Below are 288,358 nucleotides of genomic sequence, written 5' to 3'. Positions count from 1 at the left end.
ACAAAAGATATGACCACAAAAGAAGATTAACAAAAACAAAATTAAATATTTCAAAATTTAACTCGATGTGTATATTAACCATTATTTGTTTAAATTCCACTATCCCATTTTCTGTTTGAAGTTGGATCATTTTGTGTTTGAATAATGGAGGAAACATTCTCAGAATGGATTCAAGGAACTTTTATGCCTTACTGTTTGATGGCTATTTGTTGTATTACCACCGTTTTGAGCATAGCCTTAAATATATTGCTACTTGTGACTTTGAAGCAAAGAAAGAACATAAAAACCGTTTTCCATAGACTTTTTCTGCAGTTGGTGATTCTAGATATTTTAGCATGTTTGATTCTGCTAGTGCCGATTTGTGTTGTCGCCATCATGTCGTCATGGCAATTAACACTTTACTTTTGTTCAGTTCAAGGTGTTGCTTTTACTTTTATCTACCTTTCAAACTGTACGTTTGTTGCCTTGCTCTGCATCGAAAGGAGTGCAAAAATTTTGGATGAACTTTTACACAGGAAACTTTTTGACAAAAAATGGAAAATAGTACTCGTATCGTTATTTGCATGGATTTTAAATCTTGGAATATCTGTGCTTCCAATTTCTGGTTGGATTGAAATCGCATATGATTCTTATCATGCTGCATGTGTGCCTCGTTTTGACAAAAGCCTCTATTACCTTATTGGAGTCTTCTCCGTTGGTGTTGGTATTGCTATTATTGTCGGGATTTTCACACTCCCGTGTATTCTACGAGCCAGGTACAAATACATCAAAGAGAGTGGTGTTTTACAAGGCAAGCGCCAGTCAAAGAATACTTTTGAAACTAACAATATCATTAATTCAGATAAAACAAATGAAACCGCCATTTCTATCGCTAGTACACAAGGGAATAGTTCAAGTCGTGGAAAAAGTAAAAAACAAGACAAAATGGGAAGAATTTCACGCTCAACACTTCTAAATACAAGCGTAGCAATGTTCTCAGAAAGTCGACACCAAGAACTTGACCTTTCGTTAACTATGATAAGTATTTGGATGACATTGCTTATTTGCTTGCTGCCATATTTTATTGTTACGTTTTATGCAAGTTTCCACACTGACATATGGAAAGGATCATACACCATAACCCTGGCAATTGCCGTAACATATTTCTTCCTAAAACCGTTAGTATACTTGGCCCATAATCGACATGGTGAGGACGAGTCAAAAAGTTTCTATTCAAATATTCAGAAGTCTACAACGAATGCCTGGAAAAAAGCAGTAGACAAACTGGACAAAGCAGTCTTCCTTTCACCAAGACAAAACAAAGTACACGTGGCACAATATGGAGACACTCCTGTAAATAAAGATGAAGATCAACATTCGTCAAAGCAATCTGGTTTGAGGAAGGCAAAAAGAAAAGAATCCACTGACGATTCTACAATAAATAACAGAACAAATTACGAATCAAAAAATGAAAAAAGAGATAATGGAATCGAACATAGGAAAACTAGACAGGCACAGAAGAAAACGGTAAATAGATACGAACGAAAGAAAAGCTATTGTTTTACATTATTGTGCTGTATGCAATCAAAAAAGAAATGGAAACCTCACAAAGACAGTGAAATAGAAGTGAAAGCGGAACATGGAAGTAGCGATGCTGTTGCTGATATTGGTAACAACAGGAACAGACATTCGCATTTGCGGACCAAGAGAAGTAACATAACAAAAATCAGTTTGTGTTGTTGTTTCACAATTACCAAGAAAAGACATAAAGACAAACAAACAACGAGAAATCAAGGTAGTAAAACCGATACAGTTGTTGATAAAGATACTAACAGAAAAAAATATTCAAATTTACAAACCGAGAAAAGTAACAAGACAACGACTGCTCTATGTTGTTGCTTCCAAACTACCAAGAGTCGACAAAGAGACAAACAGATGGCGAGAAATTTAAATACGAAAGACAAACACGAATCAACCGACAATGATACAAGAGGCCAAATACATGAATCGATATCAGGAAGAGCAAATGTAAAAGCACGAACTAACAAGAGAAAACGTAGAAAGAATGGTCGCTGGTGTCTTGTATTATGTTGCTACAAGGGACAGACGAAAACCAAAAGGTATAATACTAAAAAATCCGTAAAGAAATATGATGACAAAAGAATAAAAAGCGGAAAGAAATCTCATTCTGATAACAACACAACAAGAGCAAACACCGTAAAAGTTATTTCGAACAGAGAACCCGTTAAAAGTTCGGAAAAATTTGGACACTACAAGAAAGATGATAGTTATTCAAAACGACAAAATGTACATTCTCAAAACAATCAAAGGAAAACAAGATATTCTGAAAGGATGGAACACAATGAGATTAAAAAGGACGAGGTTAAAAATTCAGTTAGAATTGCTGGCGCGAGAGAAATTTCCAAGAGCAATGAAGATGCAAGGAGACATTCTAGCGACAAAAGGCAGTCAGATTACAAAGAAAGTGCGAATCAGCTTTCAAGTGAAGCAAAACACAAAAGCCGAGGTGAAAGAGGTGGAAAGGATTCCACTGGTGATATGTCGGTGTCGGGTGTTCATAAGAAAGTCGTTTCAGATTTACAAAAAGAACTCCAAAAAAGTCCGATTGAAACTAAAGAACGGAGAGAAATAAAGAATCTAACGACTGAACAAAAACAGAGACAAGTTAATGATGGAAGTGGAACAGAAGGTAAACATTATTCAGATGCCTCAATGGCAGCAGTTTATAACCATGAAGAAAGACATTGGGCAAATGATAAAATTCAAACAGCATATAGTGTCCACATGGACACACAAGAAGCGTCTGTCACTCGTAATGAGAACATAAAGCAAACATCAAAAGAAGAAAGGCAGAGAAATGTTCAAAAGAGGAATACTTCGGGAAATAAGCATAAAACGAATGAAGAGTTTAAAAGTGACAAACATGATTCAACCCGTGACCCAACAACTGCAGATGATAGCTCCGTACAAAGAAATATGCCGAATAAAAAAGGTCACGCAAAATTGAAAGGAACAACCCAATTAAGACAAACAGACGGGATGGTTTTCAGAGATGAAAATCCATCAAAATCAAACAACAAAGAGATGAAAAACCGAAAGGACCAGAGGAAAAGAGAAAAGTATACATTAACCGCGCAACATATACATAAACATACCGTTGACGATGACTACTATGTAAGTGATCTTTACCCGCGAAGACAATTTGAGGCAAAAAAGCGAGAGGCCGTAAAATCTAGCGAAGGAGCAGCCAATGCCATCAATTGTCGTAATAACAGGCACGAAACAGATGAATACAAAAGTGTAAATTCGAATAATTCTAAGCCTAAGATAATGAAACATACGGAAGGCACAAATGAGTGTAACTCTGACCATTTGAGTCACAAGAACAATGCGCAATTTAACCGAGGAGTGAGTACTCGTTCAGAACAAGACGACAGCAACTTTATACCAGCCAAAACCACAATGAATTTAAATTCGAGAGATAAAGAAACTTCAACCAGCGTGAGTGCAAAAATCGATTACAAAAGCGCTAAACCGGAGGCCACTTACATTAAGGAACATGGAACTAATGTCTCTCACACTAGAGATGCAAAAGAATCTCCAAACGCATACAAAGTTTCTACAAACATGGAACGAAATGACTTCAACAAAGATTTTATGACTGGTGCACAGTCTTCTTTATCACACGGTGTCGCCTATCCAAATGCAACCCATATCGATCAAAGTTACCAAGAAGCTATGGAGAGCAAAGCTTCAGCAAGTAATTACTCTTCCTCTAAAGATAAGAACATAGTCTCTGGTATCCGGGAATCGAGCCGAAAGAGAATTATAATAAGCAATATTGAAAATCCAAACGTTACGGATAGCAAAAGTAACTTTCCTTCCAACAACAATAGGCCTATAGACTCTGATGATTCTAAACTGCACCACGAAGGATATAAGGCGAGAACTACTGAGAATCCTTACGCTATGGAAAACAAAGCTTTAGTTAGTAACAATCCTTTCTCCAGAGACAGGGCTATTGTCTCTGATGTCCGTGGACCGAACCACAAAGGCAGTATGAAAGGTATGACAAAGAACAGCACTAACGTAGACGGTCGTAAATCTAATGGCAACGGTGACAACTATCTACCGTCGCAACACAAGAGGGAAGACGTGTTAGGAAAAGAAGTGGGTAACCAGAGTTATCATAAAGACACAACAAAAACTTCTATCAATGACGGTATGCCTTCAAGCAAGACTATGAATCACACAAGTGACACAAGACGTAATGCCCCTGAAACTATAGCAAATTTAGGTTGTAGCGAACCCCATCATACTACAAAACATAATAACGAACGTGCTTTAAACAATGTCACCACAGGTTCAGGAAGTAACTCTTTTCAGTACTATGAAGATAATGCTAATAAGCCATTTGCGTACCAAATGTCTAAGAGAGTACCGTCAACCTCAGATGTTAAAGAAGAAAAAGTTGCTGTGGTTGATTCGAATGATTTCCTAGTTGATTGGGATGACTACAGCAATCCGATTACGACAGAGAACGGCAACAGTGGCTCTGGGAATCTTCAGCAACCAATAAGTCAAACCGGTAAAACGTTTGATTTTGGGAACAATTGGAAAGACTATCAAAAGAATACTTATAAATCACTGGATGTAGATGCAAAACGGGATTCACAAAATGTGAATGAATCGATAAGTATCCCTAGTCTCCCATCCAAAAATAACGAACAAAGAAATACAACTGTTAATTTTAGGCCTGATGGAAAAGGCATGGGGGGAAAGGTGGAAAATAACAAAATATACAACACAGGATTGAGTTTGAATGGAAACACTTCAGTGCATAGAAGAACATCAAATACAGTCAATAAGCAAGTCGGCTTTGATCCAGACGTCGTTAAAACTGACTCAAGGGAATTGAATGACAACAGAAAATCCAATCGGCGCTCAGATGGAGACATTTCTTTCGACAAACCAAGTAATTATGCAGCGGAATCATCGGGAAGGTCCCTCAGACATATGAATTCTGACTCCGACTTCATAAAAACAGATTTAGAGCCGCGGAATAGCTACAGAATATCCCATCAGAATTTAGGGAGAACCTTTCTTGCTGATAAACCGCCTGGACATACAACAAATACATGGCGTGATCCGTATGATATTGCTCCAAGGTACACTGAAGGGGATTTAAAACCGATGTATGAATCACATCCTTCTGTGAAATATTGTAATGAAAATAGGCAGATGCAATATAAGAATCCAAGGAAATGTAGCATGTATGACGCTCTTCATGGGGAAAGTAACCATTTTCTGTAACAGGAGTCACAAAAAAACAACACCAGCTACTGTTTTATACCACAACGTTTTTTCCTTAAAGATGATATACATATGCCCTTTTCAAAATTTTTCAATAAGATTTGGTAGTCAATAAATGAGTAATCTGTCACAAATGGTTGTAAAAGCATTCCAATGAATGAAAAATAAGTTGGGATAAATATATATTATTTTCCAATTAGCGAATTTAGAAGGTGAAACATCCCGTTTACTGTATATATACACTACCGAAATGAAGAAAATAATAAATTTTGTGTTAATCATAACGTTAAAACAGAATAAATTTTCACTGGATGTTTGAGAACTTGCCAGGATTACGTTGTACAATGTTTAAAATACATATCAAATACACATGTAGTACAACAGAGATGAATATGATCTATGAATATGCAATATAAAATTATTTACATATGTCTTAGTATATAGAAAACAAGTACTATCTTTGAAAAAGATAGCCGACGCAGTAAAATTTGTTCTTTTTACTTTTAATTTTCATCCGGAAATAACGCATGGTACACAATTTCAATTTCCCTTTTCGAACCCCACTAAGTTATCAGTATTTGGCCAATCTGGAAATTTTGATCAGGTGACTTGTGTTTCCATGGAAGAGCTTTTTAAGGTCAAAGGGTAAAAAGCGAAACTATACCGACTGCGTCGGAAAAATATTCATTCTTTTGAACCTCGATCTTCCTATATATTTGATTCTAATGCTGCAGATGTTAGGTTACTTCTTGAAACATAAGTACAACAACGAAATTTTCGATTTATATGATTGGTATTTGTGTATTTATTAGTATGTATACACATACATTTCATAATAAACGAGAAAATAAACAATTAAAACAATAAACAAACACAACAAATACAAAAAACTAAAACTAAAGTCAGCAGGAACAAATGAAAAAATATCTTACTACACTAAACATATCAAGAACACAATGCCCTTTTGTATTAACTAAGCTTAATGCTGTACACAAACAGAAAGGGAACCAAAATGAATAGAAAATGTACTATTTGTCCAATCTAATTAAAATTTAGCATACTATTTGTTCCATTAAATTCAGTCTAAGGAAGCAGGATCTAACAATTCGTTCAGGTGACCTTCAGAATCCTCGGTGTCTTACAGTCATGAAAACTGAAATCTGATTGGCAGATCAAAAAGGTCATCTCGACACAGATCCTACACAAAGTCTCTTAGTAGGTCTAATTCTAATTGATAAGCCCATAGAAAAACAAGCACAACGCGAACAGTGACACTGTGAACATATGACTTGCTAAATCACTGGCAGAGCTGGACATGTTTCCCTTTCCGAAGCACCTGGGTCCGGTTTCATAAAAAATGTCAAATTGAGATTTTCCTCAATTTTTTTAGTTTTTCTTAAATCTTCAATTTCAAGCGATCTGATGGGTTGAAATTTGAGTTAAGGATGGATTTGAGGAAAATCTCAATTTGACATTTTTATGAAACCGGCCCCGGTGTCATTCCCGCTTGTTAGTCTTTGTTTTGTTCTTGGTGTAGTTTTTTTTGAATTGTGGGAGCTAATATTGCTAATGCTTCAGTTTTTGTGGGTTGTGTTGTTTTCCTTGTCTTCAGTTTTTGCATGTAATTTTATTTTATTCTGTTCGCTACATGTTTATATGTTGATCGTTTCTGTTTCCTGTCTTCACGTTTGGACCACGTGCTTGGATTTTGTTGTACTTGAATTGTTCTACTTTGATGCTTCAATGATTGTGTATTTTTTAACGAAATTTCATAATATAATTATTAATATAGAAAGTTTCATTTCCCCATGTGCACTGGGTATAGTTTGAAGATTAAATTCTGCGCCCTGTAAAACTGTAAAGAGACATACAGACATAGTGAAAACAAAGGGGTCCGTCTCGACGCATGTCCCTTATATCAAATGCGCATCTAGAATATTCCGCTGAATATCACGCACATTGACTGAGAAGCGTTAACTTCCGCATGCCCCTTTTACCACCTTTCCTCCGTTTTGATTTTTTATTAAGGCAAATGCATCAGCGCCTTTTTTACTTGTACTTTTTTATTTGATTACATTCCGAGTAAAAACATTTTGGTTGCATTCGAGACTCCAGCGCAAAAGTGCTCATTTGTTCAAACCATAATTCCTTATGCTGTACGTGTACGTGTGTAGATGTAGTCTTATTAACGTTATTTCAAAATAAGGTCATCAATTAGGACATAAAATTCCATATATTAAAGAAAATTACAAAATAAAATAAAATGTTTAACCAAATGCGCATCCCAGCTGTGCTTTGATTTAAATAACAAAGTAACTCAGTTATGTATTCAATCCACGTGTTTCATCACGTGTTGATTTATGTACATGGTTTAAACACTCAAAATGGCTAGTTCGGGGGATAAAAGTGTTATTAAAGACTTGGAAAAAATATCAATATTTCGGATAGATGGTTCTGAAGTTACAGCGAGTGATGTACTCCCCCAGGAGCAGCAATCCTATACTTTACTTGTTTTTCTCCGGAACCTGGCATGAATAGCATGGTAAGGTATTTGCCTGGGTGAGGGTCTGTAGGAGCGAACAGTCATTTTTTTTTTGAAAACTTTCCCTTAAATAACGTTTTCTTATTTCACAAAATGAGAAGCACTTTGGGTGTTGTTATTTGACCAGTGTAAGTGTCTGTTACTTAAATTAACACTGATCAATGCTTGTGCAACAATGTTGGCATTCCCCCTTTTTATTTACATATCTTAAAAAAATATCAATATTTATAAATTCATGATCTCCTTTCCGAATAATTTTTTTTCAATTTTGCATGACAGACACTTCATTCCCTCTGCTTTGAGGTGACGTGCAGAAAAAGGTAATTAAATAGCGAAGCGAGGCGAAATCAAATTGGGGGGGGGGGGTCGTATTTGGTCATCGTCGCTAACGAAGAAGGTGCTAACTGTTTTACTGGCAACATTAAGATAAATAGCAAAATGTTTTGCAGAAAATTTCCCACGTTTTTGTTTTTGTTTTTGTTTTGTTTTGGTTATTATTATTATTATTTTTTATTTTTTTTTTTTTTGGGGGGGGGGTATATAGTACATGATATTTTCAGCTTCACTTTAATGAGATTATACTTACAAAGTCGTAGGAAATTTTCTTTTCAAAATTTTGCTAATTATATTTATGTTACATGTAAAAAAGTAGCACCTTCCATAAAATGATATTATTGGAGTAACTATTCCTACCTTACAGTCAGATGAAGATTCAGGCTTTCCAACAGATCGAGTCAACCTTGACTGAAAATGGTACGAGGCTTGTCTTCATCGGCAGCTCATCTCCAAAGCAGACGACAGAATTCCTAGAAATTGCTACAGTTCGTGTTTCCAAAGACTTGTATTCAGACCCACAAGTCGGACTGTATAAATTGTTTGCTTTGAAGAGTGGTAGATTTCGTTCTCTTGTGATGCCTATATTTTCTGGTTTGAAGAAATACGGTTTTAAAGGCGTTAAAGAAGGTACGTATATTCGTCATATATACTATGTAAATCTTCCATTTTTAACTTTTTGTGTTCAGGTAGACATACTTAACATGCAGATGGTGTATCCGCAGATTTGATACTGAATAGAAGCGACATAATGTTCGATCTTGCAATTGGCAAATTACCAGAATAATAAGTTATGAAAATCTGATTTTGATGCTAGTTGCCTCTAATAACTCAATTTGTAGATTTAAGTGTGATTCTGTTGGAAAATTTTGGTGGGAAGTTTTCCCATACTTTTTTTAATAAATGTCTGCTATTCCATCTCTCACTGGAATTTTTATTTTTTGAAAACATATCGTACTATTTTTGTTCAAAACATAACTCAAGTAAAATAGACAAGTACAGTACTTATGTGCAGTCCGCAGTTTTTCACTACATGACACTTTTATTTTGTTTTTGAAAGGAATTCGTCTTGGAATGGAAACCAGTCATTTAGCAGGGGACTCTTGGCAGCAAGGAGGAACAGTTATCCTGAACAAAGATGGTAAAGTTGAATATGTGGTGAGTTTTTATGTATGTTTAGTAGAGGAGCCGAAAATTCCGGAAGGGGAACTGGCCTGAGTAGGGGACCACTTCTTCGATTTACATTTTTTTACTATAATCAACAAAACTTTTCGAGAAAAGAGTGAGCGGGGTCTACCTTTGATGTTTTGTTCAACTCGATACATTCCCATGATTACCACAACTTTGACAACTAGTTGTGGTACTAGTTAGTATTCCAGTTTATATTAGCTTGCAGAAGAGACGAGACTTCTTCAAAAGTTCTCTGTTTAGGGTAGAGTACCAGTACCCACATTTCCTCGGATTTAAAATAAAAAACGTAAACGTGTATCAGGGTTCAAATGAAAATAAAAAAGCATCAAATCCTACACCATATTATTTAGATACACAAATACCCAAAATATGGAATGGTGGCGTATTCCAGTCCGTCCTAACAAACAGTACTTTCACTTAGTCATACAAGCAAGATTTCTTTTTTATCTGCAGCATGTTGAAGATCACCCTGCAGATTGGCCTCAGATGGAAAGTGTCTTACCGTTGGTTGGAATCAATGACTCATCAATAGATTATAAGAAAGCTGTAGATGATTGGCTAACAGCTAGAGACCAAGTTACTCAAAAGTCATAGCATAATGTTTCCTTTTTTCGAATTTGAGTTACTTTGTTTGATATTGAATTTAGTTACTTTTCTGCTTTGCTTGGGGTGATCATGGTTGTGTCCCGTCTGTTTTTTACTACGGCCACTTGATTTAGTTTGACAGAAGCTTTATTAGGTATGCCATATCGTGCGTGAAGCAACATCAGCTTCCTGTTTAACAAGATTATTTATGTTTTACGGTATGGTTACTGGGGTACTGTACTCAGTTTTTCTAGAGTACTAGAAATTACGCATTTAAGCCAATAGTATGAATGATACACGTGTGTAAATTGTCTTAGTTTGTCTTAATTGTTTGACTTCAAACCATTCATTTGTCATTGTGTTCAGTTGCAAGATTTTTATATCCCGGTAAGATGTTGGACTATTTGAATATTCAGTCTATTTATTAACAAATATCGTAGGGTTTGTGTGGAGTAAGTCATACTAACATCTAAGCACGTGTACAAAACAATACACAGAGGAGACATCCTCTGAAATCTCGATGCACTCTGAACCTGTATAAACCAAATACATGATCAAACCGAACAATCCTTCAGTTCTATGAGGGTTTGATTTACACAGGTTTTACTCTAATAATAGAGAGAACTGACTGTATGAAGGTTGACCATACAAGACTGAGAGTCCATGGTCTGCCTGATGCTTTTGTCAGATTCTGTTTTATTACAGTAAAAACAGTGATGAAACAGGGAAAGTGATATAGGCTACAATACTGAAATGAATTGGACATACAATTAGCACACATGTAAGGCTTGGAATGCAACTGCAAATACATTAGTTTATACAGTGAAACCGGTCTTAACTGAACCCTAAATAAAATGGAAACCTGTCTGAACCAGACATTTTACCAGACATTTTCTGAGATCATTTTACAAATCAGTTTCAATGCATTTAGAACCTGTGTAATCCAAGCACCTACCATCCTGTCTACAAGGAGATTGGTTTACACAGGTTTCACTGTATATAAAATTGTTTGTCATACTATTTTTTAAAAAAAAATTTATAACACATGAATACTTCTGATCAGAGATAAAAGCATCTAAAAATATGCAAATATATCTTATTGTGAGTTGTCATACTATTGTTTTGTAAATTAACTGTAAACTGAAATGTTCTAGTATGAACTGCTGGTAACTGTGTTTATGACAATGCATAGATGTACATGTATGAATCTCTTTGTGGTCATGTTATATTCAAAATTTATTTCAATTTGAATTAGAAAAATAATAGTATTTTTCACAGAAAGTACAGTAAATTTAACCAATAACCTTCTACAAATCTGACATTTTTATGTGGGATATCATTGATTTTGCATTAATTTTGTGGGAGTCTTCCCCCCACCCCCACGAAACATGGGAAGGTTAACAGATATGGTTTCAGTTTACTTTGAAAAAATATTGGATGTTTTGAACACTGTTATAAATTTTTGAAGTTTTTTATTAATTTGTCTTGATACTGGTACATATATATGCAACTTGCAAACTTCACAACAAAGAATATCATCATGTGTATCACTCATAAGGCTGCTCGTCGACACTTAAAAACTACCAACCTATATAAATGCTGGAAACTATCCTCCAGTTTGTTTGTTTATTGGGGTTTAACGTCCGAGCAGCAATAGTTCAGCTATATTCAGACTATCCTTCAGGAATATCTAAGGAGGGATTTAAGAATTGTAAAGGCTTTTTTTACATCTTTGTTAATTTCCAATTTTAATTCAAGATTGTATCTGTAGTTTATAAACAAGTGAAATTAAAATTTGTGTCTGAGTGTATGTTGATTACATAATTTCAATTACCCTGTCATGTTTACGGCAGCCATAGTGGTAACGAGGTAGATTTTTAAGATTTGGAGAAAACTATGCATGTTTGCAACAACTGGTCTGCTTCCATGTGTTTTTTTGTTGTTGTTTGTCAAAAGTATTGTCACCTTCACTTAAACAAGATCTTGCATGCTATATCAAACAATACTCAGGCTAGACCATTTTTGACAAATTAAGTCATACATTAAACAGTAAGTAGATAAGCCAGGAACCTCAAAAGGGGAGACATGGTATAAATCTTCATGCAAAAGCAATATTCCGAATATCTAAGCATTCCCTCAAAAAGATGCTGAGAAATATGTTGCAGAATGTGTAACGGAAAGATAAGGTGATTGCAATAAATATATGTCTACTCTTCAATGTGGCTACAATATCTGTGAAAGGGTCATGTCATCTTTTAAATACATGTATATGTACAAGCAGCCAAATCTGACCAAAACACCATCGACAAGGTCACTGAAAATCATGAAATATTTAATCAACAATAAATTTATGTTCAGTATATAACAATGTCATGGCAACATGACAAATTTCATTTCATGAAAAACCAATATTACAGACATAATTTAAATGGAAAAAAAATATATTGTACAGCATAGCACTAGACTTGTTCGAAATGTCATGCCTGGATCCCATTTCACCATCTATTCTACTGGATTTTATGCAAATTTTATAACTGGATCCTTGTCCATCAACTATTCTACTGGATTTATGCAAATGAAGTCAGTAACCATGTGGTGCATTAGAAGATTTACCTGTAGAAATATGAAAGAAACATGATTTACTAACATGGTTTGCAACAAATAAGTAATACATCAAAGAAACTGGTATTTTCAAAATTGCTTTTACTTTACCTCAGGAAATCATGTCACCAGAGGCCAATCCAAGGGAAGGAGGTGGAAAACCCACATTTGCTGGAAATCTTTGTTAATTGTACACAAATTTGGGAATAAATGAGCAAATTAAGACCTGGAAACCCCATTTGCTTTTACTCCCCTTCCAAAATCTCTCATTCCTCCATCCACACCTTGAGGCATCCCCTAGCATTAGCACATGCCTTAGGCAAAACGTTTCTAAATTGCAACATAGAACTTTCCAATGATAGTGATGGGATTCATATAATTGGATATTGGTTGGCTGGAATCATCAGAAAAAGGGGAGGTAATTTGCATTCTCTAAGCATTATCATATAGAAAATTTATAAATTACTTTCTTAAACTATAGACAATACGAGAAAACAATTTTAAAAATCAGGAAAAGATACAACAAATATAGAGCAACATGCAAGAGGGAGAAATAAATTCCATTAAAAACAGAAAGAGAAGTTACACGAAAAGAGAGTACAGCCCTCATGCATGAAGTTCCTATCTATTACATCATGAAGAAAACATGCTAGCAATGACCAGACCTAAACATTTCATGCATAACTACACACAGGTATCCTTTCTTTTTCAATCAAGGGGATAGTGGGCCTGGATAACTGAAAAGATAATTGTACCCTACTTCCCCAAAAAGATTCAAATAAGTGGTTGTCTGAGTTCCAGAACCCTCAATTTCTGACATTACTTTCTGTCTTCCATAAGTGGACCATTGATATCCAGGACTATCTACTCTTGAAAGTGAATCTTGACCCCAGTTCTCCCTTTTTTTCACATGACAAATTCATGGGTTTTCAAATTTCATCTGAGTCAATATATCCTCTATTCCAAGTACACAAGTATGTTGAAAATTTTCAACTTAAGCCATTCCTGCATGAAAAAAAAAAAAACATTGCCCTTAATTTGTCCAAAAACAAAAATTAACAAAAACCACAGCACAGGTCTTATAAAATCTTCAATTTATTCATAACTCCTTACCATGCCTTTTAAAAAGATCCTATTTGAAAATACTTAGAAAAGATACAGCTAAAAGTTTAAAACTGCTCTGAGGCTTTTCATTACTAAAAGTGGTTGAAAGTCACTTTGCTTTTATTAATTATAACTTTAGGAATAGAAAAAAAAATATTGCCTATTATTACTAGAGGGAATTTGCCCATATTTAGTAACGGTAATGATCGTGTATCATCTGACTCATTGAAATAAAGACAAGGGATAAAGATACAATTGGAAGTTTTTTTCACTATTACAGACAAATTAATATCATTTTTCTTTTACAAAAATCCAAGTTTTGTGAGATTAATTAGAAGTATAATGTATCAACAAAATGAATTAAGGCCCTTTAAAGCTAACTACTTGGTTCTAAGGCTGTTTTTTTTTTTTTTCTTTTTTTTTTAAAATTTTATTAAAAAACAAAAAAACAAACAAACAATGAGGGACAGAGGCATCTCTTTTTTTCAAAAACTTTTTACTGCTAGAAAAAAGTGCTGAAGGATTTTTTTTACATTCATAGACAGAAACAATGAGGGAGATGTTTTTTATTTATTTTTAATTAACAAATATGTCAATAAGGATAGGTAATGAGGCATTCTAAAGAGAGAAAAAGGGAGAGCCTGAGAACCAAATAATTAACTTTGTATAGCCTATGCTGCAAGGATTTGTGCAGGTAAACCTAGCATTTGACTGTCTATATTTTCAGAAGTTTGAATCTATTTTGAACTGTTCTAGCTTGTAGTACCACACGATGGATTATTTTAGAGGGTGTAAAATTGGACAAATTTCAAGCAGAAAAGTATATGAAGAATTTTGCCATTCTAATTTTGATGGATGCCAAGTGAAGCAATAAGTTCTTAAGCCCAGAATAAATATTCAGTGGAATTTTTTTTTGTGTTTTGAGACAGACAGCTAAAATACGCCAAAATTATCACCACACAAATGACTATGGTAGAAACCCAAAGCTGTTCAAATACATTTTCTCTACCTGCTCTGATTCATGAAATTTTTTTAAAATTCCACAATTTGTGATTTTTTTTTAATTACTCAAATTCATAGCGATGTAAAGAGAATTCAGGATGGACGAATCTTCCAAAATATAAATGAAATGTGGTACATTAAGTAAACATTAAAAATGACGTTGGTAAATTGGGAAACTCAGTATGAAATATATAACAAATGTGAGAATCAGAGAAATAGAATCGCACATGGAAAGCACTTAATTATTGTATTTTTCCTGCCTAAAAATATGATTACTAATAGCTTGCATAGAAAACTATATTCATTATAATAATAAAAAAAACAAAACATATTTCATTACCTCTTAACAAAAACAAGGCTTTCTATAAACAGTCAAATACATGTGACCTGGGGAGGACCTGTGTATTACACAACACCACACAGGGAATTTTACCTGTATAATAAGATCCATAGGAATAAGTTGATTGTTGTGTGGTGTATGGTGGAAAAAAACCTGTAAATTTACCAAAGTTTCTTTATAAATATTATTGAAAGTTGTTAACAGCTATTCTTTCTTGTGATTTCTTTTAAAAAATTATTTTAGGCAAGACAGAGAACATGTTTGGTGGGAAATAATATTGTGTTTTATGCTACAAATTATGAACCGGGCCCCAGTGCCACGAAAGTTAAAAAATTCTTAAGTCTGAGAATGTTTTTTCTTTCATGGTAACTCAAATCAAAGTCTTTGAAATGAATGACGTCACAAACAATTAAGTATTTTCTTAGACTTAAGTTTTGTGGCGCTGGGCCTGCTTTAATACCATAAAAAAATCAAACTGCAATAAAATCACAATTTTTTTTTTCAAACCAAATTAGTAATACAAATATGATGAATAAAAAAGCTTCGAGTTGTCTTTTTCAACAAGCTTAAGCAATTCTGCTTGTAATTCAGGAGACAGATAAATAGGTAAATCAGTTGAAATCACACAGTATAACCTACCTGTATTTATACTAAAAGTGTTACCAGTTCATTTCAAATTGCCATGATAGTAATCAACATGTTGTTTCCATTGACAAACCTGATGAAATGCTAGGAATACATAAATGAATTGCATCTTTACTAAACAAATGGTGTGATTCCCAACTCATCTTTTTTGATTAGATAAACCAGAACTTTTGGTCAGCAAAAATGGACAAATGACAAGAATCACTTATTAAAGTGCTTATTTTTTTCACCCAAAGAGACAGTAATGTCTACTAACCTGCCTGGTGTTGTACAGAATTTCCCTGTTGCCCAGGTAACAAAGAACTTGTAGGTACATATCCACTACTTGTATGCCCAGCTATTCCTAAAAATATGAATAAACACTTCAATGTATTGGCACATTCTCCTTGTTTGTGAAAAGATTTTGAAACTATATTTGAAGCTATATGGGTGGCCTCGAGCTGACAATTTTCATCCTGATGGGTTTGCTGACTCTTTGAAATATTCACCACATGCATTCTCCTTATATTCTATCCTTACTTCATGTACTAGATACAAAGTTTTGTGAAAGTCTGTTCAGCAGTTTAAGAGGAGTTGCCATGACAAAAAGAGGACTAACATACCATAATATCAAAATATCAAATCCTTCCATAGATTTAATTTAAACACCAATCATAGTTTTATTTTATATGTATTTGTGTGCATAGTTTATATACTGGAAGATTTCTTGAACAATCCAAATTAAAAATATTCAATAAAAAACTTCAAGATCAAGAATGATCATCTGGTATTTCTTCAGTAATATAAAATAGTTGGCTCAAGGTCCAATCCTACATCTTTTTTTGTTCACTCCAACGGCCATGAGTACTTTAGTGTCCAGAAACTCTGAACTACTGTGAAAGTACTTTAATTTGTGGATACAAATTTTCATAGATTAGGAAAGAAACTTTGTGGATTCTTGAATTTGTGGTTTTGAGGTTTTCAGTATACACTTCAATGGATATCTCCTTTTCATTGGGAACCAAATTTCGTGGTTTGGCCTTCCCACAAAAACCACAAAAATTGGTACCAATAGTACTTTCACAGTATTTTTGAATCAAAATTATGAAATTTGGTGTAGTTTTTTCTGAGGAGTATCGCTTACCAAAGTGTGATGGATAGACAGACAAGGCAAAAAAAATATGTCACTCCACCAAAATGGCTAAATTCATAAAAATTTTAAGAACTTACCCTGAGGTAAATTGGTATGTAAAAGATTTTTCATGGTAGCTGAACTTTGAGAGGATAAGCCAACTGGTACACCTGAATCTCTACTCAAACTTGACAATTTTATACTTTGGTACCCAGGAACAGGTTTAGGCAATCCTGGCATGGCATATGTTGGTGAGGTTTTTGCTGGCACACTCCCTGTCTGACTTTGAACAATTGATGTCATACTCCAAATAGGAGAAGTGCTGGATTTATTTTGAGGTGGTGTGGATCTATTTATAACTCCTGATGCTGAAGGTGAAGGAGATTTTTGTCGAGCATGCTGGTCTATTTGACCAAATAAACTCTGTAACAAATTAGTAGCAGTTGCCTCCCCTTTTGATGTATTTGACAAATTTGATAATGAACTCTGATTATGATAATTGACATTTGATTTAGATGGTGACTGTCTTTGAATGCCAGTAGAGGCTTGTGGTGATACCCGCTGAACTGATATGTTTGATGTTGGCGATATTTTCTGTCCTTGAGCCTGATTTGAGGTCACCATGGATCCAGATCCCTGAGATATTGAGCGAATCAAGACCGGCTTTTTCGAACTGTCTGTAGAAGCACTACTCATACTTGGTGGAGAAAGCTTATGTGCATTAACTTTACCATGTAAGGAATTATTTGGGTCAGAATTTCCTTGCACAAAAATAGTTTTTACTTTATTTACTGGCCTAGTAGCAACATTTTTAGCTTTAGCATCACCAGAAACCTGACTAGGAGTAAACTGCCTGTCACGACCTTCCAAAAATTGCTTGAAAGCTTCTTGATTTGATAAAGCAGAACTACCTGGCGATGCCTTCTGACTCAGGAATGCTGCAAGCTGATTTTGAGTGATTTGTTTCTGGTGAGCTTGAGGTGGAGTTTGTTTTGGCATTTGAGCTGCCTTTAGTTTCTGCACCATGTTCTGAGCGTCCTGTGGCTTTATCTGCAGTAAGGACTGCTGACTCGAAGGTGATACCTGACTTTTGGTGGGGGATGTTTTATTACCATCCTCCCTGCTGAGTTGATGTTGGAAAACAGTTGATGCATAATTTTGAAATTGCTGTAAATAGCTACTGTCTTTTTTATTCTCAGTTTGTCTCAAAATATCAGAAACAACATGATCCCACGATCGTTCTGACATATACTTCTGAGTAGCTGCTGAAGAAGCAAGAATAGAAAGTCCCAACGAAGAAGCACTATTATTAGCATTTCCTGTCGACTCTTTGGCCACTTTTTCAGCAAGACTTTTAGATTGTGTAGGAGTAGCCTTTTCACCAGCATAATCCAACAGAGTAGGAACCAGTCTGCTGCCGTCACCAGCCGCTAAGGGTCTTACCGGAGTATTACTTGAAACACTAGATTTTTGAGAAAGCGACCCTGCCGGAGCACTAGCTGGTGCAACACCTTGTTTAGTAATGAGCAGGGAACCAGGTTGAGGTGTGATTCCCTGTTTGACTGAACCCACCGGTGTATTTGCAGTGGAATTTGAAGTTTTGTTCAGCACTGGTACTTTCTTGATCTTTGGTCTGAAAAATAATAATAATTAAGATGCAAAAACACACTCATCAATTTTATATTTTTTTTACAATTTTTATTTAAGGTTTATTTGTCAAGTATCCACAATTTCATCCACTGAAAAGTAAATCGTCAAAAACTTTCAAAATAACTTTTCACTAAATACAAATCTGCAAGACACATGTCTGATCCTGCAGGTAAAAATAAAGTTTCAAAAAAAAAAAAAAAAAAAAAAACCAGAAAAAAAGTTCAAAAATCACTGACAGAGCCAACATATTTGAAAATTATTATTAAGTTTTTATAGACTAGGTTAAATCTAAATTCAGACCCAATTTTACAATGTCATCAAACAAAGCAGAAACTGGCAAAATCAGAAGTAAATATACAGTTAAAAAAAAAGAATCGTAACAGTAAAATCTGAATTAGAAAAAGAGGAATTCTGCTTTTAAGTGGACCAAAATCAGGTCTGTCAATCATAAAAAAAACTTACGGATTAGTCCAGGCCACATGAGCTGGTCGACTTTCCTTGAACAATGCACTATAAATATTAAGAAGAAAATTATTAACATAAAAAGTATACCGAAAGGCTATGCTAAAGCACAAGAAATGATGCTTTTAAGTCTAAAATCAATTACACTTATACACTTATGCATAAAAAATAAGACTCTTGATAAAATTACCTTTTAATATCCAGAGGAAACACTGAAATATTCAATGCAACAACTTGCTGTTAACAATTGCTATTCTTACCATAAGAATACGACTTCTACATCAACTGATATTTTAAGATACAGTTTATAAAATATTCAACTTCTGTGTCTTTTAAATTGCAGCACAGGAAAACATATTTCCGAATGAATTTTACCTGAATTTCATGTTGAAGGAAAAAAATCGAAGTGCTGTAAGCACTGGAGGTTTTTGATTCTTATGAAAATTGTAGCATAAAAAATAATTACAAAGATTACATGATGTAAAAAAAAATTGTGATCATACATTTGCACTTTTCATATTTAATATCAAGAACTGTTTTTTTCCGTAATACATATAAACAGGATGTCAATCCATACTTCTGATCCAACTCCACACACAAATACAAATTTTGTTCCATTTGATCTTTTTTCCTAAATTTTTAAAACTGTCCAAAAGTTAATTTGCATTAACATTAATAAAACAACAGTAACAGATTATTTATTATAAAATGTACTCAATTAAAACCAATTTCAGCTTAAGAAAAAAAAATCTTGATGAACATAAGATTTCCAAAAACTTGACACTTTCATTTATTTGAATTTTCCTGCCAATTTTATTTGGTTAAAATCACTGCTCTTCCTTTCCTGTTTATTAATGGTAAACTATTAATGAAAGGCAGGAAAATTTGACTGATAAGTGTGTTAAATGGAACATGCTCAACACATTTTATGCTTCTTCACACATTACTGCAAGAACTAAATTTTCTAAATACAAATTTATTACTAAATATGATCTTTCAAGGCCAAATAAGGAGTCCCTCAAATCTTCAGTTGATATGAGGACTAGATCTCAATCCTATCTGAAGAAATAATAGATTATTAAGCTGAATAATTGTGAGAAACATATTTACTGGTTATAAAGGAGGTATAGAATGGTATAATAGGAATTACATTACTTTATTTTTATTTTATATAATATTATAGGGACTATACTTTGTGTAGTGTTCAGAAATAGTACGGAAGTTCCAGTGATAGACTGGTGACATAAGGTATTTTGATAAATCAAAAACCTAAAAATGTTTTTTATTAATATCATTTACCATTTATGCAAATGGTTGATTGATTGATTGTAGTTCTATGTCTTATGACAATTATTTCATGCCATTCCAGATGAGAATGGTCATTAAAAGAAATGAAGCCACCATGTAAACAGTATATGAAATATTGAAAAACACAGTACATTGAAACTTCTCCAAACCAGCCACCACTGGGACAAGAAAAAATGGCCAGTTTATAGGGCTGGCCGGTTTTGTGAAAAATAGCAATGCATTCTAAGAGCTGTTTCCATTAATGTGTTTTATAACCCTACACCTTGTCAATTGGTTGGTCAACACATGTTTAATGACAATTCAAAACTTTTGGCCTTTTATTACATTTCAAAGCTTGCATCATTTGTAAATGATTTGATTTTACAAACGGTACTGCCGACAAAATAATGTTCACGGTTTTGAAAGAATGTGTATTAAAGTTCAAAGGGCTATTGATGGTAGTTAATTATTTGACTTGTTTTCGTAAATTATCTATTAACAAAGTCTAATAATTTCACCCCTATGTTGTTTTGGCTTGGGTACATGTCACATTAATTGACAGTTAAAAGATCGTAAAGATCATACTATTAAATGACCCCTGTTGCCTGACATGTGTACACACTAATTAACAGCCAACCAGTGACAAAATGTAATGTCTGGATTAATATTTGTTGTTTAAACTACTGTCCCCTTCAATTATCATCTGTCCACTGATGAAATGCAAACCGGTCAGTAAATGAATTATTGATTTGAAGAAAAAACACACAGGTTTTAAGGTATATTGGCCGGGACTTTTGAAAACTGCCAGTTTGAAAGGAACACGTTTTTCTGAGGGTCCGGTTTGGAGAAGTTTCACTGTTTCAATACAATTTACATAGCGAATTTCCTCCATATCAAATTATATTGTTGTCTATCTCTATATTGGAAAATTTCCTAGATATCAAATATTATTTTTGCCTGCCTCTGTGTTTACCTAACTTGCATCCAACCCTTAGGCCAGAGTATTTTGATTTCTCCATCCAGGAATGTCCGAAGGTACTCCTCAGCAGTCTGAGTTCTTGTCTTCATGTAGTCATAAATCTTCATCTTAACTCGTACAACATCACAAAGTAGTACTCTGAAAAATTTAATGAATGAATTTCATTTTTGAAATACACCAACCTTATTAAAACTATAAAACACACTGGTGCAGTTCCCTTTTAATTTTCTCTATTAGTTGAAGGGTTTCAGATCTTTGTACTTAATACAATCATGTACAAACCAGGCTGATAATTAGATATTTTAAGATTTTATTGGGAATTTGATTTGGGGGTACATATTTCCCAACTTACATGAAAATGCTTTACCAATTTTAAGCTTCTTTTTTGTACGTTTTTGCTTCCAAATGGGGATCATTGCAACCTCCAAAAGCCATCTGCTTTTCAGGTTTACTGATGACATTCATTTAAACTAGAAGTTTACAAGTGAACACATTTTGAATCGTTTTGCCAAATATACAATATTAGATGAATTCCCTGATCACAAAAGCCATAAATCTCAATATTTTGTTTTGAATTAAATAATAACATTACATACCGCAAGTTTTCATTCCATTCAAACTTCTTTTTAGGAGCTGCAACTTTCTTTTTGGCAGGCTGTTCTGTGTTTGTTTTTTCCACTTCCTCCTCTGAATCCTCAGTGTCTCCATCCTTCCCTCCTTCAGGTTTAGTTTCCTCTTTGTTAGCATCATTTTCGGCTTGCTTCTGCTTCCTTGAAAATAAAATTGTTAGAGTATGTTTTTAAATTCATACATGTATGCTAATAATTAGCAGTTTTCATAATTAATGGAATCCAGAAAATTTGGAGAAAAACATTATTTATTTTAATGAAATAATGAATGACATCTACATACATTGTTTCATGTCTAAACTTCCTCTAAAGTGATTTAGGAGAGTTACCCTTTCAAGATATACGGATTCAGTAAACCCAGAACTGTGTTTGTAGAGAGTATAATGACAAATTTGGTATTCATGCACTTGGTACTTACAGGGTATTATTAAGAAATCTTAAGGCTAAAAAAAATATACTAGGTTCTCAGGCCCCGCCACATCCCTAAAAGCCCTCCAGCATCTGAGATATTTATTACGGTAAAATCCGGAAATTTTCATATCCAGTCTGGAAGTGACTTTTAATTAGTTAATGGAATCATCTGCATGCTTGACAGAAAGGTAGAAAGTATGATGCGAATGAGGCTGTTATTTAACACTGATCATTAAAAACGAAAGTTTGTCTCATGGCGGAGAGATGGCTCTTATTTCTTGCCACATCTCATATTCCAGTTAAGTTTTAATACCATGAAGTATGTTATACAACTTCTCAACATCCTGTATGTTTATAGAATTGTTCAATTTAATGAAATTTCTCGGAAAAAAAAAAAGGAAACTTGCTTCTTAAAAAAAAAAAAAGAAAAAAAAATCTACCCTCCTGCATCAATTTTTAAAAAAAAGTGGCCTGAGAACCTAGGCTTTTTATTTTGTATGGCCTTAGTGTAAATATTTGTAAGAATCACAAAAAATGGGAAAAATCAGAAACATGCATGTCAAAACCCAACCGATCTTACAATAGAATTTCACTCAAGGATGCCTTCTCTATTTGAAAGACCATTATTTAATCTCTGCATCATTAGATTTGCTTGTAAATTTACCCATAGAATGACAGAAAATGAGGTTTTTGACAGAGTTATCTGCCCTTTAAATGTTCATTTACAATGCATTTCAATGAAATTACATCTCAATGCACCAACATGATATAGAGAATCTTGTTTTATTTCCTTGATTCTGATCATGTAAATAGTCAAATTACACTATCAAAATGATGGTTTTTTCCAAACTGTTTTTCACCCACTGCCTGATTCTTACAAGGACTGACACTTAATACCAAGCATATTTAATAATTACTATACTCGGCGTCACATAAATAACATACTGTTAAAATTTGAATAAAAATATTTTCTACGACTTTATTGAGACCTACCGTCGTTTAAATTGTCTTAAATGACTTGCTCATTCGTTTAGCCAAACGGCTTCTCCCTGAACATTGAATCGTTAAATTCCGGTCAGATTTTAATTCTAGGTGCCAATATTTACATTGTAAAAAGTCGGCCATGTTTACAGTGATCGGGTTGCTAGGAGATGTTGTTTACGTTTAAATGGTTTGTCCAAAAACCGAAGAACCCAGAATGCATTTCGGCGTTATTTCGGATATCTCGGATTTATTTTACGCGAACAACGTACAATACCGAGAAGTTAATCAAGCAGACGATTGTCACCGGAGTTTGACGGGAACTTACGAACTTCGTTTGTAAACAAATCGTCCCGTAGAAACCAACATGGCGGATATTAGTATGGGATTTTCCCGTAAGGATTTGTTACGCATGATTTAAGCTAAAAGCGACTTGTTCAGGGAGAAGCCGTTTGGCTAAACGATCGAGCAAGTCATTTAAGACAATTTAAACAATGGTAGGTGTCAATAAAGTCGTAGAAAATATTTTTATTCAAATTTTAACAGTATGTTATTTATGTGACGCCGAGTATAAGTTATTATAAAGTACCCTTAGTCCATTGCCTGATTCTTATAGAGACTTGACTGTAAAGCACCAATAAAAAAACACACATACCATATGATAACCTCTGTTTCATGTCTCTTTATCTGTTCTGGCATCACAGCTGCTATGGCTAAAAGGAAAGAGACACACAGAGGTCAATGATCAGCATTCTAAGATTCATCAAAATCAGTAATAAATTTAAGAATTGTACTATTAGTTACATAGTTATTTAGTGGCAGTGTATGAAATTTACCCTGGTCAGTATATTTCATATCCAGCGAGGCACAGCCAAGCCAGGTATGTAATCTACTGACCAGGGTAAATTCTGTACACTGCCACTAAATCACTATGTAATGAATTTACCCCACTGATATTTTGTTTTTGTTTTTTAAGAAAAAAAAATGTTTATACCCGATATTTAGATAGCAGTAATTTTCTTTAATGTTCCTGATGTGTGTTTCAATTTTTACCCTTGTGTTGCTTCTATGATACTTTTGTTTTTCATATCGTCTGCCGTAAGCAATGCAAAATGTTTGGTCGCCATTTTGGTTGTAGTAAACTAAAAAACGATAACTGACTGGGTATTGCTAAAATAGTGATCGTGTATCGGAAATACACCGTCTTCATGTGATCTAAATACAGAGCGCCGATTAGTTGATTTCAACTGATAATTATCAGAGGTGGGCAAGATGTTTTACTTTTATACTTGTTAAAAAGACAGCAACAAAAATTGCTTCAAACATATGCCCCATAAAAAAGCACAAACCAAATTTTAAATCAATCCATTCAATAGGAGCCAATAGTATTGCAACAAAACTTTGATGGACAGACAGACAAGAAGAATCAAATATACCACTCATTAATTGAGATAGGGGTATAAAATATACAGTTAAGTTTCAGATGAATTCCAATTTTTATCAAATGGGCAGCAAACCTGAGAGATATATTTTGAAATGGAGAATAAGAAATCTGATGAAGATATGATGTATGTCTAAAAAACTCTTCTCGGCTAGAAAGGCAGAGGATGCCTACCCTACCGGTGCACCTGGTCTATGCTCCCAGTTTTTGTGGAGTCTGAGTAGCTCATTTACTTTTGTTACTTTGTGGGTATTATTTTGGTTATTTTATGTTCTTTGTTGTGTGTGTCTGTTTTCAGGTCTTTGTCCCTGGGAGTACATTTTTTTTCAGTTCAACTTATATCTTGGTTCCCTTGATTACTCTTTTAAACATGATAATAATAGGATAATCAATTGGAAAGACTGAATAACCAAAATATTTTCATGAGTGCTGAAGAATGCCTAGATTTCACAAGTGTGTGAAACAAGTTCCGCACACAAGTTGAATCCTCAAGCATTCTTGGCACAAGTGATCATATTTTAGTTATTCACAATAACCAATTGATTATCCTATTTATTATATGGATTTTCTTCATGATTTATCCATATTTTCAAAATGAATTTTAATTTCTGTGATTGGTGGATTGATATCAAAGTTGTGACGTTTTGGCGGGAGAAAGTCCAAGAGTTAATTACCCAAATTTATTACACTGGGAACATTCAATAAAACACTGCTATCTATATAATGATAAAATTGTGTATTGCATGTGACCATGCACTTCAAAATTCAGAGATATCTTAGCATCCTACTCAACATAGAATACAGCCATATCTCTAGAATTTGGATATAGGTTCTCTCATGCAGACACCACACACAAAATTTGCGTTATTTCCTTAAAATTCTTCATGTTATTATGAATTTGAAGGTTTTTAGTTAAGTATATTACTACAAAATAGGTAAATATTTTAAGTCAACAACACTTTAGAATATCATAATACTACCAAAATATATCATAGAAAAAAGTTTGAAAAGTTTTAGATATTATGATAAAAACATTTTAGAAAAAAAAAGATTTTTTGATATATTAGTCAAAGGGAAATAACTCCTTTACAAGGATTTGCACCACCTGAAAGTTGTTTTTTTTATAACATCAAAACATAAATTCTGAATTATGAACCTCTCCCCTTTTTCCTAATCAATTATTCGTTGTTTATATACATTTTTTTTTCTTTTTAAACTCTATTTATCTATTACATAATTCAATAGATACAAGGGTATGTGTTATTGACATATTTTGGTTTGAAAAGGAACTGCTGCAGTTGGTCACTTTCCAAAAAAAAGGAAATTGAAAAAAAATGTCCCAAAATACTAACTGCTAAACAACCAAGTATCTTGGAATGATAACACAGATTATGGCATTGCCATACCAATATACAACCACAAGTGTTTGCATTTGTATCGATTGATTGATTGTTAGGGTTTAACGTCCGAGCAGCAATATTTCAGCTATATTCAGACGATGAACATGAAATGGATGATAAAATGAACATGAATGATGATGAAATGAAACAAGGGATGGGACACAAGGACAACAGGGTCTACAAATTTTGGTTGCTACTAAAAAAAGGGGGGATGGGTAGGGTCAGGCAATTTAGCCTCCTGTGGCGGAGCGCAAAGGTTCCTACTCCTATCGAATGCCACAGCAGGTTTCTTTAACATGCGAGGAACGTGGCATCTTTCCCAACACGGTGCACCACTATAGTTTGCGGTCAGGTTTTTTCGTATTATAGCCTGACAACCCCAGCATGTAACATGCCAGGGGTACCCTATTCCATCACCTGGGGCACACATCCCAGTTGCCCTGGCTAGGTTTCTGAGCACTATTTAGTCGCCTTTTACGACAAGCTTAGCACTGCTGCAGGCCTATTCTTTCAACACCTGGACCTGCACGGGGCCATTTGTATCGAAGTACCAACAAATGTATGATTCAGTATGACAAAGGGACGGACTCGAAACTATCCTTTCACTCAGCTCTCACCAAGAAAACACTAATAATAACATTACCATCCTTCAGCTTGTCTGTGGGTCCTTTTAGCTGATCATCCTGTCTGTTCAATCGTAACTTTTTAGCCCTTTTCAAAAGTGTATCTTTAGTGCAGGGCAGAAACCATGCTAAATGCCCAAATATAGCAGATCTTTGACTGCAGGGAATCTGTCTAGTGGTAAGCTCAACTCTAAAAAAAAAACAACAACAAAATATAGGTCAAGATCATAATCACTAAGAAATACAAAGTTCTATTGCAAACTTTTTCCAAATAAAATTTTTTTGAAATGTTGGAAATATAAATTAAACCACAATTTATTTTTACATGTGCAATACATACATGTATATCCAATACCTAGATGAGTATTAGCCTGATAAAAAATTTTACATGGCTCAGAATAGTTCCTCTTTAAATCTTACAGTAACTTAAACAAATGAGTATGTTATCTTACAGCCAGTAAAAAAGTTCATGAACTAGACTTGGTCTTTCCTTGATAATCTGACTATCATCTGATAAACTTCCTTAGGTAATTTACTGAACAATTAATAAAGAGATTCCAATTTTCTATCAAAATCAGATTAAAAAAAAATCCCATTGTTATTTGTTACCAAGGACATTTCATCAGGTAATTGTCATTTCATCAAGAGAAGACCAACTATATTTCCCAAAGTTTACCATGTATCTTGCTGTAAAATACCTTCATAATTTACATGAATATTTTCAACTGTAAAATGGTTCAATGAAATTTATATAGTTAATTTGTCAAATCATTAAATAAGTATACAGTGAAACTTCTCCAAACCAGCCACCACTGGGACAAGAGGAAATGGCCAGTTTTGTGAAAAATAGCAATGCATTTTAAGAGTTGTTTCAATTTATGTGTTCAATAAGTACACAGTGAAACTTCTCAAAACCGGCCACCACTGCGACAAGAGGAAATGGCCAGTTTATAGGGTTGGCCGGTTTTGTGAAAAATAGCAATGCATTTTAAGAGTTGTTTCAATTTATGTGTTCAATAATCCTACATGTTGTCAGTTTGTTGGTCGAGACATGTTTAAAACCAATTCAAAACTTTTGTCCTTTTATTATATTTCAAAGCTTGCATCATTTGTAAATGATCTGATTTTACTAATAATGTTCACGCTTTTGAAAGAATGTGTATTAATGATCAAAGGGCTCTTGATGGTAATTAATAATTTGTATTGTTTTAGTAAATTACCTATCAACAAAGACTAATAATTTTACCTCTTTATTGTTTTGGCTTGGGTACAGATATCATTAATTCACAGTTTAAAACCTGTACTATTGTCTGATGTGTGTACACACGAAATATCACCCAACCAGTGACAAAATGTAAATTTGTTGTTTAATCTACTGTCCCCTTCAATTATCATCTGGCCACTGATGGAATGCAAATTGGTCAGTGAATGAATTATTAATTACATAATATTACATAATCATTTACAGTTTCCTTGACACATTTATTACAGGTGAACAATAACTGGGCAGACAGCATTGAGAGGTTATTTTTACTTAACCTAAACCTATGAAAAACTGGCCAATGTACAGTTTTAGGGGATGGCTGGTCTATTGAAGACATAACACACAGGTTTTAAGGTATATCTGCCAGGACTTTTGGAAACTGCAGATCTGAAGGGAAGACCTGTTTCTGAGGGTCTGGTATGGAGAAGTTTCACTGATGACAACTCTTACCTGCTAAATTTGTACTTATTGCTAAGAACTAACTTAAAACATTGACCTTTGACATGCATTAATTACAGTGAAATCCAATTAATTGCATAACTGTTAATTGTATAGGATCCCTTCCTCACCCCCAAACAAAAAAAAAAACACAAAAAAAAATTTCCAATCTTTACTACAAAAATTCCTCTTATTTGCATATTATAAGAGCAAAAATTAGAAAATTCCTCTTAATTTCATATTGATGTATAATATTATTTCAAAATTTACTCAAAAATATACCTAAATGGTTAAACCAATACACTGTTAATGAAATCCCTCAGTTTTCTCATGAAATTTGTGTATCTTAAAAATGAGAAAAAGATATATCCCACTTAAACATTGAAAGCATTGGATATTTTCCCTATAAAAATGATTAATTCTGAGAAGAGCAAGATTTTTTTTCTACCAATATATGATATGCGATTTACAGGAATCAACTGTATAAATAAATTAACTTAAATGTACTCTAACAATGTTCCATTGACCTATATATAGTTTAACTTCCTTAATCAAAGTTAACCTTTGACCCTACTTACTCTAATAACATTTCATTAACCTCATTACTGAAGAACTTCCCTTTCCCAACACTTGAACACCTTGCATGCTGAAATAGATAAAATAAATATACTGACATAGAATTCAAAGTGATGTCTGTAATTGTAAAATTTAAATTTTAAATGTGGAACAAGGTTCATGAAAAGGGAGGTGAGTGAACAGTACACTTCTTTTTCAAAAGCAATATTAATTTTATATTCCACTCCCTTCATTTTCATATATTTGTATGGCCTTAGGATCTACTTTCTGGAAAATTAGATGGCTTGTGATATATGAGGTAAATAAGCAACAGAAAATAAAATGTTACAATAAAATGGAAAATAATTAACAAAATGTTCAAGAAAATCGCCCAATTAAGGCTAAAAAAATTCTAACTCCTTAGGCATCATCACTCCTGCATAAATGAAATTTATTCTGTGGAAGAAAAAAACTAAATTTTTTTTGGTGTCGGGTCACAGTTCCCTTTTTGAAATTTTTCATTGGGACCATTAACACACTTGATGGGAATGTTCAAAAGCAGTTTAGCAGATGTAGTTATTTGACAACAATTAAAACATGGCACTAAGGTCAAAATAAAAAAAAAAATTATTCTAGATTCTCATCACCTTTCAGCCCAATTTTTTCACCCTCCACAAATAAAAAAAAAGATTTTTAAAATTTTTTTTACCCTAATTTAGGACAATTTCTTTCAAACTAACTGAATTTTTCACTTAAATTGATAAAAAACTAAATATAATTTTGCCCAACCACCCTTAATTTTGAAAAATGTTGGATGTGAATCTAAGAATTTTTTTATGATGGCCTAATATTGAGTCAAATTGTTTACTCTCGGAATTTTTGATATCATCCAGTAACATCCACAATTTTTCCTCCACATTCACATTTCCTGAACTGTATAATGATTATTCATCAGCTTGAGCAGTTTATAGTGAAATATTTATGTTATTTGCTTCTAAGGCCATAAAAAAAATATTCCTCAATTCTCATCCTACTTTCCTGAAAATTAGGGCATGGAAAGAATTAGATTTTTTATTTTTTTTAAGTGACAACTGTCACTTGTGCCAAAAACCTAGCATTGTTGTTATGACAATCTATGCCTGCTTGGTGATCGATTTAACCAGCACAGAGGTATTAAAACAGCTCTATCAAAAAAAATATTTTCATCTGCTACACCTATAATAATTTTCATCAAATTTTGAACCATTTAAAAAGAAATAGCAGCAAAAACAAATCCTTCTACATCAAGTTTTTTTTTTTAAAGTGGCCTAATTCAATTCCAATATCGAACGTAAATATCTACTACCACCTGCAATAGAAACGAACAGAACCTGTTTTAATTTATCAAGAACATCCATAAAGTCTTGTTTCAAGCCCTCTGGTAGTTTAGGTGCTGACTCTGGCTTCTTCTCTTCATTATCCCTGCTGTTTGAATCTGTCATTCCAATAACTGAGTCAAAAACTGCTGCTAACTTATCATCTCTGCTCATGGCAATAACTGAATCGATAACAGAGTCCATGGCCTCATCCTGGGAAGATGTATTGCCATCCTGTGACGACTGACTGTGACCATCAGGTGTGATTCGGCCATTTTCTTTTGTGTCCCCTCCAGCAGTTGATTCTGACTGTTGTTTCAGAAGGTCAGTGACTGTAGGTGACATTTTCTTCCTTTTAATGAAATAAGCCTATATTAGTATAAACTTGACAAATGATTTTCTAAAGCTTGGGTGATCACTGTATTTACTGAATGATGAAACAGCAGTCTACAAAATAAAAATTTAGACATACCTATTTCCTGTGCAGAGTGTATAATTGCTATTTCAAAGCCATTACACATCTGTCTGCTACACTCAGTACTTAACCCCTGCATTTTTGAGAAAATTAGTTTAGTACAATGGATTTGTAAGGAGTAGTACTCATGCCCTGTGAATATTTTCACATCCTGTATAGCAGAGCCTTTAACTCAGCTGAAGTGCCACATACAAGACATATCAGGCGTGGATCCAAGGACTGGCATGCCGAGCGTATGCCCCACCCCCCAAATGGTAAGAACATTTTTTTTTCACCATGTTTCACCCCATCATATTTTTTTGCCTTGTTTCCAAAGCATTTAATTCAATTACCCCCCCTCCCACAACTCAAGTCCTAGGTCTGCCCCTGCATATGATAATCATATGAAAATACACAAATGATAGTTATATGATTATTTACATGTTTATCAAATGATTTTCATGTCTTAATTTTGGTTTGGAGACATATGGTTATCACACGTTCATGAAAAACATATGATCATCATATGATAATCATATGTTAACTGAAACACATGTAAATTATACCATGCTCTATTCATATGATAATCATATGTCGCAAACCAGATGGTTCTGATGTGTTGCACAAATGGCTGTTTAGTGGAGTGATACGTAGCGAAATAAGTTATAACTTTGTGGAGCAGATTGACACTTACTTGAGCTTATCTGGATTTTTCGGTTTTTTAAATGATTTTCCTTCACCATTCATCATCTTCTTTTTCTTCTTCTCGCCATTTTCTACACCCTCTTTCAATTTTCTCTTCTACAAAAAGAAAAATCAAACTTTTAATACAATTCAACTTCCCTGTACATCATTAAGTATGAATTCAAAGGGAGGTGCGTAGGGCAAATGTCTCCATCCCCTGTAACTGGGACATTTTTTTTGGATGAAATTTTTTACAATTAAACCCCATTTGTTGCATAAATCACTTGTCCCTGATTAATTGTGTGGTAAACATATTAATTTTCCCTGTGTATTAATTTTTGCTATTTACGTAGTGGACAGAAAACTGTGAAAAATACCAGCAAAGTGAATTTTTAACACTATAAAACAGTTATCATTTTTTTAAACTGCAAAAATTGATACCAGCAAATATGTTTATTTGACAAAAAATTCACAACCACAAATAATAATACATATGTACTATGTTTACAGTATTTATACATTTCCAACCAATGATTAAGTACTGAAAAAACAGCAGAGAAACCACATTTCAGTGTATGCAGAAATTAAGGTTCACCAACATGCCATCCTGGTTTTTTTTTGTTCAAATAGCACTCATGCTAAGAATCATGCAAATTCTATAATATGTGATACACTCCAAAAAAGACTACACATTTTTATTTTTGCCATTAAGTTGTTTTATAGGTCTTTATGATGAAATGTATAATTATTCATTCCAGTCTTTCTGCTCTTTGGAGATAATCCACATTGAAAATCCAATGGTTTCTATTGTATTTTAGTGTCACTTACAGTTATTTCCATTAATTTTGTATTTTACTGAACATTCCTTATAACTTTTATCTACTAAGAACACAGGTTATATGAAAAACTACATGCTAATTTTCGTTTACTGTAACATTTTAAACAAAATATCAAAAATAAAAATATGTAGACTGCCCAACCATGAATCATATTTTGCATGATTCTTAGCTGGATTGCTACTAAATATTTATACTAAGTATTCTGTCGTAGGCTGATTTTCTTAGAAAATTTTATTTTTCTTTACAATAATACCTTAATTTTATTTCCTTTCTTTTCTCCATCTGATTCTGATTCCGATTCAATCCTCTAAAATAAGAATAATATAACATTCAAAGAAATAAAGATTACTTTTTTTTCTAAAAAGTAGGATTAGCAAGGCAACAGAAAGAGTAGCCTCTCCTTATCTGACAAAAACTTTTGAACATAGTGTAGATACATGTACCAATTAATGTAGGAATCTAACCATTTATTGAAGGCCTGACATTCCGTCAATTTTTTTTAATCCAATTTTTTTAATTATGAAAATTTTGAACGCAATGAAATTCTTTCAATAATATCTAATAGTTTTTTTTTCAAATTAGCTAAAAAGCAATGTTTTGGTAGGAATCAATTTGTCTTAATGCATAACCACTTGTATTGCAAATGTTCATTTTTTTTTTTTTTGGGGGGGGGGGGTTATTTCAAAAACATTGTGAACAAAACAACTCTAACCCTCTTTTTCTTTTTCTTTTTCAATGTTCCAAGTTTGAAATCATCATCTGAGTCATCAGAAATCTCTTTGAAGTCCAATTTTCCACAGTTGATATAAAATCCTCCAAGTTTGGTTGTTAAGCATGCCGGTACTACCTCATCATACTGAAAGGACAGAAAAATATAGTGAAACCTGTCAAAGCTGAACCTCTTAAGACTTAAAAATTGGTTCAGTTCTTACAAATCATTAAAACATTTTTTATTCATCATTTTACATCGATTGCATGTAAGCATCAAAGTAACTTGGACTGATTTCACTCTGCTTCAAAGGAAAGCTTGAAAGGCTTTGGTGAAATTGAATATGATACAAACATATCACTGATTACAAGAGTTATGTCCCTTACCCTAGGTCTACCTCCTTAAATTGGTATAAAGTGAGTTAGTGTTTGGTTTAACAAGGTTCAATACATATTCAAATTGATAAAAAAGAGACTTAAGACAGGTTTTCCAAATTTTCAGGGTTTGCTTTAGACAGGTTTTGTTGTATTATCTTAATAAAGGCTCTAGAACTTAAGAAATAGTATGTCTTCCGTATCAAACTTTGACATGAAAAGTAATATTACCACATTTTCAGTCCTTCTATCTGTACATTATTTAATTTCCGATTTAACATGCTCTCTAATTGGATGAAAAATTTTGTTCATCATCTCATTGATCAAATTGCGTATTAAAACTGAGAAGTCATCAAACTTCTTAATGATTGACTTGTTAAATTTTGATTCTTAAATTAAATTATAAGGAATGACTGTTTGAAATAACCCCAATGCCCAAGGTGCATACTTTCTATGCACCACAAAGTTAAGGTTATTTTTTCATAGACCAAAAAAATATAACAGTCGTTCCTGAAATGATGTGTGTTTGTTCTAGAAAATAAGGGTTAAACTTTTTAAATTAAAGAACATTAGTTAGCGTGCTCACATACCCCATGTGTCCCCGTGTTGGATACTCAAGTAAATTTGTTTGTAAGAGAAATATATGTAGAAGGACCCGATAAAAAGAGGAATAAGAATGTTTTTCAGGCTTCAGACCTTCATCTTCAAACTAAATTCTATCACTCAGAATGGTAGTTTCAAACTCAGACTGATTTCTTTGAGTTTTAGTTAATCCAAAGAAAATATCATTGTAGCAGAACGAAACTTACACATGACCTGTAACTTATCATGGTGAACTTATATACCAAAAATCATGTCATAATCTGCAAGTGTTTAGGAAAAAAAGTCTGAAAAACAGTAATTTCTGCGAATTAAGCTAAGTTCGAGGCCCGTAATTTCGGTAAAAATCATCGAAGTGGAACGAAACGTACACTTGATCTGTAACTTATCATGGTGAACTTATATACCAAATATCAAGTGAATATCTGCAAGCGTTTAGAAAAAAAGTTTGGAAAACTGAAGTTGGACTGACGGACAGACTGACGGGTCACAAAATGTTATACCCTTCACAACTTCGTTGTGTGGGGTTTAATTAAATCTCTTTTAGCCTGAATGATTTGTCAACAGAAGTGTTCTAGAATTTCTAAAAGATGCTGCTTAGTTCAGAAAGTATACTTTAATTGTAGGCAAGCTAATTTTTGTTAGGAAGTTTTCTGTTGAAACCAAAAATTTTCAAAAATCCTAGAACACGGAGCAGGTGTTATGAATAAATTCGATTTATTTAATATATGGAAGAACTATAAGTCTGTTTTTGAAAGGTTTCAAGTTTAATCAGGGTTTGGTTCAGACAGGTTCACACCTGTTTATACAACGTGACATTTCATATTTTGCCCATATTTTATTAAATTAATCTGTAAAATTCTACACTTTGTTAGTTTCTACATTGGTACTACTTATGTGAGTGGTAGAAGAAAATTTGCATCAGCCACTTAAGGCATTGACAAAAATTGTAGTTAATGTCCAATGCATTTGAATATGGCATCTTCAAGATTACTCAGTTCTATTCGAGCATAACTAGCATTTAGCTACTTGGCAACTTACAACAGCTTACACAGAATATGGAGAAATTCTAATCCATAGATTGTAATCTGCAGTCAAATTATGTAGAAACTATAGAGATTTAGAAAAAGTGAACACCTCAGAAGGTTGAAATTAAATTAACATTAATAAGTAAGTCCTATTTGAACTAGTTTCCAGTTTTTTAGGGTTTGGATCGGATAAGTTCAACTGTAGTCAAAATAAATTTCTTGTTTGAAAGCAGGTCAGATTACAAAGGTTCAATATATTGTACTTAAAAGAAATAAATGAAAAATATAAGAAATAAGGATAAGACATATTGATATAAATCATAGACAATTAAAAGTAGTTCAGATCAAATTTTAATACTTCCTCAAATTTTCCTAGACAAAATAAAAATTACTTCCCAGCTGATAAAAGTACACGTAATTACCTACATGTACATGCATATGTACATGCATATGTACAAAATGTATATGCCTCAGAAATGTTTTTTATGTATTTCTTTTTTATTGGCTTCAGGAGAGAATATAAATATAGCATAAATGCATCATATGACAGAAATACCCCAGGTTAAAAATTTTGTGGGGGTCAAAATATCATGTCATTTGTAACTTTCTGTCACCAATTTTATTTTACACATGCATAAAAAAAGTGAATGGTAGAAATTTTCATTATTGTTTAACTTAATCCATGTATGTTTATTTTTCCATTTTCCTCATATTTTCCATCTCAAGCTACTACCGTGATAATAAAAAAAAAATCGGCTATTCCAATGACAGTCTTGCAATCTGTCCTGTGGTGTGACTGTTTATTTATGGTTCACTGAAGACTCATGGGTAGCATTGAGCTGACATTTTTCATCACAGTGGAATGGTTGTCCCTTTGACATATTCACCATATCCATTCTTCTTACATTATGTCAATTTACCCATGACATCTCAGAATAATGACAGACTAGAGTATCTTAACAGAACATTACATTTTGCTCTATTTTATTCGACTTATATGTGGTTTCAAAAAGAAGCATCATTTTGAATTCAGGTGTTTCACACATTTCTTTCAAGGTGCATTTATCAAAACTGTTGAAGAAAAACTTACTGCTTCAGAATTATCAATAAAGTCATCATTTTCATCATAGCCATCGCCCAGATCAACTAAATCCTGTATTCTACCATGTTTCTTCTTCCATTTTGTATTCTTAGGATTCTGTAAACACATTATAAATATTTATCAATAGTCAATATGGATATTGCATGCTTAAATAACAAGAATTGCATGAGTTGTAAATGTATTGATTTGACAAATTGTACATATGCTACGAGAAACTAGTAACTGTGAGCAAAGCTCACGTGTTGACACCCCTGCTCCCCTCCATGGAAACCAATTAAGAAACAAAAAAAATCGTTTAGATGGAAAAAACAAAATAGGAGATGCACAATGGCATCAGGTGATAAAAGTTTCATCAAATTCGATTCTGCAGTTTGAGAGTAGTTACAAAGAAAAACTGAGGAGAACAAACACACAGAAGATTGGCTGGACAGCATGATCATTATAAACCTCCTGCTTTTTAAGGGGGTTGGGGGTGTTGGGGGGTGAGATAATAATAGTCAAACTGTTTTGTGTATGGCAAAAAGATATGCCAAAATATACCTTATCTTTATAAAGGAACATACAATGTGAATTGAAATGATTGCAATGAAATTTATATGGATGGAATAATGGACAGATAAGGTGATTCATGTTAACCATCCACTGCTGTGTGAAAGTATAAAGATCCCAGATAATCATGCAATATTTTACACTTTCATTGCATATATACAAAAAAAATGTTCAGCAAAACTTAAAACTTTGAAATCTGATTACTATAATATTCTGCTACATGTACATGTACTTATAAGAAAGTCATTTTTTCAATATAGTGCAGGATACTCAATGAGTTCGAGATCATCTGTGACCAAGTTTACATGTAAATGGACCAGTAACAGGGCATAATCTAGGATTCAGTGAACAGGAGAAGTGACTTTTCCCTGACGGGAGTGATAGGGAGAAGTGAGTCTGGAATGGGGAGAAATCACATGAGTCTGGAAGAACTTACATATTTTTCTTCAAATTTTTTTGCAATAGCTTCTAATGCTTCTTGCTCTCCATCTTCACCAAATGGGTCATTACCGTCTTCATGAACCTGAAATTTATCAAATCTATAATTTTTCTTTTTCACTTAGGCAATCTACACATAATCATTAATTTCTATGACCACTATTTTTAAATACTGTGTACCACTCAGCAAAAATATGTTTTAGCTTTATAAATACATGTATGCATGACAACTGTACACTTAAGTACATACCAGCATACCATAAGTACATACCTGTATACATATTAATGGTAACATCTAAGACTCCAATTTTAAACTACACCTACATGTACATCGATGACAACTGCATGCTTAAAAACAAATACAGTTACACATACTTCTAAGACCACAATATTTAAAAGCTGTCCGAGCCACATAATAAAAATTCTTTTGACCTACATGTACATTTTACACTTTCACTGAAGACAATTTGAATACGTCTGGTCTGTATATCAAATAACAACGGCCATGAGTTTAAATAAAAAAAATAAACTTAAGTCTCCTATTCATGTACATTTGTATATATGAATGTATAAAAAAGAAAATAATCCTAATTATGAGTCACAAGGGACAAGGGCAAACAATAATGGTTCTTACAAAGTAGTGCTCAAGTATCAATTGATGTTTTGTTTCAATGATAAATTTGTTTGAAAAGTACATATACATGTGTACATGGTGTATATAAATTTCCTTTGTGTACAGTTGCCAGCAATCTTATAGATTAAAAGGTACACCTGCACATATGTAAGGTCACAATAAGTCAATATATGACATCGGGAAAACCGAAAGCTAAATAAGGTTGTACAATGTTCATGTACCTGTCTTGCTTAACCTTGATTAAAAAGGCTTCAAGCAAACCAAAAGCATAGAAATTTGCTTGTTTGCTTCTCGGACAAGGATTCATAGGGGGTGGACCCTGTGTAAGTCCCCCCAATTAAAATTGGGACAATTTCTTTGGCGTAAAATGTTCACATATTCTACCCCAAAATTTTCGTATCTTGCTTCATTCAGTCTCTTATTCTAAAATGTATTTATGCACCACTATTCTGAAATCCTGGATCCTCCCCTGCTTCCTACATTTTGTGACCCCTACAGTTTTTTTACACTAATGTAGCAGTGTCTTTTTAGTGGTACAATACAATGTAATTTGAAATTACTGGTACACGTAAAATTTATTCATTCTGCATACCACATACATGTATAATAACATGCACCCATTGTACCTTCCTACGAGTATATTTTCCAAAAAAAATTTAAAAAAATTTAACTTTACATCAGCACAGTCAGAGTGCTTAACTCTAAGTTTATAGGGGACAAATGAGTAATATGCAAATAACCTTTGAATGTAATCGTTGCACAATTTCTTTTTGATTTTTAATTTTCAATTATCCTTTCATCATTTCATACATGTAGTTTATATTTTTTATATACATTGTAATAGGCAGATCCAAGGGACCCCCAGCCTTATGCTCGAAAATTTTGGTTGATTACATGTATTGATATTTTAAGGTCAGTCAGCGCACCAGCCCTCCATTTTTTTCTTTTCCTTCTTTAAAATTTCTAGATCCAACACTGTATGTAAATACATGCACATAAATTTTCATCAAAATTATATAAAATAACATTAAGTGACTTTTCTCTAGTTCATGTATATTGCAGGAAGTATATATTATACATTGTACATGTATTTCCCAGCTGCTACCATCTAAACACAATTCTAGCTCATACAATAATATTTGTTTTGCAACAGTTATAATGATATAAACTAATTTAAACACAGACAGCCTGACACAATATGCAAATAATGGCAACAATATACCCTTGAAAATGTTTTAACTACAGGGCAATAGAGGGAACCATGATTCCAATGTTGATCAAAAAGAATAAACAAATGTACTGTGTAAGTACTTATTTCGTGGATACTGATTTCTGTGTATTACGGAAAACTTGTGTTAGTGGAATCCAGAATTTGTGGTTTCAAAGTTCTTAGTTTACACATCAACGTGGTAATTTCATTCATTGGAAACCTAATTCCCTGGTTTGGCCCACCCACTAAAACACTGAAAATTGGTACCCCACAAACTACCATCTTTAATCACAGTTATCTAAAGGTAAGAGCTAGACAAAGAAAATAGACACACACACACACAAGGAGAAAGAACTCGAAATAACCAAAACAAAACCAACATAGAAATGAAAGTAAATAAGAAACACAGATTCCATTGAAAAAAAAAAAAAAAAAAAAAACAGGTGCTCTGGTAGGGTAAGCATCTTCTAATTTTCTAGAAGCACCCACTGAGTTACTAATAAATGTAAATAAAAGTCAAGATATTATGTAGGGAAAATGTATATATTTTCAAAGGAATAATCACCAATATCACACAGGTACAACTTTACTGGACAAGAGAATTAATTCCATGAAATCAGTCACATGGTTGTGCCAAAATTTAAATTTGCCGAGTCTTGTTTGGGTCATGCAACCAAGATGAATAACCGAAAGTCATACTTGTACGATGTAAGTTACATGTACAATATGTAGATTTAGGCAACACCCAGTATACAAAATTTTATTCCCCTACCATATTTGTCAGCTGTGCTGGAATTCAGATGCAGTTTTTTATTTACATGTATCACAATGAAAGACATATATGTGAGAGAACCACAGTAATACTAACATTACAATAAAAATCCTAAACTTTTGCATCTTCTTGGCATTAGGATTAATGATAAGATGTCAACTAATTTGACATTCAATTACCATTGAATTTTCAATTTTCTGTTTTCAATTCAAAACAAAACTTCATTTCTAAGAAAGAAACTACATCTTTCAATTAAAAGTAATAATAGCGAACTTCTCTTCCTCAAGATCTAATTATAAAACAAAAAATCATTTTCAGTGTTCATCAAATTAATAATATTCCTTTTGTGAATTTGATATCGAACTAAAATAATTCTATTACAAAACAAACAAACGAAGGAACGAACAAATCAAAACAACAGAACACCCATACACACAAACATATTGTAATAATAAAAAAATGTATATGTTTGAATCAAAGTTAGAAATAAAACCAATTAATTACATACAACACAGCTAGATATATTCACATGTACATGTATACACAAACGCTAAGCAATCTTTACCATTAACAAAAATTTCCCACATTTAACACCCCTATTTTCTCATCAACAATTTAACCCACTCCGCTAGAGCCCCACAGATCGATAATCAATCGCACGCGCGTCTTAAATACCTGTAATTAATTCATAAAAGACAATAACATCCATGTCATAACTGCATTTTAATCGTAAGTGAATGCTATCGATTTAATCTAAAAATAGAAACAGCTTAGCCTGCAATTTACCTACGTGTCCAATCAACCATAACCCCACTTTGGTTCCTCAACTTTGACCCCATTCATTAACATATTCATTCAAAATACTAATAATGTCAATATTTCTAAATTTCTTCCCCCAATTCAAGATAACGGTTTTTGTGCAACTGACTGCAATCATTCTTCACCACATGTAATCAATCAAAGCACAGCTTACAAGTACATCCCCATCAAATCCATATATTTTTCCGCCAAGTCGTATTGCATAAAACTTCAATATTATCTTCAAAACTTTGTTTTTGTTATATTCTTTACATATTTTATTTGCCATGAACGATTTCGTCTCCTACTACACACAAAACGTGATTAGTGAGTAGTGTCCATACAAAAACGTGTCATGCCTTCCAAATATGGTAGCTTAGACAAGCGATAAAAACACACAGATAATAGGACATAATTAATCCCCATTCTTTTCTTTATTTCCTCTTCAATTATTCTAAACTTAACAAAAATATTTTTCGCAACAAAACTTCTATCCCGTCTTCTGAAAAAGGACATAGCCAAACTCATAAAACCCATTAGGGAAGTCCAGTCTCAATGCCAAAAAGTTATAAAATATTGAGTAAATAACTATAACATAACAAGATGGCGTACATTTAGGTCTGGATATTTTGTTCAGCTATACAGAATGCAATATACAACTAACAACGACATGAAGGCAGATTTTACACGTTACAGAAGTCGAAGGGTTGTGTAAATCTGACAGAAAAACACGAATAGGGGTGAGGATTCCCCGCATCAAAATTGTATTAACAAACAGAAGAATGAATAATTTTTTGAATGAAACTACAGAAAAAGGATATATCTTTCCGAATTTCACAATTTTTAATGTTTTTCCAACTCACCAATGACTTTTTCAATAAATCTGCATATGAGAACTCGTTACACAGTTGGTCACTTGTAACATCGAGGGACAGCGTAAAACGGACCGTCGGAGGGTCCTTTTCTGATGTCTTTTCTTTCTCAGAACTATTCAAAGTCGTGAAGGGAAGTCTCTTGGGTTCCGTCATAGTCTGCACCTCCAAAATCCCTCATCCAAAAGACTTTTCTCCAACAAAATCCTGTATCACTGTCACAAACCATCATAAACTACCGCCATTTTGTTGTATTTTACGTCATTCGACTTTTGACCCTGGCCATTGGAAGAATTCACTTTTATCCAAGGTAAAGCAATGTTGATTCAAATTTACATCTAGAGGTCTCTGGAATTAAAAAAGCTAATTTTCTTCATAAATATTTGAATTATATTTAATGAATTTTTAATATTACAAAAACATGTAATACGGTGATAATCAATATACATTTTAAATAAAATTTATCGAGAGACCCCTATTAATAGATTATTCCAATGGTAGGAGAAAACACCAATCTAAAAATAATCTATTGTTATTGGGGTTTCCCATCAGCAGAAGTTGATGTCTCGTCTGTTTTAGAGTTTTTTCTTCGATAAATTACTTCATTTGATTCACAGCTCATGATATTGTGACGTTGATTATTGTCTTTAATGAAACAAAAATCTTAAGATAAAAATACTTGCTTTAAGAAGGGTATTAATTTAACTGTTATCAGTGACTATTGAAAATATAATTTACGTCGGGAAATTAAAAACTTATTTCGAAACCACACATATGAGTGGAAAGGTGCAGAAAAAAACGTTTTAAAGTTTAGCTGGTTTCGGGAGATATGTGTTTTCATTTTCGAGAAAAAAATACGTATCATGACAAAATGTAGCTATACGAATTTGCATGCATGGCTATCGAAATTTTTCTTATTTTTTCTAAAATCTTTTGGAAACAAGTGTTTATTACACATCAATATCTAGTCTCAAAATAATGTCGGTTCATGGACCCTTGACACATAATAGTGATATCACGCACATGATACACCCTTTAACATTTCATAGTTTTCTATTACCCCCTTCCACTTTCTTTTACAACTATTCAAATACCTGAAACTTTCTTGAAAAGAATTTTGTTGACAAAAATGTTCAAAAATGGGCGTGAGTTATTGCATTGTTGCAATAATAATATACAGAATTCTAGAATTACGGTTAAAGTATTGTTTCCATAATTAAAAGCAAGACACAAGTACTGGTTCTAAATCTTTAATTTATCACAGAAACTGTACATAAACAAATTAAAAATATCTGAGATTACAGACGCCTATTTGGTCAGACTTAATATACAATGACGATGTGCATTCGACATTTTATGAGTAGCTTGACGGGCGTTTTTAGAAAAGCAGAAGACGCGTACCCATGCATCTGTATCTGGTATCTGGTGTATCTGGTCAAAATGCTCTTAGGTTTTAGTGGAGTCTGGGTTGCTCATTTACTTTTGTTTGTTTGAATGTTTATTTTTTTTCGCGTTCTTTGTCGTGTGGGTCTATTTTCCATTAGTCATTATCCTTGGCTTATATACTTTTGATTTCCGTTCGAATCCTGGTTCCACTTGACTTTCCTTTTAAATGCACGTAGACAATTTAATTGTAATTTCTTAACTTCACTTTTAAAAAGCCAAGGAAATATCTGTTCACAAAATCTATGGGAGGGATAGATTTTTGCTCCAAGAGCCTTTGATTTCCTGTCATATGAAGGCATGTTATTTTGGTGTTTTTTGTGTGTGATTTTACAAAAAACGGTACCATTTGCATTCCCACAGGCGATTGGTGTGTACCTAATAAGATTGGAAATCCTGGCGGTTGAAAATCCAGTGGCGGATCTCGAGATATACAGAGAGAGGAACAAATCCCGGGTCAGGCATTGTTTAATTGAAGACAAATGTGAAAAATTCTGCGCGATATACACTACGGTAAGATTTTAATGCTGAATATCGTATTATCAAAGTACTGGACGGGCTTAGAGATTTCTAGGCTATTTTTGCTCATTTTCCGGAAATTGCACGCTATATTGGCAAAGAATTTCAACAAAACGGGGTTCGACCCCCCTCCCAAAACCTCCTGGATCTGTCACTGCACTGTGTGTTTTCTGTTTTTTTTACATAAAATATAACATTAATAAGGATCCATGGCATGGACCTAACTTCTCCTTGGATCCGCCAGCGTATGGAATCGGATGTAGTTTGGATGAAAATATTGTACGTATCATTGATGTCATACAGTGGCTTATCCATGCAAGGACCGGGTTCCGGGTGTCAAACCCCCTTTTTTGGTGGAACATTTTGTAAATTTCGTGAAAAAAAAATGGCAAAAAAAGAGCAAATTTTATGGTTCCGCCCCTGACATACTTAGTAGTCGTGACATTTACGAACTACATGTATACGGACGTAATCTATATAATAAGAAATGTTGTGACTGTTGCATGGCTATTTTTTCGGATTGGAATATTTCTAGACAAGTCGAGGTAATAATTAATAAAGGAATTGTAAAATAATTAGTTGAAAAATCCCTAGATTATTGTAGAATCAATATGGAATTTGTGGTACCTGATCTTATGTACGCCATGTCAAAAATTTTCTCTTGATAATGTAACTTTTGTAAAAACGATATGGAGATGACTTCCCTGAGCGGCATTAACTGTTGTCATTAAACGATATGAAGACTATGATCGTGTCGCCGAACGATATGAAGATGACATTTGACGACTATGGTTGTTTTGCTGAATATGGAGGTGATACTAAATGATATGAAGATGACATTGGATGACTGACTGCGTCACTGAACAGTATGAAGGGACATCGGATGAGTATGATTGTGTCACTGAACAACGTACAGATGATAATGAACGATACGGTTGTGTTACTGAACGATATGAAGATGAAATTGGATCACATGGTTGTGACTCGAGACGATTTGGAGATGACGATTGACGTAGTTTTGTGACATTTCAAAACGTCAGTTGTTCAAACTAGACCAGTTAGATAACCGTGGTATATAATAATCATGTATCTTAAGATACGGTAGATAGACAGACAGACATACATACTTATTTAATAAGGTCATTTTTATACTGGGCTTAATAAATCAATTAGATGAATGCTTACTAGTTACCCAACCCTTAAACTCTTGTCCAAAATCATCTCCTCAACTCTGAACTATTTTTAATGTATTTTAAGAATTTTTTTTCAGGGTTTGGGTTAAGACTGATTTGTAAAACATAAATTAAGAACACCTAATGCTAGTATTAAAGTAGTAGTAAAATTCATCAGGGGCAGATCGAGAAATTTAGAAAAGGGGGTGCCATACTATTATTTGCCCATTTCTGCCAAAATTTTCCAGTGACCATGTTTTCATACCTGTAAGGGCCATTGAGGAAAATACTAAATGTTTATATGTTCCTATTGTCTCTTTCAACTTAAAGATTAACCACCTGATAAAGTAAAATTAAATGGTTTCTCATCTGAATATAGCTGAAATATTGCAGCTTGGATGTTAAACCCCAATAATCAATCAATCAATCAATCAAACCATGTAATTTACACACACAACAAAGAACATAAAATAACCAAAATAATACACACAAAGAAACAAAGTAAATGAGCAACTCAGACTCTACTAAAAACTGGGAGCATGGATTAGGTGCACCGGTAGGAAGCATCCTTCAGATATGTGGCCAAATAAAATCACCAATGAACATCTTTGGGATAAAGCATATGAGTACCAATTAGTAGCAAGGAATATAGAAAAGGACTTGGAAATGGCTAGGGCATACACTATGTTAAGGCAAAAATAAGAGCACTTGTCAAGCCCTACATCTCAAGGAAAAAGAAAAAAAGGACATCCATGATTAAACTGATATAGGTTCTTGATATAGATATGAATGAAAGTGGGCTCAGCTAGAACACCATATACCAACTAGCACAGTACAAAGTGAGATGGATAGGAATTGTCGGTGATCTATGCTTCACATGGGAGTAAATAAGTCTTAAGTCAAGTTAGTCCAGACTGAGGTATACCATTATATGTAAAATAGTATTCAGAGGTGGATCCAAACACTTTGAAAAGGAGGGGTGCTAGCCAGGGTTTCTCGAAAAAAAAGGGAGGCGGGCTAGGACATTATTTTCCATTTTTTGTCAATTTTACACATGAAAATGACTAATTTTTCAGTAAAAAGGAGGGGTGCCAACCCCAACCTGCCCATTTTTATTTGGGTGTGGGATATAGTTGACACATAAGTAGTGGCTGGTTTCATTTCATAGTAAACAAAATGTTTATTTATTAAGAGTATACAAAATTTCAAACACATGTAAAAGTTATTTAAAAAAACACTTGTTAATAGAAGATATATGGATACCTTACTTATTTTTGGGCACAACTATGAAATAAAGCAAAAACAAATGGTGAAAAAAGAGAGAAGCTTTCCCAAGTGCACATGACTGGGTCATTGAGACTTACTGAGTAGCCATTGAAGAATTTCTACAATTAGTAAAAAAGTGTACTTTATAAATTCAGTCCAGCCCAATAACAAAGTAGTAGGTTCAATAAACATGAAAATCAGCCTTAAAATGTAAAATATTGCAAAAATATTTAAAAAAAAAATGAAGTTGTATTTTAAGTTACTTTTATTCATGGATACCAATTTTTGGTGATTAGGGATGAAATACAAGTTCATGGATTCTTGAAATCATGGCATTGAGGTTTTCTGTGTACACATCAATGAAAATCTCCTTTTCGTTGGTAACCAAATTTTGTGGTTCATCCATTATAAAACTGAAAATTTTCTATAATGTTAACTTTTATATTTAAATATTGAAAAAACACTCAGAAAGCAATAGGGTTTAATAAATAATTATACAAATTTGTTAATGAACACTATCATTAAGGCAAGTGAATAAAAAGCACATTTTGTCACATTTTTCCAGTGAAAAAAAAATGGACTATCGAAATTATTTCTTTGATATCTGGATCTGCCACTTTATTTAATAAAGGAAATAGTTTGTGATGATATTCCGACATAATTAGGAGCCAACAAATCTGCACAAAAATATGCAGTTATCATTTTAACTATAAAATATGAAAATACAACATTTCAGAAATAGTTTTCAACCTTATGACAGACCAAAAACTGGTATTTATGAATCTAGTCCCTTGTCATTAACACATGATATGTAAAAACATGTACATGTATAAAAGGACAAAATTATTACAAACGCCACTTTATAATACATGTAGTTCTTAAGACATCAAATTGACGGATAGTGCCCTCTAAATAACATAAGTATTCAGTACAGTGTAACCATTTTGTCATAATGAACTTCAAATGGAAAAGGAGCAAGTCTGGTTTATATCAAACATGGTCCAGAAATCAAAAAAAAAAAAAAAAAACTTTATATACAGTCAAATCTGTATGGATATTGCATAATATTAAGTAAACTGTTTGCTTATTTTATCGACAAAAAACATTTTTGCAGTTCATCTGCACATAACATGGAAATCTTCGTGCAAAAATGGAGGCAAAATGTGTAAATTCTGCCAAAATGAAGAAAACACTTTATTACATTACAATTATCTCAGGAGAAGATTTTGGCCATAAGCTTCAACGACTTTGACAAATTTTGACTAAACATCTAATTTGTTGAAGCATGTGGCTTATATGTCTGAATAAATAAAAAGAAAAAAACATCTGCAAACATCCTTATTTCACAGAAATGTCAAATAACAGCTCATCAATATTTTTGTCTGGGTTTAGTTAATTTAACTTTTTTTTTTATTAAACACAAAAATATGCCAATAAGTCATTTCAGTGGTTAGTTAAAAAATTCCATTCAATAACAGGGTAGGAACTGGTATAAACTAATAAATTCCTTATGAAATTTTATACTGTAAAATTGAAAACTTATTTTCAATATGTTATATTAATAGCAAATTGTATCCAAAATTGGTTGAAAAAATCCTGATTCTTATGCATTTATCATACTACAGTGAAAGAACTTTAATTCGTGGATTCCAATTTTCATGGATTAGGGAAGATACATAAGTTTGTGGATTCTTGGATTTGTGGTTTTGAGGTTTTCAGTAAAGACATCAATGAGAATCTCCATTTCGTTGGGAACCAAATTTCGTGGTCTGCTTCAACCACAAAAACCACAAAAATTGGTACCCCATGAACAATAGTTTTTTCACAGTAAATTATTTAAGAATTTTGTAGAAACTATCAACATTTTTTAATGTCAGCTGAGCTTCTGTTTAGCAAATTCTTTACTCAGAACACTCATGACCTCTGCATGCTTCAGTGATTTGTCTCGATTTTTGACTTCTTTGTAATTTTCTTTCACAAAGAGTGCAAATTTATTTGGAGTTTTAGCTGTCCCATCCTTGTTGGTAGCACCATGGACTGGTCTTCCTGTCTTGTCAAGGAGGATGAACTTCCTTTGGCATTTCCCACACACAAATCTTTCTGTGTTCAGAGATTTTGAATGTCTGCCAATTCTAAAAAAAAAATACAGTGTCAAATTAGAAAGGCTCAGAAAATATGATGCAACATCTGACTTATTAAGGAGGAATACATTGGGTAAGGGAAATAACTCTTGAAATCAGTGATATGTTTGTATGTTTGTATTATATTCAATTTCACCTAAGCCTATCAAGTTTTCATTTGAAACAGAATTAAATCAGTCCAAGTTACTTTGCTGTTTACATGAGATTGATGTAAAATGCTGAATACAGTGGATTCCGCTTATTTGCATAGCCTATTTGCCAGTAAAAATTATGCAAATAACCGGGCTATTCTTATAACCGAAATTACGATTTTACTGGAAGTGTGAGTTCAGGTAAGACAACGATACTGTGGATCAACCAGGGATATCATTGTTCAACATTTCTGATCTGGTATTTATTTGTTATAGACCTTCTCATTGTATTGTTCTTTTATCAATAAATAATAATATATATTGTGTTTGTCTTGTTCATTGACCTTCTTTACATTGTGTGTATTTATAAGTAAAACCACATGTTTCTCATCTATAGATAGTCAAGTAATTTTCTGACCTTTCTACGAAAGAAAATCTCATATTTCATATTTCAGCCAGGATTCAGTGTAATATTCATCAATGTTTGCCGTTTTATAACTTCATACTCGTCAACAAGTGTGAGATCATTATGCTTTTGCTTAGACATTGAATGAATGATGACTTTTAATTTTCGGTTGATATTTATGCCTAGTAACCCAAGCTCACTAAAAACTCTTCAGCTCATTTAAGAAAATTAAATTTACATTGATAATCATTTGCAGTCTGAAGAATTTAAAAACGGACAAAAAATACCCCAAGCCGCATTATAAGTGTTCACATCAGTTGATGTTTGGCATGTCGTCAGAAATCATTGTTCAACTAGGTGCTTGTTTATTTTAATGTAATTAGAAATCATTTAAATTGTCTTTTATGTCCATTATGTTTTTAATCCATTATTAACACCTCCTGATTGATGATAATCTAGTTTTTACAACAATATCTATGATTGACATATTTATGACCCAAAGGCTTAAAATACAATTTGGGAAAACCTGTCTTTACCTGGATGAGCATCTACACAAACTGATAATGTAAATACGAAAACACTTCTTTCATTCATACTTTATTTAACAAAATAATTATGACTGGCCATGACATGTTGACAAAATAACAGCTGTATTAGCAAAAAGAAACATATTTTATTATTTACCTGATTAACTCGTACTAATTTGTAAATAAAATACTGCCATTTCCGGTTCAAACAATATGATAACAAGGTAACATTTTACCTTCATACTTATCACTGGCAAAATTCTCTATGCAATAAACCAAAATGCACCTGCAAGGCCTATGCAAATAAGCGATTTTTTCCCTAATAGAATAATAGGAAATGGTTTTGTGCAGGAGACAATTATGCTAATAACCGAAATATGCAATAAAGCAATTTGCGATTAAGTGGAGTCGACTGTACAAATGTTCCAATTATTTGTAAGAGTTGTGTCCCTTACCCTAGGTCTACCTTCATAAGGAGATCAAATTAGGGGTGGTCCAAGGTCCAGAATCCTCCATTTGTAATGCAGGACAAATACATTTTAATCATTTAGGATGCAAAACATTCCAGGACATTTTACTCTTGATAGTAAATTTTAACCCCAACTCAATTTTTATCCTTTCAGATATTTAAAAAGGAATCTGAAATCCAAATTTTTAGATAAGACCATAATTGTTAAAAAGTTAATACATTAAGCCAATTTTAATGAAAATATGAAGTTGCACATATTATCATGCAAGATATTGGCCCAATAAGTCCAAAGAAACAGAAAGTTGATATCGGACAGCAACCCAAATTACTTGCAATACACATTGCATCTAATTTAAGCCACATGATTGATTATTGGGGTTTAAAGTACGAGCATAATTTAAGCCACCAAATTCAAAATCAATCCACTCACTGGCAGCTGATATTTTTGTGATTAAAATTTTCTCTATTATTCCATATGCAATAGAGAAAAATGGCGCAAAAAGTCCCAAGAAACAGGAAGTTGATATTGGACAGCAATGCAGATTGTTTACAACGTATGCCTTATCTATAAAAAGAATTTTAAATCAATCCATCCATTGATGGTGGAGATAATTGTGATTGATTACAGGTATATCAAACTTACTCATATTTGCAGTTTTCACACTGGTACTTGTATTTTGTCTCTATCTTATAACTATGGCATCGAGAAACAACAGGCAGTTCTGGGTGAGTTTTGTTGGCCTTTCTTGCCCTGAAATATAATGAATATAAAGACAAATTAATGGAAGGTAAAAAAAGATTTATCAGACCTAAGCTTGATGTTAACAAGTATGAGATGTAATCCCCCCCCCCAAAAAAAAAAACAAAAAAACTCAACTGGTCTACAGGGGTAAATAATTGAATGATTAATTATATTTATAGTTTTACATCCTATAGAAGAAATTTCATGCATTTCATGACAAGAACATCTGAACAATGGAACAGACCACACTTTGTACTAGTTGGTCACACAGAGTCAGATTTATAATGTGTTTGCTCCAGAAGCAACAGCCCACAGGTAGGCAACTTGGCATATCAAGCACATTCAAGGCAAGCATGCTGCCACCCGACTACAGAACCAACTGCATTGGAGTTAAGCGTTAACACTAAGATGCATGTGTTGTCTACTACACATACCCTCACTTATACTGGAAGTTGCTCTTGGCCAGCACCCAAAATCCAACATGTGCCCATATATATAAAGCCATACAACAAATTTGACACAATATTTTTTGTAACGAAAATTTTCTCAATCATTCCATGTAATGAACAATAGCTAAGTTCCACGAAAAAGGAAGTTGATACCATACTGCACCAAAAATCATTTATAACATATGCCCAATCTAGATGAATCCACACACCAAATTTGAATCAATCCATCATATGGGAGCAGAGATTATTATGAAGATATTCAGACGAAAGGATGATAGCCAGACAAGTAGATTCCAATATACCATGCACTCAGTGAGTGTGGTATAAATATATCACATTAGTGTATTTACCAATACTTCCAGTACGGTCCATGACCATCATTGACACCATTCAGTAACCAAACTGCAGCATGGCATAATTCATGTATCAGAGTGTCTCTAGTTCTCTCTAAAAATACCAACAAAACAAATATCACAATCAAATATGACAGTACAGTTAACAGAGTGAAGCATTGTATCATTTATAAACCTGGATACATTCTACTTTCTACAAATAGCTATAGTCAGTTAAAAAAGACCTGCAAATTTGTAAAAAAAAAAGATCAGTGAAATCAAATGTAAAATAAACTCATACTACACTCAGATACTAAAAAAGTCCCTAATAATTCAATATCTGTAAGCTCAAATGAATTTCATCTGAAGTGTTGGTTCACTCAAATTTCACTTGAAATTCTTGTGAAAATCATGTGAGAAAAATTTGCATGCATAAAGACATTTTTTTTGGATCTTGACTTTCTTAAGTATTTGGTTTTAATACTGCTGTTGATAGATAACTAATTGAGACACAGCACATCAAAATTTGCAATATCTATAGTATTTTTGTATCTAAAAATAATATTACCTGCAGAATCACAGACTTTGACAGACAGTTCCACATTGGCTGATGTAGTATCCCTAGATTTCTTGTACCTACAATATCCTGCTGTCTTCAGGAGTCTCTTATTCCACGTTATGGACAGGTTTACTGGTAACTGAAACCACATAAAATGTGACAACACAATTTTCAAGGCAAACTCTATTCCAGATACATTTACAACACTAAATCTTGTAGGTACTAAGATTCAGTTCATACAAATTACATAGGTTTCTTTCACATGTTGTGACTCTTTTTCCTCCATACTGAATTTTTCCCTACAAATTTGAAGACTTACCTTATTATCAAAAACTGTTTCATTATATATCTTGAACAGCTTGACTGTAAGTTCTTCTCTCATCTTGGCAAAATTTTTCACAAATCTGAGAGCAACAGAATCACATCTTTCCATTGGCAAGCCATGGCTGAGTGACTTCAGGAAGGAATACTGCCTACAAACATCCACTGGTTTCTTAGGGGTTTCTTTTACTGGTGCCCTGTTTGGAGTTTTAGTTATCTCTGCAGGCCTAACAGATACTTTGTAGACCTTCGGAATTTTCATTGGTGTTCTCCTTGGTTTTGTTTCCTTAAGTTCTGAAATTTTATACAAACTGAAAACTCTCCTTTTATTATCAAGCTATGCACATGGAAAAATAACATGAAGTAAATCTGAATTTTTCACTTGTTATTTCAAAATCACTAATAATTTCATTTCAGAAGTAACACGCTTTCTATTTGGATAAGAAATTTCATTTATCATCTTAAGGAGAAAATTTTGTTATATGACTATGAAGTCATCAATGAGTCCTTGTTAAACTTTGATACTAAAATAGAATGATAAGGAATAATTATATTTTTGTTTCCTTTTTGTTCATGTTTCCATGACATGCTTTGTAACGACGAGGCAGAACAATATACAGGTTGTAGTTAAATTCAATAAAAAAAATAATAAAAAAACAAAAAAAAAAAAAAAACTTAAAAAATACATTGAAACATGTCTAAGCCAAATCCAAATATTGTATCTTTCCAAAATTTCAGTATCAATGCAAATTTAACCTGTAAAAACCAAGTATCTCCATAAAAGAAACAAACATTTAGGAAGGTAGACCTAGGGTAAGGGACATAACTCTTGAAATCAGTGATATGTTTGTATCATATTCAATTTCCTCAAAGCCTATCATGCTTTCATTTGAAACAGAATGAAATTAATCCAAGTTACATGAAATTGATGTAAAATGCTTTACAAACGTTCTAATGATTTGTCATAGTTATGCCCCCTAGCCTAGGTCTACTTCCTTAAAAGTAACAATTCTGTATGCACGAAGTATCATTTAAGACAGATATAACTGCAGTGGCTAATTAATGTTATTCCTACCTGGTAAATCATCGTCAGAACTTTCTGTGTCAGAGGTGAGAACTTCTATTGATTGGGTATATCTGAAATTAATTATCATTTGTATTGTACTAGAAAATTTGAAACTAAGAAAGAATAATAGGATAATTAATTGGAAAGAGTGAATAATCAAAATATAGTAACGAGTGCCAAAGAATGCCTAGATGTAACTTGTTCCGTGCACGAGTTAAATCTTAGTGTTCTTGGCACGAGTGATAAGATTTCAGTAATTCACAATAACCAATTGATTATACTATTTATTATATAGATTTCCTCCATTATTCATAGTTATTTTCAACACAAATTTAAAATTTTGTGAACGGCGGATTGATATTTGTGTTGTGACATTTTGGCGGCAGAAAGCGCAAGAGTGAAATTACCGAATTTATTTCACAGTGTGAATTATCCAAAAAAATTACACTGGGAACAATCGGTAAATCACAGCTTTCTATATAATAAATCCAAATCTTACTGCTTGCCTACAAAATTAAACCCAACTAATATATAACAAAAAAATAAATAGTGTGAAAACCTGACATTCTCATGTTTTTTTTTCTTTAAATTTAAATTAATAATCTTTGAACATAAAACCAGTACACCAAAAACTCTCCACAAAAAATTGGAGCTCAATATTTTATTAACAGCAAAGCAATAAATCCTTCAATGGAGAACTTGCAATAGCTTTATTTTCAAAACGAATAGCTTTATCCTAGTTTAATATATTACAAACTTTGAGGAAAAGCAACTAATTGTCAGTAAAGTTTAACAACTTGGAGCATGTGTCAAACCATGATTAAGCTGTTTATATGACATTTATAATTAAAATAAAATTACAAAAGCAAAGACAAAAATCCTTGTGATGCAGCTGTGAAAAAATACCTGTTACCCTTACCTAAAGTACTATGATGACCTTCTTTGTGCTCATCCCACTAAATTCAAGAATCAAAATTGCATACCTACATATGGTGCCCTAACTAGCTACTAAATTTCATGAAAATCTGCTCAGTAGTTTCAGAAGAGTTGCACCGACAAACTGTGTGATGGACAAATGGAAATGACAACACAATATTGAAATATTCCATAATATCATTCTTGGTCTGACAGCTGTTATAAAAGACAAACTAATACTTTAAAACTTAATATATGTACCATGAAAGAAGACTATCCTGTAAACTGGAACAGATTTTTAAAGTTTCACTAGTGATACCCCTCTTTCAATCACAACGTAAGGAAAATTCATGTTTTTTTTTTTTTTTGGCAAGCAGGAAGTAGATATCGTACAAGTACAAAAATGCATCCCACCATACAACATCCCTGTAGGAAATCAGCAACCTGTGATAAATAGTAGCCAAGAAAAATGTGACGAACAATTTTTTGTATTATCACCTTAGGAGGAAAATTCGAATATGGCAAAAAGGAAGTAGAAGTCATACGAGTACAAAAACACAATCTACAAATATGCCCAGATGAAGCTTTGTATTTAAAAAAATCAACGGCTTCTGATTTACAAGTTGTTATGGTCAGATAAATGTTGTATACAGGAACAACAGTATGGTATACAAAGTATAGTGAAATCTGTAAACCTGTACCCATTTTGGACTTTAAAAAAAAAAATTGAATTATTCAAGACAGGTCTTCGATTTATCCAGATAAAATATGCATTTCATTCAAGAAGAAAAGTTTTTCATAAGTGTATGGTTTAGATGGGTTTTAGGATTATTCAGGGTTCACTGTAGACAGGTTTCAATGTATCTAAATCAAAATGCCAAGTCACTGCCTTTATGATTGACATGTTATTATACCTTTTATGTCTTGTTTTTGCAGGTGTGAGGAATTCATCATCACTACTAATACATATCTGTTCTGAATTAATTAAGATTTCATCTTCATCTTCTTCACTGTCAAAATCACTGATGCTTACTTCCAAATCATCAACAATGAAATTCTCCATACTGTAATTAAAATAAAACATGTACAAATACAGTCTGGACTACAAACCATGGGAATGGATATAAATGCCCACTTTATCAAACCTATAATTACTGGTATATACATGTGTCTATTAAAACTGTCCTTAAAGGATTAATACCCTCTCTATCACCTCATGCAGAGATTAGCCTTGGTGGTATTGCCCCTTTGCAAATCTCAAATTATTGATCTAACACAGCATAGAAGTCTATGTGACCCAATAAGGTATGTTGGAGGAGTTTAGGTGCTGATAGTATTGTAACAAACATCAAGCTGAATAATGCCTTAGAGCATATGCACATATCTGACTATTTAGCTGACCCCCCCCCCCCACACACAAAAATAATAATAGTATAAAAAAACACAAAAAAAACCCAAAAAAAAAACCAAACAAACAAACAAACAAAAGCTCAAAAAACATGGACCATGCATATACATCACTTTTCAATAGAACATATCCAAAACCTATAAATGATATTACAGGTAATTCCAATATACAACCGAGAGATATCAGACAGACAACAAGAAACTATGACTAAAATTCAGGAATCCCCTTAAGGAGGTAGACCTAGGGTAAGGGACATAACTCTTGAAATCAATGATATGTTTGTATCATATTCAATTCGTCAAAGCCTATGAAGCTTTCATTAGAAACAGAATGAAATCAGTCCAAGTTACTTTAATGCTTACATGAGACCGAAGTAAAATACTGAATACAAATGTTCCAATGATTTGTAAGAGTTGTGTCCCATACCCTAGATGTACCCCCTTAATTTCTAAATAGAACTCTTATTTCAAGAGGAAATCAATAAGTATGGGTGCTACTAAATCTCCTTTGCTTCATGTACTAGCCAAAATTTGGTAATTCACTACACAAAGAACAGGGCCTAATCAAGAGGGAGAAATGAGCAAAAACTTGTTTTCACTCTTTTCTCCCATTTGTCCTTGATAGGGACTGTCAGGGAGAAATTTTTGTAATAGAAATGTCAGTGTTGTTATCTTTCAAACAGTTTACTAAAACTTCTCCTTGTCATTGATGTCTAGATTAGGTTCTGAATGACATGTATCTGCTATACCCATCATCTGAATCTTCTTGTTTTTCTTCCTCGACTTGTGATTTTGTCCTCATCTTCTGAAAAACTAAAGGAACAACATCAACATCAAATCAAATCATTTTAACCAAACAGCATATATACAATAACCTAGCACAAAAAAAAGAAATTCATCAATGACATAATTATAGGCAAATTAATTACTATATATGAGTATCATTTAGTTTTTCGGAAGAAGGAATACCAAACTCGAAATCAATTGCTCAAGGCTATTCTAAAAAATATATGCCCCCCTCTTATTGATGGCATTTTTATTTTATCAACATTGGAGGAGGATGTAAACGTTCAAAATTTCTATTTAGCAAACACAAAATTTCAACTTTTAATCTTTTCAAATGATTTATCATTTGTAAAACTTGACTTGATAGCATATGATTATCATATGTTCAGGTAAAACACATGATTACTGTTTTTTTATAATCATAAGTTGTAGTTTATATGATTCTCATGCATTTGTGAATGAGTCTTGGGTTTTTGATGAACTTACAGCTTTCTAACTCTTCTTCATCCCCACTAGAATCACTGTAATGTTTTGGTTTTCTGAAACACAATTATAATAATATCAACACATGACAAAGTCAAAAACCCATACCTTTCAGAGTGAATATTTTAACAATAAATGCAAGTTGTAATACACATGAAGAGTTAATTTATACAACAGTTCAACAAAACATTTGTTTTCCATGTGATAAGAGTAAAATTTAAATACTTAAGATGAAAAATAAAAACACACATTCAAGGGTGCGAAAATTTTGCCAGACCTCATCTGTCACTTTGCAGAAGTGCACCTAATTCAATTATTGAAGCAATACCCATGTGTCATAGAAGTTGACACATCTCATTTTGTCAAATATGATTACTCAAATTCAAAATATTATGATAGTTCCATAATCGTCACTTTTTTTTTAATTATAGAAATTACATACAATCCCATGGGTGACTGTAGAAAAGCAGATGATACGTACCCCACTGGTGCACCTGGTTCATGCTCCCAGTTTTAGGTGAAGTCCTGGTTAATAATTAATTTTGTTTCTTTGTACATGTATGTCAGTTTTCTAGGATTTTTCAGAAATCGAGATTTCCTCAGGGGAAATCCATATAAAATCAACTTTCCCACAGTCAATGCCTGCTTTCCTAACAAAACAAATCCTTACAGCATATGAAGTTTTCAACTTGCCACGGGAAAGTGTAACTAAGTATGTAACTTTCACTGACCCAAATTTCACTTGCTCCAGGTAACGGGAAATAGGAATCCTAAAACACTGGTATGTGTTATTTTGGTTATTTTGTGCTCTTTGTTATGTGTGTCTATTTTCCATGTTTAGTCTTTACCTTATAGCAGGTAATTTTGGTGTATTTCAGTGGATTGGCTAAAAATGCAAAAAAAAAAAAAAAAAACAAAACAAAACCACGAAATAGTCACTCTGGGCTTAAGTACTTAGTGCACCGCTTAACATCTACCAAAATTTTTTGTATTCTATTTTGCTAGAAAAATCCCTAAATTTTACACCTGCCATATGATTTAATCTTTTTATTACAGCTAAAATATAGGTTCCTTTGATTTCTCTTCGTATTTAGCAAACTCATTTTCCTGACAAAATGATGCAGATTATACACACCTTTATATGGTAATACAATCTCAAAATGGATATCAGCATTGAAATAAACAAATTAGCTAAAAGTTTACATGAATCTATTTTGTAAGATAAGTTTTAACAACAAACCTCCACCCAGATTGTTCACTTTTGTTAAATGACAGATTTTTTCCCAGCTTACTTCTAGAAGTATAACTCAACACTTTGCCTGCACTGTCATTGCAGTCTCCTGTCTTCTTAGAAGCTTTACAATGAGAATATGAAAAAAGCATTATCTCATTTCAATCTCAATTCCTAGGGCCCAGTTCAAAAAAATCAAATTCAGCTTCAAGCAAACTGATTAGTAGAAATTTTCATTAAGAAAGAATATCAGGAAAAAGTCAACTTCAAATATTTGAAAAAAGAAATCAGGGCCTGATAATTATTGATTTGCTTTCATTCTCTTGATGCTATAAAAGTTTCAATGACACATGATTGAATCAGCATGGAAAAAGGCAAAATATGAAGATGAACAATTATTATCTTTAACATCAATATTTATTTTACCACTAAATGGATATTGACATCAATCTTAAATTTTAGAGACAATACCCTAAGAATCCCTCTAAAGCAAAATTCCTTGGTAAAACCAAAGCAAAATATACAACTTTTACATTCACTTCCATTCAGGAAAAGTTCTTCATTTAGATCGAGGTCAGCTGAAGTAAAAAGGCCTAAGATCTGAGACATTGCAATGGGAGCCAAGAGACCAAAATTTGATTTAATTATTACAAAAAACTTATAAATATAAAAATTTCTGATATTTTTATGTTTGGAGATGTATTTCAACACAACTTTAACTGTTCTTGTAGCCTTCAAATCAGATATCCTTTCTTTGTCTAGTATAAAACCATAACCCAGCCAGTTTAACCCAGGTTCAATGTAAATGGCAAATGTGAAAATCGTCTATTCAACAAATATTGAAATGCATGTACATACCAAAATGTAAAGTGCTCTGTATGCTAATCTTTTGATTGAAGTTGAAAAAATATTAAATTTTAAAGATTTATTTTTGCAGAACATTTCTTTATTTCCATTCTGCACATATTTAGTTTGGTCTTTTACGATGGAATTTTTAAAATAATCTATGAAAAATTCAAACTTCTGCTTACTAAAACAGTAACAATAAAAAAAATAAAACAATGATAAATACCTTGTGTTGAGACAGAACTCTCATCCTCTGAGGAAGATAGAATATCCTCTACCCTCTGACTGACAGTTGTCAGTTTCATAATTTCTGAGTGTTTTTCCTGATCAAGAATGTCATGGTCAATGTCACTGTCATCAGAACTAGTTATAGACTGAACAACTTTCTCAATGTCTTTTTCACTTGTTCCTTGATAGACATCTTCATCTGAGCTTAAACTCAAACAAATCTGATTTGTGCTTGAATGTTCTTTGTGTGTATCTGAAGTGCTTGCTGAGTCCGCATGTTCTTTTAAATCCCTTTCACCACCCTTAGTTACCAATTTCTTTGAACTTTGACATGAAACTGGCCCAGGATTGCTTTCCATGTTAATAGAAAGAGAATCATTAGCTTGCAAGGACACATCTTGAACCTCTACATAGGAACCAGAGTCATCTGAACAATATGAATTACTTCCCCTTGGGGTATTTCCCTCTAACTGGTTGCAAACTCTTTCACTTTCATTGGCTTCAGTCATTTTATCTGAGTTTCTGTAATTTTCAATTGAATTTTTAGAATTGTCTCCCTTTAATAATCTACAATCACATCTGAAATTATCATGGTTACCAGATGGTAATTTTATGGTAGTTTGTAAAGAGAAATCATCAATTTCATTGTCAGAACCATGGTCTTCAGATTTTTTCCCTGGCAGATTTTTTTCTGTTTCCCTATAGTGCAATGGTATTGAGTTTTTTTCATTTTCTTTTGATTCATTTTCAATTCCATCAGTTTGTATTGAAATATCCACAACCTCAAAAGATGACAAGTCACAGTCATCAGAGAACTGTTTTGAACTTTGTGATTTAGAGGTTTGAAGTCCTGTAATAGCATTTCCATGTCTCTGGTCTGAAGATTTTCTACTAGGTGGAGACAACTCTGTAAAACTAGATCCTGATGAAGATGAATTACCAGTCCTTGCATCAAAGTAAACAGACTTTCTTGACTTTTCAACTTTATGCAAGTTGTTTAGCAGCTCATTAGACATTTCTGGGTCTGCACTCGCGTCATAATATACAGACCTTCTAAATTTTTCAACTTTTTTGGGACAGCCTGTTGTATCACTTAAATTGTCAAGCGCTGCAGTGGTACACATGTGGGATGAGGTAGTATTTTCAAAAACATTGTCACTTATATCCAACTTTGAGCTAAGATCAGTGTTGTTTTGTTGCTGTTTATAGACTAAGGATACTTGAGGAAAGCTGCCAACAGTAACTTGCTTTTTACTTGATTTTTTTTGGATGTCTAATTGCTTAAAGGAATCATCTTTGGAGGAATCAAACTGATTTAAAGTATTTTCAGGAGTATCAAGAATTGTATCAATACTATCTCGACTGTGGATACGAGTTGACTCTTGTACAGGGGCACCAAAGTCATAATTGTCTGATTCATTGGAAGAAGAGCTGCATCTATATGGTTGTTTGAAATTAGTTTTTCCTGAGTTGTTTGCACCCTGTAACTTTTTAACCCCTTCAAATAAAGAATTGTTTTCTTTATTGATAGACTTTGTATGGTTCTTTGTCTTTTTTGTAAGATCTGTAGAAGCTTGTGTCGTACGGAGAGGGATTTCAGGGTCAGAATCAGTGAGAAGAGCAGTCTCTATATTGGAGTTTTGGATTTCTTTTAGTGGTGATGGTGATTCAGAGGAAAAAGAAATTTTAGATTTAGTTTTCTGATGTCCAGATTTTGTACTTCTTCCTATCATCCTTCTTGGCCTTTCACTGCTATTATCTGAAACAGAACTAAAACTGTATTGTCTTCTGCTTGTAGAAAATAGAGGAAAAGACTCTTAAACTTAAATTCACAATAAGGCCACCATTAAAAAATTCCTAGGTTCTCATCTAAGATTTTTAAAAATTAGGGGTGGCAGACAAATTTTATTTTTTATTTTCTATCAATTTCAGTGAAATGCTGTTAATTTGAAAGAAATTGACCTAAATTGGGAAAAAAATCACAATAAATTTTTTTTCAGGGAAGGTGAATATCATGGGTCAGGAGGGGATGAGAATATAGGATATTTTATATTTTGGCCTAAAAGGGAAGACTTTTCATTCATTATAGTTAACTATCCATTTTTAGATGGTGATGTCCCCTTTTCACCATCATATGGTTTTTACGTATCACAATTGATTTGATTTGCTTGTTTTGTAACAATGTTTTGGATTTTAATGAACGAAATCTTTATATAACTGAGAAATTACTACATCAAGGTTTTCTATATCACAAGCTCGTAAGTACATTAAAAAATTTTGCAACCAATACAAGGAACTCATTCTCAAATACAGATGCACTCGTAATGCAAGCATCTCCCAAACTTTATTTTATGATAACATTCTTCACAAAGCACAGAAATCTCAATACTCACCCAAGAAGTTAACTTAACTGTTGAAAAGGCTAATTCTAAGAGATATGGTTATGATAATGTTGTCAAATGGTTAAAGATAGCACTTTTTTAGTATTAACATTGATTCGCTCCTACAGTCTATATAGAAACTAACACACTATATTTAAAAGCAGTTTTCAGCATGTCATGGGTTGTGTCCTTATTGTATGATGTACTGTGGTTCACAACCTAGGCATGGGAAGAATCAGGATTGATTTTACATATGGTGAGGGTATAACTTTTTGTAGGTTTAAACTGGCCTGGAGCTGGTTTGTCAGTTAACTAATAGTAGTCCTTTGTTTGCGCATTTGTGTAAGGTATAATCAGTTTATTTCTGTTTTAACGAGGGACCTAGACCTGTTTGCAATGATTTTTACCTGTGTTTAATTGTCACTGTGTAATATGTTTTCCACATTAAACAGATTTAAAAAGGGGGAGGGTTGTGATCATGCCAAAGAACTTTAAGCCAGCCACATTTTTGGTGCCTATCCTAAGTCAGGAATTTCTGTTCCCTGTATGTATTGTTATGTTTTTACTTTCAGTTTACTTTTATGTTGCTGGACTCTATGGGGCAACTATTTCACTGTATATGTGTATAATGTTGTTTTGGGGCCAATTGCCAACTGCTCTGTGGTGTTAGGGTTTCTTCATCATTCACATGCATTGAAGACCCATGGGTGGCCTTGAGCTTACATTTTTTTCCATCTTGGAGAAGTTGTTGTCCCTTTAACATATTCACCATATTCATTCTTGTTATAAAATTAGAGAGCAAGACAAGAAGCAAAGCCAAAAATCGTAACAATCAGTTTTAGATAAAGAATCTGACTTGAAATATTGCTACTGTGACATCAGACATAGTGACCTACACTATTACCATGCAAGCTATCATTTCAAAAGGTGTACCTTGACTATCATCAGAGTATTCTCTTCTTCTTCTTGATTTTGAGCCTTTCTTTTTACTACTGCCTGAAAGCTACAAAAAGAAGTGATAAATATGAAGTTTAATTGATCAATAAATGTATAGGAAAACTGGCATCTGCTAACAATTAAAACAGAACAATGGGAACCATTCTTATCATCAATAATTCTTATCACAGTCTAGCTTGGTACAAGTATATATCTATGTACATGTAAATTCAATTAAGAATAGTGGAATAAATACATGTAGATACAAAATGTAACTGAGCTCAATCATAAAAGAAATTATTCTAAAGTGTTGTCTGGAGACAATATGCTGACAAAATGATGAGCTATTGATTGATTGATTGATAATGCTTTAATGTCTTATTACAGATATTTCATGCATTTTGATTTACCAATCAAACAGACCCTGCTATGTACATGTCTGACATGCTGAGCTACATTTTTATGGTGCTAGCTCACAGAGACAACAGCCAGTAGGTAGTCATGCTTCTCCACTCAGACACATTATTCTGACTCTGAGTCAACCAGTTGTCAATCATATTAAATATCCCATGATTGATGGAGAAGCAGTGACTACCAGGTACAAATTTTAAAATTAAAAATTTCATGCACTCAAATCAAGCACACTACCTTGAGTTTTTACAAGCACTAGCTAAAATGTATATCACCGCACGTGATTACTTTATTAAATACATAACATACTGTCTTTAAGGCTGAATCCAGATCTTTAAATTCAAACCATCCTAGTTTGGCTCCAATCTTTTGAAACATTTCTGTTACATTAACATCCTTTTTGACAGATTTTGGTTTGGTTTCCCCATTTTCTTGGTTTGGATCAGTATTCCTTAATAAGCTCATTAATAATCTGAAAATAAAAGTAGTTATCATCTATCATATACCAATAATAAACCTTCATGGTAAGTGCAACCTTAAAGGTGTTTGTAGCAATATGGTGGACACAGACCTAACTACTGAATTTTTTCTTTTCTTTAGTTTATTTTGCTCTGCTGAACATACACTACTGTCAACACAAATTTTAATTTCTCCACTCTCCACAGTGGAGATATTTTGAGTGGAGTCAACATTTCAAAAATTGCTAGTAATTAACTTCTCCTGTCTTTATGCCAAGATATATTTACTGGTTCTAGTAGTTTAATAACAATTCTGTAATGGGCAGAAACAAAAATTGAAAACTATTGAAATTGGACAATTTTATCCTGGTTTCTACTTTGGTGGAGTCACAGTAGAGGACATGAGTAACTCCACTGTGAAGAGTAGAGAAATTAAAATTTTGGTTGACAGTAGTGTAATAGTGTCAACGAAAAATCCTCAACACCTTGACTCCAAAACTAATGGTGTAATAAATTTTCTGTTAAAAAAAAAAAAACGTTTTGTAGTACAGATGTTTGCTGTTTGCTGACAACTTTTTATTAGAGGCCATTGCATAAAACATGAAGCAGTATTGCTAGAAACAAGTGTTTGTCAGGTTATGGTGCAACATATGTACCCATTCCTGTAACCAACTGTCCTACCTAAATCCTAAATCATGTTCACCAAAATTTTCATTATAACTTAAGAAATTTTGATTGAAACTTGCATATCCTCAAAATAACATTTAAGGTTTCATGGATTAATAAAAATGTTTTAATACATCCTGAAAGGGCTTTAAGGTTCATCTTTTACAACTCAGTTTGTATGTACATTGTACATATATATTTAAATTCTACTTGAAAACTCAAAGTTACCTGTACTGAGATTAAGGAGGTAGACCAAGGGTAAGGAACTCTCGAAAACGGTAATATGTTTGTATCATATTTAATTCCACCAAAGCATATTAAGCTTTCATTTGAAACAGAATAAAATTAGTTCAAGTTGCTTTGATGCCTACATGAGATTGATGTAAAGTGCTGAATACAAACGTTCCAATGATTTGTAAGAGTTGTGTCCCTTATCCTTGGTCTACCTCCTTAAGAAAGGTTGTGTTTTATGGCATTAGAAGATTATCAATAAACACAGACCTGTACACTCAAGACAAGAGAAAGTACTTTAACCTCACCACATTTTTTCGCACATGTCAAAGTAAAAAATTCCTGGCCTCTGTATGTATTGTTTTGTTTTCACCTTTAGATTATTTTTATATTACTTGTGTAAATAGGGGCAACTCCTCGTTGTACCTGTGTATACTGATGTTTTGGGGTAAGCTGCAGCCTGCAATGTGGTGTGAGGGTTTCTTTGTCGTTCATTGTAGACCAATGGGTGGCCTTGTGCTGACATTTTCATCCAGGTAAGGTTGCAGTATCTTTGACATATTCATCATACCTATTCTTTTTTAATATTACAAGATAAATTTAAAAGAAAGTTCTTTCTCTTTTAGATACATGTACAACAATACTGCCCATTTGAAAAAAAGATAACACCACCAAGTACACCCTATATTCATTGAGATATGGAGTGACTAAACTATAGAATGAGCTTCCAAATGATTTAGTTCAAGAAATTTTAGAAACTTATTTTAAAAGAAAATGTAAATGGGATTGGAAAGGATGTTCATAATTGTTCTGTATCCAGATACTAGTTTCCATATACATCATGCATCAGTGATGATTCTTTTGGTTCATAATACTTTTCCTTGCTTCAATCCTTCAGAACTATTCCTATGTGTTAGTTTTAGCCAGATCCTTCAGGACTATTCCTATGCGTTAGTTTTAGCCAGATCCTTCAGGACTATCCCTAAGCATTCGTTTTAGCCAGATCCTTCAGGACCATCCCTATGCGTTCGTTTTAGCCAGATCCTTAAGGACTATCCCTATATGTATACGTTCACTTTAGCCAGATCCTTAAGGACTATCCCTACATGTATGTGTTCGTTTTAGCCACCTTATATTTTTTGTTTTGAGCCCTTTCACGGCTTAAACTTACATTGTATATTTGCTGCCGTTTTTAAACTTTCTGTGTGTCAATCTTATGTTTGTCAATTGTACATGTATGTCTATATACACACAATGTATGTGTATGGTGTATTTATGTGTATATATAGATGTACATTGTATACAGGGGCTGCGCTACCTTCCAAAATTCTGTTGCTAGAAAAATCCCAGCTGCCAATATTTGTTGCAATTTTTCAGAAATTGAAGCCAACATGCCCCCTCCCCCCTCCACAAAAAAAAAAAAAAAAAAAAAAAAAAAGATTCTTTAAGAGTAAGTCCACTGATGAGTTAAATTTGTCAATTCATTCATGACATACAATGTATGTGTACCCCAGTTCACTCTTGAAGCATAAAAAGCAGGTTTTTAGGCTACAAACCACTAATGTCACTTCCCATAGGCTACAATGCTACAGTAATTTCACTAAGTTCAAGCTTTTACCTTAAGTTTAAACTGAAGAAGACTATACATTGCCTTAAAGCTGCATGTTTACACTAATAACCCTGAAGATAAGTGCGACACTGGCTCCTAGAAAACAATGAGCTGAAAATAGAATGGGATTTCCCTTCCATTTCACAAAATGGGGTCTTTATGCAGAATTCATAAAATAATATTTAATTCAGTAAGTTACAGTAACCATTTTATGTAGAAATGAAGAAAATAATTCCCTAAAAAACACAAGCTCACTTGTGTAGATCTGACGTGCACTTTTTCCACAGCAACATAACCCAAGTGCAATAAAACTAGTTTATGACTATTTTTGCGTATGTTCTAAAAGCTCATTGGTTGAATTAGTGGTATGTAACCTAAGTGTAGCCAGGATCTAAAGCCATCAGTCATATGCAAAAATGACACCTCCCATGAAAACTTATTTATTATTGGCTTAAGTGTAAACTGGTTATAAACAAGAAACTCGGACCGGGTGTCAACACAATTGGTTGATTGGAAGGAATGCCCATTGCTGACAAACTTCCTGTCTGAATCCTGTCAATTCTAGGTGCCAAGAAAATCACCAACTGGTTATTTTTGTTGCCAGATAATATGAAAAATTGCAACATTGCTGAAGCCTAGAACGATCCTTGATTTATTATTATAATTTTATAAGTTTACCAAAGTGATCCATCTTTATTTTACTTTAATACAAATTTATGAAAAATTTAATATGAGGATGGCAATAGCTTTAAGTGCAAGCCAAGTCCAAAGCAAAAGTATCAGGTTTGCTTTTCCACACCTGTTAACCTTTTCCTGCTCAAAGATGGACATCATTTTTATTTACTTTTCTTACTTTGTCTTTGTATGTATTATTTTGGTTAGTTTATGTTCTTTTTTTTTAGTGTGTCAGTTTTCCATGTCTGGTCTTTGTCCTTGGATTACATTCTTTTGATTTTCACTAGAATCTTGGTTCCCTTGATTACTCTTTTTAAGAGGGAGAATTACAATGTAGCATGTCAACATTTTTTTGCTGATAAACGGGCTAATTTTGCTAGAAATCCATGTACCAAGATTAGACAAAGATATAAAATCTATGATAATCTCGTTAATCTATTAAGGGTTCTTTATAAAAATTTGAGTGATTAGTTCAACAGAAGGATTTATTTGTTGATAATTATGTTACATAAACATTGTATTTGTATCAATTAAATAAGTCATTTAGAAAGAGTAATCAAGGGAACCAAGGTTATAGCGGTAATCAAAAGAATGTAATCCAGGGACAAAGACCAGACATGGAAAACAGACATACACAACAAAGAACATAACGTAACTAAAATCATACATACAAAGTAACTAAGGCAAATGAGCAACTCGGACTCCACTAAAAACTGGGAGCATGGACCAGATGCACCTGTAGGGTAAGCGTCGTCTGCTTTTCTAGAAACACTGAGTTGCTCATAAAAAGTCAAGTCCGGGGTAGACAAACGAGGAAAGGAAAACTATGACCCGTTAAATGATTAGAACATGATTTGTGCAATATCTCTGCTATGAGGGAGATTTGTATCTCCAGCATGGGAGACACTGTGAAAGAGGGAGATTTTAGTCTCCCACATGACAGATTTTCTCTAAGAGGGAGGGTTAACAGACATGGTATTCAACAAATTATATTTTATGCCATTTATCATTTTGCCAAGTTTTTTAAGAATTTTTCTAAAGTAATAATTGGGAGACGGCAAATGGCAATCCAAATATTTGTAAAATTATCAGACGACTGTTCCAGGTTCGGCCTAGATTGAAGGGTTTTATGAAGATCCTTGGAACAGGAAACAGTTTTTTTTTTAAAATAACATAGAAGTCTTTTAAACGTATTGTCTAGCCTGCATTTTTACTACTTCTGAAAATTTAATGTATCCCAATGTTGTGTTTTGCTTAGAGAAAAGTTTCTTAAGTGTCAGTATGATGAATTTTCAGACAAATTTCTGTAAAATGTATGGACGAAATATACTGTGGCCAAGATAACTGAATGACCTGAAAGGACATGCATCAAACTCAACTGAAGTGGTAAATGACTAATCAGAGCTCCTCAGCCTTTCTAGTTACACCAAAAAAAAAACCTTGTAGGCACTAAGCGGAGGAATCTGTCCAGAATTTTGACTGATCCGATTCTAAAATTATAGTTTTACTGGTTGAAATTTTTACTTTTACTTTTTTGCCTAGCTCCTCACTACACACCAAAATTCTTGACTGAGCTATTGTCCTTTATTTCTAGTGATATCTAACAAAGTTTTTTAGCACTACCTGGTACATAAAACTACTTTTGGTCGCGTATGACTACAATTCTGGCAAATTTTTCAAGAAGAAATTCTCCTTTTTGCACCCGAGGTTATTTTTTTAGTGTAGCAGAAATGACTGAGTAGTTCTCATAGTTAAATGACATGCAATGATGCAGTCTATAATTTTCAGATTAATGGTAGATTTATGCTTTACCCACACGTTAATGTCTTCAACATTTTACTCGTTTGCCTGTAATAGACAATTTGAGGCCAGTTAGGTAAGTCTGCCAGTTTGTTTATGTTTACATTAATATAGGCTTATATAATACTCTATAGCCCGCAATGACAATGTGGTCTCACAGATTTTTTTGGTGAAATATTGAATATATTTGGCGAATATTAAATATCAGGGCTGGTGTGGTAAAGGTTCTTCATACTTTAAAGCATTACTTTGTTATTAACCAAAAATATGTTTGCGCATGATATGCGACTGTGGACGAAAGATGAATAACTTCAGACTAAATGTTTTTCACCTTTTTTTTTTAGACCGGAAGTGTAGTTCAAAGTTCCCGCAAATAAATAGTCTCTAACTCTTTGGCGATCTATCTTATTGATGTATCATTTGTAAATATTTTTTCAATATATTTTAAAACCATAATTCATGTTTTAACTTCTTTTGTTGAAATCTTAGAAGTAGACATTACAACTTTTTCAGAATCATTTGAAATAATCTTCAAATCTTACACCACCGGAAGTAAACATTAAAAATTCAGGGACTGGACGAAAATAAGAATACCACCGGGATTGTATAAATATTTGCAATTCTTTAACAGGTTTGAATGAATTAAGAAAAAAATATTTCTTAAATACTCTTTCTCAATACGAATTACCTGTACAGCGTTCATGTAGACTTTTTACGACCCATAAAAATTCCCTAGACAGCGGAAAATAATTATGTTGATCGAATCCATACTAATCATGACATCAATGTATACAATGACATTTATGTTATTCTCAAGTTCTGATAGAAATATGGGGTTGAGCTAATTTTTATTGAAAAACATTTTTAGACAGATCTGAACCTGGTGTTGTATTTGTATTGAATGCAGGTGAACATCTCCGATTTGTGAATTGTGTTCTGTTGTGAGAATTTGTGTCCAGTTGTAAGGTCAAGATTTCCTTTTTTTGTATTCTGTATTTTTTTCAAATCAATATTATTTTTCCAAATTTGATAAAAAAAAGTCAGGAGCTGTAGGGATGACTGATGTACATTGTTGTATATGGAAGAAATTCTTCTTTGAAAATGAATGAAATTCTTGACATTTAAAACTGACCTGATATTGATTTTGATCTGTATTGAATGCATATTACATGAATGTACATTTGTAATTTTACAGTTATTACAATAGATTTGGTAGGGGTATTGGAACGTGGAAAATGTGAAAATGAGCAGTTTCAAATACATATGTAAATAATTCCAATCAAATTAGCAAATGCCATTTTCGTGCATTATGATTCATTGGGTGTTCACCTTTTACGATGTCGGCAATTACAGTTTTTAGAACACTGTGAATTCCATGTTAATATCATATACCAACATGGCTACCATCACTTGGTAGAAGATAGAGCCAAATAAATGCATTACACTACATTTGTATATCATTTGCTTCAAAAATTTCCTTTTTGCCATCATATTTTGAAAGAATATGGTTATCTGTAGTTCCTATTAAGTTCATATATTGAAATTAACAACCATGTCAAGTTGTTGGTTGATTGCTGCCATTTTTAATGGCAATTTTCTGTGTCAATTTCACTGCATGAGAGCCTACAAGAAAAAAATGATAAATAGATTTCAGATACATGTGCTCATGTAGTTTAGGATTGGAATTATATGAATTAAGCACTTTTTTCCCAGAATTTATATATGTGTAAGATTGGATCATTCACTCATAAACCTGACATTTGTTTTATAGGTGAATGGTCCAATTTTACACATCAATACATTTTGGAAAAGCAGCGTTTAATCCTATCACATGAATGTGAGTAATACATGTATTTCAAGTAGCAGGGGAAAAAAAGAAAATTTTGTAAGAGTTGGTCCATTTTTGAAAATATACATGTACGATGTAGTAACTATCAAAAGATGAACAAGTAGCTGTCCAACTTTACTGGTTGATGGCGTCTATTGACATCCCTGTATCATGAATTTTTGTTGTTGCTACAGTGTAGCATATAGAATAGATGTTTGACATATTTGATTTATCACATTAAACTATAGTGCTGTTAAAATGTTTGCAATGATATCACAAGGTATAGAAAACCACATCTCCCTGGACCTATCCTCAGGTCTTGTTTATCTCAAGAACTGTAGTTATAAACACAAATATTTTTATATAAATAATAATTTACATGCAAATGTATGTTGAAACCTACATTTTAAAGCATAAAAGTACATGTGTATACATGGTAGTATGATGCATTTAACCTGTAAGAGGACAAAATTGAATATTGACATTTTTAAAGTTTTACTAGGATTTATTTTTTTTCGTAACTTTATAAAACTTAAGATGTGCGCTATAAGCATTTTGTTTTGTTAAAGATACAAATCTAGTTAGTTCCTCATATGTTGCATTACTGGTTGCCAACTGGGATTTTAATACATATACTTATGTTATCCATTAAGTTTACCAGTATACCTTCCTCTCATTAACTTCAGACTGAAATCAGGCTCTCAGTGCATCTAAGGTCAAAGGTTATATTTGTTTAGTTTACCAGTATAAGGACCTTGTCCTTTAATCATAAATGGGGTGTGAATACAAGAAAGTGTACTCAGGAATTCTCTGAATGGAACAGATGTTGGTCTTTGCCATAGGCAATTGAACAATTTGACCTTTTTAGCTCACCTGGCCGAAAGGCTAGCCTATGTGAGCTATTGCCATCACTATGTATCCGTCGTCCATCTTTGTCCATAAACTTTTTCAAGCATCTTCTCCTCTGAAACTACACTATATGTAGTACAACACAGTTAGGTCATTTCTGAAAATTTGGTCTCATTTTGTTGAAATAAAGCTGTTTTGAGGCAGTCTGCACAGAAATTTCTTGTGTTTATTCATAAAAAAGTGCATATTTTTTAAATCTTTGGTGTGTGGAGGTTTAAGTCATTTATAAGTTATTTAGTGATTATTGTTATAAAATCCAGTAGCCATGGTAACATACTGAAAAAAGTTACATGTATTACTGAGTTTTAGTACAAATCAGGGGTGCCTTTCCAAAACTAACAGCCAAATACTATGTTTTATAAAATATCAGGCACTTATACACTACCATAGGATGAAAGTATGCATGGAGTAGGTGGAAAAAGGGTAAAAATAATAAAACCCTTTTTGATTCATTCTCTCACAATTTTTGTTCCAAAAGTTCATGCGAAATAAGGTATTTTGAAAATCAGCTGTCTGATGTTGAGGAGATAACCTAATACGGTAGGGGACTGAAACGTTCCAGATACCATTCTTCATTTAAATTACACCTGTTTACCATAACATATATTACATCATTCTATTTATAAATGCTTATCTACATTTAAACAATATATCCACCAAATTTCAACTTTTCATTTTAAGTTTTACAAAATTTGACGGGGGTAACTTGGTGTGCAAAACCGTGCGCCTTAATGTAACTGTATATTGCACCCATAGATTGTAACCAAACTTTGCATGAATGTTTCTTAGGGTATTTTTAACAATCCTTGTTTGGGGATTTCTGCTCTGGCAAAAACATGGTCACCGTTACTAAAAATAGACCATACTGATATGATAGGGGTCAAATTATAGAATTATGCAAATACATGCAACTCAAAAACAGTTGGGTTTACCTAAAATCTGGGAGGGGGTAAAATTGTTTAGCATGATGTGATGGACCTACATGTATGCTGAAATTTTCAGAAAAATCTTTTGACAAATGAATGAGTTGTGGGTCCTGAAATGGATTTTTTCCTGAATTTTACATTTCCAATTTTGAAAATCTTCTCCATTACTGAATGGATTAAAAGAAAACTTTGCATGAATGTTATGTAGAATATGTTAAGCAATCTATGCGTGTGGATTTTTGATCTTGTGAAAAACTTTTCTGAAAATAGTTGGGTTTAGCTAAATTTTCACGGGTATAAAAATTATTCATCTTGATGGGATTACATACATGTACCTGAATGCAGAAATTTTCAGAAAGATCCGTTGACAAATAAATGAGTTGTGGGTCCTGAAGTGGTTATTATTTTTAAATCTCCTCTTAGATGACTTGTAGGATGGATTGTGACCAATCATTGCATGAATGTTTGGTAGGATATCCTTTTTTATCTGTCGAAAACATGGCCACCACTAATAATAATTGATGACTTGTTGAAATAATTTGAAAACAAGAAGGAAAATTGGTAGTATGGTGAGACCGACCTATGCTGAAATTTTCATAAAGGTCTGTTGCTCAGTGTTGGAGTTATTGCCCTTAAAGAGAAAAAAATGACAATTTGAGATTTATTTTATAATATGAAAAGCTGTTGGACAACTATAAGATGTTCTGTATTGATTAAATGATTCTTGTGACAATAGTACGGTAAGGTCAAGAGTCCAGCTTTAGAATGCTATGAAGACTATGACCAAGTGAGCGATTCAGGCTCTGTAGAGCCTCTAGTTTTACTTTCATTTATTTGTTTGTACCAGTATACATATATCTTGTGAATAAACACAAATAATTGAATTTTGGCCAAACTGTGGTAGCTTATACATGTACCTTAATAGACCCCGTGACTCGTCAAGAGGGGACATAGAAATGCCAGGCGTCTGTCTATTATGTAGCCTTAGTATAAAGAGTTGTAGATTAAGTTCGACTTTGGTTATGGTTGAATGATTTTTACAGAAAAATATTTAAAGTTTTCTGCTCTTTTTTTTGTAATGCTTTTACTAGTTAATTTTATCATTGTATTTTAATGTTATTTGACACTGATAAAGAAGGGAATTTGTTGGTTGAAAACTAGAAATATATCTTTTTTACGCGGGGGACATTGGAACGCTATAATTTTATTACTATTGTGCCCCAGGTTAGCAGATACATGCATCTTATCTTCTGGGTCCCAATGTAACAAGGTCTTTGCATTCTTGCAACTCTCTAAAGTAACTTAATGTATGCAGTGTTACATTATGAAGGATGTTTCAAAATGTTGGGTTTCCATGGGAAAAATCTTAATGAAGATTAACTTTCCCACACTTAAAGTTTGCTTTCCAAACTTAACAAATCCGTAAAAAATATTCAGGCTTTCAACTTGTCAAAGGGAAAGTGAGGGATAATTATCAACTTTCCCACACCAAAATTGGACTTGCCCTGGGTGACAGGAATATGGAATCCTGGAACATTTACTTAGTGTGATATATGATATGAATAGAAAATTCTCAAAGACTGAAATAAAGATGTTAATGAAATGAAATAGTAATATAAAGACAGAATCGACTCACTAAATACAGGCCTAAACAAAATTAAGTCCACTTTATTATCCTGATGTCAAGCAAATAACAATGGAGAGAAAAGGGACACAATTAATGCAACATGGTAGTTTGCTCCTTACAAATATTTTTGAGCAAAAATGTGGAGCAAGTATTGAGTATAACTTTCATTTTTTCTTGCTTGGGGTTTGAACTGAGTAAATGTAGTTCCAACAATGTGAGATATTTCAAGAATAAAAAAAACATACATTGTATTGTATTTAAAAAAAAAACAAAATTCTAGGAAAAGTTCGAAGAAAAATCATACCAATATATATTGATCATCTTTGAAATAACCTTAGAATAAGAAAGCAATATTGCAGGCCTTAAGGTCTCATTACTATTCTTTGAAAAGTTGTAATTGATAAAATTACATAAAAATAGAATATTGCACTTGGATTGCAACGTGATCATTTTTACATGTAATTTGTTTGAACGTTTTGTTTTATGATGATAATTTATTATACACTGTACAGTAAAACTGGTCTAAACCAAATCCAGAATAAATTTTACTTTAACAGTACGATTTTTTGTGTAATGTAATAAAAAAGTAATCATGATTACATCATTTTTTCACACAGTACCAATAGTTGATTACATATGATTACACATAATTATAAATTACAATGATTACTGATTACATGTGATTACTTATGAAAATGTAACTAATTAGAGCTGATTATCATTACTAATTAGGATTTTCCCATCCCTAGATTAAACTGAAAATCTGTCTAAACCAGACACTGTAAAAAATTGAAGTGTCATTTTATCAGTTCTAATGTAAATTGAACCATGTAAACTGAATCCCTCAGCCTGTCTAAACAATAAATATTTTTTAAACCAAAAAGTTTCAGTTTTGACAAGTTTCACTGTGTTTTTATTTTAATTTCCTATGCATTTTGACTTAAAATATTTTTTAATCTTGATGATTTACTTAATTAATCAATTATTCATTGATTGAAGACTTACAAAAAACAATACTATGATTTTTTTTTTGCTTCCAGATTCTAGAAATTGGAACAGATTATTGATTTTCTGATAATAGACTATCCATCAGCGTGTCGTGTTGGGATCAGATCCTCGCAGGAGGTAATAGCATTATATATTGTGTATTGATTTTTTAATTCTAATCGTTTCAATCAATCGGTTGATGACTGTTGTGTTTTCAGGAATTTTCTCATCACGGCAAGTATCGATAAAATTCTTATGACGTAAAAACTATTCAACCAATTTTAAATTTGTAAGAAATAAACAACTGTCATGCTAAAAGGTAATAAATTTCATTTCCAGAGACAAATCTATAAGATTCTGTCCAATTCTCTTTTTGGAGTTAAAATCCATTTGTGTAGAAATTAACGGATGTTTATTCATTAGAAATTCTCAGAAGCCTGTTGTTTAACTGTAGAAATTGATGAATATTTGATCGGAATTGTTATATATAGGTAGGTCAGTGCACAATGAATGATCTTCTCCGATCAATCTTTATGACTCATTGACATTACATGGAATAAAGAATCCTGTTCAATACAGTCTAGTATGCATGTACATGTATATGTTATTCCATGTTGTGTAAGAGCTTTCATGAAGACAGAAATTTCCTTTTACATGAGTAGTGTTGTACGTACATACATGTTTGGTTCTTTCTGTTTCACGAATAAGGTAATCAGAGCCTGACTACTTTGCAATACTGTTAATGTAAGTGCCTTTTCTTTCCTAGTCATTAGCTTTTTTTATAAGACTGCAAAATATTTGCAGTAGTACATATTTAATGATATGAGGCTGTTGTCATCATTCATGTTGTTTTCTATGTCCTTATCTGTAGACACTTCATTTTCATGCTATAACTTGAGTTGGTCTTTGTACAATTTTATAACAAGGTTTCTAACCCCCAAACATTGGTGGTATTTATTAATGGTGTTAGGGCCCAACTGTTTTGGAATAAGGGGCCAAATTGGGGCCAAAACAAACATTTCATTGAAATCAACTATTACTTAATACATGTACAAATGTAACTTCAGTAAAATATATAGGAATCTATGATATTGTTCCACAATATTTTTAGGTCAGATTAAGGTTGATTTTGGGGGTTGACATAATTCTTTAGGATTGAGGAGCCAAAAAAGGACCAGAAACAAGGAGGTAATTGTGATGTCTATTGTTTTCTTGATGAATGGACAATAACTTAACTATTTATATACATCGTATCGATAAATTCAATTGTACCACAAGGTGCCCAAACGAAGGTTGGGGTTTATTTTGGAGTTTGTAGTTGGATCCACTAAGAAAATGGCCAAAAAGGAGTCATGTTGATTCTGGTCACATTCTTATCCTTTGTCACATATCTTATTGCAACTGCAATTCAAAACTGTATCAAGCTTGAACAGTGTGTCCAAATAAACCCCAACTGTTCAGGGATTGATCTTTGCAGTTTTATGAAGGTGCAGTCTGGACCAGCTTTTACAATGTACACTTATATTTAAACCGCCTTGAATGTCATGGGTTCAATCTCTAGCTGAGTTGCACCAATGACTTTTAATTTGAAAGGAAATAACCACTTTTCTGCCAAGCACAATTCATATTGCATTTAGGTGATAGAGTGACAGCGGGTTGACTTGGAGTGGAATGATGTGTCTGAGTTGGGTGACATGCCTACCTATGGGCTGTTGCTGTTGTGCACCCTCAGTGTATCTATCTTGTACAAAGCAGAGTCTGTTGGATTAGTCTAATGTTCTCATCATGAAATGCATAAAATATCTGCCATTAGATGTTGAACATCAATCAATCAATCTCTTATAGCAGGATCTGTTAGTTTGGTCCAATGTTTCCATCCTGAAATGCATGAAATATCTGCCATAAGATGTTTAACATTAATCAATCAATCACTTATACCGGTATTTGCTGGGAAATAACATAAATGTTATTTGTCCCTGGATTACATTCTTTTGATTACCGCTATAACCTTGGTTCCCTTGATTACCCTTAGTCCATCATGCTTCATTGATCTGGACAGTCTGGCTCATATCCAACAAATATGTATTTAAAATGCTCCTCTCACTATTACAAGAATGTCAGTCAGTTATAAAAATTTCATTTAGATATATTTTTGATGTCATAATCAGTTTTGTAATGAATCAATAAATTTACTATAGAATGTTATTTGTAGTGACAGTCTGGAGATACTTGTTCAATTATTCAGTATAGACCAGAAAAATTTCAATAGTAGATCTGTATTAAGAACCATTTCCTGTATGAAGCGTTGTAAATGTCATTGTTATTGTCCGTCCTTTCCATTATTGAGAAACTGGTTTTAATCTTGTTTGTCTTTCTTTTTTTTATTTTTGGCTGGGTCTGCTTATAGAATAGTGAATGTTGGTCTTGTAGCAGGTTTGTGGCAGAAAAAATATTTTATTAACATTTTTTTTAGTAACGGTAAATCACGGCCACTGGATATTTAGTATGCAACTTCAGTATTGTGGTCCCATATTGTGGGATGGGATTTGTGGTCTATTGCACTACTATTTCCTGTTTACGGTAACCTGGCTATTTTTGTCTTTGACCTATTTTGAACTGTATTTTTTTTTTATAGAAAAACCTGTCAGACAGGTGAATGGCTGACAGTCTTTGACAGAATATACACAAATTCTAAATTCAGATGCATGTATGATGCTTGCAGAAACATAAGAAAGGTCTGGATTGATTTGAGTTTTTTTTCACTGTAATAATTTTTGACTTACGGACCTTTTCACAGCAAAAAATTGGACTTTGCAAGAAAATCTGGTTTTGTTTTCAATGTGACAGCTTCTTTTCACATGGTTAGGTGAAAGAGATTTATATTTTCTGTCTTGTATGATTTGGTTGTTTTATCTACTTCTTGGACGGCCTGATATTTTACCTATCATAAAATGGGGCGATACAATATGAACAAATTCACTGTTGTCATTAGTAGTTGTTTTTAGGCTGGTTGGTCGAAAGTGACATTGTGATTTTTCTGAGGTTGTTCTCTCATAACTATTGGTGTAGTTAAAGACATACGATTGCTAAAATTTCTATGATGGAGATTGCCAAATAAGGCAAAGACATGTCACGCAATTTCAATTTTCTGTACATTTTTTTTTACGAACGCCAGTAAGTTATCAGTATTTGGCCAATCGGGGAGCAGACCTGTTATCAGGTTACTTGTGTTTCCATGGAGGATTGTCTTAAAGGTTAAAGGGTAAAAAAAGCAAAGCAATACCGACTGAGTCAGAAAAAACAAACTCGTCTATTCTTCTGATTTCTTGACAAAAGCTTATTTATATCTGGTCCTCATGGAAATCCTTGCATGTTTTCTATCAGATTTGCTATAAGAATTATTCTTACCAATTTGACCCTATCAATTACTGCTTGTTAGATTATGAGGTACAAAGTTATCCATGAATGCACACTGAAGCAGACCTTAAATAAAGGCTTTATATGTAATTTAAATTTCAAAATTTGTGCAATATTGTGTCCAAATGAGTTGTTGTGTCCATACTGAACTGTAAGCCCCAACTTTTAGTGCGTCAAAAACTAATAATGTGTCTTGCCTCAAGTGAACCAGGTTCAACTGACTGGGTCGTATCATACTGCGCTCTGGGGGAGCTTTTTATTTTCTTTGGTAAATTGAGCCCTGAACTGGCTTAGGACTAAGGTTTAAATAAAATAGTTTAACTGAATGTTTTTGTCATAAATGATATTTATTATGAGGGATTAAGTTCCAAATTAAGTACAGTTGTCACTGTTGTGTTATATGGGTTGCGTATTGAAATTACCATGTCTGTCCATAATTCTATCCGTTAATCTATCCATCCTAATGTTGTAATAATTATCTAGACAACCATTGATTGATTGCAAATTTGGTATGTAGCTTTATAACAATTGTGCAAACATTGTAAGTGTTTTTGGTTGCTGTTTGATATCAGCTTCCTTTTTGTGGGACTTTGCCATTTTTTACCACATGTATAATGTAGAATGATACTGAACATTTTTTGTCACTAAGTTCAGTGCTGCCACTGGACTGATTGATTTCAAATTTGAAATGTAGCTTATTATAGGGATACATTGTAAGTGATTTCAGTTGCTGTCCGATGTCAACTTTCTGTTTGGTGGAATTGTTGTAAGTTTTCCGGGTCTATCTAGCGCCACAACAAATGCAGCTTCATGTTTGATGATATCACAGGCCATCACTCTTTGGAGGAGAATACAGTATGAATAATTCTCTTACTCCTAATTTGATTAAATTCTATTTTGTAGTATCTACCAGACATTGACATAATTTCACACTATCCTGCTAAATGTTTAATGAAATGTACAAATTGTATCCATAAACTGAAAAATTATTTCTGTATTTTAACTGCATCATAAGATGTGGACTCAGTGACAGGAAAACAAAAAACTAGTTGATTAATTGGTCTCAGTGCAGGCAATTTTGTCCTGAAAAATGCATTGATTCCTCATCCTGAAATGGTAAATCGAAGCATGTATGAAAAAATGGATATAGATATGTCTACCTAATTCAAAGCATCCCCAAGCAACACTTTATCTCATTTTCTGTGGTCATTATTTACCATAAAGCTGTCTGAGGTTAAAGGAAATATGGTGCCGGTTGATAGCTATTGATTCGTTATAGCTGTTAACATTTTTACTCTGTCATTATCTATAGTAATTAGGTAATCTTGAAGTGTTTAGTGCAAAGACGAGGTCCAATATCACATTTATATTTTTTGTGGCTTGTTTAAGTATGAGGTATGGATTTTTAACCAGTTTTCAGGCTTTACTGTGACTTTATGTTATTGATTTGGTTTGAATAATGATTATTATCAGACTGTTAATGTGGCAGTTGACCTTATCTTAAATTCTCTCATTAGTAAATTACTGTAATTGATTTCAAAATGATTGATTGTAAAGATAGAGTCTTGAGAATTAAGTTTTATTTTTCAATGCTCAAGGCCCTTGCAAGAAAAAAAATGTACATGTACAGTTATTATCTGATGATGAGTGAACATCAGTATGATTTGGTATAGTACATGCTTATTGATATAGTACAGCTCATAAGGCTTGCCCAAAATATAAATGCACAGTGCTCAGTTATGGCATTATACACTCTACACGTTGACATACTCCCAAACAGTTAGATTGGGGAAAAGCTCTTGGACCCTAGTGGGGTCTGGGAGTAGGCCAGAGTGTCAACAAAGCAGCCCAGCCGCTAGTAGGACATACTCTGACCGAGTTATTCGGTCAGGTATCCCAAAGGCTGGGCTCTGTCACCAACACCAGTTGGTTCTACTAACCCACTACATCGACCGTGAGAGTCCTGTATTGGTATTCAAGGTCGTTAAAAACCCCCAATCATCATATGGCATTATAACTGACATTGAACAGTACAATATGAATTATATTGCTTTGGGAGAGCACTTTTGAGGAATTAATCTCTCCCTTATTATCCAGAAAATGATGGGCCATTTTAAGGGTTGGATTTTGCTTCTTGGTTCAATGATTTTTGTACCTCCATGTACATGATAAACATCTATAATGATAGAGAACACACAGGTACAGTATATTAGTAATACAATGTACTTGTCTTATGGCTTCATGTAAAAATGTCCCCCACCCATTTTTTGTCATACATGTACATGTACTGCTAAATATTTTTGAAGTATGACCTTGAGATCAAGACTAGGTATAAATAATCTATTTGAAGAGCTGTTAAAACCTACTTGCAGTACCAATTATAGTCTGTAACGTGTTTAAGAATGACAGGGTTTGCCTTTTTTCATTGGCAGATATAATAATAGGATTATTATCAGATAAATTCGTTAAGATAGTTTATTTTTACACCTACTCTTTTTCCTATGAAGGGAAGTGGTATAAAGTAATGGCAAATCTTTCCTTCATATATCATTCTGTTGACATCCTTGCTGAAGATATTAGGTGTGGGAAGACATTTACATGTGACATTAGAAATGGAATTTTAAGGAAAACATTCCTACCAGTTACATGTATCTAGCTAACGATTTTAATCCCCTACTGGCAAGCCTGAAGGGGCTACAGTTTTAGATTCTGTCTGTTTGTCTGTCTGTCTGACTGTCTGTGCATCACATTACTTGTCAAGCTTGTTTTCAGGTCCTTTGAGGTATTGCCTTGACTGTATCTAGTTGTTACTCTAACAAATCTGGGCACTCTTTTGTTTGATTCAAATGATAAATAGATGGATTTGAATGGCTATCAAAGTATCAAATATTAAAATTTAGGAGTTCTTACAAAAAACGTTGGAATTCCTAGAATCATTGACTCCCTAATAATTTAATTTCTCAGTTGGTAAAAATGATAAATAATTTCAATCAATTCCTTAAAAAATCAGTACCAAACAAACTTGTGAATAGACATGTATGAATAACAAAGGCTTTATCATTCATGCCATAAACCAGTTAAATTTTATTCAGTGTCAGAATTGTAAGAACTTCCATTATTTCAGTAAATAATTATTTCTGCTAGAATCTTGGTTCCCTTGACTTCTCTTCCAGTTAATGCTTCAGTATCAAATAACTTGTCAGACAAAAGGCAAGAAAGGATTATGTCCTTTTAGATATTTTGTCTGATTATGGAGGTCATATTTACATTTTGTACAAATGGAATGGCAGAGATCAAAGATTTTATGTTAGTTAAATGGACAAGTATACAATATGTATTTACTGGTAATGCAGGCTCATATAACCTGGTTTGGTAAAAGGGAGCCAAATTGTCATAAAAAGCTACATTTGGACTTTCAGCTTTAAAAAAATGTCCCTTTTATGTGCCGAAGACTGCTCAGTTGGCAAATTAAAGTTACATACTGGATTTAAACTAGTATCCAAATTTGCAAAGCCTGTTTTCTGTTTGCTCTAAAGTTAAATTTTGTATTTTGACTTGTCCAGACAGATTGTGAGTAAGGTGATAATTCAACTTCTGCTAGGCAAATTGGCAAGAACTATTTTTTTTTCATTCTGCACTTCATCTTGAGCCACAGTAAATTTTTCCAAACACTCCGGACACCTAGACTGAATCATTAGGATTATCCCATTTCGATTATGGAGTTGATAAGCAAGTTATTTCTAGGATGTGTTTTTATGGTAATAAAAACAATGGAGAAGGCTTTAAGTAAACAGTGTAGGAGTGTCAGATTATAGAAGATTTAGATAGCCATGACAGTGTCTGCGTTTATAATTAGAGAAAATGCTATTGAGAATTATCATGGGAAATCGTAATCTACATATCGTATTGTATATTTGGAATGTTTAGTTTTACATTAATCATATGATGTGGTGACACTACTCCTAATTGTCAAGACAAAAATATTGAAGTTTTTCTTAAATATCAAATTGTATTGTAGTACAGTGAAGACTGTTATAACAGAACCCTGTATGGACTTCAAAATTTGTTTGGCTTAGACTGGTGTTTGGTTTACCAAGGTTCAAAATATTGTACTTTAAAATTTATTTTAGGGGATTTTAAAGAATGTCTGGTATAGACAGGTTTTTGGATTATTCTAGGTTTGGTTTAGCCAGGTTTCACTGTAATTTGGTATATTATTTGAGACATTTAAGTGTCTGCTCCATTGTTAAGTGAGAGTCTTGTACATTTGGTAAAGGGCAGTGTAGTTGGCTATTTTAAGTAGAAAGAATGTATTATAGTTATACTCTGTTCTAAAAGAGGGGATCTTATTTTACCCTTGTCTGTCTGTCCTTCCATTTGTCAATTTTCTCTGCAACCAATGTACTTGTCAGTTTGGTTGGAGGGGGGGGGGTTGGAGTGTCTACGAGTTTAACTTATGTTACTTTATATAGTTTATTGAAAGCTCTTACTGTGTTGTGGTCTATTGCAATTAACAAGAATGTCTTATTACATTCTTATTGAAATACTGAAGATAAGTACAGAGATTCTGTAAGAATAAGGGGGGGGGGATGTCTGGAAGAGTTCAAGAATAAAGGGGAGGGTGTTCCAGAATATTGTTTTGTGTTGTGTCCTTATTGAATGACTTATGATGTACATATGTACCCTAGTTTTCAACCTCGCATTTGAAGAACTCAGATTGATATTGCATATGATCTTTACATACATGTAGATACTAACACATTATATTTAACAGCAATTTTTGGCATGGCATGGGTTGTGTCTTTATTGTATAACTTTTGATATACAAAATGTACCATTGTTCTCGACCCTGCATTGGAAGAATTGGATTGGTATTGCATATGATGAGGACGTAACTTGTTGTAGGTTTAAACTGGTCTAGAGCTGGCATGTCTGTTCACTGCTAGTAGTCCTTTGTTTGTATACGGCATTTGTGTAACTTATAACCAGTTTCTTCATTTCTGTTTTTACGAGGGTCTTAGATCTTTTTGAAATGATTTTTAGGTGTGTTTGATTTTTTCCACAGTGGCCACATTTGGAAAGCATATGGGCGGGCTTGAGCTCAAATTTTTCATCCCAGTGGGATTATTGTCTCTTTTACATATTTACCAAATCCATTTTCTTTATATTAATTGTTTTCTTTTTTGCCATTATTATCAAATTTAAAGAAAAATGGTAGGTTCCAAATCATGAATGTTCCCCCTGAATCTGCCACTGATGTATTCTGAACACGCATGCTGACAAAAAGTAATGGTATGTACTGTCAAAATCAATACAGACATACATATAATGAAAAATTTATTATGTATAAGTTCCCATAGAAGGTCTCTTGATATATATACCTACCTACATTTGTGCCTGAGGGCACATAAGGCAAGGACTAGTAGTCTCCAATCATCTCTGTTCTTGTGCTTTCTTTTCCATTTCACCTCAGTTGTAACCAAGCTCTTGTATCTCTGCTTCTACCTTTGGTCTTGTTTTTGGTTGCCCCTGTTTTCTCTTCCCTTCAAGTCAACAGCAGGTCTTCCTAAAATGTGGCCAATCCATCTCCATCTTCTTAGAACTGTTGATGTGTTCTCAGATCCTGTTGATTGGAGTAACTCTGTGTTGGTGATTTTGATGTATATACTGTGATAGTACTTATATTGGTAGGGTACCAATTTTCATGGTTTTCATGGGTAGGCCAAACCATAAAATTTGGTTCCTAACAAAAAGGAGATTCCCTTCGATGTGTTTATTGAAAACCTCAAAACCACAAATTCAAGAATCCACGAATTAGTGTTTCTTCCCCAAATTCATGAAAATTGGTACCAATGAATAAAAGTACCTTCACAGTAGTCAGAGTCAATTGTTTTATTTTGCAGGCAATGAAGTTATGAGCTGACAGATAGATTACAGTTTGAAAACAACTTATCAAAAACCTGTAGTAGACAATGGCACAGTCACCAGTAGACAGTAAGTAAAGAGTGCTTAATAATTAAACAGTACTGTGAAAGTACTATTGTTCCTGGGGTACCAATTTTTGTGGTTTTCGTGGAAAAGCTAAACTACGAAATTTGTTTCCCAAAGAAAAGGATATTTCCATTGATGTGTTTACTTAAAATCTCAAAACCACGAATTAAAGAATCCATGAATTTGTGTTTCTTCCCTAATCCACGAAAGTTGGTATCCACAAATTAAAGTACTTTCACAGTATTTGGGTTTCTAACAGCAGCTGCATTGGGGCAAGAGATGGTTGAACTATGGAAGTGGGCAGGAGGTGATGTTTTTTTGTGCAAGTTAATATTCCTTGAGTATTCTGCTCTTGTAACTCCTCTCATGTATTGTAATGTGTATGTCTGTATAAAAGCCAAAAGAACATGTCAGGGCATCCCACCTTTCTAAAATGGTCTAAAGTCAACTGTAATTTTTGCTACCTAACAATCACATTTTGTAAAGAATGTTTAGAAGCTAAAATCAATGTAACTACTGAAACAAAGAAATAAATAATAAAAGATTTTTTTCTGAGAGGTTACACTGCATTTCATATCAAATTACATGTAAATTATTGGATATTTAAATTGTTGGATCAACACTAAGTACCTTCATCTTATGTAAAAAAGTTTTCTTGATTTGTAGTAATTTTTTTATTGCTTGTAACTCCTTTTCAATTCAAAAAACATATTTGTTCAAATAGTCCTCTTCTCCAACCTCAGTCAGTCACATTTTCAAAAAAATATTAATATGACAATAATTTATAGATTTACACGATTTTATGACCTTGGGCACAGGTTGATTGTGAACACATGTGTATTAAACTTTCATTTGCATATTTATGTAGACACATTCATGTACTAGTTCAGAAACTGAATATTAAAATTGAAATCTGAAAATATAGAAATAAGGTTCAGTTAATTCACAGGACTTATGTCTTGTGAACTTGGCATGCCAAATGTATTTTTTGTGTATACACGTACAAGAATGTATCGGTAAAATATAGTAGAGTCCCTTACATACCTGTTAGTTTAAAATTTTATTGATATCAATAATCTTTCTCAAAAATATATTATTCAGTTTTTGGATGCAAAGTCTTACTCAAATTATCCGTTTCAAACAAACATCTTCTTGAAATGTCAGTTTGTAATGCTTATTGTTACACCTTGCAGTCTACTTACTACTAGGTAAGATTGGTGAAAGGGGAATAACTCATTTTCCTAACCTGTCATTTTTTAGTCAATAATTCAAGCATAAGTTATCTCCCTTCGCTCAGGAATTTCTGGTATTGCTCATTCTATTGATTTCAGCTTCTTCTCCTATGAATCATGTAGGACATATTGGTTTGTGACTAAAAGGTTTGAAAATTGACAGTTATTATACAGCTAAGAGGTTCTCCTTAGTTGTCACAGGCCATTTATAAATTTGGATTGGTGGTTTCGAGGAGTTTAATTGCATTGGGTTGGTATTGATTCAGTTTTTGCTAGAGTCTGTAGTTTATAGACTGCACTATATTTCATAGAACATCTGCAAATGTGATTGCATATATTTTAGATAAATTTAAATGTAATTATGTTTCTGGTGAAAATTTGTAATTTAGACATTTTATTAGATTATTAGCTGTTTTTGTGGAGGAAATGCACTATGAGAGAAAGTTCCATAGTATTTTACTATTTTTAACTCAGCTTTACTTACATTTATGAAAGCTGTCTGTTTAAAAAATTGCAGCTTTGCATTCTGTCTAAATTAAAAATTTTTTAAGAGGGGAGGGGTGGTCCTCATTGATCATTGAAGGGAGCCATCTTAAAAAAATGTCAGACTAAGTCCAAGATGACTCATTACATGTGTATAGAAAAAAGCCAGTTTGTCTATGAATTCTTGTAGGTTCAACATTTACTAGTTGTTAAATAGATTTTTATAAACTTGATGAAACAAATTGTTACTACCATGTATGTACTTGTTATGTGTGTGAAGGAAGTTTATTTTCATTAGATGGTGGGTAAGGGAGATAATCATTGTCCATCTCTTACAGCACATATAATGATTATTTTCAGGGGATAGAGATGCTCTGCCCTTGATTGGATAACAATTACCTGATGAACTGCCCTTGTTAATTGTTTGATTTCTAATATGATGTGCTTCAAAGCTCTTTAGACTTTTTAGGTAAAAAAGTGCTAAAAACATGACCAACATTTCGTGTAACTCATATGCTGCATCTTTTCAAAAATATGAAGAAACTAGTCCTAAAAGAATCTAAATAAACCGCAGCAACTCCATTTTACCATTGTTTTACCATGGGCTGGCCATTTTTGTTGTTATTTTACCCCTTGCAATGGGACATAATTAATGGCCAGGCAGTGGTAAAACAATGATAAAATGGAGTTTCCATGTTTTATTTTGTAATTAGATGGAAATTTTAAGTTTTTATCATGCCAACGGTTTTTTAATTTAAGTCTGATGGAATGTTTAAATCTCCTTCTCAATTGTATAATTAGTTGGGTGATAAAGCTACATTGAGCCTAATGTTATAATTGTTCAATGAAGCTACATTGAGACTCATATTATAAATTGGGTAATAAAGAGTGAAAAAGCTACATTGAACCTCATGTTTTAAATATGATGATAGAATTACATGGAGCCTCTCATGATAGATTGTTTTGAATCATTGAGCACAAAACCAATACTGAATCATTCTTATTAAAATGTTCATGAACATCTTTAAACTAATTGACTCCTTCCCACATTTTCAATGACCAAAATTCATGAAATTTTAAAATTTATCTTTAGACTAGAAAGCTAGCTGATTTAGTATTAGCCATTTACATAAATCTCTACCATTTTGTTAGGTGCCAGCTTGGTTCTAGAATTACGGTTAAAGTATTGTTTCCATAATTAAAAGCAAGACACAAGTACTGGTTCTAAATCTTAAATTTATCACAGAAACCTCTTAGGGATACTCTCCTAGAACAAAATTACGGCACATCATGTTAATTTTATAGTCTGTCTAAGATATCACGGAAAGAGGTTGGTTTCTAAATATTGGTTATATGAATCTTATTTGCATTCCATGGCAGAGAGATGCAAGTAATGGACTCTAGCGAAGTGTCGCCTTTTTGATGGTAATTCATGAGTTTCCTGTATGTAGTCATGGAAACCCAAATTTAATAAAGTTGTACAAATTGAACAAACAAATGAAAATTTATATCCACGTTAAATAGACTATGGTAGCATCTTGGTAAATGGACCTTGTATACATTTTATAATTGACTCTCGTGACAATCCATGGAAATGGCGAAAATTGAATTAAGGAATTTCTCTCGATTGTAGACAAATGTGACAATATATATTTATTTCTTGATAATAGAATTTACAATGGCAGAGTGCTTGATTAAGATATAGGGTCTTGGATGCAGAATAAATATTATCCTGTTTAGAACTGGCTTTTACAATGTCTCATTTCATGTGGTTTGTGTGACATTTTGAATTATTTCAGGAATTGCTTGCTATATTTTTTTGATAAAAATGTACTTGCTTAGACAGGCATTTGTCAGACGCAAGTACTTTTTTCTTTGATTTACCATTTTGTACTTGAACATTTTTATCTGTCAGCCCGTCCTTAAAATCTGAGAGCTGTTTTTTTATGCATCTGTCTTTTAATAATTTTGGGGTCATTTCTGGGTTAAAGGTTAAGGTTGTTCTTACCAGAAATTGACCAGTATGACTTTCAGCCACAAGAGCTTGCATAAATAATTTCCAACTGGTAACAGCTACATGTAATTATAGAAATTTTTTTTCTAATTTAAATCAGAAATTGGATTTTAAAAATCCAGATTTTACTGTTAAGTTTCATCTTTAACTGTATATTTACTTCTTATTTCATTATTTGCAGATTTTATATTGGCTTAGTAAAATCAGGACTGTATTGACTTACTTGAGGTTTAAGATAACTTAGAAAATGATTTCACTCCTTTATGCCATGGAAGTTCAACACTAATTTAAAGAATTGGAAGAAAATGTTTTTAAAAAGTTTCTGATGGTCAGAAAAGATGGCTGCTATTGTCAGATTTTCATTTTACAATCTGAGAATCACTTCTTGACACTTCTTATCAAAGCACTGAAGTTACTGTTAACAAATTGCAAAGCATTCTGAAAAGTAATACATGATATACATTTATTTTTTAAAACAATATTTTGCCTTATCTCCTTTTCTCCTTGAGAAACTAAAGGCTTTGGACAAGTCCTCTTCTCATTTCTCTTTCCTGGGCTGATTTCACTGTCTCTGTCAAAGTCCTCAATCACTTGCTCTCTCTTTCCTCAGTTCTCTTCCTGTGCTATATTTTAAATGTAGAATTTTAGACCAAGTGATCTATTGTTGGTACTGCATTGTATGCATGAGAACAATAACAAGATGGTTTAATATTCTGAAGCAGCGATCTTATCTTCTCATACATCCATCCAAGTACTCTTTTGAGAATCATGAGTCGCTATTCCAATTCATTTAGCATATTGTTTTTGTCGAAGGATAATAAATGGAGGTTCGCTGTCCTAGATAGAAGGTTTTAGCTCTTGATGAAAGAGCATTAAAATTCATAAAGGATACCAGAACATAGAACAAAGGGATATTAATGATTTTTGTATTGTAGCTTTTCTTGGAAGTTATAATCGATGTCCATCTTGAAGTGTTTCATCTTGGTATTATAGCATTGTGAAGATATGTCATGTGATATATTTACAATGACTTCAAGTACAGATCTTTCAAATGTTTTGATAGGTTCATTTGAAATACCAATAGAAACTAATACTGCTTGAGTCATTGCTTTTATTTCATTAAGTATCAGTCTTTATACAAATCAGTGGAGGTTATTCATGCATGTCAAAAACCTACTTAATTCAATTTTATTCCATATTCAAAAACAATTGCAGACCACATACATGTAACCAGTCTTAGTTTGACATTCCATCATTGCACTTTTGAGATTAAAATTAAATAGATTGTGTATGAAATTGGCTCATTGCAAGAATTATTGTTACTTAAAAATGTAGCATACATGTACAATGTACATGTATGTGGACAGAAAAATAAATCGTTTGGGGTGTGGAGGGGGGGGGGGAGGTTGTTTCTACACTGTTGATCAACACTACCATAGGCTGTTTCTGAATTTTATATGGACTAGCTGATACTTGAAATGAGTTTTATGGACTAGCTGGTACTTGAGATGAGTTTTATGGACTAGCTGATACTTGAAATGAGTTTTTGGGTACCAATGAAAATCAAATTATAGGTATATCTTGACCTTATCAATATATATTTGTTGATTTTTTTTGTAATTGGAAAAGATTCAGCAAGGTAAGAGTTAACTCCCTTTCAGTATTTTAGTTTATTTTTGCAATCAGTACAATTGAATTAATATTTCTGATGCAAAATTATTTTGAGTATGTTTGTTCGTACAGTTACTGCATATACATTTATGGCCAAACAAAATTAATTAGTATGTTCTCATCCCCTCCCGTCCCTAAATGTTTGTTCGTACATTTACTGCATATACATGTATGGCCAAATAAAATTAATTAGTATATTTTCATCCCCTCCTGCCCCTGAATGTTTGTTCGTACAGTTACTGTGTATACATGTATGGCCAAATAAAATTAATTAGTATGTTCTCATCCCCTTCCGCCCCTAAAAAATTAACAAAAATGAAAAAAATTAGGGCAGGAACCTCAAAATTAGGAATTTTTTTTATGTTATTTCTAGTATTGAGATACTATAATACAATTCTTTCATTTCTTAGTGACTAAAAAGATGTTTCTCCTCTGACATTCAGATGTGGTTATGGATTTAGAACACATCTATACCTCAAATACTGCAAACCAACTAATTTTCATGACTTTTATGAACGTAGAATATCACGAGAATAAATAGTCGCCAAAAAGCATACATCTATCTTTATATGTTCAAGCTATTATTTTATTAAAAAAGCGAAGCGAAAATAAATCTGCACAAAATTAGCGAACGACAGCAAAATGCGAAAAAAAGTTGTCACGAAAAAAAGTAGTCGCGAAAATAAGTTGGTTTACAGTAGCTAAAATTAAGGTAGCAAATATCTGGTAAGAAATAGAAAATAATAATAAAGAAAAAATCCTCCCACTTGCTACATATTTTTTTCGAAGGATGGATGAGAATCTACCATTTTAATTTTCTTGGTCTGATACATACATACTTGAATTGAAAAGATTTTACACAGAATTTGGATGGTCAAAACATCCTGTGTATCCTCAATGTGTATACTATAAATACCAAATTATGGCATCAGTAAAGAAATTTATCATGTATGTTTCATTCCCTGCCTTTTTTTTATTATTGGTTGTAACATAGTCAATGAAATTATTAAGAATATGGTTTTGATTGAAGCAGTTATAGAATATAATATTCCAGTAGCTTTTGAGAGATTTATTACCAGTTAAGTTGTGGAGTGCTCTGGCTCCCTTTATAGAAAATCTATCAATGTTCTAATAGTAAAATATTTTCTTTCAAAGATTTCTTGGCACTTAAAATTATCAATTATTTATTATTTCTATATTAAGATTTTTTTTGTTAAATTGTTCTTTTATGAGTATTTGAATGTTTTTCAGTATCAGGATTTTTGCATAGTGCACAGACCATAGTGTTCAAATTACACTAAATCTAAGTGTCCTATTTTTTTACAGAAAAAAAGGGGGGGTCCTTTCAATTTGTGCAGTCAAACTTGTTTTAGCGAACACCTGTTTCCAGCAAAAACCTGTCTTAAAAAAAGACTATTGTTTTATGTTACTTTATGTTACTTTCATGAGCATATAGGGGCAGTTTTTTTGTTGTACTTGTGTAAAATGATGTTTTTGGCCAGCTGCAGCCTGCCCTGTGGTGTGAGGGTTTCCTTGTTCGTTGAAGACCCAAGGATGGCCTAGGGCTGACATTTTCATTCAGGTGGGGTTGTTGCCCCAGCGGTACAAGTTTGAGTCCCTTGGAGGGAATGACAAAAAATTTGACAGTTTTGACATCATTGGGAATTTTCAGACCTTTCTATACGATTACATATCTTCCCTGTATCAATTTGATCTGATGGAGCAGTGTAGTGAATAGAGTCGTTAAAAGACTTGTTACTTTGTATGTATTATTTTAGTTACTTGGCTTTTGTTCCTGGATTACAATCTTTTGATTTCCGCTAGAATCTTGGTTCCCTTGATTACTCTTTCTAAATGTCTCAAAAGCAAAATCTATGTATAATTATATGCATAAAAAAGAGAACTGTTAATGATACAGTGTATATAATTGAAAATATTTTAATTGAAACTTGTTACCTTATTCCTAGATATTTGTGACAATATTTGTTTGTGTCTTGATCGTTAATAAATATGTGTTGCCTGAAATAGAAAAGGTCAAATTCTAAAATCAGGACTTCATATACCAACAAAATTGTACATCATGACTAACATTGATATCCCAGAGGAAAAATACCCATACTTTTCGTAAAATTAAGATCTCTATTTATCTGGAATTATTGGTCTGATAAAACTAAGATTATAAAAGATAATCATGATATTATTTTCCTAATGATAAGATTTGCTTAAATTTTCATCAAAGATAGCTTTGGTATACATATATATCTAAGTCAGTGTAAACAATGATTACAGGAAAGATTTTCTGATAATTACATACTTGTTTTTATAGCTTGTGTTTTAATACAGTATTCTTTTAAGTTGTATTTTACACTGGCATTGATTGTTGTATTAGGTAGGTACTATCTATTATGATGTCAAGACTCAGTTTCCTGTCTCAGAGCTGATATTTCCCTGTTTTAAACTTTGTTTATTCAACAGTTTTATAGAATTTTTAGAAATTTTCTGGTTTCCGTGGCGAAATTTGGTGGCATATAACTTTACCACAACTGAAATCATTTTTTGAGACTACAAATGTAACGTTTCCTTGGTTACCTTGCCACAGGCAATAGGCAATGTGCAACAGGATATGAATATTCCTGAGTCCTACCAATTATTGTAAACATATAAATTTTTGCATTTGCTTAATTCTGCATTAAGTGAAAATTTTCACAGGAACAAATTTGCAAGTATTTTTTTCACGATTTTCTGTCTACTGCAAGAATAGGGAAATAAGCATACCAAGAAAATTGATATGTCTACAGAAGCGTGGCGTAAATTATTTGAACCTCATTTTAGAGGTGTTTCTAGAAAAGCAGAAGCTTACCCTACCGGTGCACCTGGTCCATGCTCCCAGTTTTTAGTGAAGTCCAAGTTGCTCATTTACTTTTGTTTTTTTTGTATGTATGATTTTAGTTACTTTATGTTCTTTGTTGTGTATGTCTGTTTTCCATGTCTGGTCTTTGTTCCTGGATTACATTCTTTTGATTACCGCTATGACCTTGGTTCCCTTGATTACTCTTTTAGTTACTTTATGTTCTTTGTTTTGTTTTTCTGTTTTCCATGTCTGGTCTTTGTTTCAGGATTACATTCTTTTGATTACCGCTATAACCTTGGTTCCCTTGATTACTCTTTTAGTTACTTTATGTTCTTTGTTGTGTTTTTCTGTTTTCCATGTCTGGTCTTTGTTTCAGGATTACATTCTTTTGATTACCGCTATAACCTTGGTTCCTTTGATTACTCTTTTAGTTACTTTATGTTCTTTGTTGTGTTTTTCTGTTTTCCATGTCTGGGGTTTTGTTTCAGGATTACATTCTTTTGATTACCGCTATAACCTTGGTTCCCTTGATTACTCTTTTAGTTACTTTATGTTCTTTGTTGTGTTTTTCTGTTTTCCATGTCTGGTCTTTGTTTCAGGATTACATTCTTTTGATTACCGCTATAACCTTGGTTCCCTTGATTACTCTTTTAGTTACTTTATATTCTTTGTTGTGTTTTTCTGTTTTCCATGTCTGGTCTTTGTTTCAGGATTACATTCTTTTGATTACATACCATGAAAATTGATATGTCTACAGTAGCCTGTCGTAAATTATTTGAACCTCATTTTAAAAGTGTTTCTAGAAAAGCAGAGGATGCTTTGTCGCTGGATTACATTCTTTTGATTTCTGCTAGAATCGTGGTTCCCTTGATTACCCTTTAACCTGATTATAGAATCCATAGCAGGAATGTTTTGAGAGATAGTTCCTTTAACCATTGTGGTGTAAATTGATAAACTAAAATAACATTCATGGGACATAATTTGAACTTCATTTACTTGAAAAATCATAGCAGGACCCTCCTCAGAGATGCTTTTGGTTTGAAATTAATTCTGATGTCAATTTTATACATCCATTTACGACCAAAGTATTATTGATAAGTAATTTTAACCTGCTCAGAAAAATTAATAGAAGCATCCTGAGAGATACTTTAGTTATGCAATTCTGAACATCTATTGCATTACTGGTAAGAAATTCTAATTTCACATACTAGAAAGGTCAAATTATAATTCTAATGTGATGTGCTTCAAAGCTCTATAGACCACAGCCATGAAAAAAAAGTGATAAACACATGACCAACTTTTTGTGCAACACAGAGGCTGAGTCTATTAAAAATATGGAGAAACTAGTCCTATTAGAATCTAAACAAATCACGGAAACTCCATTTCATCATTGTTTTCTCCTGAGTTGGCCATTCATGTTGTTATTTAAGCACTTGCTATTGCTTGGGGTAAAACAATGTGACATAAATGGCCAGACATTGGTAAAATGATGATAAAACGGAGTTTCCATAATTTATTTCTTAATTATTACCTGATATTTCTACCTCAGCTACAGAAATACTGTAAACATATTAATTTTCTTGGTGAACTAATTTTCACTATTTTCGACAATTTTTTTTTCCATATAACTCAATCATTTTATTTCAAACCATGAAAAGTGACACCCGTGAATCTGTTCACTTGACATAATCCACGAAAATTAGCATCCATGAAGATTTAATATGGTTACAATAGTCTTTTTTGTCACATAGAAAATAGAAATTTGTTGTTTTCATTTACTCATGGGCTGGACTTTCTGTGTTAGGGATAGAAGGTAGCCACTTAGCCAGATGCTAATTGACCTTAAATGTGGCTAATCAAATTTTGATGATAGCATTGGACATTAGCTACAATATTTGTCTGTGCCTTTATTTCTATTACAGTGTGCCAGATGAAAATGTTCAACTACTGCTCAAACAGTTTTTATATTTAGTTGCCATATGGAGGGTAACTTTGGCAGTGTTCTAATAACCGGCCATGCAGTGTTTTATTTGGAGCTTTATAGATCTGTAATTTGAACTTTTTTTAACCTTCTTGGAGAAAATATTACATCACTGTTCTAAATACCTTGAAATTACTTAAAATTATATTGAACCCTTGAAACCAACACTGTCTTAACAGGTAACCTGTGTATACCAAACTTCTTCTGAAATCCCTTCATATCACTTTCAATAATTTTTTAACCTGAGTAAATGGAACACCTGCCTTTAAGTTACAAAAATAGACGTTTAAATGAAAAATCTGACAATAATGGATAAGAAACATTAAATCTGGTAAAGACACAATTTTGGTCTTAAACTTATTTCTTTTTTTCCGTGTTGAGTCTATCGTAATGCTTATTTATGCCTTTAATGTTTTTTTTTCTGCTGAGTTCGGAAACATTTTATTGACATTGCTCTCGTTTTACCGCTGTTGTTAATTCTGGTTAATGTAGGGTGAAAATGTCTTCCGTCTTCGTAAATCCTAATCTGTGTTTGTATCAACTGTTTGCATCGCTTCAGCGACCAAGTTTGTAATTTCAACGATTCCTGGCGTTGAGATTTGTGCTTTAAGGAATTTAATTTTTTAATTTAAGTTTTTCTTACCAAAACAAATGATGCACTGTGTGAACCTCTTTCTATATATTTTCAAAACAATTTTGCAATTTGTTGCAAAAAAAAGTTTTTATTTTCACTGTAATATATTGATATTTATTCATCTCATCGTGATTTAAAACTGTACAGTGAAACCTGGTAAAACTGAAATAAAAAAACAAAAACAAAAAAAACTACAACAAAACACAAAGAAACATAAAAAACATGTCAAAATCAGACATCTTGCGTTTCATTTCTGTTTCATTGTGTTTTATACTGTGTATAGCCAAAACCTTCCACACCAATACAGATATTCTGTCTGAAAGAAGTTCAGTTGATGCAGATTTCACTGTGTTACATAACCAAAAGTGCCAGGTGTGAGAATAATAATTTGAAACATATGATAATCACATGAGATGTAATTCACATATGTTACAGTGAACACATGATCATCATATGTTATCAAGCCAATGTTTACAAATGAGAATTGAGACTGAATCACACGTGTGGCACTTTTGGTTATGTACTTCCATGGAATATAATGATTTAGTTACAAATGCTGTGATATTACTCCTCTAATGACATCTTCCAAATTTGTTAGAAAAATCACTCAAAAGTGTTCTAAATATGAGGTAGTCTAACTGGATGACCTTTTTTTCTAAAGAATAACATTACTTTAAACTGTTTATGACTTATTTTTTTCTTCTTAATATTACTCTTAAATTTAAAAAATCACTTCATAACCGCATACTTCATTTCACTAGAAAGATGTCACTATTGACACCAATTTTCAGCCATTCATTTTTCTTCACATCCAGGATGTCGCTGATGCTCTGTCCCAAGTATTCTTGATTTTAACTACAATTTCAAGATGGTTCACATTTCCTGATACTTCAATATTTATTATTTTCTTGTATAGAAGAAAATGATGTATACTTTCCAAGTAAAAAGAGGATGTGTTTGTTCTGAATAGGCCTAGGATATCACTGAACTGTGTATTATTATTTTTTTTCTTGTCAGAACATACCACTATTTATGCTATTACCAGATACTACTGTATATTATACATATCATATGCACTATATTCCAATAATTTCAGAAAACATCAAGGAACCCTTTTCAATATCTCCAAAGTAAAAAAAAATTCAGTATCCTACAATTCTGTCTGAAAATTTTATATATTGCGATTAAAATCATTTCTCAAGTCTCGTAAAACAGTATATATTTGGAGATTAACGAGAATTTTTAAGTTTTGCAACATCTTACGATATCGTTTGTTTTTAGAATGACAATTTTTTGTCAATAACACAGAGATTCAGCAAAAGTCCCATGGGGATCTGAGTCATAACAGTGATTTAATGTTCCTGTCATGACTGTTATATTGATGTAATTTCCTGCGTTCAAACTATTTCAAGCATCAGTTATTTGAGTTCTTCTGTTTGATGAGTTAAGATATGGTGTAAAATTTTTTCCTATCTTATTGCTTAGTCCCTAATATGGTTACGGCTTCCTTTCAAATCTAAAGACCCAACAGGCTTCCGTTCATGTTGAAATAATAATTTGATTGTTATAAATTGTAGTAAATTTGGCGATTTCTCGTTAAAAGATGCTTAAGGATACAAATTAAGGAAAGTCAAGTGATTTTATGAAGCTCTGTTGATATATTTCTTTCCACTTCACGGAAATTCTGATCGTTTACAGTCCGTATGATTGGTTTGAGGCCTAAAGCAGCAGTGTAACCACTATGCAATACATTTTTCAGACCATTACACATTTTAATGGCTTCTCTGTCTCCGAGATTTGTGTATTGTAGCATTCTTGATAGTTGTTAAAGACTAATTTAAATTCTGATAAATTGTTTTGTACTTTATAGAAGAGACATGTCAGATGTATCTACAGTCAATTCTATATTAGCTGCTACATATACAGTCAAATCTGTATTCAGCAATAACATAAAATAATATGTTCAAACTTTTTAATCCTTTACAAGTTTTTAATAACATACCAGTAACCATTTTTTAAGAATATTAGAATATGGCTGAGATACATTTCAATTACTTCAAAAGTACTTGCTACATTTTGTATGTAGATCATCTCTAATTTCCTGCTTTCATGTTTTGGCCGTAGATTTTGATGTCTTTGTTTCTTTCTTCAGTATATTTATTTTGCCAATATTATTAAAGGTAGATGAACTGTTACTGGCAAAAAGGCAATTTTCATGAAATTTTAATTCAGCAATAATTTGATGGATCCATTTTCATGAATGGTCATTTCCTTTGAGATTAAATCCGTGTTTCTTAGAAATGAAGTCATGTCTTGTAACAGTATCTTGTGAAAAGGGGATTAAAAGTCTCCAGACTTAATTAGTTTTTAGTATCAAATTTTAAATATCCTCTTTAAGTAAACTGAAATCAGATGTACAATGAAATTTTACTTAATTAGTTTGAAGGGATTTGATCTCCTACTCGCCCTTTTCGAATCTGTGATTTGTTGCCTCTTAGTAACAATATTATGGTTACCAGACACTGGTCATAGATGGTAAATTACCCATATATCACCTGAATCGTGACAGGATAAGCCCCCGATCGTTGATAATGTTGTGATCTGAGACAAATAAAGAATCTCCAGTCTTGTCCTTGTAATTGGATTTCGCACATTACATCGACCAATAATAATTAAATTTGTCAAAACCTTGTGACATGTTGTAATGGTAAATAGTCATTCAAGTTTCACAAGGCCAATTTGTCTTCAATTGTTTTCTTGTGTAAGACAACATCAGTATTAATTTCCATATATTCAGGACTAGAATAATTATCAATTAACGTTTGAATGCATCCTGCTTAGGTCTGAAAGATACTTTTATGCATATAGTGTTGATTCTCTACCAAGAGAAATGCATGGGTCCTGCAAAAAATTTTAAGATGTTTGATTTTTTTTTTTTTTATAATTATCAAGATTTCAAATTTCATAGTGAATTTCATGTTGCTTTGGATTTCTTATCAGAAATTATCCTAAAATAATACAAAAACAAATTTCCCATTAGCACTGGTCCATGGTCTGGGACTCTTAATGTAGAGTTACTCATTTACTTTTGTTGCTTTGTACATATTATTTTTGTTACTTTTTGTTCCTTGTTGTGTGTCTGTTTTCCATGTCTGGTCTTTGTCCTGGACCTACCATACTCTGTTTGTATTGTAATGTAACGGAAATTATTAACCGTAATGGAAGTAGGAGCTAGGCATGCTATTAAAACTGGTTTAATCCACCACCATTTCCGTTAGAAAATTTCTGTACAAAGTCAGGACTATCACGGTGGCTTCCAACTTTCTGATAGCTATTTGTTGTACACTTTCCTTTTTGACCATTACTTTTGACTGTTACCTGGAGTTTATCAGTATGATAATTTTCTTGTCTTTTGGGAAGCTGGTAAAACAAAGCTTACAGTAGAGGAATTATTTGCAGTGAAATGTTTGGATATCAAGGAGACTCGTAAAAATAGTGGTAAACTCTCCAATGTCCTTGTCCTTTGGCAAGTTAATAAAAGAAAAGGGATGTCAAGATTTATTTCTCGCCCTTAAATGGTTAATAAATAACTGAATAAATCATATTAAAGGTTGTTGAATGTGGACCATTTCCAAAAGAGTCAGAAAATAAAACAAAATTTTGTTTAACAACAGCTTGTTTTGAAGCTACATAAAAAAATTTATTTTTTCTTTCATCTTTTGAAATTAGCTGTGCATGCTTAAGGCTGTATATTTGTAAGTCTTTATTGTACATTAAAGAAGAAATGTCCCATATGAAGTAATAAATTACAAGTATTTGCCTCTTTATTTACATGTGTATATACTGCAACGAAATCTGTGTATATCAAACTGCTTTCTGACTTGAAAGTTTTCTTCAGTTGCAGTTTACACAGACTTGAGGAGAAGTCACTTCAATAGTGGGATTTCACTTGTGTCTAATCCTACTGCTTTATTAACAATGAAATATGTTTTAACTAAACAAGCTTAAATGATTTGATGCTGTTGTAGAGAGACTTCAGAAGATGGCTGGTTAATACAGGTTTCTTGGTTATTAACTTTTGGGATTTCACAGGTTTATTGTTTATTCATGGTTTGGTTGAAACAGGTTTCTGGTTTCATTTATGGTATGGTATTGACAGATTTATGGTTAATTCGTGGTTTGGTTTAGGCAGGTTTATGGTTTAGTCAGGGTTTGGTTGAAACAGATTTCTGGTTTAGTCAGGGTTTGGTTGAGACAGGTTTCTGGTTTAGTCAGGGTTTTGTTGAGACAGGTTTCTGGTTTCATTCATGGTATGGTTTTGACAGGTTTTTGGTTTAGTCCACTTTCAGTTGAGTCATTGCGATATTTTTAAGTCATGTAACTAATAACTCGTTCTTATGTTTGAAGATTTCGTCACTAGTTGGTATCTTTTGGTCATGAAATAGGATTCTTGTTTATTAGTGCTAAACTTTTCTTAAAATATCTGATATATTATCTCATTTGATGTGAATTTGTCATATTGTAATGAAATTCAATCCCAGTGCTTGCTTAAAAATTTAAATAGTTTCTAAAAATATGAAAAGATTGTTTCCTTATTATCTGTTGAATAAGAAGCATATCAATATAGTGAAACCTGTCTCAACCAAATCTCTTTATCTCTTTGGACTTTAAAAGCAGGTTCAGTTTTGACAGGTGTTCAGTTTACCAAGGTTGAAAGTACATTTAAATTGATATAAAAGGACTTTAGAAAGTGTCTGGTTTAGACAGGTTTTGGGATTCTTCAGGGTTCAGCCGGTTGGCTCTAGACAGGTATTGGGATTCTTCTGGGTCCAACCGGTTGGCTCTAGACAGGTATTGGGATTCTTCAGGGTGCAACCGGTTGGCTCTAGACAGGTATTGGGATTCTTCAGGGTTCCACCGGTTGGCTCTAGACAGGTATTGGGATTCTTCTGGGTTCAACCGGTTGGCTTTAGACAGATTTTGGGATTCTTCAGGCTTCAACCGGTTGGCTCTAGACAGATATTGGGATTCTTCAGGCTTCAACCGGTTGGCTCTAGACAGGTATTGGGATTCTTCAGGGTTCCACCGGTTGGCTCTAGACAGGTATTGGGATTCTTCAGGGTTCAACCGGTTGGCTCTAGACAGGTATTGTGATTCTTCTTGGTTCAACCGGTTGGCTCTAGGCAGGTATTGTGATTCTTCAGGGTTCAACCGGTTGGCTTTAGACAGGTATTGGGATTCTTCAGGGTTCATTCTAGACAGGTTTTACTGTAGTTACTGCAACTGTTGAAACAATTAGGACTGTAAAATTATATCTCATCTTATTACTCAGTGCATTAACGAGTTAACAATTAACCAGACTTGCTTTTATCGGAAACTAACAAATTAAATTATTTAATGAACCAATCAAATGATTTGTTAAAACTTGTATTCCATTATGGCAAAATTAACACTGATTTTATTGTAAACAATGTTATTAGAGATTTAGCATTCTGATTGAAATATCGGGAAGCTCATGGAAGTTAATCTTTTTCTTCGTATCGGAGAAATTGATCATGTCCAATCTTTGGTTATTTACCCAAAGAATCTAGAATATTATTTGCTTTTGACTTGCATGAAATTTAAAAAGATGGATTTTGAAAACACTTTAATTTGTTGACAAATCGCTAATGGAAAATGTTGATGAATTCGTGGAACAAGTTAAAATTTTTGATGAATCACTAAACTGTGATTGATATCTGATTTTTTGCTTGAAAGTTGTGCTTTTGAATGGTTGATCAAAATAAATTGAATTATTGAATCTAATTTCCTTAATCAAAAATTGTGGCAACATTTTTTTCAAAATATGAATTTTTGACATTCATGAGTGCATTACTCCAATTAGGGAGCAGCATTATTGACAGTGATGAATTTACCGTAATGATGCTTCAAATTTTCGTAACAGATTAATTAAATTTTTGATTCATTTCTCAATGTTAATTTTATGAATTATGCAATTTCTATTATAAAATATAACTTCACAAGCTTAAGGAATTCAACAATCGGAAAGTTTCTCTAATGAAATTTATGATGGGAGATGTTATTAATTCAAGTGTGGTGTTTTTCATAAAAACAAGTGTTGTTTAAGATTAAAGTGCGACCAAAAAAGAAATAAAAAAGCAATCTCTGGAATAACTTAGTTGGATTGAGACAGAGAAATGTTTCTAGATGGTCCTCGAAATTGACATTAGGATGATGAAGTATCTTATCGATATTCAAATGGTGCGGCATTTTCATGAAGACAAGAACTTGACGAGAATGAAAAATGACAGCAATGGAAAATGATGTCTACAATCAAATCATGATTGGGAATATTAATCGGGAAAATCGGGAAAATCTAAAGTTATATTGCTTTGACTTGTCATATTAATTGCTTATTTACATATTATGAAAATGAAACTTTTCAAAGTTTTCCAATTATCGTGTGTTTACATTCTTTTAAACAAGGAACAAAGAATCTCCCACTTGTGACGGGATAATGTTTCGTAGAAGTATTTTCAATGCTCTCAAAAAAAAAAACAACATACCAATGTTTTTGTCTATTAGATCCAGACATTAGATCTTCTATTTTTATGTAAGGATGAATTGTTGGGAGTAAAATGAAAAATATTGTTATTGGATAGTAAATTGTGTATTGGCTTCATTAGATGGAATAATATTAATAAATTATTGCAACTGATTGGAAAAATATTGTATCATGAAATTTTATTCTTATGCAGTGTGTGGCTTATATGCAAACGTTGGAAATAAGGAAACCTTGGGTCTGTAGAGTATGCTTTATATATAGATGTTGTCTTCTTAAACTAAAATTTAAATTTTTCGTGGGTTTGTCAAGCAGCTTACATAATCTCAAAGGATAATAACCAGGCTATCAGGAAATTTCTAGTGCAGATCTGTAAATCCTTTCGAGGATATCCCTTTGATCTTTTGAATAGCAATTTTTAGACTTCATGACAAATACACTTTAATCCTAATTTGTCTATAGATTTAACTTTTTCATGTGAAGCATCACTTCTGAAACTTTTGGATTGAAGAGTCATCAAGTGCGGAGATCGAAAGATTAACGTTACTGGTGGAATGTAATGCTTACTTGTTGCATGTAAGATTCTTAAAGTATCTGAAATAGTTAACATGCTGCAGTGCCAAAATTTTTAATTCCAACAAATGGTTTAGGCACTCTATTTTTGTTAAGGCTTATTGTTTATGGAAATCATTGCATTTGGATAATAACTGTTTGTCATATGAATGTCTTTATGGCTGAGAAGACACAATGTGAAAGTATTCTGATGAGAGAAATAAAAGTTGTTAAACACAAAAACATTCAGTGCTGCAGAAAATTATGACTATGCTGAGAGATTACAATTTACGCAAACAACGAAACGCTAATGAATTTTGTCATTACAATTGGATAAGAAAAGGAATTGAGCCAAGTATAGGATGCTCACATCACCGCAAACATACAAGGAAATTTAATTTTAATTTGTATGGAACTCTATACAGACGTTTAAATCGCTTTGAAAAGACGTGGAGCTTCCATTACAATCCCTTACCAGGTAGAGTTCTATAATTTACATTACATAAAAAATTGGTAAATTTTCTTTACATGTATTTGTTGTAAGGGCTAAGAAATTGCTGGTATTATTGCTGATGTACTCTTCTTCTCAAAAGTAATTGCTATTAATAATTACTAAAATTATTAAAATCAGTCTTAAACTTGAAAAACAGACATCATGTGATGATGTATTAAATTTAAGAAACAAAATGAACTTTTTAGTTTAGACAATTCTAGGTTATATATAAAATTTTCATACAATTTTTGCTCATGTTTTGAAATTTGAATGAATCTTTTATTATACACCAAGCAGTATCTTGTATGGGCTTTTATCTTCTTTTTGTACAAGTGAAGTTTTGTATGCCTTAAGTAACAAGCAATATTTTTCTTTTTTTTCTTTCTTTCTCATTCAAGTTTTGAAGTATTCTCATTTCTCTCTGATATGACATCATTTTTCATTACACAGTCAGATTTAAAAAAAAAAGACATTTGAAAGACTTTTAAATAGCACTCCAGCTAAGAATCATGCAAAATGTGATTCATGGGTAAAAAGCCTACATATTTTTATTTTTGATATTTTGTTTGAATTGCCATAGTAAACAGAAGTTAACATTCAGTTTTTCATATAACCTGTGTTCTTAGGAGATAAAATTTATATAGAATGCACTGTAGATGCCAAAATTAAGGGAGATAACTCTGTAAATGAAATTCAAATATAGAATCTATTGGATTTTCAATGTTGATTATCTCTTAAGAGCAGACAGATTTGAATGAATAATTACATATTTCATAGTATAGACCCATAAAAGAACTTGAATTACAAAAATAAAAATATGTAGCCTTTTTTTGGGGTGTATCACATTTATCAGATTTTGCATGATTCTTACAAAGACAGCTACTTAAGTAGTGTTCAGCTTTTTCTTAAAAGAGTTTCAGAATCTTTTGGGAATCTTTTTCAAAGGAAATTCACGTTTCATAGCCATATGATTCAGAGATTTCATTCAATTGTCTTTAACTGTATCAGTAGGCCAGTGTTCACTTACGTATTAAATTATTACTGGCGTGATAACTGTTTCAGTTTTTCATTAACAATGTTGCTATACCACTGGTAGTGACATTCACATTGTCTGCTTATTAAGGACTGTACTTTCAAAAGCTTGAAATTTTGTGTTGTCTTTTTTCGCAGTTACTGTAATTAGTCTGCTTTCTTGCAGATCGTTGCAGTGTATCCATCTGCACCATGAAAACTGATTTGTACAATGTGTCATAGTTTTCCTTTCCTCTTTCCTCTACCCCGGACTTGACTTTTTATGCGCAACTTAGCAGGTGTTTCTAGAAAAGCAGAGGACGTTTACCCTACCAGTGCACCTGGTCCATGTTCCCAGTTTTTAGTGGAGTCCGAGTTGCTTTTGTTACTTTGTATGTATTATTTTAGTTACTTATGTATTTTGTCGTGTTTGTCTGTTTACCATGTCTGGTCTTTGTTTCTGGATTACCTTTACATTCTGTTGATTTTCACTAGAATCTTGGTTCAGTTGATTACTCTTTAAATTTCACAATCTTTCCTCAAATTGTATCATGTTCAGCGAAGAAAATGTTCATGACAGTTTAATTTTCGGGCTACAGGTTTTGCCTGTAAAATGGCAAAAATAAAACTGCCGGATATATATTTAAGGAATATAATGTAAGCCAATACCCATTTTTCACCTGCAGTAACATCCCTTCAGCACCTGCATAGGGAGGTTTCTTATCACAACTTACCATGGTATACGTTATTGCTTGCCTTAACTACGCTTAGTCTTCTTGTACTACTCTAGACTTGTTACAATTAAGGTTCTGGAACTGGGTTAAGTTACTGCAAGATTTAAGTCATCACTCAGAAGTTTTATGGTTGTCATCATGAACATGTGGGTCATTACGGTGTATCTATCTGCACCATGAGAACTGATTTGTTAAACATGTTTCCTTTTGTTTCTTTTAAAATGTAATGCGTGTATCGAAAAACCAAATCTATGAAAATCATGGATATTTTTCACAGTTATCAAATTGATCTCCTTTCACACAGTTTATAATTTTTGAGCAGTATGAAAATGTTTGAGACAGTTGTCAGTCCAACCACAAAAATACTTCCTAGACCATTTTGTGTAAGAATAAGGTAATAGGCGCACGGTGTCTTTTTCTTAATTTGACCATTTTTGCTTCAAATATATACAATGCATCTGGAAAATAACTGAAAAGCTTATTTGATATACTCTGAAACATCTGCACGGTAGGTATGTTTTCAGGTAAAACAGTGCGGGAATATTTTTCTGCCATTTTACCATATTGCATTTTAACTATCAATATCTAAAAAGGAAGATTTGATAATTTTTTTTATGGTTATTTCTGAATGTTACGAGGTATAGTTATTTGAATAATACAATAAAATCCCTGCGTTTTTTTTTCTCATGTGCCACACCTCAGACACATTTTGCTTGTATCTTAGACGGAGAAGTACAAAATGTACTTATATCGACTTATTCATGGTCTTTCCACACTTATACCCAAACAATCTGTTTTGTCTGTTTCAGTTAAGACATCTGTACTTTTGTATTAGTGTGGATAAAACTACCACAAGTATAAGCTTACCAAAAAAAAAAAGCATGGTCACTGTTATCATTTACATTTTTTGTAGTGCAGGATTTGTTTTTGCAACCTGACAGAATGTTTGTGTTGTAGAACTTAGGAACATTTGTTCATTTAATTCACAAAATCATATATTTAACTATTGAAGGTCTTGAGGATATTCACAACTGGAGATAGTTCATGAAACACAATTTGCATTGTTGGGCAATAGGTTTGATTTTCATAATTTAAGGGGTGAGCAATTCAATTTGCCAGTTTATATCAATGAATAGCTTTAATCCTCATGTCCATTTATATTATAGTAAGTGTGTCAATCTTTTTGACTTATACATTGTATATTGATATATTTTAGAAACTGCATGACCTTACTTATACAAACTTCAACACACTGCTTTGGACCACAAAATACAGGTCAAAATAGAGTATGGCTTCCGTTGCTTTTATTGTTCAGAAGTTTCAACTTGGAAGAATTGGACTGGAATGGTGTCAGGGGAGGGATGTGATCACAAAATCATCTTTTAGTAGTGGTCTAATTGCTAAAGTAGAGGAGGATATTTAATGAAAGCATTTTTCTTCATAGGTTGGATCAGTTGGCTTATTAGTATTTGATTTGTAATGTAGCACTCCAGCTAAGGATCATGCAAAATGTGATTCATGGGTAAAAAGTCTACTTATTTTTATGTTTGATATTTTGTTTGAAATGTCATAGTAAACAGAAATTAACATGTGGTTTTTCATATAACCTGCGCTCTTAGGAGATATAAATTATATAGAATGCACTGTAGATTTCAAAATTAAGGGAGATAACTCTGTAAATGACACTCACATACAATGGAATCTACTGGATTTACTGTTGATTATCCCCTAAGAGCAGGCAGATTTGAATGAATAATGAAACATTTCATAGTATAGACTCATAAAACAACTTAATTACAAAAATAAAAATATGTAGCCTTTTTTTGGGTGTATCACATTTTTCAGATTTTGCATGATTCTTAAAAAGACAGCTACTTAAAAAGAAAGTCTATATTTCATCTGTTTGAAACATTTATAGACTTTTTTGATATACCTGGATATTCTTCTTTTCTCACCACTACATGGATATTCTTCCTTCTCTCAGTGGCTTCTTGTTTATTTGTACCAGTCCTTGACTACCTGTGGATTCTTTCCTTGTTCTTTGTGGTATTTTAAGATCTTGACTATTCTTGTTGATCTCGCATGATGGCCCCTTAAGGGGATTCTTTTTGTATGCCTGTTAGTAGATGGATGTAGCACCCAGCCTTCGGAATACCTGATTGAATAACTTGGTCAGGGTATTTCTTACTCTAGTGACTGGCCTGCTGTGATGACACTCTGGCCTACCCCCAGACCCCATGTGGGTCCCAGGGTGTTTCCCCACTCTAAATGTTTGGGATTGGCATTCTTTCCCCTCAACGTCTTTATTTGTACCAGCTCATGAGCCTCTTTCGCTGGTGGAATTATATAATCTATCTCCCCCCTGGAGCCTCAAGGAACATCACTATCATACCAAATATGGTCATATTCTATTTAGTTTACTGTACTAGCAGTGATTATAATCTGATTTTGCTTTTGCAGCAACCATCAAGTACCTTATGTTATGCTGACTTTTTTTCTTTGTTTGGTTTCCAAATCATGGTCTTTCATTAGGCTTATACCAAAGGATAGGATTGTTTTATTTATGGAAGCAATTATGACCAATAAATCCTACATTTATCACAAAGTTATGAAATAGAATATTGTTTATGATATGCAATTTCTAATAAAGACTGAAATGATACCCTTATGAATGAATTCAGAGGTTTTCTTATTAATCAATCTGCATGAAGTGGAAGCATAGGGTTTCTTTTATGACTGGCGATATTGTTTTAGTACTAGGAATAATAAGGTCTAGTTTAAGGCCATTTATTGTTGCCCAGCCTTGGCAATAGTTGTTTTAGTACTGGGAATATCAAGGTCTAGTTTAAGGCCATTTATTGTTGCCCAGCCTTGGCAATAGTTGTTTTAGTACTGAGAATATCAAGGTCTAGTTTAAGTCCATTTATTGTTGCTCAGCCTTGGCAATAGTTGTTTTAGTACTGGGAATATCAAGGTCTAGTTTAAGTCCATTTATTGTTGTCCAGGCTTGGCAATAGTTGTTTTAGTACTGGGGATATCAAGGTCTAGTTTAAGGCCATTTATTGTTGCCCAGCCATGGCAATAGTTGTTTTAGTACTGGGAATATCAAGGTCTATTTTAAGGACATTCATTGTTGTCCAGCCTTGGCAATATCGCTTTTGTACTGGAAATACCAAGGTGTTGTTTTAGACCATGCTTCCCGTTTTTAGTGGAGTCCAAGGTTGCTCATTTACTTCTGTTTCTTTATACATGTTGTTATGGTTATTTCATGTTCTTTATTGTATATACTGGTACATACTATCCTTGTCTAGTCGATATCCTTGGATAATGTCCTTTTTGACTACTATCTACATCCTGGCGTCGATTTCACAAAATGTTGTAAGTGTAAACTTGATCGTAAGTAATGACGTCACAACCTAAAATAGCATTGTGACATCATAATTTACAATCAATTTCACATTTACTACTTTTTATGAAATCAACGCCTGGTTCCCTTAATTTCCCTTTCAAGACCCAAGATATTGAACCCAGGTGACATTTTCAAATACATGTATATGATATTGAATGAAATGAGTTGGGAAATTTAAGCATGATTTCATGAGCATTATCTTAGGTTTCAATGTACTGCTTTTTCTTGTTAAAGATTATGTAACTGTGGAAAATTTATTACATAGTTGTTTTTTTTTTGTGGTTTAATTAAACCAAATAATTTGATTGCCATTGAAATGCATGTCTTTCTATTGAAAATTTGAAATCAACAGACATTCAACCAAAATTTGTATAAAAATATACTATTATGTATCTTGAAACTTGATAATTTGAAAAAAGGATGGATTTGTTCCATCATGGAAATATACAATTGGTGATATATTGAAGTGAAATTGGTAGTTTGTTGGGTTTTATATTTGTCATTTTCATGTGGATGTAAAGTTTGGGGTCAGGCGTCTTAATGTCATGAGAAATTAAACAAGGAAATTCTTTTTGCACTTCTTTTCTAACCATGTGTGTTGTAAAAATTACCCAAAACATAAATTTTCAATTTTACAGTGTGCTGACTATTCACAAAAAGATTTAAAAATAATTTGGACTTAAATAGTAAAATACTATACACTAAATAATTTTTATGTTTCATGATGCTAATTTAACTTTGCAGTTTTGCATTTCACAAAGACCACTCACTTCACCTTATCCACCATACGAAAGAAACCTATTTTCACATATTTTTTCCTTGCTTGCAGAATTAGTAAAAATGAAATTGATTATGAAAATTTGTTGGATTACAGCAAATGGAGAGTGTTGTCTGCTATGGTGTACTTTTCTTTTGTCTTTTGCTAGGTTGATATTTCTGTCCATTTTGAGAAGTTCTTTTTTTTTAATTTCAGAATCATTGCCATTGGTAGGCTTAATCATATTAAAAAAATGCTTAATGTCTGGTTTCTAGTACAGTTATAAGCATTGCATGCTATGTAAAAACCATGGCTTAATTAATTTAACCTAATTTCTTAATGTTTGTGTTGGTGGCAGATTGAAATGGATGAAAAAGCTATTTAGATTCTGCAATAACTTTGACATAGGTTTTATTTCAATGATAAGGCCTCTGCTGTGGCCTTGGGGTTCTGCATTGTACCGTGTTTTATTGAAAAATCCCATGAATACTGTTTATCCCATGACTTTTATGCATTTGGATATTTACAATGAAAGGGTATCTTCTCGTAATTGAAGCTTCCCGTAGAGATTTAAGAGGACGTCCAAATAAAAACTCTGATTTCTGTGAGGGCTATTGACTTTACTGAATAACTTTATTTATTAGTTTTGACGGGCTATCATAACATTGAATTGTATATTGATAAAATACTGTCATGGATGTAATTTGGCTGTATCAGAATTGGTAATTCCTTTGAGACCAGGACAGAGCGTTCCTTTGGTTCTTAGAATACAATGTTTCCAAAAATTTAATTAAAGCATTGTAATTATCGTGTTTGCTTAGTCTTGAGAGATTTTTCTTAGACTTGACTAACTTCAAGCTTAGTATATTTCTTCTCACGGGATTTTTTTTGTGTACAGTTTCTTGAAATCTTTCTAGGTCAATTACTTACGACATTGGAGGATAAAATTAGCAATAAGCTGAATGCCTATATTTATTTTAATATATCTGTTGAAGCCTTAGATTTTTGTTTTATTCTTAGTCCAGTTCGAAACTTGGGTAATTATTTTTGGCCACCACAATGATTTTAAAATCAAGAACCTATAGATTTTGATGGTAAAGATAACATCAAATTTGTAAAGATTTTTTACCAAACATTCTTTATCATTCGAATTAGAATAAATTACTGATTTTGATAATCAAAGGGCCTTTTCAGAAAGTCATTTTGGTAACTTTTTGTCCCAACTACTATGCAGAATGGAACATAGAAATTTGATGTCCTTCCATGTGTCTGTCCTTGTGTTTGTGATGGCTTGTTAGTTCAAACATTCAATATTAATTTTAATGACAGCTCTTTCTTAGTTTACAAAATTAGTTTCACACTCTGTTGCAATTTAAATGAATTTAAAAATGCACATTTGTATATGGCTATAAACTCTAAAGAAATATCTAAATGTGTAATTGGTTTTTGTTTATACATTTATATACATTGTATAATTTTTTTGATTATATTTCACTTTTATTATCATTGGTTCACACTGTACAGTACACAATCATTTTATGGTTTTTTCACTGTTTGACTTCAGTTCATCTGGATGTGGTTTTCATAAACCCTGGCACAAATTTTGGTTATTATTTAAAAAGTAATCTTTTCAGACATGTGTATGAATATTTATAAACGCTTTTAGCCCTACCCTTCCCTTTTATTCTGTAATGTCTTTGATTGCTGAACTTGACAGATACTTTCCATGACAAAAATGAGTTTGGAGAAATCGGAGCCTCCTCGCCTGATAGAACATTGTCACAGTAATTAATCACATTAATATATTAATGGACCTGTTATCATATGATGTTTGTTGATTTTGTACAGGTCATTCAGAGTTTAATTAAGGTTGTCCGACCTGTTTTTGCGGAAAAAATGTTTTCATGACAGGAAATAGCTTTAGACACTATTTTCTTTTAGTTCACCAATTTGAATTTTTATTGGATAGAAGTAAAACCACAAGAACTTAGTCACATGATTTTTGTATCACATGATCAATGTTGGGTAAATCATGTGACTAGCCATGTGAGACGTATGATTGGATTTATTTCTTTAACTAGTGATATTTTAAAGAGGATTTAAATACAAAATATACCTTTTTTATTTATTGTTAATTTCGATATGCTGTACACGTGTTTCAAGGAGTAACCTCTCATCGTCAGCATTAAAATCAAATATGTAGGAAGATCATGATCAAAATATTAGTTGTATACAACAAGTACTCAAAATCAAAGCTATTGAAATTGAATTTGGATATTGATATACTCGACATATCAATATCCAAATAAATAAGAGAAGGGTTGTGATCTCAAAAGAATTTTGGACTTTTTTAAACTGTGCATCAGGTAGGAAGGTGGAGAGAATCATGTTTCAAATAAAGTGGCTTGATGAAAAACAGATCATGGTGTGAAAATATCTAGTAATGACAGTAATTGGTCCTTAACTACAAAAAAGCTGAAAAAAAAAAGGAAAGTGGTCAGGACAGAATTCAAACTTTTACATACCTTTTAAACTCAGAGAGTTGTCCCACATTTCAACTATTTCATTTGAAAGATTTTGTGTGTAAAACCATTTTTGCACTAAAACTATAAGATTAGGAAAAAGTCCTGTAAAATGTTCATTATTCTTTCATAATGAAAGGCCTATTACTAAACACTACATCGAAGATAAGACCAACACCTGATCTGTATGGACTCCAAGTCTTCTTTATTGGATGTACTGTAGACGTATTAATTTTTGTGGTGTTCTAATTTTCACAATTTTCACGATGAACATAGTACCTGCGATATTGATTTTGAACATAATAAAATGCTAATACTTTTTTTTCAAATCGTGAAAATTGATACCTGCAAATATATTCACTTGACTGAATCTGCAGAATTTAGCTACTGCGAAAATTAATACATTTACAGTAATGTGTGGTAAAAGTTGCTAGCATGAATCTCTCCTTCATATTCAAATATTGGGAAATAGTGTTTTAATGGCATCCATGCCCAGTTTTCTAAAACTAAAACTGGGAGCAGGCTGGGAAAATGGATTACTGTTTTTCTTATAATCAGAGATGTGATTTTCTGAAAGACCAGATTTTTTTTTGCTTGTTGCCTTTTTCCTTTCTTGCATGAATTTCATGTCAACCTGTTACATGTATGATAAACTAAATCTGTTTGATTAAGCAGTCCCTTAAATAAATGTTTCCTATAAGGCCAAAAATAATGATAGTTAGAAAAGATAGGGTGTGTAGTTGTCATATTTTTCAAATACATTTTACATTGAGTTAATGGGGAAACAATTTGAAAGTGGTTGAGCCAAAATGGCCATAAAATGTTTAGGGTAGGCACTAAAAACTAGGGTAGGTAGGGTAGCAGGAAACACACATATTATTATTATTTTTTTTTTGACCTAATGAATACGTAGTGAATAAACATATAATTTTGCAAGGGGCTTTAATAGCACTAAGGTGGAGAACTTCTTATCTTAACTTCTTATATAATGAAATCTAGAAGTTGGGTATAGAGACAAATTTCTTCTCTAATTTCTTGTCAAATTAGGTTGACTTGATGATGCTGACATTTGAGAATATTACGCCAAACCTTATAAAATGTTCCATCTACCATTATTAAGGATCTATCTAGAAAATCACTAACATTTCATTTGCAACATTGAAACTTTAGTTAATTAGGTGTTATGGCGCTATTTTCAAGGCAAGTATCCAATTTGTTAGCATCTAAAGCGTAGTCTGATATCCGTTTCATTGACAGTTTGATGAGCCAACTTTATATAAATTAGAATATATGGTATTTAATTTTAGACTTTCTCTTATTTCATAACCAAGCAATTTGCGAAATGAGAATCAGAATTGGCATTTCTGAACTTCTGTTATCTGTTGTTGATTTGGTGTTATTGTAAAATTGGACTTATTTAGCAAATTATTGCAAGAATATTATAGAATACTGTCCTTACATGTACTTATATTATATTATGCATGTACTTGCAAGTCTTATACATATTATATGAGGAATAATATTCCTTCTAAACCAGACCCTTAATAAACCAGAAACCAGTTTAAACTAGACTTGTCTCAGAGAGTGAGTTGTCTAGTTAACTTCCGGGAATAGAATTGGACTTCCCTTGATTTAATGACAGTTACCTGATGAAATGTTGTATAGATTTAACTGTACAATTAACAAATATATTTTAAGTTTTATAGGTATTTTTATCTAAACTTGATAGAAAGTTTAAATCTCCATACCCATTGTCCAGTTATACACCTAGGTAAGTTTATCAGGTAATTGCCATTTTGTCAAAAGAAGACCAACCAACTTGATTTCCTGAAGTTAACTATTTTACTCGCTGTAATAATCTGTTGGTTGATTGATTAGCTCAAATTACAGTGCATACAATGACAATGTTCAGGGCACAGGATTGGTAATGATAATCTTGGTCTGGAATCATATTCCTTGAAGTTAACTGTTTTACTTGCTGTAAATGTATTTCATATTCATGCATCATGAAGATCCATGGATAAATCTGTAGTTAGTACAATACAATTCTTAAGCTGTATTTATGAAATGTGGAGAATTAGAAGCTAAACAAATGTGACCCAAACAGCAATTTAGTAATTGCTGTCCCAATCCAATGAATAAAAAAATCAGGATTGGTGACAAGTAATGCATTACTAATAGATTTACAGATAAATTTGATGAGTTTTGTTCGTAAAAGAGATGATTTCTGCGTTGATCAAATGCAGAAAGAATGATTTGATAGAAAAATTTGATACATGTTACAATGTTTATAAATGGTTGGTCTAAAACGATTTCGCAAGGGATTGTTATGCAATGGGATTGTTGCACTGAATTCTACACTTGGAAAGAATTTATTGGGAAAGTTTTAGGTCTGTATCAGTTTTCCAATAGGAAAAGTTGAATGGTTTTCCATGTAACTTGAATATATCTAAATAAAAACCTTATTGCCTAATGGAGTTAAATTTTTTACCTAATTGTTTCACCTGATTAGAACTTTAAAATATTTGCCATAAATATTGCATCATCATTATAAATAAATGGATGATACATGTATTTGTAAATTGTCTTGTTTTTTTTTTTTTTTTGGTGGATTATCTGATTGTTTGCAATGATCATGGCTTTTGGGATGAGTATAACCGCAATTTTAAAATCAAGACAGAAAATGCCATAGTGTGCCCAATATGGCCACTGGTGTGAAAAAACTGAGCCAATTGTTATATTGTATTTGTATGAGGTTTGGCCTTGAGAAGATTAAAGGAAGAACTGTTCAATTCATGTGAATTTTTTTCCAACTGCTGGTACATAACTTTTTGTTCTTTAACAGTATGAGTAACAATGATTTATTGTCTACCTTGGATCTCGAAAAAAAAAAAAAGCACTTTGAAGAGCTTATAAATTGAAACTGCTTATGATGATATTCAAGGGATATAGCTGGTCTTCCTCTGATTCATAAAGTGTTAGTCTCTGTAAGAATCAGGCAGTAGGTGAAACATGGTATGAAAAAAACATCATTTTGATAGTGTAATTTGACTATTTGTACCATCAGATCAAGGAAAACAGACATGATTTTCCATATCATGCTGGACCATTGAGTTACAATTTCATTGAAATATGCACTGAAAATGAACATTTCAAGGGCAAATAACTCTGTCAAAAACCTCATTTTACTAAGATTCTATTGAAAAATTTCTGAGCAAAGCCAGTGATGCAGAGATCAAATGATGGTCTTTTCAAATAGAGAAAGTATCCTTGAGTGATATTACATTGCCAGATTAATGGTTTTTGACATGTGTGTTTCTAATTTTTCCCATTTTTCCTGATTCTTACAAATACTTACACTTAAAACTGATTCACTAGATGATCAATCTTTGATTGTCAAATAAACAAAAAAAATATGGACTTTCTGTCTTTTCATGAGTTTGATAGAAAGTTTAAATCTCCTTGAATTCTGTCATTTAAACAAGAGAAGACTTAACTTTATCTTTCGAACATAATCATTGTATGCGCTATAAAAAATATCACAAGTTGTATTCACTAATGAAGGCATTATACATTTTCTAATCCTTCACATATTCCATTTTGTAATTTTTCTAGGTAAGTAGTTCATCATGTGCATTAAAATATATACTTTCATTTAATGACACTTAAGTGCAGTCTGAAAGAATTCTTTGAAATGAAACTCCCCCTTTCCGCCTCCATGGAGAGTGTTGTCTCCTATAGTGTACTTTTGTTTTGTCTTCTGCTAGGCTAATATTTCTTTCCATTTTGAGAAAATGACGTCTGCATATTCAAAATGATCAACATTCCAGACAACCTAATGTGAGGATGTCAAAATATGGTAATAAACGAACGAATAATGCATATTTCTGACATCTTTAGCTTACTGTAGGGAAAAGTGATAAATTTTATCCAAATATGTTTTGGAGAATATTATGAATGGTCTATTGTTGAAAACGGACTTAAATGTCTTTCAGAATTATTTAGATTGTCTTTGATGAATGTCCAGAACTTTGAAATGTAACTCCTGTACCTAAATGGTTTTCATGGATGGCTCTCTTTGATTTGTGCTTAATGGTTTCGTCTTTCTTTGATGCTTGCTTGGTTATATTTGCCTTGCTATTATTTCTGTAATTAATTTGGTGACCAACAACTAAACAAGTAAATATTTTAATTTTTTTAGCAATAAAAAAAAGAAAATATGCTACATTTTTACTTACTTGTCCTAATACACTTACGGTTGAGATCGGCTGTTTGTAGTAGAGAAAATTTAATGTGATGGTTTTCCAACTTTGGGGTTTTGCCATATTTTGGATATTGCCATGTGTTATACAGACTTTCCCTTTAGAATATTCATTTTGACTCCTGCCCAGATTTTATCAGTTTGGTCATTTTGTTATTATCTTTCATGTAGTGACTAAATAAATTTGTTTATTCTCTTTGAAATACGGGTGTCAAAAATTTGAAATTGGTATATTGTAGTGTTATCATGATATTATCATATTGTATTAGGCATACTTGTTATTAAAACTAGTAAGTTGTTTCAAGATTTTTTTTCTTTTTTTTTTGTTTTGTACTCATGCCTCATCAATGTTTGAATATTAATTTCTACTATAAAAAATAATATAAGGTACTAATTAGAAGTGATCTGAGTTTGTAGAATTTATGACCTTAAAACTTTGAAATTTTATTTACCTGGGTTCCTGAGCTTCAACCCTTTTAAAGATTTCTTATTTACTCAAGTTGACCGTTAATTTGAAACTTAGAAAAGTCCATGACCTCTTGAAAATAAATATGAACTGCTTACTTATTGCAATCTTTTTTTTTCAGATTTGGAAAACACCTATTTGAGTTTTGCAAACCCTAATTACCATTATGAAGATAGAAAAAACAGTAATGATAAACTAAACAAGGATATTTATAGTAACGAGAGTAATATTTACGACGAAATAGACGCTAGTACTATTTCACTCCTTGATAAAAAGGGAGATCAAGATAGTGAAAAAATGCTCCTAGAAAATAAAGACCATAACATAAACTCAGAGAAGAAAAGACTTCTATTAAATGATACAAACTCTTCAGATGAGGAGGTAGAAATGTCAACAGATGAAGAGGTCGAAAACAAGGACAAAGGTGTGAATGAAAAAGTTGAAAGTGAGAATATTAAAAATTTAAAGAATAGTGAAAAATGTGATGAGAAAAGTAATGGAAGTGTTGGAAAGAACAGAAAGAAGCAAGGGTTTATGGGATATTATACAATGTTGGAGGCGAAGGCCAAGGAGAAACATCAAAAGATTATTGACACTCCCGACACTGAAGAGGAGACAGAGACCCCCACACAGGGATCAAGGTTCACCAAGTTAGTATTTGTAAGGTTAAAGGCTAAAATTTTCTTAGTTTTATATTCTGAAACAAGAGAAGTTTTACCAAATACATATTTCTTAGTTCATTTGGATGAGGCTGTCATATGTTTGGACACGGAAATAAGATAAGGCTTATTCTGTAGCAATTTACATGTAACAACCTGATGCTTTTGGGAACAACATGGTACTTTTTAGAAGGGTTAGTTTTTATCTTGAAATACAAGGGAAGACCAGTTATCTTGGTTGACATGGTCAAGATGTCCAAATGAGCAATAAATTATTAGAATTACTGCAAATACTATAGTTAACTTCATGGAGTAGAGTTGGTCTTTGCTTGTCTTTCATAGGTAGTTTGTAAAAAGACTTTCCATCAAACTTAGATTTCAATACCTATGAAATGATAGAAAGATTAAATTACCTTGTCATTTGTCCAGGTAAATATCTGACATTTCATCACATTATAGTAATTCAGTTACATAGTAAATACCTGACATTTCATCACATTATAGTAATTCAGTTACATTGTAAATACCTGACATTTCATAACATTGTAGTAGTATGATTCAATCACATTTTCCTCTGCAAACCTATAACTGCTTCCTGATTCACTATGTATCACTCTGCTCTGCTATACAGGATGTGAAAAAAAAAATCAGAGGGCATGAGCACTTCTTACTACAAACCCGGCAAGCTGTGTTTGGTGTGCTGTACTAATTTGCATAAAGGGGTGGGGTTAAGCACTGAGTACAACAGAGGTGTAAAGGTTTGAAATAGTGAACATACGTGTAGAATGTATCCTCTGTGCAAGACTTTATTCAATCAAAAAAAGACCAGTTCTATTCCTTGAAGTTGTAGTAATTACTGTAAAAAAGGCGTGTTGAATATTAAATGAATAATTGAATGAAGATGGAATTTCAAAATAGATCTTTTCGTGTTAACTGCAGGGTGGTCCATATACATGCACAATATAGGCTTCTGCAAGGAAAATTCTTTTGTTCTACCCTGCCTTGCAGAAGAACATTGTATATCTCACACATGCTCATTGACTGTCCCATAGTTGACATGAAAGGGTCTATTTTTCAGAGCATCCCACTCAAAAAATTAATTGATGTCCCTTTCATTGTCTATAGCATTTTCAAGCAGACCATGTGAATCTTTGAAAATTCTGAATAAAAAATTATTTTCAATTAAGCAGTGACATTTATTCTAGTTGTTCCTCAATTTTTCTCTTTTCCATCCCATCTGAAGTTGCTTTGACAGGAGTAAATACAAATTGTTAAATTTATTAATCGTTTTTTCTTTAGAAAATTACTATAGTCTTTAATTATTTAACAATTCCTTTGAAGTATGGAATTCACATGAGCATAAGTTATTTGAACATATTGAATCTATCAATTCAACATTTATTTTCAAATGCCAACTGTCTGTTTTAATTCAGTATGGCTGAAAATAAATGACAAATGCAGTAATATTCTTTAGTACAAATTCAAGTAAGCAACAAGCAGGAGCTGTAGTGATTTATCTGGATATTTTGTGGATGTTTATTCTCCCACTCAAACAGTATGGACAGTGAGTTTAATATTGGAATCACTGTATTTGTCAGTCCATCATTCCTGTCATCCAAATTTTGTCCAAGTTCTTTCAATGGATGGATTGATTTCAATCATTTATACACACTTTGGTATGTGCCTTTAAACAGATGTACCTTGTAAGCGATTTTGGTTGCTGTCCAATAGCTGAAAGACGCATGCAGTGTCATGCTTTTTGCTGAAATACTTGAACTGCATCTTCTTCACAAGCACTTAACAGTGTATTCACATTGATGAAGAAAGATTTCAAAAAAATATTTGAAAATTGGATGAATTGCTTTTGTAATTTTCTTTCCATTTTTATTTTCTATATACAGCTCATTTTGAAATTAGCTCCCTTTACTCATTCTATCTAAGCAGTATTAATAGTATCAACGGACTGTTTTCTAGTTCTGTTGAATGCATTCAGCCTTAAGGAAGGTATTAGAAAATCTTAAGGTGTATCCCCCTGCCTGATTCTTTCATGGATGTGTAGATTAGTTTTTCACTACTGATTTTATGATTCATTCTCTCATGAAAATCTGAAATTGCATGGTAATTTTTCATATCTTGAAGAATTTTTTTCTTGTTTGAAAAATGAAGTAAATACAAGGTGAGAACAAAGCTCAAGTCTTGAGATTCTTGTCAAAATTTGTATCACATGTAGTATCAACACCAGACCCATTGTCCCAAGGGGTGATATAGGTTGGAAAAATTCTTAGACTCCAACTCCTTACCTGATTTTTTCGTGCCTGCCCCAATTTGGTCTATTTTTGAAATGTCTTGTCCAGAACAGATTGATAATAATTTTTATTTAGTAACTTGTAGTTTGTAAATCATAGTTTTTTAAGTTGCTATATTACTTTGAAAAATGGTTCCAGGTTGGAGAAAATTGGTAGGGTTGTAGCAGTAGAGACATTTATACTTTGATAGATCTGTTTCAGTATGTTTGTGCTGATAAAATAAACCACCAAGCATACATAAATGATGTTAACAACCACACTAGTTTTAGGCAAGAGTGACAATTTCTTAAGGAAATAAAAAAAATGGAAAATAAAATTTGTCCCCAACCCAAATTTTTCAGAAATGTTGCATGATAATCTTGGAATTTTTTTTAATATGGCCCGAGACCAAGTTGGCTCTACTGTCTAAACTACCTACTGAGTTATTCATTTTGTGTCATGAATCATGAAGGATGAGTTAGTTGGTTTTGAACTCAGGCATGCATGGGGAATATTTCATGTGTGAATTGTTTGTCATTATATACTTGTATTTTTGTTTGATTTGTACATGTATATGACTTCTTTGGTGATTGTCTCACTGGGCATGTCGGTATAGAAGGAATATGCAGAGTATGTTCAGGGATTGAATTTCAGAATTTTTTCCACTAGCTAAATATAGCAAGTATTGAAAATTAACACTTGTTATATTAAGTTTTTTGGGTTATTTCTGAACTTTATCTATATATGACGTATAGAAATAATTTCTACCAGCAAAATTGAAGTTAAACTTGCATTTAGCAAGTATTTCCCTTTAAATTTGATCACTGATGTTATTACAATGCATGATTGATTTGATTATTGTTATGTTTGAAGTGTTATATATAGAGTAATGGCAGTAAAAAACATAATATATCATGGTGAATCCATTATACATGTAGGTAGAAATTGATGTTTTGTTCTGATGTTCAGAATTGGCTTTATTCTGTCAATTGGTGATGTCAAGGTCGATTTGACATTTATTGCTGATACTGCACATGAAATGGTCTGTGCAACAAAAACTGTGATCGGTTATTGATCATTCAAACTGATCCATTAAACTGGTGATCGTACCATGTGACCACAGAACGGTCAATATAATTTACAGATTCTGTTGTTTTATTTGTCGGTTTTACACATATAAACATAACGCACTAGATTTAAACATCAATTAATACTTTTATTTTACATTTGTTTTATTTTTACAAGATCATCTGTCATCGGTTATCGATCTGTCAAATCCTTGCGCGGATCGGTTCAGGGACTGTACTTTTTAGTGTCAAATATTCAAAATTTTTTTAATCGAGTTCAACAAAACTGTTTATTTGACTAATTTATTTTACTTTTCAAAACTTACATTCAGTCATTGAGAAAATTTTATGTAAATTTAACCCTGGTTACAATAAATGGGTAATGCAAATTAAGAAAAAAGTTGCACATAAATTCGAACATTACCATTCCTTATTATTTAGAAAATTATTTTAAACCCTTGTTACAAAAGTTCCATAAAGAATTAAACTGTTGTATTTTAGGTTTGGCTTTGACATCAACTCTCCAGATTCTGCAGACAGTGGTATCCAATCAGATACAAGATCAGATGACGGACTTAACCCTGTGAACGGACAAGTGAATGAGGACATCTATGCAGCGGTCTGTAAATCGACAAGTTCAGAACTTGGTATATTGCATATTGAAACCAGTGGCAGTGAGTCTGATAGTACACCCACCGAAGAGGTAATAATGTAGTATTATTGCATAAGGTTTTCCATATTGGCTGAGTGATTGGTCCGAGGCTTTTCCATATTGGCTAGCCTCGGACCAATAACTCAGCCAATATGAAAAATCTTACACAGTTATACCTTTATTGACTAACTAGTTCAGTATGTCATATTGACCAATGTAGATTTTAGACAGGCCAGTATGATGTATTAGAAGGGTAATTGGAGGTATTGGACGGCTAATTCTTGTATTGGCACACTTTTATATTTTGTATTGTATTTGATGTTCTGATTATCAAGTGTTAGACTGTAACAAGTCACTTAGATTAAACTCAACAATTGAATATAATTTAAAAAAAAAAAAAATAAAAAAATAAAATAAAACAACATATTTATGAAAATAGTAAAGAAATTTCTCCCATTCTAAGCTGGTGATTAAAAATATGTATAGACTTCTGTGAGAATTTTTTTCACTATTTTACATTTTTTAAAGTTTCTACTATAGGAGAAACTTATTCTCTTTAAGCCGTTTTTTTTTGTTTTTGTTAAATAACTGTATTGTAAAATTAAAATTCTCCACTATGATAAAATATCAAATCCTTGAGTTCCTAAAATCTTCATTTCAAGCAGTTTGATTGGTCAAAAATGAAATTGATGAAAGATTTGAGGAAAAAGCCGTATAAAGATTTTTTAAAACCCAGCCCAGTAATAATATGTTTATGGCTTCATTTCATGTTACAACATTGATGTTAACATTAGCAGCAGCTTGGGTTCATTATTTTTTAGCTACAACTTTCATTCTCACTCAGTGAGTTTAGAAACAATATTTCCTGCCAGCTACATGTAGATCAAAGAAAAGTAAAAAGAAAGCAAAAAAAACCGTGAATTTATCAGGCACCTCTTATAATCCCAATGAGCATTTTCCATGGCTACTCTTTCACAATATAAGCAATTTTGTTCATTCTCTTTTCAGGATGAAAAGAAGAAAGAAAAAGAAGAAAGTCTGCCTCCAGGATGGGAGAAGTGTGAAGGTAAGTATTGTAGACGAAATACATGTGTTCTAAGAATCTTATTATTGTTCAACTATTACGTAATTTTCAACGTTGAACGAAATTGAATCACTTACAACGAAACAAAAGATATTAACATGTCTTCCTTTGGTTTTACTTGTTAATGACATTTTCTATAGAGATGTTAAGTTACACGTCTAAAATTGATTTTTAAATTCATCTTTTCAACTAGAATGGTTATGGAGATGATAACATTGAACACAAATTATTTGCAATGTAAGGAATTTCAGGTTTAAAAAAGAACAGAGAAACCTGTCTAAAACAAACCCTCATCAATCTGACAACTTGTTTGAAATGGACCATGAACAATCTGACAACTTGTTTGAAATGGACCATGAACAATCTGACAACCTGTTTGAAATGGACCATGAACAATCTGACAACCTGTTTGAAATGGACCATGAATAATCTGACAACCTGTCTTAAACAGGCAGTCGCAAAAGGGGTTCAGTTTAGACAAGTTTCACTGTAAAAGTTATTCATTATTTTCATTTCTGTTTTTTTTTTTGTTGTTTTGTCATCCAATTTTATGTTTCTCATTTAAAATGCAGAACTAATTAGAAATTAACGTGTGGTTTCATGTTTTGCCAAAGAAGCAAATTATAACTTAATTTGACGATAATTGGTTTTCATTGAAATCTAGTTTTGAACAGTAGAACATTGTAAACCTCTCTTTCATGTCATTGTATTGTCTGACTTGAATCCATTTCCTTATCATAGGCTGCAGATTTCCTCGAATAAATGACGTATTTTTTTACCTAAAAAATGGTGTTTATGGCAGAAATTGTCAATCATTTTTTTTGCATTTTTTGGTAGATATTTTTAAAGTTGGCTTCAAGGGTCTTATATTTCTATGCCCATTTAACACTGTCTCTTTTTATCGTAAAACAATCAGAATGGCTTTGTTTTCAATTCTGTTTATCTTGTTATTTGCCCTTGCAGATGAAGATGGTCCATATTACTGGCATATCAAAAGTGGGACAATCCAGAGGGAGCCACCATCCCCTGCACCACCTGACACCAAACATGTGACCATCAGATCTGTTTCTATAAATAGTGATAGTGTAAGTATTTTTACGAAAACTTGTAATGTTGTCTACTTTCACTTTGTCATTCTGATGCAGTGAATGTTGCTATTTTTGGAAGGTTTATTTTTAAATGCATATTTGTTGAAAAAAGAGATTTAAACTCTCCCAGTCTATTACTTTTTGCCCTATTTTTGACAGATTTGCTTTTTTTTTTAACATACTGACCATAGTATTTGTTGAAAAGTTTCTTTAAAAGTATAACTAGTCCTCAACACAAATTTTGCATATTCTTTATTTATAGATTCTTCTTCAGTAATGAGTGGTTTGATTATTTCTCCACTCGAGATGGTAAAATATTAATTTCAGGATTGCATGTTTAAATCTTAATGTTACCATAGAGAGTGGAGAAATAATTTTAATCAAGATTAGGCTGTAAGAGAATTAGTTTCTTCTATGAAATCTGTAAAAATCTTGCAAAATGTAAAATAATGGGAACTCTCGCAGATATTTTATCACTGCCCAATTGTTTAAAAGTCATATGCATTTTGAATCCCCAATTTTGGTAGAAAGGTAATTAAGCTTTGCTTTGTTCAATATTGTCATCCATTAGTATCTGCAATTCATAATATGGATTTGTTTTGCAAAGAACATAGATTATTCGGAAGAACACAAAATGACAGAAATTATATGCAATTAAAAATTCATTTTTTTTACATCAACACACAATATGTGATATTGAAAATAGATAAGATTTTGTTTAAGTTTGTGAGACAAAAAGTGCCTAGAAATAGAATCAGTCAGAATAATCAAGTCTTCAAAAAAGGAAAAGAAAAAAAATAATCATATCATATGGAATTTAAATGTCACTCTACACTTGACATGTTAGCAGGTATTTCAAAACATCCCTTCCAATTGCTATCCAATTTGCTAAATCAGATTCACTCCTGCTATTCCTGTCTTGTGGAGTACATTTTCATCTGTTATTTGATATTTAAACAAGCATGTTTCTATTTTTAGAACCATCTGCTTTTCCAGATGTTTCTATAATTAGATTCTTAGATTACTTTCTCCCCCAGGATAAAAATACATGACAAAGATGAAGCTAAGAAAACAAATAGAATGTCAGTTAGCATATTGTGTAGGTGTTCTTTGTCTGAAATGTGTATTGGAAACAGAGATTAGAATCCAAACATTTCGGAAGTTCATTCATTTCCATGTCTAATTGGAAGTGTTCCATGTTATGAAAAGTCTACAGCGAAAACTATTTATTAAAACAATGACCCAAAGTATAGTGTATGATGGTATAAAGTGCTATTCTCTGTTAGAATCAGGCAGTGGGTGAATTTTATTAAAATCTTATTCAAGATGTTATCAGAAATGCAAAATGGCATAAATTTCTTATTTGACACTTCTTAGCCTAAAATATTGTCAATTTGTATGTATTTGATCATTAACTATATATGCCCACATTGTCTAATTTGTGTATGTTTTTTTTTTTTTTGCATGATTTGTTTCCCCCCTCCCCCTCAAGTTTGCCTGATTCTTACAGATTCTAGCTTTTATGACAAGATTTCAATATTATTGCTCTAACATTTTACAGCTGTAAAGATCCTTTCAATTTTTTTCATGGTATTTACAGCATCACAAATTATATGATTAGTTGGAATTTCAGATGTGGTAAGATTTGACTTTTTTATGAAAAAAAATGGCCCTGGTTCTAAAAATCTTTTATTTTTCTTAGCAGTTCTTTACTTAGCGCTCAACTTATAAAGCAATTTACAGTCAGATGCAAATGCTCTAAAGAAGAGATTACGATTGAGACTAATTGTCATCTTTTGGGTCCATGTCTCAAAAAGAGTCCTATTTATTGACCTCTAACTGAAAAAAAACTTGGGTAGACATTGATTTATCCTACAACAAAACAGGATGCATATCCACCAATGCTATTCCCCCAAGGTCTTTTACATAGTAAATAAGTTGGGTCAGCAAGAAAACATGTCACTCCTTGCTGCTGATACGGAAACATCGTTTGCAAGTCATCATTATCTTCCAGCTAGTTTGTCATGGAAGCAAAGTTTATGGACGCATTGGATATTTAATCATGTAATAATTAACACTTTAACAAATAGTTGATGAAATATTGTGTTGCAAAATTAAATTGCGGCAAGCTAATGTTCATGATGACTGTAGATGAAACCTTAGGATGGTCATGTCGTAAGCTGATGTATTTCATTCTAGAAAATTGAATAAATATTGATGTGCACATTATCAGGGAGTGCATCTGTTCCTTGATTAACATGGTAGATTTTTAATATAGGTATTGGGTTGGTTTTTACTGTGTCAACAGCAGTGAAAGCAGAGTTGCTTAACTCAGTCCATGAATTCATCTCATTGTCTGTCTGTTAGTGGTATTATTTGTCATACATTGATTGAACTGTAACTCTTGAAACCAATATTATTTTGGTGTCGCTAGTGGCGGAGGACATGCTAACCCTTTGGGAACAGCTAATGTCACCCCTGGATGTTTGTTGGAATTGATATTGCTAGGGTTTAGTTTTGACGTCTTGTTTCCTTTATTTTCAGCTTTTATGTGTAATCTTTTTATGCCCCTGCAACAAATTGTCGGGGGGGGGGACAGTTGGGGGGGGGCATATTAATTTACCCCTGTCCGTCCGTCATACACATGATCGCGGCTTGTCCGGCCATCTCTTCGTACAGTTTTTGAACTACAACTAATATTTTTTACAGGATATTTCTGCACATGATGAAGATGTGCAGGGTCAAAGGATTTTGATTTTCGTGAAATGTTATGGAAATTGGTGAAAGTTAGACTTAATTATTTTCGTACAAAATATGGCTTTATGGCTTGCATAGCTATCTCTTTTTGTAGTTTTTGAACTACATCTAAAATATTTTTTGCAGGATGTTTCTACACATAATGATGGTGTGCAAGGTCATAAGATCTTGATTTTCATGAAATATTACGGAACTGGGTGATTTTGTTATTTTTGTCAGAAATATATCCCAAGCAACAAAGTTACGGATTTGTTATGGGGGGTATTAACATTTTTTATGAGTCCATTAATATGTCCATCGGTCCTCTTTTTCTCATTGCAACTAGTCTGACACTACCAAACAGAATTTCATGACACTAAATGGCCAGGATACAATATGTAGATATGCATATATTTAGGAATTTCCAATCCCGAAATTGATCACCAGACCATGAGTAACACAAGTCTTGGAAGGATTTCTGAATCTGCAAACCATGTCTTCATACACAAATAAACATATTCCTAATTTGGCAAATCTAGTGAGCAGGGGCATCATTAGTGTCTTACACACACATTTGATTTACTAAATAAAAACATCACTACTAACAAATGACGCAGGGGCTCTTGTCATAAACAGGGCTTCTAGTTTATTCTATTGGCTACATTTTGCATGCAGATTGTTTCTTTTTCATGTGTTCACATTTGGACCATATTTTGTGATTTTGATGTATTTGAATCATCCCACTTCTGACACTTTGGATGAGGAAGAGTAAGAGGTTGGAGTGAGGATATTTAAATTTTTTTCTCTCAAAGAGATAAAAATTCAAAATTGTTAAGGTTACGCAAGGGTCAAAGGTCATTGCAGATTCATTTCTAGTTACAAATCTATTTCCTTTACAATAAGATCTTGTTGTTTTTTTCGATTTTGTTCTGATTAAAGTGAATTTGCATGATAATGTCATCCACAGTGCACATATTGATAAATAGGAAGTGAAGCCATGAACCAATTACATGAATTAGTCATTTCGATTGATTTCTTAACATCAGATAAAGCTGTATTTGCGTTACAGAATGTAAACATTGGGATTTCTCCATTGGTAATCCATTAGATTATTTTTTTGCACAAATAGCATTGATATTTGGTTATCAATTGCTTTAACATAGTCTCTATTGAACCTGAAAATAATTTAATTGGTGTAGAAATAATTGGAAAATAATTTGAAATTGATTACATTGTAAGCAGATAAGGTGTTAAACAAGGTTATTTGGGTACTGAAGAAGAGGAAAGGGACTGTCTTACAGCTAGTAAAATAGTTTACTTCACAGGATAGAGTTGGAACTCCTACAAATTGAAGAATTATTACCTGATGACATGTATTAGGTACTTAACTGGACAATTGACAAAGACTTGAAGTAAATTTAAACTTTTATTGATTATTCCATAAGTATTTGAATCTTTTCTGGTAGAAAGGTTAATTCTTCTTCTAAATTCTCCACTTATTCATCAGATAATTATCATTCTATCAGAGAAACCAACCTCATATTCTCTGAAGTCAACGATTTTCCTCTCTGTAATTGGGGAGTTGATTTTGTTTATTTCTGTCTTGGTTGTTCTTTCAGTAATGTTGTGGGGAGTAGGCGGTTGGTGGATGGGAAATGGGTGAAAACCCAAATTGATATGGGACATGATGATATTTGAAGAGGAATTTCTTTATTATGTTTTTCCCTTGTTCACCTATCCAATATTTAGCACCCTCATACAGAAGTAAGATCTAAGACAGATAGAATAGGGAAATGTTGCGAGACATATAGGGTCTGGGAGTAGGCCAGAGCATAAATGCAGCAGCCTAGCAACTAGGCATTCTCAGACCTAGTTATTCTTTCAGATAACCAGTAACACTGACCATGTGCGAGACCTAAAAGGCTAATCAAGATCATTAAAAGAACCCATAATAGTAGTTAACCTTCCATGCAACAGTTGAATAGGCTCATTTGTAAGAGAAATGGTTATGATATTGTTGTCAAATTGCTAATGATAGCATTTTTTTGGTTTTAACATTGATTCGCTCATAGGGTCTTTACATAGAAACTAACACATTATATTTAAAAGCAATTTTCGGCATGACATGGGTTGTGTCTTTATTGTATGACTTTTGATGTACCATTGTTGTCAACCCTGCATGGGAAAAATTTGGATCAATATTGCATATGATGAGGACATAACTTTTTGTAGGTTCAAACTGGTCTGGAGCTGGTATGTCAGTTTACTGCTAGTAGTCCTTTGTTGTGCATTTGTGTAACTTATAATCAGTTTCACTATTTCAGTTTTAATATGGAGCTCAGATTTTTAACTGATTTTTATGTGTGTCTATTTGTGTAATATATTTGCCTCAGTGGCTTGACTTTAAAAAAGGGAAGTTTGTGATCATGCCAAAGTACTTTAACCCTGCTGCATTATTTTTTGCACCTGTCCCAAGTCTGGGATTTCTGGCCTCTGTTTGTTTTATTTCGTTTTCACTTTCAGTTTTTTGTTTCTATAAGGTCAACTATTTGGCTTTACCTGTGTATTGTGTAATTTTGGGCCAGCTGCAGCCTGCCCTTTGGTGTGAGGATTTCTTTGTTGTTCACTGAAGACCCATGGGTGGCCTTGAGCTAACATTTTTCATCCTGGTGGGGTTGCTGTCCCTTTGACTTATTCACCATTTCCATTCTCATTGTATAATAGTTTAATCTCAGTCAGTGTTTGATGGGCACATTTCTTTTTGTGGTAAATATATATCAATGCCTCAATGTATATTAGACAAACAATTAACTTATTTTCAAAAATAAAAGAATACCAATAGCATGTGCACTTTTTCAACTTAAAAAATGATGTGAACTATTATTATCTTAAATTGTATTGGAGTCTTTATATTCTAAGCATGGTGAATATTGTAAAATGCTTCCGCTGTTATAATGAACGGGAGAATAGGCACAGGATGTCAACTTGTCAGATACTGCTGCTGCGTGCATGTCTGTCAAATTTAATTAAGACTGAAATTTATATTCACTATTGGATAAATAGCAACGTCAGAAATGTCGGAAACATCATCCGTTTCCATTTCAACATTTGAAACTGGTAACTTAACCATATTATGTATACGAATTTGTATCAGGCAGTTGAGGAAACTAGTTACATAATTTTTCTGAAATAAATTTGAAGATCTTTTTTTTTGGACAAAAAATCTCTAACAGTTCAGAGCTACATTATTAACAGGTTTTTGACTGACAAGAAAGAATACTAAATCTATATTAAATAATTTCTAATCATGCATTGTCACTATCAAATGTTTTGTTCACATCGCATATTGTTCTGGCTGTCATAATGGTTGTTGCTGAAAAGGTTTAAAAATGAGACAGGATTGTTGTAAGTGTCCATATTGTTTTCTGATAATGGTGGCAACACCTTGTTGTCAGGATAATGTTTGTAGCTATCCCATCAAACAAAGTTGTACATGCATTTCAATTGAATGTTATCAATATTTTGTCAATTGAATGTTATCAATATGTTGTTACCAGAATAATCAGACTTTCTCTTTAACGTTTTTTTTTTTTTTTTCAAACTTTGTGAGATACTTGTAATGATCAATTTCATTGTTTCCAATAGACTCACAATCTCACAATCTGTTTTTATTTCTTATGTTTGTATCCATCATTTCAACATTATATTGGTTAAATGACCTTCTAAATTTCCAAGGTCCAAACACCCAAAACTAGAGAAGGTTTGGCCTCATTCATTGATAAATCCTTTGTCAGTGACTTTTCATTTGATGGAAAACCAGAAACGAGTTGTTGAATATTAAGTAGCTGTCCTTATAAGAATCATGCAAAATCTGAAAAATGCAAAATCTGAAAAATGTGATACACCCCAAAAAAGGCTACATATTTTTATTTTTGTAATTAAGTTGTTTTATGGGTCTGTACTATGAAATGTGTAATTATTCATCCAAATCTGTCTGCTCTTAGGAGATAATCAACATTGAAAATCCAGTAGATTCTATTGAATTTCAGCATCATTTACAGAGTTATCTCCCTTAATTTTGAAATCTACAGTGCATTCTATATAAATTTTATCTCCTAAGAGCACAGGTTATATGAAAAACCACAGGTTAATTTCTGTTTACTATGACATTTCAAACAAAATATCAAAAATAAAAATATGTAGGCTTTTTACCCATGAATCACATTTTGCATGATCCATTTTCAAGATGAAACTAAAACTTTGAAAAATACAAAAATAATACAAGCTTTGTCTTTTAATATGATTGAAGAAAAATTGTGGCGATATAATGGTCTTACTGTCATATGAGGCTTTGGTGTCATCATTACCCTGGACATGGTCTTACTGTCATATGAGGCTTTGGTGTCATCATTACCCTGGGCATGGTCTTACTGTCATATTAGGCTTTGGTGTTATCATTACCCTGGACATGGTCTTACTGTCATATGAGGCTTTGGTGTTATCATTACCCTGGACATGGTCTTACTGTCATATGAGGCTTTGGTGTCATCACTACCCTGGACATGGTCTTACTGTCATATGAGGCTTTGGTGTTATCATTACCCTGGACATGGTATTCAGACAATAACTTGAGTAAAACTGAATGTATCTCTTTGATATTATACTACGAGGTGCCATACCAAAAAATTTTGGCTAGTGTTTTTTTCGTGGAACTTTTGAGTTCTATATAAACAATTATTTTGCAGTTATGTGTTTTTTTAAGTCACAGCAAATAGAGTTAAATTATTTAAGAAAGAAAACTACTTTTCTTTACTATTTCCTTAAAGCTAAATTTCCAGAATGAAAAAAATCCTGAAAATGGCATCTGTCAAGGGAAAAAAAAGACAGATTTTCATTTATTTTCCTTCATCCTTGAAACTTGTGTCTTTAAAAAGAAATTGCTAAAATGTGGCCTTTGGGGATTGGATGATTGCTTTGTACAAACACTTAACCCATGTTGACCTCCCTTGTTGACAACAATCATAAATCTGTTAAAGTAAATTTTGCGTAAAATGAGTTAACAACAAAAGCTTTAGGCTACATATAACTTTCCTTTGTTCTGATATTTGGTTTTCGCAGTGGTGTAAGAAGAGTAATGAAAGTGAACAAAAGAAGGGGTAAAATATTGTATTGGGAAGTCAGTTGAAATAGAACTCCTACGCAGGCTGTTCGATTAATCTTTCCATATTGGGTTAATTTCGTCCCAAGATGATTGTGGGCTCGGGTTATTCTTTTTCTAGATATCATTATGGAGTAATGCTTTTATAAACAAAGAAGATTTTTATGCTCATCTTGACAATAGTATTATTTGTGTTATGGGGGGGTGGGGGAAATTGGAAATTTTTGTTGTACTTAAAGTAGTTGCAATGTGAAACAGACTGTTTGTATAACATTAAGGACTTATACGACCACATGATTCATCAGCAACTTTATTGTTTTTCCATTTTTTTACTGACTAAATTAATTCTTTTAATCTCAGACTTCTACCGTCATACTGAAAAATATATCAGCAATTCCAATGACAAGGTTATATCAAAATAGACTGAGGTCATTGATAAACAGAATAATGCCAGTTTTGAATGTCTTGACATAACTTCACATTACACCCTAACAGGATCACTATGATATTTACCGACTCGACCTCAAAATTTCTGTTTTTCTGTTGTGTTTTTGCCTCTTGCTTTTTGTGAAAATGAAGGATTGTACTCAATGAATAATTTATATACTGTAAAGGTACTAATATTCAAGAGGTATTAATTTTCGATATTTTTGCAGTGGACAGATATTTTTTAAAAATAGTAATCCCGAAATTGATATTTTAAACATAATATAATGCTTATAATTCTATTTAAATCGTGGGCATTGATAACCAAGAGTCATGGGCTGCATTAGTCTTATTTCAATTCAAATGTGCTTTGCTTTATAATATAAGTTTTTCTTGACTTTACACACACAACTTCATTGGGATATGAATCATCAGTACAATTCATTTAAATTTTTAGTTTAATAGGTCAAAGATCAAATGCACATCTTTAGACTGTGGACTTTCTGCATTACTCTAGGTTACATTATAAGAAACTAAGGCTGAAGTAGTCATGACCTCTTCCTAATTATTTGATTGAGAAGATAATTTTTGTTTGTTGCTTGTAAAGGGTGATAATTCAACTTCAGGATTTTACTTGTTCAAACCTGGTTAGCAGAACTGCATCTAAACTCTATAAAGGATGTTAATTATATTTAATAAAAAAATTAGGCATCATATGTAGGTAGGCATGAAGGTAGACATTTTTGTTTTTTTTATATTTTTGTTGCTTGCAAAGAAAATACTGTAACTTGATGGGGTCAGCATGACTTAATGAAACCACTGAATGGATTTCAGCAAAGCTTGCTCACATTATCCATCAGATAATTCCGTAGTTCTGATATTGTTGTCAAATTGTGAAGATAGCATTTTTTTGTTTTAACATTGATTCGCTTGTAGGGTCTTTACATAGAAACTAACTTATTATATTTAAAAGCAATTTTCAGCATTTTGGATTTTAAAGGTTTCCTATATGGTGTAAGCTCAATTTTCCTAGTTGTTGTTGGAGACATTGTCCTCTGGACTTTTCCACCAAACCTCTATTTTTTCATAGCAACCTAGAAAATTACCAATTCAATGAACTTGACAAGATAACATTCATTTAGCTTAGATAACTTCAACAAATTGAAGTGGACAGCTTTTCAGTTCTGTTGCAGTTTAGTACAATGCAAATCGTATTAAGTGTTATTGAATTTGGGATTGTAACAAGTTAGAACCAAATTACAGTGATGTAATTTATCACTGCATCAAAAGAGTTGTATTTTCAGGGACAGATTATTTTACACCAAGGCTTTGTACTCGTATTATTCGGAAAACTGCCATATTGGACGTTTTTTTTTTCTTTTCAGAAAGTCTCTCAATCAGATCTCATTTCTAATTCTAGTAAAAACAGGATTTTATTGCATTTTTAAAGTTTCTTAGCTTATTGCATTGAATTGACTTTCTTCATTAGCTCTTTCATCAATTTGACTTTAGAATTTTTTATGAGAATTTTTTTTTAATCTGCCTGATCATCTATATGAATTGTTGAAAAACCTCTTTTGAAGAAGGATGTAGTGCCTTTTTTAACAAAAAATTGTGAAGAAATAAGGCACATGACAAAAGACGATATTTATAGTATATAAGCTTATTCCTAAAACCATTTGGCAGTGGCATCTGAGCCTTAGTCATTCAAACATCCAATAATTCACTATCTTATCCAATTTTCTCCGTCGTCTGATGCGAACTCAGAGGGAAAAACCACTTTTGATCTATCAGGGAACAGTCTTTCAAAGCCTGACATAAAATCATTAGTCATGCAGTCTGCAAAACCTGGACAGTAACTTCTGTAATTACGAGATGTGTCTTTCATTTGAACAAAATCTTAGAGATCAAGACACAGGCTAATACTTAGATCAACCTTTAGCATGAGTGTAATCCCTTTCACATGGTAATTGTCTGGGTATTTCAGTGTCACAGTCTAGTGTTCACTGAATAATTATGGTATAGAGAATTTGTAATTATCTTTAAATTAAAAGTTAGTTGCTCAGTTGGGGACAGGGGGTTCTATCTCATGATATATTGTTTGTAATAGAATAAGTTCCTTTCATCAGACTTACTAAAAGGTATGTTTACACTTTCTTGAGACTATTTTGTGACCTTTGATGTAATTAAATGTTTTGGATGATATGGTGGTGCATTTGTTGTTTTACACCATATCTGTTTGTTTTTTTGCATTAATAAACAGATTAATTTTACATAAAATGCACTTCCTAGGGATTTTTTACTCATAGTCTTTTAAGACATGTTTTTGCTGAATGCAGGTGGTCACTTAGATAGGTTTGACTGTTGGTAATTTATTCATTGTCAATGGTCATGACTACTCAGTAACAAATGTAACATATATTTCCACAAAGTAGGGATGTCAGTACTAGGACAATACAGTTGTCCTCAAGGGAGTAAAAATAAAGCATGCTCATTAACTACCCTGCAGTTAACACGAAAGAGTCTATTCTGCTGTGGTTTTGCATCTCACAAAATTCTTGAAGAATTTCCTGGCAAACAATGAAGTCAGAATAAATGGCTTTAAAAAGTATGTCAAGTAGTCTATTTATATATAAATTTTAGAGTCTAATTTTGAAGATTAATTATTAAATCATGATTTCATTTCATTATTGAAGATTAATTTTGAAACTTTATGACAGAGACTTCCTTTGAATCAAAAGCCAAATGATCTCGAAGTCGTGACATTTTTATAGACAATATCATATTGTCTTAACATCTGCCAGGTCACAATGATTTTAAAGACTTCATCACAGCAATTCAGGGATTATTGATTTTACTTATGTGTATAAAGGATAAAATTTCATGATTTCAAAAATTTGTTGAGCTCAAAATCTACAATAATGAAAACTGACCTAGTTTATTTTTGTTGGTGATTATCTTTTTTGTGGTCTTTCAAGTAGAACTTCAGGGCATACTATATCAGATCACAATTACATAATAAAATCAGTCTTCTTTGTATGAAATCCATAAAATTTCAGCCTGACTGTTTAAATGAGAAATAAAGATGTTAACTGGAAGTAACTAGTGGAAAGTTGAGTAAACATATATAAATTAGTTACTGTTTTATTGGTAATGGCGTTGATGGTTTATTTGGTTCATTGCGGCAATGTCCTGGAATTGAGTATGAGAATTTTAAGGGAAAAATCGGATCAATGTCTTTCTTAAGATTACTTGCTACTTTTCTGGAAAGTATGAAGCCTAAAGGAGTTAAAAATACAATTGGATGAAACAATTTCTCCGTCAGCCATGTCGTATATGAATGATTAATTTTGAAAATGTAACCTTATTTCAAAGCCATTTTGATAGATTAATACAGAAAGAGGCTCATTTTTTTTTGCATTATAGCCTTTGTCAATGGTTAATGACACTAATTATTTGCAAAAAATACCAAAACATCAGAAGTGGGGCAATTAAAATATGTAAAATCCAAAAACATGGCCTTAACTTGAACATATGAAACAGAGATAGATGATCTACATACACAATGTAGCAAACCAAATAAAAAATATTAAAAAACTGAAGATAAGGGAAACAAGACGCCACACTAAAAACTAAAAAAAAAACTATCAATATGAACTCCCACAAAAAAAAAAACAGGAAGTGGCATCAGGTGCTCTGGAAGGGTAAGCATGTCCTGCTCCACCAGCAGCACCTGCCATATTGCCAGTGAGTATAATCAAGTAATAATCTATCAACAATAACACACTTCTGTGACACATGTCAATCACAACTGACTGAATGGGGGAAAAGAAAAATTCAACTGTTAAGTACCAGTCCACATAAAATTCAGACACTGCCTATAGTCAAGTGATTCATGGTGTAGAAAAACCCACCAAACAAAGCTTTTTCATTTTATATGCGATACTTTCACATAATGATAATTATTTCTGTTTTCAGATCTGCACTTTTGTGAAAATTTTACATTTATCTTCCACTAAAATCAACCAAATCAAACCAAATCAAGAACGATAACTCTTGTAAAGTGCTAATTTCATGTACAATCTACAATAACTTTCATCTCAAAATTGTAAAAACCAAATGAAAAATGAAAACTGGTTATGTGGTCTATAGCTGTATCTGATCAAGAAATGAAAGTGATTTTGGTGGGTTTTTGACATGCATGAATCACCTCCCATCTGATTTTTATAAAGACTGCTTCTTAATACCATAAAAATATGATTATTTGAGTTTTTGTTGGAGGCAAATCTAGACCTTCTCTTCAAAATCAGATAACTAATTACGAAATGCTTGGTAATTCCTAGGTTTAAATGGCTAAGCACTTTATAAATGAGACAATTTAATACCATTGTCATGATTTGCTAATTGTTTTTGAAAGTCTACAGCAATCCTATGTTTAAATATCAAATCACTACAACTGTTTACCAATTGTCAGCTACGTGCTGCTGCTTTTCCGCTGTGCCAACAATGTTTAGAAACATATTTTTTTGGTCTATTCAATAGTCCATTCATTTGTTTGGTCTTCTCTCTCCTACAGTGTTTGAAAATGGAGTCTAAATAAATTATGTTTAATTGTTATGAAACTTGATACTCATGTTTCTTTAGAAATATATTGATGGAAAATTTATACCATGTCATTATTTTGACTTCAGTGCTCAGTATGACCCATCAATGTCACATCATGGAAGTGTAATGTCTAGACAAGATATTATACTTCCATGGTCACATTGACATAATTTTTTTATTTACATAATATTCTTGTCTTCTACCTGTGCATCAAATATTCTATTATGATTTTATTACAGGTAATTAATTAAACAAGAGATACTTGTGCATGAATCATTGTCAGGAAATGGTAATAGAATAATTAGATAATTAATTGGAAAGAGTGAATAACCCAACATGATCACAAGTGCCCAAAAACCCCTAGATATAACTGCATTCTTGGCACGAGTGATCATATTTTGGTTATTTACGATTACAAAGTGATTATTCTTTTTATTATTTTAATTTCCTCCATTATTCTTTGCTATTTTCAATATAATTTTCAATTTTTTTGAACGGTGGATTGATATTTGTGTTGTGACGTTTTGGCGGGAGAAAGCCCAAGAGTGAAATTACAGAATTTATTTAACAGTGTGAAGTATAGAAAATTTTTACACTGTGAACATTCCGTAAATCACTGCTATCTATATAATACGTTTCTATAGCCATTTATGTATGCAAATTAGGAATACAACCATTTAGATTTGACAAAATTTTTAACTTTCTCCAGTTATACTTGTAACTCATGTTGTGGAGCAGCATTATTGTTGCTAGGCTATCACAGGATTTTACTCACTGGCAATATGGAGGGTGCCACTTGCAAAGCAGGACATGCTTATGCTCCCGGAGCCCCTGATGTCCCCATTTTTTGTGGGAGGCTTTAGTTTTTTTGTGTGATGTCTTGTTTCCCTTATTTCCAGTTGTTATATGTTATCATATTTCATTTGCATTGTTACACTGTGTATTTAGATCATCTTTATTTTCTGAATTCGTGTTAAGGCCATGTTTTTTTGTATTTTGACTTATTTGAATTATCCCACTTCTGACACTTCCATATTGTTTTGCCATTAGTATCTATTCCTAAAAGTCAGTGACATTGCCATTATGAATATTGTTGTTTTAATCATATTCCTGTTTTGAATATTCATAATTTCTTTATGATATTCCTGTTATGAATATTCATTTTATTTATTTACAGAGTACCATTTCCAGCATTTCCAGTGACAATGATTCTGTCCCCTCGACCCCTACCAGTGGGACTACTGAAGATCCTCTAACAGCATTTGAGGGACATGCTTTGCAGTATGCTGTCAAATCTATACAAAACATGTAAGTTTACAGCACATTCAATGACAGTGTTCAGGGATTGATTTCATTTTGTGCCAAACGAAAGCTTGAAAGACTTAGGATAAAGGACATAACTCTTGAAATTAGTGATTTGTTTGTAGCATATTCAATTTCACCAAAGCCTATCAAGCTTTTATTTGGCACAGAATGAAATCAAAATCCAAGTTACTTGGATGCTTACATGAGATTGATGTAAAATGCTGTATACAGACATTCCTATGATTTGTATGGGTTGTGTCCCTTACCTATGGTCTACCTCCTTAATTAGATTGAAGAAAACTTTAATTATTGTAAAGTTGTTTGTGAATAGTTTGATTATATTTTTCAGGTCATCTAATGGACATGTTTCATTTCCTAAAGCTGAGCCTACTGTCCCAGGTGCTCCTGAAGAGAAGAAAGAAAAGGCTGTTAGGTTCTCGGTCAGATCTTTAGGATGGGTTAAGATTGCAGAGGAAGACCTAACACCAGAAAGAAGTAGTAGAGCTGTCAATAAATGTATTGTAGACCTGACACTTGGCCGGAATGATATTAATGACGTCGTTGGCAGATGGGGAGATGTAAGTATAGGTCTAGGCTATACACAATATATATTATAAACTCCCAAGAACCTCTAATAACTCTAGTGATTGTCCATCTTTGAAGTCACCAATTGTTAAAAGAGAAAAACATAAGAAAGGTCATAATGTCACTTTCCACCAATAAGAATGTATGGACACAATCACACGACAGTTAATTGCAGTGGCAAATTTCTGATATCACTTGTTTTTATCATATCCTCCATAGTGTGATAATGCAAGATATCTAGTCATGCATGACGTAGATGAAATGACCAAATCTTAGCACGAGCATGTCCATTCATTCTTTAGATTTGCTCATTTCAAAACAGGTAAAGCTTCATGATGAAATGACCAAATCTTAGCACGAGCATGTCCATTCATTCTTTAGATTTGCTCATTTCAAAACAGGTAAAGCTTCATGATGAAATGACCAAATCTTAGTGCGAGCATGTCCATTCATTCTTTAGATTTGCTCATTTCAAAACAGGTAAAGCTTCATGATGAAATGACCAAATCTTAGCACAAGCATGTCTATTCATTCTTTAGATTTGCTCATTTCAAAACAGGTAAAGCTTCATGATGAAATGACCAAATCTTAGTGCGAGCATGTCCATTCATTCTTTAGATTTGCTCATTTCAAAACAGGTAAAGCTTCATGATGAAATGACCAAATCTTAGCACGAGCATGTCCATTCATTCTTTAGATTTGCTCATTTCAAAACAGGTAAAGCTGCATTAGCTGTCATTTTTGTAAATTTTTGTTTCGTTTGAAATATACCTTACTTTGAATTATTTCTACTAAATAGTACTTTTCTAGTACAATTTCATTTGATATCTGCAAATAAAATGCATGAAATACATGAAATAGGTGTCTATATATTTATTGTCTTGCAAGACAAAAAATTGATATAGATAAGTTCGTATGCATGTGACTTCTGGTGACCTTAATCCGCGCATGTGCTGTAAGGGTCGCTTCTTTAATAACAAATCTGATTGCAAAGCGAAAGTGGTGATTAAACGGCAAGGAAGACCAATGGACTCAAGCACTCAAGCTGTAAAAGAAAAAAATTCGATATAACGCAAGGATCCTTTTGAAATTTACGTATTGGGATATAATGTCATTATTTATTTGAAAACTAATCAAGATATAGATGTAATGAAATGAAAACAAGACACGTGCTTACCTGTGTATCCATTATTGTTATTTTTTTGCCAAGGTTAAAGTAAATTTAACCCAGGTAAATGTCCTGTTGGCAATTTTTGGAAGTAATGGCGAAAAATAACTAGATCAGACCTATCAATATTTTCTGACTAAAAAAATTTTGTTTTTACAATATTTCATAGGTATTATTGTCATTAATTGCTTCAATTACATTACTACTAACTTATTTCCTTGAATCAGCAAAATTCAGTAGAATCAAAACTGAACAAATTTGGCAGCTAATGAAGCTTTAAAAAAGGGTATATTGGTTTATAACAGTTTCTGACCCTGTTATATGCAGAAAATTTTAGTTTACTTACTAAAAATACTTTTTGGCATATAATTATTTTTTTAAAAAAAGATTTACGATCTGTATCAGCATTATATTTTTTTACTCTTCAAAATGACACCACAAAGTATCATTTCTATGCATCTTTCATTAACTTCTAAAGTAGGAAGTTTGTAGGTGGTTTTATCTTTCTGGAGATATATACAAAAAGGTTGGCGAAGTGAGCAGTTTCACTTAGTATTATGTAACATCTATGCTGATTTGCCTTAGTTTGTATTCAAGGCTGAATTTTATGTAAACCAAACACCTCTTTTTTTGACTACTATTTATTTTTTATGATTTGGAGACAAATTGTTTTTGGCTTGTCTGTCTGTTACAAAGTTTGTCAGGGCAATGCCTCTCAAACTACTAAACCTTGTTTTACGAAACTTGGTATGTAGCAAGAACATCATATGTGGTTGTGCATATTACCAGAAAATATTTTGATACCCAAATTTTTTTAGTTGTAATGCCCCTTTGAAATTTGCCAAAAATCCCAGAAATGCCAGATATTCATACGGAAAATAATCTAAAATTGGAAAACCATTTCTTTTCCTGCATAGCTTTCATTTCTGCTCAGAACAGTTTGTGGAACGGGGTGGGAGAGAGACATATATACATGTTTTTGCAGACAAAAACATTACTTTTTTTTCGTGCTGAGAGAGCAAGGAAGAAATACAAATTTTCAATCAAATTAAAAATCTGTTCTTTTTTTGCAATATATCTATAAAAAAATGCCCCAAATAGGAAAGTGGCTGAAAGGCAACAGTCAACATCCCACACATATGAATTATTAATAATTGAATGCACTTAACTAAAATATCATGTATAATTGGAACATTTTCTGCTTGAGATGATGGATTATAGAACAAGTAGAGCACCAGACTTGCATATGCTTATAGACTGGTATATAATCCTGAGGGTGATAAAATCACAACCTATTGCGACTTGGTCTGTGTAAAAATGGATGATTTTTTCTAGGTGTGATGATAAATCAGAATTCAGTCAGAAAAAAAAACCAAACATTGAAAGTTCAATTACTAAAACGATTACAGTTGACAATTTCATATAGTATATGGACATTTCTATATAGTGGATTATTTTTGTGGGGTGCTAATTTTGGCTTACAATAGTGGCCTGGCTAAAAATGCCAAAATAAACTCCACATGGTTTAAGAACTAAGTACACCACTAAGCATCAGTCAAAATTAGAGACACAATTTGTTTTTGCATACCTTTTTGCTTCCAAAATGCTAAATTTAACACCTGCCAATATAACTCACCATACAGTAATAAATTGGACAATTTTTTCAAGGTGTAATGATAAATCAGAATTTTGTCTGGAAAAGAAAAGACATCGAGAATTCAATTACTAAAAAAAAGTTATGTTTTGACAATTTTATATGATATGTTATAATGTAATGTACTATTGATTTCATTACAGGGTAGAGATCTGTATTTAAAAAGTTTGTTGTGTTTTATTTCAGGGAAAAGATCTATACTTAGATCTTGATAAAGACAGTCTACGATTGGTGGATACTCAAGACTTCATTGTTATCAATGTTCAGCCCATACAGTCAATTAGAGTCTGGGGTGTTGGGAGAGACAATGGGAGGTATGTTCCTAAAGAAGTTGAATGGGGAGAGGAGTGTGGCTAAGGGGAGGAGCTTGGTGTCAGTTAGAGTCTTGGGTGTTGGGAGAGACAATGGAAGATATCTTTGCAAAGAAGTTGAATGGGGAGAGGGGTGTGGCTAAGAGAAGGAGCTTAGTGTCAGTTAGAGTCTGGGGTGTTGGGAGAGACAATGGGAGGTATGTTCACAAAGAAGTTGAATTGGGATAGGGGTGTAGCTAAGGGGAGGAGCTTGGTATCAGTTAGAGTCTGTGTTGTTGGGAGAGACAATGGGAGGTATATTTCTGAAGAAGTTTGGTTGTGTATTTGAATAAGAGTGTGTTTAGTGGGAGGGGCTTGCTGTGTTATACATGTAGGAATTGTTTGGAGAGTCTTTTTTCTTTTAAACTGATTTTACCTACCATAAGACCACCTGTCTTATATGACCATGGTTGTGCTTTATCTTGGAAGATTACTTTAGACAAGTTTGTCTATAGTTAGGCTGTGAACAAGAATAAAGAGGGTTCTAAACTTACAGGGGACTTGTGATGAATTCAGTTTTCAGTACGTTTGTTTCATTACTATATTTGATGAAATGATGAGTTGTATTTTTTCCGAAGAAGCAAAGGGAACTAGTAGCCTCCTATCTTTATTTTACAGTGAGTTATACAGTTAACTTCAGGGAATACCTTGAGTTTGTCTTTCCTTGATTGATGACAATTATCTGCAAAATTTCCTGTGGTATTTAACTAGCTAAGAATTTTTTTTTATCAGATAATGGTCATGGCATATAAAATATATTCTATGAAGTTAACTTTATTCCTCACTGTAAATCTCCTGACAAAATCTGGTTTTTTTTTACCAATCACATTAATGATTACTGAGTTTTTACAATTAAATTCTGCATGACATTATGATGCAATTTTTGGATATCAAGCAGAAAATATTAGACATTGAGGAGAGAATAGTTGATCTGCTGTTAGATAAACATTTCCAATGACTAGAATTTTATAGAATATTTTCAATTTTATTTTTGCTACTCAGGGAGAGGTAAAATTTATTGTTGTGTTTTGTCATTTTGTTTATGTATTCAATTTTGTATTTTGTGTTGTGTAATTAAATGTCAAATATAGCCATAAACTAGACATGATTTGGAAGATATACATGTAGTTGAGACGATTGTCCCATAAAACAATATTTTGTGTTGTCAGATATGATAAAATTTTTGATGTGCTAAAAAAAATGCATTGTTAATAAGAATCATGGGAATGTGGTGTGGGTGAATTGATAGTATTGAAACCACCTGTTTTAAAATTATGTAAAAAGACAAAAAGTATGTCGATAAATTTAAGTTTACTTTATAGTGTTAATCAAATTACCAGTTGTCAAGGGTATTGTCAAAGAGAATAATAATTGAATTATTTTCTTTACAAGAGGCACATAGCAGACAAAAAGAATACATTTCAATTTAATGAGCATTAAAAAAAAATTCACATACAAAAACAGAAAATTTTTCTAACGTACTGTAATGTACCCCCACTCAACAAGTTGGTTGTGTAATAGAATAACCTTGTCTGCCTGTCTCTCTTAATTTCATTGCAAAAATCTCAGCTCCTTCTGTATGGTTTAATTTTAAACATTCCACATTTGGAATGTGGATTTATTTAAGGAGGTAGAGCTAGGGTAAGGGAAATAACTCTTGAAATCAATGAAATGTTTGTATCATATCCAATTTCACCAAAGCATCTCAAGCTTTCACTTGAAACAGAATGAAATCAGTCCAGGTTCCTTTGATGCCTAAATGAGATTGATAAAAAATGCTGAAAAAACAAACGTTCCAGTGATTTGTAAGAGATGTCCCTTACCCTAGGTCTACCTCTTTAAATTGGGCATGTGTTAAAAGAAATTTTGGTTGCCATCTGATATCAACTTCCTGTACAAGTGGGAATATACCTAGCAGGACAATATGTACAACTTCATGTTCATAAGTTTCATAATGAATGAAAGTCAACACAGTTATGCAACTACCAACCACAAAAGTTAATTTTTTTTATATCACTTACCAGTAATACAATTTTCAAGCCTTCTGGGAAGTAGCAGTAGATAAAACAAACAAATCATGAATAATTAATAATTCATTTTCAAGCAAAAAAGTGCTGATTATATATTCTTTAAATGGGGGAAATTCTTATGGCCATCTTTTTTGTGATCACACACATGTATTATGTTTCCACTTGTCAGTTGGTAAAATAATGCTTCAGCTTGTTGTGGTACTTGCAATATTTATTGCTATAAAAACACAGTGAAATTTGTCTTTACTGAACCCTGAAAATCAAAAAAACTTTCCAAACCAAACACAGTTTCAAGTCTTTAAAAATCAATGAACCTATTTTGAACCTTAGTAAACACCTGTTGGAATGAAATAATTTTGAAGTCAAATAAAGATCAAGGGAGATAACCACATCCAAGCAAGAATTAAAAAAAAACCAACTTAGTAATGAAAATAATCTCATTATAATAATAACTACTAAAAGTTCCATTCAGTCACTGCAAGATTAAATTTAACAACATTATTTTACTTTCTGTTTGGATGACCTTTACTGGATGAATGTGTTTTTTCCTGTGAATAATGCTTTTATATCAATGAAAGCAGAAATCTGATTGGCTGATACAAATATGAGAAAGGACATCTGAACAGAAAGATATGTCTACCATGCAGTGACTGAATGGAACAGTTATTGTGTCTAATTTTAGTTTGTGATTTTACTTTGCGTGATAAATGTATAGTAAAACCTGTTTAAACCAAATCCTTTTGGACTAGAGTTTGTTCAAAACCTGTCTAAACCAAACCCTTTTGGACCAGAATTTGTTCAAAACCTGTCTAAACCAAACCCTTTTGGACTAGAATTTGTTCAGTTAATAAATATGGTAATTTTACCTGTGTTCAAAGTACATTTAAAACATTTTATGTTTCTAGAAAAGCTGAAGATGTGTACCTTACCGGTGCACCTGGTCCATGCTCCCAGTTTTTAGTGGTCTTGAGTTGCTCATTTACTTTTGTTACTTTGTATGTATTATTTTGGTTATTTTATGTTCTTTGCTGTGTTTGTCTGTTTTCCATGTCTGGTCTTTGTCCCTGGATTACATTCTTTTGATTTCCACTAGACTCTTAATCTGATATGAAGCGACACATGAAGTGTCTGGTTTAGACAGGTTTTTGCTTTATTCAGGGTTTGATTTAAACAGGTTTCACAGTACCTGAAATAATTTACAGTTGATAACACAGTCCTTGAACTGATCCACGCAACGATTTAAAAGATCGATGACCGCTGACATTTTCATCGCTGACGGAACGATAATCGAGGACTAGTGACCGATCTGATAGCAGTTTTATTATGTAAAATGACGGATGATCTGTTTAAAATAAAAGAAATGTGAAATAAAAGTATAAATTGGAGTTTAAATCTATTACATTTCGTAAATATGTGTAAAATTGACAAAGAAAACAATGAAAATCGACTGCACAGCCGTCCCATGATGCGATCACCGCTTTAATGGATTGGTTTGATGAATCGATGACAGATCAGCGATCAATGACCGGTAGTAATTTTTGTTGCATGGATCGCTTCAGCTACTGTAAATATAGTGAAGATGTTAATCATTTCCTTATTTCATTCACAGAGACTTTGCCTATGTTGCCCGCGATAAAACCACAAGGAAACACATGTGTCATGTCTTCCGTTGTGATAACCCTGCCAGACAGATTGCAAACAAGTTACGAGATATCTGTAAAGAATTAATGATGGAGCGACGTCTACAGCAGGCTGCCCTAGATCAGAGACTATCTCGACCAACTGATTTACCAAACCTGGATAAAAATAGTCACCAAAGTAACCAGAAAGCTGTTCTACAAAGTCTATTAAAAAGTAGGTTTAGCAATAATTAAGTCTGTTATTGCTTATTTTAGCCTCTTTTGCTTTGCTGATTATTTTTTTCCGTGTTGACAATTTTTGTGGGTCTTTCGTTTGCAATAGTTATTTCTCTCCATCTTGTAGTCAGCTGCTTATTTGCACAATGCAGAATTTCATTGTTTCTTAAGACTAGAAGAACCAAAACAGTACTTAAGATCAATTTCTCAGTTTTCCATATTTATACCCCTGCTCTGAAGGAGAGAGGGGTTTACAGTTTTACCCTTGTCTGTGTTTCGATCTGTAACAATTTTTTCTATCTTAGTTTTCTCAGTGACTACTGATCACAACAGCTTGAAATTTGAACATATCCTTCCTGTTGGAATGCCATATGGTGGGATCCATTTTCAGAAAATTCAACAACAACTTCTGTTTACCCAGGACTTTGTTTATTTTTCTTATATCGTTATTGAAATCAGGGGTATTACTAGCAAGCCATCGCTCACAGACTGTATTTGAATGGCTTAACCTATTGTTATTACTTGCACGTGTTGTCAATTTTTGTTGGAATTGGTTTAACACTTATTATTAGCAAATGAGTCAGTATGAAATTTGAACACATGATTCCTTGTTACAAACTAGCAGAGTATGGAGACTTGGAGTTATGTCAAGAGCTATATATAGACTACGATAAAAAGCACACATTTCAAGATATCACAGCATAGATGACATATTTATTGTATATCTTTTTAGGTGCACAATTTCCTACTCCAATGGAGGAACCAAAGAAGGTGATTAGATGTCACTATATAGGATGTGAAGCAGTATTAAAACCTGTTGGTAGGTAGTGTTATACCACAGTGAATCCTGTTTAAACAAAATCTCTTTGGGGCTGAGGGGTTTTAAGGAGGTAGACCTAGGGTAAATGACATAACTCTTGCAAATCATAGGAATGTTTGTATTCAGCATTTTATATCAGTCTCATGTAAGCATCAAAGTAACTAGGATTGATTTTATTCTGTTTCAAATGAAACCTTGATAGGCTTTGGTGAAATTGAATATGATACAAACATATCACTGATTTCAAGAGTTATGTCCCTTACCCTAGGTTTACCTCATTAAGCATGTGTTTGGTTTACGCAGGTTCAAAATGCATTAAAACTGATATGAAGGGATTTTAGGAATAGCCACTTTATTATGGAATACATGAATAGATTGAGTTAAGGAGGTATACCTAGACTAAAGGGCATAACTCTTACAAATCATTTGAATGTTTGTATTCAACATTTTACATCAATGTCATGTAAGCGTCAAATAACTTGGACTGATTTCATTGTTTCAAATGAAAGCTTGATAGGCTTTGGTGAAATTGATTATGGTACAAGTATATCACTGATTCAAGAGTTATGTCCCTTACCATAAGTCTACCCCCTGAAAGGGGGGTAATGAACCAAACATGATTGGAAGATGTATTGGTTATATTCTAATTCTATTTGAAATCTGCACACAGTTTCTAAAAGGTGGTGTTGTCCAACTGATTATAGCACTAGACATGAAATCTGAGGAAACCCACATCTCTAGGTATCACTCTTTGCGTGGGGGTTTCACCAATTTTGTAACCTGTAATATCAGGCTTTTCATTCCTACAAACCTAGGTGACCTTATGACCCTGCTACAGATGGATTGTCAAAAAAACATAGGGGTGATTTTCTTCCACTATTTAGTGGAATTCGGCTTTTTCAAAACCTGATTTTACTGATTCCATTTTTCTTGTGACCATATATTTACTTGTGGTTTTGCCAAATTTCACTTTTTTCCAGATTTTTGAAATCATCCCTGAAATCATGTGACATGTTGTTTTAATGTATTTTCAGGTACAGACATATTAAATGGTGCCATCATGGCTGCCTACAATAAAGTCCCACCTGAGAAGTGGAAGTTTGTCAACGTTGGTATAGCACCTTCAACCATCTCTATCATTGAACATGTAGGTTTATACCATGTTACTTAAGTATCAGTCTTTCTAAAAATCAGACAGAAGGTGATTCATGCATGTCAAAAACCCACCGAATTCAGTTTTATTTCTTGTTCAGAAACAGTTCCTAATCACATAACCAAGTCTTAGTTTTGCATGTGGTTGTTGCATTTTTCAGATAAACATTATATAGACTGTACATGAAATTGGCACTTTGCATTAGAGTTATTGTTCTTGATTTGGTTTCATTTGGTTGATTTTAGTGGTAGACAAATGTAAGCTTTTCTAAAAATTGCAGATCTGAATACAGAAATAATTATTATAATGTGAAAATATGTAGACTGAAAAAGCTTTCTTTGTTTTTTGGGTGTTTCTACATCATGAATCACTTGACTATAGGCAGTCTTTATTTTTTATGGTCTATTGTTTTTGTCCTCTAATGCATGAAATATCTGCCATTGGACATTTAATCAAATCAACTGTGGTTTTACTGAGTGATCTGAAGTATTTGGCAAATACATGCTATCATTGGTAGACATCTTTGTCATGTTGATTCAATGTCTGTATTTTTTCTCTCCTTTTCTTTTTTTCAGCCGACATTTTGTAATGATAACATTTTGTCCATTACAGAAAACAGAAATAAAGTTGGATGAATGTAGAGTCAGATATCTATCATTTATGGGTATAGCCATTGATAATGTTAGGTATGTTACAATTTAAAATTAATCATAGTTGGGGAAAAAAAACTCCTGTACAAAATGGTTTTAGAAAATTTTTAGGGGGTTTTCAGACATGTGAAAAATGATTACAGCTGTTGAATTTTTTTTAGTTTATTAATTCATACAAAATTTTGATATTATTGATGTTTTTAGCTATTGTGAAAAATGTGACTTGGTTGTGAACTTGCAATTTATAGCGCATACAACGATAATGTTCAGGGGATAGATTTGGTAGTCTCTTGATTGAATTACCATTGATTAATTAACTTCACTACTTTCCTTGAAAATTTTGAAGGAGATCTGAACTTTCTCTCATACCTGTGAAAGTTAAAATATCAATTTTCCAGTTAACAAACCGAGAAAATTCATCAGGTAATGGTCAGTAAATCAAGGGAGACCAACTCATCCCCTAAACATCACCATTGTATGTGCTATAAAATTATAACCATAATCAAAATAGATGTAAATATAACATGTAGATCACTAAAAGAACAAAATGACAATAAAAATGCATGATGTAATTTGTTAAAAGATTTATGTAATGTAATTTGGAAATATGTTTATTGTTAATAATTAAAACAGAGTGTAATTTTCAAGCTATCACAAGTCAATACAAATAACAACAAACAACATGAAAACCAAACACTTTGTGACAACCAAGTTAATAGTCTGCTGCATTACTTGATATTTAAGGAAGTAGACCTAGGGTAAAGGGCATAACTCTTGAAATCAGTGATATGTTTGTATCATATTCAATTTCACCAAAGCCTTTCAAGCTTCCATTTGAAACAGAATGAAATCAATCCAAGTTACTTTGATGCTTACATAAAATTGATATAAAATGCAGAATACGTTTTCAATGATAAGACAATCAATAAAGCTTGAATTTTGAAATAGAATTTCTGCAGTATGGAATAATTTTGTTTGTACATTCCAGGCTATGCGGTTTTATAATTCATGGGCCCGAGGACCAGTTCAACTGTCATGTGTTCCACTGCGAGCCCTCTGCTGGGGCTTTATGTAAAACTATTGAGGCTGCCTGCAAGGTGAGAACAAAGAATTCAGATAAAAGTCTAATAATTTAAGGAATGATATTATGACCTTGTTTATTGTTCAGGTGATCACCATTTTTGGCAATAAAAACGTGCAAAAGAACTGCCTTTCTTTTACATTTGTTTTCATGAGAAATGTCCTGAGAATCAAGAAAGGCCAAGGAATGATAAGGCCCATATTTGGCCACCTATATGACTGGAAATTAGAAATTTGATATAGAGAAGTTGTTCCTGCTTTTTAGAATGTTAAATGAATGATTTAGTTGTTGTACCACATTTATAAGCATATCATTTTACAATGATTGAAAATATGATGTCTCAAGTCGGCAAATCTCCAAATTTTTCTGAAATTGGACAATTTTTGGATTATAATTTCAATTTTTGAGTGTCTACAACAACTTGGCCCTAAATTCTTGTTAATGATTTCTAACTGCAAAAATGTGTTAGAAGTCCAAACCGGTTAAGATTTCCCTGGGTTACATTGGCGAGACCTTTGAAAATAACAAATTTAGCATTGGAAATTGGCATTTTTCCTTATTTTGTTATTTTTGGCAGATTTTCTGCTTCCATAAAACTGAAATTGGGTGAAATTTTGAAATTTTAAAACCATATTAAGAAAATTTGATAACACATTAAATAATGCATATCACATTTTTATCATTTACTTCAAACTTATTTTTTTCATAAAATAAGGAGCTAAATATGGCCCTTATCATACCTTATCATTTACTTTGAATGGCTTTATAGGGAACTATTGTATTATCTTCAAGCTCATTGTTTACATTGATTTTGCAGCTTCGGTATCAAAAGTTATTAGATGCTAACCCCACCACGCCAACCAATGGTAATACACAGCACAACAAGGTATGAATAGCTTTGTGTTTTGTTTTTTGTTGTGCCACACACAAGTTGATTTGTTGTCGTTTCTATGATCGGTATTTAGTGTTCCCTACTGTTGTTTATGGGAGGTTGCGAATGCCCTGCCACTTTTGATGGGTTTTATAAGTACCCTGCTCTTTTATGTGTATTTTTCCAAAATAGATATTAATGCTTGAATGATGTATGTGCCTTCAAATTTGAATCTAACATGTTAAAGAATCCTTTTTTACCTGGATTACCCTGCCTTTTCCAGGTGCTATAGGGAACACTACTTTCTCTTGCTTTAGTTATATTTCATTCATAGAAATTTGGTTTGTAGAGCCATTATATTTGTTTTAAAATTTTTAATTGTGAAAAAAGTTAGTTATGTGAAAAAAAAAAATTACACACATTTATTTCTTTTCTTTTCTTCATTAACTCATAATTGCAGTATTGAAAAAAATGCTTCATTCTAATGGCTATACCAGAAGGAAAATAGATACCACGATACTGCTTGTACCAGTATTGCAATTATGATTGTTATATTTTTAACAACATAAACACACAGCAATAGTTTCTGAATTTATAGTTTTAATGTTCAAGTTTTATTAGATGGCTGCTTCAATTTAGAAATTGATCAATTTTTTTTATTAAATGTTAGACTATTTCTTCAGAATTTAATTTGTTTTATTTTAAATACAGGTTCATTTGAGAATCATGCAAAAAAAAAGAAGTAAACACATCCTGACTGTAATGATAATACTGATAAGAGTTTATATGAGGTTGGGAAAGTAATGAAATAAAAAAAAAAAAAGAAAAACTTATTTACAGTTGAATACTGTTGAAAAATACTTCACACCAAATTTCTTGCTTCTGTATAAAGAGTCGTTTTGTTCCACTCTCCCAATCTCTTTCATACCTTTTTTTTTTTTTTTTTTTTAATTTTTTTTTTTAAATCAAGTCATTAATGAGATTTAATGGACACATTTACATTATTAAGAAAGTTGACAAAAATATGTTTATCAACTTCTGCATGACTCTTATATAAACTTGTACTTCAAATTTAGTGTTAGTTCAGTTTTTCACAGTCCATTTTGTTTTTCTTTTGTTAGTTGTTTCACCATCAAAAAATTGTAAGAGTAAAGTTGATCATAAGTAATGACTTCACAACCTAAAATAGCATTGTGATGTCATAATTTACGATCAATTTCGCACTTACGACTTTTTGTGAATTTGACTTCTGAACTTTTGTTTTTCTGTCTACCTCAATGTTGTGTATTTGTGTTTTCTTTTTGTGTTGTAGATTTACAATATAGGTGCAACTTTATCTGCTAGTCTCAAATCAGGGGCTGAAACTGTTCAAACAAACTTTATACCTGGGATAAAGGCTGGGGCCCAAACAGTACAGACTGGACTCAAGACGGGGGCCCAAACCATGCAGACAGGTGTCAAGAATGGTCTACAGGGAGTTCAAAATGTTTTCTCAAAGATCAAAACCAAAGTCTCTAAGACAGAAAACAGCTAGCCATTAGATGATAAACATTATGTAGGTCTTTAGGGCAATGCTGTTTATATAAGTACTAGTCCATATAAAATTCAGACACTGCCTATGGTAGAGATGCTTCATGGTGTAGAAAAACCAATTGAACAAATAATGTGTTTTTGGTCTACATAAGCTATATTTTTATGTAATGATAATCCTTTCTGTATTCAGATTTGTATTTTAGAGAAAACTTAACATTTATATCCCACTAAAATCAATCAACTCAAACCAAATAAAGAATGATAACTCTTGCAATGTGCCAATTTCATACACAATGACTGCTATGTGGTCTATAACTGTTTCTGAATAACAAGTCAAAATAAATTCCTCGGATTTTTGACATGCATGAAACACCTCCTGCCTGATTTTTATTAAGACTGCTACATTTTGTACTTTTCTTAAATATTTCTTGAACAATGAGTTAAGGAAGATAAAAAATAAGGAAATATGCGTTATAGTTTTTGTGATTTTTTTTTCTTTATAATTTGCTACAGTAACTTTAGGATGCAACCATATTCTTATAAGGAGTTGTACATGTAATTGACACAGAGGCCAAATAAAATTATGTCTCTGTTTCCTGTTACATGTTAGAAAAAATATGATTTGGTTGGTTGGGATCTTATTTTATTTCATTTACTAATTTTTTCCCAAATATCATAGAAAACAACTTCAAAATACATCGTATTAACCATCTGGACTTAGTGAAAACCGAAAATTGACCACCATCTGTTAAACGTCCTGTTGTTTGGTGGTACTTTTTTGTTGTTTGGTAACTTGTAAATAAGTCAGTCAGAGGATCAAGGCATGAGTCGATCAGGTAACAGGAAACAGAGTTATTATTTTATTTGGCCTAATGAATTTTGTTGAATCTGGTTTATTGTGTAGTTCATGTATAGTTGTTTAGCTTTTCTTTTATATTTTGTTATCTATAATAGGTTCCTTCTTTGGTTGTAGAACTCATTTATAGCTGAACACTATATGAAATATAATTGTCTATGATATTGTGGGTTATGCTTAAAATCATCGAAAGCTTAAAACTCAAATGAATATAAAACAAGAATAAAACATAGACTTTCCCAGTGATGAATGTTTTTAATATGTTTGTTTTTTAAATCATACCATGATAATTTTCTTTCTCTAATCATCACTGTTACTCAAAGAAACTTTTTAACACTTTCCAATTTTACACATAAAATGAAGAAGCTTCTCTACATTTGGCTATAATGCATCAGTACAATATTTGCATGTTCATCATTTAATGAAATTTTGAATTTCTTTTTTCAGTCCTTTGGTGCTTGTTTTAGACATGGGGTACAGAGTATGATAGAAACTTTGAAGTCTCCTGTCAAATGACATTCCATAGAATGCTCTGATGATCATGAATACTTAGCAGACGACATGTGCAGTAATGGTGTCTGCAATTCCAAAAGATCAATTTACTGTTTGTTCACATTTTACACATTAATTTATCATCATTTGTAAATTCTTTGTAGAGTTATAGATCTTTTTTTCATCTGAATTATTTTCAGTGGTTTTTGAAGGAAAGTGACCATGTTCAAGTTTTCAAAATGCTATGATTTATTTGGTAATCAAAATGGTATTTGTTTATGTTTACTGGATAAAAATGGCAAGGTAGTTAAGTTTTTCTATAAATTAACAATTGTATAGGTTTTTATCTATATAAGACTAAAATTTCTGTAGCATACATGTACTTGAAAATCTCAATTCCTGTCATTTAAATGGACATGTGAATTTTTTTATCCTCTATACGTGTAGTGATGAACCTTTCTAAAATGGAAAAGGAGTAAATTCTCTTTTTAAAAAAAAGATAAAAAAAGCTTGAAATGGCTTTTAGCTTAATACAAGTCTTATATTGCCAGTTTGCTTTTTTTAAAGATGGTCACAAATTTGCAGATGATTGGTGTATTATATTGTGCCAAAACTGTAGGATATTTATGAGAATAATTTAGATGATTCTATAGAAACCCATAGTACATGTAGAGCATGCCTCAGTGTCTAGCTGCTTTAGTAGGGCATTTCAAGGTCATGAAAGTTGTGTATTGTACGCTGGAGAGTACAGTAGAGGGTTGTCATTTATTGTGATACGATATATCGTGCAATATTGTGTATTTTTGTATGTTATGTATTATTATTATCATTGTTATACAATATAAATGTTCGTTTTTTATACCTCAGTTGCTTGTTCCAGTTAGAGAAATTTGTAAAAATGTAATGTGTTTTGATACTTAAAATAATTTCATGATGTTTTTCTTTACTGAAATGAATATGGGTAGAGTTTTTTTTCAACTGTGGCATTGTCAGATGTTAATGAAACCTACTGCAGAGAGAAAGTTAGGACAATTTGGAAATAATGACGGTATAGATATATATTTACTACTAAATTAGATATAATCTATTTTCTCAAAACTAGGCCTATATGGTAAAACTCCTAAGTGTGAGCATCCATGTTGGTTTAGTTTTGACTTTCATCTTGTATTGACAGACTTCAGTAGATTTATGGCTAATAATCAAATGATATTTAGTCAAATATATTTTTTTTTCATTGTTAGCCAGTGATCAAAAGCATACATGTCTTTAAGCACTTGGCAGTCATTATTTTCTACATCCACATCTGAGAGTGAATCTATTTATAGCTGTTGTTATTCTATGCTTGAGTTTGTTTACACTTGAATCAATAGTAAAATACATGTGCTTTGAAACAAACAGTTCTATTTGATTATTTATTACATGTACTGTCATCCTTGAAAGAAAATCTCATCAGTTACTTCTCTCAGCCTTTTCTAATCTTTATATTAAATAATGCCTGTCCATATTATTGACCTTTTTTGTTATATATGTATTTTTGAACTGTTTTTTGTTCTTTCTTGGCTCTAATAATCTTCACCTAATAAAAAAAAATTTCAACCCTTGCAATCTTTTTATATTAGCATGAGAAATTACATACTATAAACATGGACATTTTTTTGTGGAGAGTACTTTCGCTATATTTTCGGATACCTGTATGAAATATTTGCAAAAATAACCCACTTTTGAAAATTTCTTGAGACATTGAGATGTTTGAACATGCAGTATTCAACAAAATGAAATGATTTACCCAACAAAAGATGAAGTTTGAACCTCATGAAAATCTTCATATTTACAGGATATGATTATTTAACAACTATGGCTTTGCTGTCCATGTATCTTTTGCTTTGTAAATTATTCATTAGATTTTTGCCATAATTTTATGCTCAGTTTTACTTATCTTAATTTGTCACAATATTTTGTAAAAAGTTTTTCTTTATCTTTTTAAAGTCACATTCCTAAATTTACCTCATATGGTAAATTTTGTATGGCATTTTCTTTTGTAAAAATCAAACGTGTTGAATTACCTCCCTCTAATTCATATTACAGTGTTTACTTTCAAATTATGCTACTACTGAAGGTAAACATTAAAAAAAATATTCCAAATTAATCTCAAGTTTTTTTTATTTGTGTATGAAAAATTTTGTATTATGACTTTTGTTTCAATTCAAAATTTTGAAGATTTTTAATTTTTGAAAGGGAGATAACCAGAGTAGTACCTGTTTAACACTTTAAAAATCATTCAATTTGGAAATGCATTCACTTTGTTCATTTAAGTTTTTGCTGATATTTTTTTATTTTGTGCCATATTCTATTTGTGTTTTTATTGTGTTTCTGCATTGATGAAAATTTTTGTTGAAATTGATTTAAGATGTACACAACAGTTTTCTACTTTTCTTGTATGTGTAAGATTTATCATATGTACAATGGAGCTGTCATTTGTTTAAAACCAATTATTATTGGTCTCTTAATCGGGGATGATTTTTCCCCATAGTAATGTTTTTGTTATTTATCTTATTGTATTGAAAATATCTGCTTCTCTTTTGCTCCTTGTAAAATCCTACTATCATAATCAACATACATGTAGGTTGTATGTATCAACCCTTTATGTTAGTATATTGTTAAGAAACTTAATATTTTTATGAAATATATACATATAACCAAAGATCATAAAGTGATAATTTTCAGACACAAATATATTTTGTTAAGGTAAGGCCAACCTAAAATAATTCCTCAGTTTTCAGGCCTTTTTCTTCTCTTGTGAGGTTGCCTGATTACCCATTTTATAGCCATTTCATTAATACCCGTTTTATAGCCATTTCATTAAAAAAAAAAAAAGCATTCTCCTCACTTTTATTGGGCAAGATTTTCGGGCTTTTTTTTTCAATAAAACAAAACCACCCACATTTCCTTTTTGGGGCAATGAATAGAGAAAGAGAAATGTCATTTCTCATTTTTTTTCATAGAAAATGGCCTAAGAACCAAGGAATTAACTATAGATGGCCTTACTTTCGATATTTTTTTGTTTTGTTTATAGCTGTACATATTCTTGTTGAAAATGTTTGTATTTGATATAGTTTATAGAATTTAAGTTACAGTTAATATAACTTTACTACAAGTCCATGTAAGAATCATGCAGTTTGAAACATGATCAGAAAAGCGAAAGTGTAGATTTATTATTTTTACTACTGTGAAAGTATGAGACAGGTGAATCCTGATATTCTCCTTAAGAGACATAAGTTAATACAACCATTTAATTGGTTTGGCTTTGGTACAAGTACTTCATTATTTCTGAATCTCTAATTTTTGCATTTCCCGTGATTCCATCTGTCTAAAATACCATATTCTAGTACACTGTGTAATGTACAAGCCTTTATGAATCATTCCTGGGAATTAAAGCCTGGAGCAACAGTCACCATCTAAGTTTTTTTTTATTTTGGCAATTTTAACATGTGTTCAATTATTTGGTGCTTTTAGTTAGCTAAAACCAATCATGTCATAGAGAGAATTAGATTGTTCATTGTCAGTAAAATGAGCCTGCTTGTCTTGAAATTTATGCATTTTGTTGTTGTTTTTTTCTTCATAAGAACATTTTTCCATTCTTCCATCTTTATATGTTAATTTTTAGTATGAAATGAGTTGAAATTATATTAAGATTGATTTTTCTTTAAAAGTATTTTAAATGCCAATTACAGTACATGCATATGCCTTTTTATAGGTTGGTAGCAATATGTCTTCTACTAAAGATACAAACTTGTATATTGAAGTTTAAATACATCATGAGGTCAATTGAAGTTACTAAATACTAGCACAGTGAAACGCTTAACGGAACCCCTTTTGGACGTAGGATCTGTTTGGTTTAGACAACTGTGTGGTTTACTAAAGTACAAAATACTTAAAAGGTGTCTGGTTTAGACAGGTTTTGGTTTATTTAAGGTTTATTTGGACAGGTTTTACTGTATTCTTAACTATCAGGCATAATTCTTCAAATATTAAACGAAGCATAAGTTTCACAGTATTTTATTTGGGGACCAGTTAAAAATGTCATAGATATTAAATAGAAACTGCTCAGTTTGGGGTGAAGCACCAGTCATAATGCTCAGGCAGAAAGTTGTTTAAAATTCAACACCCCTTTCCTTCTTTTGTATTTCTAAAAAGAACAATTCACCAACAACAAATGCTTCAGTTCTATTAAAAACTGCACGCCCTCGAAGAGTCCCATCTTGGAATTTAACCAAGAGTTTTAGATACCAGTTTTCGTTGCTACTTCTGGTGGTGTTTGACCTAGTACCTCTGTTTTATTTTTGGTTTTGTTTGTTGCTAACAGTTGTTTGGTTTTTACTGTTTATTTTTGTTTGATGTGTTTTACCCTTACCTAGATGAAGTCTGTGATTATGATATTATTTTTGGTTGTGATTTTGTTTCCCCAGTTTGCTATTTCCCTTCACTATTTTTTATGAAGCCTTTTTTTTCTTGAATTAGAGGTTGTTTCAATCATGTGTATTTCATTTATAGTGAATGAAACAGTAAACTTCAGGGGTTGTAGTTGATCTTTCCTTTGTTTTGTTTTTTTACTATTTTCTGATGAACTGCTTTAGGTAATTAACTTCGCAATTGAAAAGGATATCAAACAAAGATTCAAATGGGATAATAAAATGTTTGAAGCTCCTTTTCAGCTGTCAAGTTAACTAAGCTAATTTATCAGGTAATGGTCATTTGATCAAAAGAAAACAAACTCTATCCTCTGAAATTAATTGTTGAACTAGCTGTAATTTGGAAGAAATGTTATTACTTAGCATTGTAATATTGGACAGACATTCTGTATGTATTTAAAAAAAAATCCAAAATATGGCTACTTTTTTGCCTTGTTTGTTTGTAATGTATTTTGTAAGAAAATATTACATACATCTCATAAAATGAACTATAAAAAAACAGCTGCTGTTCAGAAAGATAATGATCTGAAATAGTTTTTCATAATGTAAAATGTGCCATTTCAGAATTATCCCATTGTATTAACACAAAAACCTGCATATTTTTTTAATCACCTGAACCACAGGTTTATAGAAGTTCTAGTCAAGTTGATACAAAACCAAATACCTGAACTTTAACCTCATATCTGCTAATCAATCATTTATATGCAAGTGTACACCAGTGTGATTCGAACCAAGCTATGTTTATTATTGCTTTTTATATGCACTGTGTATTAATACTCATCTTTGTCATTGTTTCCACATTACTGCTACTTACATGTATAAAAATGTGTTGTTTGTAGTATTGCATCATTACTATTTATAGATCATATAATTCCATATCAGTTATGTCAGTTTTTTTGGCTATTGATGTACAGTATTGTCATTTTTGCAAGGGAAATAAACATGTTCAGTAAAAAAATTGTTATTATTTTTATCTGTGTCTCCAACAGTGAAAGCCAGACTAGTAGCTGCTCCACTCCACCTGTATGCCCATCTGTCCATCACACTAAGGAGGTAACTACTTTGTATAATATGTTACTCAAAAGGTATTAAGTACCACTTTGATTAAACACCAGGCAATGGGTGGTACATCATTTTTCTCAATTTTGTTATTTTTGCCTCAAATATATTTATTACATCTGGTAAACAACCAAATAAATATTTAAATTAATCCTGAAAGATCTGTGATGTAGGTATTTTTTTGACTGATTATATAGGGAAAGAGTGCAGAACATTTTTCTTAAAACATCTTACAAACCCTTTGACAGTTATTTCTGGAGGGTATGAGGTATAAATACTTGGATAATGCAATAAAATCTCAGTGTTTGCCCAACCTTAATACATATTTTGCCAGATTCTTAGAGAAGTATTTAAACCTTTGCTCTGTGTTTATATACAAATTGAAGATGTGCATCTCCTAATTTTTTATATTGTTTAACTAAGCCATTTTTTGTCACTCTTTATTGTGGGACAGTACTTACTTTGTGTAATCTGTAATTCAAAAAGTATGGGATGTTTATTATTCAAATTTTGCAGTGTGTTTATATACACAAAACTTGCTTAGTGTTTATATACATATTGAAGATACTTAAGTGCTGACACACTGAAGATGGCACAAGTCCCGACATGTATGTGTCTTGTTATACACTAGTGTACAGGTACCAACTGTTATAAAGGTAAAAAGTTCCATATTCTGTGCGGGAATCAAGACACAAAAAAAGTATGACACCTTATCCCCAAGTTCCTCAAGAAAGAATCAAAACAGAATATAAAATTATATATTTTATTATTTAACATTAAACTTCTATAACAAATAAATAAACAGCACTGTTATAATAATATTCTTTACAGTGGTCAAATGGACGGAGGCAAAAATATACAACAGAAAGATCAAGCATACTCTGATACAGTGATACACCAATGCCCATTTTCAATCACAATGGGCAAGTGACCTGCACAGGGGAAATAAAATTCTAGATATTGCTTCCCCTTGAAGTTAATTTAGAAAAAAAAAAAAAACAACATTAGAAACTTTACATATTGATAAGTATGGATTACTCATAATCCAGTTCAGAAACAACTGTTCAAAACTGATGCAGAACCTACAAAAAAGGAACTGGAATGTCATGCACCAAAGATAGCCAGTTGGTTTCATCTTTTCTCTTGCACATTAAAAGGGAAAATGATCATGATATTACAGATATTCTTTTCATCTCTTTTGCTATATGGATTTCAGTGATATTGTTAGTTTTTAAGACATGTACCCAGAGAAAAAAAAAGATTAAATTTGCCTATTAGGTATAATGGAACATAAAATGGACGGATGAATGTGTAAAATATTGCAATATCAAACAGAAAATACATTTGATTACATATTGAAGTACGCTCTGGTGTAATACTTTCCAATAGATAAGAAAATGACAAGTGTTTTAGTAAACAGCACAATACCATCTCAACATAAACAAAAAAAAAAAATCTTTGATAATTTTGAATTATCTCCCTTTAAACAGTATTTTCTTCCAGATTTTCAAAAAACAAAATACCAAAGTTTTTTAAAAGAGAAACCCTTATTCAATGTATTGACAATAATCATTCACTTATGCAAGTGAAAAATATCCAAATTATCAAAAATGTTTACATACCAAAGTTCCAATATTTTTTACATAAAAAACTAACTGCAGATTCATGCTGAAAACAATGGAACTCTATGAGTTTTAATAAGTCGTACGAAAATTGTCTTTTATATTAAACTACTGGATGCATTTCATGGTAATTAAAAAAAAAGATTAACAAATTATGCTCAAAAACATGAGAAAATACACAATACATGTATACATTGCTTGTAAATAAATGCATCAATTACCACTATTTTTTTGGACTACTGTTGATATGGGCACAACGACATGTACATTTCCTACAGTAGGCAAGGTGGTTCAGTATCTGTTTCTTTCCTCTTGGTTCTAGAGTAGAAATTTGTACATAATAAAATACAATGGGTATTATGAGATTTTCCCAAAATAGGGGGAGAGGTAAAAGAGTAAGGCAGATTTTAACCCATGGCTATCACAAACAGAGGCTTTCAAACATCTTTTTCAAATTTACAAATATATATATTTTGTACAAAGCTTATAAAGTGTATGGTGGAAAAAAATCTGAAGTTGATTAAGGAGGGAACATAAGTGCTGGCATATCGACTATGATAATGTTTCTGTTTAGAAAGACTATTCATCAAATTACAAAAGAAAAAAAAGTGGTACCTCTTTGATGGAAATTGAAAAGTGTCTTAATTCTTTTTTGTATATGAATTTTCATGCACCCCAATAAAATTTAAATTATTGTGATGTAAGGAATAGGCCAGTTGTCTCAAAAGCATTAGCCCTATTTTAGCCATGGAGACAGAAAGCTTCCTGTGGCTAGGTGACATACAATTTTTATGTATCATTAAAACTCAATAAAATTTTCTTAAAGTGGAAATATATGCCATGCATTATAATTAAAAGATATAAATAGTAAATTTGAAAGTTTTTCATGCATCAAAAAATAGTGTTGGATAAAATGAATTACTTATAAAAATACACTCATGCATTAAAAAGTGTAGATAAATTACGTCAGACTAGAGATTAAAGTGGTACATTAATCTTCAAAACATTGAAAAATTCAGCGTACGTAATATCAATAATTTTATTAAAAGTATTAAATGCTGTTCCAAATCTATTTCAAAATGACTTTATAATGTGTGGTAAAATTATTACATCAAGAATTTATTTGTGAGAAATCTGGGGCAATTATCTGCTTGAAATTCCGACATCATTTCTTTGACCCAATATTGTAAGAGAAAAGTAGGTTTGTATTAGTAAGTTCTAATCCATATAAAATTCAGATACTGCCTATGGTTAAGTGATTCATGCTGTAGAAAAACCCACCAAACAAACAATGCTTTTTTGGTCTACATATGCTATATTTTTCATGTGACAATAGTCCTTTCTGTATTTACATCTGTACTTTTGAGAAAATTACATTTTAACCTCTCACTAAAATAAACCAAATCAAACCATACCAAGAACGATAACACTTGCAAAGTGCTAATTTCATGTAAAATCTATATAAGTGCAATACCCAAATGAAAAACTAAGACTGGTTATGTGGTCTATAGTTGTTTCTGATTGAAACATTTTAAGTCAATTTGATGGGTTTTTGACATGCATGAATCACCTCCTGTCTGATTTTTAGAAAGACTGGTACTTAAAAAAAAAATTGAAATGTCACAATCAGATTCTGATTCAGCTGACTTGAATATGGTTTTACTTATTTTTGACAGTAGGATTGAAGATGGAAAGATAGATATAAAATTGATTGAAATAACCTTACATCTTTGACTAAAATCCATACAATAATCAGCTTAACACACAAAAGATTATTTATTATTTACGTCAAATACTTTTCGTTCATCTGAACAAAGATTGCCAGAGAATTGCACATCAAATTGAAGAGTCTCAATCTGATGTACAGCATGAAAGGTCAAAGTTACCATATTTAAAATAAATATTTGAGGGCGTGAAAACATATGAACAGTCTCAACAACAAAGTTTGGATTATCATTATAATTAAATTATACAGTCAGTAGCTGTTAGAATTAAAGCACTTTACACCAGGATTAAATTAGCAAAATTTATCATTCAACGCGGCATTTTCTATAAATATTTTTTACCTTCAACAAAAAGATTTTTTTTAAAAATATTTTCTTGCTGTACATGCAAATTCATTAATGTTCTTATACAAAGATTATTTACCTTTTTACTGATTTCAACAGTTAATCAAAATTATAAGGCATTTTATATTAATTTTATTTCATGTTAGGGAATAGGATTTGTAAGTCTCGTTCTAGTTTCAGTTTCCCTTCCGGAATTTCTGATGTTGAACCTATTGAAATCCGAAGACCAATCTGCATTTTATTGTTTACTTCCGGGAATTCGAAATGCTGCAATCACAATGCAAAATCTTCTATTTTATCCTTTTCTTAACATTTTCATTATGTAGAAAGATATTTATCATTTTAATGGCATTTTTTGGCTTTTAATATTGAACCCATTGATGTATTAATGACCAATCTCCATGCATTTGAATGGTAGACGAGGACCCATTCTCATAAAATCACGGAGTCACGTGACGAGACTTACATACCCTATAAAAAAATAAAATATAGCAGATGTGAAAAATTAGCACAGAATTAATTGTTACAGTATCATCTCATGCAAAAATGTGTTGTTTATTTCAATATCGCATTTTTTTTTTTTAAAGATTTCTTACCTTTTGCGAAGCCTTTTTCTTAAAGTACAAAGAAAATACAAAATCATTAAATGATATAGAGAATTTACTACAAAATGACATTGGTTAGAAATATGCAACAGAAAAAACAAATTAAGAAAGAAAAAAAATTACTGCAGAGGAGCTACTGTTGGTTGGGATCAAATATTCACAGTTTTGGGGTTTTTGTCATCAAAACCAACAGTTTATGTTTTCAACAAAAAGTTTTTAAAAATCATATTTGAAACATAGAGGTTACACTGATGATTTTTTTCCTCACAAACTTGCAAAATTTCAGGAAACCAAGAAACTTGTTACCCACTAATAAATGTACTTTCATAGTTTCAAGACTGATAGGCGTTGACAATGTAAGAAAATCAAATTTGAACTGAAAAACTAGCACAGTGGAAGAAAGGCATAATTACAGGATCAAAAACATGAAAATATATAAAGATAAATATGAAAGATTCACAATGGTGATCTTTGGCAGAAAACCTGTTTTACAAAGAAAAATCCTTTGTTGTGATAGATAATAAAAGAAAAAATACCCAAATAACCTTTTGTTATACAATGAAAAAAATGATTTTTAAAAATTTTCCCCATTTTTGAATTGAAAAGATTTTATTTTTCACAAGTTTAAAATACAACAATAAGTTAAATTGCCCCTGTGTGTGGTTCTTAATTAACATTTAATTGGAATAAAATAAGATTGATGGACACTCCATTATAATATAGGGTTTTGATATTAATGTGGTTTAGCAGACATAATAGTCAAAAGAAAATAAGAGACAGAAAAATAAATATAATGTCGTCATATGATGGTCATAAAGATGAAAAGAAAACAGAAAGTGGAGATTAAACAATGATAATTTTTTTGTGTTCATAAATTGACAAGGGATGGAATAATGATCAAAATAAATGAATTCCAAAACTGCCTCTGTCAAACCAAGCAAAGTGGGCCAAAGACGATGAAAAAGTCAACATAATTAAAAATTCTGTTCGTACATTATACCAGGTTAAGTAAAGTTTAATGACGGACAATGTTTTTGTTGACAAAATATAAGCAATGAACGAGAAAATCTTAACAGTTCATCTCTTTAAATGAAATGACAATAAAAAGAAAGTGAATACTGAATCTTAAATAACGTGACGATAAAAACATTGACGTCAAATTAAAAACAACAAAAGAAGAATAAAAACATGCCAATCTTTTATCAATAGAATAGACAAGCCTAATAATTCTCAGGTTTCATCAGTTTAATTGAAGGTGAATGTTGATATATATATGCTATTCATGTATCTTGTTCCTCAACAGCTATTAAGTATGTTCACGTCTTTAAAGACCTTTCAAGGTATAGATTGGGCTAAGATGGAATTTGTTGATAAATTGACTTGAGAAAATTAGTTTGAAGGTCTTTGAATATTTTATGGAAGTACTCAAAGTAAAAACTTTTGCTAAGAGATGGTATGAAATCAAGTCAATAGAGTATTAGGTGGAAAATTCATTAAAAAAAATGGATATTTCATTTCATCTTCCAAAGATTGAAAAAGCAAAAAGTATTTTTTAACTCATCGGCTTAATACTCAAAAAGCTTCTCAATGATTCTAAAATAGAAAATCTTTCATCGTTGGTACATCAGCACATAATCAAAAAAAAATTATCCATGACATGCAAACACCCTTAAGAGATGTAGCCAGATAATATCATCCAAGGTCATGAGGATGTTTGTTGCTCATGTTCAGCCATTTTAGTCAGCTTTTTGCACTCCTCTGGTTTTATCCATTTCATAGCACATGATTCTCATATGGTTTGCAACATATGAGAATCATGTGGCACATTTGGCTGTGTATGCTAAATATTCTTTTTACTTTTTCATACAGTAACACCCACAAATACCTTAATGAGAAATGCAATCATGTGTTAAAAAAAAGAACAAATTATTGTATAAGCTGCATTCAACTCAGCAGTCAACTTATTCCAGTCACAGTAATTTTTCAAAGTTTAAGGAAGTAGATGTAGGGTAAGGGACACAACTCTTACAAATCATTGGAACATTTGTATTCACCACTTCATATCAATCTTATGTAAGCATCAAAGTAACTTGGACTGATTTCATTCTGTTTCAAAGGAAAGCTTGAAAGTCTTTGGTGAAATTAAATATGATACAAACATATCACTGATTTAAAGAATTATTTCCCTTACCCTAAGTCTACCTCCTAAATTAGTAAGTAACATGAAAATTAATCCCAGCCTACAAATGTAAAATGACATTTTATACAATAACTCCAGCAGTTAATTCCAACAACAGTTTTGTTGATTATGAACATTGATCTTTTATCTTTTATTACTTTTTTTATTTTGCTGATGATGAACTCTGAGAACTTCTTTAGAGATTAAAGATCCATGGTTAATTCTTCTTAGGGTTTTTTTTTTTTTTACAGTGGGAATGAAAAAGAAAATTTTGTATCGTATGATTACCAAAATTAGGCATTAATATACAAATGCAATATATATGGAATGTGATGGAATGTGTTTCTCTCCATGAGGTGAATTGGTGTTTGAATTCAGAAATTTGAAATAATTTCAATAAATGCACATATAATTTCATAAACAACAAAGCAGTATTGTGCACACATACAAACACACAAACATGGCACATGTATAAAGCTATCAATAAATACATTAAATTTTACACTTAAACTGTGAGAAAAATAATTATTTCAATAAGGCCAACACAATTTAATTTCTTTGGTTCTCTGGCCTTACCAGGTTTAATTTTAGGGTACCTACTTATTACTCATTTGAATCACCATAATATGGTCATAAAATGGCCACCCTGATGATTTTTCTAGATACAACATTGTAGAAACATCCCTCATCACATTTGGGGTAAAATAAATGAAATGCTTTCCTCTCTCTCTCTCTGTTTTTTTTCTTCTTTATGAAAATATGGCCTGAGAACCAAAAATTAAATTTGAATGGCCTAAATACAAAAATTTAAATATGCATCTGTGAAGCACTGACTGTTATAGGATAGCACCACAAAATCTATAGAACCAGTTCATGATACTCCAAGTAGGGTAACATTTTCATGGATTTCAGTTTTGTAAAGTGTGTTTCCTAAAAAGGGGACTTGTCTTGACTTAATGTTACATACAAAGTCATGTTCATTACTTACTGAATCTTAGATACTTGGGTTTAATTGACAAAGCCTCTGGAAATGTACAGTGAAGTCTAACTAAACCAAAACTTGAATAATTGAGAAACCTGTCCAAACCAGACAAGTTTAATGTTCCTTTAGATCAATTTAAATGTATTTTGAACCTGTCCAAACCTAACAAGTTTAAAGTTCCTTTAGATTAATTTTATTGTATTTTGAACCTGTCCAAACCAGACAAGTTTAAAGATCCCCTACATCATTTTTAATGTATTTTGAACCTGTCCAAACGAGACAAGTTTAAAGTCCCTCTAAATCAATTTTAATGTATTTTAAACCTGTCCAAACCAGACAAGTTTAAAGTTCCTTTAAATAAAATTAAATGTACTTTGTACCTTACTAAACTAAAAACCTTCTAAACCAAACCAATTTTAAAATACAAAAGGGGTTTGGTTAAGGCAGATTTCGCTGTATAATTCAATGCTGTGTAAATCAAGAAAGTGTTGTTAAACATGGTTAAACTTCAATTTGCCCTTTAGAAATTGTAAAAGTTTGTCATTCTCTTGAAAGTTAGCTGAAAACAGTTTCTTTGCTATTAACTGGAAAAATGTATTCCATATTTTAAATGAATTTTGACAAATCTACCATTCTGTTACCCTAATTAGAATGATCACTTATCTCTTACCAAGATATTTACCCGCTTAGCAGTTTAATACAAGACTAGTGAATTCATACACGTATCTAATGAAATGTTAAAATATTGCTTCAATATAAACAAATGTATGGGGAAGGGAGTTGATGGGATGGTGATTGGTGACATAACATTGCATTCACTGTTCATCGGAATGGTGCTGGGTGCTTCACAACTTTTATATGTTCTGAAACATACTTGGGCTTGATTTTCATTTTACTATCTGAGAACACTTTGGTTTGTGACTGATAAAGTCGCGATCCCACGGAAGTCCCAGAAACTGTAGATTTTGTGCTTGCTGAATGTCGCCGCCATTTCATGGCAGCATTGATATAGCTAGCCACAGGACTGACACCATGTGGCTTCACGTAAGTAGGCGGATGAGGTGTAGAAGAAGTTTGATGAAGCGGTAGCTTACGTGGCGCCTTTTTGCCACGTTTATGAAGCAGTTTAGATTCAGAAGCTTCAGCGTCATGCCCATTAGTAATACTTTCTGCCTCACCATTCATGTCTGAATTAACTAATTTGTCCTTAGATTTCTTGGAAGACAGTAGACCCTTGGCCTGCGCCCTCGCCAACACATCCCTTGCAGCTTCCTTAGCATCTTCAGGCTGTAAAAAGAAAATTTATCTATCAGTGAGGAAGTCTAGTATTATGACAAAGATAATTATGCTCTCATTATTCCCATGAAGAAGTTCTGATTGGCTCTCTGACAAAGAGGATGGAGACATTAGTTGGCTCAGTCACATAGATGATGAAGACAATTTGATTGGGTCATAATTGGAGATGTACATAGCAGTCTGTTTAAATATGATATTTGAAGGACAAACTACTTCACTTTCAAAACTTGATAGGATCATAGTACCTGTATGTCCAATTTAAAGATCTGGCAAAATTATAAAAAAAAGTTTTTTTTATCATTTTAGAAAAATAAACCACTCAAAAGTGTAACTAAGCATTAAGAAATTAAAATCTAAAAACTAATTCAATTACCAGAAGTAAAATATCTTACCAGAAAGGGATGGGGGCAAATTATTGTAAAATTTTTAACCTGGAGTCCGTATTTTGAGGAGGTCAAAATATCATACGACAATGTTGTAATGATTATGCTACAAATAGTCATAGGCGGATCCAGCCCCCTATTTAAGTTGATTATATAGGAAATCATTGAGCCATGACAGAATCAGGCCCCTCTTTTGAGAATCTTTGGATAGGTCCCTGCTAGTTCATTGATTGATTCAGCCCAAAATTTTATCACGAGTAAAATACTTAACTTCACAAGATAGGTTTGGTCTTCCCTTGATTAACTGACCATTACCTTATGAACTTCCTTGAGTAGTTAACTGGCCAATTAGGAAGGAGATTTAAACTTTCTATTATTTCATAAAAAGTTGAATCTATGTCCCAAAGAAAGTTTTAATTTTCTTCACACTTGTCCAATTACATGTAACTACCTAATAAATTTCATCAGGTAATGGTCATTTAATCATGGGAAACCAGTTCTATCCCCTGAACATCACCATTTTTTGGGCTATAATATAGACAATCAGAAACAAAATTTCACTATTGAAAAAAATATTTTTGCATGATTTTTAAAAGGACAGATACTATTTCCTTTAGCAATAATGACATTTACGTACTTGGTTTCTAAGACGCTGGCAAACTTTCCTAAAGTATGTATATAAGCATGACTATGAATTTCTTAATGTATTTTATTAATGCCCATTAAAATCCAATGACACACGTTTTAAATAACCTACTGACACAGAACAGAAAAGGAAAAAGAGAACTGACACATCTTCAGAACAGATAAAAAATTGTAGCTGTTTTTGATTTGAGAAATATTCATTTAGTCTTTGAAAACAGACTCTTACCGGTATACAATTTTTTCATATATTTCTTTAAAACTAAAAAAAACTATCATTTTAAAACCTCATCAAAATGTAATTATAGTTGCAATAATTAGTTTTGTAGAAAATATCATTTAATAACTGCATTTATTATGCAACAAAATTTCTAAATTTATTTTTATTGCCAAAAAAACTGATTTTCTCATGTATCTAATAAAACACAATAAATAACATTAAGAAAAATATGCCTTGGAGATCAAGGACATGTCCCAATTAAGAAAATGCAGAATAAAAAAGAAGTTTCTGAGGTATTTTAAATTTTATTTAGGTACACATGTTTTAGAAAATATATCTTATAAAAGCTAACAGCAGCCTACTGTATATTTATTAATTTAGCTATTTTTCTCGGTGGACATAAAAGGGCAAAAAAAAGTACTCAAAAGATTGACTTTATAACACTAAATAATACTAATCATTTTTGCAAACCATGAAAACTGATACCCACAATTATCCCCACTTGACATAATCCACAAAAACTGATTTGTTTACAGCATCTCATTTTTATGATAGAAACTGAAGGAGAGACATGAAATGTCAGTTTTAGTCTACAAGTTATTCAACCTTGACCTTTTTGTCAGTAATCAAAATAACACTACGGTACTTAGGGAAGTGGAGTCACGTTTTCTTTCAAAAAGCTCACTTCAAAGCCAGGGTGGACCTTGAAAAGTAAAACACACATACTTGCTTGAAACCAACAATGCCTTGGAGTTGTATGTGTTTAGATTGCTTTATTTAAATAGAGGTAGTTCCAAACCTCCTTTTTTTCATTGGAAAATTATGCAATTCTGTATAAATTTTTTGGCAAACATGAGCAAACAAGAGCCTGGTCCCCCACCTTTTTATAACTTTCTGGATCAAGCTTTCCTCCTCAACAAACTTCTGGATCAGGCCACGGATGATATACAAGTTGTATCAATCTGATAAGAAAGACTGGTAATTATGAACCAACATTGACCTTTTGGCTTGTAATGAAATAGTCTGTTGTGTTTCCTTTTTATACTCAGTCGACCAAATTGTTTTTGAAACATTTATTCACCAAGCGATCATGTTCTAAATAACTGCAGGACTTTGATGTAATGATCAACAATAACAGTGCTAACCTCAATTGTAAAGAAGCAACAAAAAAAACCAACCAATCGTGTTGCTAGATGTAACCAGCAACTACAGAGTATTAGCAGATCATTACAGTACGTTATAGTCACAAATTTAAAAAGAAAATGATGCATTTATGCAAATTTAAACAGCATGCATGCTGTTCCATTGACTACCATGCAACCAACCCAGACATTAATCCCTAAGCTATGCTTACATGAACAATGAACATTTAAATATCAATAGAAATTGTAATGATAAAAACAAAGTGGCATCCTTAGTTACAGGCTTGAAAACACAATATGCAATAAACATAACAAAACTGAAGTCTTCAATTAGTGAACAGTAAACCTGTCCTAAACAAACCCTGAGTGAACCAAATCAACGTTTCAAATTTTCTTTCAAGAGCGGAAGGTTTTGGACTTTGTTATCTTTTTTAAATATCAAATCCTGTGAAAACAAACCAAGTTCTTCATTTGAAAGTGGTACGCATTTAATAGGACTTACACTGTATAAAATTAGAGCGAGTGAAATAGTATGCTTTAGATAGCACTAATCCACTGTATATAATTAGAGCAACTTAAATAGTTAACTTCCGAGGATCAGTTAATCAAAAACCAACATTCAACTATGAGAAAGGATGCATTTGCAATATGAAAAGGGCAAAAATTTTTTGAAAACAAAAATATGTCATGTGCCACCTACTGCCTGGTTTTGCATGGACACCCTCTTTAAAGTAATAGTTCTATATCATCAAGAACAAAAAGAGACTATAAATAATTAACCAACATTAACAAGGCCCCAGTGTGTATCAGCAAGCTTCACTAAGTTTGGTTTCAAGTCATAAATTTCTCATTTAAAGAGCTTTTGTTCCATTTAAAGTATCAAATTAGTTTAAATTTCATTTTTTAAACTTATCAAAACTTCCTGTTTTTATTTACTAGCCCTTATCAACTTTACATGTTTTTAATCAATTTGTACAGTAAAACTTGTCTAAAACAGACACTCTTTGATGTTTCATATATCAATTTAACATTTATACAGTATTTTCAATAGTAATAATATGATTAGTATTTTCATAATTAAAAAAAATTTAACCTGGATAAACTGAACACCTGTCTATACCAAATATGCTCTACTATGCATTAAAACTTTCTAGTTAAGGAGATAGACCTAGGGTAAGGGACATAACTCTTGAAATCAGTGATATATTTGTATCATATTCAATTTCGCAAAAGCCTATCAAACTTTCATTTGAAAACAATGAAATCAATCCAAGTTACTTTGATGCTTACATGAGATTGATGTCAAATGCTGAATACAAACTTTTCAATGATTTGTAAGAGTTGTGTCCCTTACTCTAGGTGAACCTCCTCAAGACAAGTTGCAGTGTAATGACATTATTTCACAGAAGTCATGGATTGAGCTGAATTTCAATTTTATTCTTAGGACCCCTCTGTCCTCTTGAATAAATATATAAATATACCTGGATATTTCAAATAAGGGCTATTCCAGGAAAAAAACTGTATGGAAAGGGTTGGACAGCATATTTTATTATATTCCACCACCTATGGAATTAAAATAAAGTTTTCATAGCAATATATTACTATGTATGCTTTGAAATACCCCCATCCATACATTTAAAAAAAAATTCTGTCCATTTCCCCCATACATATTTTCCATGAATAGCCATTATGAAAGGTAAAGACACTGCAGTTTTTTTTTGTCATTTAAAAATAAAATTCATTTCAAATATAGATCAATTTAAATTACATCTAAAGTGCTTTTGTCTTTTAAAAATAATTACACTAAGTATATTGGTATTTTCAATTTGAAAAATAAAAGAAATAGTGTTTTGATCAATACATGTATTTCGTTTCTATTTGAAATTCTGCAGATCAATGTTTTGGTTTGTTCAATGAAAGAAATAGCTATGTTTCTGGTGTACCATACATGACACTCATAAGTAGTGCTTTGTTTAAAGCTATTAGGTTAAAACTAATGTTTAAAAAATCTAGGTTGTTAAAATGTTTTAATGAAAATTTATTGATCCTCGTTGAAAGTATATTTTGCACTAAATGTTTTAATGACCAAAAAGTGACAAAAAATGTCTAAAGTGATATTTTACATTGATTTCAAATGATATTAAAAGAATGTAAATTGGTATAAATTATTTTCTGTCAAAACTAGATTATTTTAATGGATGTTTAGTTTTCAAAAGCATAATGGATGGAAATTATCAGAGTAAATATTGTTATTAATAAAATGTTTAAAACAATCTAAAGACAATAGATGATTTGTAAAGTGCTTATATCTTTGAAGCCAGCTGATACATAAATAGCAGTATGGCATTTTTGACAATAGCTATATCGTCATTTAAAAAATAATATTTATCACCAAGCAGTACTTGAAAAACATTGCGGTTAATTATTCAATTTATTAAAGAAATAGATTATGAAATAGGTCTTCAGTACTTTTCTCTCTCAATATATTGTTAGAATGAAGTTTACATGTACTTAGACAGACAACAAAATGACAAAATGGAGAAAACGGGCAAAAACTTTGGTCCTCTTCAATGCCTTTTAAATAGCACTTGTTACTGGTGTTCAAAAGATTTCTATTCAGTTTTACCAGAAATAACTCACATTGACATTACTAGATGAACTTGATTGTTTAAAATGATGTAAAAATGTCTCAATCATGCAAAATTACAGGAAAACATGTCGTTTCTTTTAAAGTTATTGTAGTACAGACAATCTGTGTATCGTTATGACAATTACCTCTCTTGTTACCACAGCAACAAAACAACCACTTGATCTCTCTGTTGGAGGAAATTTAATGTACTTCCCAACAATCCCAACTCTGTTTTCTATCTCCTCTGCAGAAAAGGGTAATACAGGGGGGACAACTCTCCAGGGAAATTTTCTCTGCTGTATCATATTTGTATATTCCACTGATTTAAGTACGACATTTTCATTCTCAGCTTCATGTATTGATCTTGTCATATAGACCACAGCTTGCACCTTGGAGACTGCAATGTGCAAAGAAATATTGATTAAATATGGAAAAAAGAAAGTTTGATATCCGCAACATGTAGAAAAGATAAGGAAACATAAAACGGTCTTGAGCATAGCATACTGAACATTTCAAATCAATTATCTGAAAAAGCAGTGAGGAAGTTTATTTTGACATTAATTTCAATTAGTATCTAGTGAAACTAATTTGATAAGACATGGAGTTAATTTGAAAAAAAAAATCAATTAAAAAATTCTGTTTAAAAAATAACAATACTAACATTTTTGTCTATGTAACATATTACAAAAACTTCTCCCCATCAAAGACAAATAGGAGAAGTGAGAATAAACATGGAGAAGTTTCTGCTCATTTCTCCTTCTAGATTGTACCCCAACACTAAAAATTTCATCAGTATAAATTGTGAACCATCTTGATAAGTTATTTCTAAATGATTTACATTTTATAATAATCAGGAATAAGACAACATTTACCTCATTTACAAACATCTACATATGATGCCTAACCTTTAAAGTTTCATCAGAATCTATCAAGCTGTTTAGTAGGAGTAATCTATTAAAATGTTTTGTGCCACAGACAGATCGAAAAACAGACAATGTGATTCCTTTTTATTCTCTAAACATTGTACATTTGTATTACAAGAAGTTTGGACCAACAGATGGTCAAACAGACAGACTTCATATAATGAGGACTTACATTTCATTGCATGTTTCATGATACCCATGTGACCAGAACTAAGCTGGGATATTTTGGTCATATCCACCTCCCCTGTTGACATATCCTTCAGAATTTTCATGTCTGAAAAAGGAAGTAGGAAAAAATTATGTTTTAAAAGAAATTGATATAACATTCATATACTGCATGATAGAAGTGGGTTCTTTTACCCTACAGTTTACTTAGGCTTTTCAACAAGTTCAGAAACAAATTTTAACCTCCAATGATGTAATCAGGAAATACATTAATCAATGTTTAGGCCATCAAAACCAAAATTCAAAGAAGGGCAAAAAAAGACTCTAAACATACCTTCCCCTTCATTGACAATAAAATCCACTGGATTGGTCACACCTGATCGACTACAGTCTGCTGTTATTAGGATTACTCTGACATTTTTGAATTTACTATCATCTGTATCAACCTCAAGGAAGGATTCAGTTGGAACTTTGATTCCTGGAAAATAAAATTGCAAGAATATAACATGGAGCCGTTTGCCAAGAGTCCACAAAACTCAAAGAAATTTTTGGAAAAAATGTGATATCATCCAACCTTCCAAGTTTTACCAACATCCAACTAACTTCAATCAAAATTAAGGATTTTCAAGCAAAACAAAGAGACTTTTTCATTGACATCCCAATTCAAACTAAAACATGCTCTAAATAAATACTAATTCAGTAAAAAGAAAAACGAGACCAATACATGTCTGGACCTGCATCAGCGCCTTATATTTGTCAGCATATAATTTAGGGTCTTCAATATGTATCTAAACACAAATTAAGTTAAAAAACTATATCATGGGTTACAAATTTCCATGTTTAATTTCCTAATGACAGCATATACTGCTGGAAAAATGGGTAGTTCAAGATGCTCAAATAGTATGAAAAAATTAATTTAATTTTTTCCATAAGAAGAGTGCATATCTTGAATATGTAAATAATCACTGGGCAAAGTTTGAATAATATTGCTTCAACACATTTTAAGTTACACTTTACGAAAAGTAGGTACCATTTACAACACGAAGTGACAAAAATGGCTAAGTTCAACATGCTCAAAATGTATGAAAAAAATAATTGAATTTCTCCATTATATGAGGTGCACATCTTCAACATGTATACAATCACTGTAAAAAGTTTGAATAATATTGCTTAAATTCTGTTTGAGTTACAGACTACACAAAGTGAGTACCCAATAATGTGATAGACACACAGATGGATGGACACAAGGACAGATATAGTGGAGTGGCTACCAGACCTGTTGGTGACACAGGTAAAAAGAAAGAAAAAGAACCAGGTTAAACTCAAATACAAAGCCGCAAATTAAAAAGAATATCATAATTGTTCAAACAAACATGCAATGAAACAACTTTGACACTCAGAAATCGTAGAACTGCATGTTAAAACACCATTTAAATATCAGGAAGTTGATGGCTAATTAAATGGAAATAAAAAACGGTTACATAACACAATCATGATATCATGTAATTCATTAATAAATCATGGTATAAATACTGTATTGCAGACTAGTGATGAAGCAAATTCTGATGTACCAGTAGTTTAAATCAACCATGCAAAATATTTTTTGATGAAAGTTCTTTTAATATAAAAAACAGATAGCTGGATCATGGTATAATACTTTATCGCAGACTGGTGATGAAGCAGAATTCTGATTTACCTGAAGATTTAACCTACCATGCAAAATTAATTTTTACAAAGGTTTCATTCAGGGAAACAACAAGTAGTTGGATCATGGTGTAAAGACCTTATTGCAGACTGGTGATGAAGAAGAATGCTGACTTACCCAAAGTTTAAATCTACCATGCAAATTTGGTAAATTTTTCTAATGAAGACTGAGTCAAGATAATGAATGGATAAACCAAAAATTAACACTACCTTGCAAAAGCGTTTTTGTGAAAATTCCATTAAGAGAATCAATAGACAGAGGATTCAGAACTCGGAGGACAAGAGATGAAGAAGAAGCAAAGAAAAAAGAGAAGGATCAAATAACAACAAAAAAGAAATAAAAATATCAGTTTTCAGAAGTCATCATGAATTATTGTAATGCTTATAAAGAATCCTTTTAAACAAATATGCTATACCAAAAAAATAAAAATTTTATATACTTCACAAATACACATCACTTAAATAGTAAACTTCGACTGAGAGTAATTCTCTCTTAAGATCCGCCGATGGTTTGTGAATCAAACACTTGATTTAATCAATATTTGCAGACAAACAAGAAAAGGAGTTTAAAATTTACAAGATTTCAATAACAAGTTCAATATTACTGTTATAATCTACAGAGTAAAAAATCCTGGATCAAAAGTCAAGGCAAAATTGAAAGAGATCAGATTTAAATATCCCAAAAGTATTTGCCACTTTGAACCTTGACCCTACAAACATCATTTAATATTGGGGGTATAAATACGGGAAAGTTTATAAAATATTTATAGCCCTACTTAACTCTCATACTTAGGAGTAAACTGTATGTAAATTAAGAAAAAATTTTGTAAGCTGCCAAGAAGAGGTATTTTACAGGATTCAATTTCCAGACTCACACCCCAAGATTTTGAAAGACAAGATTATTCAAGTATCCATACCACAAACACTGTAAATTTTAAGACGTTACATAAGGAGAATTTGATGATAATTTATGATAAAGTTTTACAATATACTCCATATGAGGAAGGCCAGGTTTGGAAAGAGATAATAGAATTCTTGGTAGATTTTATAACATTTAAGGTCATGTAGTTTAAAATTTATGGTCCAAAATGTTATGAAATCCTAGCAACTTAAGTAAGTTATAGATGCTTGAATTCCTAGCTCTAAGTATGTCAATAAGATTTGAAATACGCTTCAAGAAGTCATACTCCTGGTTTGTTAATTATGAATATGAGGTTAAATTTGTTAAATTTTTTTAGTGACTGGGGTTAAAATTTTGAGAATGGGCCATTTTTATGATATTCAGAATATCAATTGGCCTTTATTTAAATTTTTTTGGAAAAAAATTGTGATTTCAATGGGGCATTTCCAGCAGGAATGTGATAAAAGCACATGACCCTCTCTAATCCCAATCAATGATTTATATATTTTTGCAAGCCATTTATTATGAGGGCAGGAGTTGTTTCATTTAACTTTTATACACCCCCACCCATCCCCCAAAAAACAAAAAAAAAACCAAAAAAATGAAAAAATTACGAGCAATGGTCACTAAATTGATACCTCCTCACTCCCAATTTGATAACATATATCTTTTAGCTTCTACATTGATTTGGGTCAAAATTTAAAAAATAGTGCCCAACAGTAATATGTAGTAAAGACTGTGAAAGTTTCATTAAACTCCATTCAATTGTGTAGAATGAGTTATGAATAAGAGATTGGCACCGCTCTTAACAAAATAAGGTAAAGAAGGAAGGAAGGACTGACACCCCTGTCGCTTACCCTCCCTCCCCAAACGAACTTTTTGTGTGGTGGAGGGGTTAAAAATCTACTCTAACTACTAATTTATCCAAATTCCACCAACATACCTTTAATGCCACACTTCTCAAACTGCCCTTGTATCCTCTTGGCTTCTGGTGTGGACTTTGCACCATATGCCCATATATGGCAGTTACTACTATGCATGAGGCTGGCAATGTGTGCCGTTGTCAGACCTGAACCAATGTTAACATGAATGATGTCAGTGTCATCACCTAACAAATGTTTAATGGAATGAGGTGCTATACAGCTTGATTTGTCCTGAAACCATAAAAAAATTACATACTTTAGTCAATGTAAGTAGCTACAAGCTGACAACAGACCAGGGCCCAGTTTCATAAAAAAAATTCTGAAATTGAGATTTTCCTCAAATCCTTGAATTTTTCTTAAATCTTCTATTTCAAGCCGTCTGATTGGTTGAAATTTGAGTCGAGGAAGGATTTGAGGAAAACCTCAATTTGAGCATCTTTTTCTGCTTCTAATTTTAATTTGATTTGATGTTCAATATTCATAGATTAAATAACCAGAAAGTTAAGACAGGTTAATTCATTAACCAGAAAGTTAAGACAGGTTAATTCATTAACTAGAAAAACTGAGCATTGTTCAATAAATTGATATCCCACCATTCACCAATTCACTAACCTTGTGACCCCCACATTGACTCGGATCAAAATCTGAAATGTGAGGTGCACACAGAATTTTCTATTAATTCCCATTCTTTCATGGCAATTATGTATTTGAGATAATCCAGGTCTTTGATACAAACTTTATTTTTTGCCAACTGGCTAGTCATTCCAAATTTTTTTTTTTTACACCAACCAGAAATAGATTTTGTGAAGCAATGTGACGTAATATCTTTTTATTGCCACTTGGCAAATCACTGGTCAGTGATCCTGTAACTTTCTTTTTAATTTTATACTGCAACCGCTCTATATGAGAAGTAAAAATATATTGACTGTATATTTACAGGTGATATATACAGTCACTGACTACATCTAACTTTCTTTTGTGACATCACAAACATTTCACTGTTTTGAGGTTGGCAGGAAATCCTTATCTTCAAATAAAAAACATTGTTTTACTTGATTAAAATGTCATTTTTAAACACCGCCTCAGATTTTCTTGCTGTTCCAAGCCTCATCCGTTTATCAGTTTACTTTTATGTTAAGTCAGTGCAATGTTATTGTCTATATACACAGCTACTGTAAACGTACTAATTTTCGTTGTGTACAAATTTTTGCTATTTTTTGCAGTGGGCAGAAATATGCAAAAAATAGTACATGCAAAAATTTATTTTTAACACTATATAATGCTAATCATTGTTTTTTGAAACCACGAAAATTGATACCCTCAAATATGTTTACTTGACAGAATCAGCGGAAATTAGCGATGGAGAAAATTAATACACTTACAGTATGCCCATTGTCAAAAAAATTGACAAATACGAATATTCTTTACAAAAGAATACCTGTATAACTGTTCTTCCGGAAATAAAGAGATCATTACCCACTAAGTCTTCTCGACATTCCCCAGGGAACATGAGAACATCATTACACATAGGGTCAACAGCAAATTGTTTATCTACCAACTTTTCGTCACTGTTGACTACCGTAAAACCCTCATCTTTGAACTGTTCTATTGCTTCTGATATACTGAAATGTAGAAATGAATTCATAGAAAAAAATGGATTTATATCATGTTTGCAACTAACATAAACAAAATAATAAGAGAACCTAAGTAAACCACTTGTGCTAAACAGAAAGTAAATAACTGAGGAACCTGGAAAGGGGAGATATGGTATAAGTTGTCATGCAAAAGCAATGTACAAAATATCTAAGCATTTCCTCCAACAGAAGCTGAGAACTTAATTGTAACAGACAGACAGACTGACAAACATGCAGACAAGGTGATTGCAATATAGAGAAGAGCGGGAGCAAAAGTCAAAGGTGATACAATAAAACCTTTCTAAACCAAGCCCTGAATAAACAATAAACCTGTCTAAACCAGACACCTGCTGAAGTCCGTTTATATCTGTTTAAATGCACATTGAACCAGTGTAAGTTGAACACCTGTTTGAAATGAACAAATTCTTCAGTTCAAAATAGATTTGATCTAATTGAGGCATCTTTGATGATGATGATCAAATAAAAAACAAAACATGACACAACAATTCACAGAAAAACTTGTCTTTGTAAAAAAAAAAACAGCTGTATAAAAAAAAAACATACAAAAATAGTTGTAGGATTATCAGTAGTGAATTTATTGAAGCTTTATGGTGCTCGTACACTTACAGGGCATGCTAAGATGATATTCAGGGGATAGAGTTCAAAATATTCAATGGATTAAATAAAAATCATTTGATGAATTTCCATAGATAGTTGATTGGATAATAAGGAAAGAAATTTAAACTTCTGGTTTTTTTGGAGGTTTTTCTATGACAGACAGCCCATGACAGGTAGGTGCAAACGACTGTGTCTGTCATGGGTAAAATGGCCACAATCACAAATCACAATATGTAAAGTAAAATTAGTCCAGGAAAGTTCAGAGGGTTGATGAATAAATTAATCTTTTTGTACACAGCTCCACATCTTTGTATTACAATTTGTATATTAGTTCATTCAAATTACACAAAAAGAATTATTTACTTTATAATGGAATGTTCTGGGTGATTACTGTCAATTGCACATGGTTAATCAGGGCCCAGGAATACGGTTTACACATATTTTATGCAAATTACTCATTGACATTTATTGTAATTCCACAGCTTTTGGCAGTAAAACTCTTATACATGTCTCTATTGGATATCTGGGATATCTTCCACAAGTGTGAGAAGTTTGGTCTTTTGACGAGTGGAGCGCAGCAGTACAAGTGAATAGGATGAATTTCTCGTGGAGGAAATCCTACATCTTCAATAAGGACTCAGGTGATAACTATTTCTCGTACTCGTGGAGGAAATCCTAGATCTTCAATAAGGACTCAGGTGATAACTATTATTCATTCAATATCTATAAAAATATCTTATTATAGTTAAGATCTCCTTCTCAACTGTCCAGCCAACTACCTGGGATTATATTTATCTACTGAACATTATCAATATATGTGCTATAATTGTCCAAACACCTTTTTGTTCAATTTTCTCGTGGTTGCAAGCTAAATAAGACATCTCAATTTTACCAAGACATTTTTTTTAGAAATGTTTAAACACTCCAGTACCATATAAAAAGTTCTCCAAACTTAAATTCTTCTGTCCAAAATCAATAGATGAAAATAAAATACTTGACCATAGCACAATTTTTAGCACTTAAATTCATATTCAATTCAACCTTAACCCATTTACATGATATCTCTTAATTTTCATAAATTGCTTGATGATTTTTGCTATGATAATTTTGTTCTACTTTTCAGATTTAAATTTTTGAACCCACCGGAGATTACCCCAAACTCAATAACATTAAAACTCTATCCAATTACCATTTTCATGCAAATTTGAATAAAAATGATAAAAATTTTGAACTCAATTTTAAAGATAAGACTTCATTGGCTAATTAAACTCAAGTTCCGTTAATTGACAATTTTGAACCTTTCAAATGAAGCGAAACATTGACAGTAAAATTTTAGCAGTGTATTACAATAATTGTACTGATAAGACTTTGGTGACCAATTAAATTCAGATTCCTCAACATGTTGTTTAGAAAAAAATGCTGTTTTTAATGTTTTAATGAAACAAACAAGAGAGATAGTATACCAGTGAATTACAAGCGATATAGTAATCAATATTACGATGAGTTATATTGGAACTGACGACCTTGTCTAAATTAGAGATGTTTGGCTATTCGACATCAAATTTAGTTAAGTGATCGAGTTGGCGGGAACTGAGTGAAAAAACAATATTAGCCAAGTAATTAAATCACATAAATAGGTTTAATTTTCTGTTATCAACGACAATGATTTGTTTGGATTTTAGATTGATTTTGTGATAGAAATTGGCAGTATACAGAAAAACTACAACTGATTGTAGATTTACTGTGTTTAAATAGAAATTGAATATAGAGTTGGCATTACACAAAAATTGGAAGTTTTACATAGAAAAATAGCATACATTCAAGATGAAGAAAGAAAATCTAGTATTACAAATTATTTCCTGTAAAGTGACAAGTGAAATTTGCCTTTGAAAAGTGACATTAATATGAAAGTTTTGACTACTCACAGGTTTCTATTGTGTGAATTCAAAGTTAAAGTTACATTTCCAAATTTGCTGTGGAAAATAGAAAATCTTCAAAATTCTGAAGCACTGACAATCATCACTTTATATAGATCTACTGCCACATCAGTAAAATATAGTTAGTACGATAGGGGTTCTCCTCAACACTCTATACACTTGTTCTTTAAAAATTTTTATCAAATGCTCCACTTATTTTTAAATTTGATCTCTTTTAAATAGCATCATGAAATACAAATAACATACAAAAAAACAAATTTGTTCAAACCTCAGCTGATTGTGGCGGGAACCGTTTACTGACAGAACCTTGGATAAAACCAACTTATTCTAGCAGATATTCAATTTCACTATCATCAATTTTTGTGACTTAGACTTTGTTAAACATGAATCCCATAATGAAGGGATTTATTTATGGCAATTAAATTTTTTATATTTTTTTTCTTGCTCCTAAATTTGGCAAAAATAAATTGTTTGCAAAAATGGTTTACCAAAGACAATATCTAAGGGAGGTAACCCCGTACTAGTTGACATTTTAACAAGACATACCTTATTTTAACCTGATTAATCCATGCGTAAACAGGAGTTTTAGAACCTATTGCCTCTTTGCTTCTGACCGCATCTGGAAGTAAATATTCTATAGAAGGCGCTGATGCTTTGATTCTGTGTCGTGCCAGAGCAGCGTTAAGTTTTGTTTTTATATCACATATTGCATCTTCAACATCAGAAGCCACCTGATCAAGAACTTCGTCTTTGAACGGAGTCCTTCTTTGAAATTTTCGACTTTGGTAATCACAAAGTATGACCATAACCATACCTAAGTCTTCTAAATGCTGGAAAAAAAATATTAGAAATATTTTATCATTGAACACATACCGTACGTGTATTAATCTAAACTGCAGGGCATAAGAAGAAGCATTATATTAAAATGGAAGGGGGAAGGGTCCACTGTGCATACCCCCCCCCCATTCATCAACTTCATGATGATTTTTAAGGACCGTTATACCTCTCCCATTCATGCATCAACTGGTCCTCAATTTATAATCTCAAGTTCTTTTACAGTATAAACCTTTATTTGTATCTCACTGTGTAAAAAATCCTAGATTTTTATGACTCAATCTTTAGAAAGTCTAAGTCATCCTGTGGTACTAAGTATCACATAAGCTGGTATGAGGCAACAGGTTTTAGATTTATATCCCTGTTTATAATGATGGACTATCAGCGACATCCTATTTATGTAATTTCTCTGTCAGTAGTGATGTTTTTAGGATGAGCTTTTAACACAGATGCACAGCGTGCATTCTAGGAGTTTCGCAAATTCCTTTTGATTAAGACATCAATGATACAATATTTTTAGCAGTGAATTATGAACAAAGTTAAATGTTATTTCAGTGCAAACAGCTGCATCCCTCATATAGGCATGGCCTAATTTCATCTTAAGAGTTTTTCATTCCTTTTCATTGTTAAAACAGTAAATGCCTGAAAAAGTCAACACTCAATTTTTTGTGAAGATCCCTGTTTAGACATTAAAAAAGTGACATATAAGGAATGTCTAAGATTCCTGATATAAAGTAACCTGTCTTAACCAAACACTTAACCAGACAATAAAATGTAAGGTATGATGGTATAAATGATCACTTCTATAGCTGACCTGAACAATCAACTTCAATAATTTAATTAATTTTCAACAGACTTAAATATAAAGTTGCATGCAAATACCCCCCCAACTCGTATAGGTCGATATCAGACAGCACAGAAAATTACTTACAAAGTATGCCCTATCTCTATAAAGCCACCCACCAAATTTCAAATAAATCCATCCATAGGGAGCTGAGATAATTGGAACAAAATCAAGCGGGGGAGAGGGGACAGACAAGGTGATTCCAGTATACCACCCACTTGTTGAATTGGGGTATAAAGAATTACAAGTCTGAGCTAGGGCCTTCATATTGGCCATAGTATGATCAGAATGTAAATTAAGTAGGTACAGTAACAGTAACATTAAGATCTTTTTAATTTATTTTTTAAAATTTACTATTTGAGAAATTCAATCATCTCAATGTATTGCTACCTCAATAATCAATATTCTTTCGGACAATTACCAATTGGTGTAAATCGTGTGCACAATGCTGAAAATCTAAATTAAATTGTCATCCAAAAAAGGGGAAAATTTCCAGAGTGGTAATTAAATAGACATAAATTGTCATCAAAATTGTTATTGTATCATAATAAATGGTTTAAAGATGGCAAAATCAATGCAAAATAGTTGCCATTAAACTAGAAAGGTGAGATTGCATAGCTACGGGGCTTTTAGATAGTGGTGGAAAATTGTTATGTATTCAGCCATAACAAAATCATGGTGATATTTATAATGTGTTGTCAACTGATTTGTTTTGGGTCAACACTGAGTAAACTGAAATAATTGAGAAAAGTATTTAACCTAGGCAACTGAAAAGATGTAAGAATAAGAGATAAGATATTAAAAGATGTTCGCTGGCCTCATTTTTGAATTTTGGTAAGATTTTCAGGATTGTCGGGTTTACCCAGTTAAATGCCTAAAGCATTTTTTTCATTCACCCCATGTTTTCACATATCATTATATATTGCTTTCCTGCCAAATTTTCAATTCCTTACACCTCAAAAAACAAGATCAAGAGGCTAAGGTAGAGACAGACAGGGTAAGTGAAACAGTATGTGAAAGAAAATATTGAAGGATTGAGGATGAGTTAAGAGATAGACAGAAAACCCAGACTGAATAGAAGAAAATGGTACAATCAACAGAATATACTAAGAGTGAGTAGACAAAACAAAACTTAAAACATAAATCTGCACAATTTTGTCATGCTAAAACAGAATTACTGACTGAATAATAGGGAAATAGTAAGTTTATTTTCCTCTCAGTTACAAATTTTGAACTCCGCTACATCTCAGGATAAAGTTGTACCTCTTATTACCCAGCCAATAAGTATAAAATAATGAAACTTTAAATTTGTCTAGTTAAGTATAAGTATATGTAAGTATCAGGCAAAAGAGGAAAAATCAGACACATGCATGTCAAAAACACGACCGATCTGACTATTTAATTTCACTCAAGGATGCTCTCTGTATTTGAAACAACAATTATTTGATCTCTGAATCACTGGATATGCTCAGAAATTTTTCAATAGAATGTTGAAAAATTAGGTTTTTAACAAAGTTTTCTGCCCATGATATGTTTATTTACAGTGCATTTCAATGAAATTGTATCGCAATTTACCAAACTGATATTGAAAATCTTGCTTTTTTTTCCTTGATTCTGATGGTACAAATAGTCAAATTAAACTATCAAAATAGTGGGTTTTTCATACCATGTTTCACCCACTGCCAGATTCTAACAGGTACTGACACTTAAGAAAGGTATTTGGAATATTCAGGGTTTGGTTTAGAGAAGTTTCATTGTATATGGCTTAATAATATAAGTATTACATCTCAGAAGAAATATTTGAAAAAAACCTACTGAATAATTCCTTCAGATCAGAGCTTTCTACAAAAATTGTATTTAAGCCAATGTCATAAACAGAAATAAATCGGTCAATACCTATAATGGCATGAGACATTAAAACCAATATCAAAGGTGACATGATTCCATCAGAACAATTTACGGCATTTCAACAATGTCTGAAACCCTGACGCTGTATAAATCATCTTTGAATGCCAATACCACGACAACAGCAGCAATCTGGGAGACGGTTTAGGGTTATATAATCAGTTTAATACTTTTATTAAAAGAGCAAATCAATGAAATCCATTTGTTTTCATAACTTATTGATAAGATGCTGAATGTCAGATTTGAGAAAAATGAGATATTTTTCATTTTACAATGATGCAATTGGCATTATAGCTTACGTCCAAAACTGGTGTATTATTTATTATTTTTAAGAGTCATATGTCATACATGTAGAAGCATGCACAGAAAAAAGGAATTCTGAGTGAAAGATAGAGTAGCAGTCAGTAAAACGGATCTTTAAGTGATTTCAAGATAATTTAAGGCAAGGTTTGAACTGTAACTCTGGGAAAGGAAAAATATGTAGAGTTAAGAGGAAATATTGACAAAGATAGTTAACTTTTAATAAATGCTATGTTTTTTTTAACTGCAAAAGTGAAAGAAGGATTATGAGAAATACAGAGATGATTGAAAATATGAAATTTTACTTCCTTTTTCTTTTAGAAAAAAAAAGTAAGGTGTAAAATGGAGAGGGGACAGGGACAATAGGATAAGTGATAAAATTAGCATTATTCCTAATTCCAGGTCCTTAAATTTTGATGCAAGACCACAGAAATTCCATATACCTAGGTCCTGGGCCTATCATACTTAACATTAACTCTTTATGGGGACCTTTCATTTTCTTCTGGTGGACCTTTCATTCAAGATCCAAAAAAAATCCAGGACCTTTCACCCTTAAAATTATATTTGAACCTATGCCAGAAACTTATATATTTTTCTCTTCTTATAACTTTTCTTTATTCTTCTGAAAAATTTGTTGTTTGGACAAGAATTAAGAGCAAGCTCAGGACAGCATTTCATTACAGAACATCTGTGAATTAAGTCTCAGTCTTTGTAAGAAACAGGCAGTGGGTGAAACATGGTATTCACCATTCTGAAAGTTTAACTTATTTACACCATCAGAATCAAGGAAAAAAGACCAGATTTTCCATATCATTTTGGTAGGTTATAATGTCCTTAAAATGCACTGAAACGAACAATTCAAGGGCAGATAACTCATTTTTCTAACATTCTGTTGAAAAATTTCTGACCAAAATTTAAATAATGGTGACTTTTCAAATAGAGAAAGCATCCTTGAGTGAAATTATATATAGTCATACCAATAGGGTTTTGACATACATGTTTCTATTTTTTTCCCATTTTGCCTGATTCATACAAAACCTTACACTTAAGTCCTATCTATCTTTAATAACACAGACATAATTAAATTTCTAAACTCAGCGTCACAATAGAAATGAAAATTATACAGTCAAACTTTCACCTCTAAAATCTGACGTTGTCCGGGTAGAGATATTCAAGTGAAAAAGTCGAATTTAAACACTTAAGAAAAAGTCAATAATCACAAATTTATTCACCTTTTTAAACAAAAAACCATCATGAATCGTGCAAGTAATGTAAAAATAATTGATAAACTTTGGCTTATATTGACTCAAGGTTTCATTATAGTAACAAGTATATTGAAATGTAGACATGACTTTTGACCGACAAATTTTGTGGTTCACACGTTGCTACCTTGCTTAAGACATAAGTAAACTTTGCACCACGGTGTGAAATTCCCATATTGATACAGCGCTTACTGGATTAAATTGAATTGATATATTTTATCCGTTCTGGAATTTGATAAACTAACAGTGTAAAAACATTTAGAAGCAGTAAATCTTTTTCCTTAATTGAATTGTTATGGTATAATATCACCCTGAACCCACTAAAGCATGTTCCCTCTGCTCTGCTTAAGAATAACATGGATTCAAAAGGTGTGTGAAATCTTTTAAGATGTTTCATGCTAGAACAATAAAAGAAGAGAAAATATATGGATCAGTGAACTTGTTCTTGAGATATAAGCAATTGAAATATGGCTGCAAAGGGATTTCACTTGATTTTTCATAGGTTTTGTCTTCAAAGGTTTCATCTATTAAAAACACTGAAGAAATAACAAGGATATCATAAAAACTTCCAAAATAACAATTTAAGGTGTGCTTAAAGAAAAAATGGGGGTCACTGGGCAAAAACTATTCGAATGCTATAAAATAGATAAAACCAGAGGAGTCCGAAAATCTGACAAAAATGGCTGAACATGACCAGCGAACATTCTGAAAGAATATATGATGTGCCTTAATTACTAAATTATTAAAATAACACAAGCAAAATTACCTGACACATGATTTTCATACAAATGTCAGTTAATTTCACCTACATTGAGGAAATAAATTTCGTGACTGGGTTCACCTAAAAATCAAGTTAATAACGACTTACGTAAAATTTTTAACACTCACTTTAAGTTAACTGAATTATGTGTATTTTTTTTTCATGAAGTCTATGTTAATTTCATTTCGTGTAGAGTTTAAATGCATTTCATGAGAAGCTCAATTTAATGTAAACAATACTTGCTTGTGTAAAGTGTTTTAGTTATACAAAACATAAATAAATGCATTTAGTTAAACTGTGGCTGGATTATGAAAATTTACTTTACAAAAGCTTGTGCCTAAGCAAATTTCACTAAATTTTGGTAGACTGGATTCATTTTCACTAGGAAATAGCCTAGTACCAGACTGAAACAATTTTTACAAGTCTCAAGCATAGTACTAGCCTGAAACAATTTTACCAGTCTCAAGCATAGTACTAGCCTGAAACAGTTCTTACTAGTCTAAAGCATTGAACTGGCCTAAATCAGTTTTTACCAGTAAAGCGTATTTCTTCAAGCACAATTACACTGTTTTAATTCTATTTTCATTGGATCAGATCATTATGTTCATCTTTAAGCAATAATGTCCTGTAGTGAGTAAAAATTGATTAACAATTGACTGTTATGGTACTATGTAGTCTTGTATCCCTAATCAAACATGCAAATTTAACCCTATATTGAATTGGCCCTTGTATATCTTAGATTGTCAAGAAAGTAGGCAACAATTTTTTCTTTTGGGCAAATTATTTGTATATATCTTATACTACAAACCTCGGGATATGTAACGAAAAAGGCGCAGTCATCTAATACATCTTCAAACAGGGACTGATCTGAAAATTAAAAAAAAATTATTAATAAAAACATTGTTGTTTGACACATGGTTACACTAAAAGCATTTAAGTTGTTTAAGCATATGGGAAAAAGAACTCGTCTCGGTAATCACATATCAGTACAGCAGACAATGATTTTCACTTTTTTCATGGTGGACAAAAAAGCCAAAAAAAATACATGTAGTGCCTGCGAAATTGATTTTTTAACACTATTTAGTGCTAACAATTATGGAAACCATGAAAATTAGTACCAATGAATATGTTCCCTTGACATAATCCACCAAAATTAGTAACTGTGGAAAACTAATACCTTTATAGTATTCAACAACCATAATAGTGTTTCAGGGTTTATATTCAAATTAATCTTTAAGTCAAGAAAAAAATTTGATCATTGATCATCTCTATACCCCCTCTCCCATTTTCTGCTAAAAACAAATGATTTTGGTCTAAACGCTTTCCATTATCAACTAGCGTACAGTTCTTTTATTTTAAAGACTGTTATATGTTATAAGACTTCATTGATGTTTTGACATAGTTCAAAAACCGAAAATAAAGGATTTGCAATACAATAGTTTTGATAGACATTCATTTTTAGGACTATTTTAAGTTATCACTATTTTGTTTAAAATCCCTTTGATCTTGCTATATGATAATTTTCGATCTCACACCAGTCGAGTGAGAATGAAAATTATTGTATAGCTGCACAACATATGTGATGTCACATACCACTCTGCCGAAAAATAGTCCCAAAGGAAACTTTGATGTGCTTATAAAACTTACATATTTAGGTTAAGAAAACTGAAGATAAAAGAAAACTAATACGTTATACTTCAGCAAAACAGCGATAAACAGATTATTTAATATTTTTTTAACAGACAAGAGTTTTTCGTGCTCATCACGTCTCCCTCGAAGAGATCAGCATGAGAAACTCCCTCTCTGTGAAAAAATGTTAAACGATCTAATATTACACCACTTTTTGGATATTTTGACATACTTTAAGTGTTCTCGACCTATCTTATATTGTGTTTATTCCATTACCAAATCTTACTAGCACTTTTAAATGGGCTTTTAACCTTCATAAATTGAAAGTTCTCAATTTACCAAATTCATTATATTAATATTCTAAAGAAATCTAAAAAAAAAAAAAGGAATCTGTACAAATGTCTCAAGACTTAAACTCAGAAAAGGAATGAATCTTGATTATTTAGAAAATAAATAAATATTTGGACCTATTTATAAATAATCTGTTGTTCAACTACACCAAGAAAAGAATGACTATAATCTCATACAACAAGAGCTAGTGATTTTTGTATTAGCATTTCTCACAAAATCAAAATGCCCCATTTAAATAAATATTGTAAGTGTTAATTTTTAAAAATGCCTCTTAGTACATATTTGAGAAATTTACTACAAATATTTAAGCTCTAAATATGTACATTATAACTGAATGTTTAAGAACATTTATTTTTACCTTGTTGAAATAATAAAAGTAATTTTACAATGAAACTTCAGTGATCAAGTACAATTTAATCATATTTAAATAAAGGGCTGATTCTAAATATGACATTTTGTTCATTCAAATAAACACACACCATTTATTTTCCAATAAGTAGACTCTATAAAATCTACCTTTTAATGTACTTGGACTTGAAAAGTACACTGAATCATTTCTTTTAACCTTTAAAGAGGAATGTAAAATTCTCATTTCTTAAAATGGTTGATGTTAAGTTTTCTGACGAAGTGAAAAATTTCATGTTACATGTTTTCGTTCATGTATTGCACTCTGTTGACCTATGGAACAAAAAAAAAAGACTTACAATGAAATTTTGTGATGAACATTCCATTGTGAGGAAAATTCAACTTAAAACTACAAATTTCTAAAAAGACGACCAAAACTAAAGGACATCACCTAACCTTGCAGAAAATTAACCCCATATTGGCCAAAACCTGAATCCTTACCAATATAATAGTTATTCGTTCAAAAAATGGTGTGATTTTCTGTTTTTGGACCAGAACTCAAATACCCTTTCAGCTATGCCAATGACAATTTAGTGAATCATCTTATTTATAGTGACGTAAGTCCCCTCTTAATTAATTGCATATTTCTAATTTTACACTATGAGAATAATAAACAACTTCTTTGACAAATCACAAAATTGTGACGTTAATCAATTGCGCCATTGAAATTGCTACACAGAAGAAAACAAGGGCAACTGCCAACACCTATGACCTTGAACTTTGACCTAACGACAACTTACTTCTAAAGTACTGAGTAAGGCAGCTTTGAAATAGTAAATATATGCATCCTCTGTGCAGGAGATTGAATCCATTTTACCCATCTCCTCCACAGACCTATAACAAGGGGCGGATCCTGGATTTTCTGAAGGGAAGGAGAATCTGTATAGAAGGAAACCAAATTATGACATATTTAAATGAATAAATATAACAAATTGCTATATTCAATACAATATTTAGCGGATTATGATAGATTTTTTTTCCTTTGAAAAGTGGGGGCATAGGCCCATTACGCTTTCACCTAAAACCCGCCCCTGATAACTGCTTCTTGATTTATAATGTATCACTCTGCTTTACAGGATGTTAAAGAAAAATTCACAGGACATCAGCATTACTCATTGCAAATCTGAAAAGCTGGGCATTTCCAATGTTTTCATTAAGTGGTGGGGCTTAACACTGAGTGCGGCAGAGGTGTAAAGCTTTGAAATAGCCAATACACCCTTTGCTAAGGAGCTTGTTATTAAATTAAGGATCTGTTATTAAAGACACACAGAGAGAGAATGACAGACAACAAAGTTGCCATATTTCCTTGTGACTTCACTGGAAAACTTAAAAACTTTAATTTACTTCAAATTTGGTAAAGAATAAAAAGTATTACTAGGATATGAGAAGTAATTCTAAATATGTTAAGTGAAACTTGATTGAAAAATTACAACAAACAATGAAGTAATCAAAAATATTTAATTATTAATAACAAACTGTTTACAACACAAACAATTTTTCTCGTTTAAGCATCTCCTGAGAATTTTTTCCACTGATTCCAATCTGATTTTAAAACACCTGACTGAGGATAACATCACGATAAAGTTTCCACTGAGATCAACTTTAATAATTGGATTAAAACTGTGTTTAAACATGACATTGAATGTAAACAAGTTGATACCGATGTGAAATTGAAGTTGTGACGGTAAAAGAAACTAAACAGAAGTTTTCAACTAAGATCACTGGTAAAAAATATTAAATGGACACCTGGGTATCTGTTTCATTAATCGTGCCATATCATTTTCAAATTTTCATTTTTAATAGTTTATTTGGATTATTTATTGTGGTTTGTGAGATGTACAAGATTCTATTCTACATGTACATGCATTGGAGGTATCCTCCTTGAAGTACAACACAGTTTACAATGTAATTTGACCAAATTGGTGCTACTTATGTCTTACCGAAGTTTTATGGTAGTCATCATGAGCTTGTGGATCATGATTTTGTATCCATCCGCACCATGAGAACCTATTCATTCATCGTGTCATAGTTTTCCTTTCCTCTTTTGCCTACCCAAGACTTGACTTTTTATGAGTAACTCTGCAGGTGTTTCCAAAAAAGCAGAGGATGCTCACCCTACCAGTGCACCTGGTCCAAGTTCCCAGTTATTAGTGGAGTCAGAGTTGCTCATTTACTATTGTTAGTTTGTAAGTATTTCTGTTATTTTATGTTCTTTGTTGTGTGGGTCTGTTTTGCCTGTTTGGTCTTTGTCTCTGGATTATATTTGTTTGATTTCCACTATAATCTTGGTGGCCTTGATTATGCTTCCATTTTGTTAGTTCAAATCAGAAAACAGCAATTTTGAAGTTGAGACAAACATATCACTGTAAGCCAAAAAGTTGAGATATGATGTTAAAAAGAGATGTTAGGGGACGACCATTAGATATTGAGGGAGGGAGGGGGAATAGTGGGGGCTTTGAAGATTTCTTTGGACCAAAATATTTATTTTCACCAATGGTGAATTATTTAATTTCATATACTAGTACACTGAATCAAGTTTATTATTTCGCATAAAGTTTGAAAGGAATCATTTGAAAGGAACAAATTATTTTTTTCTCCCAACTTCAAGATTGAAATATTTTAAAACCCTCCCCCCTTCCCACACTTGTCCCTCAAAATCAAATGATTTTCCTCTTATCATGTTTGTTTTATATCACAAAAGTAACCAAAGAGGAAATACTAGGCATAAAACTGTGGTTGAAGAACCATCATTGCAATTAGAAAAAAGGATAAAATCTCTTAGTGATCTTTAACCTAAGGGAAAAAAAATGCTTTCCAATATTCATAGTTGATACAAAAAAATCTCCAAGGCTTACATACGATATAGAATCAACAGTGAAAGCATGAATTTTGTAGCACTATACTGAATAATAGAATATGTAATTAGTCACAAATGAATTGAAAGTTGCTTTTTCATTGCTTTTTCATTTTCCTCGCAACTAGGATCGTGAATAAGACCATTCTAATACAATATTGACTGAAAAACCGAGAACTGTAAAGAACTATAAAAATTTGATATCAAGCTTTCTGAGCGAGCTGCGTTTAACATTGTGCTGACTGTTCAATACCGGTCATGCAAAGCGACACAATGTTCATCCTTTCACAATATGTCCTAGAGGGATGTACAGCTTCCTTTCAATTATCATACAGTGAAACCTCGTAGAAACCCTGAATAATCAGAAAACCTGTCTGAACCAGACATTACTAAAAATTTATTTACATCAATTTAAGTAGTAGTCATAGTAAGAATCGTGCAATTTTCTGTATTCTGTAATATGTGATATGCCATAAAAGAGGCAACACATTTTTATTTTTGTTATTTTAAGTTGTTTTGTGGGTCTGTTTGATGAAATGTATGACCATTCATTTCAATCTGTCTGATCTTAGGAGATAACCTACTATGAATATCCAACAGTTTCTCTTGTGTTTCAGTGTCATTTACAGAGTTATCTCCCATAATTTTGAGTTCTATAGTGCATTCTATATAATTTTTATCTCCTAAGAGCATGGCTTATATGAAAGCCACATGTTAATTTCTGCTTACTATATTCTGCTTACTATAACATTTTAAACAAAATATCAAAAATAAAAATATATAGGCTTTCCAACCATGAATCACATTCTGCATGATTCTTACATGGAGTGCTATTTAAATCTATTTTGAACCTTGATAAACCAAACATCTCTCTAAATGGAACTAATTCTACAAACCAAATGGGATTTGGTGAATGTAGGTTTCACTGTAAAATATTTTATTCAAAACAGACGTTTGTGGGCTTCGTGGTGGGCTGATTATTCTAAAGAACTTTTTCAGCTAAGCTTGATAGAATCATTACGATATTTCCTGCCTTATTGTTGTAGCAACTCAAATAAACCCTCAGACCCTCAGAACACCATTCTTGGGTCTTACCGATTTGTTTTCTCTGCTTTTTAAGACAATATGTCAGAATAGAATGGAATAGGTTACAATTCTAAAGCACATGAGTTCACCTCAATGGTTAACAGTAGGGTTCATCCTTTTTGTTTTTTGTGTTTACATTTTATTTCCTCTATGATTTATCCTTCATCTATTGTTCTTTTGGTGTTCCCAGCATTGTTTTGCCCAAGGAATTACTTTAGTATGTATTCTTGAATATAACCACTTCTTCTTACATTGCCTAACACAGAACACATACCTGATAAATATTGAAACAGTTCATTTGGGAGATTTTCCACACTGACACTGTCTTGTGTCGTTGATTTTTTCGTAACAGCAAAATTTTGATGTAAACATTCAATTATTTAGTTACTAAATAATAAATTTCAAAGAAAATTTGTTAATTTTAACAAAAATAATCTCCAACAAATCTTACAGTTTTATTTTGGAGATTCTAAAATTTTCATTGATTTTTATGGGAGACTCCCCACCTAATAATGTATGTGGGAGGGCTAACAGATATGAGAACAGCATAAAATAAACAACTCCATTGGCAACATTAGACTAGGCAACATTCCCCCAATCTGTTAAAGCATAGGACATTAATCCTGAAGTCACTCTTTGACACTGACTTTGAAAATCTGTTCTAGTTTAATAACTAATACAGGGATTGGGAAGATAGGGGAGGGGCAACAAAGACCAATTGCACATCAACAATTCCTCTTTTTAGTATAAGACTTTTAAATTTAGTTGATTATCAGTATCAAAGAATGGCCTCTTTACAAATTTATGAATTTCAATAACAAAAATTCTGAAAATTGTTCTTTGATATAAATATTATTCCCCTAAAGACCTGCTACTAATGTATCGCTAATATAATCTACTTGCATCACAGGATGTTCAAAACTATTCTATGCAGGCCAAACATGGAAACAGACATCAGAGATATCCCTCTGTGTATAGCCCTGTTAAAATTATTTTGTAAGGGCATAACATGAGATGTCATTGCAGAGTTGGAGAGTGCAAGATCTTTTGATACAGGCAATGTAATTTGAAAAGTGGAAGGTTCCGAACTTCAGTTCTAGTCCCTAATTTGAATAACTGAATTGATAGCAATTTTTTATATGTTAATTATGGGGTACTAATAAACTTCATTCTACCAACCGAACCATAAAAAAATGTTTAGTCATACGAGGAAACCATTAATGTAACTGAGCTATGAATACAAAACAAACATACATCGTGACAAGTGAGTAAAAAAGATATCCGGTTCTATGATACATATATCCAATTTCTGCCCTTCAATTTATCTCAATAATGATTTTATTACCACTTATACCACTATTTATGGAGACTGTCTCATTTGCTGCTTTCTTTCACATGAAATTTTAATTAACCTGAACATTTTGATAAACTGCAAATATAAACAAGTTGCTATTTAGTTGTCCTTAAATGAAAAATTAACAACACTTTAATGTATGAAAGCACTTAAATACTCCTTTGTGATTACTTAACTTATTGTAAGTTAGATTTAAAAGGCAAAATTAACTATTAATCAGGATATGACATTAACATTTTATGAATCTTGTTCTATTTGGCAAGTTGATGAAAATTCTATTTGCCCAAATTGTAATCTAGGTTGTTTTTTAGTAAATGAATGTTGAAAATAAATAATATTTGGTCATCCTCCATGCAAGTTTATTTGAACTTTTACTTATCCCAATGGTAGTTTCATTTGTCCTGGGCAATACACGCCAATAGGACAATGCTGTAAATCTGAAACAACTTTTAGATAAGTCTTTCGATTAGGGATTCTATTCAGCTTCTCTAGTAAGCCTTTTTCACAATTCCAAAAGGGGGGGGGGGGGGTGGGGATGCCAGACCTACGGGACTTTAAAAAGTATCAGATTTAGAAAGGTTTTTTTGATTATTCAGGATTTGGTTTAGACAGGTTTCACTGTATATAATATGGAACAGTTTCTTTTAAAACAAATACGGTGAAACCTCCATAAACCAAACCCCTTTCAAACTGGGAGATTTGTTTGGTTATTTAAGGAGGTAAGGGACACAACTTTTACAAATCATGTGAACAGTTACCTTCAGCATTTTACATCAACCTTATGTAAGCATCAAAGTAACTCAGATTTATTTCATTTTATTTCATTCTGTTTCAAATAAAAGCTTGAAAGGCTTTGGTAAAATTAAATAGGATACAAACATATCACTGATTTCAAGAGTTATGTCCCTTACCCTAGGTCTACCTCCTTAAGGTAGGTTTTTGGTTTTACATAGGTTTAAAAAGTATTGAAACTAATATGAAGGGACTTTAGAAGCAGATGTTTGGTTTTAACATATTTCTCTGTACTTAAAATCAAATGATGTTCTTAAATAAATGTACATGTATGTACAACAATTCAATACAAAGATTCAAATGATAAAATTCTAGAAAGTACTGTCTGTAATAAAAAGAATATAATTTCAAAGCAAAATGTATCTTAAAGCAAGCTTAATTGATCTGAAAATAATGTATAGAAAGCTAATGAATGGAAGTTTTCAAATATTTGAATACCAAAAATAGTCCATATAATGACGCAATAAATATCATTTAAAAGGGAATTGAATGCTGTTGGCGGTAGGTAATTGAATCATACAGAGTAATCTGACATGATGTTACTAGAGGTCCTGCTAGCAAGGATCCAACCATGAAATTAAATAAAAATTAAGATGACATTTTTAGATTTTATGGTTGAGGAACATTTGCTACCAGTCAAAACTTGTAATGTGAATGCATCTGACTTTAACATTACATTATATTACTGTTGAGAAAAAAGGTCAGAAGAAATACGAATTGTGTGTCATTGTTCACTGATGTTTCCCCAATATCAAATTAAAAAAAAAAGATTGATATAGTCCAAGTTTGAAACAGTATCTTAGAATATGGCATACCTGTATAAAACTCCCCATAAAAGATCAGCGAGTGTGACAATAAGTTACAGGTACAATGTAAAAGAATAACGAAATATTTTGTTGAAAAATTTTCAACTTGCAAATTTATGCATAGAAACACATAAACACTTTATTACATGTACATCCCCTTCTCTTCAGAGTAGGGGACTATCTAGGTCTGGTATCTTTGTAGCATCCTTGCCTCAAATGGGGAAAGACATGGTTTTGATTCCATAGCAAAATCATACAAAAGACGATAAAATTTGTAATCACAGCTTCTCTCCCAACACATGGCATAAACACATGTACATAGGAGAAAGAGAGATGACAACTTGGCTTGGAGTTAGAATATTAAATGTGTCTGAAAGACACATGCATTCATAAAATAAAAACCTGCCTATGCATGTTGGGTTGGCACAAAGCAGGGTCTGTTTGACTAGTCCAAGAACCCAATGAACCACTCACTCACTCACTCATTAACTCTTTTCTGCAAGAGTATATATGAATATAGTCTGGTCTGGACTCAGATATAAACAGTGAATGGGATTAAACTTTTAAGAATGGGCCATTTTTTATGATCTTCATGATTCCAATTGACCATTCCTTAATATTCTTTGTAAGATTTCTGATCTCAATAGGACATTTTCAGCAGGAATGTGATAAATGACACATGGCCCCCTCTAATCCCAATCACTGTAGAGCAAACAACATCTAAAGCTAAGGTCTCCTCTGTCTGACTTGAACATTACTGTAAACATACTAATTTTTGGCTATTTTCCCCACAGAAAGATTAGCCCAAAAAAATAGAACCCCTGAAATGGATTTGTATCACTATAACAGTAATCATTTTTACAACAGCTAAAATCGATATCCCCGCAAATAAGATTCCACGAAAATTAGCAACGCAAAATTTATACATTTACAGTAGCTTTACTGAATATCAGTACTGATACACTGAAATGGCCTACGAAGAACACTGCTTTTGTTTTAGAAACATCCGAAACTTGTTTACGTCATTTGTCTGGCTGTATACAAAGGCAAACAGTTTGACAAAAAATTAATTTTGAATCTACATTAAAATGTATATTGAATTTTCTGAAAAGTAGATTGGACTTTTTATTCATTTGTTTTAATAAGATTCTCGTATATGATCTTTTTCATATATTTTCCGGACTCATGCAAAGAACTGAGAAAGCATGGAGTAAAACCAATTTAATACTTCATTCCAATTACGCAAACAGATAAATTCTTTTATACTTTTTGGCGGTCAAATATCCCTCAGAGACAGATAACAAATGAATAAACTAACACATGAGTTCCTCTTTAAGTGTATGTATTTGTAAGAATCGGGCATAATGGGAAAATCAGAAACATGCATGTTAAAACCCCACCGATCTGACATTATAATTTCATTCAAGGATGCTTTCTCTTTTTGAAAAGACCATTATTTGATCTCTGTATCATTGGATTTAATCGTAATTTTTTTAATAGAATGTTAGAAAAATGAGGTTTTTAACAGAGTTATCTGCCCTCTACAGTGCATTTCAAAGAAATTATATCTAAATGCAGCAACATGATATGGACAATATTGTTTTTTCCCCTTGATTCTGATTGTGCAAATAGTCAAATTACACTATCAAAATGATGTTTTTTTTTTCATATCATGTTTCACTCACTGCCTGATTCTTACAAAAAATGATACTTAAGTTCTTTCCCCAACCGCAGTAAACTATGTCCTTAATACTCTACTAGCATAATAAAACAATCTCAACAACCCTAAGTCAACAAATTTTCAAATTAGAACAATATAATAGCACTGTCTGTCAAATTTCTTTGATAACACTTTATCAATTTTGAAGCATTTCATATCAGTTGAAGACGAAAACTTGATAAATTTTAAACTAATTTTCAAGTGCATGATTACTTAATCTAAATTTCATTTCATTTAAAAACTGATCTGTTCCTATTGTTAAAGATTACGTGTGTAATGACAAAGGAGAAAAATTAGTTCATAAAGGTCGTTTAATCAGTGACTGTTTGATTATCATACAACTTGGCCCATTAATTTCAATTAAAACTTTGAACGGAAGCCAACTTGTCATGATTGTTTTACAAATAATATAATTAACGCATTTTTCACATCATAATAAACTAGTAAAGTCTAGGGCTATTTTTAAAATTACACAAGATATTTGCCATTAATGTTTCATAGATCCTTGTACCTAAATTAAAATCAATGTTAATTTTTGGTTAATTAATGAATGATTCCTCAAAATGAAAAGGTCAAGGTAAGAAAAAAAAAAAACATTTCAAAGTTTTTTTTCATTTTGTCTGTTTCAAAAGACAAGGCTACCAAGTGCAAAGGTCAAGGTAAAAGCAAGTAAAAGGTTAATTCTGACAGTACCTAAAAAACAAAAGATTAATTTATTAAAATAGGAGTCCTTTCATTGTGATACAGTAAACCCTGAAGTTTTGTGCATGTGTTGTCGATCAATCTACAATTATGTGGTTCTGAATTTGCAATTATCCTTTAAATCAAATCATAAAATACAAAGAAGAAAATATTTACAACAGTATAATTTCTGTTTTACAGGTCTTATTTCAAAAACAGCAAATATTAAGCTGTTGTGAAAATTTCACATTTTACAGTCATTTTAAAAATGCATGCCTCTGATTAGAAAGTCAGCTGGTTTAGACCATTATAATAAAGAGAGTTCTAGGAAACCCTAATCTTTTGGAGGAGTGAACTAGCAATAGACCATTATAATAAACAGAGTTCTAGGAAACCCTAATCTTTTGGAGGAGTGAACTAGCAATAGACCTTGATAATAAAGAGAGTTCTAGGAAACCCTAATCTTTTGGAGGAGTGAACTAGCAATAGACCATTATAATAAAGAGAGTTCTAGGAAACCCTAATCTTTTGGAGGAGTGAACTAGCAATAGACCATTATAATAAAGAGAGTTCTAGGAAACCCTAATCTTTTGGAGGAGTGAACTAGCAATAGACCATTATAATAAAGAGAGTTCTAGGAAACCCTAATCTTTTGGAGGAGTGAACTAGCAATAGACCATTATAATAAAGAGAGTTCTAGGAAACCCTAATCTTTTGGAGGAGTGAACTAGCAATAGACCATTATAATAAAGAGAGTTCTAGGAAACCCTAATCTTTTGGAGGAGTGAACTAGCAATAGACCATTATAATAAAGAGAGTTCTAGGAAACCCTAATCTTTTGGAGGAGTGAACTAGCAATAGACCATTATAATAAAGAGAGTTCTAGGAAACCCTAATCTTTTGGAGGAGTGAACTAGCAATAGACCATTATAATAAAGAGAGTTCTAGGAAACCCTAATCTTTTGGAGGAGTGAACTACCAATAGACCTTGATTAGTGCAAAGTTTAAAAAATTTTAGGCAGTTACGTTGATTTTTTTTTGGTGGGGGGGGGATACTTTATTTGCCAAGTTTCTCTTTTGTATACAATGTATGGTATGTCTACATTAAACTAGGATTAAAATTTCTTAACACTTCATAAAAAATGTGTTTCTACATTTGTTTAAAAGAAATGAAATTGATATATAACTTTAATAAATGCAAAACTGAGACCAAATCAGGCATAAATCTGAATACATCAATTCAATATCTTTTTATTTGAAACAAATAAACTTTTCATAATCAACAAGATATTGACGTGACCCAACATATTTTGTTTTACCGAAAAACAAAAGTCTTTTAACAACGAAAACAAACCTCTCATACAGTACCTAAATAAAGGCGATAAACTTGAGTTAATAGCGTAGTTCAGAAGTCTAGAAACTTTATTAAAATACATTATACGATATTTATGACTACGAAAACAAATAGCTTTTTTCTCAAACCAACAAACTAGTACAAATATTTGCAACTAGTCTATAAATTTTATAGACTGTTTAGTAAATGCATGTATTAAAATTTTTTCAATTGTTTAGTGTTGCTATGTTTGACGAATTTACGATGAATAGAGAAAAAAACGACACCAACAAACACAGCACTGTCGCCGTGTACTATAAATTTTACAGTTTCGTTCCATTACTAGACTCTTTTATTAAATGAATTGAACTAGAAAACTTGTACTTATAAAGATCAAAATATTCATTTAATATCTTGTATCTATACACATTAATTCAAGCATCTTGAAATATCTATTAAAATATTTGTTAAAGAAAAATCTATACGCTGCGTAAAGATATAGTACTTAATTGAATTGTAATGTACGTAATCAATATCAAAAGTGGTTTTTATTGAAGACTTTAAAAGTTGATCCAGTAAATTTACTTGCAGTACATACTAAATGAATTTAACCAATTCTTTATGAAAAAGCGCCACTCACCAAACAGCCCCCCACCACCTCCCCCCCCCCCAAAAAAAAAAAAAAAAATACCAATACTGTTAATTCAGAAATTATTTTGAAATTCAGAATTGTGAAAAATGCAACTGACTTAAAATCTTAAAGATAAAAACAATTTCAAATATACAGACATGATTCTACTCAGCTGACAAAAAATAAAATTGGAAATCTGCAATCAGAATTGCTTAATACAAAATGAAAACAAGAAAGAAAAGTCATAAAGGTAAAATCCTGAATAAAAAAAGCATCAAAAATCGTGTTTAATGAATTAACAATACTGATGCAGTTTTCATTAAAATTAATGCTTCTTTTTTCACCAAAATGGCAGTCAAACATGATAACTAATATAATATCTCAATTTACTTATGACAGCTATTTTGCAGGGATTAAAAATATGAGTTTTCAAACTCAACTCCTAGTCAAACTGAATGGCTCAAACTGTCTAAAATACAATGTAATTTACCATTGTCATTGATTCTCGGGTTTGGTTTTGGGCGGAAGGGCAGAGGGGGAGTCATCATTCATTATCTTTTCAAAATATGAAAAAGGAACCACATGTAAATCGCATCTATGATGATATAACCACCATATAGCAGAGTCTACAGAATAAGTTTGCTGAATACCTAAAAATTCTTCTTAGATTTTCATTTGAAGTTAGTTGCAATCTTGAATGAACAAAGTACTGTACTAACATCAGGTAGCAGATGCAACTTCTATCCCCAAATGAGTCAATCACTCTTATTTTCCTTCCAATCCTTTACTCAAATTATCCTCCCTTTATTGAAACTGAAACAATAGAGAAAAAATTTCCATCCTCCTTACTCCATCCACTTCTGGACACCTCAACTCCTACTCCTTACCCCCTTACTCTTGAGCTCCTGACCCCAATGTCCCCTTACCTATCAAATTGAGCTCCTAACCCCAATGTCCCCTTACCTATCAAGTTTTGTATATGTTTATAATATGTTAAGTTTCAATGTTTCCAGCTGTCCTACCAGAATTCTAGTTTTGTATGCCTACTCTAAACATCATATGGCAACCAATGTTAAAGTCCAGATTGTGTCCCCATTAACTCAGTGTAAAATGTTTTTGAAAAATAAAATAATTTCCCTACCTATACCTACCTTATTTTTTTCTTGCAGGTACATGTAGCAGGAAACAAGACTATTATTTTTTTTTTTTGCCATAGTAATTAAAACTACGATGTACTTACATTTTAATGCATCAAAAGCCAATTCAAAAGTCAACCTCTTTTCCTGATCATCTTCAAAATCTAACTGTGGTAAATCATGAACTCTCTGTGCCATTGTTTGTTGATTTTTCCTCTGTAGGATTGGGTTACTTTTCTCCTCTTTTGAAGCATGTCTCAAACTTTCAAACACTTTGGCACTGTTTACATACACTCTGTGGCTATATAGACATGGCTCCTTGTAGAAAAAATCCAATTGTTTTTCACTGTCTACTTTTACTAATAAATCCTGCGACTGCATTTTCATCTTCATTTTAGCACGCTCTTTCAAAGCATTCCTAGTTGCAACATAAGCTGGACAAACTGTTTGTGGTCGTCTCGGTAGAAGTTGTCGATGAGAAATTTGAACTGATATGGAATCTGCTGTGGGAGGCATACTGAGTTTTTATATCACTTCTCTTTAAGTATAATTCATAAAATTGACAATAGATGCTTTCACTACGATTGGCTTCTGCCTCTTTAACTTGAGCTGTCAATCAAATATGGTGGGCGGGTATCTTCACTTCTGTGATGTCACAGGTGGCTTCAACTTCAGTAAACTATAACACAAACACAAGTCTGAGGTCAATATCATCATAACATGGATCATCGATTATTGAACTTAGCCGATGATTAACTTTTTTTTTTTTACTCCAGAGTAAGATAAAATACACCAATAGATAAACATGCCTTAATCATAATTTCAACGAATGTGATAGATCGAGAAATTCAATTTAAATTTGAATGGCTTTAAACAATCCATTAGTAGTAGGTTAAGGAACTACCCACGATAAATTTTGAAAGACGAGATTTAAAACACCGATAACGGTTTGTAGTAAGGAATTAAGTGAATTAAATCTCTCTGTTTACAAACATTTAAAAGTTAATCAACCCATAGGGGGGTCATCACCCGAGCTGACAAGACAATTTACAGAAACGTATATTATCATAAAGACTTTTTTAAAAAACAAACAATAGGCATACTTGTATAAAGAAAATGTAAATACTATAAGGCGTCAAAACGAAGATCCTTCACCTAAACATTCACCGCTCATTACAATATTGTTCAAAATTAAAGAGTTTAAATTTCTGACTGACTTTTTACAAAGGTAGCCTTACTCATTTATGAAATGAAACCACAAGCATAATTGTTTTTAATCAATAAGGGTGAAAAATTAACTTTAATTTATTTCATGATAAATCTTAAGTTGCAATTTACTTGCAAATATTTATGATAAAAAAAAATGCACTAACATGCATAAATTAATTCATGAACCTTTAGTGTAGTGGAACCCTTTCAATCTGGCACATCTTAAGACCAGAAAAGTTTATGGGATGAGAGAGACTGCAGGTAATCAATCATCTAAAATTCAATTTTCCTAAGTTTAAACCTATTCTGGTCAAATGGTAACATTCAATCTCAAAAAGGTTATGGGGCTAGTATGCCAGACTCAAAAGAGTTATTGTCAAGAACAATTGTACATATATGTACAATAAAGAGCTTCCTTGAGTGCAGCATGATACAATCACAGCATACTGAATTCTGTTCACTAGGGGCAAGTGTGAACACAATATTTGCTTTAGCATAGGGACATACAATTTATTATGGACATAACAACTGGTTTGGACCCAATATAGCACTAAAAAATTGGAATTTAATTAAACATTTTCAAAATGGGAAAAGAAAAAAAAAAGTTGATTATTTGGGGTGTATGTGGCCATACTTTTCCCATAATATTTATAGAAAAGTGCACCCAGTAAAAAACTTTTAAAACAGATTTTCAAAAGGAACATACTGACATCTGAATCATGAAAATCAAACTAATAATAAATCTTTGCTATCAACTATAATGATGTACCCATTTTTCCCACTTTTAGCCCCTTTTTTTTTAAAAATGGTGAGGCAAAAACCTCATAAACTATAGGGCCCTCTGCGATGTCCATAAGAACAATGCATTAAATTTCCCGAAAGAATAAAGTTTTATTCAAGTTATTGTAAATAAATAAAAGTAAATGGACACAAACAATCCCGACAAAGACAACAGCATAGGGTGATACCGTTATACGACTGAAAAAATTATGAAGAACATAGAGAAAAACCTGTCTAAACCAAACTCCAAAACTTCAAAGCAAAACCGAATCTCCAACCAAAAGTGCCCATTAATTTTCAACAATTTATGAAAGATTTCATATATATTTTACTGTTCAGACCTATGGTGTGAGGGTTTCCTCGTCAATCACTGAAGGTCCATAGGTGGCTCTGAGTTAACATTTTTCATCCAAGAGGGGTTGTTGCCTCTTTGACAAATTCAGTTTATCCATTCTCATAACATCTTACAAAAATTTCTGGTTTAGACAAGTTTTTAGTTCACTCAGGGAACAACCTTCACTGTACACGCCCATTAACTAAACAATCCATATGTTTGCACTTATTTTACCACAAGTCGGGAGGGATATATATATAGTGATAGGGGTGTCCATCCATTGATCAAAAACAATTTGGAGGTTTAATGGTGTATGCTATCAAATGGGGGAGTGGGAGGGGGTCAAGTTAGTGAGCTTTGCTCATAAATTTTTTAGTGAAGGTGGTTGAAATTTTAATAAGGCCTAAAAAAAATTTCGTGTTTCTGGTAAAATCTTCAAAACTTCAGTTTTTTTTTTTTTAAATTAAAAATTTTGCAGGACCTTGAAACCTACCTGTTTTGCTGCCTCTATTTTGACGCCGCTGAATACTAAAATTGTCACAACCATGACCATGTTGTTTCATTTTTTTATGAATTTTGAAGCTTCGCAATGGAATGCATGGTGATTCTTTAGAATTTTTTATTTAGGCCTAATAGGTAATACATTTTATAGTGACATTCAAAATTTCTCTAATATTCTATATTAAAGACTAAAAATCTGTTTGCAAAGCTCACTTAAGATACCACCCCCCCCCCTTTCCCAGTGACCAAGTGGTAAAAAAATAAACAAAACCATCAACATGATCAAAATGAAGTTGATGTTGCTTTAGTTTGATATGCAACCCAAATATATGGCACGCCTATGTTAAGTTTTTGTCAAAATATCAAATAGCTGTGATGAATAGTTGCAGAGAAATCTGTAACAAAAAAGTTGTGGGCAGATAAACAGATGGACGTATAACATATCATTATATATTTCTCTCTCAAAGTAAGGAGATTATGTAGACAGACAAACTAACAGACTCAAAGATCACTATAGGGTATATACCTCCCAAAAAGGTGGGGGGATAAAAAATATTTTAATGGAAAATCTTTAACTGAGGTGTTATGAATAAACCATATACCCAATCTTATCCAATTCACCAATTTAAAGTACAAGTATATGACTATATAAGAATCTGTTTGTGCATGTACATGTATAAGAAGTTATGACTCAACTGTTCCTCATTCTCAAAGTTCCTGTAAAAATAATGAAAATCCCCTAGTCTTCAATGATACAAGTTTCAAACAAACACTGTATAAAAAGCCAACAGGTCAACAATCACCCCTCAAAAACTCTGAAGTCATTCCGATAAAAAGTTCAGATAGTTGTTGTTTTTAATGTAGGCTAAGACTCTTTCTGGATTTAAAAAAAATCAGAGCAATAAAAATTGGTCTATTCTGTAACTACAAAGATAAAGGATTAGAGGCATTAGGCCATGATAATGGCCCAGAAACATCATCTCTGTTGCAATAACATTAACATTTTCCACATGCACATCCAGAAAACTACGTCAATACCCAAGAAACAACTTTATATTTTTACATATGATAAACTATGTAACAATCAATGTATTTACAAAATATGGAGTTTCCTTTGGATGCGGACTTTATTTCAAATTCTTTGCCAGAAATATGACTAGACTGTGACCAAAAGGTGAAAAAATGAATAAAACACACTCAATTTGGTAACTTAAAGCAATTATCATGCCCTTTGGTTAAGAATCTTCAAAAATCTTTGCTTTTCTTCAATTGCTATTAAATTCAAGTATCAAAATTCATAATTCATCCTTTGATGATTAACTTACAGTTGTATTTTAGGCCAATCAGACCCCTTAATGCTCATCCTCCTTTGATGACTATCTCATATCCAATATTTTAGGAAACCACTTAACTTTTCACAAATGGTGCTATCATTTTGGGTAAAAAATGGGACCATTATGGCCATACAAATTCAAGTTGCTCCTTTGATCTCATTTACCACTTCAAAAGTGTGTATCATTTAAAACTATAAATAAGCATTTTCAAAGTTTCACTGTGAATTCCCAGGACTATTTTTCTTAAAGGTGTGTACTACAACAGATCTAAAGCTTGGGGAATAAGGTTTTTGATAATGGTACAATGATAGTAGTTTTTTATACAGAAGGATCATGATTAAATAATGCTAACAACCAGGAAGAAATAATGTCCATGGGAAGTTTATAACAGAATGGTTCCAGGTTATCATTTCCTTACTTTTTGTCAAAACTTCATACAAAATTAATACAATTTTCAAACAAAAAAAAAGAGGTAATAACCCCAGGACCAATGCCCTCCTTGAACTGCCACTGGTGGAGAACAAAAATTTCGTGATTTTTAAACAACAGGTCAAAGCAAGAATGAAAATTGGCAATAAAATATAAAATTCAAATAAAAAACCTGATGTTCTTCAGAAAGAAATCCATAAATGAATTACGATAAAAAAAAATAAAACACTTAATACATGGACTATCTGGGTTCCAAATCAACACTGGTCCAATATGTAAGGGAACCTCCAATTCTGATGCAGGACCATTGAATTTTCATTTACATAGGTCATGGACCCACCATACTGTACATTTACTCTTACAGAGGACATATGTCACTTTCTTCTTGTGGACCTTACATTAAATTTTAGGATCGATGCAAAAAGTCCAGGACCTGAATTCTTGAATATATTTTTGAACCCATGGACTACAGTAGCAGTACCATGCATTTTTTTATTATTTATAACCATACTTTGTTTGGGTTTATCAGTATATTAAACAGGGGGTCAACTCAGCAACTGCCTTTAAGTTTTATGTTGACCAATGAAAAGTGTTCTTACTTAACTATCAAACATAGTAGTGAACCATCAAAAAGTGGCTTCAGTCTTCGACAAGTTAGAATTTTTTCCTTCATAAACATATGCCTTCCCCCACTCCCAAGTTCAAAGGTGTATAACTCCAACAAAATTCAGTGGATCACAAATTTCCGGTAATGTGCACAACTGAGTATCATGTTCCAACTACCTACAAAGTTTCATGAAATTTGGTCCAGTAGATTCCAAGTGTGACAGACAGACAGGGCAAACACAATGCATCTCCCCACCAAAAGTGAAGGAAAGGGGGGGAGGTGTGAGACACTTTTAGAAAGATGCAGCATTTATCTCTCGACAAACTTTGTTTAGTTTACATCTAAAAAAAGTCACCAAATGTATTTTCATCATCTACCATTAGTTCTTATTTTTCTGTCTTACAGCCTACTTTTAAAGTATTCATATATTTACTGAACTTTGAAGACAGATTCCATGTTTTATCTTGAACATTACAAAGATATACATATTGATATCATTGATTGCAAAAGAACCTAATATCAACAAATAAATATAACATGGGAAACATCTTTGTTTGCCGTAACTCCTGTTTGTAACCATGTAATTCACAGAAATTGAATTGACTTCGATTGGACATAACATTGGAGTATCTACATTTGAGTGATCCAAGTAAAGAGCCTTATAAATTATTCTACAAGATCGCGATGAAGTTAAAACGTAAGGTGGCAAAATATTGACCTCGCTGTTTGCTACCATGTCTTATGTACATGATTAATTTCTCCTAAACATGTAAATAAAAGACGACTAGGATAATTTAACCACGGATCAATATCTACCGGCTTTTGGAATCTGCCGTCAATTGACTTGAAGTGGATAATTGCTCCTTTGCGAGACTGGATACTAGGTAATGGAAATGTTTAGCCAATAAACACATCGATTAAATGGATTAAAATCGAGACACTCTAGCTAATCAATGGGTGCTAGACCAACCCAGGCTAAAAATCACAGTTGCTAGACATTTTTGAAGCTGTATTCATCAAAGTTCCTTGGATTAATTAAACAGAGCACTTTAATTTAATTCCTAAGGCAAAAATCTAGTTCTAATCTGATGAAAATGTGCTTAGATAGGTAAACTTTTAATGAGATCTCCTACCATAGGTTTCCAAGTGGGACATTGATCATGCTTTTACCGATATGAAAACTCTTAATATAAAGAATGATTCTTGTAAGAAGTCTTAGGGTTCTAAAAGTATCAAAGTAAACAGCTGTATAAAAGGACATAATAAACATATCTCTGTTTGATTTTTTAATGTTTTGATAAAACTAGGAAACAAAGCCTGAACTTCAGTGAGCAAGCGCACAAAGAGAACATACTCTCTCCCTACTTAAAGGGGACTTAAATCTTGTTTAACTAAAAGTTGGATAACTAGCAGCCCTTGCAGTGATCAAATATTAAAATTACAATGATACAAAACCTGCCTTTAATATTTCAGCAATATCTGTCCAATAGTTCAGGAGAAGTCTGTTGGGCTTACAATAATTCAGGTTTTCAAAAAGTAAATCCTTGAAGTTGGATTATCTCCCTTAGCAGATATCAAACAATACTTACTTTCTTTCAAGCACATTTACGAACGTTGTCTTACCTTTCAATAAAATGTCGTTAAATTTAATTGAGTAGTATAGGCAGACTTGGGCTATATGAGGACAGATGGTCAGACAATTCTGTACAGAATACACTAAGAAATATTCACACCAAATTTGAAAGAAATAACATTAAAAATAGCATTATTATGTCTAAAATGGGCAATAACTCCAACATGGCTTAACATGAAAATTCAACCAACCACAGATAAATCTCATCATGCTAACACTTTTACCTCTTCAGAATTTGGTAAAACCCAACAGTTTTGGAGATAAATGCTAACAATTTCTGATTGACCCCTATGTTCTATTTTTCTATTGCAGCCAAGTTTTTTTCTAGATGGATCAAAATCCCCACATCAGTTCTATGCAGAATACTCTAAGAAACATTTACACCAAGTTTGGTTCTAATTGGTCCAGTAGTATCAGAGGAGAAAAGTTTTGAAAAATTGTGAAAGACAACAATGGATGCCAAGTAAAGGCAATAGCTCACATGTCACTATGGACCAGGTGAGCTAAAAATGCAAAAGATAGAGCTAAGTGGAGAACCTTTGTAGCTTTAAACTTCTGTGGTTGCTTTTAATATTTATTTCACAAACTGCTGTCATGAATATAATTTCTTAAGATTAACTGAAAAATGCCACAATAACTTATTCTTAAGATAGACATGTTAAATCTATTTAAGTCCAGTGATAAGGCATTTAGTGCAATTTTCATGACAACATGTTCCATTAAAAATCATCAGAGTCATTCTTCAATTTTTCCTGTCATGCTTAAAGGAGGTTAATTTTGTAAGGATATTAAAAGAAAACAAACAAATTATTTACTAATAAAACATAATTTTCTACAAAAACTTCACTGTTGACGTAAAAGATTTCTTATCAGTTTCTAAATATACAAGGCTGACGAGAAAATATTAAAACTGACATTCTAAATCAAAACAAGTCAGTAGAAAAGGGAACATATGGTGAAACACAACAAATGCACTATCATATAACCTCTATAAAAATTGTACTATCAGAGATCATTAAAGATCTTCAATAAATGTAAACACACCGTTAAGAAAGCTCTGAAAGGCCTGACAACAAAATAATAAAATCCATGGTCACAGAACAATGACATTTCTTCAAAATAAACTAAAAAGTCAACATGTGACATGAAGACACATTAATAATGACCAACATCTCCTGGCTATGGACAGGCACATGTCTGTGGTGGGGTTAAACTAGTTTTATCATGCCTCAACCCTCCCCCTTTAATGTAAGGTTGAAAGAAAGGGAAGATTAGACTGGTCCAAAACCTTATTTTTTAAGTGACCTCTGAAATTATAGGATTCACCTGGTATGAGACCTCTGATGATTTACACAGATACTTAAGAAGGTAGACCTAGGGTAAGGGACATAACTCTTGAAATCAGTAATATGTTTGTATCATATTCAATTTCACCAAAGCCTATGAAGCTTTCATTTGATACAGAATGAAATCAATCTGAGTTACTTTGATGCCAACATTACACAAACATTAAAATGATTTGTAAGAGTTATGTCCCTTACCCTAGGTCTACCTCTAAAGCTGAAGAAACCAAAAAAAAAAAAAAACAACCCTTTTTTTTCCGACGCAGTCAGCATAGCTTTGCTTTTTATCCTTTGACCTAAAGGGTGCTCTTCTTTGGAAATGAAAGTCACCTGATTGCAGTTCTTTTTCCCAATTGGCCAAATACTGATAACTTAATGGTGTTCAAAGAATCTGTATCGAAATTTTGGAATTTTGCAATCGAAAAAACTTTATGGGAATCTTAAAAATTGTGTGCCATGTGTCATTTTCTTGTAAGAAATGTAGAAACTTAGAAGTAAAAAAGAAAAACAAAATTTTACAGCATTGGCTATCGTTTTTTTTTTTTTTTTTTTTTTTTAAGATAGTACCTGTTTTTTACCAGCATTGACCTTTGATCCTTAAATCTCATTTGGTCTTGGACACTTCATTCTTAGAAGCAATTTCAATATCTTAAAGTTCAATCAATATATACATTTGGTCTTTGGCCAGTGCAGTGCAATTCAAACTGTTAATAGTCATAATTATCTTTTTAACAAACAATTTAAAAGTTCAAGTATGTCCTACCATAAATAGTTTATAAAGCCTAATGCCATTCAAAACAGCTGTTCGGTCAATTCAGTTCATTAGAAACATGGTCTGGTCAATGAAGTTCAAAAGCTTCAAATTATTAAATTTTATTAATCACAGATTTTAAACTATAACAAAGTATAAAAGGTAAAACGCCATGAGTAATTAATAATATCAGATTAATAATGACTGATCAGAGATTATTATTTTGGTGACTTACAGAACTAGATGGTAATTCAAAGAACTGCAATATTTTTACTGACTTCTGATCTACATTCAAAAACCGCTAACTACCAACCTTTTTTCTCTGAGATAAGCAATAAAAGTTCAAAATAAGTTCAGATTTGGGCTGAACAAAAATGAGTTTAAAATTGCATATAGTAAAAAAATAACTTAGTAGAATACAATGATACTCAGAATTAAATCACACATATCAAAGTATAAGAGTGCTGACTCAATGTAGATGATTTTGAAATGATTCCAAATTGTTACTCAGACCGACAAAATATTTTTGTTTTGTTAGAAAAATAGACCAGAAACTTCCAAAAATTGTATCAAAATGATTACAGTCAAAAAAAAAATTCTTAGTTGACAACTTGAATGTTAAGTCAAAGAAGAATTCTCTCATAAAATAAAAGGCCAATAAGAACCTACTGAATGACTGAAACTTGCCATAGACACATTCAGAGTTGTCAAAAGATTAATGTTCTTTGAAGAAAATTTTCATGAATAATATTTTTAGAGGATAAAAGTACATTCTACAAAAACGAGGAAGAAAAATCTCTCCCCTTCCCCCTTTAGGCCCTCATTATCTCATTATCAATTTTTAAGCAACAAGTGATAAATTATCTCAGACACAGGAAAATAGCAAAAAAAAAAAAAAAAAAAACACAGCTTGAAAAAGATAAATGATTGAAGAACCAATACAATATGTTAGATAAAACAGTATTTTGGAATACACAGGATAAGAGATTTTTCTCTCAAAAAGGCCTAAAATAATGTTTCGTTTGTTTCATAATACCACGCTCCCAGTTTTTAGTAGAGTTTGAGCTGCTTTGTTACTTTGTATGTATTATTTCAGTTACTTTACATCCTTTGTTGTGATTGTCTGTTTTCTACAGGGATAAAAATTAGCAGTCGTCCAGTAGCCCATGGCTACTGGATATTGAGTTGGGCTACCACTTTTGGGTAAAATTTAGTTGAACATATAGAAAATATTTTTGAAAAATATGGTCTGGGCTACCAGCTTGCATTTCCAAATTTTTACCCCTGTTTCCATGTCTAGTCTTTGTCCCTGGAATACATTCTTTTGATTTCCGCTAGAATCTTAGTTCCCTCGATTATTCTTCCTCTATACCCAGAAAACTTCACTAGCGCTTTGACATTTTAATTCTTTAATCATCAAAACTGTTCAATTCAAAGCAAATATCTTGTTGTTATGAACTTGATAACCCCATTTCAATAAAAATTTCCCTACCAAATTTAAGACCAACCTAAAAGACAATATCAAGTCAAGATATCTATAGGGTTGGGCTTATTCAAAAGTATAAACACTTATTACCATGAATCTATGCCAACAACAGTATATTTTGCACATAGAAAATTAGGCCACAATTACTGTCGTTCAGACACCATTTACAGTGCTCTATTTATTTCCTCCCTTTACAAACAATTCTTTAAGATGAAACTTAAACACAAAAATGGAAATACAGTAAAACTTATCTAAACAGAACCACTTTTAGACTTCAAAACTTTAGACAAATGTTTAGTTTACAAAATTAAAAAAAAAAAAAAACACTTTAAAAATAAATAAAGGACTTTAAAAAGTGTCTGGTTTAGACAGGTTTTAAAATATTTAAGAGTAAAGTTAGGTCTGGTTTCACTGTATATTTTAACATCAATCATTATCACATGAACTTCTTACTTTCTTAATATCTGTGTCAAGTTTGAAGTTTTAGCTTCCAGCCCTGAAATTTATATACATAATGAGATTACGAAATTAAATATTTAATCACAATTAAAGGATATTCAATTACAATAAAGAGGGAAGAGAATTAAGTGTTTAAGTAAAACAACTAAGGGGATTTTATGTGTTTGGGAATATTATTCACCTAATCTGACTTTTAAAATCTTTGGATACAGGGATCATGCAAAACAAACACTAGAAAGGTTATAGAGTGCTTTATATTTACAATTTGAGAAAGTTCTTTCGATGAATTTGTATAAATGTACGTTTTAGTCTGTCCATCCTTTAAAACATAATAATATTGTCACAGTAGATTATGAGTGCAATCCCTTAAAGAGATGTTTATATAGTCCAAATTTTTCATGCAATGACCGATACTGAGTGTTTGCTTTCAATGGTCAGGAACCATCATCTGTCATAGGTATGTTAGCAGGTAGGGTAGCTTGCAAGAAGCAGGAGCTGGTTAAACTCCCTAAACACCAGTGTTCAACCACTGTTTTGATAGGCGTTCAGGTTGTTTGTTTTTCTGTGTGTATTTTGAAATTATTTTGTGTTGTATTGTTTGCTGATCATGTGTTGTCCTAATTGTGTTCCCAGTTTTGTCATGTCCAAGGAATTTCCATTTATTTTCATCTTCAGAATTCCTAAAATTTTCTTCTTTTATCCATCATAGATAAGCTTTTAGTATACAAAAGTCTTAGACAAAAAGCACTTAAATCACTTGAAGTAAAGTTTTTTATTCACAAGCTAACAAGCTATTTATGTGTACTTTTCAGGTCAGAACCAGAAATCTTGAAATAGGGGGTAAAGATTGTCCAGAGGAATTCATTCCAGGCCAATTTGCTCATTTTTGCCCAAACTTTGCATGAAATTCACAAAATCTTCCAAAAAAGTGGGGTTGAACCATCGGAAGCCCTCCACTCGACCCGCCATTGCTTTTCCTGTTCTAAAGTTTAGGCTGAAAATATTTTATTAGAAAGAGTATAAAGACTTATATTCAATTCTACAGTAAAAACTGTCAAGTGACCTTCAAAAGATAAGTAAAATCATTGTCACATAAGACAGGGGGTCTTAATACAGGCTTAATTTACATAAAGCACACTTAATAGGGGTTTAAGTTTGTCATGGTCCAAGGTCTTCGACCTTTAAATTCTGATCTGGGACCATTAAAATTACGTTTACATGGGTTATGGATTTTCAACCCTTTCAACTGACTCTTCAATATGGACTTTTGCTTTTGCTCAAGTGTATCTTTGATTCCAAACTTTCAAAAGTCCAGGACCTCCCACTCTTCAAAATAAATTTTAATTCCTAATGTAATATATTCTAATCATAACCTTTTCAAGACAGGTTATTGCTGAATATAAGTGGTCATTAAGACAGGATTGACTCAGTATTTTACTTATTGTACCATGCTAGACTTCTTACAATTGGGCTTCAGGAACAGTGTTATGTTGCTACAAGATTGAAGTCAACACTACAAATGTTTTATGGTCTTCATCATGAACTCATGGGTTAATATGGTGTCTATCTGCACCATGAGAAACGATTTGTTCCTTGTTTCATGTATTATAGTTTCCTTCTTTGTCTCCTAGACTTGACTTTTTATGAGCAACTTGGTGGGTCATTCTAGAAAAACACAGGATGCTTACCCTACCAGTGCACCTGGTCCATGTCCTCAGTACACTGTACAAGTTACTTTAGTTGCTTTGTACGTATTATTTTTGGTTATTTTTATGTTTTTTGTTGTGTTCGTCTGTTTCTCTTGTCTGGTTTTTGTCCCTTGATTACATTCTTTTGATTTCTGCTAGAATCTTGGTTCCATGGATTACTCTTCCAATCATTCTTGCAAATGTGACTTGTAAATAGTACAGTTCAACTTTACATTCGACAAATACTGAGAAACTTATCAAAACAAACCACTTTTATAATAAGAGATTTATATATTTCTATATTAGGAAATATGTGGTTTACACAGGCTCAAGAACTGAAACTGTTATGAAAATGACTATTAAGTGTAAGTGTTTGTAAGAATCAGGCAAAATGGGAAAAATACCCACCAATCTGACAATAAAATATCACTGAAGAATGTTTTCTATATTTGAAAAGACCATTATTTGATCTCTGCATCACTGGCTTTGCTCAGAAATTTTTCAATAGAATGTAAAAAAAAATGAGCTTTTTGACAGTTATCTGCCCTTGAAAGGTTTATTTTCCATGCATTTCAATGAAATTGTAACTCAATGGTCCAGCATGATATAGGAAATCCTGTCTGTTTTCCTTGATTCTGATGATGAAGATAGTCAAATTAAACCATCAAAATAATGGGTTTTTTTCATAACATGTTTCACCTACTGCCTGATTCTTACAGATACTGACACTTAATCAATTAGTATCTGGTTTTGACCAAATTCGAGTTCATTGAATACATGTTTCTCTGTATTGAGCATTTACAATTCTGACTCAGTCTTACAGTCTTTGTGAATTAGGTTTTTTGTCATCTAAGAATCAGGCAATATGTGTATAAGGTGTGGCACATGAAGGAAAAATACAGAGATTTTATTGCATTAGCCATGTATGTATACCTCATAACCTCAAGAAATTACTGTCAAAGTGTTTGTAATGAATGCCTTTTTAAGATATTGATAGGTCAAATTTAGTTGAAATGCACAATGGAAAATTGCTGGGAAAATTTTTTCCTTATATAAGCAGTCAAAAAAAAATATGTCAACAATGCATCAAGTTAAATTTAAATAGCTTTTCAGTTGTTTTCTAGATGTATTTGAACATGTTTGAGGCAAAAAGGCCAAATTGGGAAAAATGATGTGCCACTCAATGCCTGATTCTTACACAGAATAGTACTGTACTTACATACGGAACAACTATTTGAAGTGTTAGCTAAAACATGAACATAATTTTTCCCATCTAAAAACATATATCATAACATAATAACATGCATTAAAATGTATGACATAAAATAAAACTTAAAGATTTGAACAACTTTTTGAACACTAAATAGCTTGATAAATTTTATTTAATATGGAAATATTCCAGGATGAATAGAATTTACACTTCTCAAATGATTTATATCATTAACATTTTCAAAATTTCTATCAATACAGCTTTTTCAATACCATTTCAAGACATGCACTTTTGTTAAAATATATTTAAATATTCCATTTCAATATAAGACTTCTCTTTCATCTCTCTGTGTTAATTAAATTTCTCATTTACAAATGTTATCTATTTCAAACTTTCTGATTATATTAGGATTATAAGAATGTAATGAAGCTTCTGCTCACTGCAACTGTACAAAACATGATGGAATAAATAAAATAAATTTAAAAATGTCATACTGAACTTTTAATTAAAAATCCAACTTGAAACTTCCAATATATGATAAAGGTGAAAAAAAAATCAAAGTTCTGGAACAGCATGTCAGTCTGACATCCATTTCATAAACATCGAAATGTACAACTTGCTGTCAATTTCACAGTTGAAATTGACAACTGTAATGATGTCTTTTAAAGCTAAACATAAGCTTAATGACCCATTCTAATCCAGGGGAAAGAGCATTATTTGATTTCATTAATTCTTTGTAGTGATAGCTCATTAATCAAAAGATGCTGCCAAGTAAATCCTATTTTTGCCTCTAATTCAGTCATGGAATGCAGTGTGAAATCCATTTATTAAGTTTTTTTCGCATTTTGTTAAGGTCAGAATTTTATTTTATTAGATAGAGTATGTTAGGAAGACTATTTTGTTGTGACAAGTATATTCACAAATCATTTCTTTACCAAATTAACTGCATTAGAAAGTCACACAGAGGGTTTAACTTTTAATCCAAAAAGTGAAAATATTCCCAAGTAAAATTGAAATTGACCAGGCTGTCTGTGAGGCCTACATGTATCATGTGTAAAAAACATTGATTTGACTGTAAAAAGAAATGAAAAAGGATATTTGAAGTCTTTGTCATGAGACAATTCTGGAATACAGAGAAATTGTACTCTGTGTTTAAAGGCACTTCTTTATCTTACTATAATCAACTAATGCATCAGTAATTCTATAGTTTTATTTTGTAAGGTTTTCTATATTGACTTAGTTATTGGTCCCAGGCTAACCATATTGAACTGAGGCCTAGTCAAAGTTTAATATTTCTAGCCTCGGACCAATAACTCAGCCAATATGGAAAACCATATGCAATTACATCTTTATTGACTAACTAGCCCAACACGTCCCTCATACTAGCCTAGGCCAATATGGATTTTAACCAGGCCAATATAGCCAATTGGAGGGGTAAAAGCCATATTGGATGGCTAAATCCTGTATTGTACAACTTAATCCCTTATTGGTGCACTATTTTATCTTATATTGTATTGGCAATTAAAACCATATTACGCCTATATTCGAAGGTAGTCAATAAATAACAGTTTTTGCCCAAAACAGAGTCATTCAGTAGCCAAACATGTAAATTTCCAAATTATCTCTTATATGTTATCAATGTCACTTATTTTGCATTAAAATCATATAGAATATTAATAGTAAGGCAGGCTTAATTGATGAAAAAAAAGACTCACAATTCCTAGCAGTAATGAAAAAAAAAGCTCCTCATTTCTATGGCATTTTTTGTCATGATGTTTTGCATGATTGCTTTTTATTACTTCCAATAGCATCATGTTTACTCATCATTGTCTTAACAAATTTTAGTAGCCTTTTAAGAACACAATGAACTGGTTTTTTTTTCTCTCATGGAACTAACCTCAGTTATAATGCACAGCTTTTTTTTTAAACACAAATATTTTATATACTACTTTTGAAAATCAGTCTTTTCATCTGATTAAAAAAATAAAAACCTTCTTATTATCTTTAACTAGCAAAATATAACTTACCCAATAACAGACTTTTACTATTTTTTTTTGTTTCCTCTAACTTTCTCTCACAACATGGTACTGGACTGCTTGTGTTAGATGCTGATTCCTGTGGTTTCTTTAATTGTTGAACCTTTAAATAAAACAATATTTACACATTTAATTCTGAACCCAATAGCCATTGAGGTTCAGTTAGGAAAACGAATTCCTGATATTAAAATTGAAATTTCTGTTAGACTTGGCAGCACAGATTTTTCATCTGTCTGACAGAATGGCATAATTTGACTTTTTTCCTCATACTAAATGTTCAACAAGAAAAAAGTGAAAAAATTTCTGTAAGAGTGGACAAATTTGGTCTGAAAATGCCCACAGTCAAACATGACTCTTCTGTTAAAGTTAATGGCAAAAAATGTATGAAGTAGTCAAATGTAGAATTAAACTTTGAAATATTTATGTGTTATCTGGAAAGCCAAAATCCCTTTAATTGTGTGCATTAATTATTCAAGTCAGTTGAAAATGTGAAAATGATATATAATGAAAATTTAGTGAGCATCAACCATCAGACAAACATTCAAATCAAATTTCAAAATCAAATCTTAGAATTTTATGGAAATCATATAACAACAGACAGACAGACAAGCGGTATACCAACCAAAATCGTCTATCAAAAATAGGTTCATAAAAGTCAGAAAAACTTAAATTTTAGTCACTTAAAGTGTTCAATTAGAGACAAAATTTTTTTTAAGTCATTTACTGTATAACTAGATCTCTGTCAATGTCAAACCATAATTACATAACCACTATGGACTTGTAATCCTAGGTTACTGTTTTTCTCCATTAAAAATCCAGCTGAGAGTATTTAATAAGTTCCCTAAACTGAGCCCCTATTTGAGTTAGTAAATAAAAAAACAAAACCTGTGATAACAGTTTCATTCATACAAAGCTGTCCATTTCACTAGAACTTGTCAAATCAGTTTCCGTCATTCACATACCTGTAATACAAACGTTTGTTTACATCTTGTCTGATTTCAATGAAATTTGGTCATAATGCCATTTATTAAAGAAATAAAAGACCAATCAATTCTTTATCACTGGCTTATCTCATTCTGTCAGCCCTGATAATGAAATAAATGATTTATTTTTCATTTTCATCAAATTTTTATTCAATGATAGATGAATATTAAATGGTTTGGAGTAATTGACTTGACCAAGTATTTAAATCATGTTGATTCACATTACTTGTCAATGAACACTCTATTTTGAATGAATAAGGGTTTTCTCAAACCTCAGGTTACTTATAGGTGAGGTTTCCTCAAACCTCAAGTTACTGTACTTTTAGGTGATGGGCCTATCCTTTGATCTGTATCATAGGACTTAGTTACTTTAAATGGAAACAGAATTTACCCTCTAAATTCATGTTTTACTATTTTCATACTATATGATAATGGGGTATTAAAAATACACAACCACATTGCAAAAATTGGAGGGAGGGAGGGAGGTACAACATAAAATGGCCATAGCCTATGCTTTAATAATTTGATCATACTAAAATTTGAACTTGATCTGTGTTTTATGATATTAAATAACTATAGAATGTTTGAAAAGATCCTTCAATAACTTCTAAATTTATCATCTGGAAACCATCAGACAGACAGACAGACACACAACTTTTCAGAGGGTAAAATTAACTCCCCTTTTTCTCCTACCCTACACTTTCCAATACCTCTAGATCCACACCTGTGTAACTTGCATAGAAATGAATTATCAGGCACAGTTGCAACATATAGTTCAATATAGTCCTTATATAATATGATTTTTGGCTATACCTATAATGGATGGAGCCCAATGTGTGCCCTCAAACTGTTTCTTCTGAGATTTTAGCTTTACACATTTCTACTCAGCCAATAATTTCCAAATAATTACTAAATAAATAAATGAACATAAAATAATATCTATTGATGTATTGTAAGACAAAAGGGCACCTCCACACTTGCACAATAGTCTCCTTCTAATTCAACAAATTTCATCTATATTATCTGAAACTTAGATGTAGGACTGGTATTGAAATACAAATGTATATATGTGATCATTTTTTCTAATTTAAACACATTCAAAAAAGCATACATATAATTTTTTTAATTCAAATAAAACAAATACTAAGACCTAAATTCTAAGAATTTATAGACCATATATAAAAAGTATTATTCCACATAGGACAATTATTGAAGTGTTCTTTAGCTCTAAACAAGCAAGAAATCTATCAGCAATGGCTCCCTAGTGATACCTCCACTTCATATCACAATATAAGGAAAATAAACAACTCTTGGTAAACAGGAAGTTATTGCTGAATCTTTCTGAAAATGGATCCCAACATTATCAAACCTGTATGAAGAATGTGTTAAAATTTGAGTAGCTGCTGAAAAAAACTGAGAAGAAAAAAATTGTCATGAACACATGGAAACATGGAAACACAGATAAAGGTAAAACAGTATACCCCACGTATCCTTCAAGATTTTAATCTATTTATCCTGTTGATCTTAAATATGAAAAAACATATGTCACAATATTTCCTGTTGAGCGAAATTCTCAGCATATTTTAAAGTTTGCATATAACCATACAAGGGTTCAAATTAATGGAGGTCCAAGGTTCAGGACCCTCAAATTCTGGCCTAGGACAGTTTCAAGCTTTCCTTTGAAACAGAATGAAATCAGTCCAAGTTGCATATTATGTGTGAAAAAGTGTTTCCAGTAGTTTCTAAGGAGAAGGTTTTTGAAAGTTATAACATAAAAAAAAAGCAAAAATAAAAACATCCAAAAAGGACAATAACAATCCTTTCGTCCAAAATTCCCAACCACTAGCCCGAATAATTGAGGACTGTATAGGATTCAACTAGCCTGAAACAAGTAAAGTACATATTATTTCCCTACCCTGAATCAATTTTTACTAACCCTGGGCATCCGGGTAGTGGCTAAAGGTGAGCACTGCAATAATCCAACATGGGTAAACAAATTATCACCAAAATTTGACCACAGATATACCTCATCAGGCTTGACAGTTTTATCCATTTCAGACTTTTGTTAAACCTCAGTTTTGGAGATGTATGCAAAAAACTGTTTTCTGACCCCGATGTTCAATTTTTAGTACCATGTTTTTTCATTAATCAAAAATCCAAATGATCATATTATGCAGGATACCCTAAGAAAGAATCATACCAACAATTATTGAATTCTGTACAGTAGTTTCTGAGGGGATCATTTTTTAAAAAAGAAATAACATCAAAACCAGTAAAAAAAAGTCCAAAAAGAGCGGTAACTCCAACAAGTATCAACAGATTTTCACCAACATTTGACTACAGACAGATCTTATCATGCTGAACACTTTCACCCTGTCAAAATTTGGTTACAGATAACGATTTTTGAGATATATGCATAAACTGCTGTCTGACGCCAACATTCTATTTTCAGTTAACAGCGACCATATTTCCAACAGATCAAAAATTGAAGTATAAACTTGGTGCAGGATACCCTAAATAACAACCATGCTAAGTTTCATCCAAATCCATTCAGTACTTTCAGAGGCGATGTTTGAAAAATTGTTAATGATGACAAGGATGACTGATGCCAAGTGATGCCAATAGCTCACATGGCCAAATGCCAGGTGAGTTAATAGACATGTAAAAATAAAAATCTCAAAAAATTTTGTTTTCAAGGCAGTCTATGTATACAAGAAAATTTTTACAAGTTCTTAAATAATTGTATAAACTAAAGTCTTGAATAATAAAATTGATACAGATCCAAAACAAACTAAACTTTTTTCATTCTTTGTTTTTTTTTTTTTTCATTTTTTAAATAAGAACCTGAGAAACTTGACATGTTTTGACTACCATTCTTTTTTCTATTCCCAATATTCAATTTAACGAAAACATGATATAATGATCTATAAATTATCAATTTTCTAATTTGCAAAGCTTATCTCCTCAACATTTTCAGTAAATTGTCTTGCAAAATGAGACATTTGTTTAATTAATTTTCAGAAAAATAATTTGTCAATGCATTGGCTTGAAAATAGCTGGCATTTGACGTCAAAGTTTATTGACTAACCAATACAAAGATGAATTGAAGGAAATTTGCAAATTGATAAAATTTCTATACATTCAAGTCTAAAAAAAACACCATTTGAGAACAATTAGTTCTGTAACAACATGCTACGTTTTCTTTGAACTGTTCAGAGTTAATTGTCAATATCCTTTGAAAATAATATGGTTACTACATACACAAAGTAGATTTTTTCCACAACTGGACAAGGGGAGGTAAGCCAGCCAGTCATTCAATTTAGAAGTATTCGTGCATGCATTGTTAAGTTGTTAGCAATATACATGTACTTGCAGTGTTATACAAATCAATTTAATGAACGACCTTAATTTAGCCTTTTTTACTAATTTCATTCTAAAAAAAATGTCTGTCTCCAAATCTGAACTTTGTGCAAAAAATAATTCTATAGCACATGCTCTTACAGTCACTTGTTCTGGTTTCTGTTTCAGACAAAATTCTGGAACACAACGAATAAAAGACTTTTTTTCCGGCAGATGCATTTCTGACACAGTAATTGAATATTCATAACAGTCAAAATGTGTTTTGCAACCTTGTCTGAATGGTGACATTACCCATGGCACAGTCCAGCACATTATTGGAAACACTAACTGGCACACTGATTCAGTTGCTGCAAATGTGCTAGCAACTTTTGCACAAAGTTGTGGAAAACATTTCATCAGGGGAAGACTTTTTGTTGCCCATATGGACAAATAGCGATTTTTTTTAATTATACATGAACTGGTGATGTCTATGACAACTGGTTACCTTGCCACCAGATTTTTTTTGTCATCTCCTCTTGGTAAAATTTCAAGATCAAATATCCAAAGGACTAATATAAGGGCACATAAGAGATGATTCCTGGGGCAGAGTTTTCTATTCCTGTGTACTGTATGCATGTGATATCAAGGGTGTAGCTAGGGGGTGCAACATGTGCAATTGCACCCCCCTTTTGAAAAAAAACCAACTTTGATTTACATCTTAGCCTGTAATTAAAGAGAAATCATACCAGATAAGTAAGAAGTAAAACTGCTTATCAGTGATCAGTTTGCACCTCCATTCAGAAAGCCTGGCTACTGCCTTGGACATGTATTTCTTTCTGAACCCCTATATTTCTCAATGACATATTTTTCTTTGCCTTCAGAATTGTTGGAATTATTTAAAGATATAAATCCACAAGCACAAGACCTTACATAATGGAGAAAAGAGGGTCAATGGAAGGAAAAACTATCCATATATAAGGGAAAAATTATCCATAATATAATATAGTCTGTATTATATAAATGGACACTATTTCCCACCCATCTTTTCCCCATTATTTAACGTCATTTGCATAGGGTCATATATGTTAAAATTTGGTACTGGGGTGTGGCTGGAGCTGGAAAAAACACCCCCATTCATATATTTGTCTGGAAGAAATACATACCCATTCATATATTCTACTACTGTGTACAAGGGACTTTATATTACATTCCCTGTGTGTACCTAATTATAACATCTTTTTGAGTTAAGAAACAATTTAGGTTTCAAGCAAGTTGCAGAAAAGCAATAAATTATACATCTGATTGTAGAAAATTGTAGAAAAATGACCCATTGATAAATGACAGCCAATTGACATAGGAAAGTGAAAAATTATGATCCAATAATATATTTCAACTCTAGAAAAACGGATCCATTCCAGTTGTGCCTATCATGTTAGTATGTATAATCAGGCTTTTTTGTCTTGATTGAGTGATTTAAAAAGACCGAAGACTCTTCATTGTCATTTGCAAAATTCAATTTCTAAGCTTTATAAATGTGGATTGTATACAAATACATTTTTGATATAATGCATCAGCTATCAACATCCATTCTGGCCTATGGCCGTGGTTTTACAAATTTAATTTATACACTTTATAGTCATGACAGTTTCCAAAAGCAGTTACTCAATTTTCAACTGAAATCTTTCCACCTACCCTGTCTCACAAGATCTTCACATTCAAAAAAGATTGTAACGTGGTGTTAATATTGTTAAATCCTATACAACTTGAAAACTTGACGTCCAGTCGTTCTTTTTCTTCCACCATAGACTGTTTGTGACGTCGTGACGTCGAAAACAAAGATCCAATATGGTACAGGAAATGAAACGGATCCGGGCATGGCCAGTTGTAAACTAAGAAACGGAAAAAATCATAAACTCATCACAAAACAAAACGAAAAGAAATGAAACTGAAGTAAACTGTAATGAAAAACACCAAATCAAAGCAAGAAAAATGTAGACTAATTTTTGAACAGATTATATATGCTAACACTTTTATTCTTAGCAACTTTGGCATGCCGTTTTTGTACAAAAATAAATTTCTTTTTGAATTCCTAGATCTTTAAAACAAGAAGAGACTCACAGAAGTACTGTATGCATCTTTCCTCAACTTTGACTCTGAATATGTAAAAGAGGTGTATTTAGTTTTTGAGTATATCTTACAGTGAAACCTGTCTAAACCGAACCCTGAATAATCAGGAAACCTGTCTACACCAGACAGTTTTGATGGTCCCTTAATTTCAATGTCATTTGAACCTTTGTAAACCAAACAGTTATCTAAATTGAACCTATTTCAAAGGGTTTCAATTTAGACAGGTGTCACTGTCACTGCCCATTCTTTCTGCCTGTGAAATTTCACCCAAATCCATATAATGCTTATAAGGGGAAACTTGCGCTAACAATTAAAACGTTATCATTTCGAAACTTTAATTAGAATACATGTATCCCCTCTTAATTGCACTTCATCTGAAAATAGTTTCTAGTAGTCAATCTCTACTAACGATGCCTTAACTTCCTCAAAATACATCGAGCAGTAATATTTATTCGTAATAGGGATATTGAGCTTGAAAAAGATTTGAACGGAGAGACGGACTTAAGAAAAATGAGTGATTTTGTCAATTTGCATGCGCGTCAAACTTAGTCATGAAAGTTATCTTTTTAGTAAATAGTCTTAAGTGTTCGTTGATCGTGCTGTTAATTAATTCATATACTCTCACTCTGAAAACACATAAATGGGTACGTGATAGTATAAGCCTAGCTATAGTATACACAGTTTTGTTTAATAAGGAGAATTTTCATGTGTTAATATCATGGAGTCTGATCCGATGTCTTTGAACAGGTTCATAGTGACGCGGTTAAGTCACAAAGAGGAAGCAAATTACACAAAGTATAACGCTGAACTACAAAGATCAGCCATCAACATCTGTCCATCAACATCGAATTCCACTACATCATTGACATCCTGCTCAATATCGGCAAGGTGAACTCTCCACTGATACATATATTCAACGCCAAGACAAAAGTGACAGTTGTTATCTTCCTCGTACCATTTACTAAGACTTAGGCGAATTTGTTCAACCGAAAATTCTCTGAATGGGCGATTGGGTCAAGAGAAGGAATTATGGACTCAGGAGGAGGGTCCAATGCATGGATTAGAGTCACTTCCATTTTGCTAAAAAAATATGTTATCCTTATGCAAAACTTGGTCAAAATTGGCATATGATAGCCTGGAACAACCCTTTTTGTTAATTTAGGTAGAAGATAAGAATTGATAGAGAAGCCACCAGAGCCTACATTTGTAAAGCATGTTAGCATCTAAAATTATCTTTAACGCCGCCACAGGAAAAATACCCCGCTTTGGTTCAAATGCAGATACGTAGGTCCCAAAAAGTTCTACGTTTTCATCCTGATGGATTGTTGTCTCTTTTCACTTAATATACACCTTATCTATATTCCTGTTATTTCTAATATCAAGGTTGCCTAGAAGTTATTACGCCAAATAAACGATAAACAAATGCAATAAGTAGATAAACGAACAGATATGGCGAAACGCGACAAATGCATCAGCGTATAATCTAAACACAAAGATATAAAATACCTAAAGGTATTCAACAAATGTAAAAGCAATGAAAGACCCCGACATCAAAAGTAATAAAATCCACGGGAAAAGAACGATGACACTTCTTCAAAAGTAAAAAAAAAGTAAGATAACGACACAGAGACACACATCAGTGACCAACATCACCTGACTGTGGACAGGTACACGTCTGCGGCGGGGTGAAACTAGTTTCAAAAGGCTTACACCACCCCCTTTAATGTAAGGTAATAAAAAGAACTTAAACAACTTACAAACACTCCATAAAATAAACCCAATAATACATCCAATTTACTCCACGGAATACGTCAACATACACCCTAAGCAACGCTTGCAGTTACCGAAAGCTAGCTCAGAACATATTAAAGAGTACAAAACTATCAGAATTACCAGCATCATATCTGTGACTACAGATTTTGAGTTCATTGTAGTAATGTTAAGTACTAAATATTCAGGATCAGTGCTCACTCATGAAGAACTGAAACTCGTATTGGTAGATGTAAGCGTTACTGTTTAAATTGTACAAAATAATAAAGTTAAGGATGAGCGCCATTTCTTAACTAAGGGATGAACTCTTTCAGTATATTTTTACCACTTGTCAGAACTTTGGTAACCTATATGAATATTCAATTTTTTTTTCTGAAGGGGACTGAAGAATATTTCTGTTATCATAACGTGATGATTGGGGATTTTTAACGACCTTGAATACCAATACAGACCTCTCACGGTTGATGTTAGTGGGCTATTAGAACCAACTAGTGTTATTGGCGGAGCCCAGACTTCGGGATACCTGACCGAAGAACTCAGTCAGAGTATGTCCTACTAGCGGCTGGGCTGCTGTGTAGACGCTCTGGCCTACTTCCAGACCCCAGGAGGATTTGGGAGCACTTCCCCACCCTGTCTTGGAAGTACGTCTACGGAAGAGTGTATCATAACATGACATCAACGAACTAATTATCACTTTTATACATCTTAAAAGGCGAAGAGCAATAAAATTCAGAATATTATTAATTATTTAAAATTCTTCAAGGAAAAATTACTGTAATGAGTAATGACTTTTTAAATAAAACATTTACTTTACTAGTTATCAAATTCATGAAAAAATCATTAATTGTTGTAGGAAATGATGTTTCCCAGAAAGATACAAAAATTCAAAGGAAGGTAATAAATTTACTAAATAACCTGTGATGGTAATAACAACGACATTCCTTCAATCATGTCGGTCAAACATATTCTCAAAGTTAAAATTAATGCAAAAACATGTACAAATGCAAAAAACTCGAAAGAACATTGCCCTTTCAGCTGGAATTTTTGTATTTTTTTAATCGTGAATCGTTGTTTTACCACAAATTCCCTAAAATTACCATTTTTCGAGATAAGTATACATAATAACAAATCAAACGAAGCATAGAACGCTGAAATGGAAGGAATTAAAGTTATCTTTCTTTTACCACATTTGCGGAAATTTTTAAATATTGTTTCGACAAATGGTTTTCGACTGAATTATCGAATGACCTTGACCTTTGACTTTGGAATCTAGTGTTTGTACATGTAAGTAGCAACTGATGTAATGATCAAGAATATATATGGTTGCTAGTATTTTTAATTTTAGAAAATGGCCGTTGCTATGACAAAAACACTAAAAAAATCAGTTTTGGGACGATAACTCCTACAGCGTTGAAAATACTGAATAACTTCACCTCTATCTCTTATGGTTTTGGCTCTGTACATAATGTTTTTAAAAAAAAGATTTATGGGCGATAACTCACTTATAGTTGTTCGTAAGGTTTTGTAATTGATAAAATTATTGTAGATCATAATAAGGCATAATAAATCATCTTTTTTTTCATTTTATGTTTGCTAATAGTCTTCGAAGAGTTAGGATAACAAGGCTCAAGGTCATCGTAGGTTTTTCGAGTTGTACATTTTTGGAAACACCATATGTCACGTAGGATGAGTGGTGAAAGTATTATATTTCTACGCCTGACAGTTTTCGTAACAAAACAAAATTGACGGACACTGATTTCGGTTAAAGTTAGATAACTCATACAAGGAATAGTTTGATCGCTCTGACTAATGGGGACATTTCTTTTTGGCCAAGTACTAGACAAACATTATGCATTTTTCAGATCTAGAACGGGTTTTCGGTATTTAGACCAGAATAACAAATCAGTGTTAGGGGAAATAACTCAAAGCGCGTTAGGTCTCACTAACCACTTCCGGGTCAAATGGCCACTCCCCCCCCTTATGTAGTACCAAAAACACACTGAACCTAGACATATGCATTGTAAGTGCATTATTTGTGTGTATTATGATTAAAAGTAGTCAAAATAAAGCTGAGAATGTATACTTTAAAATCATATATGTAATTAACTACAAAAGTGTATGAATATTGTTTACATGTGTGAGTAATATGCCTCCATGCTGTCAGTTAGCAGAACAGGTAAAAATGTGGATTTTCAGTATTATTTATTCAAGTAAATTTTGTGAAGAATTTCTACTATCATCGTACCATTAGCATAATGATTTTGGAAGCCTTATTTTCCAAGCTTCGCAACGGTATGCAGCTTTAAGATGTCATTTGTCCTGGGAATTCACAGTGAGACTTTGAAAATTACTTTTTTAACATGTAAAGTAATGGAAACGTTAGAAGTGGTTAGTGAGACCTTAAGTGTTAATAACACGCAAGTCTGTAACGCATACTCCTAGTGATTTAGATCTATAGTTCGAAGTTTCGTCACAATGTGTCGCATACTTTCCTCGCCAAATCTTTAAGAATTTACAGGAGAAAAAAAATATTCTAAAGAATTACAGGAAGGTCCCCCTCCCTGTTGGGGTAAGACCTTAATTAATGATAATAGGTGAATAGTTACGATACATTTGTTGAACAGTGATTTGAACGGGTTTTTTTGAAGTTTAAGTATCCAGTATTAAGTTGGAACGGTCATGTGATCGGTGTTACTACACAACAAAGAAACTGATTAATGATAGTTACTTCTCTGTAGAATTTTTGACTTTGAAATGGAACGTACTCGAATTAGTTATACCGTTAAGAAGTATGTCTGTAAAATATCTACCTCATATAATTTCTACGTTTAAGCCGCTTTAATTTATCCGGCGATGCAAAGACAAATTTTCTTTCCTAGTTCTTTTATCTTTTTTCTATTATAAACCATAGCGAATCTTTCTCTAAAGAAATTGTTCTGATTAATTTGGTTTGAATGTGCAATGATTCAAGTATTGCTATTTGTACATGTATGTGTTAAGAAACTATGTATATCATCAAAGCTAGGTGTATTAAAGATTGTATTTGACACAAGATCTGTAGGTGCTCTAGAAACTCTTCGTGTTGTACGTGTCTTCTTCCTCTATGACTCTGATGGTCTTCTGTAAGTCACCTGCTGTTTCATATAGCTTTTCCTGGATTGATGTTGGTAATGACCATATCTGTTGTCTCAATACTTGATGATTCTGCATGTCTGTAGTCTGTGGGTTTTATCTTGTTCTGTCTCACCAAAGGAACACATTGGAGATAGTACAACTTTCATCACTCTGTTTTAGAAGATGTTTATGTTTTGTTGTGCCGCCCTCAGTCTGAAGATTACTGTTTGTTCAGGTCTCGACATGTGGTTTTAGCTATTTTGTTATTGGTATTTACAGAACATATATTTGATGATGGTCTACATTTCTGTAGGCAGACTGGATTTTCATCCTATTATTTTCTAGCACCTCGTTTTGCTGAAATGTCAGCTCGTTAATTACCATTTACTCCACAGTGAGAGTGATCCACTTTAGCACTATTGCACGGCCTTCGATCTAAAATAACGCCTGTTCCAGTAATGGTTGCATGTAGTTTGACAAAGCCTGTCATGCAGATAAAGCATTTGTCAGGAAAACGACTGGAGTTGTGTTATTTACGGTATGTACGGAACGGATGATTGCTTCTTCTTCAGTTTTGTAGTTACAATACAAGCCTGTTGGTATTGCACCAGACTGTCCTCTTCGTTTCGATATTGGACATATATACCAGCTCCACCGTTTTTGGATGCATTTGTAGCTGATCCATCGGTTAATACTCTTATCCAATATTCTGGTGAATACTGTTCTTCTAGCATGGTCATAGTCAAAGTTTCCATAACACCCTAAGACTGTTTGTTTCAGATTTCTTGATGATAGCAATTCTCAGTTTATCTTCACAAAGGTGGTCATTGGTAAAGTTTCCCGTAACACAAAACTTGATCTTTTGATCTTTGAAGACCGCCAGATGCAAGTTGTTTCATTCTAGTATACATTGGATTGTCTTGATTACACTGCTATTTTGTGGCTTGTATCATTGCTCTTACTTAAGGGTGGTATATCCGTTTTCTCCTTCATACTTTGTATTGGTAATGACCTCATGACATCTGTAATGATTTGTAGTGCCTGCATGGTTATGAGCTATGTCTAAGGCCTAGTAATGCATTTTTGCTGTTGTCATCCATCATCAAGACTCATATTATAAATGCATGACTATTATCTCTTTGCAAGACCTTACACGTTGAAAATATAGGTCTCATTTTAAATAGATTGTGACTTTGGCGTTTCAATTTTTAATGTACGTTCTTCAGAAACTAAGTGCTTTTAAACGGCTTACGCGTGTAACACAGGCGCTATATTCTATATATCAATGGAATAGTTGCAGCTGGTTTAAAGGTACATATAACTTAGGACAGGGTTGATTTCAACGAATTTGTTTTTAAGATTTAAATTAGGAATGTGAGAACTAGTAGATTGTAGTTTCACTATTCGGGATGTCGGACATTTTTTTTGGTTTCTTGTAGGTGCTCCACGCAAACCAGTAACGCACATGAAAATTACACATTTAGTCCATAGGCCAAATAAGGAAGCTCTTCCCGCAAAAGGGGATTTTTGCAGACCTATACAGTATTTCATCAAAAACATAAGTCCAACTGTTTCACAAAATATAAATGCAGCTTTGTCAAAGAAACCAAGGGTAGGCCAGGGGACATTTTTTAAGTATTCAGCAATGAAATATTTTGCTACAATTAAGAGTACCGCAAATACTTTTTTCCATACCATGGCGTACTGGCACCAAAAAGAAAGGAAGGATATTTTCTTCACTTTTGAAGGTAGGAAAAATTGCTTACTTCCAAAAAATCAAATACAATAAAAATTTTGCCCGCTTAGTAGGGGCATAACAATTGATTTATTTGTCTAATATATGCACAAAGTGAGCAAAAGTGAAAGTTTCCGGTATCCTTAGATCAAGCAATTTTTTTTAAGGGAAAATTGCCCCATTTCCATTTTTTTTTTTTTAAATTGACAGCTTAACGTTAAAATGGTCAATTTACAGAATTTTGAAATTTTGATATAGAACGGTCTAGTTTCTTTGACGTGTGATCATATACATAAAAAAGTCAAACAATGATCGTAATTTTTATAAAATGCAACGCATACATATACTTATATATTATGTTATAAAAGTACATATACGCGTATTTCTTATTATTATTATTTTTTTTATAAATTTTGACGATAAAAATCTGTTTCACACACACACACACATCTTATCTGGTTCTCAGAAATATACAAACCAATTTAATCGAACACCTTTATTAATCTTTTCTAATGGGTAATTTCAGATTTATAAATTTTCAAGAAAATCTTCGAACTAGAATTTCTATGTTGTTTAATAGATTTGCCTTCTTCGACTGTTATTCACTTCAATTACTATTTTCGCTTACCTTTCCGGTGCATTTGGTCCATGCTCCCAGGTTTTAGTTGAGTCCGAGTTGCTCAATTTTTTTTTTTGCTTTGTATATATATTTGTTATCTTATGTTCTTGTTGTATGTGTATGTATTTTCCGGTCTGGTCTTCAAAAGTTTGAAAACGGAACTTTCAGTTGCAGCGGGCGCACATTATTGTCTAGATTGTGAACAGTTTTTTTCTGCGATCACTGCAAAGTGTTGCATGGAAAAGTAAAATCGACTCAAAAACACGCATTTCTGTCTGTAGAAGAGACAATCCCGGAAATTAAATCTAAGTGCAAGAACCATCATGATGAAACAAACAATTTCTACTGCACAACTTGTAAGGCACCAGTTTGTGGAGAATGCATCACCGGAAAGCACCATGGACATAAGTTCAAGAAAATCCAGAACATTGTCACAGAACAGAGGAAGCGAATAAAAGAAATACTGACCCCAAAGTTGGAGATGTTAACTTGTGAGATACGAGAAGCCACAGATGGAATGAGACAGTTTGAAATGGAAACAGACACATAAAAGAAAACAGAGAATCTCTGAAAGCCTTAATTTAGCCCCACTCGAATCATTTAATATCTGACGTGATGAACGTAAAGGAAAGGAAACTGACACAATTAAAGAAGATCAAAGATAATACGAAAGACTTGCTGAAGTCGGCTCAGTCTTTAGAAAAAAAGTAGAAAAATACTTGAAAAGTCAAGACCAGATGCACGCGATTCGAAAATTTGCCGATTTACAAGACCAGATCAGAACTATAGCTACAGTTCCTCAACTCCAGTTACCATCCATAGCATTCAAACGCAAAAATGTCGACGGAAATGGGAAACAAGGTCAAATGGGTGATTACATGTATCAAATAAGGTAGGCTTAGATCAACTTACAATTATTAACTTGCATTGTATATTTAGTACTCCGGTGTTGCCTTGGTTATTTGATTTTTTTTAGATAAATCTGCGACTCACAGGACGATGTGGACATATTAATCAATGAAATAGAAATAAATTTTGTGTATCGAGTCAAAAAAACACACAAAAAAAAAACACACACACATAATCAAATAATTGGTTCTAGTAAACAGTATGCCCCCTAACATTATTTCAAATTCTACTCAACATGAATCAAATGACAAAGAACGTTTGAAAATAAAGATGAAAAAAGAAATTGATGAAAGGTAATTTAGAATATTAATCCACGAGCATCTTAAAGAAGTTCAAAATGATTGTTAAAAAATATAATAAAAAAGAAGATGGAAGCATATACGGAACGAAGCCCAACCAATCTGTGCAACTATAATTGCAGTCTGTCAGTGGCCGATCAGTCATCGATCTGCCAATCTAATCCGTTAAATCGGTGATAGCTTCCAATTACATCACGTGACTGCTAATCGGTTAATATATTTTACGGATTGGTTTCTTCTGGTTTTCAATTTTTACATTTATTCACTAATTGATATGAATTAGAACGTCAATTTAATAAGTACTTTGCTTTTACATTTGGTCTTTTAAAATGAAATACAAAACGTTTTTTTTCTGGTTGAAATTTTGAATTAAAAGTAAGTTTAATACGGAACTTAATTGGATTAGTTTCAATTATTTCAAATTTTGTAATTGACATTAACTGATCATCCGTCATTTTTTTTATAACCAAATACAATCAGATCAGTCACCAGTCATCGATTATAGTATCCGTCAACAATAATTCAATCATCGGTCATTGATCTGTCTAATAGTTGTACGGATCGGTTCAAGGGTAGTATATTCGTATAAACGAGAAATTCACGAATGGAACGAAAGCATGGAAAAAAAACCATTAAGGATTAAGTTAAATTGTTATTTTCTTATATGAATGTGAATAGGGTTCAGAAAATTCATACTAACAGGACATTAAACAGTTAAATGCATTTCTCTTGGAGTCTTTCCAAAAAATGGCTGAAAATTTCGTCTCATTGGTTTGTTGTCCTTCAGTTTGATCATTTTTCAGTCATATTTATCGATTAATATAAGAGCTTGTCTGATCGCAAGAGTACTATTCCATGATTAGTGCATGGCAGGTCCTTTTTTAGATATTTTTATTCAATACCGATTGTATTATAAACATTTCTGTGATATCTTAGCTCTGCTGTAAGAACTGGATTACAGAGGTTTTATATTGTTCATTGACACCTTGGATGGACACTCATATAAAAATATTATGATATGATTATAAATTGATTATATCCAATATTCCCATCGGTGTTTTAAGATTTATTATTGAGACTTGTTTTGTGGCTCCCCGAAGTCATGGTGTCAACTTGATTTTTACCTCCCTTGGTTCACGATATTCTTCAAATATATTGTAATTTTCAACCATAAACACTTGTAGTAGTTATTGCTAAATGATATTTTAAGGAGGTAGACCTAGGATAAGGGACATCATTCTTGAAATCAGTGATATGTTTGTATCATATTTAATTGCACCAAAGCCTATAAAGTTTTCATTTGAAACTGAATGAAATCAGTCCAAGTTACTTTGATGCTTACACAAGATTGATGTAAAATGATTAATACAAACGTCCAAATGATTTGTAAGAGTTGACTCCTTTTTACCCTAGGTCTACCTCCTTAATTAAAATATAACGAGAATAGGTATGGCGTATATATCAAAGAGACAACCTCACCGAGATGAACATTTCATCCCAAGGCCACCCATTGGTCTTCAATGAACGACGAAGGTAATTCTCACACCACAGGGCAGGCTCCAACTGGTCCCAAATCATCATTATAACAGGTACTTCGAAAAATTTGCCCCTATATACTCAATATTGGTGACATGTTTGTATGTTTTAGACTTCTCTCTATACATTTATGGAAGATTTGTATATTATTTTATGCAAGTAAATGAGGTTTCTTCCGAACAAAAATGCAAACGAATGCTTAACGTGTTTAAAAGTTTTCTGTTGAAGGACTTTTCGAAAAAGGAAACCTAACGAACACAAAGGGAAATGTTTTGATGGCGGGTAAAACGATCTAGGAGGTTTCCTGCAGTTCGAAGATTTGAATCCTTTCAAAAAAATCTCTACGTTCGGAATAAAATGCAACAAACTCCAACGAATGAAAACGACCGCAAAACGAAAGCTAAAATAGACAAAACGGATTCGTGCGTTCTCTTTAGACATTACAATTGTAAACAAAGTCATTTCATTGGTCAATTCCGTATTGTGTAAGACTCACTCTTGCACTGATGTATTTTAACAAATATAAAAACTACATGTCAATCCACATATGTCAATCACCCTTTACATTTAAAGGTGATGATTAAAGGGTTGGATAATTGAACCAGCGCCAACGATTATGGCACGAATCAAGAGTATTCATAACGATTGCTAACAAACGAAAAACGAACATGTAAGCGACTGCGGAATACAAACGCAGTCTACATTTGTATTGCTAATGGGTACTAAAAAAGCCACCGTGGCAGTAAGTTGAGTTCCTATGAAACATCGAACCAATGTGAACAATACAAGATACCTTGCATTATGCGTTTTCGTAAAATGCACAAAAATATGCATATCTTTTTCAATAAACGTAGATAGCAATCTTGCAGAACTTTTCTAACTTCAGGGATCGATGGTGATGATTATTACATTTCACTTGCAGTATAATGCAAATAAATTAATCAATGGAATATAAATGTAATGTTTAGTTTATAGTTTAATAAAAGAATCAAAGAATTGGTTGAGGTAAACAGTGCACATACATGTCCTGACATAATTTCTACTTAACAGGGAGACAAATGACAAACAAATTACGAAAATAAAGATGAAAAAAGAAAGTGACGAAACTTTAAGGTAAATTAAAATACCACTCCATGAGTGATTTATAGAAATCCAGAATATAGGAAACACGGTTGTCCTGTCCGTTAAAACAAAATTGACCTTACATTTAGAGCTCGATTTATAGATAGAGTCCCACTCCATGTTTATGGCCAGACAGGACTCAGTAGTAGATTTTGTGTCTTTCACACTTGCAGGTTGTGTTGTTTTAATACTTTCTCTAATGAAGGGTAAAATAAAACCAAATTAACGAACGGATAAAATCTAGGCAATAGTAAACAAGAATAGCTTAAAAGGAAATTACGTATAACAAATGACATGCGCAATACCAAGGTAAAAACTGGAAAGGTGGAAATCCACCGCAATGAACCTGACTTGGTATAGATATTTCAGATTGGAAGATAGGTTAAACCAGGTATAATAGCGCGCACCCTGAAAATCTCGCTTCCATTATGGCTAATTATTTCCGGTATATTTTAGCACAAATGGGCAGTATCAAATTGCAACCAGTCAAAATCGGTAAAACCAGTAGTCAAAACAGTATAGAGTGCATTCTATATAATTTCTATCACTTAAGAACAAAGGTTATATGAAAAATTGAATGTTTAGTTCTGTTTACTATGGCAATTCAAACAAAATATCAAAAATGAAAATATGTAGGCTTTTAACCCATGAATCACATTTTTGTATGATTCTTAGCTGGAGTGCTATTTAACAGAATAATAGAAAAGATAAACAGAAATCACATGTATATTGCCAATATAATCATAACAAATAAATGTCGAAATATCTGGCTAGCCCTTTTCCGACATGTTAATGGCAAAGAGACAAGAACTGTATACCATGATATCCTGACCCTGGTAAGCCTCTGTTGTTTCTTTCTGTTATAAACTGCTTATTGATAATCATAATTGGTTTTACATGTAGATGAAACGTATCAATACGCATTAATGGCATTTGACAGCGAAATGGTGGTTGAACTTATGTACGATGTATCTTAAATATTAGGTATTGGTGTAATTTTTCTACGAATGGCTGTACTGCCTGTAAAATTAAGTGTGACTCATGCATTGTTGTGTGAAGCGAGCCGCACAGACGTTGAAACAGACGTCGTATCTTGCGATGAATGGAACAATCCAAAGATCGATTTGATATACGTCACAACAACAATCAGAGGATCCAATGGAATACCGGTAATGTACCACCTCAGTCTGGTCACTGGTTAACATCCAATCATATTACTTAGATTAATTCAATGAGCTAACTACACATAACTGTAAACAAATGATACAGGGCGTATTCAAGGGCAAGGGAAATACACAATCGCTGACCATATGCATCCTTGTAAACAAAATCAACACAGACAACTGTTTGACAAACATCATAGAATCTCGAGTTCGCAAATGAAGACATTAAGTTACGTTTGACCGGAAAGGGATTTTTTAAATAAAAAATTAAACAAATAATACTTCATTGAATAAAAAAAAATATAATAATTTTAGTACTCCCGAAAATCACAAATGTTTCAATCCACATCCGAGTTTCTAATCTGTATAAAAACAATCACATGATCATCTGGCGTAATATCTCTGCGAAGAATGGAACAACTTATCGTTACTTGGTTTCGATATAGAAAAGAAAGAGTGAAAAAAAAACACGCCAAATGTTACTACTACAGTTGAACATTACACTGTATGTTTAAGGTAGTAGACCTAGGGTATTGGAGGTAATCCAAATTAAAAGGATTTTTAGTCTGAAGTATTGATTAAATGTTTCAAATAGGTACATTGAGAAATATATTTTATAAGGTGGGAAAACGTTTGAAATGATACCTTTTACGGGAAATCAATATTCCTTTAGATATATTAAAATATGAAATGACCTCTGTCACGAGACAGTACGGCGAACCAATAACATTGCCAGTTTTATAACTAATTAATCCTTTGGAGTTAAAAAAAATATACCTTTTCTATAATTCCTTTTAAGACTTTAAGCTTTCTGCTTTCGTTTTGTTGCTTTGTTCAGCATATGACTCTATCCAGCATTGAACTATGTTAAGCATATAATTTGTCCCTTCGTGCAGAAAATATAAATATTTGTATGACATTAATTTGCAACTGTAATTGACTCTGACAAGCTGTGCCTGGCAATCCTCTTTCATCAATACAAGTCATCATAATTTGATACTTGGTAACCTTATTGAATACTAACATGATTTTAACCATAACGATTAATTATCAAAAAAATATTTTAATGCCTTATCCTGTTATCATTAAAACATTAAAAAAAAACTACACGGTAAACTTTGATTACTCTTTCTGAAAATGTGTTTACTGATTTAGCATATGAATAGTCCATATAATATCAGTTTTGTGCGAAAATTGAATTATGATTTTATTGGGCAAAATAGTTTTTATATAAACCAACAGCCAAAAATGAATCCCCTTTTTTGTTATTTTGATAAATTAAAAGCCTAGTATGTCTTCTACAAAATGGGAAGAATAAAATTCGATATTCTGATATATTAATCCGTTAAAAGTGTATTTGACTTAATATTCAGTTATTTTTTTTTAAATATATTGTCAAAATGATCCTAAAATACCAGGTATGGTTCCGTTTGGCCAATTATTCAGATTTCCAAAAATAGCAATATTTTAGTTCTCATTGTTCAAAATCTGCACGGTGAATTTTCTTTAAAATTTGACAAATGTTGCCCCACAATTAGGGCAATATCATGTACAAATTTAAAGAAAATTGAATTATGGGAACAATTTAGGGGTACCCCAGGTCTACTACCTTAAGCATCCTATTGCCTTGCCGAATTCCATAAACCGTTATTTTGTTTGCTGCCTGCCAAATAGCCACTTCAAATTTTGGAGTTTTGACGTCAAAAAACTCTCTTGTTGTAATAAAGTTTTAATTTCCAGGAAACTGTTTTCGACAATGTTTAGTTCGGGGCTGTAGCGAGGTAAAAATATGTAACCAATACCCATCTGAATAAAAAAAAAATACTGACACGAATTTCTCAGTTGAAGCGATGTATGGCAGTTATCAAAAATGACAAGATACCCTTGCTCCAGAGCTGAAAATCTATTTTCAGAAACACTGTTTGGTGCCTCTCGAAAGAAATCAACAAATGTATATCCGTATTCGATGCCCCATCTACAAAGTTAAAATGATTAATACCATTTATAGATACTATCAAATTGGGTTTTCGGTTAGTCTTCCTACTTCAAGACATCTTTCACCAGCCTGACTGTGGTCGCAGTTTCTAAAAAGAAGGGATCATTGTTCTTACGTTGATACTCAAAAAAGTTTGTTCCTTATTTTACCACGGTTGACAACATTCAACCTAAATTACGTTAAAACTGTGTTAAGTTCACCAGCAGAAGGTTAATAATATGAACGTTTGAAAATGTATCCTAGTAATATGTGCTTTTGTTCTTTCTTTTTTTATATCGAAATAATGTAACGTTAAGTTTCGTTTTTCACGAAGATATTACGCGGAATGATTCAGTGACTGTTTTTATATGGATTATAAACTCGACAGTGGATTGAATCATTTGTAATTTTCGCGAGTACTAACATTATTGATTTTGTTCATTCAATAGAGTATTAATTGTTTAAGTTTTTTTTATTTGAAAAATCCTTTCCCAATCCTTCTAAAATGTTCGTGTCTTGATTGTCGCTTCGAACTCGAGATTATCCGTATATTATGTCTATCAAACTGTTGTTTACGTTGATTTTGTTATATTGGATGTATATGGTTTTCCCTATCCTTAAATTAGTTTACAGTTATGTGTAGACTATAATTAGCTTAACCAATATGATTGGATGTTAACCGATGACCAGACCGACGTGGTACTTTCTCGGCATTTGATTGGGTTCTTTGATTGTTGTTGTGACGCATATCAAATCTATCTTCGAAGTACGATGCAAATACGATGTCTGTATGAACGTCTGCGCAGCGCATTTCATGCAAGAATGCAATAGCCACACTTAACTTTTAGAGGTTGTGATTATTGTAACTATTGTTGGTTTATATAGAAGAGTTATTATAACAGCCATGAGTACTTGTAGTAACTACATAAATGTATTCCGCAGGAATTATCTCCCAACTTCCTAGACCATTTGGGACAGGGCTACGAAGTTAATTTTGAAAGATGGCTATACTAAATCATATCTGAATTTCTTTTGTTCATTTTTTTTATCTTATATATGTAAATATGCAGCTTCAGACGTCTCTGACAAAATTATTACATTGGCTTTGGACACAGGTTTCCACTAAATTTACAGGGATTGTGGTTGACTTTTCCTGGAGTCGTTGATAAAAAATCAAATGATGTTAAATATATTCCGAAGTACTTGTTTATTTAACTGGAATCTAACATAAACTAAGTCTGATCAAAGCAAATAGCATATTGATATGTATTATCTATGTATTTTGCAGTTGTCTTTTATAAGTACTTTTGTCAAGAATAACGCTACAAAGTCCACAATGTCTGCTCTGCAGTGACAAAATATAAATTCTTGTGGTCACTTATCTGCTATGAATAGTTAAGAAAATAATATATTATTATTGCGTAAGGTTTTCCATATTGGCTTAGTTATTGGTCCGAGGGTAGCCATATTGGATGGGGAGAAGCCGAAGTCCAATATTTCTAGCCGAGGACCAATAACTTGGCCAATATAGAAACATTACGCAATTAAACTTTTATTGACTAACTAGTCTAATACGCTAGTCAAATATGGATTTTAACCAGTCCAATATGACGTACTGGACGGGTAAAAGCCGTATTGGATGGCTAAATCTCGTACTGGACTGCTAAATCCATATTGGACAGCCATATCCCGTATTGACGCACTTTTGTATTTTGTATTGTACTGGCAACTTTGATCATATTTAGGCCAATACTCGAACGTTAGTCAATAAAATTAATTATTATTCACGGAATGATTAAGTTTTCACAAGTAGATAAAAATGATACAAGAAATCTGTGAGCGATGGCTATATAGTAATACCCCCGCTTTCATTCGCGATGTAAGGAAATTAAACAAAGTCCTCGGTAAACAGGAAGTTGTCGATTTTATTTTAATGAAAATGAATCCCACCATATAGCATACCTTCAGAAAGAATGTGGATAGATTTCAAGCTTCTGTGATGAGTAGTTGCTGAAAAAAAATGTGACGATAATTTTAACTTTCAAAAAAAAAAAAAACAAACAAACAAACAAACAAAAAAACATAAAGTGTAAAAATATACAAAGTCCTCGGTTAATAGGAATTTGTTGTAGAATTCCCGCCCCGGCAAAAAAAAATCCAAACATATGACATAATAACCTGAAGAATGTGCTAAAATTTCAAGCCGCTGTGACGATTAGTGCAACGAAAATTTCAATTTTCAAACATAGTAATACAAAAATAAACAAAGTCCTCGGTATATAGGAAATTATCGTAAAGTTTTACGGAAACACGGACACACGGACAAGGGTAAAACAGTATACCCCGCTCGGAGCAGGGGTATAATATGTGTGACTTGTTCTAAACTGTAAACTAGACTTTCAAAATAACTTCTTAAGCTATTACATCGGCTCCTTTTATTTGATTTTCAAATTAAAAAATCAGTACAGAAACAGGAAGGCACCTACGAAAGAAAAAATGTCAAAGTACAGAGGCTGTGAGTGAATAAAAAAAGTTGCACAAGTCTGTCATTCTTTGTGAAAATTAATTCCAAATCATCTTCCGAATACACAGAAGATGTTGACATAATTGACAACATATTTCTCTAGTGTGGTGGACGCGTTTTAAACAAACGGTCGGCATTCCAGTTGGTACAAATTGTGCTCCTCTACATGCTGACATATTCTTTCACTCTTATGAGGCTGACTTTATAGCTGATCTGATCCGAAAGAAAGAATATCGTTTAGCTAGATCCTTTAATCTCGGTTTCCGCTATATAGATGACGTATTATCTTTAAACAGTCCTAATTTCGGGGATTTGAAACATCACATCCACCCCAAAGAACTTGAGATAAAGAATACTACAGACACTGTGAAGTCAGCCTCATATCTTGACCTACACTTAGAGATCAATAGTAAAGGAAAACTATTGACCAAACTTTACGACAAACGTGATGACTTTTCATTCCAAATTGTCAACTTTCCTTTCATCTGTGGCAAAATCCCTTCAGCACCTGCGTATGGAGTTTTCATATCAGAACTCATACCGAAACTACGAAGACTTTTGCTACAAATTTGAAATCATCACTACAGAAGTTTTATGGCCGCCATCATGAACTCGTGGATCGTTATGGTGTATCCATCTGCTACATGGAAACTGATTTGTTCATCGTGTCATAGTTTTCCTTTCCTCTTTCGTCTACCCCGGACTTAACTTTTTATGAGCAACTCGGCGGGTGTTTCTAGAAAAGCAGAGGACTCTTACCCTACCGGTGCACCTGGTCCATGCTCCCAGTTTTTAGAGGAGTCCGAGTTGCTCATTTGCTTTTGTTACTTTGTATGTATGATTTTATTTACTTTATGTTCTTTGTTGTGTATGTCTGTTTTCCATGTCTGGTCTTTGTCCCTGGATTACATTACATTCTTTTGATTACCGCTATAACCTTGGTTCCCTTGATTACTCTTTGAAACATTATTTACATACACAAGCAAGGCTGTTAAAATGAGTCATTAGTTATACTGGATTCTTCAAAAAACTATTTGAACTTACAATTTGTAACAGAAAGCAAGATTTGTCATTTAAGACTATGTAAATTTTGATTATGTAAAGATTGTACCTTCCCCTTTTCTTGCTGTGCATTGTGTGGGAAATATTTTAATTAATGAAATTAATAAGAATTGATTGACTGATTACGGTTTAACATCCTATCGCTGACATTTCATGCATTCAAATAGACCCTTCTTTGTGCAAGTCCGACATAGTGAGTCGGACCTTCAATTTGCCCGCTCACAGATGAAGCAGCTTTAGGTATGAAAATAATGAAAAATGAAATACTGCATGGTTAGCGGAGAAGCAGTGACTACCAGGTGGGGTTCGGTGAAGGATCGAACTCAGGATCTCCGTTACTCATGGTAAGCACACTTTCCTGAAACCGCCAAGGTGATAAATAATATATCAACAGCATGCTTTATTAAAATGCAATTAAATGTGTGTTTCAGTAGCTGTCAGCATTTAACATTTTTTTGTTGTTCAAGTGTGCATAATTAGAATGTTTAAATTCGACTCAAATGAATTCTATCAACTATAATTATATCATCAATATAAACGGTTAAAATTTACTGATGTTTCTTGTGCTTCTCTACAGAAAGACAGACAGACGGACAGAAAGACAAATCCCTGTTGTGCCGTGTTTAATATTTTCTTAATTAGTACAATAGGTAAAACACAAAAAGCACGCATATGTATAATTCATTGTTGAAAAACATATCATTACTTTTCCTTTAGCAAAAACTAATGAATATAAAAGTTACGAAGTTTAGAGATATATAAATGAGAAAAAAAAAGCAAAACAAATGACACCTTTTTCAATTAAAACTAGTAATTGCTAATTGCACTAAATTGATATAGGAAAGTTTGAAATAAATGCATCTGTATATAAGTGTTAACTCTCCCGCCCTCAGCCGGAGACTCTTGGTATTTTAAATACTTTCCTACTGTCTTGTCCGTCTCCCGACAAGAGCTTCAGTCCTGCGGCTTTCGGAATTTTCGGTATTCGTCGGTCGCAATGATTGAGAGAAAAGGAAAGTCATGAAGCTCAGAAATGACACGCTTCAGTTTTGGATCAAAATTACAGTTTTTTTTTCTAAATACCAATTAAGTGTTGTAATGTTCGAAATTTATCTAGCATAAATTCTAGCGTAGTTTTTAATAATAAGATACGTCGTGAAATTGACGCTGCATTAAATCTCCCTCTTTTGGAAAATTTTAAAGGGGGAGGTCGACTTCTATTGATTTCCGAACATAAATTCCTACGAAATGGTATGCTCTAGTGTCATTTCTTAAAATCAGGTTCAAAAACTATTTTCGTTTAAATGTCACGTGGATATTCTTACCACAAAACCTCAAAATGTTCGCGGCAAGGCTACCTTTATATAACATATCAATTCACAATGTATTGTTGCGCCTCTCCAAATCTACGACCTTGCCTTTGTTTTTCACGATTAGACATATCTTAACAAATACTGAAACTACATGTAGATATTTACGCATGACTGTTGAGAATTTACATGTACATCTATGCACTTCATGAATGGTGTGGCAAAGTAATTCGTCAGGTAACAGCACCAGCTTTGATATAAATACGGATCAGCGTTGGCATATTTAAAAAAAATCAAGTGGCAGGATTTTATGCAATACAAAAATGCGTAAAAATTAAACAAACATTTTGCATATAAACTTTGCAATATCGAATACATGCAGGGACATGTTTGATACGTGTACATTATACATACATTGTATACATGTACTGGAGATATTTTTTCCGGAGAGAGAAAGCAGTCTTGACTGAAGATAAGACAAATAAACGCAGCTTGTTTTTTTTTTCATGCAAAATTAAGAATCAGGAGAGAGTTAAATCTTTATTTGCGTTTGATATTAAAACAGTGTTTCCAGTTTTGCCCGGATCATAGTAGGGAATGGACTGTGTTGCTACATGTATTACAAACAAAATTATCTTTAGAGAGTGTGGTACTGGTTTCTATACACTAATGCTCATACATGTACCAGCTTAATAATTACTTTTGCAGGATAGCGCATCAACCATATTGAGGGAAAAAAACAAACTGTGAATAAAAAATATTTATGTTTTTATCATATCTTCAGAAATTTATTAGTACGAACAATTCGTAACAAAACATGTACTATCTTTAAAAAAAATGTAGCCGACGCATATTCTCGCTTTGTTAATACCCAAATCTGATTAATATTTTTCATGGTGAACTGTGTGATCTTTGTACTAGATTTGTCCAATTTCAAAATTTGAACCTTTAGGTTTAGGTCGTTCATAAATTCAGAGAAGTGCATTGCTTTCACTTTCGGTACCAAAATATGGCGGGAATTCCCAGGGCCTTTATAAACCTGACACAATCGCATCCCATTGGTTACTAAATTTTGTGAAAGAATTGACCAATGATGTAATCTTTGACATTTCCCTTTCGAATGATACCTAAATAAAACCGTCTCTCGATCCCCAAGTTATATAGACATTTGTTTTGACCCTAGTCCACGACGTCATTATCGGCTGTTACTGATATTCCAAATATTTAAAAATATAACTTTGAAGTTACATTACAGTTCTCAAATATCAAAGATTTCGAGGGCTCAGATATAATCTCTGGGCATAGGTCTGTCTGTCGGTCTGTCTGTCGGAAGGACTGTTCTTAAATTGGCCATAAAATAATCTAATTTTGCCTCCATATTAACTGTATTAGACTAGGGTGAAAAGTGCACTGAAGATCTATTTGGATTCAAAGAACTTAGATAACAAATATAACTAATGCTGTTAATTTTAAGTAAAAATTAGTAGCAGGGACATGTATGTATTAATTGAAAGAAAAAATAATAACTTCGCCAAATACTATAGATGTATATAAACAAACATGTCGATACACAATTTATTACAATATTTATTCATAAATACTTACACTACGCTTTAAATATCTTGTTACTAATAATATCGTTATATACAGTGTATGTACAGTGTGTGTTAGTATATGTCTAAAGATGGCACAGGTACCTTTGAGGCCTTGCGTCTGTGACCAAGCACCGGGGGCACATTATTGTTTAGATTGTGAACAGTATTTTTGTGATCACTGCAAAACTTTGCACGGGAAAGTAAAATCGTCCAAAAATCACGTATTCCAGTCTGCCGAAGAGACAATTCCGGAGGTAAAATCTAAATGCGAGGACCATGAGGAAATATACAATTTCTACTGCACAACTTGTAGTGCACCAGTGTGTGGTGATTGTATCACCGGGAAGCATCATGGACATAAGTTCAAGAAAATCCAGGACATTGTCACAGAACAGAGAAAACGAACAAAAGAAATATTGACCCCGAAGTTGGAGATGTTTATTTGTAAAGTACGAGAAATCACTGAAGTAATACGAAAGTTTGAATCTGAAACAGGCACTGTGATTAAACAAATAAAAGAAGACAGAGACTCACTGATAGCCTTAATTAAATCACACTCAGATCAATTAATATCTGACGTTATGGACAAAAAAGAAAAGGAACTAACCAAATTAAAGAGGATCGAGGATAAAACGAAAGATATGCTTAAGGTGGCAGAGTCCTCAGAAAAAAGTTGGGAAGAGCTCGAAAAATCTCGACCAGATGCAACTTTGATCCGAAAATTCGACGATTTACAGGACCAGATCGAAAATCTTCCTGTATTGTCTGGGCTCCAGTTGACCTCTATAACATATGAACGGAAAAGTATTGACAAAAAGGAGATTTCAGCTTTAATAGGAGATTATGAAGTAAGGTAAGTGGGGATTAGTTGTATTTTTAGACAAAATGTTTTACTTACTTTTTAATTGTATATCATTTTTAAACAGTGGTTCTCATGTGAGTATTATAACTAGGCACTGGATACATGTAGGCGTACACTAAAAATTAGCGAATATATTACGTTTACATCAAAGTAAGACGAGACATAATGTCTATTTATCCTGGATGATAGTTTTAATCATTATAAAATTTAAAGTTAGTAATAGGTAAATCCTTAATGCATAACCTTGAAAGGCCTTTTTATCCCTTTTCTATTGCGTTCGAGCATCACACCGTTCTGCGAAAATAAAATGTTAAATGTTTGAGATGTTTTATGGATTTATGCAAAGCATCTTCTTTCTATGCTGAATTTCTGTGGGTGACATATATTCTATATTTTAAATAGTAAGGAATAGTCGTTTTTCATATTTAGGAAATGCAAGCCATTTTACCATTTTTTTCAAAGGGACGTAACCCACCAATACCCGAAAACCTGGTAGGCGGTCTCATTGGGGAAAGGGACAACTAAACATTTTTCTTGGAAACTTTAAATATTTTCACTTTTCTGGGAAGTACCTGAATGGTTTGAAATAAGTTATTTAAAAGTATCCAAGTACTTACCGCGGCCCCAGTGAATTGAATATTTAAATTTGAAGTCTACTGCAGTCCATTGCTCCAATTTGACGGTAAACTAGTCTGTCGGATGACACATTTGTAGAAGGTACTCTCCTTTGCTTAAAACCTAAAACAAAAAAAAACAAAAACAAAAACAAAACAAAAATACGAAGTCAAAGTCGGGAATATGAAAACAGGACTGTTTCATGGTTTATGAAATGAAAACATTATAATATTTTTATTTTCTACCCATCAGAGAGACAAAGGAGACAGCTATGGAAATTGAGAAGATTAGAAAAAGTGATGAGCGGTATTATTTTTACTCTATTATAATATAGATAGAAATAATTGATCAAAATTAATATTTCTTGTGTAAAAAAAATTCGATAATTCAGTTCGATAATTTTACTTTCGGGCTATCTCCTGCAAAAACGTTACACCACGAATATCAATTCGCCTTTCACAAAATTTAAAAAATGAATGGAAATAAATGATGGAGTAAATCTTTAAAATGAATAGAACAATTTATGTCGTTAAATTTAGACATCCTTCGTCATTCGTGATAGTTGTTTGGTTGTTTAAATTTTAAATTATCTTATTATATTAGAAATATCAATCCTCTCTTAAATGGGATTATACATTTATTTTTCAGGGAACCGATATCGTTGTATGTTTTCTGGGACTGAGGGTGCACTATACAGTTACATTAATGCGCAGTGTTTCGCACACCAAGCTACCCCCGTCAAATTTGTAAAACTTAAAATTAAAAGTTGAAATTTGGTGGATATTTTGTTTAAATGTAGTTAAGCATTTATACATAGATGTAATATATGTTATGGTAAACAGGTGTAATTTAAATGAAGAATGGTATCCGGAACGTTTCAGTCCCCTGCCGTATTAGATTCTCGCCTCCGCATCAGGTGGCTGATTTTCAAAATACCTTATTTCGCACGAATATTTGGAACTAGCAAATAGTTAGCTATTTTTGATGAGGAACAAATCGTTATAGATTGTGTCTTGTAATTTTACAGAGAGGAGTCAATAGCTTCAGCACTGGCAATTGTCATGTGCTATGACGACAAAGCGAAACGATGGCACCCTGCTGGCGATAGCACTGGTATATCTAAAGTTCAACTTTACAAGAGCACAAGTAACAAATATAGATTTGTTGGAATACGGAAAGAAGATAAGAAGGTTTGTGTTATAGATTTTTAATTTGTTTTCCGTCGACCAGAACTTTAATCATGACTTAATCGCTTAAATTAAAGTTCATTCGGTTTTTAGCTGAAAAGAGCTTGATATTTTGTCTGTTACTTATTGTGTCGAATCTAAATAAAGTTTTCCTGTTCGTACTCTTACTCGAATGACTCGACCAATAGACCCATTTTTGGTAAGTTGGTGAGCATGCTCAATATACACTTCCGCGAGGTAGGGCTTGGGTAGAACAAAAGAATTTTCTAGGCGGAAGTGTATATTGTGCATGCTGTACGCATGCTCATCGACTACCCCAACGTTAGCACAAAAGGGTCTATTTAAAATGTGCCCATCAATTCATTCATTGATAGAATTAAATGATACACATTTAAGATCATGAAGGAGAAAAAGTAGAAAAACCGTCGATCATCAACATGATTGTGAAAGATTTTTAATACATTTAGTACTCCTAATCAAGGCACACGTTTTGCAGTAATATTTAAATGTATATGTGATTGGTTGTAGAGTTTTATGAAAAAAGAATTCCGATCCATCTTGTTCTAACTGAATGCAGGTTTATAGAGAATAATACACGGCATAATTTGTATCAGATGCGTATTTTCTTATGATTTTGATTCGGATTTTGGTATGTAATATACACTTTGTCATGCGCATAAACAATATACAAACTTTTCGCTAACTAGAGATGTCCTTTTAGGCATGCGATAAAAGTTCAGCCTAGCGATACAAGGGTGTAATAAATATAAAGAACTCCACTGAACGCAGCACGATATTACCGCCTTCTATTAGGTTTTGACACACTTAAACGTTAGGATTGAGTAAAAACTAGTATTGACAAAATATTGCGCATATCATGATCGTATAAATCGAGATACTTTTAAAAGCAAGGAAATAAAAAATCTCGTAATGCGACGTGGTAGTTAGAGCTATAACTGCTCAATATCCACTGAGACTCGATCAATGTGTATTGTAGAATATATCATGACTTGTGATACTCAAACATACATATGATCTTAGACATCTAACAGTATGTGGTACAGACCATTTTCTTTTCCAAGGGGGGTGGGCAGGTATTTTATGTCAATTTAGAAGCAGCAACCGGAGTTTAAAAAATATTTAAAAATCTACACTGTTAAGTAACGGGGGAATGTTCTATCATTAATTTTTCCCTGTCCATGACTGAGTAAAAATTCATTTATTTGCTCAAATTTGGAATAAATAACACCTCCCCCATGTGAACTTCCCATGATGACAGTTTATGTAGTTGAAGTTAAAAATGCTTTTGCCTGTGTCACAAGCAGTGAAAGTAGTTGAAGATACCCCTCGACTCCGTTTGGTTATCCGCTTGTTACGCTGTGTGACGAAGTGTCTTTCATGGTATTAGACTTTAACACAACAATTTTATACAAAACCTAATATCATTAGTAATGTACGGGGCGCCGAAAGGGTCTCGTGTGGTTTTGTACTCAAAATTCAATTTTGTAAAGACCAAAGTGAATTTTGTCAACAATAATGAATTCAGATTATCAAAATTTATAACATACTACAAATTTTCCATTTTGAGTCACAAAAGTCAATTCTGAGTCACAAAAATCAATTTTGTGAGACAAAAGTATTTTGTGTCACAAAATTCACAAAATTCAATTTTGTGAGACAAAACTGAACTTTCATAAAAGACAATTGTGAATGCAAATTAGTTTACAGTTAGTTCAAGGTTTCTCATTGGATATAGTAACCGTGGGTCTCGCAGATGCAGGTTTCCGATTACATCGAGCAACGCCGGACGGTTAAAGGCCGTTTTAAGTGAAATTAAAAATAAATCTTTTAATTTATTTTTTACAGTAAAATTTTTTTGAAATGACTAAAATTGCTACTATACGTGTTCTATGAGGTTTGTTTGATTGAGCTGGTTATAAAATTCGCGATTTTTCTACGAATCTCCGAAACAGAGGTTGGTAGCTCCTTACTCCTCTGTTTCGGAGATTGTTATTCTATTACGACTTATAGGGATTTTCCATGGTGAATCACGCGATCATTTCCTGACATCTTTCAACTCAACTATAAAATGCTTTTGCCCGACCTATTCATCGCAACCAAATTTGTTAAAATTTGACAAGATGATTTGCATTAATGTGTTTGTCCCAAATTTTGTTGGAAAAAAGAAATGAATCATCAGATTAGCCAATAAAATCATATTAAATTTGTTAATCTGTTAAAAGATATAGTACGTTTCTAACTTTCGTTTCCCATTTGTTTACAAGATCACATGTACGTGACACAGTGGGTATCGGATATTTCTTTCACCTATGTGCTTTATTATAACCGTGCACATTCGTACCTTGTTCACTGTATTGCAGTGAATGCTTTGACGTAGGGTACGGTGTTATTGTCACTTTTGGTAACGTCGAAATCGGCAAATTTCGACGCCTTTTTTGTATTGCGACGTACATCGTTCTATAATTGTTACATGTAAGAAGAAATGTGCTTATTTAATGTTTTACATAAAATAACACACACGACATGCTAAATTATTTAATTATCCGACTCGATATTAATTTTTCGCACGTTTTGGTCAATTGAAATAACCAGATGATATGGTATATAGTTTGGCATCAACCATTTAAAATGATTTGAAGGAAATTTTATCCTATGAAAAAAATGTTAGAATTATGAAAACAAATTTCGTGATGCTCTAAAAAAAGTAAAGCCTCCTCACTAAAACGGAAAGCCAACAAACCTACAAGCAAAAAAGTCAGTAACATCCCCCCTCCGAATATCAAATTGTGGAAGCGTATAAAGTGAATTGATTTTTATGTAGATGTATGTTGATATTTCCGAATACATGTACTCGTTCCAGAATTCTAAGGTCTGTTACTAAACATAAAACATAGCTAAACATTTCGAGACAACAAAACCTTGGTAAAGCTCCCTCTTTGAGAAAATTTGACAGCGAAATCTCCCGTTTTTATTATACGACGTTAAAAACTTGCGGTCGTATAATGTTATGGCGAGTCGTCGTGGTCGGCGGCGACGTCGTCGTCCGCGTCGTCGTGGTCTGGGGACAATTCGTTTCCGTGCGATAACGTTAGTTGTGGTTGACGAATTGTTCTGAAATGTTGATATGATTTTACCAACAACTAAGAAGATTCCTATCTAATTTGGACTTTGTTGCCCCAGTCACTTCAGAAAAAGGGGTCAAAAATGGTAAAAATACGTGTTTTATTAAAACCCAAGTAGATTCTTATTTTTTTTTATTTTAATCATTTTATTTTTAATGTGTTCTTTATTTAATTCGGGTAAACACATGTACAGCAAATTTTATGTTTTGGACCGTTTTCAAGATATAGGGGGTAAAATTTGGGCAACGCCTAAAAATGTTTTCATAACTTTTTTTTCGAATTTTTTTTTTTTATTTAATTAGATTCTTCATTTGGTTCCTCATTAATAATCCTTCCTGCATTTTTCAATCATATTTCGGATATCTCTTACGGTTTTCTAGTTATAAGGGGCCAAAAAGGCCACACCAGATTAAACCATTTTTTTTGTTTTTGGTCAGATTTAAAAACAAAATTCAAAAAAAATATTTTTGCAATATTTGTACAGCTTATTATATCTTATAGCTAAAATAATTGTCAAGAGGTAATTAAGAAGATCATGAAATACGTTGATTTTAAACTATTTCACTAGCGAATGTGCAAACGCTGATCCCGATTTCACCAGGACATTATTGCATATCAATAGACAGGATTGCGCGCAAGGGGCGAGTGGCTTTCTTTTTTCTTTTGAATATTTCTTTCATTATTTTATCAGATTCGCTAAAATCGTATTTATTTTTATTCATTACATCCACAGTGATTTAATTTAATCTAGTATCGTAACTTTTCTATACTTTTTATTGTTTTTTAAATTGACGTTTTAAAAAGAGTTTTAGTCGCAAAACAGAACATTACTTTGGAAACGTCAAAAAAGAGCTTTGTGACAACTCAACACCATTTGCCTTTTTGAACAGTTCGTTCGAATTTAGCATGGTGCACGCGTTAATAAATAAAATATACACATTTTAGATGTTGTGACATTTTGGTTAGACACAGACAAAATGCTGCGCTAAAATACATGTTCAACCAAATACCATTATTGTTAGAATATACTATCTGCAGCATACATACATGTAAAACTCCAAATTTCATAGTTATTAGTTCACTCGAAGCTAACGAAAAAAAAAACTTTTGATGAAGTCCGGGTAGCACGCAACGTGTAGAAAACGTCGGGAAAAAGACAACGTGACATCACAACATACGTGCGTATTTATCTACTATTAGACAATAAAACTCATTATTATTTAGAATAAATATGATATTCTGAATATTTATACAGTCCTTTAAGCGTGAATACACTTTGGTAAAAATGGTATTCGTTGTTATATTTTACAACCGTAAACAAGAAAGTAGCCAATGGCCAATGTCGAAAAAAATAAGATTTGTGACATAATTGAAATACGGACAAAAAGGCTTTTAACTAAAAGACTTATTGAACATTATATATTCATTGGGGTTATGTAATAAATTGTCAATATTGTCAATAATAGTCCCGATTAAAAAATAATGCTTTTTGCATAACTTCAAAAAAAAATGTCTAATATATTGTCTTCAAATCGATTTCTTTCCATTTTTACAATGTCCACATCAATGGGGAGACATTTGTGATATTGTAATACGCTTTGATCTTATCATTACGTCATGAAAAATATCACGTCGTCTTTCCAAAAAAGTTAGTTTTATCAAAATACACCAAGAAACAACTCAGATGTATTGGTGAATTGGAAAGCAAGCATTTCTTAATGTTACCCGTCCACATATGAAAATGGACGTTCTTGTGATCGAAAAGTGCTTTCCCTCCACAATTAATGGCATCTTTCAAAGATTTATGATTATAATCCTACAACAATAACCATTTTCGAACATTTTAATATCTATATTGCCTTTGATAACTCCACATTCTAATAGCAACATTTAAGTTTTCGTAACCAGTCCCGGTTCTGTCGAATGTGACACCAACAACGTTAACGTACGCAACGTCTTTAAGTTTGTAATACATGTGTACATGGTGCTGCACATTTTGAATTCATTTGCATATCCAAAGGATTCTGTAAACTAATTTGCATACAAAATTGACTTTTGTGACACAAAATTGAATTTTGTCTCACAGAATTGAATTTTATCGCACAGAATTGAAATTTGTGACACAGAATTGAATTTTGTCTCGAAAATGAATTTCGTCATTACAAAATTGAAGTGATCATAAAACAAGTCTGTGTAACATTGTTTTGTACGACAAAAAAAGTTTTTGTTGTGACGGAATTCAACTACTCACGCATAAGGATCATGATTTGAACAAAAACTGTAGTATAAGCAAACAAGAATTAACGAGGCTGTATAAAACGTTTGTATAAATTCATAGTAAAAATTTATTTTAGGTCGTATTAAATACCTATATTTCTAAAACACTGAAATACAGTATGGCCACAAACACATTTCACCAGTTTCGAGTGCCTGGACAAGTATATGGATTAAACTTCAGTGACAAAGAGAGTGCATTTAAGTTTGGCCAAGTAGTTCAAACTTCTGTGAAGGAAATGAAGTAAACGATAATTGTAGAAAGGAATTTCAACACGTGGAAATGTCATTGCTTTGAAGATTGAGTGTGAATAGCAGAAAACGAAATAAACACGTAATATCACGCTGTAGTTACATTTTGTACTTTGTGTAGATATTAAAACATAATTTATACAACTGGTACACATCTTATTAACAAATTTCCATTATATTTTCATACTTTTTACCAAGCTTTGATGTATTTACACCAAAGAGAAACCCTATGACAAACGCGACGATTTCTTTATGTAGTAGCATTCAATAATCCAAACGCATATACGCTTTGCTTGCAGAAATTGCGACTTTCAAGATGATTTTCTAGATTGGGACCACGGACTTACGCAAAGGCTTCTGGGACAAGGACCTATTGCCATATATTTAAAAAAAGTCTTTATTTTAGTATTTATCATTTCGGTAATATTATTTTAACCCTTTAAGCCTTTCGACTGACAACCAAATTTTATCCACCCCCTTTTCTCATTCAGAGGACAATGTTTTTTGGAAAGATGTTAGTGAACGACACAGAACAGATCACTCATAAGTGAGTGGAAAATTGTCCTGTTCTAATTTCGACAATGAAATAACAGGTTAAAAAATCCTCAAATATACACACAAACAGATATTAAGGTTGTGACCCCTTATATCATCAGTATGGCATATGGGAGAAATATCAATTTTGAGGTGGGAAATTCTTTGACAAATTAACAAACACAAGGGGACAATTTCACAACACAAAACAACTAAAACCATATACAACTTGAAAACCTCATACAAACCGAAGGTAATTCACCTCAGGTGCTACGAAAAAGGTAAGCAGTTCTAGCGTCTTGCAAGAACAGCTTGTTGAAGGTCAATATCGATGAAAGAAGAATATAGATGGCAGATGGTAGTAATTTAATATACCAAGCAGTCATGTCATGTTTACTAAAGTATAATTTTTTTAATAAGAGTAGTCAATAGGAAAGTCCATGAAAAATTCATATACAGTTGCATATAATAAGATATAATCGGAAAACGCTAAGAAAGTCACATATATAATTTAAAAGTACACTGCATCTTTTTAGATAGTTATGTGTACGTTGTTAAGGAGGAAGAACTAGGGTAAGGGATATAACTCTTGAAATCAGTGATATGTTTGTATTTTATTCAATTTCACCAAAGCCGTTCAAGCGTTTTCTTGAAACAGAATGAAATCAATCCAAGTTACTTAGATGGTTACATGATATTGTTGTAAAATGATGAATACAAAAGTTCCAGTTATTTATTAGAGTAATGTCCCTTACCCTAGGTCTACCTTTTAAGCGACATTGCTTATTAGTGTAACAGTTCCTTATGCCAGCACTCCACAGTTTAGTTTAGTTTCGCACTTTTGGCTAGGGATGAAAAATGACATAAATGGAAACCGGTGGTTGCTATAGTGATTAAAAATGAAGAATCTATTGTTAATGAAACATTTTCTGAAAAAAGGGGACTTTTAAAAGTATTTTGCAATGTTTTATATATTTTCAATGTTGAAGGGGCTTTTTTTCAATGACAATTTGACTTCATTTTGAAAGTGAAAGTAAGTCAATTTTTCACCATGCTAAATTTAATAAGTGGATTACAAAGTGAAATAGCTCAAAATCTAACCCGCGATGCCCATATGAGGAAGGGGTTTTCGAAGGAAAAAGTTTGAACAGTTTCAGGGGATGAAATAAAAATTTCAGATATTTTGCGGGAAATTTGATACTTTTCAACCTGATTTTATGAACTTTTTGCAAATTTTTGCATATTTTTGCATGCTTTCTATGGTAACCCTATATGCTGTGGGTCATTTTTTTCCAGAAAATTTTTACTGCATCCTGAAGGCCTTGGCTTGAATTATTTCTAGATATACAGATTTACAGTTACTTGACAATTTTTTAAAGTGATAAATGTCACAAAGCATCAGATTACAAGACCAAAATTAGGCAGTTCTACAATACCGAGGAGTGCTGGCTATGACGTCGCGTTAAACTGTGACAAGGTAACGACATATTTTAGCTGTCCCTCTCACGCTCTTTTTAGGGGTGGCTTATATTTGTGTTTGACGCTTGTGAGGGGCCAAGGCATGGTTTAATGGAAGTACTCCGCTTATTGGTTCTCTTTCTTGTTCCTAGGTAGGTATAATGGTTTGGTATTATTCTTTTTAGTATGGCTTACTAAATCTAGATATCCATACTGAACTGTGTTCTTCGTAAATGTAGAAGAATATTCAATATAATGTGACTTGGTATGGCCGGGACGAAATAACACTAATTATACTATAAAAGCTATAAAATATTTTATTGACCATATTTGGTATTACAAATCGTCAATTACGTCACTAGATTTTTCAAACTCCGGAGCATTGGTCTCTTCCATACCTGCACTACTTTTGCCATTCCAGAATACGTGGAGGAACGTCAACGGTACGGAACTGGAGCTGCCTTGGAGTTTGTAGATTTTTTACTATTTTAACGAAGACCGGAAAAAGTTATTTTACATTAGATGGTCAATACCGTATGTAATTACAGTTACGGATGACATTGAATCACAAGTGAGAGAAATTAACTACATAATAATGCAAAAGTTAAATGAATAGCAGTCCTCGTCCTGAATCTGATAGGGTCGGTTTATGAATTAATTATATCTATTTCAGATAAAATTAATTATGTTGAGTTCACGATCTTTTTCTTTTCCGATTCTTTCTTTTCTGGGTCTTTGGGTAATATATCATTTCTTCATTTTAGCTCTTATTTATTTGGTATCTAGGTCACATTGTCTGTTCTCCGGTTTTTTTTTCTTCAAATTTCATCAATTCCGAGTACCTCAACAATGATAAGGCTGGTGCGTTCAAGTTCGGCGAAGTAGTTCAAACTGCTCTGAAGAAAATGCAGTAAATGAAAATGGTAAAAATATGTATTTTCAATCCAAGTTGGAATGTAAATGCTTTAAAGATCAAGTGTGGATATCGACAGAAAACTAGATAGACACACCATATTACACGTAAAAGTACTATAACATTGTTTAGTCGTTTTAACTTGTAACAGTTCAAATACCATAAACGAATTACATGCTACAGGTTTTCATCCTTTTAACTACCCTCACATGTTTTTGAATAAAAGAAACTCTATGACAAACGTGACGACATTCATATGTAGTATTATTCAATAATCCAAACGTATGTATTCGATTTGCTTGAAATTGTGACCATTAGAACAAAACAAAAAAAAAACTATGGAATTTACATGGAATACAACAAATTATATTTACCTACTTCAAAATGCCAGGAAAACTATCGAAGTCTGATTTAGAAATTAATTTTACTACAGATATATTCGTAATTCCTTATACAATAAATACATACACACATTTTCATAGCAAAATCCACACACATATATATCCATATCAATAGCCACTGTGATAAACTAATTTATCTTTAATACCTTTATATATGACATCAAAGATACATAAGTCTCTTTTGGAGACCCTTAACTAATGACTGAATCATTTGAAGCAAAAAATACAAATAGGGCCAACCTATTAACGGTTATTAAAAACATACTGATCACATGACAGTAACATGACCTTAAACTTATACAAACGAAGTGGGGTTTATAACACAAAATGTTCATATCTACTTTATTTAATGAAAAGTTTAATTAATCACAGAAATACGTTACTCAATAATGATAACGTTATTTTGTTCAAAAACAATAAAAATGGAACATATTATAATTGATCGTGATCAAACTCATCATATCTGAAGCATTCCAACGAAAGGACTTGGTGTATTTAAGGGGGATTTTGGCCTCTACTAGTCTTAATTTTTAAACATTGCAATAAAACTACACCGATATGAATAACTGTTTATAACTTCAAGTAGAACAATGATATGACTATATAACTATTTAAAATTTAAAATTTAAAATTAATTCTTGTCCAGTAATGACAAGTCGAGGTAGATAAAAATGTTATGATTTTACAAAAATAGCCTAAGTTGGATTTGAAACGAATTTTTTTTTTTATCAAAATGACGATATCTCCACCAAAATCACGAATTATAATAAAGTACACAAAAGTCCTTAAGAATATCAAATGATTACAGGGGTCTACACTGGCGCAGGTTCTAGTATATCGTATTAAGTATTGAGATTTTATTGCTTTAACCAAGTATTTATACCCTATATCTTCCAGAAATAACCATCAAAGTTTTTGTAAAATTTGCCTTTTCAAGATATTGATAGGTGAAATTTAGCTGAAATGCACTATGGAAAAATGGCGGGAAAAATTTCCCACATTTTTACCTTAAATAAGCGGTCAAAAAATATCTACGTCACAGATGCTTCAAGATGATTTTTTATAGTTTTTCAGTTGTTTTCCAGCTATAGATGTATTGAATATATTTGAGGCAAAAAAGACAAATTAAAAAATATGATGTACCACCCATAGCCTGTTTCTTACACAGAATGATAATTAAAATGGTACTTTAACCAGGCACTATGACCCAATTATGCATTACAAACAATAAATATAGGAAATTTAACTTCAGATTTAACACCTTTGTTCAGCAAGTAAAAAGCAAAATTTTGCTTGGACTGAAACATCATTTTTCACAAAAATTAGGGGCAAATATCCCTTTTGAATGTAAATAAAACTTACAGAATCTAAGAAATGATGAAAGCATGGACACTTGAAAAAAGTTCATTTCACTGTCTAGAAAAAGTCTATTCAACATAAGTTTTTTGTTAACATTAGCATAACTTAATTATATTTTAGAGACAAGCAAGATAAGGATTGACAACGGTCAGTTGAAGTAAAAATCACTGTCTGCAACAAGTATACATATATATATGTTCCACATTGATTACATTTAAAAAAAAGCAGAGGCGCATTTAGGATTTTAGGTTAGAGTTAATGAAATTAAATGGAAAGTCTGGTTTTTTAGACAGCTTTGTGAAGAATTTTTTCTTTATTTTGTGTTGCAAGAAATATTTTTTCTTTGGTGTCTGTTTTGTATTTCCAGCGTTGACGTGTTCATAACCCCCCCTTTTTATACTTGTATGGTTGTTTTTTTCTCCTTTATGCCATATTGACAATAAAATAAAATCATGTCAGGATTTAAAATCTTGTCCGTATGGATATATGCAAGACTCACAAGCTGATTCGATCATATTATAACGTTAGTTTTTGTCTTGACACTAAAACGAAGTTATTTTGTTTGCGCATGTATGTAAATGTCCTAGTATTGGAGTTTGTAATCCGAAGTTTTGTTAATTCTAAAACAATACACACGTAACTGAACAATTTGTCGACACTTATATGTACTTGTGGATGCAAGTGAATAATTAGAAATTGAGGGCTTGATTTTTTCTACGTAAATAAATTGTTTGTTGGTTGGTTCATGCCATTAGCACGCATACCAGGACTAGTTGCTAGCTGATATATTTTGCCCTCTCATGCTATTAAAGTTTTTGCTATAATGCAGTCACAACTAATGAACCGTAATTTGTCGTCTTCCGAGATAAACCTTCACCCGAGAAACTAATAACGCTGACAATTTTCCAACGGCAGAGCACCGATAAATTTTGTGATCGTCGTGGCAACCAATACAATCCAGCGCCTGTCTGAACATTTGTCAATATATTGTTAATACATTGTATGTTTGTTTGTATTAAAACTAACTTTTTATTTGTATTAATGTTTACCTTGTCTTTCATTATTGTCATGTGTTTATTGGTTATCTGCCTCTTGTTACAGTGTAATTTCTGTCAGAGAGTATTAATCTAACTGGAAAAAAAAACTTGAAAGCTTACCTGACCATTACCTGATAAAAAGTGTTATATAGTTACAAATAAAATAGGACAATTGGCAACTGTATTCACCGAAGTCAACTTCCGGTATATTACTTAATAAAAAAATACAGGAATATTTCAGGGACAAAATAAAAGCACAGAATTATAATATAAGTACAATCCACTGACAGTTGATTGCAACAGGTAGATCTTTTATTGTACTTGGCATGGAAAAAGGCGGAAAAAGTTTTATGTTTTTTTTTTATTAAGTTTTTGATTGTTTGTCTTATCAAGGTATAATGTGGTAATACATAGGTACAATTGTTTTTTTCAACAAACAAAAATAGTGATTTCACTTGCTTCCACAGCACGACCACAATGTACTAAAATAGTCTTTAACCAACTGAAAAAAATTTAAAAAAATATGGCAGTGACAAAAGTTTATGAGATACACAGTTTAAACAACCACAACATAAAAACAATATAAATATATATAAATGAATAAATAAAGAAAATAAAAAATTAAAAATTAAAAAAAAACAAAACAAAACAAAAAACAAAGTAAAATAAACTAAATCTTTAACAGTGCATTCGGACCTGGTTTTAGGTAAGATAATTAATGCTTTATTTATACTGTATTACATAAAAGGAGATTGGCTTTAAATCAAGTATTTTCTTTCGACTTAAAGGTATTTACGGTGCTTCCAGCTGTATGTGCAGCTTAAGGAGGTAGACCTTAGGTAAGGGAAATAACTTCTGAAATCAGTGATATGTTTGTATCATATTCAATTTCAGCAAAGCTTTTCAAGCATTCATTTGAAACAGAAGAAAATTAATCCAAGTTACTTAGATGCTTATATGAGATTGATGTAAAATGCTGAATATAAACGTTCCAGTGATTTTAAGAGTTGTGTCCCTTACCCTAGGTCTACCTCCTTAATATCTTAATGAAAGAGAAGCACCTAAAATGGAAAAAGAATATGAATAACCTGGACAACGTAGTGTTTTTGCAGAACTACCTATAGTTAATATGGTTGACTATGTTTTCAGAAGTATGCTAATTTACAGATGGTGGAGAAGGTTATTTGAACAAAACCTTTTTCATAACTTACTGATAAGTGAAGGATCACAACATTGGCAATCTTCATCAATGCGCCCATCAAAATCATCATCTGGATGACAAAAAATAAAACCGTATTAATTTTACATTTTCCCTACCTCCCCGATTACTGAAAAATAAAGTAGCTGGAACACCAGAACAAACACTGGGACATCTAAACATATACATATACAAAACTAAAAAAATGTGGGTAAAGTTTATTATCGGATTGAACAGATATTTTCGGTCGTTCATGGAGCTCCCAAACTCAGTAAACGGCTGAAGCCCGTTCATATAATGTTTGGGAGTGGGGAGGTCCGTTCATACAAGCATGAACGACCGAAAATAGCTGTTCAATCCTTATAATTCTATCCAACAGTCAAAGTTTCCCTATAAGAGCCTCAGTAAGTTATATTGGTACACTGTGTTTATGTTTACGCTTCAATACACACACACTTATGGGAGCGCGGACGAATATTTACACATAATCGACTGCACAATAGGGTATGTAAGTCTCATCACGTGACTCCGTGATTTCATGAGAATGGGTCCTCATCTCCCATTCAAATGCATGGAGATTCGTCATTAATATAGCATTGAGTTCAATATTAAAAGCAAAATACATTTTGTGAAAAAATACTGATAAAAAATGACAAATATCTAGTTCTACTGAATAAAAATGTTAAGAAAAGCATAGATATAGAAGATTTTGCATAGTGATACAACGTTTTCATTTCCCGGAAGTAAACAATAAAATGCAGACCGGCCTTCGGATTTCCATACGTTCTATATCTAAAATTCCGGAAGGAAAACTGAAAATAGAACGAGACTTACAAATCCTATTCACAATGACAGTGAAAGCGTCATAGACGAAGTGATAGTAGGCATTGAAAAACACGAGATGAAAACAATTTAACAGGAGTATAATTATTAAGGAAATACAAGAAGCAATAAGGAAAATTACAACAAGGTGTTTTTTAAGGGTTTTTGAAAATTGCTCCATGTAAACAAACACGACCGGTAAAATCAATGTGCATGTTATAAAATATTCTTACGGCTATATTATGCCGTTCAGTTCGTTGCCACACTCTGTCGAACTATACGACCGCCATATTGGTTTCAAATTGACTGGCGTCCATGCATGTATGAACGATCTAGCGAAGTTCATGCATGTATGAACTTTCTGGCGACGACGTTCTCGACCAATCAAGAACGGCTATAAGCATGAAGAATCTCATGATTAGAATTATTGGATAATATCCATGCTTCACACCCCCAAAAAATCATATGGTCGAAACGAAAACACTTGTCAAACAGGACGTTGATGTCATCCGAAGCTGGAATTTAATCACACAATATTAAGTATCAGCAAGTGGCTGTGATAAATAACTTCACTAACCGGGAAGAAAAAGTTGTGGACGAACGAACGAAAAACGGACGTAAATTATTAAATTTTAAAATTGCCGTTTGGAGAGGGTGTAGTTATGGTAGGACAAATAAAGATCAACGGAAAAGAGACCAACTGCGCAACTTAAAAGAAAGAAAATTGTCAGAGAGCGAAACACTAGCTTCTTAATTAAAACTAGTTTTAAAGCATAACGAAAGATATTTTATTGTTGTGAATTTTGATACCAATTGACGTTTCAAGATTTCCCACATTTGGAGAATCTATGACGTTTATGGGAGTTGACGTTAGTAACAGATTTTGAAAGTGAGGTCTGGATGTATGGAGCATTATATTGGACATTCCTCTTTTCATAACATTAATCAATACAGGTCATAAATTATCATGAGTTATATAAGTAGAGGACAATTCAATTTCATACAAAATATCATTATCGATGATATACTGTCCATTTGTGCATAATTCAATATGAATTGTTACAAGTTTTTGAAAGGTTATACATGGTTATTGTGTATAACCTGGCTTTATACCATGACGTTATCAACGTCAATTTATCCGCACTCCAAATAATTCCACACAAACATACAAAACGTTTTAATTCCGAATCAATTATGAATATGGTTGTCATTCAACATAAACAGAAATGAAATTATAAGTATTTTCATGTACAAAAATTTGATCATGTTATACTCAATAATCTCGTTTTAGCAAGATTACACTTTAAATAAACCGCAAAAAATTGCTTTAAACATTTCTTTGGTAAACCGAGTTGTTAATTTACTTCTGTTTCTTTGTACGTGTGTCTGTTTTCCCTGTCTAGTTTTTGTTCCTTGATTGCATTCTTTTGATTTCGGCAGGAATTCTTGTTCCTTTAATTGATTACTTTTCTACACCCAAACATTACGATTTGGATTGAGTAATAGAAATTAAAAAAAATTTGTAACATAACAAAATTGCTTGACCTTCTCCGTCGCAGGATTCCTCGTCAAATTGTCCATCACAGTCGTTGTCTATCCCATCACCAAAATCCATAGGCTGTTCTTTGCATACCTGTGGCTGCATCTGAGCAAGGTTATAGACAAAAATTAAGAACTACAATTACGCATGTACTTAGAACTTAGCACTTTAAAATTGTCATATGAAATAATGTTTACTTACAGTAATGGTTGTAAAAATTTAAAATACTTTTGCTTCAATTCGGAATCAAATGCTATTGTGACGAATTTTTAACATCAAACATCTACGGGTGATTTCCGTTATGCAGTTCGTTCCACTGGAACCACAGATTCGTGTTCCATTACTGGTTCGGACTCAGTGATGAAATAGACTAACCGGAAGTAAAATAAGTGAAAGTTGATTTTTACCAGTTAATGGAAAACAAGTCTAATTTAATTTCAATCTCTTTCATCTATTGTCTTGCTTTTAGACAGTAACCCCCGCTGTCATGACGTTAGTGGTAATCGAACCATTATAAATTCAAATGTTCAGCTCTACTGGTCATTCCGGTACAAACCATTTCTTTGAACTGAATTCAAGCTATATGCCAATAAATGATAAAGCCATAGAGATCAATGTTAATTTCGCAAAATAACAACTGGCGTAATTAAAAAAAATATAACAATCAACGAATGATGTTGATCTTAAATAAAGAGAGTCGATGATTTGCGATATTGAACTTTCATGAAATATTAGTTTTCTCTCTATGATTCACGAATATTGGAATAGCTTAACCGCTTGACATTCGGAATTTCTTAGGACTATCCAAGGACCCCTGTTACTCTGTTTCATTATTACTTTGAAACATTTGATGTGGTTCTCAAAACTGTACGTATCTGGTCACTAGAACGTGTGTTTTTTACATTGACCTTTGTAACGTTAGTAACGGGTAGATTTAAATTGGATTTGAAATTATAGACTAAACCTTAATACATTAAATTGCTTGAAATAAAATGGTACTTTTTCATTCTCTTGTTAATGTTAATAATTGTCTGAAACACTGTTCAGAATTTTCGGGCAGCCAATCAAAAGGGTCGCGTGACGTCTGTCTTTTTTACATGAAAAACAGATTCTTAATGAATAAGTGAGCTACTTACACTGCTTTGGTCTGTATGAAGTTCTGTATATATATATATAAAAAAACAACATCTATTCATCTCATTTCTTTCTGAATAAAGTACGATATCTCTTTCGGACTTCTTTTTTCATGTACTATCTTTACTTAATCTTTAAAACGAAAGTACCATTCATATACTATTGCAAATTTTGATATGCTGTATACGTGTTTCAATGGGTAAGTGGTAACCTATCATTAGCAGTACTATAATCAAATACAAAAGAAGATTTAAATCATAAAGAAATGTGTACAAGAAACTCCATAATCCAAAGGTGTTGAAATAGAAAGCCAAATCCAGCAACAAAACAGTTCTGCCATTTGAAATTCATGGTATAAAACCTTTGTGTTCTAAAAGTGCAACAAAATGCAACAACTGAATATCATTTTTGATGTTTCGTCACTGTGTGAAAGCGCTGACCATAGCATTTTTTAAGAAACGGTTTTCATGTCTTAACGTTGCAACCGCCTAACTTTTAAATGTAACGAAGAAACATCAAAAATAAGCATTGAAATCTTATAAATATATCATATTTGATATCGAAGTATCAATGATGACAAACATCGTTTACAATACACAGGCAATATTATTGAATTGAGCAAAAAACTTTGTAACAGAGTTCACCTGAAATTAAGGTGAATTGAGCCTTAACGTGAAATTCACGTTAATTGTTGGCAAGAAAGTTGTGTTCGATGAATTTGACGTGAAAATCATGTTAATTTCAGATGAAGTTTACGTGAAGTTCGATTAAAATGAACTTCACGTGAAAAATATCTGCCCGTGTACACACCGATGTTTAATGCAGTCCGGTAATTGTGTGTGCGGCCTATATGAACAGCCATGTATGTGTCTCATTAACTAAAGATAAGCGTACTAAAATGATACGAAATTCCATTTCAACGCATTACAAATATAAAGACTTTTCTCTTAGTAGTAAGTAAAACAAACTAATCAGTTTTTTCATAACTTTTTACCTCACGGCCTTTTCTAGAGCGATTAAATCATAATGTCGAGTGTCTGAGATTTCCATATTGCACTCGCATAGGTGTAAAATTTTTAATATCTCTCGCATTTAACGGTTTAAAAAATCTTTTTTGTATGTATGACAAGTTACATGAATTTAAAACGTTAATAATTATAAACGTATACTACACGTATATGTTTTGGCATTGCTTTGATTAATTACAGAGGACGCTAACCCTACCGATGCACATGGTCCATGCACCCAGATTTTAGTTGAGTCTGAGTTGTATATTCACTTTTGTTACTTTATGTGTGTTATTTTGGTTATTGTATGTTCTTTGTTGTGTGTGCCTGTTTTCCATGTCTGATTTTTGTCCCTGGATAACATTTGATTTCCACCAGAATTGTGGTTCTCTTGATTACTCTTTCTATCACCTACTCGATCAAAATTTGAAAAAGAAAGCAACATACTTTTTCAAAGATAAAAAATGCATCAAAGCGTGAAATTCCTGTGATCAATTCTATCTTTTTTTTTTTCAAAAATAAATAACTTGAACAATTTTTTGTCACAAAATACCAACCCCATGAGTATATCCCTTTTCCCCTCACTCTCAAAATGGTCAATAACTTTATAGCACTTCGCAATACTTTACATTTTTTATCCCAACATCCATTTCAGTTTTGGCCTGTCAGATCAATCTGTACAGATACCGGAAATATTACAATTCTCCTCCCATGGTGGGAGTATTTTACACAAATCATGTGACGTAAACAAAATTCAGACGACAGCTGGAAATTCTAAACAAGAAAATGATTGCCTTTCCTATCTTAGAAAAGCTATGCTTCGATTTTGATAATATAATTGGAGTTGTATTTTTTTCCGAGGCGGGTTAGGATCTTGACAACAGCAACAGCGGAACAGCGGAGATACACGTAGGTGCATCCACGTGTTTCCCGAAGTTTTTATAAACATAACATTCACTTCTTTAAATAAGTAAAACAAAGTAGAAAAAGACTTGGAAACTAAGATGATTTAGTTTTACTGAAACGTAATCTTAACCTATTTTTTTTATTTGTTTGACTAAAGAAAATGATGGATTTTCTCCGTAAGAACAGTCACTTTTTGTTACATCCGGGACATGACTTTTTTTGTTATTATAGTAAATTGGGGAAACTTAAGGGAAATTTAGAAAGTACACGTAATAACGGTAGAGTTCACACCGCTTCGCGGCGCTCGCTATTAATTTTATCTGGAAAGCGCAACAACCACATAAACAACTAAGGGTGCACTATACAGTTACATTAAGGCGCACTGTTTCGCACACCAAGTTACCCCGGTCAAATTTTGTATACCTTAAAATTAATAGTTGAAATTTGGTGGATATATTGTTTAAATATAGATAAGCATTTGTACATAGACGGATGTAATATATGTTATGGTAAACAGGTGTAATTTAAATGAAAAATGGTATCCGGAACATTTCAGTTCCCTGCCGTATTAGGTTCTCTCCTCAGTATCAGATGGATGATTTCGCACGAACTTTTGGGACTAAAATTGTGAGGGAATGAATCGAAAAGGGTCTTATTATTTTTACCATTTTTCCATTTACTCCACGCATGCTTTCATCCTGTGGTAGTGTCTAAGTGCCTGATATTTCATAAAACATAGTATTTGGCTGTTAGTTTTTGAAAGGCACCCCTGATTTGTACTAAAACCTTGTAATATTATTTTCGGTATGTTACCATGGCTACTGAATTTTATAAGAAAAATCACTAAATTATAAATGGCTTGAACCTCCACACACCAAGGATTTAAAAAATGTGCACTTTTTTAATGACAAAACACTAGAAATTTCTGTGTGGACTGCCTCAAAACAGCTTTATTTCAACAAAATGAGACCTAGGGTAAGGGACATAACTCTTGAAATAAGTGATATATTTGTATCATTTTCAATTTCAACAAATTATATCTAGCTTTCATCTGAAACAGAATAAAATCAGTCCATGTTACTTTGAGGCTTATACGAAATTGATGTAAAATGCTGAATACAAACGTTCCAGTGATTTGTAAGAGTTGTGTCCGTTACTCTTGGTCTACCTCCTTAAAGAAATAAGTCCATTTACAAAGTCCTACCGGAAAATTTAAAACAATCGTGATGTGTCTGATTGGACACAAGGGGATTAAAGTGCAAATAGGTTTAATTAGGTACTATTTCTCGTTATTGCCACCGGACGCAGTAATTTATATCAATGATTAAAACAGTTCATAACATATTTTAAGTAGCTGTCTTTGTAAGAATCATGCAAATTCTGTAAAATATGATACGCCTAAAAAAAGTAAGGTTACATATTTTTATTTTTGTTATTAAGTTGCTTTATAGGTCTGTATGATGAAATGTATAATTATTCATTTCAATTTGTCTGCTCTTATGAGATAATCCACATGGAGATTCCAAATAGTTTCTTTTGTGTTTCAATGTCTTTTACAGAGTTATCTCCCTTTAATTTGAATTCCGCAGTACATTCTAAATTTTTGTTTATCTCATATGAACAAGAATTATAAGACGAGTCACATGCATATGCTACTTTCTGTTCACTATGACATTTTAAACCAAATATCAAAAACTAAATTATGTAAGTTTTCCAACCATGAATCATACATGATTCTTATGTGGAGTGCTACTTAATTATTTTTATTGAAATTTATCGTTTATAATATTTTGTCAGAAAGAAAATATTAAAGTAAAGTGGAACAAAAATTAATAGTCAAGTACTGTAAGAAGCTGTTCACTTTTTCTGATAATAAAATGACATGTAATCAACCTGTTTCATCCTAAGCTGCAGGAAGCAACATAGCAGTAAATAGATTTCTCAAAACATCGTTTTGTTTAAGATGGTCTTTTGACGTTTATTGACAATAAATGGTATTTACACTATTGCAGACTTAAAGTGTAAATGCCTTGTACATAAAATGTTTTATTTACTTATAATCCTTCCGTTGACCTAAAAATCTACTTACCTGTCAAAACCACACTCAGAAAAGCTCCTAATAGTAGAAATCGTATCATCCTGACTGATTGTAAATTAATTCGTAGAGACGTTTTGGTCGACACAATATATATGATTCAGGAACGAGATAACAAAACCCCAGGAGTCACAGAGGTTCTATGAGTTATCAAGAGAACGAAAGGTCTAGCGTAAATCAGAAGAAAGTAGTCCAGGGACAAAGACCAAACCTGAAAAAACAGACATACACACCAAAAAACATTAAGTAACTAAAATAATACATACAAAGTAACAAAAGCAAATGAGCAACGCGGACTCCACTGAAAACTGGGAGCATGGACCAAGTGCACCAGTAGGGTAAGCGCCCTCTGTCGCTCTAGAAATACTCACCGAGTTGCTCATAAAAAGTACGGGTAGATAAAAGAGGAAAGGAAACCTATGACACGTTGAACAAATCGGTTTTTATGATGCAAATAGATGTACCGTAGCGATCCACAAGTTTATGTTGACAACCATGAAACTTCTGCATGTAGTGAAAGAGGTTTGGTAGTACATTTTGTAAATACAGATCTGTAGCGTTGTTTGTATGGATTCTTGTAGACTTTAGGATTCCAGTACATAGACGGTAGATCACAATCATCGTCTTTGGTAGAGAGGCCAAAAAAAAAAAAAAAAAGACAGCATAAATGTATGGTTTTCCACTATCTCTTCTTTAGAGGGTCTGTTAGCAGTATAGGTCTTATTACTGCTATTACTTTCAACGCCTACCTCTGTTCAAATAAACATTGGATATACTACGTTTTGCAGACAAAAAACAATGTTGTTTTGGGCTTTGTACGCTAGTACGACAACATATTTGTCAAGTATGGTATAAAATGTTTTTGTTACGTTAGCTTCTTTGAAAACTGATGTAGCATGGACAGTCATTGAGCCCCGTGCAGGTCCGGGTGTTAAAAGAATAGGCCTGCAGCAGCGCTAAGCTTGTCGTAAAAGGCGACCAAATAGTGCTCAGAACCCTAGCCGGGGGCTAGGGCGCTCTGCCCACAGAGCAACTGGGTTGTGTGCCCCAGGTGGTGGAATGGGGTACCCCTGGCGTGTTACATGCTGGGGTTGTCAGGCTATAATACGGAAAACCTGACCGCAAACCATAGTGGTGCACCGTGTTGGGAAAGATGCCACGTTCCTCGCACGTTAAAGAACCCTACTGTGGTATTCTCCGGGAGTAGGAACCATAGGGCTCCGCCACAGGAGGATAAATTGCCCGACCCTACCCACCTCTCCCTATTTCCAGTGGCAATCAAAATTTGTCGACCCCATTGTCCTTGTGTCCCATCCCTTTCTCATTTCATCATCATTTCATGTTCAATTTATCATCAATTTCATGTTCATCGTCTGAATATAGCTGAAATATTGCTGCTCGGACGTTAAACCCCAACAAACAAACAAACAAAGACAGTCATTGACCTACTTTCTAAGCAAATTGATACAGAACATAGGATCAGCTTCACAGATATGTAGTGAATAGGTTCTTCATGCTCTGTAAATATATATTCACATCATGAGCTGGTAAGCTAGGACACCTTGTCAATTATGAAGCGTTTCGTGTGGTATGATTGAAAATATGCTTAAACAATAACGCAATTTTTGTAGAATATTGCTATGAGTGATCGAGATACACTTTTGAAATTTGGTTATGATGTTTATTTAGGATATATAATGCATTTCTTAGATTATAATGAGTATTTTTTGTTGACAATATTAATTGCATTTGAATGTATGCCTTAGGTCTGTGTTTATTGACCGGTTGATGTTTTTGATATTGTGTTGTACATATTGATCTGTCTTGATTACCATGTCGGCGTTCCAGATGTTTGTGTTGTACATTTTGTTCTGTGTTAAATGATCCGTCGGTGATCTAGATGTTTCTGTTGTACATTTTGTTCTACGTTTCAAAATTTAGACATCACTGCCTTGACATACCCCGACAGTGAATCAACGTCTTCTTGTTCTCGTTTTATCTCGTAAAAGACTATCTGTGCACGTTGTCGGCAAATTAGGAACTGAATCAAAGTTAGCCTACTCCTCTTCACGTAGCAGTAATTCAAAAAGTCTCTGAACTTTAAATACATTCGTAAATTAAGATGACAAAGAAACAGCTTATTATTGACAGAACAGACCTGGCCCAATAGGGATAATTGAAGGGTACATGTATTTGTGGTATACGCGTTATATTGTATTGATAGGTTCAACTCTTTTAAGCTTGTATTCTAAATATTTGTACACTTTTCCAACGATTACGTCTTATATTGGAATTACCTTGCCTGTCATTCCGTCTGTATGTATACATCATTTCATCAGAAATTATCTAAGCTCCCATTGGACAGATTCATTTCTAATTTTGTTTATTGCAATATTTACTTGGGTCATACGTTAAGAGCAGATTTGGTTTGTATCCGGTATCAATTTCGTGTTACTGTTATTACAATTTAAGGCTCAACTGAGAGAAATAACACTTATCAAGTTCAATAGTTCATTAAAAAAAATAGCTCCTAATAGGATGCATTGATTCAATAAAATATGCAGTTTCTTTATATTAAGTACAGCATTTGCAGTTTTAATTTACCATTTACAATTTACCATTATAATTATACTAAACACTAGATTTCTTTAATTGATTTAATTTCATTTTAAACATTATAGGTTATACATAAAGAGACGGATATGGTATGTAAAATAAAACCAACCCCATCGTGAAATTTGCCACCTGATAGTATTCAATGAATGACCAGCAAAACTTCATATCACAGGACAGGATGTAATTGTCCCCAAAGGCAACTTTAAACACAACTACAACGAAACAGTTGCTCCTATAGATTCTAAAAACATATAAGTAAATTGAAAGCGAAATCGAAACAAGACACACAGAGGTACTTTGGGGCGATCATAAACCTCACCTTTAAAATTTGATTTGGCCACTGTAGAAAAAAATATTACACACACAATTATACACACGAAAAGTAACATCGTATGTATTCGTTTTCGATGTTTGCTAGATTTCTAGTTAATTGTAATTGTTAATTTGTAAGAATTTGGCAAAATGAGAAAAAATCATAAACATGCATGTCAAAACTCTTCCGATCTGACAATATATGAGGTTTTTGACAGTCACCTACCCTTGAAATGTTCACTTTCAGTGCTTTCAAATGAAATTATAACTCAATGCACCAATGTGATATGGTAATTGTTCTTTCATTCCTTTATTCTGATGGTATAAATAGTGAAATTAAACGTTCATACATGTGTACCACGTTGCACCAACTGCCTGATTATTTAAGGTACTGACACTTTACTCATTAACAGCGGACAGTTTCCCTTAAGAAGCAATACATGTCTTATAATTATCGATTTATCATGGTAAATATGTCAACGACCTATAGATGTACTAACGAAACGTGTCATTGTATGACCTCGGCATTATTACATTATGTAATCATGCAGTGGTCACGACCGGTAAGCTTTATGTTGGAAGACAAACAAATGGATGAAAAACATTCATAATGTCTTATGTAGAATTTAAAAAGCTTACACTAATGTATTGTGCTTCTCTACTCAGTTACTTTAAGCTTTGCGTTTTTGTGCTATTAAAGTGTTGGTTTTTGCTCAGCTTACCACAAAATAACACAAAGAGAGGGTTTCACAAGACTGCCGGGATGCATCTATATAACATTAATCCCAATCGGTTTTCTATGAATTTCAAACATACTGACGAAGTGGCGACTTAAGGGGGCGAGGTTTCTAGATCGGATTGTTGGAAAATGTTAGTTTCATGCATAATTTGGGCAAAAATAAGCAATGAAGAGCTATGAATTCCCTGTTTGTTTTCGGGATCCGCCCTTGTCTATTAGGAATTATATCATGCTATTTTGAACCACAAATTGAATAATAAATACAAAGAAAAGAAAAAAATCTAACTTCTATTTACGTCAACATACTTCTTTTAGGTTCGCATTCTATTTTAAAAATGCTAAAACACTTGCATGTAGACATATTTATACTATTCATAAAATGTAAAAAAAAGAACTATGATCGCAATGAAAAAGTAATCCACCAAAAGCCAAGGAAGGAATAATTGAACTCCTGCATGGCTACCACACAGTCTTCAGTAATGGGCAAAACCCATACCATAAAGCAAGCATTATAAACCCAAAATGAAAGAAGTGTAAGTGAAGAATAAACGGAGAAAATCGACCTTATTTATACAGAAATAAGTACAACCAGTAACAATGAACATACAAAAAAAAAACAAAAAAAAAAAAACAAAACAAAAAAAAAAAAAAACATCAAAAAACAAAAAAAGAAAAAAAACTACTGGCTCGTGGCTTAGTATAGTCATATAAAGGATTAAACATGTGTGTTAAAGTCATTTTTATCTACCAGAAAATTCAACTTAAACTTTTCATATATATTTTACCATTGCTGCATTTGTTTTATATTGATGTCACATGCTTATGATTACATAGCATTCTTATCATCGACCTTAATATGCAAACAGTACAATTGTCGTAGTCTCCCAAACATCTAAATTCACTCTCAGTATTGAATTGCATTATTAGTTTTTGTTATACATCTGCAAACAATGTTTGGTTGATATATGGGGATCACCCCATCTGTTCGTTTGTCTGTGTGTCCGCCAGCCAACTTTCTTTTGGGACAAATAATCCAATTTAGTGGTTTTACATGTTAAACCCTTGTCAGCGCATTTCTTCCAAAACCACTCAAGAGATTTTGATGAAACTATACTTGAAGGTTGTACATCATATTCAGATGTGCCTGAAGAGATATACTAAATTTTGATTGATGATGGGGTTTCAGTTTTTCGCACCTTTTATGACCGAAGCTGACAAAATGGCCGCGAATTCGAATAAATGAGGGTTATTCTCAAAGATTTATTACCGAACGGACCGATAGTTAGTTCGAGTGTTCGAGAAATCGATGTTGTTCATTGTGTTCTGCAAAATTATCTGGGTTCTTACAAAAGAGCTGCAATATCAATGAATTACATAAATTCGGACTATGATCTTTTCAGAAACACGACACCAAATACATGAAATACTTGTGATAACTAACGTGTATTTAAAGTAACTATATATATAAATGGAGACCCAGAACAAATTTTGTCGATTTAAAGGAAAATATGAAGAGGTGGATACGGAAATTTTCGAGGAAATTTCAAGAATCGCCACCGGCAATATAGCAGATAAACTCCGAGAAATATGGATCCAAAACATATCGAAAGAAGAGAAGTCTAGAAAAATTTGGGAAACCAAATCCTCGTTCTTGGAAAATTATGCAAAAACGTACGGCAAGGAAAGTATTGAAAATACACCTAGACAAAAGACAAGAAAACGTCCACAGAAAAGAAAAGTTAAAAATAAACAAGATCGCGGCAACAAAACCAAGAAGTCGTTCACGGTCATTAACCAGACCAAATAAAGGGCCACAAAAAAAGGAGGACAACGATCCCCATCGAACTCAAATAGGAGACCTAGAACAAAACTATGGTCAGAAGTGGTAAAAGACGGCCCTCAAAAACGTCAGCAATCCCACTCACACAGAAAACGTAAGGAACTAACAATGAGACAACCCGATCAACGACCAAAGCCACAACAGCAAAACAATAGAAATTCTAACCAAAGAGGGATCCATTTTTTAGTCTTAGGCCAACAAACCCAGGAGAAAGGACAAGAGAGCCAGGAAACTACACCGAAAACAGTACACGGGTGGACCCGAAAATAATTAATCTATCAAAAAAGACTTTGGATAGCGATGAATTGAAACTATTGAAAAAAGGTTTGAAATTTACACCAACACCGACCGCCAATACAAAGGAATTAGAAATGGATATTCACAAGTTCTGTAGAAAATTAAGACTTGTCGAATTTTTCGTCGATAAAGAACCGGAAGACGATGGATCTTTGGCACGAAATAAATCGAAGTTCATCCCGAAAAAAGGCAGAAATCGACATCTTGATGATTATATAGATTCCGTCAATAAACATCCTCTTTTGCCGAATCAAAACATACAAAAAAACATTTCCAAACACTAAAACGGTTTCAAAATGACAATTCAATAATAATAAAAGAAGCCGATAAAGGTGGTGCCATTATAATAATGGATTCCGACTACTACGAAAAACTTGTCAACGATCAATTGAATGATGAAAACATTTTATCAAGAAATTAATACTAATGTAGACAAGCAGACCCTTCGTAGACTCAACAATCTCATTTTAAAACATGAGCTATCATTAACTGACAAAGAAATAGATTTTCTTACTAATTTCGAATCCCACACAAGCAATTTTTATGGCCTACCGAAAGTGCACAAGTCAAAAGAAATACAGACTGCTGTTAAAATACAAAACAGAGAATATATAATTATGAGTACACCAACTGATTTAAAACTCAGACCAATTATTGCTGGTCCAACATGCCCAACAAACAGGCTAAGTAACATCATAGATATAATTCTCAAACCGTTATGTTCAAAGGCACTGCCATGGGCACAAAATTTGCCCTAACGTATGCTACGCTGGTGATAGGATTTTTAGAACAGATTATATCAAATTATGGAAGACAAACATGGCGTGGAAATTGCTAATTACATTGAGAATTCATGGCTCCGATTTCTAAACGACTGTTTCATCATATGGAATAAATCTCTGGAATTATTAGAGGACTTTACAACTGTCCTTAATGATATTCATTCATCTATCAAATTTACAAAAGAAACAAATCAAGAAAAAAACCCTTTCCTGGATATCCTCGTGAAGCTCGATGATGGAAAAATATCAACCGATATATATTACAAAGACACCGACACCCATCAATATCTTAACTTCAAATCATGTTATCCGTCACACACCAAAAGAAAATTCCTTATTGTTTAGCTCGCAAAATTTGCACCGTTTGTACGGAACTAAATAATAGAGACGATAAATTGGCGGAATTGACAGAATTTCTTCTCAAATAGGGATATCCGAAAACTCTTATCGATGGGTCTATCGAGAGAGCAAAGCAGATTCCTATTGAAAAACTAAGAGCAACTAGGAACAATGACACGAATGATAATAGTACAATTCCATTTGTAGTCACCCACAATCCTTGCAATACTAATATATTTAACGTTGCCCGTTCCAATTCACATATACTAGCACAGTGCGAAAAATTGAAGAATCTTATAAACAACAACACCGTTCTATCAAGTAAGCGACAACCGCCGAACCTAAAACGCTTACTTACCCGTGCAAAATTTGACTCAATTACTAACCCATTAACATATACAGTATCGAAATGCAATGACAGTAGATGCGGTACCTGCAGTTATGTACACACGGGAAAAGAATTGGTTATGAAAGATGGGAATAAAATATTCACCAATGCGAACATGACATGCAAGAGCACCAATCTCATCTATTATATACAGTGTAATAACTGTTAGGAAATATATATTGGCCAAACCGGGAACGCACTAGCACAGCGTATGACCGTCCACCGTAGGGAACCAAGATACAGAAATATTCCATTGAGCAAGCATTTAGATGAATGCAGTGGCGATGGTTTTAAATATTTCCTTTTTACAAAATGCACAGTTCTGAAGACCTTTTAAGGGAAATTAAAGAAAAGAACTTTATAAAAAAGTTTAAACCTGTTTTAAACAGAAAATAGTTTAATTTCCCTTTATTTTTTAAAATATCTATTGTAAATTTTAACCCGTTAATTGAATTATCTCCCCTTCACTTAAGTAAGTCACGATAACGTTACTTAGCTACAGTTACTAAACTGATATCTGTACACACCTGAAGATTGTCTGTAAACATAAAAGCGCCAGTGTAAATTACAGATTTAGAAAACTCTGGTCATGTTTTATTTTAAGTATATCATTCCGACGAATATATATATATATATACATATATATGTTAGCATGCAAATTCAGGGTGTATCGACAGTCATAGAACAGGGGATACAAATTGGGGGGGGGGTTTCTATGCTATTTTTAGCTCATTTGATCCGAAGTGCGAAACTTGACGCCCGTCGTCGTTAATTTTTTTTTAAAAACTCATATCCTCTGAAACTGTAGGACCAACGAAAACAAGGCTTGTTTGCAATGGTCAGATTTTTTTAATACATCTACAAAACAGATACATGTAGGTTAAGCAAAGTTCTGACGATTGGTAAAAGCGTTCAACATGATGAGATCAATGTATGGTCAATGCGTCGTGTAAATCTATTAAGCCATGTAGCAGATTTTGGCCTTTTACCACGGTTTTTGCTATTTTTATGTAATCATGTTCTCCTTAGAGACCTCAAGCCAGAATTCAATGAAAATTATAAGGATTTTTCTTAAGTATGAGCATTAAGGATTTTTTCATCGAAGAAAAAAAAACAACAAAAAAAACCGCTTGAACAACAATAAAATCCTTCTCATGAAGCTAGTTTAGCGATTCCGTTTCTTTATAGCCCAAGGTACTTTTTCATGTTCACCCATGTATTGCACAAAATAAATTAATTTTAGTTTTCTAACTACTTTTCATTAGAAGCTTTGTTACCTAGGCAATTCTATAAATATTGTGTTTTTTGTTTGGTTTAGATAGCGTCATTGTAATTTTGTGTACATATGACAAAATGATTTAATATAGGTGTTAGATAGTGGAACAAACGTGATATTTGCGAAAAAGAACACTCTAATTGATACATGCATGTTTAGCATTTGTTTAAATGTGGGCAAGACAATTGAATTTGTGAGAAATTTAGAATTGAACCTGTACAAGTACTAGATAGGTTAATCTTAGACACCCGAGGATAAGATTTAATCGACTTCTACCGAGGCTCCACCGATTTAAAGAACTATTACATCTTGCATAAGAATGTCTGAGAGTTCCCAATCTCGCATGAAAAAAAGCGGGTGTTTGATTCTTTTTCTAATTTTAAGTTAATTTTCAGATATTTTTTTTTAATGACCTGTATTTCTAGCTGAATATGATGTATTAGACCCGTGATACGTCTCAACCCGGTGTAAAATTTAGGTCACTTTAAAACAGTCTACACAAACTGCAAGAAATAATCAATCACCGGTTGTTGTCGATAAAATCATGGTTTCAAAATATTTTTCAAGCACGTATTCGATATTGGTAGTATATGATCGTCCATTAACTCTTAATCCAATAATGCCGTTACTTTTTACTTAAAAGCGAAAGTGTTCAGTCTCCACCGGAGGTGAAATAAAGAAATTTTGCACAGCTAAAAATAGAATAGGAATTTTATTGTCTCCTTCGTGAGAAATAAAATGTATATTAACTACATATATGTTAAAATTTACGATTATTAAGATGCAGCCTTAATAAGAAGGATACAATTCTGTAATATGTTATACACTTTACACTCTTATAAGAGAGGCTATATATTTTATATTTTGTTAATCAGTTGCTTTATGTAATAGGTCTATATAATGAAATGCATAATTTTTCATTCCAATTTTTCTGCTCTTGGGAGTTGAATCACACTAAAAATCCAACGTTTTCTATTGTATTTAAGTGTCATTCCTTAATTTTGAATTCTATAGTTCACTTCATATAATTTTTATCTCTTATGAACAAAGGCTAAATGAAAAAGGCTGTATATATTTAAGCCTTGTAAACAAAATATCAACACTAAAATATGCAGGCTTTCGTACAATAAATCACTTCATGCATGATTCTTAGATGGAGTGCTGCTTAATACCATTCTACTTGTCGATCTAAATGAAGTTACCAAAATTAGGTGATCAAAATTGTGAAGGGTAAATACACAAATCACATGTATTGGGTTTCAATCCAGAAATTCTAAAAAAAAAAAAACGTCTCCAGATTATAGTTTTCTCATCATAAAAAAAAATACAACACACTTTTCAAACAAAATGATGCGGTGGGTAAGGGGTCCGACCTATAATCCCACTGGATCTAACACTGGATTAAAGTTATTCGAGAAAAATATCTGATTTTACTGCCTTTTAATCAGAAATGACCGATACATTTTTGTGGTGTATTTCTAACATAAAATGGGTAAATATTTCAAATGTAAATAAAAAATAAATATTTTTACATTGTCTGTTGAAACTGCTGCGCTACCAGGTATTTTGAACCTAACACCCAAAATGTATTTTTTATTAGAGTTGTTGTAACCAAGGCAATACCTTAGAGAATTCTGTCGTTCCCGAAATTAGATAAAAATACATATATTGTACAATTAAGCTTGCATCACATTTTTATTCTAGAAGTTCAATAGTAATCAAGGGAACCAAGGTTCTAGCGGAAACCAAACGAATGTAATCCAGGCACAAAGACCAGACGTGTGAAAAAAAATCGATGGTAAATGGGGAGGAATACGTTTAAAATGTTTTTGATTGAACATGACATTTCAATTGATTTTTTTTTCAAAAAGTATTTCACTCTAAATATATTCTGGTTAGGCTTGACAAGGATATTAGAAATTCACGGATCATTGATTTACCTCGTAATTTCGATTTTCCCTCTCTTTAATTCAAACCAGTTCATCTTCCAAATTTGATTATTTAAGGAGGTAGAACCTATGGTAAGGGACACAGCACTTATAAATCATTGGAACGTTTGTATTTACCATTTTACATCATTCTTATGTAAACATCAAAGTAACTTGGACTGGTGTCAGTCTATTTCAAAGGAAAGATTGAAAGGCTTTGGTGAAATTGAATAGGATACAAACATATCATCGATTTCAAGAGTAACGTTCCTTAACCTAGGTCTACCTCCCTAAATCAATTCAATTTAATGTGCCAAGTGAACATAATATAAGGGAAGCAACTCTGACGGACTCTTAACATTTATTCTGATATATCCGTACGAATTATTGAATATTATATTTTAAAGTGAGTTAAATGTTTTTCTACTTGATAGCACTTTGCAGTAGAATTTCACCAGTTAATTTTTTATTTTTACTTAAATGTAAACTTATAAGTTGCTTTTTAATAAAGGTTAATAAGAAGTGTGAACAGTCCTAAACACCGTTATTTATTTGTAGAAATAGAACCTTCCAAATAATTTGATTTCTAATATTTATATTAATTTGACACCCACTATCATTTCAAATTGGGACGTTTCAGATTGAATGAACCTTATTCAAATTTATATATATATATAATATAATAATTCTAATAATAAGATTCTTCATTCTTATGGCCGTATTTGATTGGTCGACAACGTTTTTGCCAGAAAGTTCATACTTGCATGAATTTTGCCAGATCGTTCATACATGCATTGAACGCCAGTCAATTTGAAATCAATATGGCGGCTGTGTAGTTCGAAAAAATGTGGCAACGAACTGAACGGCATAAGATAACCGTAATAATAGCTTATTACATCCACATGATTTTACAGGTACAGTTTGTTTACAGAGTGTAATTTTCAGCTCGGGAAAGAAAGTTAAAAATGCTTAAAATCTGTCTACAAATAAATTCGCCTAAAAAATTAAATTGTCCCAGAACTAGTTTCTATAAATACATTTAACGGTTCAACACATTAAACAAGAAAATTCCCAAATGTCGGAATAGAATTATAAGGATTAAACAACTATTTTTGGTCGTTCATGCATGTAGGAACGATCGAGAATAAATGTTTAATCCTATAATGAAGTGTGAACAGACCAAAACACTGTTATTTCGTATTTGTTAAAAAGAAATACAACATTCCATATCTTTAATTTCTAATAGTTTTAAAATGAAATATTAAGATTTTGCTTGTTTTGTTTTGAATTATTTGAATTGCGGAGTTTGAACAAATCGACGTTACAGACATCACAGTACCAAAGCAAGTTTTTAAAAACAACTTGCTCAAAGAGAGCGAATAAATAAGAAAGCTAGATACAAATCAAATCAAGTTATAAAGAATCGTCATGTTTTTGTTACTATGGATTTTTTTATTACTTATTAAATTCTCGGTTTTTCGAGCTTGGGTTTCATAAAAAACAATCTCAAGTTCAGAAGTCCTCAATTCCTGTGTTTTTCTTCAAATCGTGCTGAAATTTGACTTGAGGAAGGATTTGAAGAACATTTATAGTTGAGATGTTTTATGAAACCGCACACTGAGCTTGCACTAAGATGTGTTAAGATTTGTTGAAAGCCTTATGATGACCTTTAAAGGTATTAAATGTTTTGAAGTATGTTACACGCATTTGTTGTGTTTCTCCTGGGGTTTCACTATAACGTTCTATTTTATTTAGAGATAAACTATAGTTTTCAGAGCGAGGAACCCATATGTTTAAATTATTAGTGTATTCGTCAATTTCTTGTATCTGGACGAGATTATGGATTAAACTTCATTAATTAAGACAGTGCGTTATATTTTGTGCAGAAGTTAAAATGAACTGAAGGAAATGCAGTAAATAAAAGATTGTAGAAGAAAGGATTTTTAACGCAAGTCGAAACGTTAATCCTTTGAAGATCAAGTGTTGATAACAGCGGAAAACTGGGTAGACACATCATATTACACTTACGTGTATTGTAACAATGTATAGTCGTTGTAACCTGTAATATAGTTCAAACATCATTAACGAGTTGCGTGCTACATTTTTACTATGTTCAAATGTATTTGAATGTAGGACAAAGACGATGACTTCATTGTGTAGTAACATTCAGTGGTCCAAACGCTTTCCTAGAAAATGCAACAATAAGTCTGTTACTATCACTAGTCTTGATATGTAAAATCACTTACGTCTGTTTTATATTCTTCATTGTTCTTCAGCAAGTTGTGCGGTAGAAGTCTTGCAAGCAGTTGACCTTGTCAACTTTCTCGGAGCACCTAAATTTGCTTTTACGGAACCTCTGTGTTTTTTTAAACTTGGTGAATTTCTTTCTTTATTTTGTGTTGCAAAACATATTTTTTTCCTTTATTGTCCATTTTGCATTCCCAGCGTTGACACTTCCCCTTTATGCTATATTGATAATATTATAAAATTAGGTTAAGCAGTACCAATATCAATTGAATTATATTTTTTTTCAGAAATATGACAGGCTTTTTTTCATTGCTAGTCAAATTTACGATGAACAATAAATGTAAAATATTACATAAATATCAAAGAGTAATCAAGGGAACCAAGGTTATAGCCGTAATCAAAAGAATGTTATCCAGGTACAAAGACCCGACATGGAAAACAGACATACACAACAAAGAACATAGGGCAACTAAAATCATACATACAAAGTAACAAAAGCAAATGAGAAGTTGAAAGTCTTGCAAGAGGTTTGGTGGTACATTTTGCAGATCCAGCTATGAAACGTTGTTTGTATGTATCAAGAGAGGACATATGAAAGTAAAGATTCAGATAAACAGATATTGTATTCTTGTTAAGACCAAATAAAATTTATTAATAGGCTACATGTAACATCCCGCTCCTAAAAAATGAGATTTTTTTTAATGGGACGGGAATTTCAAAATCAGGATTTCTTTTCACATCAGTTTCTTGTATTTAGGCACCGTAATATACAATTTTTCCAATTCTTGGTGACCAAAATAATGTTTCTCCTCTGAAACTGATGTGGCTATGGATTTAGAATATGTATATACACCAAAAAGATAAAATTAGGCCAGCAAATATCTGGTGAGGAGAAAAAAATACAAAATAAAATCCTTCCGGCCACCCCATACTTTTGTGAGGTTTGGATGAAATTTACTTGGTCTAAACAAGACATGGTTTTGTCTGTAGCTAGGAATTGATGAGGAACTGCTTCTTTTTTCTAAAGCATACAAGTCTGGGTCTCGTGTAGGCCGGAATTAGGTTCCTCTGCAATAGCACGAGAAAGTCTTAGATTCGTGCAGGCCGGAAAGTTTCCCCTGCAATAGCATGAGAAAGTCTGGGACTAGTGCAGGGAGGCAGCCCAAGGTCACAATCAATTATGCATGGCCAATCTGGAGTCTATAGCCTTTTAGCACCCCAAAATATATCAATTAGGCAAAAAGCAATCAATGATTAAATTCATGATTGTATATATCTAATTAAAATTCTTGCACACTTACATAGAAAATAAGGGGTGACCGGAGACAACCTTGGAGTATTTCTTGTATGTTTATTTAAAGATGGTGAGAATGTTGAATGGTGAATGACTTGGCATTTGGCGTTCTTGTAGAGTCCTTGGATAATCTTTACAATTTGACAGGGATTCCACAGCGTCTTAGTACCTTCCAAAATACATTTCTGTTAACTATGCTAAGGCCTTCTTGAAGGCTACAGAGTTGATGTATAGGGCTGATTGCCATTCTATTTACTCCTTGATGATGTCCCGTAATGTGGCAATTTGATCAATACATGATCAACCGCATCGGAATCTGGAGAGTAGCTGAATTTCTCTCCAGTTTTTGGCAGTTGCTCAGGTCGCCCTTCTTCGGAAGCATAATGATGTAGCGTAAACTCCACCCCAGGGATTTCGACTGTTTCCCAGATATTTTCAAACAGGTCATGCAAGGTAATTAGGGCCCCATGCAGGTCAAGTGTCAACAGAACAAGTGAATTATCAATCGAGATGTTGTATGTTTTTCCAGTTTGATCCTCAAGACCTCGGGTGGAAATTTGGTTCGGTCCTGGGGCTTTTCCAGTTCTTATTCGTAGGGCTTATATGATCTCATCCTTTGAGATTGGACCAGTATCAACATTAATGTCTTCTCCAGGAGCATCTGATATATCTTCTCAATTTCGAAGTGGTCGATATAGGTTTATTATCACATTGCCATCTTTGTCTTTCACTGGTTTGGATGTGTTAGTCTTTCTACCTGTCAGTTGGCGTGTGATGTTGTATTCAGTTTTTGTGTCATTTCTGCCCATTGCATTCTTTGCTTTTGAAGCGATCTCGTTGATGTAGGTTCTTTTATCCTGTCTGTTCCTTTCTTTTTACGTCTTTCCTAAAGCTTATATGTTCGCTCGTCAACCATTCTTTCTCCCTCTCCAGGCGACTGTTATGTAGTCTACCTGGTTTCTAGTTTTCAACTCTGGAGACACCCGGGTTGTTTGTGTATATCCTTGTGAGGGAATTGGAATGTCTTACCTCCTATGACCAGACCGTTCTTGGAGCAAAAATCTGCATTCTGAGTTCTCCATTTTCGTTGATGTTACCAATTCATTCCTTCCCCGTGATGATTTCTCTCTCTGTTTTATCTTTTCAAACTTCGGCATTCATGTCACACATTACAATCAAGATGCCCCAAGTGTTGTTTAATCTTGGGTAGCTTGAGCTGCTTGTAAAACTCTTCCTTGTCTTCTTCCTCTGCTACGTTGCTACATTAAGAACTAATTCTAACAGAACAAATTATAATATTAGAAGCAAGTTCTCATTGCTCAAAAAGGTAAGCGTAATCTTTTTTTTATTTCAAAGTGAACGTTTTCAGCCGCCTTAATTAGTTCATTACTGAGCATGCTTGTATACACCGTAAAATGTTTATGTTAAAGACATTTGTTACATACCTCTTCATACATAATTTAATATGTTGAATAGCAGTTTATGGTACATTCACTATATGTACTTAAGATTCCTCTCCTTTCCTTTTCTTTTCGTATATATATATTTTTTCTACCTAAACTTTTTTTTATATGAAAACAGAATACATTACTTATTTTTTTCCACAATTAAGCAACTTAATTAATTTTTTTCTTGCCACAGCAAAATTGTTAAAAATTTTTCTTAAAGGTGAAATTAATATTTTTTTTCAAAAAATATCCCACCACCCTCAATATATAAATGGTCGGTGCCTTATGATTTGAAATCTCATTCTTATGGATATATATTTTTTCTCTCTTTCTTACCCTGTTTTTTTTTTCATTCCTTTTTAGAAATAAGAACAAAACTGTCTACTCCCACACTAATGACTTGTTCCATGTCTAATATACCCATGCCCCAAAAGAAAGTATAATAATATCCTTCTAAAACATTGTCTTCTAAAGAGTCTGTTACTTTTTATACGTAAAAAAATGCATAGTCGATAAAACAAAATATACATTATATAACAAACGATCAGTTATAACTGGATAACAACAATAATGCATTATATAACTGGATAATTACACTAATACTTTATATAATTTCAAAAAGGAGGATTTTTGCATGAAATTTTGTTGTCAGTCTAAATGCTACACTACATTTACGAGCATTTTCAAAATTGTGTGGTATTATATTTGATTGCATATCGCTCGACCCTTTTACGTTGATTTACCAGATCTTAGCTTCATAAAAAGATTTTTTTTCTAATGCATGAGTAACGCCTAAATCTTCAATTTTAAGTGATTTAAGAGGGTGTTCAAAACAAAACAAAACAAAACAAAACAAAACAAAAACAAAACAAAAACATCAAAAAAAAAAGACAAAAAAACAAAAACAACGTAAAAAGAAAAACGAAACAAACAATACAATAAAATATAATATATATATATATATATATATATATATTCACTGATATCTAGTCATATAAAACTATCATAATAAATTGTATGTACATGTAATTTTCAATCTTGATTCATATTTTTTTAGCTTACCAATAGTGTACATTCTTGAATATCAATGATAAAAATATTGTGAATTCTATATCTGCATGAATTATGAAATACATAAATGACACATTGGAAATACTTATCATGAATCATTTATTTATTTATTTATTTTCAAATTTGCTTTAAGTTTATTACATTATCTTTTATTATAACTGTTTTTTAATGTATGGAAGATAACTCCAATTTTCAATTTTTCCTTTTGATGGTACAAAATTAAGATAAAAAACGTTTGAAAACTTTAAGTAATATTCTGAATAGAACAAAAACATGATTGTTTATAGATAAATGAAAAAATTTAGCTCCAAATTGAAAGTTAAAACAAAAATTCAAATTTATGTTATAACTATTGTAATGAAAAAGTACATCACAAACCTCCTAAGGCTGGTTTAGTAAAAAGAAAAGTAATACATTTAGTATAATGACTATGAATGATGTGATTTAAAGTTTATATATGCCAGCTGGCTCCACTTTAAAAAGTATCTATCTATCAATAAATCTACCTATCTATACATTTCAACACCAATAACAGTGGGAAAATTATTGCGTGGCACAAATATCATAGGATTTGCCTGATTTTTACATAGACATCCTCCTAGTTGGTCTTTATTTGACTTGAGGAAGGATTTGAGGCCAATTTCAATTCGTAATTTGAATTCGATACTATCATATAAATCCGGGGCCTGGTAAGTAAGACACTTCGCTCCCCTCAGGAGTAACGACAACGAATAACTCATGTCATGCAAATGTATAAATATGAGAGGTATGCAATTAGAATTTATGAAAAGAAACAGGACACAATGGATGTTTGATAATGTTCTGAAACATGTCTGAAGTAATGTTAAGTGTGTCTTTTTCATAAATTATAAAAAAAATTTGAAAATCAAAACAAAACAAAAGAATAAACAACAGATAATTTGGATAACCGAACGAAACCGATTAAAAGGTACATCCATGTAGTTTCCGTTGACTGAACACTTTAATAATTTTTGTACAGCATTGTCGTTAAGCCACAGATTCGTCATTCCTGATTATCGATAGCGATTTTAACGTCTTATCGTAGTAATTTTTTAGCAAACTATGCCCATACCAAAATACGCTGCATCGAAAAAAAGTAGTGGATGTAAAAACAAGGGTATTTCCACAAACGGTCAATAATTGTGAGTACATATATTTTGTTTTAAAATTTCCGATTTTCAAAACTAATACTATTCAAGCGTGTTAATATTTTTTTCTTACGCTTTCCTGTGTCGACGTTGTGAAACGCTAATTGAAGTAAATATATTAAAGTTATACTGTACCGAAAAACGTGATGGGCGTAGAGACAAGTGTGCATCAATCATGCTTTACCCTCATTTACGGCAGGAAATGTGTCAATAATGGTACATTTGTGGTACAATTTTCTAAACCCTACTTGGGAAATAATCATTTATGTTTACGAATGGAAAAAAAAGTATCTTGAAATAAAGATCTAGTATCAAGAAAAATCTATGCATATAGACACAAGTCACTAGCGGCAACCAAACGAATGCAGGGATAAAGAAAAGACAGGGAAAAGAAATGTACAATACAACAAAGAACATGAAAAAACCAAAATAACACGTACAAAGAAACAAAAGTAAATGAGCAACTCGGACTCCACTAACAACTGGGAGCATGGACCAGGGACACTGGTAGGGTAAGCGTCTTCTACCTTTCTAGAAATATCCGCCAAGTTACAAAAGGTATCTGAATATATTGAAAGAAAAAAGTGTGTATACTTATAAGATATATATTAGAAAAAATATGTGCACGTATTAAAAATCGATGTGCAAATATAGAAATATATGTGGAGTTACGGTGTTCAATTGATAGATATAGATAATTAAGATTTGCATGGGGTTTACCCATTCCTCATTCCCCATTGCCCCAATCCCCTGTCCCCTTGTTGTACACATTGCAGATTCAGCATGGATTTTTATGTAATCCAGTACATGAACTGTAGATCACACTCATTGTCTTAGTAAAGAGTCCAAAAAAGGATAGCACAAATTAATGGTTTATCTACATCCGATAATAAGTATTGGATGTAATGATCTTGCAAACAAAAACAATGTTTTTGGGCTTAGTCTACTGGTTCGAAAACACATTTGTCATGTATAGAAAACACTGTGTTGGCTGTATCAGGATCTTTGAAAACTGGTGAAGCATTGACACTCTCTAAGAACTGGATAAGCATCGTCTGCTTTGCTAGAAACACCCGCCGAGTTGCTCATAAAAAGTGAAGTCCAAGGTAGACGAAAGAGAAAACCACCACGCTGGACAAATATGTTATCGATTAAAAATTCCAGCATTTTGTTAACATCTTTTTCTGTATATTTCTGGACATAACTCTTGAAATCAGTGACATCTTTTAATCATATTCAATGTCACCAAAGCCTTTCAAGCTTTCCTTTGAGACAGAATAAAATCAGTCCTGGTTACTTTGATACTTACGTGAGATTGATGTAAAATGTTGAATACAAACGTTACAATGATTTGTAAGAGTTGTATTCCTTACACCAGATCTAACTACATTAATAACTTGGAAGTAGAGTATATATATCCGAAATCGACAAAATAAAATAAAGGTAACAAAAAATCACCATAAGAAATCACTATCAAACACATCCACTTCCTGTAGATGATAAAACCAATCTTTTATATCAATTTGTTCCTTCCGATATTTTGTTTTGAAAAAAATTAAAGGGTACATTGTAGCCTTATCTCTATCTCTAATCTTTAAAGGGGTACAAAACTGGGCCCGCCCCAGAGACAAATTCTTGAACAACTCAAAACAGAACACCAAAAGGACAACAAAGAACAAACAAAAACGCCATTAACCTCAGGTGCCCTGGAGTGGTTTAGCAGTTTCCCCTGCCAACAAAACAAATTGCGCTAAATGCGCTCGGCCTGTTGATGGTCAAGTGATGTTATAGAAGAATATATATGACATATTATGTTCACGTAATAAATCAAGCAGACAAGGTGACGAACGTGGAGTTTTTGAATGGCGATTTTATAATTTATTGGCAGCAAGCGGTGTCCCTCTAGTGATTGGATAATTCACAAAATATTGAGTTTTAATACATAAAGAAGTCGACGAATTTGTCACAGAATCTCTATGAATCAAATATATTTGCATGTAGTCAAAAGAAAAGAATACATAACAGGTAATTCGTTTCTAATATTTGATTTATAGATTTAATGACTATAACAATAATGTGGTATTAATGTGGTTATCTATCTTGACCTATCATGTTTTCTGCTGCTTTTAATACTTGATCTAAATTGCAGTGGTATTCTGGATCCATTTTTTACTTTCATCGTTAGTTATTTCTTTTCTTGCAGAGCAGATTGAACCGCCTGATAGAATCTGTGCACACTTTCTTTATCGTTGAAATTTAATTCATACACTTTTCCACATACTTGTATTCGATAGCATGTATTTGTTTTTTCAATGTAAACGAGTGTTTCAAAATAATGAGTATTTAAAATGGCCTGGAAATATAACATCCTTTTAGTGAAAGAGTAATCAAGGGAACCAAGATTATAGCGGTAATCAAAAGAATCTAGGGACAAAGATCAGACATGGAAAACAGACACACACAACAAAGAACATAAAGTAACTAAAATCATACATACAAAGTAACCAAAGCAAATGAGCAACTCGGATTCTACTAAAAACTGGGAGCATGGACCAGGTGCACCGGTAGGATAAGCGTCCTCTGCTTTTCTAGAAACACCCGACGAGTTGCTTATAAATTATAAATACAGATTAACCTGCTGAATTTAAACATGCTTTTTGTACTGCTTTTTATATAATCTCTTACATGCAGCTTTGCTGCAAATTATCTAATGATGTGGTAAATATATGTGTTGAAGTATTGTGATTATTTGTTTGTTCAATTAAGTTTAAATACTTATAAGAATCAAGAAAAATAGGAATATCAGAAACATGCATGTCAAAAACCCACCAAGCAGAGAATAAAATTTTATTTAAGGATGATTTCTTTATATGAGCATGATGAAAATGCCACTATTTGATATGGGCATTACTAGATTTGTTTTATTTTTGACAATCTATCTGTAATTGAAATGTTCATTTTCAGTGCATTTCAATGAAATTATAACTCAATTTACCAACATAATATGGAAATTCTTCTCCTATTTTCTTGATTCTGATGGTGCAAATAGACAAATTACACTATCAAAATGCTGTTTTTTTTAACCATGTTTAATTCATGCTCTGCCTGATTCTTAAATAAACTGACACTTAAGTGTTACTGAAGATCATGAAGAAATATTTTAATAATATTATTTGTCACAGTTAACCATCATGGTGTTCGTTCTAAAATCGCAAGAGATGCTTATACTGGCACCAAAATTAAGCTTAAACATTGATTAATATGCAAACATAATAATCTATATGTTATTTTATATTACTATAATAATACTAAGCACTTTTTATAGACCCATCTTTGTATTTATTAATATACACAAGATTCAAACACGCATAGAAATCACACTTGGACACGAATAAGAATATCATGAGCTTATTTACCACGAACAATATATAAACAAAGATTACTTCACAACATAATTATTTAATACAAAAATAACACCATTCATGTATTTTAGAAAATTTTTTTTGCCTCAGTATGAGAATGTTGATCATGAATTAAACCAAGTGCATGGTAATCACGAAATCCGTACGCATTTTCAAGTCATATATTAATGTAAGTTGACGTGCATGGAAGCTGATATTCCATGGAGAAAATTGGAAATATCATTAAGTGCATTTAATGATTTGTTCGTTGTCTTAGTCCATCTTGACATTACTAAAATGGGTGTAAATGGCAATATAGAAATAATTCAATGCCAGCCACCGCCGCAGATTTTATGACATGAGATTTTGGTCAGTAGTGTTTTTGTGTCGCTAAACAACTTTAGAGTCTGATTTTGAAGAATTGTCATTGCCTTGTTGACACGGATTTTATTTTTTGTTGTCGGGGGCTTACAGAAGTATATTTACCTTTGGCGATCTCTGAAAGTATTTGCGTTTTCGGATTTACGTTATACGCGGATGAATTTGTTGCGTTTCACAATATCCGTTATTTTTCATTGATATATATTTGCAAAAAAGAGACCGAGTACTTTAAATTAGGCATTGAACCTATGCAACTCGGCGGGTGTCTCTAGAAAAGCAGAGGACGCTCACCCTTCCGGTGCACCTGGCCCATGTTCCCAGTTTTTACTGAAGTTCGGGTTGCTCATTAACTTTTGTTACTTCTTATGTATTATTTTAGTTATCCCCGTGCAGGTCCGAGTGTCAAAAGAATAGGCCTGCAGCAGCGCGAAGCTTGTCGTAAAAGGCGACTAAATAGTACTCAGAAACCTAGCCGGGGGCTAGGCGCTCTGCCCACAGAGCAACTTGGAAGTGTGCCCCAGGTGGTGAAATGGGGTACCCCTGGCGTGTTACATGCTGGGGTTGTCAGGCTATAATACGGAAAACCTGACCGCAAACCGTAGTGATGCAACGTGTTGGGAAAGATGCCACGTTCCTTGCACGTTAAAGAACCCTGCTGTGGTATTCGATAGGAGTAGGAACCTTTGCGCTCCGCCACAGGAGGCTAAATTGCCCGACCTTAACCCATCCCTCCCTTTTTCTAGTGGCAACCAAATTTGCCGACCCTATTATCCTTGTGTCCCATCACATTTTTCTTTAAATCATCATTTCATGTTCATTTTATCATCCATTTCATGTTCATTGTCTGAATATAGTTGAAATATTGCTGCTCGGACGTTAAACTCCAACAATCAATCAATCAATCAATCAATCATATTTTAGTTACTATATGTT

General features: G+C 32.5%; 7 protein-coding genes and 1 long non-coding RNA gene across 16 annotated transcripts; 4 read left to right on the top strand and 4 right to left on the bottom strand.

The window, feature by feature from the left end:
• Window positions 1-7,657: 7,657 nt before the first annotated feature.
• Window positions 7,658-11,770, top strand: LOC148605423 (peroxiredoxin-like 2C). The gene is made up of 4 exons (XM_088547684.1): window positions 7,658-7,855; window positions 8,556-8,818; window positions 9,249-9,346; window positions 9,833-11,770. Exons 2-4 carry the CDS (start codon window positions 8,560-8,562, stop codon window positions 9,971-9,973), a joined length of 498 nt encoding a protein of 165 aa, XP_088403810.1. The 5' UTR covers window positions 7,658-7,855; window positions 8,556-8,559; the 3' UTR covers window positions 9,974-11,770.
• Window positions 11,771-12,279: 509 nt separating this feature from the next.
• Window positions 12,280-41,577, bottom strand: LOC148605422 (uncharacterized). Of its 2 annotated transcripts, XM_088547681.1 has the most exons (17): window positions 41,297-41,577; window positions 37,018-37,104; window positions 36,021-36,128; window positions 32,932-33,075; window positions 32,473-32,526; window positions 31,391-31,497; window positions 30,258-30,594; window positions 28,911-28,978; window positions 26,651-26,820; window positions 23,822-23,879; window positions 21,742-21,915; window positions 21,140-21,283; window positions 18,880-18,927; window positions 16,866-18,400; window positions 15,913-15,999; window positions 15,105-15,164; window positions 12,280-12,577 (listed from the first exon to the last, which is right to left on the bottom strand). In XM_088547681.1, the coding sequence occupies exons 1-17, from the start codon at window positions 41,459-41,461 to the stop codon at window positions 12,546-12,548; spliced, it is 3,378 nt and encodes a 1,125-aa protein (XP_088403807.1). In that variant the 5' UTR covers window positions 41,462-41,577; the 3' UTR covers window positions 12,280-12,545. The 2 variants fall into 2 exon arrangements, with proteins under 2 accessions (XP_088403807.1, XP_088403808.1); XM_088547682.1 differs by lacking the exon at window positions 15,105-15,164.
• A 4,017-nt stretch (window positions 41,578-45,594) lies between these two features.
• LOC148605421 (uncharacterized) lies at window positions 45,595-68,319 on the bottom strand. The gene is made up of 14 exons (XM_088549502.1): window positions 68,243-68,319; window positions 62,782-62,944; window positions 62,059-62,128; window positions 58,743-60,503; window positions 57,680-57,794; window positions 56,443-56,495; window positions 55,920-55,983; window positions 54,678-54,827; window positions 52,858-52,919; window positions 51,781-52,076; window positions 51,471-51,600; window positions 50,921-51,017; window positions 50,023-50,130; window positions 45,595-47,837 (listed from the first exon to the last, which is right to left on the bottom strand). Exons 2-14 carry the CDS (start codon window positions 62,935-62,937, stop codon window positions 47,579-47,581), a joined length of 3,321 nt encoding a protein of 1,106 aa, XP_088405628.1. The 5' UTR covers window positions 62,938-62,944; window positions 68,243-68,319; the 3' UTR covers window positions 45,595-47,578.
• A 139-nt stretch (window positions 68,320-68,458) lies between these two features.
• On the top strand, window positions 68,459-154,230 carry LOC148605420 (protein Fe65 homolog). 4 transcript variants are annotated; one of them, XM_088548183.1, is made up of 18 exons: window positions 68,459-68,542; window positions 74,242-74,326; window positions 83,509-83,599; window positions 115,351-115,879; window positions 119,742-119,943; window positions 120,901-120,958; window positions 121,940-122,061; window positions 136,167-136,297; window positions 136,644-136,872; window positions 139,888-140,015; window positions 143,691-143,935; window positions 144,671-144,757; window positions 145,792-145,904; window positions 146,523-146,596; window positions 147,549-147,657; window positions 148,459-148,527; window positions 149,825-150,067; window positions 151,349-154,230. In XM_088548183.1, the coding sequence occupies exons 3-17, from the start codon at window positions 83,578-83,580 to the stop codon at window positions 150,044-150,046; spliced, it is 2,340 nt and encodes a 779-aa protein (XP_088404309.1). In that variant the 5' UTR covers window positions 68,459-68,542; window positions 74,242-74,326; window positions 83,509-83,577; the 3' UTR covers window positions 150,047-150,067; window positions 151,349-154,230. The 4 variants fall into 4 exon arrangements, with proteins under 4 accessions (XP_088404309.1, XP_088404310.1, XP_088404307.1 ...); XM_088548184.1 differs by lacking the exons at window positions 68,459-68,542; window positions 74,242-74,326; window positions 83,509-83,599 and adding an exon at window positions 84,889-85,078; XM_088548181.1 differs by lacking the exons at window positions 68,459-68,542; window positions 74,242-74,326; window positions 83,509-83,599 and adding an exon at window positions 101,723-102,054.
• Window positions 154,231-157,670: 3,440 nt separating this feature from the next.
• LOC148605418 (protein NSUN7-like) lies at window positions 157,671-222,139 on the bottom strand. Of its 3 annotated transcripts, XM_088548073.1 has the most exons (13): window positions 221,993-222,138; window positions 215,970-216,081; window positions 200,283-200,857; window positions 186,209-186,267; window positions 180,042-180,325; window positions 176,745-176,928; window positions 175,327-175,537; window positions 172,113-172,256; window positions 171,786-171,887; window positions 170,837-171,087; window positions 165,557-165,665; window positions 161,209-161,226; window positions 157,671-158,861 (listed from the first exon to the last, which is right to left on the bottom strand). In XM_088548073.1, exons 3-13 carry the CDS (start codon window positions 200,692-200,694, stop codon window positions 158,767-158,769), a joined length of 1,869 nt encoding a protein of 622 aa, XP_088404199.1. In that variant the 5' UTR covers window positions 200,695-200,857; window positions 215,970-216,081; window positions 221,993-222,138; the 3' UTR covers window positions 157,671-158,766. The 3 variants fall into 3 exon arrangements, with proteins under 3 accessions (XP_088404199.1, XP_088404197.1, XP_088404198.1); XM_088548071.1 differs by lacking the exons at window positions 157,671-158,861; window positions 161,209-161,226 and having other exon boundaries at window positions 163,739-165,665; window positions 221,993-222,139; XM_088548072.1 differs by lacking the exons at window positions 157,671-158,861; window positions 161,209-161,226; window positions 215,970-216,081; window positions 221,993-222,138 and having other exon boundaries at window positions 163,739-165,665; window positions 200,283-201,013.
• On the top strand, window positions 218,296-221,080 carry LOC148605419 (uncharacterized). The gene is made up of 3 exons (XR_015915810.1): window positions 218,296-218,428; window positions 219,414-219,606; window positions 220,490-221,080. It is a non-coding gene; the product is annotated as an uncharacterized LOC148605419 (long non-coding RNA).
• Window positions 222,140-243,194: 21,055 nt separating the features above from the next.
• LOC148605417 (uncharacterized) lies at window positions 243,195-251,643 on the top strand. 2 transcript variants are annotated; one of them, XM_088548518.1, is made up of 5 exons: window positions 243,195-244,013; window positions 244,890-244,943; window positions 245,286-245,300; window positions 245,665-245,827; window positions 251,322-251,643. In XM_088548518.1, exons 1-5 carry the CDS (start codon window positions 243,250-243,252, stop codon window positions 251,487-251,489), a joined length of 1,164 nt encoding a protein of 387 aa, XP_088404644.1. In that variant the 5' UTR covers window positions 243,195-243,249; the 3' UTR covers window positions 251,490-251,643. The 2 variants fall into 2 exon arrangements, with proteins under 2 accessions (XP_088404644.1, XP_088404645.1); XM_088548519.1 differs by lacking the exon at window positions 245,286-245,300 and having other exon boundaries at window positions 243,196-244,013.
• A 2,180-nt stretch (window positions 251,644-253,823) lies between these two features.
• LOC148605416 (uncharacterized) lies at window positions 253,824-266,026 on the bottom strand. Of its 2 annotated transcripts, none has more exons than XM_088548516.1 (5): window positions 265,892-266,026; window positions 261,892-261,914; window positions 260,761-260,860; window positions 258,407-258,466; window positions 253,824-253,968 (listed from the first exon to the last, which is right to left on the bottom strand). In XM_088548516.1, the coding sequence occupies exons 1-5, from the start codon at window positions 265,938-265,940 to the stop codon at window positions 253,889-253,891; spliced, it is 312 nt and encodes a 103-aa protein (XP_088404642.1). In that variant the 5' UTR covers window positions 265,941-266,026; the 3' UTR covers window positions 253,824-253,888. The 2 variants fall into 2 exon arrangements, with proteins under 2 accessions (XP_088404642.1, XP_088404643.1); XM_088548517.1 differs by lacking the exon at window positions 253,824-253,968 and adding an exon at window positions 257,539-257,697.
• Window positions 266,027-288,358: the final 22,332 nt, after the last annotated feature.

This window comes from Perna viridis, chromosome 10 (assembly GCF_037379345.1).
Source record: "Perna viridis isolate PV_CMFRI_1.1 ecotype Kerala chromosome 10, ASM3737934v1, whole genome shotgun sequence".
NCBI classification, from domain to species: Eukaryota; Metazoa; Mollusca; class Bivalvia; order Mytilida; family Mytilidae; genus Perna; species Perna viridis.
Note: the sequence above shows the minus strand (reverse complement) of the source record. Positions and strands in the feature narration are given on the sequence as shown.

What these genes read in the sequence shown, in the direction of transcription:
- LOC148605420 (XM_088548181.1), top strand. Translation starts at nt 101,841, where the DNA reads ATGACTATGCTGAGAGATTACAATTTACGCAAACAACGAAACGCTAAT. An exon ending in CAGGGATCAAGGTTCACCAA is followed by an intron (nt 115,880 to 119,741) that starts GTTAGTATTTGT and finishes GTTGTATTTTAG; the next exon opens with GTTTGGCTTTGACATCAACT. An exon ending in AGCAGTATTAAAACCTGTTG is followed by an intron (nt 144,758 to 145,791) that starts GTAGGTAGTGTT and finishes ATGTATTTTCAG; the next exon opens with GTACAGACATATTAAATGGT.
- LOC148605416 (XM_088548516.1), bottom strand. Translation starts at nt 265,940, where the DNA reads ATGATACGATTTCTACTATTAGGAGCTTTTCTGAGTGTGGTTTTGACA. An exon ending in TCTGAGTGTGGTTTTGACAG is followed by an intron (nt 261,915 to 265,891) that starts GTAAGTAGATTT and finishes ATATATATACAG; the next exon opens with AACTTCATACAGACCAAAGC. An exon ending in GGAATCCTGCGACGGAGAAG is followed by an intron (nt 258,467 to 260,760) that starts GTCAAGCAATTT and finishes TTTGTCATCCAG; the next exon opens with ATGATGATTTTGATGGGCGC.
- LOC148605421 (XM_088549502.1), bottom strand. Translation starts at nt 62,937, where the DNA reads ATGAGCTTATTAAGGAATACTGATCCAAACCAAGAAAATGGGGAAACC. An exon ending in AGTGAACAATCTGGGTGGAG is followed by an intron (nt 56,496 to 57,679) that starts GTTTGTTGTTAA and finishes ATTGTGTTTCAG; the next exon opens with AAAACCAAAACATTACAGTG. An exon ending in CAAGAAGATTCAGATGATGG is followed by an intron (nt 54,828 to 55,919) that starts GTATAGCAGATA and finishes TTTTAATTACAG; the next exon opens with TATGGAGAATTTCATTGTTG.
- LOC148605423 (XM_088547684.1), top strand. Translation starts at nt 8,560, where the DNA reads ATGAAGATTCAGGCTTTCCAACAGATCGAGTCAACCTTGACTGAAAAT. An exon ending in TTTTAAAGGCGTTAAAGAAG is followed by an intron (nt 8,819 to 9,248) that starts GTACGTATATTC and finishes TGTTTTTGAAAG; the next exon opens with GAATTCGTCTTGGAATGGAA. An exon ending in ATGGTAAAGTTGAATATGTG is followed by an intron (nt 9,347 to 9,832) that starts GTGAGTTTTTAT and finishes TTTTATCTGCAG; the next exon opens with CATGTTGAAGATCACCCTGC.
- LOC148605422 (XM_088547681.1), bottom strand. Translation starts at nt 41,461, where the DNA reads ATGACGGAACCCAAGAGACTTCCCTTCACGACTTTGAATAGTTCTGAG. An exon ending in GAAACAGAGGTTATCATATG is followed by an intron (nt 21,916 to 23,821) that starts GTATGTGTGTTT and finishes TTTATTTTCAAG; the next exon opens with GAAGCAGAAGCAAGCCGAAA. An exon ending in GAATGGAATGAAAACTTGCG is followed by an intron (nt 21,284 to 21,741) that starts GTATGTAATGTT and finishes TAAATTTTTCAG; the next exon opens with AGTACTACTTTGTGATGTTG.
- LOC148605417 (XM_088548518.1), top strand. Translation starts at nt 243,250, where the DNA reads ATGGCACAGGTACCTTTGAGGCCTTGCGTCTGTGACCAAGCACCGGGG. An exon ending in ATAGGAGATTATGAAGTAAG is followed by an intron (nt 244,014 to 244,889) that starts GTAAGTGGGGAT and finishes TCTACCCATCAG; the next exon opens with AGAGACAAAGGAGACAGCTA. An exon ending in TACGGAAAGAAGATAAGAAG is followed by an intron (nt 245,828 to 251,321) that starts GTTTGTGTTATA and finishes AATTTATTTTAG; the next exon opens with GTCGTATTAAATACCTATAT.
- LOC148605418 (XM_088548071.1), bottom strand. Translation starts at nt 200,694, where the DNA reads ATGCCTCCCACAGCAGATTCCATATCAGTTCAAATTTCTCATCGACAA. An exon ending in CCGGAAGAACAGTTATACAG is followed by an intron (nt 175,538 to 176,744) that starts GTATTCTTTTGT and finishes TTATGGTTTCAG; the next exon opens with GACAAATCAAGCTGTATAGC. An exon ending in TTGCTGTGGTAACAAGAGAG is followed by an intron (nt 165,666 to 170,836) that starts GTAATTGTCATA and finishes TTCTTTTTACAG; the next exon opens with CCTGAAGATGCTAAGGAAGC.